The sequence below is a fragment of the Trachypithecus francoisi genome, unplaced genomic scaffold (genome assembly GCF_009764315.1).
Source record: "Trachypithecus francoisi isolate TF-2019V2 unplaced genomic scaffold, Tfra_2.0 Lachesis_group21, whole genome shotgun sequence".
NCBI lineage: Eukaryota > Metazoa > Chordata > Mammalia > Primates > Cercopithecidae > Trachypithecus > Trachypithecus francoisi.
The window spans coordinates 49,631,597-49,919,954 of NW_022681467.1; the positions used below are offsets into that span (position 1 = coordinate 49,631,597).

The window sequence follows — 288,358 nt, forward strand, 5'->3', positions numbered from 1 at the left end:
CTTCAGTAGTAGTTTCGTAAACCTGAAATGCAGTGTCTAGAGCAAGTTCAACTTCATTAGCGATTTGAAGAGAGATTTATTGAGCCAAAGGGAAGACCTCTCTGAACAGAGTTTGTCTGCCTTGATTTAAGTAACGAAAACAACCATGGCATTTAAGTGGTGGTTAGGTTCAGGTCTGAAACACTTTCTTTGTGAGTCAACTGTTATTAGTGGTGGAATAAAGGATGGGGATGAAGGGAAGGGCCGGGAGTAGAGACTGTGGCGGGGCATAGGGGCTGATCACCCAGGCTCTTGTGGGCACATTAACAGATTGAATTTCGGCCTGTGGTTTGGTAGTTGGAAGCTCCTTCAGGGCCAGGCAGTAACATCTGTGCATGAGGCTGGCCAGGTACAGAAATAGAGAAAGTAGAAAAACTGCAGGGCTGTAAAGCACGTGACTCCCCAAAGCAATGGTCACTACTTGGCTCTAGAAGACTGATTCCATGGGAGACTAAAGACGCCCTGCTAAAAGCCAGTTAGTTTTTTTTTTTTTTTTTTTTTTGATACAGAATCTCGATCTTGTCACTCAGGCTGGTGTGCAGTGGCAAGATCTCAGCTCACTGCAACCTCCGCCACCCAGGTTCAAGCTACTGTCCTGCCTCAGCCTCCTGAGTAGCTGGGATTACAGGTGTCTGCCACCATGCCCGGCTAATTTTTGTATTTTTAGTAGAGACGGGGTTTCATCATATTGGCCAGGCTGGTCTTGAACGCCTGACCTCAGGTGATCCGCCTGCCTCGGCCTCCCAAAGTGCTGGGATTATAGGTGTGAGCCATTGCGGCTAGGGCAAGTTAGATTTATCAGGAAAAGCCCAATAGCTAAATACTTACATGAAATCTGACTTCATAATGTTGGATCAAATTTTATAATGTTGGGTCAAGTGCTGAACAAAGGTGGCCACACTTAGCAACTGTTTGAAGGGCAACATGGCACTAGCAAGGCTCTCTGAGCAGGGAAGACATGGATGCTTTCCCTTTATCCTCCTCTCTCCGCCTCCACCTCTTCCTTCTCCCCTCCCTGCCTCTTCTGACATGAGGTTCTTTCCAGCAGCCATGGCAAGAATGCTTTTGAATGGAGCAGAGGGTAGCACAAGTCAGGTAGGGTAGGCATCACCCAATGGCAGGAAAGCCAGTTAGGATGTTCTGGTCACAGTCAGGATTTGATTTGTTGAGAGTTGGAATTAAGGAAGTGACAGGAAGGACAGAAGGGTGGGCTGAATTCTGGAATGATTTCTCAGGTGGAATCATGGGACTGGTGTCTGATTGGATAAGGCACAGGTGGGTGTTAGGAAAGGGAGGATTTGAGGAGGGGAGTGATTGTGTTTGAGATCGAAGTCACCATCTGGGATCTTGGCAGCTGAACCTGCTCCACAGGGGTGTTTTGTTGAATGCAAGGAATTAAAATTTATTTTGAATTGATTTTCAATTCTTAAGAAAATGTGAGCACTTATGTTTAAAGTCTGATTTCCACCTCCTTTTGGAGAAAAAGAAATCTGAGAGTATTCGGCATAGATTCCAATAAAGTAACAACAGCTGGAGCTGGGGGGTGGGGTGGGGGCTTGGGTATTGGGGGAGGTACCTGGATTCCTCAGTATTTCTTTGCCCCACCTGCCTTCCGTAAGTATTTGAGTCTGTGACCTGTGAGGGAACTGGTTGTGCCAGTCATAGGAATATACGAGATCATTCAGGCACAGCAAGGAGAATTCTAGGCAACAATCACATTTCAGGACAGACAGAAAAGGGGAAAATTGCAAAGGAGATTTAGAAGTTTGGGCTGCGAGAGAGGGACAGCAACAGGAAGGCAAAGTGGAATAAAAGTTAGAAGTGGGGAACCTGCTGTACGAGGCTACTGAAGAGCCGAGTAGCATGGGGTTGAAATGGGTTGTTCATGTGAATGTGCTGCGTTGTGGTGGTGGTGGGGAGGTTGTTGGAGCCTATTAATGTTAAAAGGAAAAGTGTGCACTGGATCAGCCTGCAGGTGCAATTCTCTGTATCTGCCCTAGAGAAATGAGATTTTCACGGGTGCACAGGGAGAAGGGTAAAGGGTGTCCTTTGTTGTATTACTGTTTGTTTCCGTGAAGAACTAGAAACAATCTAAATGTCCATCAAGAGTTCAAGACCACCCTGGCCAAGAGACCAGCCTGGCCAACATGGTAAAACCCCATCTCTACTAAAAATACAAAAATTAGCTGGGCATGGTGGCAGGCACCTGTAATCCCAGCTACTCGGGAGGCTGAGGCAGGAGAATTGCTTGAACCCCAGAGGCAGAGGTTGCAGTTAGCCAAGATCGTGCTATTGCACTCCAGTCTGGGCAACAGAGCATGACTCCCTCTCAAAAAAAAAAAAAAAAAAAAAAAAAAAAAAAAAAAAAAAAAAAGTAAAAAAGTAAAAAAAGTGAATTTAATATTTACTTTTATCTTTAAGTTGTTAATTATCATTTTAACTAAGAAAGTGCTGTCATGTATCACTTGTGCAATTAGAAATTAAAGCATAGCACAATGAATTTAGTGTTTTGCAAGGGCTGTTTCAGCAGTTATGGGAGTGGAAAATAGATTACAACATTCTGAGAAGTAAATGGGAGGTAAAGAGGCAGAAATTGAAATTAAGGGGAAGAGAAACAGGGTGGGGGAAGAGAGTCAAGGGAAACTTCTGTGTTGGTTTGCTTTTAACTGGAGTGACCCAAAAGCTTACTAAAAGGGCATGCTGGCTTCTCCTCAGAGGGCATTGCTGCTACGGTACAGCAATGGAAATTGTTTCTGAGCTGAGATCACTCCTGTAATTTACATCCCAACTCTTCTGATACAGAAAAACCTAGAAGGAAGTTGGTGTGAAATAAAAATAGTTTGAATGGTGGAATCAAACTATAATCTCTGTATAAAGGCTAAACATTTGTATGGGGGAAATGTTGCTTGAAATAGGATACAAAGGAATGTCCACCAACAGAGAAATTATTAAATGTTGTAATAATCTATAGAGTAGACTATTAGGTAGTTATTAAAAATCATGTTTTCCAAGTTTTAGAAACATTTTAAAACATGGGAAAATGCTGATAATACAATGTTTAATTTTAAAAGTGCATGCTACAAAACTTTTTGTGCAGTTGAGTGCTTACAAAATAGTATTTACACATAAAGGAAAAAAAGAAGGAAAAGTAGTTAAAATGTTAACAGTGGTTCTTTCTGGGTGATGGGGAAATTGGTGATTTTATTTTTCATGCATTTCTGTTGACACAACAATTTTCCATCAAAAACATGATTGCTTTTATAATTCCCCAAAGGAACTGTTTTTAAAACTGTCTTTTGAAAATCATTTAGGAGGGAAGACAGCCAAGGAAGGGTTCCTGTTTGGCAAGCAATCGGGCAGGCAGGCCCTAAGCAGCCTGGGCTTGGATTTTGGAGTCTTTTTTCTCCCACCTTTTCCCCAAATATCAAATGTCAGGCCTCCACACAGTTAAAAGGACCTAGAACCATCAACTTCCCCAAGACTGGGTAACGAAAGTCAACTCTTTCCTGCTCCTAACTCAAGCGGGTGTTGTGTGTTGTTAACTTTGTAAGAGAAACACAGAACTGTAGGGAGTTGTAGACACAAGCTAACAACAACAAAGATGTGGCCCCTGTCTCCTCATGCTGACCTAAGCATTCAGAGAGAAGGACTCTGCCTGCCTCCCTCATACTGACCCCCGCTGCTTTCCCCAACATGGCAGGAGGCGATGCAGCCTCGTGATTCAGTCTGCAAACTGGGAATCACACACTCCCATTTGGAATCTTTGCTTTTTTGCTTAACAGCTCTGTGGCTTCTGGCAAATTCTATAACCTCTTTACACCTCAGTGTTCTCATGTGTAGAAAGGAGATGAAGAACCCCACCTCACTGTGTTCCTCTGAAGATTAAATGGAATAGATCCATAGAGTAGAACATGGAACAGTTACTGAATCAATGATTTCATTCTCAGGTTCTCTAATTTTGTTTTCTTTTCATCCTGACTTATGGCCATAATTCAGGTGATAAAATAAGAAAGGACATGGCTGGCTGTGGTGGCTCTTGCCTGTGATCCCAGAACTTTAGGAGGGCAAGATGGGAAGACTCCTTGAGGCCAGGAGTTCAAGACCAGCCTGAGCAACATAGCTCAAAACAGTCTCTACAAAAAAATTAAAAGATGGCTGGGCATGGTGGCATGTGCCTGAGGTCTCAACTACTTTGGAGGCTGAGGCAGAAGGATCTCTTGAGCTCAGGAGTTTGAGGTTGCAGTGAGCTGTGACTGCGCCACTGCACACCAGTCTGGGTGGCAGACCAAGGCCTTGTCTCTTAAAATAAATAAATAAATACATATATAAATAATAAAAAAGGATAAAGAAAAGAGAGTTTAAGGAGAAAGATTCTCTCTCTCTCTCTCTTTTTTTTTGAGATGGAGTCTCTCTCTGTTGCCCAGGCTGGAGTGCAGTGGCATGATCTTGGCCCACCTCAACCGCTACCTCCTGGGTTCAAGCAATTCTGCCTCAGCCTCCTGAGCAACTGGGATTACAGGTGCCTGGCACCACGCCTGGCTAATTTTTGTATTTTTAGTAGAAACAGGGTTTCGCCATGTTGGCCAGGCTGGTCTTGAACTTCTGATCTCAGGTGATCCACTCGCCTTGGCCTCCCAAAGTGATGGGATTACAGTCGTGAGCCACCGTGCCCGACTCACTGTGGCTTTCTAAAGCCAGACTTAGAGTTAACCAGATCTGTTGCGATCTTTCCTTACTTACACCTACTAAAGTTGAATTTATTGTTCTTTTGTTAATGCATACATCAAAATACTCATATCTTTTATTAATCTCAGATAAAAGATCACTAGAGTATTGCAGGAACTGTTTCTAATACAACTTTTTTGGACAAGGGGAAAGCAGCTTTTCAAAATGAAAATGAGGTCACTATTTCATTCATGTGACTGTCATCTTGTGAAATTCATTTTATTACAACCTGATCTTATAAAAAGAATCTTATTTTGGTTTAACTTTTTTAGGCTCCCTTACAGATAACTTAAAAGTTTAGCTGAGAGTATTTATTTCCAAATTCCACAGTTGTCTTAAGAAATTTTGGAAAAAAGGCAAAACACTGTGTACAAAATGGTTCAATGTGGTGTTATCTAAAATAGTGTGGTTTGTAGTGATTCCATGTATAATAGTACAGCAAAAGAAAAATGACTTATTCAAGGCTTGTTACATTGACACCATGAGATATCTTGTAGCCATACAATTGTAATTGTGTTGTTTATGAGGAAAAAGAAACCAAAGCAAAATATATCTGATATAATTTTAGGTACACAAAGCATAAAACAAAATAGTTTGCACTGAACTGAGGAGTCAGCCAGCAAGCATTTTATTGAGTGCCTATTATATGCAAGCTACTTTCGTAAGTATGAAATGATCTATGTAAAAAATATTTGCAGGGACTGTGTAAAATCAAGATTGTGCCAGGGGAATGGGATTAGGATGGTTGCTTTTCCATTCTCTCCTCTAACATTTAAAAATACGTTGTGGTTTCATAATACAGAAAAAATACATGTCTGAAACAGCATCATAATAAAAATCACAGATGCTGATTTTGTGCTAGCTTGATGCCAGGCACTGCTCTGAGCAGTGTGTGTCTGTATCTGATTTCCTTCTATGATGATGGTATTATCACCATAGAACAACATCATTATTATCATAGTAGCACCACCCCTGTTTTATAGTGAAGAAACTGAGACAAGATGTTCTAGCTCAGTGTCTCAGCTTGAACAAGCTCTCGCACTTAGCTCAGTGGGAGAGTTGAGTTGTAGATTCCACGTTCTTAACCAAGACTTCAAGCATATCACACAAGGATCTGCAACTCAATTATGCACGTGGCAGCTCCCATAGTATTTTCTCGACATCTGGCCTTTGGAATGGCTCCCTTCCATTACACTGGGGTGTTCTGTGCTTTTCTTACTTATCACTCCCCTAAATATTTACTCACAGGCAATACTCGATCAGGCACTGAATCAATCAATCAATTCCCCTCTCATAAAAGAGGCCAGGAGGCTGGGCTGGTGGCTCATGCCTGTAATCCCAGCACTTTGGGAGGCCGAGGTGGGTGGATCATGAGGTCAGGAGATCGAGACCATCCTGGCTAACACTGTGAAACCCTGTCTCCACTAAAAATACAAAAAATTAACCGGGAGTCGTGGCAGGCACCTGTAGTCCCAGCTATCAGGAGGCTGAGGCAGGAGAACGGTGTGAACCCAGGAGGCAGAGCTTGCAGTGAGCCAAGATCGCACCACTGCACTCCAGCCTGGGTGACAGAGCGAGAGTCTGTCTCAAAAAAAAAAAAAAAAAAAAGGCCAGGGATAATGTTGTTCACTTTCTTTTCTTTCAGAAGTGTCTGTCAGTTTCCTGAAATTTTCACAGAATTTTTCCTGCATGCCCACCACTCCAAGTTTCAGCAGACAAGGCTAACTCAGTTCACTAGACAAGCAAACACTTAAACTGAGAAGGCAGTGATAAACACAGGAAGTTATTTCACCCTGGGAATATTCCGGAAACCAACTTTGAATAATTGCTTCATGTTCAGTTGGACACAAGTTCACTCCCAGGTTGACTCATGTATGTAAATGCTCCTGACTACCGTCTGACTGCATCGTACACACACCCCTACCTTTCCAAAATGCTAACTACGCAGCATAAATCAGCCACTCCTGATTCAGAGCCCTGAGTCCTTCGTCATCAACCTGGGCTCCTGCCTTTGTCTCCTACCCTCATCCAGTCCAACAGCAAACCCCACCCTCTCCATCTTCCAAATAGATCCAGAATCTGATCACTCTTCACCATTCTGCAGCAGCACCTCGGTCAAATTCCAGTCATCGCTGAGCTGGGTGACAGCAACAGCCTCCAAACTCCTCTCCCCGTTTCTTCCATTGGAAGGCTTGGAGCTGATCTGACTTAAATTTTAAAAGACTCATTCTGGCCGCTGTGTGGATGGCATACTGGAAGCTCACCTCTTTCTCTGGACCAATTTCTATCTGCTTTTTTCCTTCACATCTAAAATAGGTGCTCCCCAAGGATTTGGCTCCTGATCATATATATGTATATTTGAAATGGAGTCTCACTCTGTCACCTAGGCTGGAGTGCAGCGATCTTGGTTCACTGTAACCTGCACCTCCCGGGTTCAAGTGATTCTCCTGCCTCAGCCTCCTGAGTAGCTGGAACTACAGGCGTGCACCACCACGCCTGGCTAATTTTTGTATTTTTAGTACAGATGGGGTTTTCTATGTTAGCCAGGCTGGTTTTGAATGCCTGACCTCAGGTAATCCACCTGCCTCGGCCTCCCAAAGTGCTGGGATTACAGGCGTGAGCCACTGTGCCCGGAACCCTGATTCAATATTTTACAAAGTCTGTGAAGAGGATGACTAATTCGTGGAATCACAGGTTTTAATAAGTTCAGGGGTACTGGACTCAGCAACTTGCAACTGGTTATTTACTGCAGGGATTCTCAGAGCCTTTAATATCCGCACGTGTCCTGGGGTTCCTCAAGAGAAAGATAACAGCGGGTGTTTTCAAACCATGCTGTTGTCTCAGATTCCTCCAGGGCTTGCTCCCTTTGTCCTTCAGGTTCATGCTCCATGTCACCTCGTCAGAGAAGCTGTCGCTGGCTATCCATCACATCCCGTCCCCTTTCCCTGACTTAGTATTTCGGGATATGTAGCATTTATCAACATTAATAAAACTGTATCTCTTTTTTCCTATTCATTACTATTATTTTTGCTTATGTAACCTCTTGAATTACCTTTGCTCATTGGTTTCTGCTACTTAGAGTCAGTAACCCAGAATCTATTAATATAACCTTCAGGAGTGTGCACGACGAAGTTATATTCTGTCCTTCGTAGCCTTCAGTGGTCACACGTTTTTCGTTTTCTGTTAGACAAAACAAAACACCCAAAAACGTGTGACCACTGAAGGTCAAACATGTGACCCTGCTCTGTCGTCCAGGCTGGAGTGTAGTGGTGCCATCTCAGCTCCCTGCAACCTCTGCCTCCCAGTCTCAAGCAATCCTCTGCCTCCCAGTCTCAAGCAATCCTACCATCTCAGCCTCCTGAGTAGCTGGGACTAAAGGCACGCACTACCATGCCCAGCTAATTTTTTTGGATTTTTTTTTTTTTTTTTTTTTAGACAGAGTTTTTGGTCTTGTTGCATAGGCTGGAGTGCAATGGTGGGATCTCAGCTCACTGCAACCTCCGCCTCCTGGTTACAAGCAATTCTCCTGCCTCAGCCTCCCAAGTAACTGGGATTACCAACCAAGCCTGGCTAATTTTGTATTTTTAATAGAGATGGGGTTTCTCCATGTTGGCCAGGCTGGTCTTGAACTCCCAACCTCAGGTGATCTGCCCACGTCGGCCTCCCAAAGTACTGGGATTACAGGCGTAAGCCACCATGCAGGGCCTTTTTTTGTATCTTTAGTAGAGATGGGGTTTTGCCGTGTTGCCCAGGTTGGTTTCAAACTCCTGAGCTCAAGCAATCTGCCCACCTTGGTCTCCCAAAGTATGGGATTACAGGCATGAGCCACCGTGCCTGGCCTTTGTTTTTCCTGTTTATTATCTGACTTTCCTACTAGACTGTAAGCTCCAGGAGAGCAAGAACTTTGTCTGTCTTGCTCTCTGTGCATCTTCAGTTTCTAGAACAGCATCTAACATGTAGTAGGTTCACTCATTAAATGCTTGTTGAATGGACACAGGTGTGTTAATTTTCTATCATAATGTGGCAAATCACCGCAGAGTTAGCCACTTAAAACAATACCCATTTACTATCTAACAGTTTGAGACTCTGGGTATAAGTTAGCTGGGTCCTTCGCTTTGAGTCTCACTAGGCTGAAATCAACATATTGGTCAGAGTTGTAATCTCATTTGAGGCCTGAGTCCTCTTCTGAGCTCACCAGTTTTTGTCCCGACCTGCAGGACAGTCGAAGGGGCCCTGGAAGGGGGAGTGGGAATGGAGGAGACAAGAAAACATGAGAAATGCAGACAAGACAAATAGCCTGATCAAGTCTGGTTTATTGAATGTAGAGTCATGCCTTATATAGGCTGGCAGAGGAAGAGGTTGGGCCAGGGCCGTGACGGGGGGCCGGGTCTCCTCAAATTACAATTGCGCATGCGCCGTGGGTTTGTAATTTTCCCGGGTGCGGGATCGCGCCTGCGCCCTAGGCTGCATATCTTCCTGGGCGGGAAAATGTTTGCGCGCGCGCGGGAAAGGTTGGCGCGCGCGGGAACAGTTTAGGCGCGCGCGGGAAAAACTTAGGAGCGCGCGGGAAAAGCTTTGGGCGCGCGCGGGAAGGGTCCGCAATAAAGAACCTGGAAATGTGCCGTCTTGTCTCCGCTTTGCGGAGATCAAGCAACAGAGGTTGGCTAATTCCGGGCCTCATGGCTCCGGACAAGTTTTTGACAGAATTCAGTTCCTGGCAGTTGCAGGACTGAGGAACTCAGCTCCTAGAGCTCCTAGTTGGCTGCTATGTTGTTCTCTCCACAGCGTGGCGGTTTGCATTGTGTCCCATACAAGGCCATGGGACAACATCTGCTGCTGCTTCCCTAGTTCCTTTTATGGGATCACCTGATGAAACCAGGCCTACCCAGGATAATCTTCCTCTTGATTAAATCAAAGTCAACTGACTGGGGACCTTAGATACAACATTCTTTTGCCTTTGTCATCTAACTTAGTCTTAGTAGTGATAGCTCATCAATTCAAAGGTCCAGCCAATGTTCCAGGTTAGGGGATTATGGATGCCATGTACACCAGGTCAAGGAGGGGACAATCTTGGGGACCACTTTAGAATTCTGCCTACCAGATTGTGAAGCTTTAGATCCCTCAGAATACCTTATAGGATTGGTGGTCCTCTGGGAAATGCTTTGAGAAATGTGCTTTCTCTTCCTCAATTCATCAACCTCATTTCTTAAACTAGAGAGCATATCTGCAGAGAGCTCGGGGCTGAGCAGGTAAGAAGAGTTCTGTGGGGATTGTGTAAAAGTGAGACCAAGCTCCAGCAGAGGGGGAGGGTCATTTGGTGTCCTAGATTTTGTCCATGATCCTCCAACTTCCAATATTTCAAGAGAACATGGAAATCTGAATTTGCATATGCATTTTTCTGGTATTTAAATCTTGGAAACAAATTCAAGTTTTAGCAGAATGCGTTGCCTCTTCCCCGAAGAAACACGATTATAGGCTGTACTGGGGAGGCTGCATTTGAAAATTGTGCTGAAATGATCACTGTCTTTGGAAGGCTACTGCATCCATATCTTTGACTTGAAACACTTCTCTGAGGTGGCATTTACATTTCTACTTGCTTGCATGGTGGAAATGTTTCCTGAGCTCAGAACAGAAAGTTCACTAACAGTTTCATCATATTTTTACTCCCTCCTCATAGTCACATGTCCTTCCTGGTGGGGTGAAGGGTTTCCACATACACCTGTTCAACCAACCTCAGACAGACCTCAGTGATGTTGATGACTTGTTCTGTCTCTGTGACTTTCCTAACATCCAACTATCATGGGGTGAAAAAAATCTCTCTTAGAAAAGCTGCTTGAAGCCCTCTCTCTCCTGGCAGGAGGGCAGGAGGATTTATTTATGGAGAAAGTTTGCTTTTTCCTTGGAAAATCATGCTAATAGAACTTGAATTACAGAATTTAAAGGCTGTCAGGGAGGAAAGTGACGAATTAACTTCCTGGAGGAGAAATGGAAAAATATGTCTTATGAATGATCAGATTCTGTCCCTTCCCTGCCGAAAATGTTCTAGCATCTTCCTATCATGTTCAGGCTACAATCCAGGTCTTACCATCATGGTTACGAGGCCTTTCTGGTTTCTGACAGCCTGTCCAACATTATCCAAGAGCACACAAGCTCTTTTCAATGTGTCAAATGTGCATTCACCTTAGGGCTTGTGCAGTACCTCTTCAAGCCCTAAGGTTGTGCAGTACTTGTGCAGTACCCTTTGTCTGGAATGCTTTTCTTCCTCATATTTGCATGATTCACTTCCCATTCTATGGAACTCTCTGGTCAAATGTCATCTTTTTTTTTTTTTTTTTTTTTTTTTTGAGACGGAGTCTCCCTCTGCCGCCCAGGCTGGAGTGCTGTGGCCGGATCTCAGCTCACTGCAAGCTCCGCCTCCCGAGTTCACGCCATTCTCCTGCCTCAGCCTCCAGAGTAGCTGGGACTACAGGCGCCCGCTACCTCGCCCGGCTAGTTTTTTTTGTATTTTTTAGTAGAGACGGGGTTTCACCGTGTTAGCCAGGATGGTCTTGATCTCCTGACCTCGTGATCCGCCCGTCTCGGCCTCCCAAAGTGCTGGGATTACAGGCTTGAGCCACCGCGCCCGGCCAAATGTCATCTTAAAAGAGCCTTTCCCTGATCAACCCAACTAAATTCACATGGCCTTTACTCTGTATTACTCTGCTTTTTCATTTACTAATAGCATATTCCACTTTTTGACATCTTATCACTAGTGGTTTGTTTATTGCCTGTTTCCTATACCAAAATATAAGCTCTTTGAAGGGAAGAACTTTGTTTTGTTCACTTCTTTATTCTAAGAAATTAGAACAGTGCCTGATCCACAGTATAGATTCTCAGTAAATATTTATTGAATGAATGAATGAATGCAAAGATGGATGAACAAATGAATGGTAGTTAATCTAACAATAAGAGGTGTTGTATCTCTGCAAAGAGATGTTTTGTTGTACATTTGTTTTCTTTTCATAACTGTCTTCTCTTATCTTTACTATCTTCCTGTTTCTAATTTTTCTAGGTTTGATTTCTTTTATTTTTCTAAGTTTCTGAAGTGTGTGCTTAGGTCATTTATTTTCTTCCTCTCTTGTTATCTAATATGTGTGTTTAAAGATAAACATTTCGGCCGGGCGCGGTGGCTCAAGCCTGTAATCCCAGCACTTTGGGAGGCCGAGACGGGTGGATCACGAGGTCAGGAGATCGAGACCCTCCTGGCGAACACGGTGAAACCCCGTCTCTACTAAAAATACAAAAAACTAGCCGGGCGAGGTGGCGGGCGCCTGTGGTCCCAGCTACTCGGGAGGCTGAGGCAGGAGAATGGCGTGAACCCGGGAGGCGGAGCTTGCAGTGAGCTGAGATCCGGCCACTGCACTCCAGACCGGGCGACAGAGCAAGACTCCGTCTCAAAAAAAAAAATAAATAAATAAATAAATAAATAAATAAATAAATAAAGATAAACATTTCCCTATAAGCACAGCTTTAGCTGAATGCTACATTTTGATATGTCAAATAAATATTTTCTAATTTCTACTGTGATTTCTCTTAAATCATGAGCTATTTGAATTGTTTTGCTTAATTTCCAATTACTTAGACATTTTCTTATCCTTATTGATTTCTAGCTAATTCCACTGTAGTCAGAGAACATATTGTGTGCTTTCAGCATCTGAAGTTTGTTGAGACCTACTCCGTAGTCCAGCATGTGACAACTTTTGTTAAATGTTCCATGTGCACTTAGAAAAAGAAGATGCATTGGGCAGTTACTGGTTGATTTGTTCTACAAATGTCAGTTAGGCCAAGTGTGTAAATAGTGCTGGTCAAAATTTCTCCATTCTTACTGACTTATTATCTTTTTGTTTATCAGTTGCTGATAGAAATAGGTTAAAGCCTACCTCTATAATTGTGGATTTATATCTCCTTTTAGATCTGGCAGTTTCTGCTTTATGTATATTGAAGCTATTCTAGTAGCTACTATAGATTTAGAATTGCTTTTTCTGGTAGGATTGACTCTTTTCGTTATTGTAAGATAATCCTCTTTATCTTTTATGTTGCCTCTTTTCTTAAAGTGTATTCCATCTGATACTAGAATAGCTACACTAGCTTTCTTTTGATTAGTATGTTCATGAAATATCTGTTTCTATCTTTATTTTCATCTTTTCTGTGTGCTTATATTTAGGTCTTATCTCTTGTAAGAAGATTATATTTGGGTTTTTGTTTTTTATTTAGCATACAATCTATCTGTCTTTTAATTGGAATATTTAGTCTATTTACATGTAATTATTAGTATAGTACTATCAGAATATTAATATATTATTGTTTTAATTAGTCTCAACTTTTACAAGTTCCCCATTTTCTCCTTTCTGACCTTTTAAATTAATGAGGTCTTTTTTCAATCATTGTGCTTCTCCTATTAGCTTGTTTTTTTCTATATTTTTATTACCTTATAGATTACAATTATAATTCCTGACTTATCAGGATCTAATAAAATTAGTATATTTGCTAGCTCTCAGGCAATAAAAGAATTTGGAACATGTTTAGTACCTTTTTTTTTCTTGACTATCTTTTGTGTTATTGCTACCATGTATTTTAACTCTACATATATTGTATTTTATTTTATATTTTATTTCTTTTTGAGATGGAGTCTTGCTCTGTTGCTCAGGCTGGAGTGTAGTGGCACAGTCTTGGCTCGCTGCAACCTCTGCCTCCTGGGTTCAAGTGATTCTCCTGCCTCAGCCTCCCGAGTAGCTGGGACTACTACTGTGCCACCATGCTCGGCTAATTTTTGTATTTTTAGTAGAGATGGGGTTTCACTGTGTTGGCTAGGCTGGTCTTAAACTCCTGACCTGAAGTGATCCACCCACTTTGGCCTCCCAAAGTGCTGGAATTACAGGTGTGAACCACCACACCTGGCCTTCTTCTACATATATTTTAAATCCCAGAAGACATTATTATGATCTTTTAACATAGTTGGTATTCGTTTAGATTTACTGACACATTTATCCTTCTGTTGCTTTTAATTCTTTCCTATGTTTTTATTCTTCCATCTGAGATCATTTTACTTTTTTCTTAAAGGGTATCTTTTAGTATTTCTTTTAGTAAGGATCTGCTGGTAATTTAGTAACTTAGTTTTTGTTTATCTGAAAACATAGTTATCTTCAATTTTGATAGCTATTTCTTACTAGGTGTAGAACTATAGGTTGCCAGGGTTTTTTTCAACCCCTTATTTTTTTTTTTTCTTTCTTCTTTTCTTTTTCTTTTCCATCTTACCTTTTTTTAAGGAGTTTGTCCTAGGACTTTCATTAGTTCTGCTGAAAAGTCAACTGTCAGTCTTATTGTTGCTTTCAATTGAAGTGGAGTGCTGTGTCTCTCTTTTAGGATGCCTTTAAGGTTTTTGTCTAGCTTTTATATTTGTACTCAGTAGGTAAGACATTCTGCAACTATGTAGCCATTTTTCCCAAGAGAAATTTTACATATTAAATGGCTTTGGTTTTCCACAGATGATGTTAGAGACAGCAGGTGGAGGTAGAGGGAATGAAGGGAGATCAAATCGAGAGAGGTTAAGATAGAGGAAGTAGCTTCACCTAAGGTGAGTAGACCCTAGACAATCGGCAGAATGCTGGGCCAAAGGACAGACACAGGGGGCAGGACGGCATTTTCTGAAGATAAATGACCCCAGAAATTCAGACACTGTGATATCCAATATTCATTTTATGTCTCTATTGTGTTGTATTTCCCTTAAGTAAGTGAGTCCAGAGAGGATAATCAGCCTGTCCATCAAACAGCCAGTCAGAGGGACAGGCTGACATTCAAACTCATGCTAGTAGACTCTAGATCCCACACTTTTAGCCGCCGAACTATATTAAAGATCAGAGGCTTTTACACTTTTCTTATGACAAATCATAATAAGAAATACATTTTGAGTCTATACACATACATTAGCGATCAAAACAAATCTTCCACTAATAAATGTTGCCCACATTGCCCGTGAGGCACCATGAGATTTCTACTGTATTCTTTTCTATTCCATTCTGTTCCATTCCATTTCATTTGCTGGATCAACATAAGTGGGTTGGGCCCTGGCTTCAAATAAAAACCACTGCTAAAGACAGGAACTTACCTTAAAGGTTAAAAAAAGGACATAACTCTGATTAGCCAAGGAAAACTCAGAAAGTGAGAAGGAAGGGTAAAAAGAAAAAACAAAAAACAAAAAAAAACCCCTTCTTTTTGTCTTTCAGGAATTTTAATAATAAAACAGCTTTGGATTACCTATTTTAGATTATTCTAGTAGACAACCCCAGTAGATTCTTTAACTTTTCAAATGGCATTGAAAAAGCAAGGAAGTTAATTTTACCTCTTTGGGAGGCCGTCTCAGTCCTATCTATCCATTGGAGGGCAGGGCAGCCACTCAATAAATGTCTGTTGCATGAGTCAAGCAAAGCGTCAGACCGGGGTATCTCAGAGCCCTCCCTGCTCTTCTATTCCCTATTAAGCCACTGAATAAAGAAGGCTACCACATTTTCCTCTGGGTCAATATCAACAGCAAAACAATATCCCAGAACGGTCATTTCTGGGACAATAAACAGTTTTCCAGAGCTGCTATCTTAGGCCTCTCTGGCACAGAGGGATTAAAGAGAAATGCACCCCCCGCCCCCCCAGAGTTTCCTGTCCTGTCTTGTGGTTGACTTAAAACATTTTCAACTCCCGCCTCCCCCTTTCTCACCATCTCTCTTCATGGTTAAGGAGGTTATAAATTTGCAAAGGAAATGATTAAGCAAATCCAGAGATCTTGGCCATGGGACCTGATTTTTCAAGGCCTTAGTTTTTGAAAGCTGAAGAAATCTGTCCACTGAAGGATTTGCACATGAGTTTTTCAGTCTTAGGGCTGGGGCATAGTTTCCTGTTTTTGTATTCTCAAAACTGTTAAGCTACTTGTGAACAACTGGCCAGCAAAGATAGGGAGGGGGCAGGCGATGCGGAGAGAGTGTTACGCGCTCAGAGGGGAGGAGAAAGGCTGTCTCCCCTCAGTTCTCACAGACCTCTATGAAAATAGAAAGATTTATTTATTTATTTTTTAAAAGACAGTGAAGTAGCGACAAGGGGTAGGTTCTAGACATTGAAGTTGGAGGTGTGAGTGATAAAGAGGAGAAGAAACATGTTTTAGCAGGAACTTGAAAAAGCTGATGGACACTCAAAGAACAGTATGTCTCCATAAGCATGAACATTTATTAGACACTAATGTCGTGCTTTGCATGGAATACATCATTAAATGCCCACAGCAACTCAGTGAGGTGGATTCTGCTAGTGTCTCCACTTTTTGGATGTGAAAGTGAAGCTCGAAAAAATTAAGGAACTTGCTCAAAGCCATGTGGCTAGCAAGTAACACCACTGGGATTCCAACCAAGGCCGTTTGGACCCAGAGCCTGTGTTCATAGCTACTGCTCTCTTCTGAAGATAAAGGAGGAGAGAAGGATGTCAGCATGACCGTAGCATACATGTTCATTTATTTAGAGCCAGGGAAGGGGGTGGGACCCTAATCAAGGTTGCCCCTCCCTTCCCCTCCCCTCCCCTCCCTTCCCCTCCCCTTTCCTTCCCTTTTTCCTCCTCTTAAAGCCACCAACTGTGCTAGGTATTTGTCTGTTTACTCTTAGATCATTTTTCCAAGTTTCTCTTCAAACTGCATTTCCCAGGTTCCTTTACCAACTGGCTTCTGGTTACGTTCAGCCAATGGGCAGCACTGACACATATTTTTCCTGCCTCCTCCCTCCAAACAACGAAAAGGTACTGCTTGCAGACGCTTCCATCTGGTTCCAGCTACCCTCAAGCAGCCTCACCCCTATCCACATGGGGTTCTACTTCCCACAGGGTGCCCAGGTTCCCTGGCTCCAGTAGCATCACCTCTTCCCTTTGGCTGTCTCTAGTGGCAGTTCTGTTTGTAGCCTATTTCTATTTCTAATCTCTGGGTGGGCCTCACGGCCACATGCTTGTCTTTTCAACTCTTCCAGCACCTTTAAAACTAGCGCCCATATTAATGTCCTTCTCTTCAGCTCCTTGTCATGGGATAGATGTTCCCGAGAAAACCCTAAGACACAGATTTTTTTTTGTTTTTGAAACGAAGTCTCGCTCTTGTCCCGGAGGCTGGAGTGTGATAGCGCAGTCTGGATTCACTGCAACCTCTGCCTCCCAGGTTCAAGCAATTCTACTGCCTCAGAGCCCCTGAGTAGCTGGGATTATAGGCGCCTGCCACCACGCCTGGCTAATTTTTTTTTTTTTTTGAGACGGAGTTTCGCTCTTGTTGCCCAGGCTGGAGTGCAATGGTGCGATCTCGGCTCACCGCAACCTCCCCTCCCCGGTTCAAGCGATTCTCCTGCCACAGCCTCCCTAGTAGCTGGGATTACAGGCGCCCGCTACCACGCCCAGCTAATTTTGTATTTTTAGTAGAGATGGGGTTTCTCCATGTTGGTCAGGCTGGTCTCAAACTCCTGACCTCAGGTGATCCGCCCACCTCGGCCTCCCGGAAGTGCTGGGATTACAGGCGTGAGCCACCGCGCCCGGCCACGCCCAGCTAACTTTTGTATTTTTAGTAGAGATAGGGTTTTACCATGTTGGCCAGGCTGGTCTAGAACTCCTGACTTCAGGTGATCCATTTTTTTTTTTTTTTTTTTTTTTTTTTGGAGACGAGTCTCGCTCTGTCGCCCAGGCTGGAGTGCAGTGGCCGGATCTCAGCTCACTGCAAGCTCCGCCACCCGTGTTTACGCCATTCTCTTGCCTCAGCTTCCCGAGTAGCTGGGACTACAGGCGCCCGCCACCTCGCCGGGCTAGTTTTTTGTATTTTTTAGTAAAGACGGGGTTTCACTGTGTTAGCCAGGATGGTCTCGATCTCCTGACCTCGTGATCCGCCCGTCTTGGCGTCCCAAAGTGCTGGGATTACATGCTTGAGCCACCGCGCCCGGCCAGAAGTTTTTAACCTAAGACACAGACCCTAAGACAAAAACTTGGGTGCAAGTAGTTTATTTGGGAAGTGATCCCAGGAAGCACAAACGAGGAGGGGGGGGAGGAGGGGCGTGTGCTCATGAGTATGTTACTGCTGTGGGTGACGGGGGTGGGGTGGGGGGGGGTGGCTTGGTCCTTGCTGAGGACCCCTGAGAGAACATGAAGACGACCCCTCAACATTGTCCCACTGAGAGATGGGGCAGCTGAGATATTTACCTGCCCTCTCCCATCTTTCATTGATTGAGAGTTGTCCTTCGGGGCATGAAATTTCAGGTATTTTCAAAATGCCATGCAGCTGGGCTAAACAAGCTTCTACAGCCCCTGAAGAAAGCCACCAAGAGGAAAAGCAAAGAACGAGGAGTTTTGGGGTGGGAAGCTGTCAGTGCTGCGGGTAAACTTGGGTGGCTGAAGACGATGGGGCAGGGCAGCCACAGCACCTACTGCCATGGTGACTTGGCCACCATTATAAGTAGATGCAACCATACAACCAAGGACAGCCAAGGGTGGACCCAAGCCCCTCTCCAGAAATTCTGCCTTACTTCAGAATGGGGCGAACAGCAGGGAAAATGAACATTTTCTTGGCTTTCTCTCCTCCCTCCTTTCCTTTATCTAGATAAGCCAGCCGGTCAACTGCTTATGAGGATGAGGAGAAACTGGGGCAAAGTTTAAGGAGGTCCCAAAGGCTGGGTGGCCTTCAGTCCGTGAAAGAGAACACATCTGTTCTATCTCAGGTCGAGGTCATCTGCATCCTCATCGATAAGCTAAGTGAGCACTCATGACCTTCTAGACACGGTGCCTACACGCTCTAAATGCATGGTCTCCTTTATTCTCAGCAACTTTCTGAGATAAGTGCTGTTAGCATTCCCATTCCGCAGAGGAACAAACCAAGGCTCTGAGAAGAAGTAATTTGCTCAAGACTTCACGGCCTGGGATCACGGGTGTGAATCATCTAGGTGAATGATGAGGTCAAATCCCAAGTCCATGTTTATGACACTTAGAAATAACCATTTACGTGTCCTTTTAAGGGTCAAAACCATTTAGAGGTTTTATCTCTTTCTTACAATCTTCGAAGAAGTTTAACACATTATAATAAATATCTCCCAGATAGCTCAGGTCACTCAGTGAATATTAGTTGAATTGCTTTTGTATTAGATCCTACCTGCAGCCAAAATATAAATCTGACTGTGTCACCCTCCAGTTCAAATATCTTCCATGGCTCCCCATTGCCCTCCAGGGACAATTTAAACTCGTTACTATGGACTCTTTACTCCAACTCCTTGAGATCCATCTGTGCCACCTCCCCAGCTTCCATCCTCTGATCCGTTCTCCCCAGTCTCACTTCAGCCGTGCTAAGCTACCTGCCATTCTCTCCGTAGACCCTGGGCTCTTGCACTTACTGCTCTTCTGGGAGCCCTTTGTCCAACGCTTATTCACTTTGTGTGAGTTAACTCAACTGTCACCTCCCCAAAGTGGCCAACCTCCACCCCCTGTGGTCTTGCGCCAGTGCCTTCCCCTGAGTCCCACGACATCCTGCATTTTCTTCTCTTACATCGTATTACTATTGTTTTTTTGCCTGCCTGTCTCTCCCCCAGACACGAAAGCAAGCCTTTATGTACTTAGGTTGGATTTCAACCTTGGCTGTGCCATGTGTGCTCTTGGGCAAAGTCATTTTTTCTCTCTAGCCTTAGTTTCCTCATCTGTGAAATAAGCAGTGAACAAGGTTAAGTCATGTGACACACAATATCTGGCATATAGTGAGGTTCAGTGCTAGCTTTTATTCTTTATGCATCTTCAGGGCCAGTCTTTGGACCAAACACGCTGCTGATGCTCAGTGAAGTGGTAGCTCTACCTGGACCAGTGGTTTTCAAATTTTCTCCTTCATTGGAACCACCTGAGGGGTTGCTAAAACACAGGTTACTGGGTCCCACCCCAGGAGTTTTTGATTCTGCAGGTATGGAGCAGGGCTTGAGAGTTTGCATTCCTAATATGTTTTCAGGTGGTGCTGAGGCTGCTTGGTCCTGGGACTGTACTTTGAGAACCATTGGGCTGGTTGCCTGGGAAGGGTAGATGTCTGGTTAGGGTGATCAGATATCCGGAGTTAAAACAAATTCACACTAGAGGATAAGGCGATCCACAATGGGTGTGGCCACAGGGTATTTGTTTATCAATTTATCCATTCAACCAATATTTGTTGAGTATCTGCCATGTCCAGGCATTGTGCTAGACACCGACAATAGAACAATGAATGAGCAAGACAAGACGGTCCAGATGTGATAAGTTCACAGTCTAGCGGCCCTGCTTTGGAAGGTGGGGACCGTCATTACACAAACCCCCTCAGGGCGAATTGAAGGGGCATAGTTAGTTTGGGGAATGGTGAGCCTTCAAACCACTGATATCAATAATGGCTTTACTGTCTACTGCATCATTGTATTGCCTTCTCAACAATGATTTCACCAAAATGATTCATTGAAACTGATTATGGTATTCCCAAATCCCCTTGCCTGGAACTGCAGCCATCATTCAGCACAGTTTTAGGATGAAGTCAACCCATGGAACATGGCAGAATGGAGTGTCAGAGAACCAGAGCCAGGCTGTGAGACTTAACACCAGTTATATGAAAAGATACATTTCCTCATTATCATTGTTAGCTGGAACAGAGTCTCAGAGAATCAAAGCCAAAGATGTTATACAACACCTATTATATGAAATGATAAATACCCTTATTGTTATCATTATCTGCCCATTCAAGTCGGGGTTTTCTGTTACTTGGTGCTAAAAGTTCCCCATGATAGAATAGCTTGCCTTTCCTAAGTGCTTACAATGTGCCAGCCACTGCAATAAATGTTTGGTATGCACCATCTCACTGCATGCTGACAGAGTAGGCTCTATTATTAGCCCATTGTTGAGGGAGGACACTCAAGAGTTTAAGTCACTTGCTCCCTATTTGGGAGTGGAGAAGATGAGAGGTAAGGCTGCTTTGTGGAGCAGGATGGGCCAGTAAGGATTATTTAAATGCACTGCAATGACACCAACTTAAACATTTTGCAATCACACAATCTTCCTTGAGCTTCTTCCAAGATGGAGCAGATAAGGATGGAAACACAAACCAACCAACCTTATCTTCGTTTGGAGGACTGAGAATCGTAGAAGGCACCTGACTTGCCCAGTTCAGCTTTCTCGTTCTAGTTCTCCTCATTAAACTTGACTGCTTTCTAGAAGTTAATCAACAAATACACTCTCAGGCTGCTTTGGCCCAGTTTCCTGATTAGGCAATCAGGGAAAAAGGGCTAGGCATCGTAGAACCCCAGGTCCTGCAGCTCCCCCATGTGGCTGTATTTTGACAAAAGCATGCTTCTGGAAGAGTAGCTCACGTAAGGAACCAGCCCTTCCATGGCTGTCATAGCAGAAGTGCAGCTGGGGGCCATTTTGTCAAGAAGTGCTCATTTGGAAAAACAAAACAAAACAAAAAACGAAAAAAAAAAAAAAAGAATCTATACAGGTGCATGCCAGTCCCCGGGAATGAAATGTAACAAAGGAAGCACTTAAGTTCAGTGAGGGAAATACAGCTTTAAATTACAGATTGTACCCAGAGCACTTTATAAACGGTAATGTGTGATAATGTATTATCCTTACTTCTGTGAAATTGTGGACTGCAACTTCTACCCGGGCCAGTTAAAGGGCCAGGAGATGGAGAGGGTTGCGTGAATACCGTTCAAGAAAAGGGCAACAGAGGCTAAGGGGTTAAACTCCCCAGAAAACCAATTTATGCAAAGGGCTGGATCCTGACCGGCATTCTGCGCTAAAGATCTGAATTACAAATTTAGAGAATTTGCTGCTCGGTAAGTAATTTCTTTTCTTCCTAATGGAGACTATAATTTCCAGTGGGCCAGTGCCACTTAATTTGCACTGATAGAGTGAACAAAATCTTGACCACGGAGAAGCCTAATTCTACTTATCGTGCAAAATTGCCTTTTAAAAAGGCTTAAAGAGGGACATTCAAAGGATGGTTAAAACCAACCCCTATAGTCTTACGTTGCTGCAAAGCACATTCCCTAGTTTCCCTGCGTTTGTATCTTGGGTTAGTTAATAATTGGAATCATTTCTTTTTCCTTCCCTGTAAGGTAGGTAGTGTAGCTGATTTTATTTTTTTTTAAGGTATAAGAATCTACTTGGGATTCTCTGACATAGGAACTAACATTGCCCGATTCAGGTGGGAGACATCTGCACGCTTCCAGGCACTTCGAGAAGGGAAGGACACAGATTCTTGGTTTCTTGAACTCTAATTCTTTAAGACACTTAGAATCTAATCTGATGAGACCCCAGTGCTTCTGGACTGTTTGCAAACAAACAAGAACAATCTAGTGTGTGTGAAGTGGGAGGGGGGAAGGGAGAGAGTGTGTGTTTAAACCCCTGATAATCTGTCTAAAAAGCAAGGGGATACATACAACAAAAACACAGGAATTTCACTTTCTTTCTCTTTTCCTTCCCATTTTGGCTTCTATTTTGGTATGTGCCTCCTTCTCCAAGACGACGAATGCAGGAAGGACCTCAGTGGCTGCTGGGAACAACTGCCCTTTTGAATGAATTCTTTTATGGTTACCAGTCAAAAAGTCACCGTCAGCTGGAACTGGAAGGGAGGTGTGTGTGTGTGTGTGTGTGTGTGTGTGTGTGTGCGTGCGCGCGTGCGTGCAGTGGCAGCCATTTCAGCTCAATAGCTCCATTCCTGGAAAGGCCACTTCTTCTTGACATGGGAGAAGACACACTTCCCTGTGTACCTAAAAATAAATAATAAGTAAATAAATGATAATGATAATAAAGGCATTTTTGCTCCCTCCCCCAGGTCTTAATTCTTTCTCTTTTAATAATGTTTTCCTGTGTGCCACTTTGCTTTGCTTATTTTCCCCACTGCTTGTTCTGAGTGGCATTTCTGGGAATCTGTGTCCTAAAGGCTTTCTTGGGTTTACTGGTGAGTTTCTACTCTTTGTCACTCTAGTTCAGCATAAGGGGTGGGCATTAGTATTTATTGTAAATGCATTGGGAATGGGATCTCAACTCAACACAACAACACACACACAAACACAAAAATGGAGTATTGTTTCTTAAGCTATAACTGAATTGAGAGTTCTCCCAATAAGTCATGTGCTTTACTTCTCTCTGGCCTTTTTTTTTTTTTTAAAAAAGCAATTTCATTAAAATATTATTCTCTTTTTTGGCCCAGGAGCATAGGAAACCAGTTATAAAAACTGTTGGCATGCTTTGCGGAGAGATTCTCAGCAAAGAGCATTTTTTTGTTTGTTTATTTTGTTTTGTTTTGTTTGAGTGGGGGGCTTGGGAGGGCTCCATCTGCCTTAGTAACTAGCGAAGTAACTGGCCTGGGCTACTCAGTCTGTTTCTCTCCCTCCTGCCTAGGGGCATTTCTTATCTGGGCAATAAGCCCCTGTACCCAGCGAGGTGAAACTTGCAAATGATACTATCGCCTTCCTCAATGGACTGCAGCTCAGGAGCTCACCAAAGGTTGCAGCAGGCAATTCCCGTGGTGTTTGGAGACAAAGGAATGGCAGCTGCCTGGTTTCCTTGAATCACCCGTGCTCTGATGATGGCAGTGATGGGCCTCCCATCAAGGGCTTCCCCAAGTGCTATTTTCCTGCTTCGTGTCAAGTTAAGCATTCTGATACTAAGCAGCAGGAGATAGTTCTCAACTGGGTGAGGCACAGGTGTGAGTAATCTCGAGGTATGGTCAGGAGGTTTGGAAAAGCTAATCCAGCTGCAAGGAAAAGACCTCTGGTCTTTATTTGAAACACGAATTCGGCCTGTCCAAGCTGGGAGCTAACAGGCCCCAGCAGCACAGGAGCCCCTCCTCACTTACACCTGGGTTTTGAGTGATACTGTATTTTGTTGAACACATTTTCCAAATGCCTATTTGCCAAAGCCGTGGTGTGATTTGCCTAAGCATCAAACTTGTCCTTATAGTTGAGGTCCACATCAGGAGAGTATATTCAGTGTTTATCTCCAATCAATGTGTGATGAATTGCATAGATTTGTGTGAGCCAATGTGTGTGTGTGGATCTGTGTTAGTTACATGTATTTATTTGCATGTATGTAAATATGACTGTGTGAGTGCATGGATCTATTCCTGCATGATATATATTTATACACATGAATGTGTACATATATATGCAAATATGGGTATAAATATGTATCTGAACATATATGTGTGTATCTGTAGTGGACACTGCCAATGCACTCATCCTCCAGTTACTTAGGCATCCCAGCTTCTCCATCCCTCCATCTCCCAGGACAGCCCACAGTTCACCTCCGGGGGTTCAAAGGCCGGCTCCCTTGCCTCAAGGTCAGACTATCTGGGTGGTGCAATTCATGCTCCAGCTGAAACCAACCCTTGCCCAACTCCTTTCTTGCCCTCTTTTTTTTCCTCTTACTCGCTTTCCCTGGGAGCCCACTCCCAGTATATCCTATGTGTCCAAATCCCCATCTCAGGTTCTGCTCCAGGCAACCTGGCCTAAGACAGCACTATTCTATACATGCATGTGTGTGTACATGCAGACATACAGGTGCACGCATTTGTGTGTGTGTGTGTGCCCATATACAAGGAAATCCGGGAGGATCTGGGAGAGAGTTATCTTCCAAAGAAGATAATGGAGGAAGAGTATGGATTTTATACTGTAGAAGTTAGAGCCATCTCAGATATAGAGTGGGACTGCTTTGAAAGTTGGAAATTAAAAGATACTTTAGAAGTAAATGTATTTTTTATTAAATCAGAAAAAGAAAGATACAGTTTACACGACTGTCAGTCAATCATATGCTACTTTGAATTACATTTTAATAGACTCAGGGTCCTATTTACTCCTTTGTACAGGTATTAAAAACAACTCAGGTATTTGAATAATCTTCTGTGAATTTTTATTAACTGAGGTTATGGGGAGGGTTTTATCAAAGCACATCCTGAGAACATTAGGAATGACAGACACACTTGAGATAAGTGTCAGACGGAACAGATGAAGCGAGCCCCTCAGCCATCTGAGAAACATTAATAATGTAAGATAGCAGAGACCAAATCTTTGTTAGGGATACAGAATACAGGATAAAAATGGGGACCTTACCGCCCCCTTGTGTTGCAAAATAACTGTGCAACTTCCTTTATTTGTTTTTTTTTTTAAGTTGTAATCTTTGCCCTTGTCACTGAGCCTCAAAAGCAATTGTTTTCCCAAATCATTTTAAGCCCTCCCCAGTCAATCTTTTCCCTCTCATCAATAACTTACAAGGACCCTATTTGAAAAACAACGCTTATTCATTCCTTTTTCTATACCCCACACATTCCATTCTAGGAAATTGGCAACCGTCCAACACAGCCCGGGTTCTCCCTCCTTGAGATGTGAATTTAAAACAAATGGATTTTCATCTCCCCTCTTCAAGCTTAGAGGATGAGCACACGTTTACTACAACGCTTAATTCCTTCTAGCATCATTTCTCTTCCACAACTTACTTGCCACTGCCTTTCTTTTGACAGAATCTTGCTCTGTCGCCCAGGGTGGAGTGCAATAGTGCAGCTTCCACTCACTCTAACCTCCACCTCCTGGGTACAAGCGATTCTCGTGCCTCAGGCTCCCGAGTAGCTGGGACTACAGGTGCGTGCCACGATGACTGGCTAATTTTTGTATTTTTAGTAGAGATGGGTTTCACAATGTTGGCCAGGCTAGTCTTGAACTCCTGACCTCAGGTGATCCACCCGCCTTGGCCTCCCAAAGTGCTGGGATTACAGGCGAGAGCCACCACACCCGGCCACCACTGCCATTTTCATCACTTAACCCGAACACATTCCTCTACTCCCTCCCTTTCCCGCTTGGTGATCATCAACTCTTCCGACCCAACTAGGTGACCTGCTAAACCATCTTTACAGTGATTTGCCAGAAAAGACTGGACCAGAGATGTAAATAATACACCTCAATGTACAACAGCTCGGGCTTAATTTCTAGGCAGAATTTCATTTGCTGGCCATCAGAAGAATATATACATGGAACATGTTTGAGGAGGAGATGGAGTAAGGAGAACACATCTTGGTGGCAGGAGAACCTGGTGGGAACTGTGCTGATTTGTTTACTTGGATTTGCCAACTGGTCCGATGGATACTGGGTCTGTTTGCACTTGAGCATCCAACATCCGCTTTGGTCCCTGGAGAAAAACAGAAAGACGTGGCAGCCTATTGAAGATCTGTAATGTCAACAGCAACAATGGCCATTTATGTAGCACTTACTCTGTGCTAGGTGCTGTGCTAAATTACTGTATCTCATTCCTCAGTGCTGGATAAGAGAATGGTCTCCAATCAGATGCCCGGGTTTGATACCCAGTTACATGACTTTCTAGCTTTGTGAAAACTTGGACAAATTACTTATCATCTTTGGGCTTTGGTTTTTTTATCTTTAAAATGGAAATGGCAAACTTACCTCAGAGGGTTGTTCCCAAGATAAAGTGAGTTCATACTTATAATGCACTTACTACCTGGGGTGTAGAAACCCCAACCAATTCTACCTCACTTTAGCTCCCCCTCCCCAGTTACCATCTAGGTTCATCACCCTGTTTTATTTTCTCTCGGAACATACCACTCTCTGAAATGATTTTATTATCTAATTTATTTGTCTAACATCTGTCTTCTACACCATATTGGAAGTTGCATACATTCTGTGTATCTCAGTGCCTTGCAGGTTCCTAGCACTTGGTACCTAAGCTTAACCTTAACAGAAACGGTAAAATAATAATAATAATAGTACCCAAGCTACTGACTGAATGTGGGTGAAGGAATGTTGTCAGACAGATACTATTATTTTATTTTACTTTTTTGAGACAAAGTCTCACTCTGTTGCCTAGGCTGAAGTACAGTGGTGGGATTGTGGTTCACTGTAGCCTTGACGTCTTAGGCTCAAATGATCCCCTCACGTCAGCCTCCCCAGTAGCTCGGACTACGGGTGCACACCACCACACCCAGCTAATATTTGAAATTTTTGTAGAGATGGGGTCTCCATTTGTTGTCCAGGCTGGTCTTGAACTCCTGGGCTCATGCGATCCTCCTACCTTGGTCTCCCAAAGTGTTGGAGTTACAGGTGTAAGCCACTATGCCTAGCTTGGGTACTATAATTATTATTATTTTACCGTTTCTGTCAAGTAAAACTTACAAAAATTAAAGTTAACCTTTTCTGTATTTGGTTCTATGAGGATAGACCAACACAAATAGCTACCTAAAACCAGCACCCAAATTGACATGTCACATGGTTCTGTCCCCTCCCAGATCCTTCTTGTGCCTTCTGTGGTCAACCCCTCCCCAACGCAGACCCTGGAAAGCACCGATCTGTTCTCATCCCTAGAGTCCTGCCTTTGCCAGGATGTCATGTCATGGGATCCTAGAGCATATACAGCCCTTCAGACTAGCTTCTTTCATGTAGCATAGTGGATTTGAGATTTGCCCACATTGCTGCATGGATCAATTGTGGATCTCCTTTTACGCTATAAGGCAGTATAGGGTAGTACAGTATAAGATTGTATATATTGTACATTACAGTATATATATAGTATAGAGTAGTATAATGTATTTGTAGCATAGTATATATAGACAGTATAGTGTAGTATAAGGTAATATAGGATAGTATAATATAGAGTAGTGTATATTTTATAGTATATATAGTATACGTATATAGTATAGTCAAGTATGGTAACTATAGCACAGTATAGTTTATTTTAGCACACTGTATAGTATAGTAAATATAGTATAGCATAGCATAATGTATAATATAGTATGATATATACAGAACAGTATAGTATATAGTATAGGAAAGGGAAGTATAATATACTATCATAAAGTATGTATGGTCTAATATATGTACATAGCATCATGTAGTATGATGCAGTAGAATATACATGGTATCGTATAGTATGAAATATAGTATATAGAGTGTATTATAGCATAATAAATAGAGTGTAGTTTAGTATATATGATGTACATAGGGCACATATACAGTATATATATATAGTACATAGATTGTGTAGTGCCCTGTATAATCTAGCATAGTATAGTACATTGTATATACTACATAGTGTAGTGTAATTTCATGTAATTTACCATGGAATCAGATTGCTGGGCTTTGAACACCAGACCTGTCACTTCCTAGCTGGGTGACTTTGATCAAATTGCTTAACCCTCTACTTAAGCCTTAATTTTACCATTGATAAAAGGGGAATTCACAGGGTAGTTTTGAAGATTAAATGTTAGTATATGCAATGTACTTTGAACAGTCTTTGTCACACAGTAAGTGTGATAAAAGAGTTGTGATTATTTTTAGTGGTCGTAGTTGAATTCACTAATTCATTCAACAACATATATGGAGCACGTACTGCACACAACACACTGTGTTATTAATAGTTTTGAGGCATTAAGAGATGACCAGGACACCACGACATACTCAAAGCATGGGCTCAGGAGTCAGCTGTGGATTTGGGGATGCTCCATCCCTTTCTGGTTTCATGACCTCTGGCTGGCCCCTTGCCGCTGAGAGCCTGCTGCCTCATGTGTGTGAGTCTTAGACTGCCCCTATTCCACCTGGTCCTCACTGCAGCCCACGAGGTTGACACCACTGCTGCTCTGAGGCCACAGAAGAGGCTGCTGAAGCTCAGAGAGCCTAAGCTACTTTAGCCAAGTCCCGGCCAGTAAGTGGGGTGCCGGGACTCCCCATGGCACAGCGGTGCCCGACTCATCATCTCTGCACCTTTACAACCCAGGGCAGGGGCTAACTAAGTAATACTCACAAAATAGCCTTTCCTGACTAATTAAACCTCACAAGCATTGCTCTTAGGGCATTGTATATGACTGCATTTCGTCTTCATGCTAACCATGTGATGTCAGCACCATTCACTTCATTAATCCGGTATCTGAAACTCAGCAAGGTGACAGGTGCAAGCTCATGCAGCCACTAGATGAGAGCTGGGTTTAAGTCCAGGAACAAGCTTCTTGCAAGTGTCTAGAGCCTGGTCTCAGGCTGGCCATGGGTGGCACCCATCCATCCTGCCTCTGTTTGCCCAGCATGCCTTGCCGTGGGTTCTGGCTCACACAGGCTCCACCCCGCCCAGTCAACTCACCTCTATGAAAGCTTACTTCCCTGAGGTTTCCATCCTTTAGGTTCCATGAGCTTGACCTTGGGGCTTGATGGGCTAAACAGCAAACTCAGATGGCCAAGTGGCTGCCACGGGCCTGAACTTTGCATATAGATGAACTTATACAAGCATTTTCTTCATTTATTTTAAAAAATTAGATGCTGGCATTTAAAAATTAGGTATTTTCTCATAAAAATTCCCCACTTTTGTTATTTTCTCTTGAAAAAATGGACAGGTCCTGCCACAATGGGTCTGCAGTTCCCCAAGGTAACATGTGGCTGGTGCTGAGGAACGGCACCCCCTTTAGGTGGGCACCAGCCCTTCAGGTTGCCACAGACCACACCTGACTCACTGGCCTCATACACGTGCCCTTCTAGCCTCACTGAGACTCCGCATTGGAGATCAGAGACATAAATGCAACCCTTTTCCTGCCTTGTATACCAGGACTACACTTCACAGTTCACAAGGCCAAACCAGACCCATTCTCTTACCTGTTTTATCTCCAACCCAGTGAGGTGGACAGTGATTATTATTCACCCTATTTTACAGATGCAGAAACTGAGGCTCCAAGATGACCTAGGACTAGGTCATGCAGTAATGGCCTGGCCACTTTGACTTGGAATCTGGCCCTCAGCTCACCTGCTGTCCCCGACTCTCTCCTGTTCACTGCCCACTCTTTCCAACCCTTGGTCTCAGGCTCCTTGGAGCGACTGCGCTGGTTGTCACAAGCCTCAGTTCAGCCCACACCAGTGTGGACAGATGTCTCCCCTTTCAAACCTCCATCTGTTCATCTGCTAAACCTGCCTGCAGATTGCACTGCACAGAATCTAGCAGTTCAGGGGCTCAAGAAAATGGGAAAGGGGAAGGCTGGGAATGGGGCCATCAAAGAAGTGGTGCTTAGGGGAAGGGAGAAACCCAGTCTTCCACCAATCAGAATAGTTTCACTTTTATCATATGTGTCTGTGTGTGCGTATATGCATATATCTGTACACACACACACACACACAGAGGTTTTGTGACATTTTCTTTTGTAAACAAAAAAAGTCCCTTTGCTCAGAAAGAAAGGAAAATGTTTGCAAACAGTTGGACTTTGTGAATTCCAAGGGCTTCCCTCCAGTTCTTTTCAGATTTTTGAAAACCAGGTGGGTTGCTCTCAGTTAGAAGCATGATGGAGAAGGAGGAAAAAAGGACCTGACTAACGAGGACGTCACTGTGACACAAAGATCATGCAGGGATCGGCCTGCAGCGTGTCTCATTTCCTGTGGGTGACAGGCACCACTATAGTTCTGTCGGTGGCGACAGACTTGGCTGCCAGCGTTCCCCTCCCAGGAAGGCAGTCGGGCAACCCTGGGGAATGTGTCCAGCTTGAAAGTCTTTGAGGCTTGGTCTTTGGAAAGTGGCAGGGAAGCCCCCCTCCATCCTCCATCATTGCTGAAGGCCTTGTGACACTGGGACAGTGCAGGACTTGGGGTCTAGGGGACCTGAGCTGAATGCTGACTCTGTCTCTGAGAACCTGTGGAATGTTCAGGAAAAGACACAGCTTCTTGGAGGCCTGGCTTATGTGTCTGGGAGGTGTGGCAGAAGCAGTCCCACCCTGAAGGGATGCTGCCGTCCTAAAGAGATGAGGTCTGTAAAGGAGTGTGGTCCCAGAGAGGGACTCGGTGTCTAGAACTGTAATTAGTGTCTCAAACCTGTCCACTTCTTGTCTCTTCCTCAGGAATCACCAGGCCAATCTCCATCAGCTCTCCCAGGAAACATGATCTGTATTAACCAGCTCCTAATGACCTTCAACAGCCATTCTCCAGCACAGCAGCAAAATAAAATCTTTGAATGTTATCAACAGGGGCCAAGACTTCTTACTTAATATCTGTGAGTAGCTTCCCTGCTCAGACAGGATTATGTCCCCATTCCGTGCACAGCCTGTACAGCCTGCGTGAGCAGGTCCCGGCCCACGGCTCCAATCTTACTTCCACCATTCTTCCCCCATCCTACCTCTCCACCCGCAGCAACCAGGGCCTTGTGTTGTACTAAGCTCACTAAGCTCATTCCCACCCCCGCGCCTCTGCCAGGGCTGTCCCCTCCTCCTGGAAGAATGAGCCTTGCTCTCTTCCTGTCTGGCACCTTTAACCCTTCCTGTTTAGCACCTTTAACCCTTCCTGTCTCATCTCAGACATATCTCCTCAGAGACAATTTTGGGATCCACCAATTAAAAGTAGCACACCCCGCCCCCGACACACACTCAGGCAAAAGTAGCACACACCTCCCATCCATACTTAGGTAAACTCTATCGCGGGACCTTGTTTATTTCCCTCAGTGATCTCCCAGACCTACGATTTTGTTGGCAAATTTTGCCTTTAATTTTGTAACTTTAACTTTGTAGTTTTAATAAGTTTAACTTTGTTTTTTTTAACTTATCTATTAACACTTTTTAGCTCCATGCTTCCCCTTAGAATATGAACCTGTGATGTCAGGGACTCCATCCCCTTTGTTTGCTGAATATACCTCCAGCGCCTAGTTCGAGGCTTGGCCCATGTTTTCTGCAAAGGGCCAGATGGCAAATATTTTAAGTCTTATGAGCCATGCAGTCTAGTTGACTAGTCAGTCCAACTAGTCAACCCTCATGTTTTTGTGTGAAAGCAGCTACAGACAACATGTAAATGAATGAACATAGCAATGTTCCAATAAAACTTTATTTACAAAAACAAGGGTTGCATTTCTAATACCCCTGGTCTAGCTCAGTGCCAGGATTCTAAATATTCTACAAATATTTGTTAAATGAATGACCAGATTATTAGAAATCATCTGAACTTTTCCATACCATCTTTCTTTTTCAGCCTTCGTACTTATTGTAGAGGCTGGCTTCTATTAAAATAATTAGAAGCCACAATGTAAATCATTCTGTGGGTGGTGTTCATTTTAAATGAATGAATAAATCATGGGTTAAAAAAGTGTAAACTAAGGCCAGGCGCTCTGGCTCATGCCTTTAATCTCAGCACTTTGGGAGGCCAAGGTGGGCAGATCACTCGAGGTCGGGAGTTCGAGACCAGCCTGACCAACATGGAGAAACCCCGTCTGAACTAAAAATACAAAAGTAGCCAGGCATAGTGGCACATGCTTGTAGTCCCAGCTACTCGGGAGACTGAAGGAAGAGAATCGCTTGAACCTGGGAGGTGGAGGTTCTGGTGAGCCGAGATTGCACCATTGCACTCCAGCCTGGGCAACAAGAGCGAAACTCCATCTCAAAAAAAAAAAAAAAGTAAACTTAAAGAAACCCAAATGCTTTCCCCGACACCTTCTTTTCTGGTCCTTTAGCAACTTGCTACTCAAAGTGTGGTCCCTGGATCAGCAGCTTTTGTAGCATCAATCAGGAGCTTTGTGGCATCCCATGTTGGATCCCAGAACTACTCAATCAGAATGTGTGTTAATAGATCCCTGGGTGATTCGTGTGCACAGTACATTTTGAGAAGACTTGTGTTGGCAAATCCAATAGAGCCTCACCCAGGTGGGTGAAGTCTCTCTCAGGGCTACGAACTGGCATTCTTGCTTTACATCAACATCTACATTCCTCACATCAATGAAACCACTGCAAGGACTACATGATTAGTTTGAAGACTGCACTACACCCAGAAAGCAGCAGCTAATAAAGAACCATTATATCTTGTGGAATAGGAGAGAGAAGCTATGCGTGTGAAAGTGCTTTAGATTCAATGCTTAATAAATATTTTTGGAAGAAAAATGAAAGAAGGAAGAAGGGAAAAAAGGAAGGAAGGAAGGGAAGAAATTTTAGTGGTTTCCATACGTAAATTAAATGATTAATGGATACCCAGTTTCAGTGTCTGCATTCACAAAGTGGGTATTTTTTAAACATGCAAGTAGAAATTGCAAGTGTGCTTAAAGTGGAGTACAATGTTTTATCGAAGCGTAACAATTTCAAGTAATGTATTCCAAGTTTATACATCATATTTTGGTATCTATTATTTTAATCTCATCCATTCACTCCTTTGTTTGTCAAGCACCTGCTGTTTATGCAGTCCTATTTCAAGTGCTTGAGATACAGCCTTGAACCTGAAAGGTGGCGCTCCTACCCTCACGGAGTCCAGTGGTGAAGACACGCTTCCATTTTGTAAAGGAGAGTAAAATAAGCAAATCTAAAGTACCTCCTCACCAGTCTGCCTACAATTGCAATCAGTAAAAAAATTTCCTCTGCATCTAGCAGCCATTGATTCTATAGTCCATGGAGTAACACAATTGTACATTTATACCCCTGTTAAATTAAATAAGCAGGCCTTTAGCCTGAGGCAGTCTCCTTACTCTGAGTGTCTATGTAACAAACTGCAACCACACTCAGTAAGTAAACAAACCAAAACCTACCTTATGAGGATACTTTTTTTTTTTTTGTAATAAATAGCCAGGTTGCAGCCAATCACAAATAGCTGAACTTCAGCCAATTACAGGCAACCAATTGATCAGACCATTTCCAAATAAGGCAGACACCTCATCACATTGTGACCAAATAAGGCAAATGCCTCATTGTACCCAATCAGATACATTTTCTACTTTGCTTCCATGTTTGGCCTATCAAAGCTTACTGCTCATGCCACTGGGCAGTGCTCTCTCAACCTCTTTGGGTTTTGAGTGCTGCCCAATTCATGAATTGTTCTTTGCTCACAACATAAAGTGTGTTTAAACTTGATTTGTCTAAGTTTTTTTTAACACTTCTAATTGGTATAATATAATGTAAATAAAATAAGCCAATAATGCATTAATTCTCCATTCATTCATTCAACAAATATTACCCAGAGCATCTACTATGCACAAGACACTGAATAAAACCAATGATGATGTTGATGGTGATGATGGTGATTACTTCTACATGATTGCTCCCTAGGTCTCAGGCACTATGCTAGGTGACTAGATGCATTATCTCACCTAACTGTTTCATGAACTCTATGAGTTAGGCACCATTATTTATGCACAGATAAAAAAATCTAGTTCAGAGAGGCAATAACTTGCTTAAGGTCTCAGTTTGTAAAGCGGAGAAGGATTGAACCTGCTGGAAGTCACATAGCAGTTCAAAAACTGTAAGTGATAGACCCGGGATCCCAGTGTGAAGAGCCACATGTGAAATTTGAAAAACTGACTGGGGCAGATGGTCTCGGGGAAGGAGAGAGCCCAGAAAGAAGAGGCAAAAAAAAAAAAAAAAAAAAATCCACCTACCAGGCCTTTAAAGAAGCCCCCAAGGGACTGCTGCCGCTTCTCAGGTCTCTTTTGGAACTTGTCCCCATTCTGCAGTGAGTTCGTGTCCACCGTGGCCTGCTCTGTGCACTGGGCTGGTTCTGTGGCTTCCTGCTTGTTGCTCTTCTGTTTGTTCATCTCGACTGCTGACTTCTTGTCCTTCGAGGAGCCCTCTTTACCCTTCTGGGGTGCTCCTGTTGGTTCTGGCTCTGGTGGTGTGATCGTCTTTTCTGTGGAGTCTGATGTCTACAGCAATTTCAAACAAAGTACATTTTTAGTGGCTGCAAGACAACTCTCAACAGCAAGGGAATAAATATGTTAAAACAGAGATGTTCAAATGGTGGGTAGTATCTACATTTTCATGAATCCTAGGTGAAATGAAAGTAAAAAAAAAGAAAAATTTACATTTATGAAGTCATGGTGGGGACATTTATTTAGTTATCTAATAATTCATTAATACATTTTATGTTATCCCAGAAAGCACTCTTTATCCCTTATTCTGGTACCAGAACTTGGCTTTTTCTTGGGGAAACACCCTTCTTCCTCATCTACTCCATGTGGTCCAGGCAAACTACCTCCACCTCCAGACAAGACCGTGTGACTTAGGCCTGACCAATCAGAGCACTGTATGTGATTGGCCTGCTGTGATTGGCTCAGCATAGCCAAATGCAGATAACACTGGAGCTAATCTCACAGCTTTGCTGAAATAAGAGAGACGCTGGTTCCCTTTCTCTTAGATTTGAAGCTGTGAAGTTGTAAGACTGGAGCTTCCAGAACCACCAATATTTCTAGGGAAAATCTTCCCGAAAAGGAAGCCAACACAGAGAAAAGCACAGCTGAGAGATGGAGAGAGACAGAGAGAGAAAGACCAGGCATTGATGGTATCATGTGTGCCTCCTAGATCTAGCTGTTCCTGAAGACTTTCTATGCTTAAGCCAGCTTTGAGGGGGCTCCTCCCACTTGCAACCACATGTGAGTGTTTTCTTGGGGATGCCCATTCTTTTCTTCATGATTACATCTACCCTAATTTTTGGTGTGAAATTGTCCTTTTGCTTCATGAAATGGTGGTAAAAGAGATGATTGTTTTATTAGTTTTGAATGTATATCCTTTTTTTTTTTTATCAAAATGAAAGGTTTACAATCCCACATGTTTCCAATAATTTGATGAGATGAGGCTGTAAAATCCAAAAATCTAGTAAATGCAGGCTGGGGTAAGAATAACCATGTGAATATCTTATTTCTCCGGCTGCAAAAGCAACAAACATCCAAAAAAAATATTTCTCCAGTGTAAGGAAAGCATCAGTTCAAGCAAGGCTGGCTTTGATGTTGGGGAGAAAATTTAGAGCAGGGGAGACTGAGTGTTATATGCCCTGTCCAAAGGGCAACAGTTGCTCCGATCCAGCCAAGAGATACCACATAGGCTTGCAGCTCCAGTATAGTCAGAGCTTCTGTTTTTCAAGAGAACCTTGAAATTAAATTTTTAAAAATGCAAAATATGTCAACTTTTAAATATTGACTTCAAAAGTTTTAAAGCCCTGATGGTGGCAACTGTCAAACACACTTGACCCACCGGATACGTGTGTATAAGCATGATTCATGAAGTTATGTACTGTCCCCAGGTAAAAAGTTCTATAACAAGGTAGCAGCTTTGATGGAGAAGACATCAACTGAAGGACAGCTTTCCTTTCACTCCAGTGAACCATGCACCCCCCTCAGAAATAAGCGGGAAGACAAACGGCAGAGACTCCCCAGTCCAGAAGGCCTCCACCAGTCCTCTTCAGAGGGCAGCAGTCCTTGGAGAAAGAAGCAACAGGCATCCAGTGTACCTTGAAAAGCTCTTCTGCAATATATGTCTTGAATACTTCTGGCAGAGCCCAACTGTCTGAGTTGCAGCAAATGCTAAGAGATGGATGTCCAAGTACAATAGACAGCCCAGAGCAGATACTCTCCTTAGAATGAAACAGAAACTCTCACCACCACGCTCTTCAGAAAGGCCAGAAACCAGAGATCCCAGTTCAAATGCCTTGTTAACTGTTTTTGTTGTGTAGAAGATTTTAAGATGCAGTGAGTGGCTAAGAGCTCAGTGCCTGGAGTCAGAAGGACCTGGTTTGTTTCTAATTCCACCATATCCTTGCTGTGTGACCAAGGATAATCTGACCTCTTAGTTTCCTCATCTCTATGGGAGCAATAAAAGAAATGACACCTTATGGTGCTGTGAGAATTACATTAGCTAAAAATGGAAAGGACACACCAGTGTTCTCAAGTCTGAATCCAAGGCTCTGGAAAATAAAATTCCCAAATGGATTCTGAAAAACACTCCTAGGTAGGTATAAATAGAATGATGTTTCCAGCTTATTTGGATTTGTACGATGTCATTCCAATTTTAGAATCACCAAGGTTATTGGCATAATTCCTTCACTGTAAAATTCCAGACAAAATATACCATCATATTTAAGCTCTTCTTTTTGAATAAAATAATTTTATCCTGTTTTTAGGTAATAATCTTTGGGAATTTTGGTTCCAAAGTTGTCCAAGGACTTAGTTTGGGGGCCAGGTATAGTCATAACTTAAGAAACAAAATGAGTATAGTAAAAAGCAATATATTTCCTGTTTTAAAAATGTAGGATAAACCAATTATTATGGAAATAAAAATTCTATAACCTATTTACAGTCATTGCTGTCCATTCATGAGTGTGATATGGGCAACATTATAGATGGAAATTCCCTATCAGCTGCATAATAGTAATAGTAACAAATAGACACTGTTAACAGTAGAATTGTGCCCCCCACCCCAATGCATATGTTGAATCCCTAACTCCCAATGTGATTATATTTGGAATAGGAAGTAATTAAGGTTAAACAAAGGCATAGGGTGGAGCCCTGCCCCAATAGGATTAGTGTCCTTATAAGAAGAGACATTGGTGAGCTTATTCTCTTTCTCTCTCTGCCATGTAAGGACACACAAGCGAGAAGGTGGCTGTTTACAAGCCAGGAACACAGTCCTCACCAGGAACCAAACCCTGCTGATTTGCTTACTCCTTAATCCTATCTTTTCCATCCACAAGAACTGCAACAAAATAAATTTCTGCTTTTAAAGCAACCACCTATGGCATTTTGTTATGGCAGCCCATGCTGACTAATACAGCAGCTAACATGTACTGAGTCCTCTGTACCAGAAATGTTATATTTTACATGTATTGATTCATCTAAGTATGACAACCCTATGAGGAAGTACTTTTCATAGCTCCTTTGTATAGATGAGGAAGCTGAGGCACTGACAGATTTGGCAATTTGCCTAAGTCACACAGGAAAAAAAAAAAAAAAAAAAAGGCTGAGCCAGGATTTGAACCAGATAGTTTGAGTCTACCACTCATTCTTGTAGCCACTTCTCTATATTGTCAAAACTACTAGAAGAATATTTGATGCCATTTTTTTGTGGAGGTGGATTTTTAAATTAAAAAAAGAGTACAGTTGCATGATCCCATTAAGAAAAGGAACATATGTAGTTATAAACATGTCATAGCTGTATTTCTTTAGAATAAAGGAAGTAATGAAAGCAAACTGTGTGACCGCCCCCCCCCACTCCATGTCTTTATTCTCTTCAAGACATAGATTCTAGTACTTGCCAAACACCATGCAAGGTGATAGAGAAATAAAAGAAGGAGACTTCTTGCTCCACAGACATTCCAGGCAGACGTGAGAAGGGGCAGGGGAGATAAATGAATTATCACAATTTGTGATGATGCTATGAAATAAAAGAACAAGGTGTAGTTATGAGAGGCAGATATGGAAGGTCTTTTTGAGGAGCTGACATTTATGGCAAAAAGTGAAGGGTGAGAAGAGATTTTTAATGCAGAAAAGAGGGAAACGCATGTGTGAAAACTTTTTGATAGGATAAAGCTGAGGAACTGTAGTTTGTTCACGCTTGTGTCTGCAGATCCCATTCTCGTTCTTGGTATATAGTAGGTGCTTAATCCTGAGATGTTAAATGAGTCGGCCGTGGCTGAGAATATTATTGAAAAGTACACTGTGAAGAAGTGAGAATACACCAGCTAATCCCACCACCAAACTGAGTTCAAGGTCACTTACTTGGCAGCTGGAGTCTTTCCCATTTATTTCTTCTGAGTGGGTGATCCCTCCATCCCCTTTCACTGACTAAAATAACAAACAGACAATGGCCTTCAGCCACCACAAGTACAGTGACATGGAGAATGCAAGAAGGTTCTGAAATGGATGATCTCAGTCATTTATCATTGAAGTTTGGGATTAAGACAACTGGAAGAGCAACTGGAAACATGTTACTTATCAGATACAGATTTCCATGCAATTTGTAACCATATCTAATTAAATTCAAGTGCTGGCCTCCAAAAATAACAACAAAACTACTAAATCCTGGAATTAGGCAATTCTGAGATAAATGATGATGGTTCCAATTAATGTTGGAAGCAGGAGATAGTTGAACATATTAAATGAAGACTGAATGAACAATTGACTCATGAATAGCCTTCCATTGGGAATATTTAGGCTGTGGGTGTTTTATTGTTTTTTTTTTTTTCTTTTCTCTTCTTGATAGAGTTTTGCTGAGTATTTCATTGTCTACCCTTTAGCACCCCCTATAGCCAGCAACATCAGTGACAGGGATAAATGGGGCTGGCCTTGACTCCTTAAACTCCACACTCTAAGCTAATGGTTCTAGAAGTGTGATTCCAGGACCAGCAGCTTCAGCATCACTTGGGAACTTGCTAGAAAGGCAGATTCTGGAGACCCACTCTGGATCTTAATGAATCAGAAGCTTTCAGGGGTGGAGGCTCAACGATCTGCATTTTAATAAGCTCTTCAGGTGGCGCTAAGGATTGTCTGAGCTTGAGCACCACTGCGCTCAGCAAGTTGGCCATATACAACTTCAGACTCATGCTGGGGTCTGTGGTTTTAACCGTGCATTTAGTAATATCCTATGCTTAGTGCTTGATACCTTAAAAATCTGGTAATAAAATGCTCAATTCTTATCAACAACATTGACTCAGGTCTAATTCCCACATATTTGATCACTGCTTAATGTCTCCTCTTCCCAGCTATGGGAGGAATGTAGAGAGCAGGGTTGCAGCAATGTGGGGCAAAGAGGAAGACTCCAGATTCCACTGTTATTTATGGCCTTGACTGTCCACTGAAGGCACTCGAATACTTTTTGACTGATTAATATTATGTATCTTTGTCATCTGAGCTATGGTGTTCACATTAGAGATAATACAAACTATTATTTATGAAGGACAATTTTTAGTGGAGTGCTTAGTAAGTGCTGGGCATTGTGCTAAATGAGATAATAACTTGCATTATTTCATTTATTCATTATGTCAGAACCTTAAGATGAGGAATTACTTTATTTTTCAGACAAGGAAATGGAAGCTCAAAGATGCTAGCACCACCATGGAACTAGCAGGTTTGAGTGCCAGTATTGGACAGCAGGCAATGACTATATTCCAGACTCTAAACCACCTCCTGATACTGCCCCTAGAAGGCAGGAGGCACCACTCAATCAATAAACATTTACTGAGCATTCACTGTATGAAACTGCTGAATGTTAAACAAAATGACAAAAGCTTGGATAAGATGGAGGATGGCCAAACTCAAATGTGGATGTTTATGGGATGTCCCCTCATCAGGAGTCAACTGTGCTTTTCTTTATTTTTGCTATTATTGTTATTTTTAAGAGACAAGGTCCCACTCTGTCACTCAGGCTGAAGTACAGTGGCATAATCACCATTAACAGCAGCCTCAACCTCCATGGTCAAGCAGTCCTCCTGCCTCAGCCTCAGCCTCCCAGATAGATAGGACTACAGGTGTACACCACCATGTCCAGCTACTTTTTTTTTTTTTTTTTTGAGACAGTCTCACTCTGTTGCTCAAGCTGGAGTGCAGTGGCATGATCTTGGCTCACTGCAGCCTCTGTCTCCCGGGTTCAAGTAATTCTCCTGCTTCAGCCACCTGAGTAATTGGGACTGCAGGCACCTGCCATCATGCCTGGGTAATTTTTGTACTTTTAGTAGAGACAGGGTTTCACCATGTTGGCCAGGATCATCTCAAACTCCTGACCTCAAGTGATCCACCTGCCTCGGCCTCCCAAAGTGTTAGGATTACAGGCATGAGCCACTGTGCCTGGCCCAGCTATTTTTTAAAACAATTTTTGCAGAGATGGAGTGTCACTATGTTGCCCAGGCTGGCCTCAAGCTCCTGGGCTTAAGTGATCCTCCAGCCTTGGCCTCCCAAAGCACTGGGCTTTCAGAAGGGCTGTACTCTTTTTAATATACTGCTTAGTGTGAAAGAGGCGGTGTCTGGAAGTTCCGTGTACTGAGGAACATCATTGTCGGGTGTTTCACTGAGATTTTTTTTTTTTTTCTTTTTTTTTTTTTTTTTTTTGAGACGGAGTCTCGCTCTGTCGCCCAGGCTGGAGTGCAGTGGCCGGATCTCAGCTCACTGCAAGCTCCGCTTCCCGGGTTTACGCCATTCTCCTGCCTCAGCCTCCCGAGTAGCTGGGACCATAGGCGCCCGCCACCTCGCCCGGCTAGTTTTTTTTGTATTTTTTAGTAGAGACGGGGTTTCACCGTGTTAGCCAGGATGGTCTCGATCTCCTGACCTCGTGATCCGCCTGTCTCAGCCTCCCAAAGTGCTGGGATTACAGGCTTGAGCCACCGCGCCCGGCCGAGATTTTCAACCCAATGGCAAACAAACATCAGACTGTCCTCTCCACAAAGTTTAGATCTATTTACATGGAAAGTGGGCTTTTCCTTCCTCCGTGTCTTGTGCATTGTTCTACAAAGGCCAGTCTTGCTTGAGAAGGCTTAGAAAAAGAAATGAACTCTTGGTTATTTCTTCCCTCATCACAACCAGCTCTGTCAGCCTTCCCATCACACCCAAAGCTTTGGACACATAGGGATTTAACTCAGCCTCCAAATTCAGGCTGTGTCGTAACAGCCCTTCCTACTCAAGCGCATTCCCAAGTGGCCTTTACACTATGGCTTTGGATCACATCTGTCAACCTCTGGGGAATGTTGAGCAGCAAAAAAACAAATGCACAAAATGGTTTTTTAGGCAAAAACCAAATGGACGTGAAGAGTCATGCATGACCACTCCACCACTTTCTAGAGAATACAGTTCTCTCACTCGCCCCCTAGGAGACAGGAATTCTAAACTTCCCATTCGTTGTTTCAATTTGGCCTTCATTAGGGACTCTGCCAATTTAAGTTTTCAATTTGCTTTCCTTCCCCCGCATTTCTTTGAGAGCCCTTGGAGAAGAATTGGGATTGAATCAGAAGGCTGTGTTGACAGCAGCTGATCTCAGCTGACATCATGAAAACAGACCTCCAGGCTATCAGGGAGATTACTGCAATGAAGTTCAACTTCTTAAAAAGAAAAAATAAGAAGAGAGAGAATCTCAAATTTTTCAGTGATTTTTCTTTATTGCTTATTTTGAGGCATATAAAGCTGCATGTATGCAAAGGTGACCGAAGTTTGGGTTTAGACTTAGAATCTTATTAAGTCCATCTGAAGTCACTTCTGTAGCAGCAGTTATTATTAATAACAACTGTTTCCTTCCTTCCTTCCTTCCTTCCTTCCTTCCTTCCTTCCTTCCTTCCTTCTTCCTTCCTTCCTTCCTTCCTCCTTCCTTCCTTCCTTCCTTCCTTCCTTCCTTCCTTCCTTCCTTCCTTCTTCCTTCCTTCCTTCCTTCCTTCCTTCTTCCTTCCTTCCTTCCTTCCTTCCTTCCTTCCTTCCTTCCTTCCTCCTTCCTTCCTTCCTTCCTTCCTTCCTTCCTTCCTTCCTTCCTTCCTTCCTTCCTTCCTCCTGTCCTCTCTCCCTCACTTCCCTCCTTTTCTTCTATCCTTCTTTCTTTTTCCTTTGCAGAGACAAATCAGAATAATTCATGTTGAACTCTGTATTCAAAGGAACCATAAACATAGAAGCTTATTTTTTCCAGCTGTCAAAAATAGCAAAGTTACTGTTTAAAGAGACTAAAATTCTTCCAGAGACTATTTAATACCTTGAAGAACAGTTTAAAGACTATGAAGTAATTTCAGAGATTTTCCAGTGTGATATTGAGCAACTTTCTTCATGGAGTTAATTTTTATTCATGAGAGTCAAAGGTGAAGCATCTCAGGGCTTTCAGCCTGCAGTGTTGAGATGGAAGCTACTTGTGGCATCCACGCCTTGTATATTAATGAAATCATTTTTTATTTCTTTCATCGTGTCATGCATTCCTATAGCTTGATACTCTGAGGAATGTTTGAACCATCTCCAACGTATATCACTTAGCTATTCAAAAATCTAGCAAAAATGTTTGGGGGTCAGTTCACTTTTCTTTGAAAGGAATGTTAATGTATTTTGATGGCAATATAATTCAAACACAATTGACATTTTAAAGAAAAAGAATTCGGTTGAAAATTTAATATATGGTGAGTATATCTGCAATACTGTTTACCAGAAAACAAATCCAAGGAACGGCATCTACTGGAAATTTCTAGGATCGACAAAGGTAATGGATCTGAGCCTAGTATTTTACCAAGATGCTCACTTGAAATGGAATTGGACTAGTCAGGAAAACTCCCCAGCCATGGTAAATTTTGTTTTAGCGACCAATATATTTAGAAAATCTATGTGCAAGCTTTAAGTAAGCCATATATTAATCCTCTTCTCCTTTGTCTTATTGTCGTTTTAGGTAAGTGCAACATTTCAATGCATCAAAATGGTATTTCCGTAGAACACACTACTAAAGAAATCACAAAAATGGAGCATGTGGTTGTTCTACCTTCATATCCTTTCTGAGAATACCAGCTGCAGAAGCACAGGAAGCAGCAATTACACATGAGTCAAAGGGTGAGCTTTGGAATAACAAAATGACAACAAAACAAAAAAACTGAGTTGGAATTCTGGCTCTCCCGCTTACCAGCTCTGGGACCGTGGAAAAATCCCACAAATACTCACGAGTCTCTGTATCCTCATGTCCATCACGGGGCAGAGAGAGCGCTTGTTTCCTAGAGTTCTCTATTAATAAATGAGATACTGCGTGCAAAGTGCCTAGCACACAGTAAATACACGGTAGCGCTCATTGTTATTACTACCAATAACTGAAAAGTACTGAATGACTACAGAGACCCTTTTAGGGTAGAAAGGAATGCAAGTCATTGGTAGGAACAGGAATTGACCAAATTAATGCTTCCTTCAGAAATCTTTCCTTAAAAGAGCAAACCTGTATTAATGTTTTAATGCTCAGGGAAGAATTTCAGATCGAAGGCTTGGTTTTCTGTTTTGTAACTATCATCACAGACCACCCTATTGCCGCCTCCAATAGTACATTTCAACAGGTTTTGTTAGACTTATTGGATTGAATGTAATTAATTAAAAAAAAAAACCTCTGATTTTATGACTGCCTCCTCATTTGGACTTTTAATTTACCCATTATTAAAGCTCATAGTATTTCTCTAAGCCTGAGAACATTATTCCAACAAAGATTTTCTTACAAATCTAATGGTCCAAACAAAGATATGAGGAGGAGTAAATGAAATAATGTAGGTGAAAATAGTTTGGAGGAGGAAAGCGTGCTCATGTGTAAGGTGTTATTAATATTGACGAAGTATAAATCTGTATCTAGATATTTCTATCTACCACCTTTCTGGTTTCATCTGCCTACCTGCTTTGTGGACACATGAATGCAATAGTCTACCCCCTCACTTTATAAAAATACACCAGCACTTCAAATATTCAATTTCTTGACATACAGCTGAATTAATATGTATAAGAATCTTTTCCTATTTAGGGCATGACAGATGTCTTAGATATTCCTCACAATTATTTAAAATCCTGCAGGAGCCCGCAGAATTTTTGTGAAGTGCTACATCTCTATGTGTTGAATACCCTGTTAGGACTTAGATGATTCTGTTTTCCTTTCCCTAAAATATAGTTATTTTAAAACTGATTTTTTTGTTTTTATTTTTATGAGCAGTACATTTCTAGAAAGAAAAATATCTCCAGCTGGGCGCCGTGGTTCATGCCTGTAATCCTAGCACTTTGGAAGCCCAAGGTGGGTGGATCACCTGAGGTCAGGAGTTTGAGACCAGCTTGGCCAATATGGTGAAACCCTGTCTCTATTAAAAACACAAAATTAGCCAGGTGTGTTGGCATACACTTGTAATCCCAGCTACTCGGGAGGCTGAGACATGAGACTCGCTTGAACTCGGGAGGCAGAGGTTGCAGTGAGCAGAGATGGTGCCACCGCACTCCAGCCTGGGTGACAAAGCGAGACTGTTTCAAAAAGAAAAAAAAAAGTGGGGGAGAAATGCGAAGGATAGAAAGTAGAAAATCAATGATTTGGTGAATGGTGAAACTGAATACAAAGCATAGGTTTTTCTATTGAGTTTTATCTTCCATTAAGACAATTATTTAAACAAACCGATATTTTGCTAACAATATCCAAAATTTGTTTGAAACGTTTATTCGGCTCAACCCCCCCACCCCCGCAACCTCAAAAAACCCTTAGTGATGGGCCAGATGTTGTCTCTATTTTCAAGCCATGGGCAGGTTTTTTCTTTCCTGCATAAATCCAAAGACTTTGAATCAGTTTGGAAGCCATGGACATGTTACCAAAAAGTATTTCCTAAAAATAATTGCTAGAGTCAACTTCCAGAAATCTCCCCAATGGGGACGTTAACACATGTGCATAAAAGTAGGTGTATAAGGATCTTCATACAGGCTTGCGAAGCAATTGAGAAAACGTGGGTAAGATACTTGGTGTGTGTGTGCTCACTGAATATGAGGATAGAGTTAAAAATAAATGTCTATTTTCTTCTCCACGGGGAAACAGACCACACCTGTTTACGCTCACTGTTGTATTTCTTGTGCCTGAATATAATGAACACTCAATAATTATTTGTTGAATAAGTGAATGAATGAAATGCAAAAAGTTGAAAACAGACCAAATGTCCATCCATTGAGCAATGGTTAATCTGAGTATGATAAATCCAGACAGTATGATTCAAATAAGTTGTTCTAAAGAATGAGATGGTTCTCTATCAGGGGTTGCAAACCCAAATACCCACAGGGAAAGAGCCGGTAACATAAATGAGTGAGCTAGACTGGGTGTGACACTAGGGAGTGGTAGGGATTTAGTAAGCTGGAAAACTCATCATCTGTTTATTTGAATTAATCACAATATAATATATAGTGTTGTAATGAAAGCAAAACAGAAAAAAAAAATAATACTTAGAATACCTGGAATTTTAAAGGAAATTCCAACAATCAGTATTTAAACTTTGCAAAGATAATGTTCATGTTCCCAGGCCTTTTCGTGGGCAACTGGTAATAAGAACAATGGACATCATGAGACCCAATTCTAAGAATCCATTGGGGATTGCTGGGGAAAAGAGTGTCCGCACCTACTTTCATCCCTATCCTATGGCGAATTGATTCCAAAGGACGCTTTTCTTCTCAATTTGTTTCCCTCAGAATTTAGACTTACATATTTTCTACTCCCAAAAAATTTTCCCAAACAGCATCTAAAAGATAGCTCTGGGGGATACATTTAAGCAATATAAGACCTCATTAGAATTTAACAATTTGTTTTAGATGGTTGCTGTGAGTGGTTTAAAGGTCTTTTTTGTTTTTTGTTTTTTCTTTTTTCTTCTTTTTGTTTTTTTGAGACGGAGTCTCGCTCTGTCGCCCAGGCTGGAGTGCGGTGGCCGGATCTCAGCTCACTGCAAGCTCTGCCCCCGGGTTTACACCATTCTCCTGCCTCAGCCTCCCAAGTAGCTGGGACTACAGGCGCCCGCCACCTTGCCCGGCTAGTTTTTTGTAATTTTTAGTAGAGACGGGGTTTCACCGTATTAGCCAGGATGGTCTCGATCTCCTGACCTCGTGCTCCGCCCGTCTCGGCCTCCCAAAGTGCTGGGATTACAGGCTTGAGCCACCGCGCCCGGCCATGTTTTTTCTTTTTTTTTTTTCTCACGCTTTCTTTGGAGTTTGTTGTCCTTTTCCCTGTTTTAAATGAAGGAGCTTCGTGTTGGTTACTTGGAAGAGACCTTCATTCTATTTGCTATATATATATATATTTTTCAGTATCTCTCAATTCCATCCAGAAATGGAAAAGCTGATCGCTGTCAATATTATGATGAGTTATTTGGGGATCCCATTTGTAAGTTAGATGAGTTGCCAGAAACAGACCAAATGTTCTTTTCTTTCCTGGCATCACGTAAAAATTGGTTTAAAAAAATCTCAGGTCTTAATCTCCATTTTCACTGCCAAACTGCAGATCAAATGGCCAACGAGATAGATGGGGTTTTGGCCATATGGGCCGCCCACAACTGATTCTACACTTTTTACTCCATGAGAATATAACAAGAAAAGAAAATGATTCCTGTCAACAATTTCTAACACAATTATTTCTAATATGCCTCAGTTCGCATTGGCAAGGGTTTTGTTTTGTTTTGTTTTGTGGGCTAGAAAGAATTCCTTAACAGGTTGAGCCTGTGAAATTAGAGAGTTGCTTTCTCAAGGGATTAAACTCCAAATACTCCTGAAAATAAAGGCACACTATAATGAAATTCTTGTTTTTCATTAAAAGAGAATTAAACTAATGACCTTTTATATGCATTTTTGTTTTTTGTTCTCCAACTGATTTAGGTTTTGTTGCATTATATTATTTAAGCTCCTGGCTGTTTAGACATTTAATGTGCATGGCTTGTTATAAACAGTAAAATGTATCTATCACATTCTTTCTATTCTACACAAATTAAAAGCATGGCTAATTCATCAACTAAGTTACATATTTCACTATTGGAATATTATGTTGTCATTTCCGTATTTAATTTATCTGTAAGCTAGTTTTGTCCAAATTTGTGTCACTCACATGTCACCTTCAGAATTTCTGCCACATCTTTATATAACTTGGACTATTTAATATATAATCCTTAAACAACCTGATATTCTTTATGTAAACAAATGTATTTCAAAGAAAACCTCATATCATTACCATAATGAGAAAAGCAGTATCATTGGCCACCAACAGAAGGAAACTTTAAAAATAAGTAAGAGTAAGCAATAATAGTAACTTCTAGTTAGATGCTATTGTATGCCAAAATTTGGACCCAACCACAGTTAAAAAGCTGAAAAAAAAAAATAGATGTTGGTGTAGATGTGGTGAAAAGGAACACTTTTACAGTGCTGGTGGGAATGTGAACTAGCACAACCACTATGGAAAACAGTGTGGAGATTCCTTAAAAAACTAAAAGTATATCCACTAATCGATCCAGCAATCCCACTACTGGGTATCTACCCAAAGGAAAATAAGTCATTATCTGAAAAAGACACCTGTGTACACATGTTTATAGCAGCACAATTCACAATTGCAAAGATATGGAACCAACCTAAGTGCCTATCAACCAATGAGTGGATAAAGAAAATGTGGCGTATGTACACCATGGAATACTACTGAGCCAGAAAAAGGAATGAAATAATGTCTTTTGCAGCAACTTGGATGGAGCTGGAGGCCATTATTCTAAGTGAAGTAACTCAGGAATGGAAAACCAAATACTGTATGTTGTCACTCATAAGTGGGGCCTAAGCTATGAGGATACAAAGGCATAAATATGATATAATGGACTTTGGGGAGTCAGGGGAGAAGGTTGGGAGAGGGGTGAGGGATAAAAGACTGCATACTGGCTATAGTGCACACCGCTCGGGTGACAGGTGCACTGAAGTCTCAGAAATCACCACTAAAGAGCTAATCTACGTAACCCCAAACCACTTGTATGTCCGCAACTATTGAAATTAAAAAAAAAAAAACTCGAACCCAAGGGTAGCTCTTTTTTTGTTAAAAAGAGTTAGCAGGCATTAAAGGGTTAAAGAATATTAGCAATAAACAGAGACTTTCTGTATGATTGAATCAGAAGGAAAAAAGGGAATTTTCTCACTACACAATTCATAGTCCAATCATATTCCATACATACTATCTACCATTGTGTCTCCTACTACCTGTGACATGAGCCCATGGTTCTCAGAAGCCACTCTAGGTACTTTAGGTTTCCTATACTGGAAGTAAGGGGCTTACCATTTGTCTGAGAAACGTCATCAGAGAGGTTCTTCGTTTGCTTTCTTCTCTTTTGAGTTTCACTTCTGTGGGTTCAGGTGTAGCATCTCCTTCGTTGAGGTCCACTGTTTGTAAGGCTGATTCTACTTCCTTGGACTTTATAATCTCTACTGGTGATTCACACACCACCTGGATTATTTTGCCAGGTAATAAGAAAATGAAAAACAAAACATTCCCCCAAAAACACGTTTTATAAAGTGGGGTTCTTGTTGCCCCCCCGTCCACATAATAGCTACAGTTTTGAATCTATGACCATTTCTACACAGGCACCTCTTGGAGAAGTAATGCTTATGTTGTACAATGCACCAATTTCCAAGCAGCTGCCACACTGACATGGTAGTGGCAGAATCCCTTCCCCAAGGGGAAGAAGAGATAGGAGGTTCTTTTTGGGGACTGTCCTTTGGAGCATGCCCAATACCCATTCTATTCTAGTAAACCCACCTCTTTAATCTGCCACTGAGGTGAATTACACTTGGCCTGTGTAGAAACCAGGAATAATCATTTTCTTAAGAGTCCAACCTTAGAGACGGTCACCATGACAGCTTCCAGTTCTCTTTCCAGTTCCCCTGCAACTGTGAAGAAACTGTCCTCTTTGTAGAAAGGAGAGTGTAAAAACCACTCAGTTTAATCCGCTTCCTCATTAAGTGACATCTAATTTTTCTCCAGAACAGTCACTTGCAATTTCACTTAATTGAAGTTTATGCTTTCAGAAGAAAAATGAACTTGGCAAGAAAATGATGGCTAAGTTGTTCACGGCCCTGGCCATGGTACCTAGTGAGCTCTCTGCCTCTGAGTGTCTGTGGCGGCTTGGATGGAAGGGCCCGTCTACCATACTCTGCTCTCAACTTGTGTTCTTTTGCAGTGCCTCACTCCATTTGTACAGGGCCCCAGTCACATCTGGGACAGTTTCCGTATTTGTGTTGCTCCCTGCAACAGGACTGAGCGAATTGGCCAGGAGAGGCTTTTATAATTTCCTTTGTTTCCTGAGGCAGGGGCTGGCAAAATACTACCAAATCTAGCTCAGTGACTGCTTCTGTATGGCTCCTGGGCTAAGGATGGTCTTTACCTTTTAATTTTATTTATTTAAGAAATGAAGACACGCTACGTTGCCCAGGCTGGCTTTCAACTCCTCGGCTCAAGTGATCCTCCCACCTTGGCCTCCTACGTAGCTGAGACTATCAGCACACGCGACCATGCCTGATGGATTTTACGCATTTAAAGCGTTGGAAGAAATATTTTAAAAGATAAAATGTGTGGGATGGAGACCACAAACGGCCTATGAAGCCTGAAATATTCACTATCTGGCCCTTTAAACTGCATGGTTTTTATCTGCTGCTCCCTGGAAAGTGCCATAGAGTCAAAGGTGTCTTCCCACTTGTCTTTGCTGAGCCAGGTTCCCGCCTTTCTCGGAGTCTTTTCTTGGTGTCGGGGGTAGAGGAAGGGGACTCAGTTATTTCCAAAAATATGGTCTGCTGAGAAACTATTTTCTTTCCCATCATATAGAACAAACTATTGGTTTGCAAATGACCCGAATTTTCCAAATTGAGAAGAACCCTTAGTCTCTGTATTGTCATTTGATTCAGGGAGTTGCCCATCAACAAATCAGCATGCAGAACACCCCAACATTTGGCAACTAAATCACATTTCTTAAGCTAAATTAATTTTCTTAAGCTATTGACACAGTTTCTAGTATTTTCTTTTCTGTAAACAAAAATGGAAGTTGGGGGGTTATAAACTCAAAAGTGCTCAGGAGGCACACAGAGAATATCAGCACTGATTGACCAGACATAAGACAAAAAGGAGTGATAGGGATGATGACAAAGTAAAGTCAGACTGTCCCATCTAAAGACATGAAATGATTAAAAACGCTGGATTGGCCAAACAAAACCTATTTGTGAGGAATGGTCTGCTGCAGGGCTGCTGGTTTTGGACCCCAATCTATCTTTAGGAAACGAGGTGGAGACTGGAGCCATATCAGAGACTGAGAATGGCAATAGAGCGTGGACATGGATTTCCACATTTTGCACTGATGTAATTCAACTGCATTTCCGAAAAATAAGTGTGAGCCACAAGCTTCTTCAGGTGAGGCTGAAATGTAGGCAGTCTAACTCGTGGTCATAGAGGACAGGCTCCAGAACAACTTGTTGGGTTCTAAATCACATCTGTACCCCTTATGGGTGTGCTAATCTAAGCTCAGTGCTCAACAGCTCTGTGCTTTCGTCTTCTCTGTTATCGGTGGGGATTGTACACACGTCAGAAAGTTGTCTGCATATTAAATCAGGCAATACATGTCAAGTTCTTAGCATCATGTGCTCAGTTAATGCTAGTGGTTGTTATTTGTGCTAATGTTAGAGCCATTTACTCCATGAGCATGAATTATCTGGATCATGCACCATGCACATATCCATTATTTAGAGATGATTATATTTATAGCTACTTCTTACTATGCCTGGTGTTGTACAGGGTGTTTAATATTTTGTTTTAAATGGCATCAAGAAGTAGTTCGACAGCTTAGGAAATATAACATTATTCCTATTCTATAGACAAAGAGCAAATAATTGAATGACTTGGCCAAAGTCTCATCACCGATAAATAGGCATTACAATGAGGATGGCATTTTCTGTGGCAACTGAACGTATCCTAATAGTGGCTTAACCAATGAAAACATGGAACAAGAAGTTCTGGGGTTGCTTCGGTGGCTCCACAATATCTCTAAGAACTTTGACCCTTTCTGTTCTTGGCTCCACTCTTCTTGGCATGCTAGATTTTCATCATTTTATTTGTTACTTCATGGTTATAAAATAGCTGCCACAATTCCAGATATCACATCCTCAATCCAATGTTCTGAGAAGGAAGGAAGGTCACAGCCAAAGACTTGCAAAAAATAAACATCTGTATTTTGATCTCCTACCTCAGGGTACCTAAATTTCACAGGTCAGAGCGAAGCCACTTACCCCCAGGCCACTTATTAGTGAAGAAAATGAGATTACTAACTTAGACTAATCATGATCAAATACTTTGTGGATATAAAGTTGGCAACTTTGCCTAAAACTAAGGGTAGAAGAATAGAGAAATAGAAAATAGCTCTTGAGTAGATAAGGAATGGAGTTTGGGTTCAGAAGTATTCTGTCTTTGAGGCAATGAGTTCTTTCTTTGTGTGCAAAGACCTGGAGGAAAAATTACTCAAGAATAAAACGATCAGATTGTATGGCAATAACTTTGTAAATCAATTCTATTTAGATGCCAGTGGTTCCCTTGCTGAGTCTTTGCAAATGTTGAGAGGTATCAACCCATAAATCCTAGGCCACAAGTCCATTCTCCAGAACACAACTATTTCAGCAGGTAAAAAAATATAGTACTTCTGGAGACTTCCTCTACCTTTGAAGTCAGGCCAAGAAGTTGGCTTTTAGTAGCCAAGGAAAATCCACTGACATCCAGTGTGGAAATCCAGAACAATCTCGGCTAAGTAAAGATCTGATTTGCATATACAGACATAAGAATTCAATTTTTATTTGGATAATTTTCCAAATTTCTCCCAGGCCAGGGCTTTGGAAAAAGTTGTTTCCTATTTAGAATATATGACTGCATCTGCACATTTTAATTTTGGAAATCATGAATGGACATAATTAAAGTCAGATGTGTGCTACATTTTAGAATTAAATCCCCCCTGCTTGATTTCTGTAGAGGATACGGTAGACATAGCATGAAGATGGCTGGCACATCTAATATTGACAATACACATTTCAGTGAAGAGTCTCCCTTTCTGCCTCAAATTTTATACTAAACTTACTCTTGAAATTTGGTTATACAGTTTTTACTAGAGCTGTGGCTTTTGGAAACTGATTCATGGCAAAATAGATTTCCTCCATCTAAACTTCATGCACAACATCATATTAACATTAAAGGTTTTTATTTTAGAATATTTTAAAGATTATTTTGATTGGATTTTTAATGTGATTGATTACAAAGACCTCCTACAGATTTTTTTTTTCCTACTCAGTAACTATTCTCTCTCATCTGCTTACACATTGTAATTTTGCCTTGGGAGAGCAATCTTTCCTAACTTCAAGACTATGTAGTTTGAATGAAGCCAATTGAAAAGATCTAAACCAATCAACATGATCAAGCTCCTTGACTGTGTTGGTTTAGAAATGACAGCATGCGGCAAATTGCATTATTTCTCTAATTATTTACCCTACCTTCCTGTAAATGAATTACACATCTGTACTCATTGATGTGTGACTTGCTTTAGTGAATGGAACATGGGTAGATATGACATATACCATGCCTGAGCAGAAGCTTTAGGATCCATTGCATGATTCACCCATGCCACTATTTTCTCTCTGCAACAAGAACTGCATGTCCTTATTGAAGGGACTGTTGCTTCCCTACTGACGTCAGCCTTAAGAGGCCAAATGAGTTAGCCAAAGCCAACTGCTAGCTGGCTTGTAGCATGAGTGAGGAAAGGAAAAAAAAAACTTCTTTGCTATTGAGAAGCACTGAAATTTGGGACTTGGTTGTTACTGCAACATAACCTGGCAAAAGCTGACAAATACAGCATGTGAATGCATTTCAGTCAGTGAAACAGAACAAATTTCCAGGACATGTAGGGTTGCTACTTGACAAATAGCTCATTTACTTTGGACTGAGTGATGTGATGTTGGAAAGCTGAAAACATAGCCAGGCCAAGAAGGCTGAACCCAGGGAGAGCCCTGAATTAAACTTTATTTGAAAGCAATTTAACTTTCTAGTGATGAGAGCCAGTAAATGCCACTTTCTTTTAATCCAGGTTGAACTGGGTTTTCTTTCACTTGCAACTGAGAGGTTACGTATTAAGAGGGATAAGCAACAGAAGTACCTGTTTCTATGGTCTTGCAGGTTATTGGAAGGAAAGAATTTTTTTTTTTCATTAGAACATTAACTCAATTAACCAATGAGCAAAACATTTTTTTTTTTTTTTACTACAACTGATAGATTCTATCATTTCAAGAGTTAAAAAAGATTTATTTCTGATAGGACCAGAAGCACATTCTAGGAAAAGCACTAAACTTCCATAGGCTTCAAAAATCCTTATTTTTCTTTCTGTGAAAAACTTTGAGAAATGTTGACATCACTCTTTTTTTTTTTTTTTTTTTTTTTAATACAAGTGGGCCTTGCATCAGTTGATAGATTAGTTCCAGAAAGTTGTAGGTGGGAGAAATTTTAAAGAATAAATTCAACCAGAAGTTGCTATTTAAAGCACTCTTATAATATGGTTATATTTTAGCCAGAAGTCACTATTTAAAGCACTCTTATAATATGGTTAATCACATCCAATTGTCCTGTTGTGAAGGTGTAGAGTACAATATGTTGTTTTGACTAATGCCTTCTCTCTTATTAGGGAGGTGGAAATTAAATCTAACTATGTTTTAGATATTCCTTCAATCCACATGGACATGGAGTCAGCTGTGAGCTGTATATTTTCACTAGGAAATAAAATCACTGATTACTGGGACATGCTCACTTACCATGTTGTCTCCTGTTTGCTAATTTGCTAACAATTACTGCAGAAGGTGGCAAACTTTTCCTGCAAAGGCCCTGCCAATCAGTGTCTCTGTTGAAGCTACTCAACTCTGCTACCTAGCAGTAAAGCAGCCATAGATGATATGTAAAGGAATGAGCATGACTGTGTTCTAATAAAACTTTATTTCTGGACACTGAATTTGAATTTTGAATTTACATCATAAAATATTCTTCTTTTAATTTTTATCAACCATTCTAGAATGTAAACATCATTTTTAGCTTGTGGGCTGTATTTGGCCCATGAGCTATAGTTTGCTGATCCCTAAAATTATTGAGTTCCTCCTACATTTCAGGCACTGAAGTAAGTACGTTATAGATATTATCTCATTTAATTTTCACAAGAACCCTAAAGTGTAGGTGATATTACTATCACCATTTAACAGAGGAGTAAACTGAGGCTCACGAGGTGGTATGGCCTGAAGATGATGGGATCAACATCACAACCATCATCCTCATTCCCTCCAAGTGATAGGCTGTCAAAAGATGAAATACTGATGCTGGGAGCAGTGGCTGACGTCTGTAATCCCAGCACTTTGGGAGGCCAAGGTGAGCGGATCACTTGAGATCAGGAGTTTGAGACCAGCCTGGCCAAGATGGTGAAACCCTGTGTCTACTAAAAATACAAAAATTAGCCAGGTGTGGTGGCGCCTGCCTGTAATCCCCGCTACTTGGGAGGCTGAGGCAGGAGAATCACCCAAACCTGGGGGGCCAGAGGTTGCAGTGAGCTGAGACTGCACCACTGCACTCCAGCCTGGGTGAAAACAGCAAAATTCTGTCTCAAGAAAACAAATAAACAAACACACAAACAAAAAAAAAGAGGATGAAATATTGAGCCTTAAAAATCAAAATGTCACTTGTAGTGTTAAGTCATTTAAGGCAATTTTTATAATGCTTCTTTATTTTATTTAACAAATATTTTGCCTTATTTTATGTCCTTATCATCAGTTTTTGTGTTATTGTTTGGTGTCAATAATTTAACTTTTAATTCCTGTTTATATTTCTATTTAAAATTTCACACTAGAAAACGGAATATCTTCTGTTTGCCTGTTAGAGATCAACTCTGCATTTTAGCATCTGAGCTGCGGGAAACACAGGGTTCCCTAAACAAGCAACTGCACACAAATATCCAAAAAGTTTTTCTTTAGAAAAGTCAGAACCTCAAAGCCAACAGATGCTACAGATTTTACGGGCAGCTTTTAAACTTAAAGTTTGTGGGAAGAAGTCTTGTGGAGTTCCTTCTTGTAGGTTGCTGGAATAGAAACTTTGACTTTCTATAAAATAGTAATTCATGAGAACTTTCTGGAATGATGAGAGACCTTAGCTTTGCTGAGCTACTAAGATTGGCTCAAGAAAGAAAAGAAGGAAGAAAGGAAGGAAGGAAGGAAGGAAGGAAGGAAGGAAGGAAGGAAAGGCAGCAAAACCAACAAACAGATTTTGAGAGGTGAAGGCAGCTGGACTTCCCAGGTCAAGTGGGGACTTGGAGAACTTTTCTGTCTTGCTAGAGGATTGTAAATGCACCAATCAGCTCTCTGTAAAAATGCACCAATCAGCGCTCTGTGTCTAGTTAAAGGATTGTAAATGCACCAATCAGCACTCTGTCTAGCAAAAGGATTGTAAATGCACTAATCAGCACTCTGTAAAGATGCACCAATCAGTGCTCTGTGTCTAGCTAAAGGATTGTAAATGCACTAACCAGCACTCTGTAAAAATGCACCAATCAGTGTTCTGTGTCTAGCTAAAGGTTTGTAAATGCACCAATCAGCACTCTGTAAAATGGACCAATCAGTGGTCTGTAAAATGGACCAGTCAGCAGGATGTGGGTGGGGTCAAATAAGGGAGTAAAAGCTGGCCACCCCAGCCAGTAGCAGCAACCCACTTGGGTCCCCTTCCATGCTGTGGAAGCTTTGTTCTTTCGCTCTTCACAATAAATCTTGCTGCTGCTCACTCTTTGGGTCTGTGCCACCTTTAAGAGCTGTAACACTCGCTGTGAAGGTCTGCAGCTTCTTTCTTGAAGTCAGCGAGACCAAGAACCCACTGGAAGGAACCAACTCTGGACACAATTTCAAGATTTTTCTTCCAACAAAAATCATAACATAGCCATTCTAATTTTTATTCCACATCACAGACAATATTTCAGGAATGTGTGTGGATGTTCAACATCTGTTCAGTTCCCAAAACTAAATAAAAATAAAAACACACTCCCTATTTATGGCAAGTAAATAAGGGACACCCAGAACAGTTTTGCTTTGGCAAAACAATAATGTCCGGTTTCTATCTTAAGGAGCTGTGAATTCACTTATCCCTACTTATAAAAATTTCCCAAAGACTGTACTTCTTTCAGGGCAGACAGCTGTTGTTTTGGGTCTGAAACTCACGAGGTCAATTTATTAATCTCTCTGGGAGCTACGTTTTTGTGGTGCTTTATATAGCACCATCCCTTTCATGGATGAAGGTACTGTCTTGAAAATTTTGACGATTCCTCTAGAAGATTAAAAGCCAGGAAAACAGTGAGGCTCAACGTCTCTATCTCAGAGGTAGACCTGTGGAGTCAGCTGTCTTAACCTGAGACTGACATTCTCAGCGTCTATTGCTGCAAGATATTCTCATGCCTGATGCAACTCCCTGTCCTGGGTACTGCCCCAAATTAGTAAGAAACTGGATTACTATGGAAATAAGAGTGAACGAGCAGTCAAGGTGGAATGAAGCAGCAGGCGGAGCATCATTATCCCTCAAGGAAGCACAAAGCTATTCTTATGTGTAGTAGACTCTTTCAGCCCCTATTGATAACAATTATAAAAATTCGTGCCCTGATTTTGCATTTATTTTGCACTGATTCAATGAGAGCTACAAAAATTTATCCAATGTTATCCTCCATGCGTCCCTAATCACATATGGGGTGAAAGAGTCTACAACAAACAAATCACACTGGCAGCATGCAAGAACACAGGATCCCAGAGCTGAAAATGCCCAATTGTCCAACATGGCGGAAGATGAGAATGGAATGATTCTGCCGTGCAATGTGTAACTTACATTCTCCTCTGCACCTGTGGGGACTGAGTCCTCTTTAACTGACTAAAGGAAGATAAAAACAAAAGTGAGAGTTAAAAGGTTACAAAAACAAAATTGTTACATAAAAGCAAAGGGTTAGTTGGGCTCACAGTCTTGTGGTGCATTTGGGGACAGTGAATTGCCTATGTACACCTCATTCTAAAAAGGACTTGAAGGAGACTTACAAAAATGAAAACAGTATATATGTATATATATAGTTATGTATTTTAAAATTCAACCAAGAGAAAATTAAAACATGGATGCAGCCATGATACAAATGGAGCAAGCAGAAGTGTTGTCACAGAGAATACTAACTGCTATAGGTAAGCAACATACTTGTCTTTATATTTTCTAGTAGCTGATGAAAAGAGAGAAATGCAATTAATCATTCAATACAGAGTCACTGTTAGATAAAAACAAAGAAGCTGCTCAGGAAAATTCTGGTAATAAGTCCAGAGAAACTCATTCAGTGGACCTTTTGAGCAAGCAGGCTTTATAATACAGCAAGCAAGGTCCAAGCCCTATCCTCACCATAGCGCAGGGGCCAGCAGCAGGGGCCGCTGCTTTCACCAGGCCTCAGTCTAGGCCAAGTTCATCAAGTCAAAGTTCAATTTGACTAAAACATATCTGTGGAAGGCTAGATTGCTGCAGTCCTACATATCTACATTCAAACACCATTTTACTCCCTGGAGTAATTCTGGCATATGCAGTCCTGCCCCAAGTGGGATAGGAGTCATCCCCATTCTGTCAAAGTTCAAAGTCACAATTATTCTATCAGCCAACTTTGGAGTTCATTTTTGCATCTTTCTTTTGGTGGTTCTTAAACTTCTGGACGGACGCGTGTGGATGTTACAGATCACTTTGAGACTCATTTCACAGATCTGGACTCTCCTCCCAGAGAAATGCACGTAAGCAATATACTTTGCAAATAATTTCAGGATTCATAGACCTTCTGTGTCTCTCCTCTTGGATTACAAGTTAAGAACTCTGTCTATATCCATTTTGTTACTAAGTCCTATTTTTTTTCTTTAAGACATCCAGGGGAGGGGAAGACAGGAAGTGATATTTACAAATATATCTTCTGCACTAGGCATCTTGCGTTATATATTATCTCACTTAAAGCACCCCAAAATGGTAAGTATTGTGATCACTTACAGAGTAAGAAATAGAGGTTCACAGAGGTGAAGCCACTTGTTCCAGTTAAACTAGAACTAGAAAGTGGTAGAAATGGTTCTAATGCATTTATTTTACATCTAAAAACCAAATTTTCCCCTGCTATGATGACTTCAAGGGTCAGAAACACATTTTTTCAGCAATTGTGTGAACTTCTTTCTTCACATACAGACTTATTGTCTCTCTAGATGAGATCTTCAGATTGCATAATTTATTTCTAGTTATCTTCTTCCCATAGTGAAGTTTCTCTGGGCACAAAAATGTTCCTAAAAGAGATTGTTGAATTTCTGGAAGCTTCTGATTATCAGGAAATTGTAGTGTGTTCAGAAGAAATTAGCAGTAGTGTTACTGTATTAATCTGTTTTTACACTGCTATAAAGATACTACCTGAGACTGGGTAATTTATAAAGGAAAGAGGTTTAATGGATTCACAGTTCCACATGGCTGGGGAGGCCTCAGGAAACTTACAATCATGGTGGAAGGGGAAACAGGCACATCTTACATGGCGGCAGGCAAGAGAGAGTGAAGGGAGAAGAGCCCCTTATTAAGCCATCAGATCTTGTGAAAATTCACTCGCTATCAAGAGAACAGCATGGGGGAAGCTTCCCCCATGATCCAATCACCTCCTATCAGGTCCCTCCTTTGACACCTGGGGATTATGGGGATTACAATTTGAGATGAGATTTGGGTGGGGACACAGCCAAACCAAATCAGATACTTCCTTGAAACTGCACCCCTTTTCTCTGAGGTTAGTCAGACACTAGTTAATACTATGAACAGGTAATGAACCAAATGGTATCTTTAAAGCCAGACCTAAGGTCAGCCCACCAAAGTTTCAGGAATTATTATACTGTTTATATTAGACCAAGAAAACTCTTCCATTATTTAAGAACAGTACTTCTAGGTTTTCATACCCTTTTTCCTGTCCCAGTTTATTGCAACAAGACTAGTTTTTATCTTTGATTGCCCATGTCTAGAAAGTTTCTGGCTGTTCATTGCTCACTATATTTCAGAAGCAACTGGGAACTTGGTATAGATTCCATTACCAATGTAGGTGATAGTGAGGAATAGAAGTGGCTGCTTCTGAACAGATTTTTAAAATCTTCATTATGGTTTCAGACCTCCACATCTTTCTGATGTTTTAAATCTGGCATTATAAATATTGTCTGTTTCAAAAGGAATTGCTATTTTATATTTTTAAAGTCAGGCTATTTGGGAAAGCACTAATTTTGGGAACTAATTCAGTTGAGCATCTCTCAGACTTCAATGATTTTCATACCATGTTCTAATTCTTGACCTGTCCATGTACCACCTCTATTTAATTGATGTTTTTCTTTAAACTGACCCTCTTTTTACTTAAATATATTTTTACTTAATATTTTTTACTTAAATGTATTTTACTTTTTAAAGTTAAATATATTTTAAAAGAAATGCCTTATCATTACAGTAAATGTCATATCAACATCCTTGCTGTAAGTAGTAGTATGTATTAAAAAGTACAATAAATAAAAAACACACATTAAGTTCTAATTGTTTTTAAGTCTTTCTTTAAAAAAGAGATCAGCAGGTGTTTGTACAGTAATAAATGCCTATGAATATCAAGAAGAGACTTCTTCTTTTTTTTTTTTTCTGAGGCAGAGTCTTGCTCTGTCACCCAGGCTGGAGTACACTGGCACAATCTTGGCTCACTGCAAGCTCTGCCTCCCAGGTTCACGCCATTCTCCTGCCTCAGCCTCCCGAGTAGCTGGGACTACAGGCGCCCGCCACCATGCTCGGCTAACTTTTTGTATTAAATTTGTAGAAACGGGGTTTCACCGTGTTAGCCAGGATGGTCTTGATCTGCTTACCTTGTGATCTGCCCACCTCGGCCTCTCAAAATGCTGGGATTACAGGCATGAGCCACCACGCCCGGCCAAGAAGAGATTCTTAATGTCACCAGGAGAATTGGAGCAGAATGAAAATAGGAGATATATGCACTATGTAAATGATTAAATGCTTCTCAGATTGTTTCCGAGAGCCGTTCTAAATAATTTTGAACTATTCTTGTACATTTGCACACTGGTCTACAAGTGTAGCCTTCTGTTAGCAGTTGTCGAAATATCCAGTGAATATAAGAATTCAAAAAATGGATAATGAGAGGACAGGTTCTGATGCCCCTTTGAGTGTTTGATACATGTAAAAGAAAATCTGCTCAGAACCCAAGTCTAGAGCACCATACACTAAGGAATCAGGTACAAATTCAGTGTTTCAGCCATGCAATCTTGGGCAAATTAATCACACTTCTCTGCACCTCAGTTCACTTACTCAAAGGCTGACTGTTAGACTATCTACTGATCATGGTGTTGTTTTAAGGAAAAATAAAATAAAGCCCGTGTAGGGAAAATCATGGCTGAAGCACAGCTGCGACTCACTGAAGCCTGGTGGCTGGAGTCAAACCCACATGGTTCCTCTTGGTACTTACATGAAGACTCTCATTTACATGGGAGGTGGAGATCCTGGAAGATATGCATATGGGGGAGGGGCAGGAACAACTTGAACCATGTCTGGAATTAGGGTACAGTTGTTTATAGGCTTTTCTATAAGCCAGAATGCATTGAAGTGGAGCAAAAATAAAGGTTTCAAGAAATGGACCCTAGAAAGAGAATTTACCAGGAGCAATAAGAACTCCAGAATCAGCAACCTCCAGGGCTTGTGGGAAATAGTGGTTCTGGGTAGGGTGCTGGTGACTGGTAGCACAACTCAGTCCAGCTCAGCTACTCTTGAATTGGGTGTGGACTGGGGAGAAAAAGGGCTGTATGGATGCCGATGGTGGGTCTTGCCAAATGCGGTCACTCTGGGGCCCAAGCAGCTGCAGCGGGATTCTCCTTTCAGTGCTGAGCATAACATGGAAGGAAAAAGTTTTCTGCCTGTTGCCTTGCAAGAGACAGGTGAACTCCGGTGGGCTTGGGAGTCCCAGCAGCAGTGACGAGTGGGATAAATTGGCACGGATCATCTCCTTGGTGGCTGTGGTGGTGGCAGTGGTGTGGCTTGGGGGTGACCACCCAGAAGGGACATAGGGCAGCCCAGGCTGATTCATGATCACCTATCTTGGATCCCTGGAACTATCTGGATGGGATTTGTGTGGGCATGGATTCATTTATGCTCAACATTCTATGAAAATTGCTGATATTTATTTTGTTTATGTAAAGCACTTAGCACGGTACCTGCACATGGTATATTTTCAATTAACAGTAGCGATTTTTATAAATGCTGGGAAGAAGTGACATTGGCTAGATCTACTAGACCTATTTAGGACTTTTCTTGAGTAATTCTGTGTTGCTTTTGAAATGTTCTTAAGTCGGCTTTTGGACTAGATGTATGTTTGCTACTGAACCCCTTATAAACAGACATTTTACTGCTAACTAAGAGGTTATATTAGGTTCCAAAGTTGGAATGGAGTAGGGGACAATGTGGGTCTCAGTTAAAATCTTGATGGCCCAAGTACCATAACATAGTGGCATGTTGATGTTTGAAAACCAAATATTCTAGGTCATACTAACTTCAGCCCATTGTGCCATTATTTTGAGATTCATATTGTTTATATTTTGGACTGCATTAGTGAACCCACCCAGCTTGTAAACTTGATAAATGTTCTTTTAACTTGGTCATTGTCCAAGTTAACTGATAAAAATTTTGAATAAACAGGGCCGAGGCCAGACTCCAGAGGCCTTTCCAAAGACAGCTCCTTGCAATATGTTTTGTTTCTTAATAAATACTCTTTGTTGGCTTGCATTCCTCCAGCTTAGTAGCATGCATTAGATGCAATTGCACAGAGCTGAGAAAAACAGTAATGCTAATAAAGATAATAATGATGACAACCCACATTATAGGGCCACTCTTAGGCTATTATTGTCAGGCAGTGGGTTCAGTGCTTTATGGTGTATTCCAAGCTAGTATTCAAAATGGAAACCAATGTCCTTTATTTTCTAGGTCTCTACTGGAACATCTATTAAACCTTTGCTCTTACTCGAACATCACACCTGCCTTTGGGGCTTGAGGTGTGTCTCTACTCTCCTTGAAGGCTGACTGATGTATTATAGCATCCTCTTTGAGTCAGCTCTTTGAGCCAAGCCTGGATCTCACATTTAACCTGTATTTGTATTGGGCGTCGTTTCCATGCTCATACGTAAAGACAAATGAAGGCAACTTCTCCCTTCTTTCTGTATGTTCTCTATATAACAGGAAGCCTGTGAGCTAGGGAACCAGGAGTATCATTTTTCAATTCATTATTTTCTACTGCCAATGAGTACGTTGTGGTGGATGACCCACAGTTGAGGTCCAGCCTCATTAACAGTGACAATAAAAAAATCTAGTCTAAAATCTACAGGATCCTGTATGGACATTTATATTGCTAAGAATAGGGGAGCTAAACAGCAGATAACTTATCCGTAGAAACCAGAATAACAGAGTTTCCTCTCCTTTAAAGAGCGAATTCAATTCTTAAGGTTTCTTTAAAAGACTTTCATATGGTAACACTTAAGCCAGCATTTGCCCTGTTCCTAGTGAGTCTTCTAAAAGCATCATTTTGATCATGTGACAGCTCTTCTGAGTTCATTAAGCTCACAGTAGCCCTAAGACATTTTCTATTAAGCCCAGATTGGTCAGCCCATCTTTCAAGTGCTTCCATAATTGTCCAGACATATGCCCAGACTTTCTCAACCAGAATCCCCATGGGAAGGTGTTAAAATCTGTGTTTGAGGCCGGGCGCGGTGGCTCAAGCCTGTAATCCCAGCACTTTGGGAGGCCGAGACGGGCGGATCACGAGGTCAGGAGATCGAGACCATCCTGGCTAACACTGTGAAACCCCGTCTCTACTAAAAAATACAAAAAAAACTAGCCGGGCGAGGTGGCGGGCGCCTGTAGTCCCAGCTACTCGGGAGGCTGAGGCAGGAGAATGGCGTGAACCCGGGAGGCGGAGCTTGCAGTGAGCTGAGATCCGGCCACTGCACTCCAGCCCCGGTGACAGAGTGAGACTCCGTCTCAAAAAAAAAAAAAAATCTGTGTTTGAAACAAATCACCCAAATGATTCAGATACATTTTTTAAGTTCTTAAGTCTATTTTGACGTACACTGATTGATTGCTCCCTTTTCTAAACAACCATAGCATTTGTTACCTGTACTCCAGAGAGTAACACTAAATTGCAAATTTCATTGTTTCAGAATGGGGTTATAATTCACTGAATATCAGTCATTTGGTGTTCTTCCCTCCCTCCCTCCATCCCTCTCTCCCTCCCTCCCTCCCTCCCTTCCTTCCTTCCTTTCTTTTTTACTCAATCCTCCCAATAAACATGAAAGATAGATATCATTGGCCAATTTTATAACTGAAGAAACTGAGGCTCAAGAGTTTAAGTGCTCTGCTAAAATTCAAACAGTCAGTCACTGTCAGAACCGAGATTTGATAACGTCTCTGTGGCTTCAGAGTGCACATTCTTTTCCCACTCCACTTTTTGTCTCCCCCAAAGGAAAGCAGAAAAGGGCTATTTTGAAGATATTCCAAATATATCAATTATTAATTACAAATACATGTGCGCATGTGTGTGTGTGTGTATCATGGTCCTCCAAATGGATTTCAAATCTTTTGATGATAGCAAATGAATTTTATACTTGTTTTGTACTTAGGGTGGTGTTAACACCAGAAGCCACACGTGCGCATTTAGTCATGACCGCTGATTGTTCATACTTGAAGAAATGAGGACATCGTTCACTGAGCACATACTATATATTAGGTGCTTTATATGTACAATTATTGGTTTCTTATAACAATACTGTGAGAAAAACATAGTCCTTATTTTACAGATTAGAAAGGACGGTCTTTGAGTGGTCAAGCAATTTGTCCAGGGATACACAATTCAACCTTTCTGATTCTGTTATGTAAGCCTTGCATTACACAAGAATTATCAACATTATGTATCCCAATCCTCTTATTCAACAAATGAGGAAAAGAAACTCAAATACTGTAAATAACTTATGACTGATGTATTATAGCATCCTCTTTGAGTCAGTTCTTTGAGCCATGCCTGGATCTCACATTTAACCTGTATTCGTATCACAGAGCAAGTGAGAACCCAGTTTACTCAGAACAGTAAAGGGCATATTTACTCCAGTTAACTGCATTTTAAACGTGTTTTTGGAAAATACAACATAATTTGAAATTGGTTTCCTTAAAGTATTTTTTTAATTTTATAATAATAACTACTCTAGCAATAAAGACTATAAATCAAAACAACTTATACATTTATATCCATAGCCTGTTTTGGGAAAAATTCGTTTCTGCTGTCCATAACTACAGGCTTATAAACTTGAAAATCAATATGTTTGAAAGCTTTTCAACTAAAAATGAGAGAAGAAAGAGAGGTTAGGTTAGTTATCAGTGAAAATATAAGAAAATGTAAGAATTTCCTAGAATTTCCCTTTGCATTTTTCAAAACTCTTCAAAAATTTACAAGGGTGATTTTATAATCATAGTCTTTGGAATTTAAAGAAAACAAAGGTACTCATTTTGTTTTCTACTAGACTATACGCTTTCTTACAAGAATATAAGCTAGGAAAGGGCAGACATTTGTTTACTGCTGCTTTTTCAATGCCTAGTATTTAGCACAAACTATTTAGCACAAAACAACTTAGCACAAATGAAGTAATTAAAATATTGTTTAATAAGTAAAACCTGCTTGTAGAGCCTCTTCTTCTGATTGGGCGCAAGAAGGAGAGACACAGGGGATTTGGTTTTTGATTTCTTTTAACTTCATATTTTTAATGATATACTAAATAAATAAAGCTAAATAGTGGCGCAAAAGACAGTGAGACTGAAATAAATGAAGTTCTATCATTAGGGAGATGAATGTCAAGTTGTCCTGACATTGTTTTTCAAAGGAATAGCTTGAACTTCAAAGAAGAACCATTGTATCTCTTGTAGATTCCAAACATTAAATAAGCACTTGAGGGAATAGTTTAGCAGCTTTCTCAAACTCGACAGTACAGAAAGATAAACAGGTCGGCACGGTTAGTTCTTCAACCCTCCTGAGCACAGAGGAAATAGATGATAGGTAACACTGTTCAGTGGGCACTTTTGAACTAGGTCCAGTGTTGGAGGTTTTACCATCATTATTTCACTTAATCCTGACTTCATTTGTATGACATAGGTACTGTTATCATTTGCATCTTACAAGTTCGGAAACGAAAGCTCATAGAGACGAACTGAGTCTCAAAATCAGATCTGTCTGATTTCAAACTTTTAGCTCTTACATCAGTGTTCCTCAAACTTCAGCCACTGGCACGCCACCTGTGTGGTTTTTGCCATATCGTATCATCTGTAGCAGCCATGGATATGTGCTGTTCAGATTCCTGCAAGAAGGACAGCCCCACCTGTCATGGCTTTAGTATCCGCTCCTCTCCCTGGGGGCTCTTACCAATGACTGGGCACGACAGGAGTACTGACTGAGCCATTCATTCCGGTCCAGTGTGGGCCTCCCAGAACAGGCAATCTGTACTCTGCGATTCTCCATTGGCTTGGTCAGGACTTTCTTAGAACCACCCTCAGTTTGAGGCTTTCTCCACCCACTCCTCCTTCCTTCTCTCTCTTTCTTCCTAGATGGTCAGAACGCTCTGTAGTCTGAAGGCTCTCTGTACCTAGCCCTGCCACTCCTACTTCTTCACAGACATCTTCCTCCAATAAATCTCTTGCATGTCAATTCTGTCTTGATGTCTGCATCTTGGAGGACCCAAATTTACCACTATTTATCTACTATCAGAACGATTATTGATATAGCACTATCCTTTTTATTAGATTCCTTTTTAAACAACATATGCTTATTTAACCTTGAGCAAAACATACATTAATCTCAGATTTAATGTGCTAACTCTATTTTTCCTAAGACACCTTGCATATGCATATGAATATGTGATAATTATTTAACTAAAATTATTCAAATATGGGCCGCTTAAGTCTTCTCTCTTGTCTCCAATATACACATATAACTCACTTGGAAATTGTTTCTTCTTCTATTATATTGCTGGTAAAAGATATTTTCAGATAAGTAATGGTGGGTGATGAAGAAAAAGGATTACAACAGAATGTGTCAGCTGACATCATCCAAAGTTTTTATGAAATATTGAAGATTGTGTTCTGGGAAGAACCTAGAAGGAAGGTTTTTGTATGACAGGAAGCAAACAGGGAACAGGCCCTGCATCCAGCTGGATTCTGGACGAGAGACTAAAGCTGACACCACAGTGACATCTGCATTCATCATCTGCTTTGCGTGGTGTGCCAAGTGCAACAGATGTTTTGATGAAATTCTGAAGTTAGATTTTTCCAGCTCTACGAATTCCACCCACACCCTCATCTCCAACTTCTTGCTCATCTTTTGGCCCAATTTAAAACAGACAAAAGCTCTGCACATGTGTAGCAGCTGGGGCTTGCTCAGCAATAATTAAGGAATAGATCTAGAATAACTCAGCCCTAATCCCCCTGTCCTTGCACCACTCAGACCTCAGACGGGAAAAAAATCGGACAGTGGTTTGACTTTTCCTGTCATAGAGCACAGTGTGTGCCTACCCTAGTGGTGAACTGAGGGATACCCCCTAAGTTTCTAAAAGGAGAGTGGAGACCTAGTGGCTGATAATGAATGATTCTGCCTGACTGGGGAGGAGTGAAGACAGAGAGCTCCAGGCGGTTCATCTTGCCAGAGTAAGAGTGCTCAAAGAGACCAGGAAGAAGCCAGGGTTTTTTTGTTTTTTTTTTTGAGACGGAGTCTGGCTCTGTCGCCCAGGCTGGAGTGCAGCGGCATGATCTCGGTTCACTGCAACCTCCGCCTCCCGGGTTCACCCCATTCTCCTGCCTCAGCCTCCCGAGTAGCTGGGACTACAGGCGCCCGCCACCACGCCCGGCTAATTTTTTGTATTTTTAGTAGAGACGGGGTTTCACCGGGTTAACCAGGATGGTCTCGATCTCCCGACCTCGTGATCCGCCCGCCTTGGCCTCCCAAAGTGCTGGAATTACAGGGGTGAGCCACTGTGCCCGGCTGAAGCCAGAGTTTTAAACCATTTCAGAATGAAAATGAAATCATGAAATACCATAACCCTCTGTCATGAAATGAAGTCACTCAAAGAATGAAAAATTCTACTTGCTCATTTCCTCTTCTTTCCCATGAAACACATGTTTATAACATGACAGGCATTTCATTCTTCCTGGGAACACATTAGAAGGCTTTAACTCAATGGCAAGTCGAGACATTTTGAAGAAGAAGAAAAAACACCTTCCATACATTGTTGTGTACAACAGTTAGCCCAAAAGAAAGAATTTCTTGAGTCATCCCCACCCTGATGACTCTCTAAAGCTTGAAAATTAGACTTACCTTTTTCCAAAACAGTTTGCCCAGAGGCAGAGAGGTGGGGCCTGATTTCTCCTTGATGCTTTCCTTCGCAGTTTCAGGGGTTGTCGTGGACTGTGTGTGCCCTGATGGGTTACATCCTTTGGGATTCTTGACTGCCCCTTGGGTCTCCTGGGATGTAAAGTTGGCTTTGTCTGACTTAAGGTCAGCTGAAGTGGTGGGTGACTTTTCAGCCCCCTAAAGAGTTAAAAAAATGAAAGGAAAACATTCAAAATGGTCTCAAAATTTTAAAAATGGAAAATCTCTTTTTAATAAACATGGGCTGAGGTTATACATAATGTTAATTTTCTCCTTTATATTTTTCTGTATTTAAAAATTTTTACTGTGAATGTGGACTTGTGTTAAAATCTTGGAAAAAGTTAAGATTTTTTCTTTCAAAAAATAAACATAGAAGCATTATTAATTATGTTTATGTAAGTAACTCATTAGGAATCAAGGTGGTGGTAAGAGGCCCTTTGCTGTTAGAATATGGAGTTCTGATTTAGGCCACTGGTCTCCAAATGGTTTCAATCAAGTTCCCATCAGTAAAAACATTTTGAATTTCCACCTTCAATACATGCATACTTATTTATGTATATATTATAAACATTTATCATTTTACTAATCAAAATTAGAAATTAAAGAAGAGTTAAGATAAATATAGAACTTCTGAAATTTTTCTCCACATTCTACTTAGGGGATGACTGAGTTAGGCTATAAAGTTAGTAAAAGACAACTAGACTGGAACTTGGTGAAAGGGTTTTGAATTGGAAGAGTGTCCACAAACCCTGTTTCTTCACTTTTAGGTGCAGCCCCTACACTCCACAATTAAAACTTCTTGGCCGGGCACGGTGGCTCAAGCCTGTAATCCCAGCACTTTGGGAGGCCGAGACGGGCGGATCACGAGGTCAGGAGATCGAGACCATCCTGGCTAACACGGTGAAACCCCGTCTCTACTAAAAAATACAAAAAACTAGCCGGGCGAGGTGGCGGGCGCCTGTAGTCCCAGCTACTCGGGAGGCTGAGGCAGGAGAATGGCGTAAACCCGGGAGGCGGAGCTTGCCGTGAGCTGAGATCCGGCCACTGCACTCCAGCCTGGGCGACAGAGCGAGACTCCGTCTCCAAAAAAAAAAAAAAAAAAAAAAAAAAAACTTCTTCAAATGTTATCCATTCGGTCTTTATTTCCTCTCTTCCTCTCTCTTCCTTCCCTTCTTCCCTTCCTCCCCCTCCATCCCTCTGTCTTTCTCTCCCTCTGTCCTTGTCTCCCTTCTCTCCTTCTGTCTCTCTGAGCAGCTGCCCTGAAGTCCAGTTCCAGGACACCTGATTTCTTCAGCAAGGGGGTGTTAACTTCTATGCTCTGCCACCCACTGAGTCATGAGATAAAGCAAGAGTTGGGAGAATTATAGTCAGAATCTATCTTGACATGAGTGAATATTGGTACTCATAATTTTAACATCAGGTTCACCTGACCTAATCTCTTAATCCTAAACATCTTCATTTTATGATTTTTTTTGCTCCGGATACTTGTGACTCAATCCCTTTAAATTCCCAGGGATGTAATATCCTTGACTAAATTTTCTGACTAAAAGAAAAAATATATTGCAATAAAAATGGGGTATGGGCCAGGTGTGGTGGCCCAACACTTGTAATCCCAGCACTTTGGGAGGCCGATGTGGGAGGATTTCTTGAGGTCAGGAGTTCAAGACCAGCCTGGGCAACATGGTGAAACCCTATCTCTACAAATAATAAAAAATGAGCTGGGCATGGTGGCTTGCACCTGTGGTCCCAGCTACTTGGAGGCTGAGGCAGGAGGATTGCTTGATCCTAGGAGGCTGCAGTGAGCCATGATCGTGCCACTGTACCCCAGCCTAGGCAACAGAATAAGACACCATCTCAAAAAAAAAGAAAAATAGAATATGGACAAATTCAGAAAGTTTGATAGTATTTTTTGATCCTGGAAAGAGTCTTAAAGCCCATCTGGTCCAATGCATGAATTTTCATGGATGGGGAAACTGAGGCCAATGATCTGCCCAATGCTGAACAAGGGCACAACCTGGCCTCAAGTCTGAACTTCTGGCTCCTGTCTAGAGCTCTTCTAAGGCAGCACATTGCTTCTCCAAAGGATGTTTGCAAATAACATGAACTTTACTATTTGATGCAAGACACAACATCTTCTTTGCTGAATTTTTTAATACTAAGAAGGAGTCATCCATTGAGCAGATTCTAAGTTCAAGTTAAGATAAAGAACTAACGTCTGGAAATGAATTTTGTGATAGTTGATACTGGAATAGCTCCAGTTCCATTTAAAAGTATACAAAATGGCAAAATGTTGGAATTTAACATTTCAGTCAAAATGGCTGAGCTCATAAAATTCTGCATTACAAATGTCCCAAATGGTCTTGAGCACCTGGTGCTGTTTTAGCTCTACACAGTAATTAAATTAAAGGGGACTGGTTAAAGGGTAAGTACCCCTCCTCCTAACACACACATGCTAAGTAGCTTGTTTTCTATTTTAGAAAATAAGAGAAAGTATTATTCATTAATTCATTTAAAAGCCACTTTGAGTGTCTTCTCTGAGCCATGATATGTTTTTTTTTTTTGAGACGGAGTCTCGCTCTGTCACCCAGACTGCAGTGCTGTGGCCGGATCTCAGCTCACTGCAAGCTCCGCCTCCCGGGTTTACGCCATTCTCCTGCCTCAGCCTCCCGGGTAGCTGGGACTACAGGCACCACCACCTCGCCCGGCTAGTTTTTTGTAGTTTTTAGCAGAGACGGGGTTTCACCGCGTTAGCCAGCATGGTCTCGATCTCCTGACCTCGTGATCCGCCCGTCTCGGCCTCCCAAAGTGCTGGGATGAGCCATGATATATTCTAAGTGCTGGGGTTACACGTCTTCAGGGAGAAGATGACAGTAAATAATTCCACAAACAAATGTAAAATTTCAACTGTAATACGTGCTACTGAGTGGGGAGGGGATTTGAGGTTATTCTTCTCAATCCCATAAAAAGCTAAATCAAAGAGTTTGATCCACTCATGAAAGTCAGGGAAGGCTTTACTGAGAACAGGATGGTTGTGCTTTGATCTGAAAGGTGACTGAAAATTAACCAGAGAAGGGAAGAAGAGAGTTTTCCATGTACAGGGAACAACTGCCCTACGGTCCTTCAGCAAGTATCGGAGCAAAGAGTGGCCAAGCGTGGCCACTTCTCCAACAACAACCTCTCCTTCTGTTTTCCTGGGAGAATCTCCATATGCCCAGTGGTCCATTTTAGAGCAAGAATCCGGGGGTTGGGGCTGACCTCATCCCCATCTCTAAGAAAGGGCTCTGGTTGCTTTAAGCCAATCATCAATCCTGCCAAAGTCATTAGAAGGGAGGCTTCACGGCCCTATGCTATTTTGGTGTAACTTCTGTGGCTTGGCTTTGTACCTTTTCTAAATGCTGTGTTATTTTTCTGGCTCAAGGGTTCCCTTTGATGTGCATTTAGCCCACTTACCCAGAGTCACATAGAGGTTACAAAAAACAAGGCCTCCAGGTCCTGGAGTACCAGAATTTCCCTGTTCCCTGCGACAGCTCCAGTTTACTTAATGCATGGCATACTTGGCCGTTTTCACCACTCAGCCACCACCCTTTCTCTCTCTGCCTAGTCTCCCTGGACCATCGTTGCATCTTGAAGACATAATTTCCAACTTGAAACTTTTATTTGATGACAAGAATAAAAGGTAACAGTGACAGACACTGTTTTAAGCACCTGAATGTCCTGACAAAAGTCCTATGAGGAAGGAACTGTTACTTTTTCTATTTTAAAATTGATGAATCGGGTCTGTGCCGGCGAGTGTGCTGAGAGGAGGGCCTCTGGACATCAAAGGTTCCTTTTGTCCCCTTCCGAGTGGCAGGGCAGCCCGGTCGGGCTGCTGGCGATGACTCAGGCCTGGCCCTGACGTCACCCACGCCCGGCCACTGGCCTCCCTCTGAAGCCAGGAAACAAGCTGGGGAGTGGCACTCGCAGCTGCAGCAAATCTCAGAATAAAGAGGCAACAGCCTTTCTCCTCCTCTCCATCTCCCTACAGCACACCTTTTATTTATTTTCTTCTTTTTTTAAGCCTCACGAAAGATTTTACTTGTAGATCAACTTACAAAATGTAGGAAGTCAGAATGGGTGACGTCATCAGAAAAATATGTGGAGCTGATCACCACAAGAAGTGAAGAACCCAGGGCACGAAAGCGGTTGTGACTCCTGGGCCCAGGGAGCTGGCAGCGTCTGGGCTTCAGAGGAGCCAGCGCCTCCGAGTGGTCTTGAAGTGAGGCTCTGCTGTACTCCTGTTCTTGTGGCTCTGAGATCTGAATGTTGTGACCACTAATTTGGGACATTTAACCTGGGATTCACTGAAACCTTTGAGAAAAGATGGATGAGTCATCTCTCTGCCAAAAGAAGATGATTCCTGGCATTCTATGGGGCTCCTAGTGCATTGGGACAAGGAGGCTTGCAGATTACTCCACGGAGGCATTGACCTTGGGTAGTGCCTCTCAAGCCAGAGTGGAGAGAGTAGAGCCCTCATCTTTGTCCAAAAGAGCATTAGTATAACCCCTCACCCCAACCCCACCCATTCTCTCCTTTTTAAAAGGAGAGAAGAATATAGACAAGAAAAAATTGGAAAAAATACATCAAAATGTTAAAAATTGTTGAGATAGTATTTTATGTGGTGTTTTGCCCCCATTTGACATTATGTTGTAAACATTTTACCAAATCACTAAATGGTCTTTGAAAACATGAAAAAAAAAAAAATTGATGAATCATAGTTGTACATATTTTCGGGGGTGACATGTGATATTTTGGTACCTGTATACAAAGTGCAATGATTAAACCAGGGTAACTGGAATTTCCATCACCTCAAACTTTTTATCCTTTCTTTGTGTTGGAAACTTACAATTCTTCTCCTCCAGCTATTTTGAAATATCCAATAAATTACTGTTAACTATAACTTTCTAATGATGCTATCAAATGCTACAATTTATAGGAAGACACTAATTTTTATGTCAGTTTCACAGACAGGGAAATTTAGTTGCTTGGTGGCTAAGTAACTTGCCCACGGTTATACTAACGAGGGGGCAGAGCTGACAGTTGAATCCAGGGAGTCTAATCCCCAAACCCAAGCATTAATAGTGACTCCATACTACACTGTTTCCAGTGAATCAAGGTTTCCTGCTCCCTGGGCTATTCCACCCATCAGGGAAGGAAATCTATACCACCAGTCTCAACAAGGGCAATATACAACAAAAAATAATAATTGCCTTTTTTCTTGGGAGAAGGGTTATGCCAAATTAGATATTAACATGGTCTGTGGCTCCCCTAAAGAATTATAGTGCATCAACAGGTATAGAGAATATTCGTTACATTAAAAATTTCGTGGAGAGAAGGGTGATTAGGGTAAAAAATAGTCTAAAAAAGCATCATGGTGGGGGATGACACTGAGATAAAGATTGGGAAACACATCTAATCTGGTCAGTTTCATAGGGAAATGACCAATTTGTTTTATCTTTGCATTGGGAGGATATCCAGGAACCCCTGAAAAAACATTACAGGAGCACGACCGTACTATAGTTATAGTAATAATATAATTCTAATTTATTTGTGTAGTTGTTTGTTGAATATGTATCTCTTCTGCTAGAGTCTTGGTCATCATCATATCCCGAGACCAAGAAAGTCTTGGCCATGATTATATCCCTAATTTCCATCAGGCCTACCTTCTGGCACGAAACAGACAATCAATCATTCAATTAATAATTACAGTCTATGACTGGGACCAGAGAGAGACACCCACACAAGATCCTGCCATGCCATATTTCCAGCCACCCACCCCTTCCTCACTGGGTTGTAGACTACCAGTCAGAACACCATTAGTCTTTTCATTCCTGCCCACCACTCTCCTCCCTTCCCAAAGAAGTCTCCCAGATGGAGTTCTGCCAGCATCAGCCAAATGGATATCTTTTGTTTGCATTACAGAGGAGACTACAAAAATTTTAGTTGTGTTTTCGGAGGCAATCTCATGAGTAGGGTTGCCAGATTTAGCACATGAGAACAAGAATATAAAACACTCCATTAAATATTAATTTCAGATCAGCAAGAATAATTTTCTAGCGTAAGTATGTCCCAAACATTGCATGGGACATACTTATATTTAAATTAAAAAGTTATTCCTTGTTTATCAACAATTTGAATTTAACTGAGTCCTCTGTGTTTTACCTGGTGGCCCTACTTATGAAATTCTAGTGGATTCAGTTTGGAGATTGTACGTCAAATGACCTTACCTTCTTAACAAATTTTCATCTTGTTTTCACATTGGGTGTGGGAGAGAGGAGATGTTAGTAAACACTACACCAAGAACTAAAAACAATGAATGAATGGCAGAGCTTATGAATCATGCATGCTGCTTACTAATACTTCAGCTGCCTTACAGAAAGGGTAGGCATGGGGAAAACCTGAGGAGGGAGGGGAGTATTTGGGGCATGGCAAAAGCATTCTAAAGCAATATTCTGTTTTGTGTCTGAAGTTGTCACCAAACAGTGGCGGCTGCATGAAAAAGTTTGATTCTGAGACGTCACATGCCATGAGGCCAAGAAAAATGGTTCCAATTCAGCAAAAGCTGACACTAAATGTATTTCATTTACTGATTTCAGACTTCCCCACTTTTTGAACTGAGAAAATTCTTTTTATAAGAAGGATCATAGAGATGTAGAGAAATAAACCCCCAGGATTAACCAGAATTGGTAACTTTTTTTTTTTTTTTAATAGCAAAATGGTTTTATCCTTTAATTTGCTTGAATTTCCCGTTTTCTGTTCCAGGTGACAAACCCATGGGGAAATGGAGAGTATCACACCGCCTAAAATCATGATAACGTCACTGAGAGAATCTGGCTATTTAAAGGCTCTATTTTCCTATCTTTAGAGACAACAGAAATAATCAAAAGAGAAAAAGAAAGAAACTGTCTCAGGTGCAGAGGTAAAAGGCAATGAGCTCTAACAAACTGCTGCGAAAATAAGAATTGAGAACATTTGGGAGGTGTCCCTTACTTGGACTTACACTTACATAAAAAAATACACTGAATGCCACTCAAGGCAAAACCCTGAGGTCCTTGTGTCTGTGACAGAATCCCAGAAGGCTGTTCCCCCTACATCTTCCCACTATTCCAGAATCCTGTCTTTTCCCTGTCTATCTCAGTGACAAGACGGGAGGCCAACGGTTTTTGGAAGCCCTAGGAATGATAACATTGAATTTGGGTGGTCCCTTTACGGGTGGCAAGAGAGACTGCAGATGTAAAATTTTGTAGTGCGTGAAGTGAATGTCATCATGAAATGCAGAGCTGGAGAAATGTCATATACTTCTTAAACTTTCAAGGCCCGTTACTTACAAAAGCTCCAAGTGGGAGTCAAACTATTCTTTCATATGAGATCTATGACACGTTTCACCAGCAGTTACTAAGTTATTTCCCATGTGATGTTGGAGCACATTTTAATCTCCCTTCCTCCCTTGCAAGATTTATCACTCCCCATTCTTTTCTCTTTACAGAACAAAATTCTCCTGTATGGAAATTGAAACGTGGCTTCATAACATAGTCTGCTTATGCAAATACAGATTCAGCTGTGAGAACTTTCTATGGAGTGCTTATTTGCATATACAATCCTGGGACTGTGTGACATCCAGGTAGGGATTTTTTTTAATGCATGCATTCGACTTGGTGGAAAATAGCTGATATTTTAAACAATTTTTCACACATGCTAACCCAATTCAGGGATCCTTTAAACTGATGGTTTCAGACAAACACTGGCATCTTCTTAGACACTGGAAGCGTAATACTTCCCAAACTGACTTCAGTGTTGTCCAGTTTCCCAAGGACATGGAGTTAAAATGTGCTCTGCCTTCATTCATTGCTTTTTTCCGCCTGGGCTTTTATTTGGGTTCAGTGTAAGCTTAGTTAATACTGGAAATAGATGAAACAGACCACAGAAAGATAACATTGTTACTTGAGATTAGAAGAGTATTTCCCAAAATGTAGGAAGCATACCATTGGTGGATCAGAGAATATTATAGATTGTGCAGAAATATGATATTAAATAGTATTCAAATAGTGAAAATACTTCTCTTTTTTCAACTCTCATTTAATCCTTGTAGTAACATTCTGGAGAAAGTCTCAGTCTGGTGATGGTACGTCTTTAACATTTTTCTAACATTGGCCAATTAATCACCTTTTAATAAAGCTAGAAAGAGCATCAGATTCAGAGCTTAACACAAATGAGGTAGCTAGAATGTAATGTCTTTTTAATTAGCCATATTAATGCTTACTTTCCTTTTACGAAAAATTATTCTGATTTTCTATATATGACATAAGGTTTCTTTTAAAGATAGATTTAAATAGAAAATAGGTCAATTTCAATGTAAAAATATCAAATAATAGTACATCTAACAAAAATGGTGAAGGTGGTATACAAGTGATTGACATTTGGGAAATACTGGGTTAGAAGAATAGTTCCAGAACCCTGGTCCACACTAGGAAGACATCTGTTTGAAATGTTTGACTACGGGGACTTAAAAATCACTGAAGTTTAATTCATATCATCTTTAATTCTCTTTTAATGATCCTCACCACCCAAGGCTCTGTTTTTACTGGAGAGGAGCTGGGTGGGCTTAGGATGGCACATGTCTTGTGAAGACCAGAGTTCTTGTTTTTCCTCCTACTTTAACAAGATACAGACCTTATGCCTAAAGAATTTTCTAAAGGCAAGTCCTAGCCTGGGGCTATCCAGGTGCTTTTTCTTGGCGCCTCTAGCCTGGATCTCAGATGTCTTCTGACCAGCTTGTCCATCACAGACACTTTCTGCTTTCGATGCCTTTGGGGCAACAGCAGTCACAACCTCAGAGCTTTGTTTTTGAACAAAATTATTTTCTTTTCTGTTGTTTTAAAGTGCATTAATACACTGTGACAATTAGCTGTTGGTACATCATCCCCTTTCCTAACCACAAAACACCGTGTAAATGTTTATCTTTTTTAAACTTCCATATTCACAGTCAATTTTAGATACACATTGATTTTCAACACTGACCTATTTAAATGACCCAAATGAACATACCTCAAAGCAAGACAGAACAAAACAAAAGTCTGTATCTCCATGTGCTGAAGACACATAACAGGAGAAGATAGTGCAGCCTCTACTTGATAGTTGTAGATATCTAAATGCTATTGCTACATGGTAAAGTAAAAAATACCTGCAGACAAAATATTTATTTTTCATCCTGGCGTCAAAGCAAATACTGCTACGGAACGTCTTTTAGTCTCAAATCGATCCCCTTTGATTCACTTTTAGAAACTTTATGGAAGCAATATCACCTGCAAAAATTTCAATTCTAGTTGGGTAGATCCCCCAGGCAAAGAAAATGTGTACTGTGAACCAATCCACTGAGGCAAAGTAGAGGGAGATTGAAACCAAAATAGCCTAGCTACAACCACTCAAGATTGTTGACTCAAGTTACAAATGTCAGGGCCTTTTGTATAGGGAAGGTAGTGAGCTGAAAATGACACAGACTTCAAAAGCATGAATCTAAGAACTTCAGTAGAAAAGATATCAAAATTGCAAGGTATGAGAACCAGGTTTGTAGAAAGCACATCTGTTTGTGGGTGTCATGGACAACCTACATTCACAAAACCCTCTTTTGAGACCCAGCTCCACAAACGTGACCTCACGGCTTCCTGGGCAGCATGGTGAGATTTTATCAGCTAGGTACGTTCAGCTTTGACCACATTCTGGGTCAGGGAGGAGTCTTGGTGCGTGACCAGCTAAAGAGAATGAGTGCATCAGGTCACTTAGGAAGCCACACACACACTCCCCCCATACCCCACTGTTTAGATCCTTTTACGCTATGTGGCTTCAAACAATGCAAGACATAGAATCAAAAGAGATACATTTTGCCCCAACCATTCATTGACCTTGACCCTATGACCTCATAGCAAATGAATAATTTTATAGGAAAATGCATGTAGATGCTTCAGATACATATTTTTTTTTCAATAGAAGAAGAAAATTCTCGAGGAACCAATAAATATAATACAAATGTAGTCATGTCATCCAACCGGTCTTGGCTGGGCTCATGGAAATAGATCGCTACATTTAATCAGAGCTCTATAGTTTACAAGGCACTGCCATACCTTCTTTCAATGCTGGGGTCCAGGAGAAAGAATTTTTTTGTCCCAGTTTTATAGACATGGAAACTTGGATTCAGACAGATTAAGACTGTACCACTATCAAGTAGCAGAACTGGAGCTGAAACGCAGGTCTTTTGAGACAAAATCTAGGATCCTCTTTTCACAGCCAACTCCTTCACATATGGGTAGCAGATGTAGGGGGCAAACCAGGCCATGTATCTGATCCCACAGTTTTTCAAAGCACTTTCCAATATCAGAAGAAGGACCCAAGACACTTATCTGTCACCAAGTTAAACTTCCCTCATGGTTCCCATGAAACTTAAACCGTGTATTCCACTAGAGGTAACGGGCCTTGTCAAGTGTAAAGGGAGAACATCTCTAGGAAGATGTTATTTCAATCCAAATTTATTTTGAGGGGACTTGGCTGAATTTCTTGTATGACAGTGAAGAATCTAGGCTCTGTAGTGCGTCCTAATGCCTCTGCATGGCCATTCGTTTGGCAAGTGTCCCATGGAAACTATTTTATTTCACCAAACTGCTGCCTTTGCAGTAAAGATTTATTTATTTTTCAAATTACATTGAAAAATAACATATTTAAAAAAAACAAAAATATAGCAACTTTCTTCTACTTTATTTTTTTAGAGTCCATGTCCTACTGAAAAGCTTTCTTCTACTTTAGATGGACTGTTTTTTACTATATTTCCTGGGTCCCTTTACACACAACTAAAAAGACTAAGATGATGATATAATTACTAGTACTCTGTTCTTATGCTATATAAGAAATTGGTATTGTAATATTATTTAGCCAGAGTTGGCACATCTTTCACACTTTCCAGTAAAATTTTAATCAAACTACCATTAACATAAATAAAATATTTTAAAGACAATCTAACAGCACTATTAAATTGCTAGTTATATATTTGGATATAATATGATACACACACACACACACATATTCAAAAAACAAGCAAGCAGACACAAATTCAAATCCAGTTCTATGTGCAAACTCAAACATATACATACACACTTCAAACCACCTACCGTGTCTTCTGGGTCCTTTTTTGTTTCAGCTTTGTTAGGTGAGACCTTAAAAGTTTGAGAAAGCCAAATATTAGAAGTCATTGCTCTTTAGAGTGATTTTCATTTCATAGATAAATAATTCTTTAGGGTGGTCCAGTTCACCATACAGGTCAAGAACAAAATAAGAAGTACTTTTAGTTCAATAGAAATCTCAGGACTGCCGGGTAATACAAAAGTTAACAAAATTAATATCTTATAATGAGATACATCTGATCTTATACATTTACCAAGAGTTTGACCACACTCAAAACTGTCTCCTGGAAGACCACAGACTTTCCATGAATTCTACCATTACTCCAAACACATGTGCAACCCTCTGGTGTTTGTGGCACATTCTGTTGACATTCATTGTCTTTTCTTTTGAGGTTAGTCTTGATATTTGGAAATGCCCAAACACATTTGGGATGGTCTACTTCACTATGCATTCACTCATTCAGATTTTTTTTTTTTTGAGTGATTTCTACAGTATTTTATTTGCCATTTGAGTGGCAAAACTGCTTTGAGAGGTCTATAACACAGGGAGATATTTTTCAATTATTTTTATGATCAAGGACCATAAGACATTCAATTGCAATAGAATTCCATTGCAACACAGCCCATGTTACAAGATTTAGGCATCCACTGCTTATACCATGGTTCCCAATTTCAGGGGCTCTCTCGCTAAAAGCCTGATGTAACACAGCTTCCTTATGACGCACATCTTGTCCCTGTTCCCTCCCGTGCTCCAACTGCACCATGATAATCCATTCAGTACAGGAACATTCAAATGTGCATTCTTAGAATTAACAAAACTTCTGAGCAATAGAGTTGAGGGGAAAAGAGGAGAAAACTGCTTACCAGAGTTTTAAAGAAACTCATGATGGAATTATTATTCTCTGCTATAGCTGCTGTCTGGGAGCCACCCTTTGCAGTCTCCAGTCCTTCTGGGTCCCCAGGGACAGAACAATTCACAGTTCCAACTTCTTGTGCTTCTTTTTCCTTGCCGTCAACTATGTCCTAGGAGCAAAACAGTTTTCACAGTTGCCACTTGCTGAATGTGAACTCTCAAAGTCATACTTTTGCCTCACACCCCTTTCTCTCTTACCCACTAATTCCAGTCATACTTCTTCTGCCCACGGCTGTACAGAACAATCATGAGATTATAAGAGTCACTCTTCCTTCCCTCCCCCTCTTTCTAACATATTCAGCATTTGCTGTTGGTCGGAGGGACATTGTTTGGAGCCAAAGGGTAACAAACACAGCAGTGCACGTTGCATTTCAAACAAAAGCCCTTTTCTTCCAATTCTGCAAAGAAGTTGTGTAAGGTATTGATATTTTCCATCTCTGTAGTCTCTTTATCTAATGATGTGTACATTATCCCCAGAGATGGTGTTATTTGGTTTCCCACAATTTCCACAGAGGCGAGTGATAGCAACTTAAAAAAGAAAAAAGAGAAAAGAACAAGTACTGGTGTTTTGAAATAACTCCTTTGCTTTTGAGATCTGAGGTTCATTGGTGCGAGGGGTGTGACAGGGGAAACGATTTTCTCCCCGACCTCTCTCAGGAGGGCAGGATGTGTTCTGAATCTGTCTTCCTTTCAGCATCTCCACTCTCAGGGCCCCAGGACAGGAAGCTACCACCGCTCCACCTTATGACTGCAACAGCCCCGGCCCTGTCTCTGCTTGGGTTCCTCACCCTCCCAATACGTTCTTTACTCAACGGATCCCATCTTCCCACTCCTTACCATGCTCCAGTAGCTTCTGACAGCTCTTGGAGTCAAACCAAACTCTGATGCAGGATCTCCCATGTCTAACATGGCCTGCCCCTGCCTTGGTCTCTGTTCTCTCTGTGCCATGTGCTCCTTCACTCCATTTTCTGGCTCGCTTTCTTTGAGTTTTTCAAACATACCACAGGCTATTTCCAAACTTCTGGCTCTCTGTCTGAAACATTCTGCTCCTCTGTCTGCCCATAGGTAATTTCCATCCATCCTTAAGGTCATAAGTGTCATCTCTTTGGAGAGATCATCCCTAAACCTTCATCTAAGGCTGTCCTCCCACCACCATCATCTCCACCAGAGTCCCTCGCCCTTTTAAAAATCTTTGCTGTATCAGCAGTTCTGTTTACTTCTCAGTATTTGTGCTTTTTCTTATATTCCCATTAGACTATAAACTCGACAAAGACAGGGATAATATCTACTTCACTCAGCGCTTTTCTCAAGTACCAAGGACAGCGAGGCTCACAGAAGGCATTCAATAAATATGCATCATTTATGAAAATTTTACAAACATAGAATAGCGCTCTCGGTACCAGCATAAGTTCTCACGTGAAAAAGCAGTACAGAAACTTCCCATTGCAGCACAGCTAAACCTGCATCCTTCTTTACGGCTCAGGTGACATTTATTCCACAGCTTGGTTATAACATTGCTTATTGTCTAATATCCTTATTGATGGACATTCACAGTGTGTATAGTTGTACATCTAGAGTATTATAAGCAGTAGTAAAGTAGACATCTCACACTTTTATTTTTAAATACCCATGTGTGTCTATATTTTCTTTGGGTAAATTATCAAAAGTGAAATTTTTGGGTCAAGAGGTATGCAAATTATATAAACTTGATTAATATTCTTGCAAAAAATAAGAAGATTTCAGTAGAGAGGTCCTGCAGTTAGTAACTCGGTGGGTTACTGACTTCTCGGTGGGTCTGAGAAGCTATTTGGTGCACCGGTGGTGGTGACAGGTGAGACCTAAAACGTGTCCAGGCCAGGCAGGTCGGTGCATGTGGTCGTGGCCTGGCAGTGGGGAGTTTGGTCTGGAGATGGGTGGAGTGAAGGAGGCGGACTTGACTCTCACCTGCTGGTTGAGCGTCCTCTTTACTCTTCGCTCTCCCTTTCATCCCCATGTAATCCTTCCTTTCATCCCAGGGCGGTGGGTTCCGCCTTCTCCACACCATCTCCCTGCTCCCATGCCGCCAGTTCCTTTACTTACAGGAGAATGGAAGGAGACACTTCTGTTTCCTGAAAAGCAATGTCTAACCGTTCCCAGTGTGTGAGCTGGCAGAAGCCCACAGAAGACTTGATATTTCTGTTTTGACCACTTCTCCCAGTAGTGTAGAGTGGGATGTGGTAGCACTGCATTTAGACTCCTGGATTTTATACTTTCTCCTCTGGGGTTGGCAGGGTCTGGACCAGCAGTATAAACTGGTATGGGTTGACCATCTCAACCACTGAGATACAATTCGACTCATTTTAATGGATGATTGTACTAGGCCGTTTTTGCATTGCCATAAAGATTCTGGGTAACTTATAAAGAAAAGAGGTATAATTGGCTCACAGTTCTTCAGCCTTTACAGAAAGCATGGGGCTGGCATCTGCTTGGCTTCTGGGAGGCCTCAGGAAGCTTACAATCATGGCAGAAGGAGAAGTGGGAGCAGGCACAGCACATGGTCAGAGCAGGAGCAAGAGAGAAAGAGTGGAGGGGGCGGTGCCATAAACTTTCAAATGACTGGATCGCATGTGAACTCAGAGCAAGAGCTCACTTACCACCAAGGAGATGGCCCAAGCCATTCATGATGGATCCACCCCTGTGGTATTTTACCAGGCCAAACCTCCAGCATAGGGGATTGCAACTGAACATGAGATTTAGGTGGGGACAAATGTGCAAATTACATCAACTATTTATTAAGCACTACATGTACACCAGTGCTTTCTCTTTCCTAAGTTAGTATAATTTGAACAAGGTCACTTGATCTTAATATATCATTATTTATTATAGAATAATATATAATGTCAATATGTCAAATATTTTACATTTACAGCATGCAAACCACTGTACAAATAAATGTATTAAACATATGTCACTTAATCTTTACAACAATCTTCTGAGACAAATATTACAATTAACAGTTTCAAACCATGAAATGAGGCTCGAGAGTTTAGGTTACTTGTCTAAGGTCACACAGCTTGAGAGAGGCCAATCTGGGGATTATAACTCAGACCTGTCAGAATGGAACATCTTAAAATGCTATAGATTATTTGGCTATGAGTGTTAACTTTGCTAAACTTATATAGTATGTGCAGTAAAATGTGACATCATATAAATTAAATCCATGTGGTGGAGAACGAAGATCCTCATAGGGAGTGTATATAAATATAGACTAAATCCATAAATTCCACCCGTAAAAATCCTTCATAACTTAACTCTCCCAAAAAGTACCGCACTTGCAACTTGTTTAAACCATGTCATCCTTATGTCTTAAACAATGCTTGTTTATGCTTGTATAGCTTTACAGTTATGAGGCGCCTTCACAAATCTGTCTTATCTAATCTTTGCCAAGATTGTGCAAGGCATCTTACAGATGAGAAAACTGAGGCCCAAAGAGGTTTAAACTTCATGTCCAAGGCCACACGGTTGGCAAGTGTAAGCATTAACTTGTTTTTGCCTAAGCAGCATTCCTTACTCCTTGTGATAACAGGACCCTCCTGCTCGTTCCTGGAGAAGTACCCCTCTTCCATTCCATTCTCGTTGCTTTTCTGCCCCCTTTTTTTGTTTTATTTTCCCCGGGTCACTCTTTTATAACCCCAGTGACCTGCTTACTCTTCTTTGAACACGTCAGGTAGGCTCTTGCCTCAGGGCCTTTGCATCTGGGTTGAGTTTCTGCCTGCCAGGAGCATGCGACCTTACTTCCTTCAAGTTTTTTTCAATTGTCACTTTTTTTTTTTTTTAGACAGTCTCACTCTGTCACCCAGGCTGGAGTGCAGTGGTGCGATCTTGGCCCACTGCAACCTCCGTCTCCCCGGCTCAAGCAATTCTCCTGCCTCAGCCTCTCGAGTAGCTGGGATTACAGTGTGTGCCATCATGCCTGTCTAATTTTTGTATTTTTAGTAGAGATGGGGTTTCACCATGTTGGCCAGGCTGGTCTCGAACTCCTGACCTCAGGTAATCCACCCACCTCGCCCTCCCAAAGTGCTATGATTACAGGCATGTCATTACAGGCCATTGGGCTGGGCGCCCAGGCCAATGGCCATGTTTTATCGAGGTCTTTCTTTACCACTCTACTTTAAGTTGCTATAATATATCCCAGCATATCTGATGCTGCTGTTTTATTTTTTTTCCTAGTCTATTTCACTTCTAATATATTACTGGCTCCTCTTCTCCCCAGGGACATTTGGTAATGTCTGGAGACATTTTTTTTTATTGTCACGAGTAGTGGGTGGGTGAGCGACTACTGGTATCTAGAGGATAGATGCCGGGCATGCTGCTAAAATTCCTGCAATGCACAGGGTGAAGAATTATCTGGCTTTCAGTGGCAAGACTGAGAATTATATTAAAACTCTCACTCATTTTGTGTTTTGTTCCTCTCCCCTCACTGGAATATAAACCAAAGAAGGTTCTTTTTCTCCCTTATGTTTCCTCAGCACCTACACTTGTGCACATGGTACAGTCTCAATAATTACTAATGAATGAATGAACAAATGATTCAATCCAAGTAAGACTATCTATCATCAATTTTTAGCCATATGTCTTCAAATATCTTTTCTTCTTTTCTCTCCTTTCAGGGACTCCAATTACTTGCCTGCTAGCCTACTTGGGGTTATCCTGTAGCTCACTGATGTTCCTTTCTTTCTTCTTTTTAAAAAAGCCCCTCTTCCTTTTCACCCACGGCCCATGATTCATTTTGGATAGTTTCTATTGCTGTGTATTTAAACTCACAAATTTTATTTACTGCATTGTCTAATCCATTGTTAATGTCATCCAGTGTATTTTTTACCTCACACACTGTAGTTTTCATCTCTAGAAATTTGATTTGGATTTTAAACATATATCTTCTATGTCTCTACTTAACTTTCCAAACATATGAGACACATTTATGCTAATTCTTTTTATTTCTTTTTATTTTTCGCCAATTCTAACACCTGTATCAGTTCTGGGTAGGTTTTGATTGATTTCTCTTCGCATCATGAGTTACATTTTCCTGCTTCTTTGCTTCCCTGGTTATTCTTGTTTGCATGTCAGACATTGTGAATCTTACCTGTTTGGGTGGCTGGGTATTTATTTGTTCCTATAAATATTTTTGAACTGTGTTTTTGGAGGTAGTTAAAATACTTAAAATCAGTTTGATCCTCTTAGTTCTGGCTTTTAAGATTTGTTCGTGAAACTGACTTTGCAAAAATTATGAGTGAAAAAATTGTGACTGTGAAAGAGATCTGACCTAACCAACACCATCTTGCCTTTAACTTCCAAGCTGCCCTTGTTCATTCCTGGGGGTAGGCCATACTAACTTTGGGAGGAATTTACTTATAGTTTAATTTTGAAACAAAGATGATAACAGTCCCTTCCCCAAACAAACCCCCTTTTTTCTTGAGGACCAGTCCACCTTCGTAAAACTAGCAAATTAGACACAACATTAGAAATTATGGCTCAGGAGTCATACAGCCAGAGGTCACAAGATTCTTAACCTCCCCAATTGTCATACGGAAAACATTACTGCTTTAACCTAAGATTGGTATTTGAGATATTCTTCAGACCCTGCATTTTGGTCTAGCTCATCTGTACTTGCGGCCCCCACCCAGGAACTGACTCGGTACAGGAGGACATGTCTGATGTCCTGTGATTCTGCCCCCAATCAACTAATCAGCATTCTCCATGCCTTAGCTCTCTGCCCGCCAAACTGACTTTAAAAAACTCTAGCCCCTGAATTCTGGGGGGAGGCTGATTTGAGTAAAAATAAAACTCTAATCTCACATTTAGTTGGCTCTAAGTGTATTAAACTCTCTCTATTGCCATTTCCCTTTCTTGATAAATTGACGCTGTCTGGGCAGCGGGCAAAAATAACCCATTGGCAGTTACATTAGGCAGGACCAGAATCGTTTCTACTCTAGGAAGCTCATCTTTTCTCACCAATGAGGAAAGACCCTGTGACTACTCTACCCAGTGCCTTATTAATAATGAGGTTTTCCAGTCTGGCTGGTGAGAGAAGGCACTCTCTCTGGCCCTGTGTAAATGCCTTTCTGGTGTGTTTTTTTTTCCCCCTCCAGTCTTTGCTAGTTTCCTCATATGAACATGTTGGTCAGCTCTCTGCCTCATACTCTGTGAGGACCTTTGACAGACCCTTGGAGTTTGCTCTACATTCTGTCTGCCTCCTCTGATCCTTTGTCTAGGAACTCTGGCCACCGTGTGCTCAAGGAGCCTGCTGGACTCTGCCTCAGTTCCTGCCCCCTAGGCTGTGGGCTGGAAACTCTCTCAAGGCAGCAGGCAGGAGCAGACATAGAGATCATCTCTTATGTCCTGTCTCTCAGAGAACACCTATCCTTGTTGCCTGATATCTTAAAACAGTCTTAAAAATTATTGTTTGGTGTTTTTTGTCCAGGTTTTCATGTCTAGGCAAGAGGGCAAGGCCAGTTCCTATAACTCTCCCTTAGTGGAAGGCTTCTACTCTCTTAATAGTAGACAGTGTTGACTTTCCTGTAGCTGGCTACAGGTGAGGTCATTTTCGGTGATTCATGAATCTTGACCTACATTAGCATGTGAACAGCGATGAGGATCAAATCAGGTCCGAAAAGAAGTGAGCTCCCTAAGTTTGAAATTAATAAGTGTATTTGAAATATGAACTTTGTCACCTAAAATTAATAATAAATCTTGTTCTAGGGGTATAGCAGATCTTTTTATATTAATTTGCGATAACGATTATGAACATTATTTATAAATGAATAAATGAAGGGAAGAATGAATGTCAGTAATTTCTCTTTCTTTCCCACAGACTGGTATTCAACTGAGTAATTTTGCAAACAAGAATTTCAGCTCTTTATCTCTTAATGCTATTTGTTTTCATAATTCCCCTCTTATCAGTACCCATCATACTGAATCATAATTGATTAATTGCCAGTATCACCTGCTAACTGGGCATCTGAGGACAGGCACTGTGTGTGTCTCATTCACAACAGGATCAAGTGGTTGATAAAAGTCCCAGTGCCTGACAAAGACTCCATATTCACCTCCCAGCTCCACTCACAGGTTGAGGAACCCCAGCTGGGGTCTTAGCCTCTCTGAGACACGGTCTTCCCATGGAACACAGGATTAATAGTAAACCTTGCCTGGTATAATTTGTTGTGAGTTTCCATAAGAAATAATGCATCTAAATTCCTTAGCATAATGCCTTGTATAGAAGTGTCCAATAAATGTTAGCCAAACAGACCAAAAAAAAAAAAAAAAAGCAAAAAAAAAAAAAAAAAAGCAATAAGAACGCCATACAATTTGCAAAGTTCCTGACACAGAGTATATACATGAGAAACATTTGTTAAAGGATGAAAGGATATGGAGCAAATTCTTTTCCCTATGCCTTTGTACACTGTGGTCTCTACTCCAGCTTCTGTCTTCCCTCTTTAAATCCATCCTTCATGATTGGAATCAAGTCTACCTTCTCCCACTGACGTTTTTCTGGGTCATGCCACCCATGGAATCTGTCCCCTTCTCTGAATTTCTATACCACTGTTCTCACCACTCAGTTGGCACTTAGATTACGCACTTAGACCAGCCTAACACCAAAGGCCAGGTTGGAATAATTTGCGTTAAAAATGGGGCTTCTGTGAAATGGCTACAAAAATACAAGAAACACATTTTGGTGAGTATTTTAAAAGTAACAATACTACACGTATTCTACAAGGGCTTCATTCAGCCCCAGGACTCTTTCTAAATGGAAGCATACTTCTTGTGAAATGCCTCATAAACACCTGAAGCTTCATAAAACTAAAAGCAAATAAAAGCCACGGCCTTAACAGTCTTGTTAGGTTTTCTTTGTTAATTCCAGGCGAAAAGCGTTTTGCTTTGGAAGAGATGTGCTTTTAAAAAACAGATTCTAATATGAGTTGAACTTTTAAAAACTAACTCCGAGGTATAATTGGGATCCAAGTGGTTAAGCTGGTTGATTTAGAAGGATGGCTGCAAATTCTGTTTATAGCAGATGAGGGTTGATACATGTCTGGGGGAGGCGATTTTTTTAGGTGGTATGTGCACACACACATAGTTATTCTTTTAATGTGTATTGTGGACTGAAAGTTTGTGTCTCCCCAAAATTCATGTGTTGAAATCCTAACTTCTGATGTGATGGTATTAGGAGGTAGGGGCCTTGGGGAGGTGACTAGATCATGGGGGTGGAGCCCTCATGAATAGGATTAGTGCTCTTATAAAAGAGACCCCAGTGAGTGTTCTAGTCCTCTTTCCATCACTCCAGGATGCATGAGAAGTTGGCCGTCGGCAACCCAGAAGAGGGTCCTCACCAGAACCCAACCATGCTGGCACCTTGGTTTCAGACTCATAGCCTCCAAAACTGTGAGAAATCAATTTCTGTTGTTTATAAGCCATCCAGTCTACAGTACTTTGATAGCGGCCTGAACTAAGAATTGTACACTAGAAAAATAAGTCTAGCATCAACCTTTTGATATTATGGATGTTTTTGCTTAGGTGAAGTTCAGTATAAAGTAAAACTTTAAATAAAGCTATTACATGAATAACTGAACAGGTGTCTGGAAGATGAGTCATTATGAAAGTGGCACAAGACGTAAATCTAGACTGAGAAATTCCCCACAGGCCTAAGTAAGGTGTTGCCCAGGAGCGCCATTCATGAATTCATCCTCACTCAGTAACTACGTGGGGGTAGTTACATTACATACAAGCTGTGCAGAGGCCACACAGCATTAGCATGGGCTCTGAAGTTATTCTTTCACTGTGCATTGTGGACTGAAAATTTGTGTCTCCCCAAATCCTAACCCTCAGTGTGACTACATACAAGCTGTGCAGAGGCCAGCTGCCCAGGCCCAGTCCCTGCTCTGTCATCTCCAGCTCTGCAGTACTGCACTTTCCCTAACTCTAGGTTACAATTTGCTCATTTGTAAAACTGGGGTGATGAGTAGCACCTGCCTTTTAGGGTTGTTGAGGCAGTAAATGGGATAATCCATATAAAGGACTTAGGAGAATATGCAGCACACAGGAAGCATCCAGTAATGGTTAGCTATTATTATTGTGTTTAATTTAATTACTGAGCACTGTGGTGAGCTGTGAGATTTACAAAAATGAATCTGACACTGTCCTTTCTCCTAGATGCTTGGAGCCTTTTGGTGGATAAAGGTCAGTAGATAGGGACAAGTACTCTGATAGAAAGACAAGTGAGGCTAAGCATAGTGGCTCACATCTGTAATCCTAGCAATTTGGGAGGTCAATGCAGGAGGACTGCTTGAACACAGGAGTTCAAGACCAGCCTGGGCAACATAGTGAGATCTTGTCTCTACGAAACAAAACAAAACAAAACAAAAGAGAAATTAGCCAGGCGTGGTGGTATGCACCTGTGGTCCTAGCTACTTGGGAGGCTGAGGCAGGATAATTGCTTGAGCCAGGGAGGTCAAGGCTGCAGTGAGCTATGATTGTGCCATTGAACTCCAGCCTGGGTGACAGAGCAAGTCCCTGCCTCAAGAAAAAAAAAGACAAGTTAATTTCATCAGCCCACTGGGTCTCAGCATGGCTGGATTTTAGAATCACCTGAGCAGCTTTTTAAACAAATGCCAATACCCAGATTCCACCCCAACCAATTACATTCGTCTTTTTGGAGGTGAGGCTCAGATGTCAATATTTTTAGACCTCCCCAGGTGATTCTAGTGTGCACCAAGGTCAAGAGTGACTGAACTAGAAGGGAGAGGGAGACTCGAAGATGAAGCAGCATTTGCCCAAGGCCACGGAGCATAGGTTGCAAGTAGACTCACAGAAACAGGGAGGAATGCGGGGTGGTGATGGAGAAATTTCTGTCAAGTGGATATGGAGGAAGGCATGTGAGAAATGCGGAAAAAGATGAGGTGGGGATGGGTTTGAGGAGGGTTTGGGGGCAGGTTATCCAGTTCAGCAGAGGTATGGGGGTTATGAAAAGCAAGATGGTTATAACAATAATTTGAAGTCAGACTGAGGAAGTGTTGAGTGACATTTAAGGAATAGGTGCCATGGAAGGTGTTTGGGCTCGGGCAGCCTCACTTCATCTCACCAGGAGGGTGGGTGCAGGGCAAAGGGGCTCAACAGCAGCAGAAGCAGCCGAGGGTTCTATCACCAAGTTTGGAAGTGGAGAAGTCCCCACCTATTCCCTTAAGAGAGACATCATGTGGATGCCCACAACAGAGAAAATACAGAGAGTCAGAGTCGGAGAGAACAATGGCACCTGCAATGCAAAAAACCTAGAGCCCTTTTCCCTTAACTCCTCCTCCCTAAACTCACACACATGAGTTGGGGGAGAGGAGAGGAAAAAAAGCAAGTACCCCTTCTTCCACAATGCAAGGACCTCAGGCCATGGGTCAAGGCAGAGCTTGATTCTAGCAGGAATGGGATGAATGTTATAACGAATGTGAGATTAAAGTTTTAAAGTTGGATTGGGCTGGGCATGGTGGCTCATGCCTGTAAATCCTAGCACTTTGGGAGACCAAGGCAGGCGGATCACGTGGGGTCAGGGCTTTGAGACCAGCTTGGCCAACATGGCGAAACTCCGCCTCTATTAAAAATACAAAAATTAGCTAGGCGTGGTGGTGCTTGCCTATAATCCCAGCTACTGGGAGGCTGAGATAGGAGAATCATTTGAACCCAAGAGCTGGAGGTTGCAGAGAGCCAAGATCGCACCACTGCACTACAGCCTGGGCGACAGAGTGAGACTCCATCTCAAAAAAAAAAAAAAAAAAAAAAAAAAGTTGGATCAAACAGGACTTTTGAATCACAGCAAGTTTGGGGATCTGCCTATGGTGTCATGAAGGATTAGGAGAGTTTTTGATCAAATATCTACTATGTGCTTCCCACTGATGGAGGCAGTGAGGATACAGCTGTGAATGAGACTGACACAGCCTCTGTCCTTGGGGAGCTGAAATTCTCACAAGGGAAAAAACCAAGTGGACAAAAATACAGATAAACTAATATATCTCACAGATGACTCAGGTGGTGAGGGCTGCTAAGGAGAAAAGAAAAAGGCAAGGCCATGGAGGGTGAGGTGATGGGCTGCTGGCTACTTAGACAGTAGGCAAGGTTCTCTGCAGTTGGCGTGGAGGCGAGGAGGCAGCTCTTCTGACCCCCAGCCTGGGTCCACTGGTCTGAGCTACTCCGGTCTCACAGCCCACATGCTCCCCAGTGCTCATCACAGAAAATAAAAGGGGCTATGTCTAGGTTGCCCCCAGCTCCTGCCTGAATTGGGTTTCCTAAAGGGCTGCAAGGCAATGATTCCTTTTTGTGGTTCCAGGGCTGGACACACAGGGAATATCTATTGAACTTTCTCAAAACAAAATGGAATATAGTGATGTCAGCTGAAGGGAATAGGAATTACTAAAATATCAAGTGGACCCCATGGATCTAGGTGGCCATCAGGATCTTCCCATGGATCTAGGTGGCCATCAGCATCTGCCACAATAGACGCCCTCTGAATGAGGAAGAAAGCTGTGAGTACTTCTGTAACATGGAGAAAGAACCCTACTGGAGTGGACACGGTTCAAAAGAACTCCAGCAACACAGGAGTCCCCGGCCTTTCTGCATTGACATCTTCTCTAGCCTCTCTGCTTCCCTGATTTCCCAACTGCAGTAATGCCTCCTGCCTTGGACAGACAGCAGCTGTGGAAGAGCAAGATCTGCTGTCCCCGGGCAAGGAGAAGGTTTGCCTGTGCCTCTTCCTGAGTAAGAGTTTTATGTCCTTTCCAGGTGAAATTCTCAGCTTGAACTTAAGCCCTTACTTTGAAATTTGTTTTCTTCTTAGGTTGACATTAAAAAAGAACATAAGACTTCTGCTTCTGGGAAGATGGGGCACACACACTTTCTCCTGTTCCTCTCACCAAGGACAATGAAGAACCCTGGACATTATATAGAAAACATACATAAAAGGACTCTGAAAGGTGGAGAAGAGAAGGCAGACCAGCTGAGGACCCGAGGAACAACATGATGGTAAATTCCTTGGGTTTTCTTTTTGCCTCATGTACCCCAGACTTGAAGTTGAAGATGTTAGCAACCTGGAAGCACCTGTAGGCTCTGACACATACACAAATCCTTCCCGAAAGTCTACTCTCTCTGACTAAAGGACCAGGAAAGGGCAATCTAGCAAGATAGAAAACTTTTAGACAATGACCATACTACTCCAGCCAAATACCACAAGACATTCTGTGGTCTCACCATCTCCCATGCCAGAGAAAACCAAGTGGGGAGCCTAGACTTTCACCTTCACAAGACTGTAATAGGCTATCCCAATACCCCTGCAAAGATGGCATCTATGAGGCTAAGTAGGGAGCTAGGATTCTCATCCTCACCAGTTGGTAATAAGCCCTCTCTACCATGGTGTCTGTGGGGACCACATGGGGAACTTGGACTTCCAAACCCACTCAGCAGTAATGAGGTGTTCCTCCCTCTCCACACTGGGGTCGTGTGAGAAGAGACCCAGTGGAGTTAGCGTCAGCCAGTGGTAATGAGACCTCCACTGTGGTATCAGTGGAGGTCATGTGAACAGAACGAACTCCCGCCTCCACCCAGTGCACCTCCTCCCCCACAATGGAGGCTGGTGAGGAACCTGGATGTTTGCCTCCACCTGACAGTAATGAGGTAGCAGCCCCAGTACTGCTGGAATGGTGTCAGGGACAGCCAGCTAAAATAGAAAGTTTAAGCAAGATGCAGTCTCATAATACGAAAATGGCCAGATTTCAACTGAAGATAACTTGTCATACCAAGAAGTAAGAAGGCCTCAAACATAATAAAAACAAGGCAATCAATAGATGTCAACATGGAGATGAGATGACAGAGATGCTAAAATTATCTGACAAATACTTTTTTTTTTTTTTTTGAGGCAGTGTCTTGCTCTGTCACCCAGGCTGGAGTGTAGTGCCACAATCTTGGCTCACGGCAGCCTCCACCTCCCAGATTCAAGTGATTCTCCTGCCTCAGCCTCCTGAACAACTGGTATAACAGGTGTGCACCACCACGCCCAGCTAATTTTTGCGTTTTTAGTAGAGATGAGGGTTTCACTATGTTGGCCAGGCTGGTCTTGAATTCCTAAACTCAAGTGATCTGCCCGCCTTGGCCTCCCAAAGTGCTGGGATTACAGGTGTGAGCCACTGTGCCCGGCCTCTGACAAAGATTTTAAAGTAGCCACAACAAAATGCTTCAATTAACAATTGTAACAATGCTTGAAACAAATGAAAAACTAGAAAGCCCTAGCAAAGAAATAGAAGATATAAAAATAACTAAAATGGAAATTTTAGAATTGAAAGGTATAATAATGAAAACAAAAAGCCCAGGGAGTGAAATCAACAGCATAATGGGAGAGACAGAGAGAAGCAGCAGCAAAAACCTCTATTAGTAGAGACAACAGACAACAAGAGAGAGCAAGAGAGTCAGGATACAAATGACCAGCATCAGGTATGAAACTGGATAGGAGAATGCTATAACCAATGCTACCCATATAAATGTGATAACAGGCAAAATGGAACATTTGCTCAAAAAACACAAACTGTTATAACTGACCCAACATAATATAAATGATTTAAATTTCCATATAACTATTAAGAAAATTGAATTCATAATTAAAAACTTCCAGGGAAGAAGTCTTCAGGCCCAGAAGATTTCTTTTTTTTTTTTTTTTTTTTTTTTTGAGGCGGAGTCTCGCTCTGTCGCCCGGACTGGAGTGCAGTGGCCAGATCTCAGCTCACTGCAAGCTCCGCCTCCGGGTTTACGCCATTCTCCTGCCTCAGCCTCCCGAGGAGCTGGGACTACAGGCGCCCGCCACCTCGCCCGGCTAGTTTTTGTATTTTTAGTAGAGACGGGGTTTCACCGTGTTAGCCAGGATGGTCTCGATCTCCTGACCTCGTGATCCGCCCGTCTCGGCCTCCCAAAGTGCTGGGATTACAGGCTTGAGCCACCGCGCCCGGCCAGGCCCAGAAGATTTCACTGGAGAATTCTACAACATGTTTAAAGAAGAATTACACCAATTCTACATGAACTCTTCTAGAAAACAGAAGAGGTAATGCTTACTAATTTATTTTATAAAGCTAGTTACCAAAAACTTGATACCAGAAATGATAAAGACGGCACCAAAAAAAAGGAAAAATACCCTGCAGATCAATATACCTCATGAGTATAAATGCAAACATTCTTAACAAAATATTAGCAGGTAGATTTCAGCAATATGTGAAAAGAAGTATACATCATAACCAAATGGGATTTACTATAGGTTTGCAAGCTTGATTAATATTTGAAAATTAATTGATGTTCTCCACAATAGTGACAGACTAAAGAAGAAAGGTCATATGATCACAACAGTGAACGGAGAAAAAGTATTCAACAAAATTCAATCCTCCATTCATGATAAAAACTCTAAAGAAGACAGTAACAGACGGCGCTTCCTCAGCTTGATAAAGACTACAAAATAAAATAAAAATAAATACAAAACAAAGTAAAATTTGAGAACTAACATTATCCTTAATCTGAAAGACTGAATGCATTTCTCCTAAGACTAGGAGCAAGGCAAGGAGTCAGCTCTCATTATTTGTATTCTACATAGTAGTGGAAGTTCTAGGAAATATATTAAGGCAAGAAAATAATTATAGGGAATACACACTGAAAAGGAAAAAATAAAACTGTCCCCATTAGAAGATGGCAAAATTAGACAATTTCATTATTTTCAAAATTAGAAAATCCTAAGGAATCAGCAGAATAACACCTAGAATTAATAACTGAGTTCAGCAAGGCTGAAGAATGCAAGATAAACATGCAAAAATGATCTAGATTTCTATATACTAGGAATGAACCCATGGGCACTGAAATTAAAGATACAATACCATAATAAAAATGAAATACTAAGGTTTACATCTAACAATACATGTGCAAAACTTGTATGCTGAAAGCTATATAATGCTAATGAAAGAAATCATAGGAGACCTAAATAAATGGAGAGACATACAATGTTCATGGATTGGAAGACTCACATAGTAAAGATGTCAATCTGCCCCAAATTGATATACAGGTTTAACGCAATTCCTGTCAAAATTCTAGCACTTGTAGCAAGACATTTTGTAGAGACAGACGAGGTTATTCTAACATTTATATGGAAAGACAAAGGAATTAGAATAACTAAATTTTAAAAAAAGAAATTGATGAATCAGTCTATCTGATCACAAGCCTTGTTATATAGCTACAGTAAGCAAGGTGGTATGGTATTGGTGGAGACATAGACATATAGAACAAACAGAATACAGAAGCCAGAAAAGACCCACACAAGTATGCCCAAATGACTTTTTTTTTTTTTTTTTTTTTTGAGGCGGAGTCTCGCTCTGTCGCCCGGACTGGAGTGCAGTGGCCAGATCTCAGCTCACTGCAAGCTCCGCCTCCCGGGTTTACGCCATTCTCCTGCCTCAGCCTCCCGAGTAGCTGGGACTACAGGCGCCCGCCACCTCGCCCGGCTAGTTTTTGTATTTTTAGTAGAGACGGGGTTTCACCGTGTTAGCCAGGATGGTCTCGATCTCCTGACCTCGTGATCCGCCCGTCTCGGCCTCCCAAAGTGCTGGGATTACAGGCTTGAGCCACCGCGCCCGGCCCCAAATGACTTTTGACAAAGGTGTAAAAGCAATTCTATAGAATAAAGATAGTCTTTTCAACAAATTGTGCTAGAGCAATTTGACATCTATAGAGGAAAAGAAAGAACCTCAATTTAAATCTCAGATCTTTTTTTTTTTTTTTTTGTTTGAGATGAGAGTCTGGCTCTGTTGCCCAGGCTTGGAGTGCAGTGGCCGGATCTCAGCTCACTGCAAGCTCCGTCTCCCCGGTTTACCCCATTCTCCTGCCTCAGCCTCCCAAGTAGCTGGGACTACAAGCGCCTGCCACCTCGCCCGGCTAGTTTTTTGTATTTTTTAGTAGAGATGGGGTTTCACTGTGTTAGCCAGGATGGTCTCGATCTCCTGACCTCGTGATCCGCCCGTCTCAGCCTCCCAAAGTGCTGGGATTACAGGCTTGAGCCACCGCGCCCGGCCTGAGTCTCAGATCTTATATAAAAGTTATCTCAAAATAGATCATGGACTTAAACATAAAATGTCAAATATAAAACTTTTAGGAAAAAAAAAAAGACAAAATTTCTGAGACCTGTGGTTAAAAAATCCATAAAAGACCAAAGACCAAAAGCAAAATCCATAAAAAGCAAATATAATAAATTGGAATTCATCAAAATTAAAATATTTTGCCTCATAAAAGATCACGTTAAAAAGATGAAAAAGGAAACCAGAGAGTGGAAGAAAATATTTGCAAACCACATATCTGATGAGAGACTAGTATTTAGAATACATTTAAGAGTAAAAAACTCAAACTCAACATTAAAAACAAATAAAACAATCCAATTAGAAAATGGGCAAAAGACGTGAGGGGGCATTTCATTGCAGAGGATATACAGATGGCAAATAAGCACATGAAAGATGTTCAATCTCATTAACTATTAGAAAAATGCAAATTAAAACCATAATGAGATATCACTATGCACCCATCAAGGTGATAAAAGCAAAAAAAATAGTGACTATTAAATGCCGGGAAGTATGCAAGAAACTTGATTACTCACTTTACAATGTAATCACTTTACATTGCTGGTAGAAATGTAAAGCGATACAGGCAGAATAGAAAACAGTTTGACAGTTTCTTAAATAATTAAACATGCAGGCAGGGCATGGTGGCAAGTGTCTGTAATCCCAGCTACTCTGGGGGCTGAGACGAGAGGATCACTTGAGCCTGGGTTGTTGAGCCAAGATGGCACCACTGTACTTGCCTGGGCAACAGAGCAAGATCCAATCTCAATAAATAAATAAATAAAACATGCAACTATAGTGATTGCACTTCTGGTCATTTTCTCCTAGAGAAATGAATAATTATATTCACACAAAAACCTATACATTAATTTGTTGTTGTTGTTGTTGTTTTGAGACGGAGTTTCGCTCTGTCACCCAGGCTGGAGTGCAGTGGCCGGATTGCAGCTCACTGCAAGCTCCGCCTCCCGGATTCACGCCATTCTCCTGCCTCGGCCTCCCGAGTAGCTGGGACTACAGGTGCCCGCCACCTCGTCCAGTTAGTTTTTTTGTATTTTTTAGTAGAGACGGGGTTTCACTGTGTTAGCCAGGATGGTCTCGATCTCCTGACCTCGTGATCCGCCCGTCTCGGCCTCCCAAAGTGCTGGGATTACAAGCTTGAGCCACTGAGCCCGGCCTTAGATTAATGTTTAAAGCAAAGTTATTCACAATAGCCTCAAAGTTGGAACAACCAAACATCAAACTGGTACATCCACAGCAGGGGATACTACTTGGCAGTCAAAAAGGAAGAAAAGGACCAATATCTACCAAGACAATCAATGATTTGGATTAATTTCCAGGGATTTACGCTGAAGCTAAAAAAATTCTATCTAAAAAACGGTACCCACTGTGTGATAAGGACCAATATCTACCAAGACAATCAATGATTTGGATTAATTTCCAGGGATTTACGCTGAAGGGGAAAAAATTCTATCTAAAAAACGGTACCCACTGTGTGATACTATTTAGATAGGAGTCTTGAAATAATAAAGCTACAGGAATAGAGAACAGACTAGTGGTTGCCAGGAGTTAAGAAAGGGATGGGGGTGAGAGAGAAGTGGATGCGCCTGTAACAGTCAGTATGCAGTATCCTTGTGGGGATGAAAATGTTCTCTATTTGATTGCATCGTCAATATCCTGGTTGTGATAGTGCACTATAGGTCTGAAGATGTTACCGCTCAGTGATACTGGATAAAGAGATAACTGTTCTATTTCTTACAACTGCATGTGAATGCACAATAATTTCCAAGTTAAAAAAAAAAAAAAGCTTTATAGGATAGTTCTGGAAGAGTAACAATGAAGAACCACTTAAAAAGTCGAACTTTTGGGATCTGCAGTTAAATAAATTAGCAGGTGGTTTTAACATGTGAAATTCACCTGTAACAATGTGATGGAATATTTTGCAGCCATGAATTATTTAAGGAGTGTGTAATGAGAAAAAAAGTGTCCATGATAACAATAAAAATGATCAGCCTTTATGTGTTAGGCCAAGTGCTAAGTTTGTTAAAAAGATCCCGTTTAATTCTTACAATGATTCCATGAAGTATGCACTATTTGTAATTCCAATTATACAGATGAATAAATTAATGCACAGAAAGAATAAATAACTTGCCTAAGTTCATAAAGTAGAGTTGGGATTTGACCCCAGGCCCAGCTGATTTCAGAGGCCAAAGGCTTTTCAGCACCATGCTGCACTGATTCTAATTCTATCTCCTTTCCTTCAGATGTTTACTCAAATATTATCTTCTCACCAAGGCCTTTCCTATTTTAAGTTCCTGCCACTTTATTCCTTTTCTCTGCTGTTTATTTTTCTACTTTGTAACCATCAGCCATACAACGTATGTTAGCATCAGGCTTACATACATATTGTATGGCTGATGATAACAAGGTGGTAAAATTCCAAATACATAGAGGAATTTCGTGTATGCTAAAGATGATACCTAAAGTCTATTGAAGTGAAGAACTTTTAAATAAAAGATGTAGGAAAAACAGAGCAGCCATCTGGAAAAAAATTAACTTGGTGTCACAACTCAACCCTCTGCCAGGATAAAATCCAAATAGATTAAAAATACTACAAGGAAACATGGAAAACATCTTTTCATTTTGGATTGAGAAGGCTTTTGTGTGTATGACTAGAAATCCAGAAGTCATGAAAAGTAAAAAATCCAAATGTTTACAAAAACATCTATTGGCCAAGCTTGTGTGAAGAAGGCAGTCATGTGTTGCTATTACAAGTATAAACTAATTCAGTCCTGATGGAGGGCAATGTGGTATTATGTACCAAAACTGTAAAAAAGAATATATGCTTTTACCCAGTGTTTCCATCTCTAAGAGTTGATGTAGAGGATAAACCTAAACTCACATATGTGAAACAGCAACTGTACGAGGTTATTCATTGCAGTGACGTTAATAGCGAAAGTCTGGAAGCCAGCCAAAGGGCATTAATGGGGTCCTGGTTAAAGAACTCATGGTACAACCATTCGACAGAATACTCTGCAGGCGTTACAAGTGAGGAAGCTCCCTACAGATACAGAAAGTATTGTTAACTGAAAACAAGAGTAGAATAGAACGGAGTGCATATTATGTTACTGTTTGTGTAAAAAAGACAGAATAAGAATTTATGTTTTATTTCTTATATATGCTCAAAGAAACCCTAGAAAGATACACTTTTTATTGCTTATACATGCTCAAAGAAACCCTAGAAAGATACGTTAAAAAATACAAACAGTAATTATCTACTGGGTGGCATTTTATAATTTTTTTGTTTTGAACAGAGTGAACGTGTTACATTTTAAAATGAAGACTAAAGCAAAATACGCATGAATAACTAAAAAAATTTAGAAACTTCAAAAGGGCCAAACTAAGCCCAGTTGGGATGAGAGTCCAGCCTTCGGGCCACCAGTGTGTGGCCTGTGCTTTAAACGTGTCATTTGTAGGTGCTGCTCCATTCTCATCAGGCCTCCAAATCATTCTCAGCAAACAACATTATATGGAAACAGAAACATTCTCCAGGAAATACCTGGAAACTGTCTTTAAGCAAACAGGTGTCTGTGGTGTTAGCTTGTTTTTCATCCCTGTGTGAGAAGTTTATATATATTTTCTTTTTTGTTGGCTTCAAAGAGCAAATAGACAGGAACACTACTAAAGTGATTACAATTTGTCATGTTGAAGAATAATGCCGCCTTATCATAATTTGATTGTCTATAATAAGGCCCATATGGAACTTCTGACACTTTCTTTCAACTGTGTATTGTCAGCTGGACTTCTGACTCCTTTAAGCAAGATCCACATTGTGAAAGTGAAAATATAAGGTAAGGCTTAAAAAGCCTTGTCTGGAATGATTTGTGATGCCTCTGCCCCATCTAGATTTCCTCACTGGGCAGCACTGATTTTACTCCGACTCTTAATACTGCAAATCAGTACCGAAAGTACAGGTGAACACAAAAAAATTTGTCTGAAAAATATTTAACAGTACAGAAACTCATGACTCCACTCCTTTCCATCTGTTAGCAATTTGAGCCCCATGCTGCCTGGGATAAAAGGGAAGGCTCTGCTTCCTCTCCCCAGAGAACATCACACGAGCACAGAGTTCGATTTGCTGGGCAACAATGGTCTCTGGACAGTCATGGAGTCATTTTTCTTCTTCTGAAAACACTCTCACCTGCATGTAGCCATTGTCAGATTCAGGAAGAAAAATAGGGTTCGGTTAATTTTTGAAGATAGAATTTGTCCCCCAGTTTGCCTAGAAAGGAAAGCAAATTAATATGCAAGCAGGAAGGAATGTGAAGACCAATACTAAAAATATTTTGCAGAATCTCAGAATTTCCTAAGCAGACTGATTTTTTTTTTTTTTTTTTTTTTTTTGAGATGTTGCCCAGGCTGGAGTGCAATGGTGCAATCTCATCTCACCGCAACCTCAGCCTCCCAGGTTCAAGTGATTCTCCTGCTTCAGCCTCCTGAGTAGCTGGGATTACAGCATGTGCCACCACGCCCGGCTAATTTTTGTATTTTTAGCAGAGACAGGGTTTCACCATGTCGGCCAGGCTGGTCTCAAACTCCTGACCTCAGGTGATCCACCCACCTTGGCCTCCCAAAGTATTGGGATTACAGGCATGAGCCAAGATGCCCAAACTTTTTTTTTTTAAGTTTGTTTTACTACAGTGCTCAAAGTCACTGTGTGTGTGTGTGTGTGTGTGTGTATATATATATATAAATGTAGGTATATACATTATACCTACACTGTATATAAATATATATTAATGTAGGTAATTCTGTACTTTTATTTTTTCCACTACTCCTACCCAATTTACATTAACTAATAAAAATTCATTGAGCAGTTTTTTAATAATGCATTCACATCTTTCAAGCCCATGGCAGAAACAGGGAAAGAACACAGATGGCACGGCCATAGGAAATCCAGTTATGGAAGGGCTTCGAATCTGCCCACTTAGGACACAATTTCTCTTTCTGATTTCCTACTGGAGATTATTACACATTAGCTATAAGTATATGTAAAAAGTTGTTATTCTTTCTGAACAACGAATTGTCACATAAGCTCTGGGTGGCATAGTTTGGAAATTATTGTTAGACGAAAATAACCTCTTGCTGAACTGTTGCTAGCAGCCTGTGGCAATTTCTAACTAACACAGCTCAGGAATCCTCAGCCTCTTAATGCAGCCTAGGGGAGAAATCAAGAAATCACTTAGATAGTGATATTTTCTTACTTTTACTTAGATTGGTGGTTCACTACAGTGCTCCTTTTACAAAAAAGAGAAAATACAGATGAACAAAGAGTAAAACAAAATGCATCAATTATTCTATTACTGAAAGTCAACTGCTGTCAACAATTTGCAATTATTTATTCCACGCTCCTCTTTGGAGGGGGATGACAGATCTATGGCACAAGCAGGCAGAGATCATTTTTACCCAAAGGAGATTCTTCTGTATGCTATTTTGAAATCTGCTTTTCTCATTTAACATTATATTATGGCTTTCTTCACCTGACCAATTCTATTTTTTTTTTTTTTTTGAGACGGAGTCTCGCCCTGTCGCCCAGGCTGGAGTGCAGTGGCCCGATCTCAGCTCACTGCAAGCTCCGCCTCCTGGGTTTATGCCATTCTCCTGCCTCAGCCTCCCGAGTAGCTGGGACTACAGGCGCCTGCCACCTCGCCCGGCTAATTTTTTTAAAATTTTTTTAGTAGAGACGGGGTTTCACCGTGTTAGCCAGGATGGTCTCGATCTCCTGACCTCGTGATCTACCCGTCTCGGCCTCCCAAAGTGCTGGGATTACAGGCTTGAGCCACCGCGCCCGGCCGACCAATTCTATTTTTATGTCACCCTTGTTTATGGTGTCTAGTGTAAGGGTGTACCACAATCAATATAAAAGACCTATTGGTTCATTTCAGCTTTTTTTCTTATAGACAATACTGGAAAAATTTTAAAGCCCCATGAATAAAATATTGATCATGTTCTCAATACATTCTTTTTTAAACATTTTTTATTGATGCATAATAGATGTACATAATTTTGGGGTACATGTGGTAATTTAATACATTCATATAATTTGTAAAGATCAAATTACTGTACTTGGGATATTCATCACTTCAAATATTTGTCTTCTCTTTATGCTAAAAGCATTCGACTTACTCTATTTTAGCTAGTTTGAAATGTACAATAAACTATAGTCACCCTACTGATCTATCAATCAATAAATTATTAAATGCAGATTTGCTCATTCAGAAAGCATGTGTGTTTGATGTGTGTTTGAAGACTTTAAAATTGCATATGCCGAAGTGCTACGGTGGAAAGAAGCTTCTTAGTGGTCCAGGTAGTTGATCAAGAAATTGTCTAAAACCTCAGAGGGAAATAAAATAACATGAAAATATAAAACCAAGAAATCTAGATTTCCATTGTCCTCTGGCATCTTTTCTGAGATGGGAATTTAGTCGTGATAACACAGATATAAAAATGTTCCACTTAGCCATTTTTCTTCCTCTTTTGGGGAAGAGAGAGGCAATGTTAATTTTAGCTGCTTATACTAATTGAACCAAGCTAGGTTGGACCAATTATCCAGTGTGATACTCTTTACTGTAAATCAGAACATCCCTACCTGTTTTACTACCCTGTGGACATAACCTCAGGATATTTAAGGCTCATCTCACATGGCGGCAGCAGAAGTCTACCCCAGGGCCTTAGCATGGTACATCATCATTAATCCATAGTTATTAACTGACGTGGAGATGTTACATTTGTAAGATTAAATAAACCATTGTCTGTTGCTGATATAGGTGGAGGGTGGAAAGAAATCTATCTAAGAAAGCAACACCCACTTGCTTCCCATATAAAGCTAGTGTGCATTTTCTGTTTTCTCCCTCAGCAACTCCTCTGCTTGAGGGGTAAGTGAATTTGTCAACTTGATTTCCAATGGCAAGTAAAATGTGGGTAGAGAATTAAGCAATAAAATGTTCTTCTCTTGTTTCCCTTTGGGCAGTAGGTTTTGCTTTGGGGATATTCCTAAGGACACACGAGTTGGCACACTCTTAAGTAAAGTCCACTCATGTGTGATTTCTTTTTATTTTTTTGAGATGGAGTCTTGCTCTGTTGCCCAGGCTGGAGCACAGTGGTGCGATCTCGGCTCACTGCAACCTCCATCTCCCAGGTTCTAGTGATTCTCATGTCTCAGCTTGCTGAGTAGCTGAGATTATAGGCGTGTACCACCATGCCTGGCTAATTTTTGTATTTTTAGTAGAGATGGAGTTTCACTATGTTGGCCAGGCTGGTCTTGAATTCCTGGTCTCAAGCGATCCTCCTGCCTCAGCCTCCCAAAGTGCTGGGATTATAGGTGTGAGCCACCACGCCTGGACAATATGTATGATTTAAAATGGAAAAATATTGCTGCAGGCAGAGTGAGTGAAGAGTGATTTCCAGGGTAAGCCACATTGGGCAAAAGGGATTTCTGGAAGATTCTTCTGTTCCATGATTAGTTCCTAACACGCACAACCTTCCAGACTGGTAACAGCATTTCACATTTACTAAAGGAAAAGTACCCAATGTTATGGAAACAAACAAACAAACAAACAAAAAACCACACCAGAAAACCTGCCTTGAAATACAAAAAGCTCATAATCCACAGCCTAGAGCACATTCGTCATCTGTTTAACAAACACTTCCCCAAAGCGAGAAAACAGTTTTGAATGCGCCAGAATTAGGCTGCAGACTTTCTAAGAATTGTTTGGCCTGTGCAAAGAAAGAAAGAAAAAGGCACATCCTATTCACTGACTATTTAAACACTTCTCTGTTTCTGTTCCTCACCCAGTCGTAATTTTCACTCTTCTCTCCACTTTCTATCTCCAAACTCTGTTTATTTCACTCAGAGTTCTTTCTAAACTCTGGAAGTGTCTGCTTGTTAATTTTCTTTCTTTTTAAAATTGCTGGTCTCTCCACTAGAAGGAAAGCTCCCATGAAGTACACTGTTCTACCTGCTGTGGAACCTAAAATCATTCCTGGCACAAAGAAAACACTCATATTTGTTGCATGAATAAATGAAAGTATCCACCCCTTTTATATATTGCCTAACACTGGCTGCCTGATTGACTCTCAGGCTGGAATGACAGATGGTCATCTAAGTAGCTTCAAATTATAAGTGCTATGAAGGATGAAGGAAATAAAGTGGTCCATGATGGGTGTATTTACTTGATTCTCAACTGTACCCAAGAAAAATACCAATGCAAGTGTTATGACGAAGGACAACCTACATGGCTGCGCTGTTGGGAATCATTTGGTAAACTGGAGAGTGGGTGTCCCATCTTAAGGGACAGTCACAACTCACATTCTGTCTGCAAATATAGGGCAAAACTACCCATTGTGGAGAAGTCGGAAATATAGAATTGTATTGACATATCATTGCTTTAAAATATCGTCAACTTTGTCGATTCAAAAATATAATTAATGAATTAAAATATTATTTAAAACACTATGTAGGCCAAGGAAGACGTATCTGTGGCTAGAGGCATTCTACAGGTGGCTAGTTTTCAACTTCTGATTTATGTTTTCTATTTTATTTTACTTCTTCAAACCCACAGCCAACATCATACAACTTCTGGTCTAAATGCCTAGCTCAACATTCTCTAGAAGAACCGTTCCTTGGAAAATTGAGCCACCTTGTTAGAGGCCCAACAGTTACATGGATGATTAAGTTTGAGAAACACTTGGTTAAACAAAGTGAAACAGGCATGCTGGCTGCAGGACTTCTCAGAGCCTTTAGAAGGCTGAGGTCCATTGTGAATCTTCAGTAGAGACTATAAAGCAAATGGAGTTTCTGAAATTATTCCATAGCGGAGCCCTATTTATAGGCCCATCTTATTGGACTAATGTTCCACAGACCAACTTGGGAAGTACTAGCGTGCTGGTTACCATTAGGTGTTAACTTGATCGGATTGAAGGACGCCTAGAGGGCTAGTCAAGTATTGTTTCTGGGTGTGTCTAGCAGACTGGGAGAATAAGACCCACCCTTGATGTGGGTGGGCACCTTCCAATCGGCTGGCAGCATGGCTAGAACAAAGCAGATGGAAGAAGGTGGGCTAAGCTGGTCTGCTGAGTCTTCCAGCCTTCATCTTTCTCCTGTGCTGGATGCTTCCTGCTCTTGGACGTTAGACTCCAGGTTCTTCGGCCTTTGGGCTCTTAGACTTACACTAGTGGTTTGCCAGGGACTCTTGGGCCTTTGGCCACAGACTGACGGCTGCACTGTCGGCCTACCTACTTCCGAGGCTTTTGGACTTCAGCCACTACTGGCTCCCTACCTCCTCAGCTTGCAGACAGCCTACAGTGTGATTTCACCTTGTGAAAATGTGAGACAATTCTCCTTAATAAACTCCCTTTAATATATACCTCTATCCTGTTAGTTCTGTCCCTTTGGAGAACCCTGACTAATACAACTAGTTTTAGAAATTTTGAAAGATACAAGGTGTTTCAAAAATTTTAAAGTGTTCTATTTCTTTGGACCTATAGGCACAGTAGTTACGTGTGTGGACAATGGTGACCAGTTTCCACCCTGCCACTTTCTAGCACTGTGATTTTGCACAAGTTACTTTACCTCTCCGTGACTTAGTAAACTTGATAAGTTACAGCCGTTATAACTTTTGAGGGAGCGAATCGGATGGGACGATACCAGAGGGAATGATAACTCAAAATTTATTTTACATATTAATTGCAAAAAACAATTTACTAGATATTTCCACTGATGAACGCCATGATATGTTAAAGACCAAATTTAAAATATCAAGTAAATAGTACAAATCTATTGTACTATGATTGTAGAGTTTAAGTGAAATCATGTACACCGTATATATTTTGAAACGACTATTTCAAGTTGTTTAGGCAGACCAGATAATGACAATGCAATAATACATCCTAACACTCTTTGAAAAGTTGACACATGACGTGTACCACCCTTATTCTTGTCAGGTTCATTTAACACACATTATTGGATGCCAACATGTGCCAGTCATTATGCCAGGCATTGGGAATACTCAGTTGCATAAAAAACGGCCATGTACCTTAAGATAACTATCTCAATGTGTCAAAGCGGTCAGACAGCAGAACAGCGTTCTCCAAATTTCAGACTGTGATCATTAGTAGATTTGAAAATAAATTAGTGGGTCAAAACCAGCAGTAAACAAATCAAACAGAATAGAAAAGAATACCAAATCCCTGCAGGGGTTACTGGCTGCAGGAATAGTATTACTTCATGCATTCTTTGTTTCACGTATGCGCATGTATATCAGCTCAAGTTGTAAAGTCTAGTTCTTACTATGGGGACACAGTTAAATTACAAAACTAATGTAATGAATACACTCAGATGAATTACCATAGGTGGATACTGTAGCAGCTTCTACTTGCTCCATTCACTTAATGATTTCCAGACAATGTTAGGTAGAGAAGATAAATCTGGTTTCTATCTGTGGCATGTTATCTTTGCTGGAAGAACCTTCTTTCTACAGAAAAATCTGAAAATGCTAGCTAATAGCTATTTGCACTTCAACACAGACACGTGACTCAATTTCACCAAAGGGATCTAAGGATAAATTTTAGGAAGCTCCTTTCTTATTTATAGGACACTATGACACACACATCGAAAATATTACAGGTCCAATTCCAGGTCACTGCAATAGAGTGACTACCACAACAGAGTTACACACATTTTTCAGTTTCCCGGTGCACATAAAAGTTCTCCACTATCTGGGAGTCTATTAAGTGTGCAATAGCATTATGTCTAAAAAAGACAATGTACATACTTTAATTTAAAAATGCCTTATTTCATGGTGTATATGTACCACATTTTCTTTATCCAGTCTATTGTTGATGGGCATTTGGCTTGATTCCATGTCTTTGCTATTGTGAATAATGCTGCAATGGAATACTATGCATCCATAAAAAGGAACAAAATCATGTCCTTTGCAGGGATGTGGATGGAGCTGAAAGTCATTATCCTTGGCAAACTAACGCAGGAACAGAAAACCAAACACCACATGTTCTCACTTATAAGTAGGAGCTGAACAATGAGAACAGATGGACACAGGAAGGGGAACAACGCACACTGGGGCCTGTCGGGGGGTTACGGGAGGGACAGCATCAGGATAAATAGCTAACGCATGCTGGGCTTAATTCCTAGGTGGTGAGTTGATAGGTGCAGCAAACCACCACAGCACACATTTATTTTAAATTCTGGGGTATACATGCAGGTCACCTAGGGGCTCCTGTACGTCCTGCATGTGTACCCCAGAACTGAAAAATAAAAATTAAAATAAAAACTTTATATTTAAAAAATGCTGACACAAAGTGAACACAGGCCGTTGGAAAAATGGTGCTGATAGACTTGCTTGATGCAGGATTGTCACAAACCTTTAATTTGCAAAAATGCAGCATCTATGAAGCACAATAAAGAGAGGTATTTCTGCATACTTGGAATCATGTTAAAACCACAAGGGACTAAGCCTAGGGACTAAGCAATAATGGAGGATACCAGCAGAGCAAGACTGAGGTGGTTTAGTGGGGGCTGCGAAGATGTTGAAGCAACCTGAACTCCCCTGCCTCTAGGGTTCTTACTACATGCAAGAAATAGTACATTCTCCTTGTTAAGTAAACCACTATTAATTGAGTGTTGTGTGTGTGTGTGTTTCCTGAAGCCAAAGTAAAAATGATATATTACCAACCCCTAAATGATACACTATTCAAACTCCATCACTCTGAAAAGCCATTTGATCTATTTCATAATTATTCATTTCTAAGTTTCTAACAATTTAGAAAATACACCGTTTTATTTACCATTACCGCTACTGATGGCCTATATTATCTTCTAACTTTACCAAAATCCCTAGGGCAGGTAGTAACTTCCTTTTGTGGATGAAAACACAGGTTTTGAAATGATTGAGGATAACAGGCTTAGGTGACAGATGGATCTTTGTTCCACTTCTGCCACTAATTAGTTTTGTGACCTTACACAGGGACTTTAAGTTCTCCCCAAGTTCTCTCCTCTGTTCAATGGCAATAGAAATACCTACTTTGGGCCGGGCGCGGTGGCTCAAGCCTGTAATCCCAGCACTTTGGGAGGCCGAGACGGGCGGATCACGAGGTCAGGAGATCCAGACCATCCTGGCTAACACGGTGAAACCCCGTCTCCACTAAAAAATACAAAAAACTAGCCGGGCGAGGTGGCGGCGCCTGTAGTCCCAGCTACTCGGGAGGCTGAGGCAGGAGAATGGCGTGAACCCGGGAGGCGGAGCTTGCAGTGAGCTGAGATCCGGCCACTGCACTCCAGCCTGGGCGACAGAGCGAGACTCCGTCTCAAAAAAAAAAAAAAAAAAAAAAAAAATACCTACTTTGCTGGGTTGTTTTAAGAAAAAAGCAGCCGGCGCGGTGGCTCACGCCTGTAATCCCAGCACTTTGGGAGGCTGAGGTAGGCAGATCACGAGGTCAGGAGATCAAGACCATCCTGGCTAACACGGTGAAACCCCGTCTCTACTAAAAGTATAAAAAATTAGCCGGGTGCGGTGGCGGGCGCCTGTAGTCCCAGCTACATGGGTAGCTTAGGCAGGAGAATGGCGTGAACCCAGGAGGCGGAGCTTGCAGTGAGCCGAGACTGTGCCACTGCACTCCAGCCTGGGCGACAGAGCGAGACTCCATCTCAAAAAAAAAAAAAAAGAATAAAAGCAGAAAATGTATGCAAAATGCCTACTACACAGCCTAGAAATAAAGAATTACTTAAAAACGGGGCAATTATTGTCATTTAGCGCAACCACACAGCTATTAGGTGGTAGAGTCTGGACTCATACCCAGGTCGCCCAGGCTCCTAACACTTCCACATCATCTCTGCCACTGTAAACATCTCATATTAAGCATTTCTTACTGCTAAATGCATCAAAATCCCAGTGGTATAGCTGAGGACCTTGTTTACTCCAAAACTTGCATAATGTCAGATGGATTTTCCCTTGGCACTGACAAAGTCTTTTGGGTGGCTAGTTCTGTTTACCAGTTGAAAAGACATGGCCTTGTGGACATAAGGCAGAAACAACACAAAATAAAAAACAATTAATAATTCACTTGGCCTTCTAATGTTGAAATTGGGTAATTCTTTTTGTTTTTATTTTTCACTTGGGATTTTAGGTATTTACAACTTTGCATGTGCTAATATCTTTGAATTTCATTGCTTCAAGTTGCAACTTCATTGAACAAGTTTCAAATAATTGACAAAAATAGAAACGTTGACTATCTAAGACTATGGGCTTTGGAGACGGACAATTTTGGCTGTGCCAATTTTTAGCTGTGCGTCAGGAGTGATTTGGTTTCTCTGAACTGTTGACTTCTTTGTCTGTAAAACGGTGAAAATACAGGAATTCCCTAGTCAGGTTTGATGGCTTAATGAGCTGATTTCTTCAAAATGATTTAATCACAGAATTTGACGTAAAATGCGAGAGGGATTCATGCTGTCCGAAATCATCCAAGAGTGGAGATATCTGGTTAGCTTCATGGAGAACCTGGCGCTGAATATCAAGTCAATGTTTGATAAACAGAGAGAGAAAGAGACAAAGGCGGAGAAAATGGCTTTTGCACAGGTCAGGTGTTGGCCATATTGACTAGAGAAATTTAAGGGAAGGGTGGAAAATGCAGTTGGAAAATAGGCGGAGGAAAGATTGTGGAGAGCCTTAAATGTCAGACAAAGAAACTGAGGCTTATGGGCATGGACACTAACATTTCTATTGTTTCAAAAATAATTTTACAACTTTTATACCCTTCTCACCCAAGTTACGACTTGTGCCTTTGGTTATACAACTCTTAAATTAGAGTCAACTGTGCTATCTCTGTGAGTTTGGGTTGAGGACTACGGAAGGGAAAGGCAAAATATAAAAATAAAATACGAGGTAGTAGACAGGGAGAAAACCCATAATACTAGTAATAGCTAATTACTCTTTTTTTTTTTTTCAAAATGCAATTTGTGCTAAGTACTTTATATGGCCTATCTCATTTAATCTCTAAAAGCATGAACAATGTGAAAATGTGCTAGATACTATTATTATCCCCATTTTACAGATGAGGAAACTGAGGCTCAGGAGGTGAAGTAGCTCGCCCAAGTAGCTGGCCCAAACAGCCAGTAGGTGACAGAGGTAGAGAGGAAACCTAGGCTACCTGACTATGATGCTTATGTTTAATTCACACTAAATACCATGTAGAAAAGGACTCTGGAGACCTTGGTTCTTTAATTCCAATTCTACCACTAAACAGTAGAGGCAGGATGAAGTTGTCATGCCCTGAGAGGGACAACCCTGTGAATTAAACCGGTGGGCATTTTGTTTTTATCGTTGTTAGGTGATGAATGAAGAGTTCCATTTTGGACACATTAGAGTTTAGATACTCAGTGAGCAGCCAAGCGGGGGTGTAGAAATTCAAGCAGACATGTGGAAGGAGAGGAAGCTGAGACTCATGTCTGGACTTCAGGGATGGATCCAGGCTAGAGATGTAAATTTGGAACTTGTCAACCCATAGCAGTATTTAAACCCTTGGGGCTGAGGGAAACCTTCAAGGAAATAAGCGTAGTTAGAGATATCCAAGAAGTGAACCCTGGAGAAGTTCAACATTTAGCGGGTGAGATCCAGCAAAGGAGATGAAGGAAAAGAAGGTAGGGAGGTGGAAGGATGTTGTTTCAAGCAGTAAGGTGTGGCCCACCCACTCACTGTGTCAGATTCAACTTGCAGGTTGCAGGTCAGATCTACTAGGACAAAGACAGAGATCTATAGGATTTGGCAACCAGGGTGATGGTGGGGAATTTGCAACATCATGGTGGCTGTGACAAGAGCCTGAATGGAGTGTGTTCAAGAGAGAAAAGAAGAGAAGTGAAAGCACAGAATACTGTTCTTATTATTAGTAGCCTGAGCCAATCTGAGGACTGATGCACTTATCACAATATCTCTTAAAATATTATGTCTCTTACTAGATTATACACTCCTTGAAAGTCTAGAAACATGATTTATTTTTCAAATGCCTTGCACAAGGCTGGTGCTAAAGTAACGACTACAGGATTTAATTACATTTTTAAAAGAAAAAAGATATTCTTCAATCTTATGAAACTCTGCATAGCAACACTTTATGCACCCCACACCCCCACTCAACACAAATACAACTCTGGAAGTACTGTGTTGATAACAGAAATTTGGTGGGTTTTATTTTTAACCAATAAAAGTCAAGTTTGCATTATGTGATTATTTTTTGTGTGTGATGAATCTTTTAAATGCATATCTTACAGCCCTGGTTCAGTTGTTGTGGGGAGAGGAAAAAAACCCTCATCCTTGCCAACACATTGGTTTGTGTGAATCACAGCTCAGTGAAACCTTTCAGGCATATAATTTATCTTTTCTTTGGCCTATGTAGTAAATGCTTCATTTGTTCATGAATTCTTGCCTTGTTTTAATTATGCTATGCCCTGAATGTAGTTTTATAAGGCACAAAAATAAGATTGTCATTCTGAAAACACAGAAGATTTGTGTGTTTTCCCCAGGATGAAATGGTGGCATCTTTCTCCTAATTCACAGCTCTGTGGGTTTGTGGTTGGAATTCCAATCCAGCAGAAAGCAAGCCATAAAAGTGGGGGGAAGGGCTGGCTCCTGGAGGGGGGCAGTGGACGCGGCTGAGCCCAAGGCATAATTCACCCTAAGAATTCTGAATCAATACACTGATGTCCATCCATGCACAATGTGGTACTCCCACCAAGAAAGCCACTGATTGAGAAGTTTTATTCATGTTACTTTCTGAGGGTTGGATTGTCTCATTACATTTATAGAACAATTGCTTTTTTCCCCCCTGAATACAGAGCTATGCAGCCGGGAGTCAGATAAGAAACCTTGACAATCGGAAGGCTGTTTTGTGGTTGCTGTTAAAAATCTTTGCAGGCGTATGCATCTGGATATCCACAAGTTCACAGGCTGAGGGGGAAATGGCTATTTCATAACTTCTCTGTTTCATATGTACATAGTACAAAGTGGGCACTTAGTATTTCAAATTTCAATATCACTGAAAAAAATGGAAATTTGTAATGTGACAAAATCAGATTCAGACTTCATTGGTGAATCTGAGGGAGTGAATTCACTTATTCAGAAAGGAAGACAGTTACAATTCTTGGGTCTTCTGAGAGATCATTATAACTTGAAAATATTACACAAGGGCTTTGCTATATTAGATACCTGCCATATTCCCAACACAAGCTCCCATTTTCTGACTCAAATCTCATTTTGGAACACATTCCACTCAAATTGAGATTCTGTCCCTAAGAGTTCTTTTTCAATAAAGAAAGCTGAGTTAATACATCACAACTCCAAAACTTTTCCTCCCTTTTCTTAGACTAGAAATAGACTGAGTGTGTTGAGGTTTTATGGCGGAGTACATTGGAGGGCTGGCTATCCTATGCTGAACTGGTTTACTTAATTAAGATGGGGATTTGGATGAGTCACTGGACACCTGTCCAAAGATGAGTAAAACACATTCCTTCATTGTCTTTCCATAAATAGCTCAATCTTCTCCTAACTCAGCCAGTGGATAGGCTTTGGATGCCCAAGCAAAAGAAACACATGACTGTTAAAAAATCACAACCTCAAATGGCTTTAGAAGTCTATGACCAATAATGAGAATGGTTTCCCCACTCAGGCACAAGTAATAAGCAGTTTTTCCCTTATGCAGGAATACTGACGACCGGTTTACCGCCTCCGTACATGTAACTTTCAGGTCCCGGTTCATGCATTTGATGGAATGTTCCCTGGGCCACGGAGCCCAATTCTCCTGGCATCTGGCATTTCCCCCACTCTCTGCTCCCCCAGCACAGCACTTGGCATCTTGCATTGCAATTGCAGGTTTATTTATTCACTTCTCTCACTCAACAGTGAACTCCACCAGGGCGGAGACTCTGTGTCTCGCTCTCCACTGTGGTCCCTGTGCCTCACCTGTGCCTGGCACAGTGTCACACTCAGTAAGGAGCAGATGCCTGGATGCATTTGGAGACTCACTTCAAATTATATGGCAAGCTATTCAACTGGCTTTTCGAACTGGAAAGTGCATGTTCGAAGGGAAAATTTTTAAACTCTGAAAGAAATGTTGGAAATAAGCTCTGAGTCAAAATGTATAGAAACCACAAGAATGCTGACAGTAAGAGCCTAAAACACATGATCCCGACTATCTTTTCCCAATTTTAACTCTCCAGAGTGTTCAGCGGTGCCCAGTCTTCATAATGTAATTCTTCATAGCACCCTGGATACATTAAAACCACAGATTAACATGATACTCATTTTCATTAAGGAAAATAATTTACATACAGTGCTTAGAGTAGAGCCTGGCACATTGAACATTTTCAATAAATGACAGCAAGCATAATTATTAGCACTTCGGAAGTGCAAAGTTACATTGTTATTAAGACAAATATATTTGGAGCTCATCCAATTTTTTCCTGGCTCTAAAGTCTGCTAGTGGCACTTAACTTTATTCCCAAGTTTTGAAAAATAGTGTTATTTTAAAAGTCTGTTAACCAAGGAAATGCACGCCCTAAACCTATAATGTATCAAATTTTACTTCCTTCTTGTTTTAAGGAGTTCTTTTCCTGCCTTGAATACAAACAAGCTCTCTCAAGGTTAAAAGCAAATGCTCTTTTTAGTGTCAAAAAGAGCTTGCCTTTGTTTGCTCAGGAAAAAAAGTGACTGATTCAGGATACCTTCTTTGAAAACCAAAACAAACAAACAAACAAAAACCCCAAAACAAACAAACAAAAAATCCCCCTAATTTTTACAAAGGTATTATACTCCTCTTTGTTGGAAAAGAATTAGTACATTAAAGAGTCTGCCCAGAGCTGTAAAATCTCTTTATTCAAACACATACCATAGTGCAAAAGATAGTTAATATCAATTCAGGCCATTAAGAGTAAGAAAGGAAATGTGTTCCAACAAATTTTGCATGTCAACGAACTACGGAGACTAGGTAGTATCTTTTAGGAACCATTTTTATTCCACTAATGCCTTTCCGTCCAGAATCTATTGATCGTAAATGCAACCTGTCTACTTCCGCCTTTGAAAAATGGATGGATAAATTCATCTGCATGTAACTCACCTCCTCTTTTCTTTTACATAAAACAGATGCCACAGCTGTTATTGTTCTTCATACAGATGTTTCTACCCAGAGAAACATCAGGGTGACACTCTGCTACAATGTTCTATTTGTTCTAGAGGGGTCAACAGCTTGCTACCTTGCCTAGGCCCAGGGTGACTGACTGCATATGTGCAGTGGTCTTATCCCATCAGTGCCCCTGAGCATGTGTTCAGAACCAAGTGGATACACCTTGGCACACTTACCTTCCCTGCAGGGACATCATCGGACTGCCTTGATAATCCAGGAACCTCGTCCACCTTGTCGTGATGCTCTGCCCTCTTGGCTTCCTGCTGGCTGTCACCTGGCACGTTTTCCTGTCCCTTGTCCAGCTTGAAGAATTTGTCAAAAAAGCTGGAGTCCTTGGGCTTGGAGGGAGCTTCTCCTCTTGCTCCCCCTGCCTCAGGTGGGAGAAGTGTGGGTTCCCCGGCGGCAGAGAGGACCTTGTCTTGGGCCGGGGCGTGCCCTGGGATTTTATCTGTGTCCTGCCCCGGTCCAGCTGCCACCGGAAGTGTCCAGCTCTCACTTGGGTCTTTGTTTGCTGGAGCTTTATTGGAGCTGACATCAAGCTTCACTGATCCAAGGGATGAATCTGTGGCTTGGTCTCCGGTACGTCCTGGTACAGGCCGAGAGAGCATCAAGAAAAAACGAGATTTAGCAGCTGGTGCCTCGGGTTTGGCCTCTTTCCCAAGATTCTTTCCGTTGGCATCCGCAACAGCACTTATCTCCATTGTCTCGGGGGAAGAAGTGGCCACATTATCCGTCTTGACACTTATTCCCAAGTCGACTGTAAACATAAACATAAACAGCGGTTATTCAGCCAAGCTGGGAAATTCAGGCACTAATAATGGACTCCAGACATTTTTTATACAAAAGCCATACTGCAAACTGGAACTGTGTTGTTCTCTGGTCATTCTGAAAGGTAGAAGTTAGCTCTCCAGATCTCCTTGGACCCTGCTTTTCTTGGGAGAGGAGAAGGCTAGGTTGGTGAGGAGGGAAAGCTACTTAATGGAAAGTCACTAGCTGCCAGGTGTGGAATGAGTGACATTCAATGTTAATTAATCTTCTTTTATCTTTGTAAGAACTCCGTGAGCAGCATATTGTCACGATGTCAACCGGGAGGCAGTACAGCAGTTAGGAGCTTGGGTTCCGGAGCTAGAACAAGGTTTCTCAACCTCACCGCTACTCACATTTGAAACCAGATTATTCTTTGTTATGGAGGTTCGTCCTGTGCATCACAGGCTGATTAGCAGCGTCCCTGGCCTCTGCCCACTAGATGCCAGTCACATGTCCCAATCATGACAACCAAAAATATCTCTAGGCATTGCTAAACGTCCCCTGGAGGACAAAATCACATTTGAGAAGCACTGAGCCGAAATGTCTATTCGAATCCGGGTTATCTAACTTTCTGTGCCTCAACTTTCTGGTAAATGGAGACAGATAATGAATCTACCTCGTAATTTTGTACAAAGATTACATGAGTTAATAGTCTTAAAGCAAGTACAACAGCATCTGGAATATATTAAGTGCTTAATAAATATCACAAACATTAGTTATTATCATTATTCATGAGTGAGAAAACTGACAGTCAGAGAGGTTAGTACACCCTCCCCTGGCTGCCCAGTAAGCTAGTAAGCAGCAGAGTCTGGCTTCAGGCAGAAATCTGACTTCTAAGTTCATGCTCTCTCTGTCTTACCAAGGACTTGTATTAGCATAGACTGTTAAGAATATGGGAAGATTTTAAAAATACAGTACTCAGAAGGTTTCTCTTTGAAAGGCTGGAAGAGCAGATGTCTACACAAGAAGGCAAATTAGACATCAGGCTAGTGTGGAATTAAAGGTGTAGGGTTATCTGGCCAAGACTGTGTCTGTGGGTATAGGCTCCAACCCTTCCAGGGAAGGGCACTGTTTCCAACATCCACCCTTTCTCCTTTGACCTCTGCCTTGACCTAAATTAACTCTAAAAGGGTCCTTCTTTTCTAGGACCCTATTATAAATGAGTGTAATATTCAGGAAAAAAAGAACACCAAGAATGTTGGGATCCCAGTTAAAGATGAAAATTCTCCACTGATAGGCTGTGTGATAATGGGTAAATCACCAAAAATCTTTGAATCTCTTCATTTGTAAAATGGGAATATTGATAGTCTCCTGCAAGGCTGTTGTAATGCTTAAAGAAGAAAAGTCATGCAAAGGATCTGGCACAATGCCTTTTCCATAACAGGTGCTTTGTAATTGACAGATACTGTGATATCTTTTCAGGTTTCTCACATGCCTTTGACAACGTTGCATTTTGCTTGATACATCTGTAGTCAGACACTTTTCAATATCTGTTTGCGGGAAGACAGAAAAAGAAAGGGAAGAATTGAGATTTCTTTGATCTATTCATATTGCTCATTAATATGTAGTGAGAAATACACACACACACACACACACACCACACACACACACACGTGCCTCCATTAGCAATTATTTTTGCCAAACTCTAGTGTCTCGCAGTGTCTAGACTAAAGAACAAACAAAAAAGGGGGAAGAGTGAGCTGGATTAAGCATTGAGGGACAGGGAAGGAATTGTCTGGGCAAGCCCAGGGATGAATGTTAGGGGTTTCTCATAAACCTGAACCTGAAGGAAATCACCCTGCCAGCACATTGATCTTCTAGCTCTTATTAACCTTTTTTTTCTGTGATTCAGGAATTCATAATGACGGCAAACACTATAATAAAGAAGAAAAAAAGAGGGAGAAGAAGTAAGTGATAGGTGGATGCATCAGGGTATAAAGTTAGCAAGTAAGGTTGAAGTGTCAGAGTGAATATAAATGAATTGTGGGAATGGTCCATGCCAGGGGAAGAGAGAATGGTTGACAAAAAGGGAAATGCTAAGATTCAAAACAGGGAAGGGCTTTTCAAAATGCCAAGAGCACCAACTTATTTCCTTCCTTTTAATTCCTCTTTTCCTTACCCACTGGCTGGAAAACAAAGGAGTTAGTGGTAAGTAAGAGTGTTATAGTCAGAGAAAAAGTCTTTGAAAAACACAAAATACTTTCCATGGACAGCCTTTTTTATTTTAAAGTGCCAATATGTTGCTTTGAAAAAGAATAAATTCCTTACATCCAGGTGTCTGGAATAGACTACCAACCATAAAAAAATCCAGTACCAGATGGAGTCACAGGTAAATTCTACCAGTTGTACAAAGAAGAGCTGGTACAATTCCTACTGAAATTATTCCAAAAAATTGAGTAGGAGGGAGACCTTCCTAACTCATTTGATGAGGCCAGCATCACCCTGATATCAAAACCTGGCAGAGACACAACAACAAGAGCTTCAGGCCAATATCCTTGATGAACTTCAATGCAAAAATCCTCAAAAAAATACTGGCAAACTGCATCCAGCAGCGCACCAAAAAGCTTATCCATCATAATCAAGTAGGCTTCATCCTTGGGATGCAAGGTTGGTTTAACATATGCAAATCAATAAATGTGATTCATCACATAAACAGAACTAAAGACAAAAACTACATGATTATCTCTATGCACATAAACTAGAAAATCTAGAAGAAATTGATACATTTCTGGACATATACACCCTTCCAAGACTGTACCAGGAAGAAATTGAATCCCTGAACAGACCAATAATGAGCCCTAAAATTGAGGAAGAGAACCCAGAAATAAGACCACACACCTACAACTATCTAATCTTCAACAAACCTGACAAAAACATGCAATGGGGAAAAGATTTCCTATTCAATAAAAAGCGCTGGGATAACTGGCTAGCCATACACAGAATATTAAAACTGGACCCCTTTCTTACAACATATACAAAAATCAACTCAAGATGAATTAAAGACTTGACTGTAAAACCCAGAACTATAAAAACCCTGGAAGACAACCTGGACAATACCATTGAGGACATAGGCATGGACAAAGATTTCATGACAAAGACATCAAAAACGATTGCAACAAAAGCAATTATTGGCAAATGGGACCTAATTAAATGAAAGAGCTTCTGCACAGCAAAAGAAACTATCAACCGACTATACAGGCAACCTACAGAATGGAAGAAAATGTTTGCAAACTAGGCATCTGATAAAGGTCTAATATCCAGCATCTATAAGTAACTTAAACAAATTTACAAGGGAAAACTAAACAACCCTATAAAAAAGTGGGCAAAGGACATGAACAGACATTTTTTAAAAGAAGGCATACAGGTAATCAACAAGCATGTGAAAAAAAGCTCAGTATTACTAATCATCCGAGAAATGCAAATCAAAAACCACAATGAGATACCATCTAATACCAGTCAGAATGATACTATTAAAAAGTCAAAAAATAAGATGCTTGTGAGGTAGTGGAAAGAAAAGAATGCTTATACACTGTTGGTGGGAATGTAAATTAGTTCAACCATTGTGGAAGACAGTGTGGCAATTCCTCAAAGACCTAAAGATAGAAATAGCATTCCACCCAGCAATTCCATTACTGGGTACAAACCCCCAAAATAGAAATCATTCTTTTATAAAGATACATGCGTGCATATGTTCCTTGCAGCACTATTCACTATTCACAATAGCAAAGACATGGAATCAACCTAAATATCCACCAATGGTAGCCTGGATAAAGAAACTGTGGTACATGTACACCACGGAATACTATGCAACCATAAAAAAGAACAAGATCATGTCCTTTGCAGGAACATGAATGGAGCTGGAGGCCATTATCCTTAGCAAAGTAATGCAGAAAAAGAAAATCAAATACTGCATGTTCTCACTTATAAATGGGAGCTAAATGATGAGAACACATGGCCACACAGGGGGAAAACACACACTGGGGCCCATCAGAGGGTGGCAGGTGGGAGGAGGGAGAGGATCAGGAAAAATAACTAATAGATATCATTTCATCACCCAGGTATTAATAATACCTATTTCATCACCCAGGCTTGATACCTGGGTGATGAAATAATCTGTGTAACAAACCCCCATGACACAAATTTACCTATAGAACGAAACTGCCCGTGTACCCCTGAACTTAAAAGTTAAAAAAATGCAAAAAGGTGACATACCAAAGAGATGTTACTTTTCATTTTTAAAAACATCAAAGAATTTAAGGAAAATTAAAAAGAAATCAAGTAAGAATGACAATAGCAGCTCCAAAATATTTAGAAGGTAGAGTTGAAATTTTTGATTTTCTTAAGTGTAGAAAAATATTTTGTGCTGCATGTTTTTTTAAAGACAGTCATTTTATCTGTGTATGTGATTAAAAACGTACTTCCAGTGCCATCTTCATGTAATTGTTAAGAACTTGGATTGGGGATCAGAGGAACCTGGCTTTGGCTCTTAACTGCTCACTCTTTAAATGGATAACCTGGGAAAGTTGTTTCCTGTCTCTGTGCCTCAGTTTTCTTACAAATGGGCATGAAAATAACAGTGCCTTCTTCAGAGGGTAATTCTGAGGATTAAATGAAATATTGCCCAGACGGTGCTTACTGCGGACTGGTAGATGATAGGTTTTTGGTAAACAGTAGTCATTTTTGTTATACTAATATATTACTACTATAATTACTATTTTGTATTTTTAAATGTAAGCCATAAGGAAAGGAATTATTCCAATAGTTTAATTTACAAACTTGATTTTTCTAGGAAGACTTTTAAAAACAGTAGTGATATAAATCAATTGATCATAAGAAGCATAAGTAGCCGGGCCAAGCAAGTTTCAGAAATGTTTATCATTTCCAAAGTACCAAATATTCTAGTCAAAACAAGCTGCTTCATCAGAGTTCTAGTTATATATTTAAACATACATGCATACACACGTTTGTATTACAATATTCAAAACTTCTGAGGAAGAATTATCTTTTTTTTTTCATGTGCCAAAGCTAAAACTTTCACTTGCTACAGCTGTGTATTAGTCTATTTCCATCCTGCTATAAAGAACTGCCCAAGACTGGGTAATGTATAAAGGAAAGAGGTTTAATTGACTCACAGTTCAGCATGGCTGGGGAGGCCTCAGGAAACTTACAATCATGGTGGAAGTCAAAGGGGGAGCAAGGAACGTTCTTCACAAGGCAGCAAGAAGAAGTGCCAAATGAAGGGGAAGAGTTCCTTATGAAACCATCGGATCTTGTGAGAACTCACTTACTTTCATGAGAACAGCATGGAGGAAACTGCCTCCATGATCCTATCACCTCCACCTGGTCTCTCCCTTGACACGTGGGGATTATGGGGATTAAATTCAAGATGAGATCTGGGTGGGACACCAAGCCTAATGATATCAAGCTGTAAAAACAATAGCTAACACTCATGGATTGTTTCCCAGCATTAGGATAAATGTATGTAACAAGAGGCATTGTATTTATGTATAACATTTTATTTATTTATTTGGATAAATGTCTATAACAAGAAACATTTTATTTAAGTATAACAGCAAATCTACAAGTTAGGTACTATCATCACTCCCATTTTACAGGTTGGGAAACTGAGGCTCTGAAAACTCAAGTCAGTTTTCTAACCTTGTCCAGCTAATGACTGGTAGATTTAGTATTTGAACCCACGTTTGCCTGATTCCAAAGTTCAAACTCCCAACAACATGTGGTATCCAAAGCAAGAACAGAAGAGAAAGAAGAAACAGAAGGAAGGGAAGATGAACAAAGTAGACAAAGTTTAGTTAATAGAACTAGTGGATACCCAAGAAAAAATTATGCACAAGAGGGGGGAAAAAACCCCCTGTTTTCTCACATCTGGGAAACATTGATATCTATATATTTTGGGTTTTAAATAAAAATTAGGTTATGTCATTCATCTGCATAAAATCATCCAAAGAAGGGCCTCACAAAATTAAAACAAAATCCAAACTCTCTACCATAGGCCACACCCTCCAGAACTCCAGCTTGTGCTATGTTTCTCCTCACACCTCTCAACATACCAGCATGTCCACCTGCAGCTCTCACCACTAGTTATTCTTTCAAGCTGGAAATATTTTCACTAAGATCTTCCTATGGTTACCTTCTTATCATTCAAGCTTAGGTCATGTCAGGTCTTCCCTGACTCCTCCATCTGAAGTAACCCCTCCTGCTCACACCGTTTATTCTCTAGACTCCACAGAGGATTCATCACTCTCTGAAATAATCCCATTAATTTCTTCTTCACTTGTTTCCTCTCCACTACCTGAAGCCCCAGGTGGACCTGGACTTAGTCTTCTCTGCTTACAGCTGCATTCCAGTGTCTCCCATAGTGCTAGACAATAGGATTAAGTCAGGTAACATGGGCGAAGCAGCAAGCACAGAGCTTGAGGCACAGCCTAGAAAACACTCCGCAAAGGACCATGATTGTAACTGTAGTAGGGCATGCCAGTGAACAGCTCAGGAAACTGAGTCTCCGAGAAGAGACTGATGTTGTGCTGGATGGAATTCCTTTTTTCTGACAATACATTATCCAAATCCTCCAAGCCTTCAGCTTACAGAGGAAAGCAGAAACTGACATTACAATTTTATTTACAAAGTGTCCATGTATGAACATTATTCACCACCCAATCATCTCTTCCTATGCAAGCCACACCATCCTATGCATCAATATCCCAATCTGTCAGGATTCAGGATAAAGTGGACATACACACACTGATTGCAAACGGAAATTGCAAATCTTGCAAAAGATGCAGGGGTTTTATAGAGTCTTGTAACACTGGTGAGCTGCTCAGATCACACACATGACTGTGGTTGGACAAGCATCTGGCAAAGTTAAAACAGATCACCGAACACGGAAAAGTGGACGACACAACACAGTAAGTTCTTCAAAAGACAGTTGCATTAGAATATCAAAGGACTATGTTAGGCCTTTGGGAAAACTCAAAACTTCATGAAAACCTCAAAAACTGATGCAAAAATGACCCTTTAATGGTCATGCTGCAAGGGTCAAATCACACTTCAAACAGCTGTGGCATTCTATGTTGTGCAAATGCATTTGTTGTTTTAAAGGTCTTAGAGTCAGGGTACATGTGGCAGATACCATGTACCCTGGTATCTTATGGCTTGGAGGAAGATGTTAGATTTGAAACTTTCACTGAATGATCGCATTTCGTGCTTTTCATCTGTACATTAAAAAGCCAGAATGTCTTTGCCAAGAAATTCTAGCATAAATAAAAGGATGGGATTTTGGAACATCGTGGTAGAATTCTTAACTATCAGCTTTATACAACATGCCTGGATATTTAGTTATAGAAATGCTGGATTCCAGTGGAATGCAGGCAAAGGTACTGCTACCCCCGTGCTCTTCAGAAAGCATCCTCTCAAAGCGGCAGTGATGATCGGATACTGTGGGCAAGACTGACGGTGACACTCACCATTTCCACTCTTCTCTTTGGTCATGTGTTTCCTGTCATTCCTGTGCTACAAACTCTGGAATACGCAAAGTTCATTCAAATGCAAAACCAGCCTTTGCTCCAACACGAGCCAATATTTTCACTTAAAGACACATCAGATGTTTCATTTGGTGTTTTGCTTTTTTTTTTTTGTAAATCTGATAATAATGTACATTGAATCTGTGTTTACAACCAAAATAATTAATCTCTCTGAATCCTTTGTTTTTCCTGTCTCTATCCTCCACCCTCATTGCCAGATAAATAACATCTGCAATGTGATGTAGCATATTGAACTTTGTTTATACTCACGCAAGCACATGTAAGCATCCCAGATACACATATACAGGGACTGTATCTGTCATTGTTGTTTTTATAGAAATTGATCACATTAGACATATTTTCTGATTACTTTTGTACATTATACTTGGTCCTCATAGTCAATAGCTCCAAATTCATCTTATCTTCTAAAACAGGTGCATAATATTCCTTAGTATGGATATACCAAAAGATATTCAAACCATTGCCTAATCAATGAATATCCTGGTAGTTTCCACATCGTTTTTTCCATTTCCACTATGGCTGGAATAAACTTTCATGTTCAAAAATCCTAAACTGGTGCTATACTTCTATAGAATAGAGGCACAGATGTAGAAGTGTTACACACAAATCAATATGCATTAATTTTTAGAAACAGACACTGCCATATTCTTTTCTTAAAGAGGCTCTAAAGGTTCACATTTCCAGCGGCAATGAGTGTCTCAAGCACCTTTTAAGTGGTAAGCAGCTTACCAGGGAATGTGGTCTACTATTCCATCAGTGGCTTCCGTTGTTAGGACACCACGCGTCAGCTGTGGAGATGGGGTTGAGGGGCAGGTTGAGTTCAGGACACAGAAAATTGCCAAAGGGTGACTATTATTACTTTGAGACTCTGGAAAAATTACACAGGAAATAGAGACAAGAGGCTCAGGGTGCAGCAAAGTAGCCAAATCAGGACAATACTGCTTTCTTGGGAGCAGATATACAAATGGCCAAGGAACTCGTAAAAAGATGCCTAGCGTCATCTCATTAGGGAAGTGCAGTCGAAGCCACAGCCTGGTCCGTCTCACACCCACGAGGATGGCCATAATCAGACAGACAATAACCAGCGTTAGGGAAGATGTGGAAACATCGGAACGCTCACGCATTGCTGGCGGGAACGTGACATGGTACAGCTGCTTTGGAAAGCAGTTTAACAGTTCCTGGAAAAGTTAAACATGGAGTTACCCTAAGACCCAGCAATTTCATTCCTAGGTAAGCAAGAAAATGAAAACATATGTCCACACAAAAACTTGTACACAAATGTCCATAGCAGCATTTTCATAATAGCTGAAACGTGGAAACAACCCAAATATCCATCAATTGGAAAAAGGAAATCTAGCATTTGCATCCAACAGAGTATCAATCAGCCATAAGAAGAAACAAAGCACCGATCCATGTTATATCATGCTTTATACTTGGAAGCATGATGCTAAGAGAAACACGCCAGGCACAAAAAGCAAAACATTGTATGATTCCACTTATATAAAGTGTCTAGAATAGGCAAATCCATCGAGGTAGAAAACAGATTAGTGGTTGCCAGTGGTTGGGAATAGGGAAAAAACTAAGCTCTAAAGGATAGGGAGTTTTCTTTTGGAGTGATGACGATGTTCTGGAATGAGACGTGGAATGGTTACACACATGGTGCAAATATCCTTAAAATCACTGAATTGTCACCCTAAAAGGTGAATTTTATGGTAGGTGAATTGTACCTCCATTTGTAAAAAGAAGAATTAGATAAATAAACAGCAACACAGCACCAAGGGGTGGTGGTAGGAAATAGACAACAAATAGGAGTGAAGAGTTCACAGGAAAAGACATGCAGCCAGCTTTTCAGCAGAAGAAAAGATGTTTGGCCTCATAAGTAGTAACATAAAAGCACAATAAAATTATGACACTTGGCTTTCCCCCTGCCAAATTGGTTAAAAAGGAGACATTTGATGACCCCAATGGAAAGAGCACAAAAAAAGAGCAGAGCAGCTGCGGCCGGGTGCGGTGGCTTATGCTTATAATCCCAGCATTTTGGGAGGCCGAGGGGGGCAAATCACAACGTCAGGAGTTCAAGACCAGCCTGGCCAACATGGTGAAACCCCGTCTCTATTAAAAAGCAAAACAACAAAAAATCAAAAAATTAGCTGGGCGTAGTGGTGGGTGCCTGTAATCCCAGCTACTTGGGAGGCTATGGCAGGAGAATCACTTGAACCTGGGAGGCGGAGGTTGCAGTGAGCCGAGATTACGTCACTGCACTCTAACCCGGGCAACAGAGTGAGACTCTGTCTCAAAAAAAAAAAAAAAAAAGAGCCGCCATATAGATCGTCAGTGGGACTGTAGTTTGGCCACCTCTTTGGGGAATAGCTCAGTAATATCTATTAATACTTAAAATGTCACAAACACTGTGAGTCTAACTTCCACTTCTAGAATGTTATCCTAGAAATATAATTGCATAGGGGTAAAAAGGCTTACGTATGGAACTATTTGCTGGACTACTGTAGTGGTAGCAAAAAACTGGAAATGACCTAAACACTTATTGGTAGAAACCCAGTTCAATAAATTATCATGTGTCCTTGAGGACACACGGACACAAAGAGGGGAACGACCGACACAGAGCCTACTTGAGGGTGGAGGAGGAAGTCGATCAGAAAAAATAACTATTGGGTACTAGGCTTAGTACCTGGGTGACATAATAATCTGTACAACAAACCCCCATGACGCAAGTTTACCTATATAACAAACCTGCACATGTACTCTGAACCTAAATAAAAGTTTTAAAAAAATAAATAATCACATGTCCCTACAATAAAATACTCCTCAGGCATTAAAATTCCCCAAGGAATTTTAGTAAGAAAAAAACAAAACTGTATCCAAAAGCATATACAGTATGTTTCCATTTTTAAAAAATGGAGTCAAGAGGTTGAGGAGAGAATTTATAAATAGACACGCTTGGGATACCTCTGGATACAAGAAACTGTAGAGTATTTACCTCTAAGGAAGGAAATTTGGGATGGGGTTTGGGGAGCCATCAGAGTTAGGGTGGGGATTTTTTCTCTGCCTTATCTTATTATGTATGTCACTCAGAATGTTTACTATGTATATGCATCTACCCCATCCGTGCCATTAAGAAATGAAGAAATAATGAAAAGAAAAAACGAAAGCAGGGAACTACGAGAAGTGGGATTCAAAGCGGACTGAACGTTTGACCTATTTCCCGATTTGCCTGGGGCTGGCCCAGCAGCGAGGCAGCTTCTCACTAATGAGCATCAGCTTTGACTGGAGGGGTTGATAGGCAGGGTGGGCCCTGCTTGCTGAGCGAGTGTCATGGCCTTAGGGACATCTCCATATTGCAGAGTCTGAGCCTCTGCTTGGCAAATTCAGAAAATCCAGCTTTTCCTTTTACATCACCTGGAGTGATGAATTAACCACGTAGCCAACTTACTGGCTTAAGACTACGTGACAGAAAGCTGCAAAGAGGACCAGCCACTGGCAACATCCTACCACTGTCCCTCTCTGTGGAAAATACACATGGGAAGCACATTGTGATGGGCGGGGTGACTGGTGAGCCCAGAAATCTGCAAGCACAGCTGAAATCGGTTACAGGATTTCAGTGTTTCATTGCTTGAAGCTATGATAGCTTGATGATGATGATGGTGATGATGATGATGATGATGATGATTTTTTTATAGCCATCTTTTTTGAAGGATTTGGAGTAGGGAAAAAACTAAACTTCACACTATCGGAGGTTGCCAACTATGAGGTCTGCTGATTGTTTGGCCAACAGAGTGTTTATATTTTTTTGAATTGGGAAATTTCATTTGAAAGTCCTCAAATCAGGCTGTCAGAGAAATATCTTAGTATTGGCTAAGGGTTTCCCAGGGCAGCCATCCTCGAAGCTGCATGGAGCCCCATAAACAAGGAGACTTTCCAGTTCCCTGCAAACTCCATTTCACTCAGAGCCTTGAGCCAGTTCTTACATGGTCCTCAGACTTGAGCCAGCGCAAGAACACCCGGGAGGGGTTGTGGGAACAGATAGCTGGGCCCCACCCCCAGGGGACGGGGTGGTTCTGACCTAGGAGGTCTGGGCTCCAGCTGCAGAAACTGCACATCTAGCAGGTTCCCAGGTGATGTGATGCTGCTGGCCCAGGGACAACTCCGAGAATCACTGCTATTGGGTGCTGCCATTTTACCCACACATGGAGGCAGGCTCTGCTTACATTTTTCAGTTCTTGTTCCCAGAAACATTTGCTCTTTGAGGTACGCTTTGCATGCAACAGATCCTACCCACTGATACAGTATGTGCTTTCATTGATAAGCTTCCAGAAACTTGGAGGGCACCTTACCATTTCTTTGGTCTCGCTGATTATTTTTATTTTTGTTAAGTGAAAATTGTTGGTAAGTTCTTTTTGGTGTGGTAAAAAGATACGAAAAGCAGATTTTTAAAAAAATGTCCACTCTAGGATTAGAATTGTAGATGTGTTTATTCGATTTCAAGATCTGGTTAAAATGCACCTTGAGGAAGAGAACTGAGTGCAGCTGTTATTTGCCAATGCTGTCTCTCTCTTCATGTTTTTTTTTCCATGTTGTCTCTTGGTCTCTCCTATCTCTCTTGGTCTATTCTCCAAGACAGAGACAAGTGATCCTGAAACGTTGCCAATGTTTTCACCTTTCGAGCCCAAGTGTGCTGCCTTGTTTTCTTCTCGGTCCAAAGAGGCAAAGAGAAAGTTGCGTGTTACTCAAGCAGCAGTTGCATGGCAGTTAATAAAATCAGACTGTATGAGCCATGAAACAGTAAATTGTGTCCAGAGTATCAGTCATGGTAAGTACAAAAAAATCCTCAAAAATTTAAAACAGAAATGTCAATGTTTTATTTCTGAAAAATGTGAATAAGAAATTTTCCGGCTGGGTGCGGTGGCTTATGCAGTGGCTCATGCCTATAATCCCAGCACTTTGGGAGGCCAATGTCGGCAGATGACCTGAGGTCATGAGTTTGAGACCAGCCTGGCCAACATAGTGAAACCCTATCTCTACTAAAAATACAAAAATTAGCCAGACGCGGTGGTGCGCGCCTGTAATCTCAGCTACTAGGGAGGCTGAGGCATGAGAATCGCTTGAACCCGGGAGGTGGAGGTTGCAGTGAGCTGAGATTGCGCCACTGCACTCCAGCTTGGGAGGCAGAAGGAGACTCTGTCTCAAAAAAAAAAAAAAAAAAAAGGAAAAAGAAAAAAAGACATTTTCTAAGCATATTCCAAATAACTTTCAATATTGGATAAACATTAGGAGTTTAAAAATACTTATGCCAGCGGAGTGCTGTGACTCACGCCTCTAATCCCAGCAATGTGGGAGACCAAAGAGGGAGGGTCACTTGAGCCCAGGAGTTTGAGACCAACCTGGATAACAAAAAAATAATTTACAGAAAATAATTTACAAAAAAATTAAAAAATTAGCTAGGTGTGGTGGTGTGTGCCTGTGATCCCAGTTACACAGGAAGCTGAGGCAAGAGGATTCCTTGAGCCCTGGAGGTCCAGGCTACAGTGAGCCATGATCGTGCCACTGCACTCCAGCTGGGTGACAGAGCAAGACCTCATTTAAAACAAAAAACAAACAAACAAACAAAACAAAAAAAATTTACGCCCAGGTAAAAATTGTCAGAGAAAAATAAGAAAAAAACTGAATGCCCAACATTAGCATAATGGCTGAATGAATTATAGTATGTCTATACCTTGAAGTACATTGTAGCTTTAAAAAAAATGAATTAAAGTTACACCAGTTGAATCTGGAGGGATTTCCACATATTGTTAAGTGAGATGGGGAAGATTATTACAATGAAAAAATAACACTATTAATGGACGTGCTGGGAAATGTCTGTATGGGGATTGTTAAAATAAATTAAAATAAAGACCAGACCTGAAGAATCCCTGAGCGGACAAAGCCTATTAGACCACATAAGTGACCTAAACCTTGCTTGATTTGCAAACCTAAGCAAACCAACTCGAACTGTTTCTTGTAAATGCCTATGCTAAAGAAAAACAGAACTTGAGCTCAACCAATCAGAAACAGTCAACAAATTTAAAATTATATAACTGGGCACTTTCCAATGAGATGATCAAACAAGGCAACTGTGTAATTGTAACAAATCAAAAAAATGTTATATTATACTTCTGCATTTTCCCTGCATTCTTGCATGTGACGCTTTGTCATCCAAACACTAAATCCTTTTGGTTTTGTTTTCTCAAATTAATGAGTTTGCCTCTATTCAGATAAACTCTTTGAAATTTTATTGTGTCTCAGATTTGTCTTTTACAAAGTATAGAACAAAGAGAAAAATATGAAAGAAGAAATATTAGGTTGTTAGCTTGGGTGTCCTTGGAGGGGGTAGGGAAGATGGGAGATGAGGAAGGAGCCAATAAGAAAAAGAAAGGTTTCACCAAAACAACAATAACAGAAAATATTATTGCATTTATTCATATATGTTAATTAGTATTTATGTAAGTATATACACATGTAAAAATAAAATACAAAGAATTAAAATGCATACTAATAGTTATTTCAGTTATCTATGGCTGTGTAACAAGCATCCCCAAAATGAATGACTTAACCACCATTTTATTAGCTCATGATTCCATGCATTAAGAATTCAGGGCCGGGCATGGTGGCTCATGCCTGTAATCCTAACACTTTGGGAGACTGGGGCGGGCGGATCACGAGGTCAGGAGTTTGAGACCAGCCTGGCCAACAGAGTGGAACCCTGTCTCTACTAAAAATACAAAAAATTAGCTGGGTGTGGTGGCGGGTGCCTGTAATCCCAGCTACTTGGGAGGCTGAGGCAGGAGAATTGCTTGAAGCCAGTAGGTGGAAGTTGCAGTGAGCCAAGATCATGCCACTGTACTCCAGCCCAGTGGACAGTGTGAGACTCCATCTCAAAAAAACAAAAAACAAAACCAACCAAACAAAAAGAATTCAGGCAGACACCAGGTGCAGTGTCTCACGCCTATAATTCCAGCACTTTGGGAGGCTGAGGTGGGCAGATCACCTGAAGTTAAGTAGTTCCAGAGCAGCCTGGCCAACATGGTGAAAACCTGTCTCTACTAAAAATACAAAAATTAGCCAGGCATGGTGGCACGTGCTTGTAATTCCAGCTACTCGAGAGACTGAGGCAGGAGAATCACTTGAATCTGGGAGATGGAGGTTGCAGCAAGCCAAGATCGTGCCACTGTACTCCAGCCAGGGTGACAGAGTGAGATTCTGTCTCAAAAAAAAAAAAAAAAAAAAAAAAGAATTCAGGCAGAGACGATAGAATCAGCTTATCTTTGCTCTATGATGTCTGGAGCCACAGCTGGCGTGCCTTGAAAGGATGAAGATGGCTAGGACGGCTCACACAGGGACATATGTCTGGAACTTTAGTTCCGGCTATGGGCTGGTTTCTATGGTCCTTCCTCATATGGCATCTATTAGCTGAAATGCCCGTGATGTTTTCTTTACCCACAGGTCTGGTTCCTGGACTGGGATGGCTGGAATATTTGGGGACTGGCTGGGCACCTCTCTCTTGCCTCATGGCTTCTTCATGTGACTAGCTTGGGCTGTCTCACAGCGTGGCAATCTCAGGGTAGAACTTCTGACATTGTGTCTAGCCTTTCCCAGAGCTAGTGTTGCAAGAGACAAGGCAGAAGCTCCAATTCTTCTTAAAAGGCTTCTTGAAAGTCCTGTGTCATCCCTTCTACTACATACTGATGGTTATATAGGACCAGCCCAGAGGGAACTACACAGAGGTGTGAATACCAGGAAGCATGGGTTATTGGGTGGTGGGTTGTGTGTGTGTGCATCTTTGGAGACTATCAACCACACTAATGCAATAGGGAAGATAATTTTATCTAACAGGAATTCTCCACCAGGCTTTTTGGTGAGAAAAAGCACTGAGTTTGGGAAGGATGAGATTTCCCCAGGGCTCTTGCTCACTCCCAAGGAAGACACCATCTGGGAGAGCCGGTGTTCAGAACTCTCTGTTATTACTTTAGACTGAGTGATGATACAGTGCAATGGAGGGAAAGAAGAAAGGAGAGCACCTGTGAGTGTTATCAGCGGAGAGCCGTCCAGGTTCTTGGTGTTTTGAACAAAAAAAATTGGACAAAATGCACAAACAAAGCAATGAAAGCACAGATTTATAGAAATGAAAGTACACGCCACAGAGTGGGAGCAGGTTCGAGCAAGTGGCTTAAGAGTGCTGGTGACAGAATTTTCTGGAGTTTAAATACCCTCTAGCAGTTTCCCATTGGTTACTTGGTGTATGCTCTACGTAATTGAAGAGGATGAAATAAAGTTACAAAGTTATTTACTTGATGTACACACTACGCAAATGAAGAGGATATTTCCTGCCACAGCTGAAGTGGAGTTACGCCCATAGTTGGGCATAGAAAGTTGAGGGTTTTCTGCTTGATTTAGTTCTAGGAAGTCCTTAGCTTCCCTGCCTCCAACCCTATTCCCCTGCCTCATGAGGATGGGGTGTCTTACAGAGATTCACGGTGGAGAGTTGAGGATAGGGAGCCTCTTGAGTGAGAGACACCTAACAATGTGGTAGGAGGAGAGAGAAAAGTGGTGTTTAGGACGTGAGTTAGATCTCCTTAACGTCTTTTGAAAGACCAGAGTAAGGATATGAACTACATTCCTTTGCTCAATTCTAATAATTCTTTGGAATCACCTCTGGCAGACACTGCTTGTGGCCTGCCCAATAGCCAATCCTCTCCAGCCCCAATCATGTATTTTTATTATTATTCGCTTGCATCTCAGAGAGATGCTTGATTCCCTGCATCCCATGCAGCTGGCATGGGCCATGTGATCTAGTTCTGGCCAATAAGAGGATGTCTACATGGGGGCAGAGGCTTCGCGGAAAGATCCTCCTTCCTCTCATAATACAAGGAGAAAAAAAAAATGGTGGCAAAGTTTGGCCTTTCCCCTCCTGCTTTCGGATCCCATGATGTAGAGATGTGATGTTTGGTTCTGTGACAGCCATCTTGTGAGCAGGAGTGACACAATTGGCTCATGTACTTGGTGTTTTGATGAGGCTGTCAGACTGCTGCACCAAATTTAGAACTGCCACCTCCAGACTTCATGCTCAAATTAAAAGTGATATTTACTTAGCCAGGGTTGCATTCCTTGAAGCTGAGTGCAGCAGAGTTTGGGAACTTGCCTTTCGGCCTTATTATTTTGTTCATCTGCTTCCACTGCCTTAATATGCCACTGTTCATTCATCAACCATTTCTAAGTCTTTAGTGTATCTCAGGCCTGGTGCTGAGCTCTGGGACCCTCATAACAAAAAAGGATGGCAAGCGCCCTGCTCTCAGGGACTTTTACTTGAGTTTAGAAACAGATAAAATTAAGACCAATTGGAGGGAAATAGTGGACACTAGGAGAACACATGTATTTGCTCCCTTCCAGACAAGTGCTGTTGCCTGTGTTTTTCACTACATCAGGGAGCTATGCTTTTTGGCACTGGGTCTCCCATTGCACTTTGCCCAGGCATTGATATTGGCAAATGCTTCTCTTCTCACTCATTATGTTATTGGCAGGAGCACTTTGCTCAAGTTAGAATTTTCAATCCAATAAAATGATTCCACTTAACATCTTTTTTTTTTTTTTTTTTTAAAAGCAAAATTAGTCAATTCTTTTTAGGAACAATGACTAGGTGCAAAAAGGAAGATACTAATTTTAGAAACCTCTTATCCAGGTCAAACATTCCTTGTGTTTCTGGAAAATATGTGTCCTGGCAGAGAAGGCATGTCTTAGTCTCTGACATACATAAGCAGTGAGGTCTGAGAACTAATGTTACAAATTTGCTAGAAAGGAATCAAAGAAGGGCAAAAATCAGCATTTTTATTTCTTCAAAGATCTATGAAGTTTTAGGCAAAAATAACATGCAGGTGGGAAATCTGGTCAGATGATATATCAGGGAAAGCCAATGGTAAAGAATAAGTATGAGAATAGCCTCTACTTTTTTTTTTTTTTTTTTTTAAATAGAGATGGGGTCTCTCTGTTGCCCAGGCTGAATTCAAACTCTCGGACTCAAGCAATCCTCCCACCTCAGCCTCCCAAAGTGCTGGGATTTTAGGCTTGAACCACTGCACCCACCCCAATAGCCTCTACTTTTGGTTTTGCCCAGAATCCTTTATTTCAGCACATTTATCTTGTGCCAGCTGCTGTTTTTAGAGCTCCCCTACAAAGTTCGTACTATTATTCCAGTTTTACAGATGAGACTCAATACAACTTCCTTGCCAAGGTTGTACAGCTAGTGAGTGGCAGGGCCAAAACCTATGCCTGGGTCTGTTAGAGTCCTATGCTTGAGAGGATATGGTTCCATTTCTGATTGCTGTAACAAATTACCCCAAATGCCCCAGCACAAATACATTACTCTTCTACAGTGTCTACAGGCTGTAGGGGAGAATCTATTTCCTTCTCTTCTCTAGTATCCACAGGTCACCTATATTGGCTTGTGGCTGCATCCTCCAGCTTTCAGGCCAGCAGTGTAGCATCTTTAAGTCTGTCTCTGTCTGTGACATCTGCCCCCATCACCACACCTTTTCCTACTCCAACCCTTCTGCCTCCCTCTTATGAAGACCCTTATGATCACATTGAGTCCACCTGGATAATCCAGGATATCATCATCTCACATTCCTTAGTCACATCTGCAAAGTCCTTTTGCCATGTAAGGTCACATACTCATAAGTGCTGAAGATTAGACGTGAGCATTTGATGGGAGGAGGGGCACCGTGCCGTGTGCTGGACTCTTAGCTATGATACTCTGTGGTCTCATATATGAAGAAATCGCATAAGTTGCACTCCCTAGTGTATGCAGTCTCAGTGGGGATGGTATTAATCCGGAGGGGGCGAAAATTGGTTCTGTGGGGGAGGATGAACAAAACCGATTCCTTTTATGTACAGAGCACAGATACAGTACACACACAGATACATGTCAGTGATATTACAATTTCATGAATGGGATTCACTTAGCTCTTAATGCATTACCTCGTCTAGTCCTGGATGTCACCTGTGAGGCCAGCGTGTTATCCCCACTTGCCCACTTGCCTTCTTTGCCCTGGCCGTCCACACTCTGCCTGCCCTTGCATCCCTCCCCAACACCTCAGCTCTGCTTGAGTGAGAAGATGACTCTGGGATCCCCCTTGAAAACATATGTGCCTTTAAAAACGATGTTTTTGTTATTGAAGAACAAAATGTTAATTATATCACAGCAGCATTAGCTGTGCTCTCACAGAGCTTGGTTTTCTGCTAATACTAGCCATCTATCTCTTCAGGGGGGTCTTTTGCAAAGAAACGAATAGAAAACAACTATATTCTTAATGTAGTAAAAAGCCTTTTAAGGTATTTCCTTCCCAGAATCTCTAGGCTTAGCCTTTCTCTTCTCTTTTTAGCTTTTGAGTGAAAAAGGTAAGGGGCGGCCGTCATTCTCCTTTCTTACTGGTGGGAAAGTGATTGTTGCATATTAACAGGCGTTGTGGCACCTCCGTGGTAATGTTTCACTAAAAGGAACAGAGTATTCTCTTTCTAGGATGATTAATTTGGTCTGGCCTGACAGTGGTGTGTGGGACTAAATGTTCTGTCCTTTCTAACTGCCTGATCTCTGAGACATGGGAGATTGAGCTTCTCCTTCACAATCCACCGAAGTTTGCATGTGAACAAAACAGGGGATCTCTGCAGGCCACAGGAAGGTGATGTGCTCAACTGCGAGGTGTGGTCCTGCTTGAAGTTGTCTGATTCAATGACATGCAGTAAATGCACATACCACACATAATGGCGGGAGGCCAAGAGGTACCAGGTGACAGTCTCCTGAGGTCTCCCTCTCCTGGGCAGTATATGGGAGGAATGGGCTGACAAAATAGCTAAGAGATGTCATCTCTTCACAAAACATCTCCCCATCACATTATTTTCTTTTGTGCAGACTCCTCCTGCCCGCAGTGATGAATTCAGAGGAAGTAAAGGAACTGGTTAACATCAAATGATCTTTCCCCCCATTCTTTATTGAATTTATTTTTTTTTCTTTAGTTGATGTGAGCTGCTTTTTTATTTTTTATTTATTTATTTATTTTTGAGATGGAGTCTCGCTCTGTCGCCCAGGCTGAGTGCAGTGGCCGGATTTCAGCTCACTGCAAGCTCCGCCTCCCGGGTTCACGCCATTCTCCTGTCTCAGCCTCCTGGGTAGCTGGGACTACAGGCGCCGCCACGTCGCCCAGCTAGTTTTTTGTAGTTTTTAGTAGAGACGGGGTTTCACCGTGTTAGCCAGGATGGTCTCGATCTCGTGACCTCGTGATCCACCTGTCTTGGCCTCCCAAAGTGCTGGGATTACAGGCTTGAGCCACCGCGCCCGGCCGTGAGCTGCTTTTGACTATGCTGATTTTTTTTTTTGTTGTTGTTGTTGAAATGGATTCTCTCTCTTTTACTCTGGAGTGTAGTGGCACGATCTCAGCTCACTGCAACGTCCGCCTCCCCAGGTTCAAGAGAGATTCTCCTTCCTCAGCCCCCTGAGTATCTGGGATTACAGACGTGTATCACCACGCCCAGCTAATTTTTGCATTTTTAGTAGAGATGGGGTTTCACCATGTTGACCAGGCTGGTCTCGAACTCCCGACCTCAGGTGATCCACCCGTCTTGGCCTCCCAAAGTGCTGGGATTACAGGCGTGAGCCACTGTGCCTGGCCAACTATGCTGATTTTTTAAAAACTTCATTGTACCTTAACAGCATTTACAAAAATCAGACTTATCTGATTGAAGTATAATTTACATACAATAAAATCCACCAACTTTAATAGCACAATTTTGACAAAATATGCAGTCATATAACCTCCATCATGATGAAGATATAAAGCTTCTCCATCATTCCAAAGTTTCCTGATGTCCCTCTGCAGTGACTGCCTCAACCAGCCCCAGCCCCTGGAAACCACTGATCTACTTTCTATCACTACATTTGTGCCCTTTCTAGAATGTTATATACACGGAATCATATAGTATATTGCCTTTTGTGTCTGGCTTCTTTTTCTTAGTATAATAATTTTGAGATTCATCCATGCTGTTGCCTTGATCAGTAGTTCCTTCTTATTTATTGCTAAGGAGTACACCATCTGCTATAGCCTGAATGTGTCCCCCAAAATTCTTATGTTGAAACTTAATTATCATGTGATCATATTAAGAGGTGGGGCCTTAAGGAGGTGATTAAGTTTAAAGGGCAAAGACCACATACATGGTATTATAGACTTTATAAAAGGACTTGAGGGAACTAGCTAGTCCCTTTCATGCTCTTCTGTCACTTCTGCCATATGAGGACACAGTATTCCTCCACTCTGATGGGCACAGCAACAAGGTGCCATATTGGAAGTATAGAACAGGGCCCTCACCAGACACTGAACCTGCTGGTGCTTTGATCTTGGACTTCCCAGCCTCTAGAACTAAGAGAAATAAATTTCTACTCTTTATAAATTACCCGGTCTATGGTATTTTGTTATAGCAGCACAAACAGATCACAAGACCTGTATGGATAGAACCTAATTGGATTAACCGTTCTTCTAATGATAGGTATTTTGCTCTAATACAAATAATTCTCCAGATATTTTTGGATTCAAATAAAATAACTATTTGAAAAGGATAGAGACAAATTGAGCATACTAATTTAAACAACTGTATTTTGGCAGAACAAGCACATAAGCCTCTCACCCAAAGTTTGCAAGCAAATGTGCTGGTCTTAGTGGCATTGCAGGTAAATCACATGGTATGCTGCTTTAACATCATTAGCAACCTACTCCAAAATGGGACACTCCAATAACATCTAAAATTGGTGAGTTAAGCTAGAAATAGAACATAAGCAAAAATTGAGACATTTTGATTTTTCTTTTTTTTTTTTTGAGACGGAGTCTCACTCTGTTGCCCAGGCTGGAGTGCAGTGGCCAGATCTCGGCTCACTGCAAGCTCTGCCTCCCGGGTTTATGCCATTCTCCTGCCTCAGCCTCCCGAGTAGCTGGGACTACAGGTGCCCGCCACCTCACCCGGCTAGTTTTTTTGTATTTTTTAGTAGAGACGGGGTTTCACCGTGTTAGCCAGGATGGTCTCGATCTCCTGACCTCGTGATCCACCCGCCTGGGCCTCCCAAAGTGCTGGGATTACAGGCTTGAGCCACCGCGCCCGGCTTGATTTTTCAATATATCATTACTTAAGATGAATAATAATCCCAGGCTTTCAAGAAAGATCTCTAATCCACATGGATTGTATTACTTAATGTTTATTTGATATCAAATTCCCATGATGGCTTGCTCTTACTAAGAAAAAGCACTCTACATGATACATTTCTTTCTAGGAGGATACAGAATGTAATTTCATATTTTAGTTTAAAAGAGGTATTTTCCCTGACTGTTATCTCTCACATTGTATCTAAAGACAAATAAAAGACTTACAAAGCACAAGGGATATAGGAAAGACTAGTTTTAACTTTTGGTTTTAAAGTTCCAAAAGATATGTTAAGCAGAAATAATACAATTAACTTCAAACAGCAATGGCAGTCTTTAAGTCAATTGACATTAAATCTAAGACAGAATAACTTTCCTTATGTATTTACCACATGCTGGACACTGTTCTGAGAGTTTTAGGAGTATCAACTTATTTAAACCATACAACAACTTAGAAGCTTGCTCTTACCATTATTATAATTCCCATTTTACAGATGACAGAACAAAGAAGCTCAGAAACCTGCCCAAGCTCACTTATTGGAGCCATAATTCAAATGTAGCATCCCAGCCTCTTTGGCTGTTTGGTTAGCCACGGTACCATTGCTGCTTCTAAATAAGCCTTCATAGGAAATATTATTGGATGCCAATTGTATTAGTCTGTTCTCATGCTATTAATAAAGACATACCCAAGACTGGGTAATTTATAAAGGAAAGAGGTTTAATGGACTCACAGCTCCACATGGCTGGGGAGACCTCACAATCATGGCAGATGACAAAGGAAGAGCAAAGGGATGTCTTACATGGCAGCAGGCAAGGGAGCATATGCAGAGGAACTCCCGTTTATAAAACCATCAAATCTCGTGAGACTTATTCACTATCATGAGAACAGCATGGGAAAAACACGCCCCTATGATTCCATTACCTCCCACTGGGTCCCTCCCATGACACGTGGGGATTATGGGAGCTACAGTTGAAGATGAGATTTGGGTGGGGACATAGCCAAACTGTATCACCAATGAACTGTTTTCATTGTAATTTTTTTAAATAGGAAAAGTATAGATAAAAAGAAACCAACCAGTCATCTAGATTTCTATTTACATATTTTTCCAATGACTTTTCTGTATCTATATACATATATATATATACACCAACAGAGATCAATAGAAATGTGCATCAAAAGACATGGTCAAAGAATTCTCTCTGAAAGACAAAAAAAGGCCACTCTGAATTCCACTTTATACCCCTTAAAACTGCACTGAAAATTATAACTTAGCTAATAATCTTAGGAAAACAGCATGAGGACAACACTAAGCTTAAAAGCGGTAATCACTCTAAAGCAAGTTGCACAGGTTGAAGATGTAAATGAATAACAGGCAAAATTGCTACCTTGGGATTAACTGAGACTCTTTACAAATTCTCGAGTAGTAGCTGAGGATGTTGAAAGCAAGACTGCCAGGTATGAGGGCGAGGTACAAATAACCCATGACTTGTAAATGTGTGTTTCTTTTCCCTTGTCATGTGCAGGTGTTCACACAGCAACTGCTATTTCAGACTTGTCCTAGGTTTCTCTTGCCTGTTTCCCTCCTTTCGGGAACATCTTTGTGATATACATACGTGTATATGAAATATGCATACATATATATATCTCAAATATGTGCATATACATATGTGAGATATACACATATATGAGCTATACCTATGCATATGTATATCTCATATATGTTAATACACATGCATATATATATACATATATAAAACATAAATATATTACAGGTGAGAGAGGAAAGAAAAGAGAGAGTGAGACAGAGGATAGAGAGAAGGATAGAGAGACAGGCTTTCTCAGTCCCAACAATTTTTCCCTATTCATTCCCTGCCCTTGCACTCCATATTAAATATAAGAGGATAATTGAAAACAACCAGATTAAAAATTGGGCCAAAATGAGAATGTAAACTGGCATAGTCATTATGGGAAACAGTATGGAAGTTCCTAAGAAAGTTAAAAAATAAAACTACTATATTAGTTTGTTTTCACACTGCTGATAAAGACATATCCGAAACTGGGAAGAAAAACAGATTGAATTGGACTTACAGATCCACATGACTGGGGAGGCCTCAGAATCATGGCGGGAGGTGAAAGGCACTTTTTTTTTTTTTTTTTTGAGACGGCGACTCGCTCTGTCGCCCAGGCTGGAGTGCAGTGGCCAGATCTCAGCTCACTGCAAGCTCCGCCTCCCGGGTTTACGCCATTCTCCTGCCTCAGCCTCCCGAGTAGCTGGGACTACAGGCGCCCGCCACCTCGCCCGGCTAGTTTTTTTTTTTTTTTTTTTTTTGTATTTTTAGTAGAGACGGGGTTTCACCGTGTTAGCCAAGATGGTCTCGATCTCCTGACTTGTGATCCGCCCGTCTCGGCCTCCCAAAGTACTGGGATTACAGGCTTGAGCCACCGCGCCCGGCCAGGCACTTTTTTTTTTTTTTTTTTTTTTGAGACGGCGTCTCGCTCTGTCGCCCAGGCTGGAGTGAAGTGGCGCCATCTCGGCTCACTGCAAGCTCCGCCCCCCGGGTTTACGTCATTCTACTGCCTCAGCCTCCCGAGTAACTGGGACTACAGGCGCCCGCCACATCGCCCGGCTAGTTTTTTTGTATTTTTTTTTAGTAGAGAGGGAGTTTCACCCTGTTAGCCAGGATGGTCTCGATCTCCTGACCTCGTGATCCGCCCGTCTCGGCCTCCCAAAGTGCTGGGATTACAGGCTTGAGCCACTGCGCCCAGCCAAAAGGCACTTCTTACATGGCAGTGGCAAGAGAAAATAAGGAAGATGCAAAAGTGGAAGCCCCTGATAAAACCATCAGATCTCATGAGATTTATTCACTACCACGAGAACAGTATGGGGGAAACTCCCCCATGATTCAAATTATCTCCCACTGGGTCTCTCCCACAACACATAGGAATTATGGGAGTGCAATTAAAAATGAGATTTGGATGGGGACACAGAGCAAAACCATATCAACTACCATATGATTCAGCAATCCACCTCTGGGTATATATCTAAAATAAATGAAAGCAGGGTAGCTATAGTCCCAAGTTCATTGCAGCATTATTCACAATAGCCAAGATATGGGAACGACCTATGTGTTCATCAGTGGATGAATGGATAAATAAAAAATATATATGGACACACACATATACATGTGTATAAATACACACACACACAATGGAATATTCAATCATACAAAAGAAGGAAATATTGGCATTTGCAACGACATTGATGAACCTGGAGGACTTTATGATAAGTGAAAGGAGCTAGACACAGAAAGGCAAATACTATATGATCTCACTTACATGTGGAATCTAAAAAAGTTGAATTCTTAGAAGCAGAGAGTAAAATGGTGATTACCAGGGGGTGAGGTCCAGGGAAAATTTTGGTCAAAGGGTACATACTTTCACTTATAAGATGAATAAGTTGCACGGTAAATATAAGTTAATAATACTGTTTTGCTTACTTGAAATTTGCTAAGAGTATATTGTAAGGGTCCTCAGCACACCCTACAACAAAAACAAAAAAGTAGCTATGTATGGTGAGGGATGTGTTGATTTTATATATATATATATAAAATATATATATAATTATATAAAATTATATATTATATATAATTATATATAAAATATATATATTACATATATAATTATATATTATATAATACATACACACACACACCATGGAATACTACTCAGCCATAAAAATAACAAAATAATGTCTTTTGAAGCAACTTGGATGGAACTGGAGGCCATTATTCTAAGTGAAGCAACTTAAGCTAGGCCGGGCGCAGTGGCTCAAGCCTGTAATCCCAGCACTTTGGAAGGCCGAGACGGGCGGATCACGAGGTCAGGAGATCGAGACCATCCTGGCTAACATGGTGAAACTCTGTCTCTACTAAAAATACAAAAGACTAGCTGGGCGGCGTGGCGGGCGCCTGTAGTCCCAGCTACTCGGGAGGCTGAGGCAGGAGAATGGCGTGAACCCGGGAGGCGGAGCTTGCAGTGAGCTGAGATCCGGCCACTGCACTCCAGCCTGGGGGACAGAGCGAGACTCCGTCTCAAAAAAAAAAAAAAAAAAAAAAAAAAAGAACAGAAACCAAATGTATACAGGGTCATAGGGTAGTATAATGGACATTGGAGACTCCAAAGACGGGAGGGTGGGAGTGGAATGAGGGTTGAAAATTGCCTATTGGGTACAATGTATACTATTTGGGTAACAGGTACATTAAAAGCCCAGACTTTGCCACTATATAATCACATCCACGTAACCAAAAACCACTTTTACCCTAAAGCTATGAAATTTTTTTAAAAAGAACCTTCTACAGAGCCCCTAGTAGTTCAGATTCTCAGTCCCCAAGCTTAGGGTGTTCTGAATAGCAGCTATGGGATGAGACTAGGCCATGGAAATTTTAATACATTCCCCAGGAAATTCTAAAACCTTTGGAACCAATTCTGTAATATACCTCCTTCATTACTCAGGAAAGGAAACTGAAGCCCAGAATCTTATATGTGAATCAAAACACCCATAACCATAATATGATAATGATAGAAACACTTATTATCTGTCAGGCACTGTAGTATGTGCTTTTCTTATATCAGATGCTTATGCTATAGGTACTGTTATTATTTCTGCTGTATGGATGAGGAGCCAGAGGTTCAGAGAGGTTATGTAACTTGCTCAAGGTCACACAGCTAGTAGGTGGCAAAGCCAGCAGTCTGATTGCAGAGTTCTTACCCTCAACTACTGGGCTGTACTACCTCTTCTTATATAATTTATATGTATCTGTCACATAGTACAACCTGACCACCCTGAAAGCATTGAATATATAGTCTTATACTCCGGGATAAACTCAAATAGGTAAATGTATGCCTCAGTTTTAACACTGCCCTCATGTGGACAAAATTCTGTTGTCTTGTATAATTTACCAGTTTCGGAGGAATTCGTAAGTGCTGATAATGGCAGAGGCTGTGCACATTTTGGGGAAAGGAATATATGAAATATTGCTGGGGACCATGTTAAATGTTTAATAAACAACCTCCTTTAATCCTCATAGCAATTCTCTGAGGTAGGTACTTTTATCCTCATTTTACAGATGAGAAAACTGAGGCTGAGAAAAGCAGATGTCTTGTTCCAGGTCACACAGCCAGTAATCTGCAGGGCAGGGATTGCAACCTAGGTCTGCCAATCTTCATGTTTTCACTCTATTGCTTTTATCTTATCTGCTGTAACTCCTCAGTCTCCCCCAGCTGTCACACATACTCAGAAGAGATCCATTGTTATGGCTGAATCATATCGCCCCCAAAGTTGCTGAAGTCCTAACCCCCTGTGAATGTGACCTTAGTTGGAAACAGAATCTTTGCAGATGATCAAGTTAAGGTGAGGTTATTAGAGTGGGCCGGAATCCAGCATGACTGTTTTCATATGATGAAGGGGAAATGTAGACGTGCATCGAGGGAAGATGGCATGAAGATGCAGGGAGAAGATGGCCATCCACAAGCCGATGAGAGTGGCATGGAACACGTTCTCCCTGATGATCCTCAGAAGGAACCACTTCTGCTGAGAACTTTATTTTGAACTTTTGGCCTTCAGCACTGTGAGACAATACATTTCTGTTGTTTAAACCACCCATGCATGGTAGCCCAAGGAACAAATGCAAGTGTTTTCAAAGTGAACCTGCGGCTTCAACCCTCTCATTTTTTTTTTTTTTCACCATAAACAGCATCTGCAGACCCTCTTTCCCCATGAGAGGATAGCTGCCCTTCCCAGAGTGCCCTTCCCACTGACCTTCCTCGAAGTGCTGAACTGTGTGGGTCGACATCACCACCGGAACCCCGTTCTGAGCAGACGCGTTGTCCTGAAACAGACCACGTGACATTGTGACACAAATCTTGGGGGGCAAAATCACAAGAACTCAAGGAAGAACCTCGAAGATACAAGGATGTCTCACAAAAATTAAACTTAAAGGCTGTGTTTCTAGAAGCTCCCCAGCTATCACACCTTGGAGAACCAAAATAACTCACTCCAAGAGTGGACTCCAGTTATTATGAGAGCACACAATGGTGCCTCAGCTCAGGGGATCCCACCCTCACAGGAAGCTCTGACCCCTCGCACGGAGGGGACCCCAGGCTCAAATGGGCACTTGTCAAGTCAGGGGTGGAGCACGAATTTAATATGCTGATTCTGAAACCTTTTAGGTTATCCTCACTCCACTGTCTTGCACACACAGACACAATCAATCAGCAGCCAGGACTTTTTAGTCAACACACTTGTCAAATACAGGAAGTTCATTTTTTTTTTTTTTTTTCCTGCTGATGCCCCTTTAATGGTTACTACACTACCTTGTAAATCTCTGCTTCTGGTTCATTCTCTTGGTCTTCAACTCTTTGGGGAACGCTCATTTGGTTACCCATTGCTCCTATAATGGAGAGAAAGAGAGGAAGAGAGAAAGAAATCAAAACCAAACGAAGCTACATGCGATACTAAGGTGCAGAGGCCTGGCAAGTTGCCCATGGCTGTATTATCATCAGCTGAGATCAGAACGAATTGCTTGTATTAGTCCGTTCTCACACTGCTATGAAGAAATACCCGAGACTGGGTAATTTATAAAGAAAAGAGGTTGAATTGACTCATGGTTCCGCATGGCTGGGGAGGCCTCAGGAAACTTACAATCATGGCAGAGGGCACCTCTTCACAGGGTACCAGGAGAACGAGTGCGAGCTGGGGAAATGCCAGATGCTTATAAAACCATCAGATCTCGTGAGACTCACTCAGTATCACGAGAACAGCATGGAGGAAACTGCCCCAGTGATCCAATTATCTCCACCTGGTCCCACCCTTGACGTGGGGATTATGAGGATTACAATTCAAGATAAGATTTTGCGTAGAGACACAGCTCAACTATATCACTGCTTATATTTATTTTGGGGAATAGAAATGAGATTTTGTACTCATCTATTCAAAAGAATTAAAGTTAAATGCAGTCATAATTTTCAGTTGCATTTCACTGATAGGAGAAATATTTATCATTATGAAAAGTGTATTCAGTGTAGATAGCATTTTTTTCTCTCTTAGCTAGTCACAGCTATTAAGATTTTAGAATGAGGGTAATTGAAATAATAATTTTTAGCTTTTTCTGATTCTCAAACTAAATTAATTCCCCTATTAAAAGCTTTTACACTACTGCCTTTTTTTTTTTTTCATAGCATTTAGCAGGGTTTGTAATTATATACTTACTTGGGTTTATCTTCACGCTTTCATTGATTTAACACATATGGTCATGTGTCACTCAAGGGGGAGGAAATGTTCTGAGAAATGCGTCGTTAGACGATTTCATGGTTGTGTGAACATCATAGATGGTATAGCCTACTACACACCTAGGCTGTATGGTATAGCCTATTGTTCCTAGGCCACTAACCTGCACAGCATGTGACTACATTGAACACTTGAGGAAACTGTGACACACTGGGAAGTATTTGTGTACGTAAACATATCGAAACAGCAAAAGTACAGTAAATACTTAATATTATAATCTCATGCCACCACTAAGTGTATGTGGTCCATCATTGACTAAGCTATCATTATGCAGCGTATGACTGTGTCTATTGAGCACAGCTCTGCACCTATTGCTGTGCCAGGCACTAGGGTTACAGCTGTGAATTAAACAGGCAAGGCCCTCTGACTTCATGGAGCTGAAATATGGTACACGGGAAGAGAGTTAACATGTGAACAATAAATCCACAAATGAGGTCATTTCTGATAGTTCAAGGCAGCATGGCACAGTGGTTATGGGCACAGACCCTAGAGCAAGACTGCCTGGGCATGAATCCTCTCTCTGCTCCTTGTGGCTGTGTGTCCTTGGGAGAGTTAATTAGCCTCTCTGTGCCTCATAAGACTGCTATAAGGACCCAATGAGTTAATGCTTGTGACCTGGTTAGAACAATGTCTAGCTCATGTTAAGCAAAACATATGTGCCTATTAAACAAAAATGCATAGGGTTCTAAGTTGTGAATGAAAGTAATTTTTTTTTGAGATGGAGTCTCTCTCTGTCACCCAGGCTGGAGTGCAATGGTTCAATCTCAGCTCACTGCAAGCTCCGCCTCCTGGGTTTAAAAGATTCTCCTGCCTCAGCCTCCCGAGTAGCTGGGATAACAGGTGCGTGGCACCACACTTGGCTATTTTTTTTTTTGTATTTTTAGTAGAGATGGGGTTTCACCATGTTGGCCAGGCTGGTCTCGAATGCCTGGACTCATGTGATCCACCCGCCTTGGCCTCCCAAAGTGCTGGGATTACAGGCGTGAGCCACTGCGCCCCGTCGAATAAAAGTAATTAATAACATCATGTGAGATGGGATCACATGGGAGATGGCAGGTTGTGGCAATGCTGGGTAGGATGGTTCTGAAATGACCATTAATGTGGTTATTGTCCCATAGGTGAAGGGCAAAGTTGAGTATTTATGTCTCCCTTCCAAAAGAAATGGTAAGCACCCTGATGTCAAAGGCAGTGTCTACGTTCACCCAATTTTGTATCTCCTAATCTTAGCAGTGTGTTTGCATTTATTGGGAGCTCAATTATTATTAGTCAATGGAGGGAATAACCATTGATAACATCTCTCACATATGAGGCACAGACCTAGGTACATGACCACATCATCACCAAACCTCTGAAGAGCTTTGTTATAATGATGATGATAACAGGAAATCATTACTTAGCATGTTCTCAATTCCAAGCTCTAATTTCTGAGTGCTTCACCTGTATTGTCTCATGTAGTCCTATAGCGTTCCTGTGAGATAGAGGCATCATGATTTCATTCTTCATATGAGGAAGCCGAAACTCAAGGGGGTTAAATTATTTTCCAGAGGTCACCCAGTTAATGAGCAAGTTTCAAACACAGTCTGGCTGTGCTCCTGACCACCGGAGCATAGTTCTGCATATTACTAGCTTTCCTTAAAAAGGAGGAATGGAGCCTCCAAGACTCACCAAGGGCAAACATCCAGTGAGGAACTGACTCCTATATAGCCCATCCCTACACAAGAACTCTTGCAGCCACTCCAAAGGCCTGCTGTCTTGCCACCTAAAGTTCTTTTGCACACATAATTCCAATGTAGCCCATCTCCAAAGACCTAGCTTCTGGCTTATCTGCTCTAGTGGCTCTTGGAATAAAAATTAGGACTTTTGATTTCTGGCTGAAAGGAGCCAATGAGTCACCAGGATTCTTGTGGATCTCTCGCCTTTGGTGTGAGTTTATACTCCCTGGTGGTAGATGCATTGAGCAATTGGATATTGAGGAGGCCAGACAAAGGGTCGTGGATCTCACCATGTGTTCTCTTGCAGGAATTGAATACGTAACCAAATCTGGGGATTTTGTATGTCTTCTGATCATACTACATGATAAAGCTGAGCACTGCTAAAACATATAGGACACTTGTTGTTTTGTACTATTTTCTATTTATAAAAATCCATGACTCACACACTTGCCTCAGATCATCGCTTCTGTCTGTTAATGGGACAATAACATGGAATCCTCAAGACCAGGGTTGGCAAAGAACAGCAGAGGCCAGATTCAGCTCACTGCCTGTTTTAGTAGACCAGTGAGCTAAAAACGAGTTTTAAATTTATAAATGGTTGGGAAAAAAATCAGAAGAATCATAGAATGTGACACATGAAAATTATATGAAAGTCAAATCTCAGCATCCATAAATAAAGTTTTGTTGGAAGATAGCCATGCCCTTTTATTTAGATATTGTCTGTGATGGCTTTCATGCTATAATGACAGGGCCGAGTACTTGCAACAGAGACCTATGGCCTGCAAAACCTAAAATATTTACTATCTGGCTCTTTACAGAAAGTTTACCAGGATTTGAACCTACTATGTATAAAAACAATGACAACTCTAAAAAATCGTAGAAATGATAGAGTAATAACAACAACAACATTTGGTGAGTGCTTACCATCTGTTGAGAAACTGTTCTAGGAGCTTTATTTGCAGTAAAACTAATTTGCTCTTTGCGGCAATTCAACAAGGCAGAGGTATCGTTATTATTTCAATTTCGCTGGTGTGGAAACTGAGGCATGCAGGTTAAATGTCTTGGTCAAGGATACACACAAACACGTTCATAAATGCACATGAGAGAATATATGTACACAAAGTATCTATCTAAATTCAGCTTTTAACAAGTTTTAAAATTATTTTAACAGTAGGTTTACAAGCTTTATTTTAAAGCTCTTCCTATTTAATGTAAATTCAATCCTAACAGAGCTACTTTGAATCAACGCTTGAGGTTATGCAAAATCTTGGAGCTGGAAGATGCGTGGTGGATGGAAGTAGGAGAGAAGCTTTTTCTTCTCACAGAGTTGGGGTTACATTATTCTGATCATTGCACATCCTAAGTAGCCTCTCAGCCACTTCAAGGTGAAGGGGACTGAAAGAAGGAAAATCTAACAGCATGTCGTTTTCAGTGATAACCTGGATTCAGATATTGTCACTTTCCACCAGCAGTTATAATGCATGGGTTGCTAAATTGCTCCTGCCTGTCCGTCAACCTTTTAAGGAACAGGATTTATCTGGGTGGGACAAAAGCAAAAGGTTACTGCCATCTGTTGGCTGACGTCAATATTAGCAGAAATGAATTTATTCAGACTACAGGACTAGGTCCAAGCAACGGGGAAGACTGAAAGAAGCATTTTGATGTTTTGCAATGAAGTCTTCTGTTAACAGTTGGCAAGAAGATGGCAACTCCTTCAGTGCCCCAAAAGTCCTGGAACTCGCAATAATGATACCATATATGACTTGTGTGAAGAGCTTGCCGCGTGCCAGCCCAGCGCTGAAGCTCTGTGTAGACGCCAGTGTAGCACATGGGATAGGAATGTGGGCTCTGGAGTTTGGAATCTCTGAGCATGACTGAGCCTTCGCTGGGCCTCAGTTTCCTCATCTGTAAAAATCGGGATAATTATAGCCTGTATCTCAAGGGGCTGGTATGAGAATCAAACCAGTGAATAGAAGCAAAGTGCCCTGAACAGGGCCCGGCCCATAACGAGCATCGCGCAAGTGTTAGCATGAATAGGACTCTCCCCAATATGATCTTTGCTCTTTGAAGCCCGTTTCTCCCACAGGTGCCTGGTAGTGAGACTCTAATGAGGAATCCGGCAACATCTCTGATTCCCGTGATCCTCTCACCAAAAAGTCAAGTTGGGGCCCTGGAATTTGTATTTTTAGCAAATGCCTCAGTGATTCTCACAGAATGAAAAATACTGTGATGGTAAAACCATCTTCAAGGCTTTTCCAGGAATGAGGATGTTCTAGGACACAGGACTCTTTATGTTAAAACTGGAAAACCCTGGGCAAACCGGAAGGACTTACGTGGAGACTTTTTTTTTAAATCCCCGTTTAATAGATGGGAAAACTGAGGCTCAAGGCAGTTCAGAGAGTAATTTTTGTCTGTAATAGTTTTCTCCCATTTCTCAAACAGAGAAAAATAAATCAGATCGAGTTTTTCGTAATAAACATACAAGCGAAAGAGTTAGCTTTCATTTTTGAAAAAGAAAAAGTTTGAATGGGGTGTTAAAATGCCCTTTCTTTCATCAACTGATTATATGAGTGTTTTGTCTTTATGACCTTATTTGACACTAAACATACTAAGCTCTGGTGGGTGGAGGGGTGTTGCTTTTGAAATTAGACTTGTGTTTGAGGGTTTGGCACTTTGCCACTGGGGGTTGATTGTGGGGGACCAGATGAGAAAGCCCCTCCACTTCCCTGCCTCCTGCCTGTGTCCTGGGGGCCCATTCCCAGAGTCCCCAGATGGGGCTGCACGTGAGAACCTCCCGCAGAGTTCTGAGATCTCCATGCCCAGGCCCCAGCCAGACCGAGGACAGCAGATTCTCTGGGGTGGGGCCGGGCATCGAAGTACTTTCAAGATCTCTAGGTGGTTTCCATGGCTGAGAGCCCCTGTTTTGGATATTTCTGGGGTGAGAGAACAAGTGTCTCCTGGGGTCAGAACTCTCCTGGCTGCTGCCTACCCTGACCTAGACAACCAGGCCCAGGGATTCTCAGGCTTCGGGATCCACAGACCACCATCACCCAGGCATCTGAATACACTCAATACACTCACAACCTTTCTAGGGGCACTGCTTTGCTGGCGCACTGTTTTGTCAGCTTGCAAATCAAGAGAACTGTCCTGGGCCTCCAGCTTCCCTTTCTTCAGAACTGGCAGGCGGGGCAGGCTTTCCAGCTGGTTGTTCAGAAGCAAACCCGCATGCCCCGCAGAGGCTGCCCGAGTTGAGCGGTCACGCCCTCCTGCATCTCTGGGGCTCCCCTCTCTCCTCTTGAGAACAAGAGCTCTGCAGTGAGACAGGCCTCCGTAAAATCCCACCATCGTGGGGCTTTGGGCAAAGCACTTGACCCCTCTGAACGTATCTTTCTGGTGGAAAATGACAGTATTCATAATGGTGACAATAATAAACACATTTGGAGTGTTTTCTCTGTGCTGAGCAGTTCTGATTTGCATATATTTGATTCTCTTGGTCCTCCCAACAACCCTCCGGGTTAGGTACTTTTATTTTCCCAGTTGTCTGCTGAGAAACCGGAGTACAGAGGTTGAGGCATGTCCTGATACATCATGGTACCGTGGGGAGGGGTAAATGTGATGGGAAAGTGCCTGGCAGGGCACATACCTAGTAGGTGTTAGTGATATACATGTCCCAAACTCAACTCATGATGGTTCGACTGACAGTATTTCAACTTTATGGTAAGTATCTATCTATCTATCTATCTATCTATCAATCATCTAATTTATCTATCTCACACACACACTATAGATATAAATATAGATATAGATATCATATTTACAATGTCTAGGGTATTTTATTTTGGTCCCAATTTTCCAGGACTGTATATCTATATTTCATATTTTGGATCTTGTCCTATTCCTTGATGACTTACATTGCTTTGCTAAACGCTTTCTCTTTGGAAATATACTGTTCCTTGTTTCTCCCTGACAGTAAGTGGAGCACAGTGCTTCTGGAGCCAGGAGCGATTTCTGCCCCCAAGGGGCATTTGGAAATGCCCGCATGCAGTTTTGATTGTCACGGTTCAGCTTTGGGGGGCGTGCACTGGCATCGGGTGGGTAGAGGCTGGGGTTGGTGCTACATGCCCTGCAATGCCCAGGACCGCCCCCTTCCCCCAGTGAAGAATTGCCTGCTTTGCTGAGGGTCGCTTGTGCTGATATTGAGAGACCCTGGTCTAGCACCCGGACTTGGGGATTTTCTCCTCATGTTGATAGCCAGGTGTCACCTAGGGATCTGCGTTTCTGAAAAGCACGTGAGCAAATTCATCCGTGGTGGTGAAATAGCGCAAGCCCTCTGCGTGGGCTCCCCTCTGGCTCATACTGGCCGTGTGCGTAAGCCCGGGCTCCTTGTCTGAGGAGTGAGGGGTGGGAGGAAGGACCATAATAGATTCCTTGCATGGAGCTCCTGTGAAGATTGGAAGGGTGTGGCCCATGTGTTGTATAACTGGGTGGCTGGTGCACAGCAGTTGAGGAATAGAGATAAGCTGTTAGTATAAGCAGTAACTAAAATGCGCAATACATTAGCAGTAATAATACCTAACATTTCTGTAGCGCCTACCTTATGCCAGGCATTGCTCTGAACGCGTCTCCATGTTAACTCTCTACATCCTCATCAGAACCCTATGAGGCAGGTATTTTGATTGTCCCCATTTTACAGATGCAGAACCTGAGTGCAGGGTACTTAAGCTCCTCACTTAAGATCATGCAATGGATTCGTGTTGGATTCGTGTTGAAGCCCTAACGTGCAATATGACTGCACTTGGAAATATGGCCTCTAAGGAACCAAGGCTAAATGAAATCAGAAGGGTGGACCTTGATCTCATAGAGTTAGTGTCATTATAAAAAGAGACATCAAAGAGCACTTTCTCTCTCTCTCAATGGTGTGAGGACACAGCAAGAAGGCAGCTGTTGGCTAGCCAGGAAGAGTGGTCTCACCAAGAATGCATCAGCCAGAACCTTGATCTTGGACTTCCAGCCTCCAGAACTATGAGAAAACAAATGACTGTTGTTTAAGCCACCTAGTCTATGGTATTTTGGTTACCGCAGCCCAAGCTGACTAATACAGATCATCTTCTAGTAAGTGGGAGAATCAGGACTTAAACCTCGCAAACTCAAGTCGAGAGTTTAGACTGTTTAACTTTCTACTTTCTATACTTTATACTATCTCTTCTGCTGTATAAGTGATGTTATAATTTTATGAACTATTTATATGTAATACAATAGAACATGGAATATAAAATATTTCCTGTATATTCATTCTTGAAACGAGAAAATTATAACTAGGCAAGAAATATATATGGTACAATCTAAAGTGAGGATTAGGCTGGGCGCTGTGGCTCATGCCTGTAATCCCAGCACTTTGGGAGGCTGAGGTGGGTGGATCACTTGAGGTCAGGAGTTCGAGACCATCCTGGCCAACATGGCGCAACCCTGTCTCTGCTAAAAATACAAAAATTAGCCAGATGTGGAGGCATAATGCCTGTAATCCCAGCTATTCAGGAGACTGAGGCAGGAGAATCACTTGAAACCGGGAGGTGGAGGTTGCAGTGAGCTGAGATCGCACCACTGCATTCCAGCCTGAGCGACAGAGCAAGACTCTGTCTCAATAAATAAATAAATAAAACAAAGTGAGGATTGAATAATTGAAGAGTCTTTGATAATCACTGTCAGGATATAGCACCAGGGCTTGGCAGTACTCAGGTAAGTAAATGTTAGTTATTGCTAATGTTATTAATTTATCTTATTATTGTTATAATTGAGTTAGCTCTGTGTTCTGATCCATGAGTGAATTGGCCTCACGGAAGCTGCCCTCAAATCCCTCCTCTTCTACGCAGTGATAGATGTTCCATGTCGCCTCCTTGTAGTTACAGATTAACAATAGGCCCTCCTCCTGGAAACAGGCCAAATGCCAAACCCCATGAAAGCTGGCCTGGAGAAAGCACTTCTGAAATGTCATCGCCAGCAGGCAGCTAGATGACTATTAAATGGAAGGGGGAGTGGCTTTGAAGGGTGGAATGGTGACAGAATTAGTCACCAAGTAAACAAGCAACACCTTCGATCAATGCAATGGAATGTAGGTAACCCAGGGACCCTCCTCATCGCTCAGCTGAGGGTGATGCCGACATGGTGAGGCTGGGACACCCAGCAGAACCAGCCCTCTGCCCCCAAGGTCAGTAAAGACCTTGCAGGAAGAAAGAACAGAGTCGCTTTGCCTGCCCCACAGTCCTGTAGCTCCTTGTGTGTGCCCGCACGGTGCTAGGAACGTGGTAGCTATTATCAGGAGTGCCATGTACAGTGCTACAGGTTGCCTCCTGCACAAGGGGACGCAGGCAACTGAAATCCAGTCCTCACTGTACTGCTCAAGCCCTGATTCCTGGTGTGGGACTTTGTGGGTCCGGGGTCAGGGGTGCCTTTATCAAAATCACCTTGGGTGTTTTAGGGCTGCTTGGTGATTGAGGTTTTGCTCTTGGAGTACTTAATTATGTTTGCACAAATGGGTGGTAATCCTAAAAATCTTAGAGCTCACTCTCATAGTCTTATTATTGCACCAAACATTTTTAAATGCATGAGAATCGCAGGTAATGTTAATTGGAGGCTTACTATGTGCCAGGCAGTACCAGGGTGAGCATAGCAAGGCACAAAATGCAGGAAGGCAACCATCTCTGGTGCAGAATCGGCAGCAGAGAGTGAGCGCCTCCCTGCATTTTATCTCCCAGGTGCTCACTGGCTTCACCCTTGCCCTGACCCTGGTGCCGGGCACTTCACACACATTGTCTCCTTTTCCCTTGCAGAATCCCATTATTCCCTGATTGCACAGACAAAGAAACCACGGCTGAGCAATGCATCTCCTCATCTCACGAATGTCACCTCCACGAGGGTAGGCACCTTACTAGTCCTACCTGCCCAAGAGTAGCAGTCAGAAAGCTACAGAGAGGCACACCTGGGGTTTGAACCTGGATCCACGTGACTCAGGCACTTAAATCCTGAACTGCTTCATGGCAGGGCACTTGGCTTGAAGAGAAGCTGCAGACACTGAGACAATCAACTCACATCTAATACTCGAGCAGGACAGATGGGCCTGCATGGTGCAAAGGTCCCCCCGCCCCCAACACGAAGCCTTTTTCAGTTCCTCTCCCTCCACATCTCTTGTCATGGTAAAGCAGGCAGAACCCATGGGCTTTAACGGGCCCATTGCTTTTCCCAAAGTCCATGCCTTTTTCCTAAAATCAAAACCCTTCTGGGTTCCAGAACTCTTTGGAAAAAAAGAATCTTCTCTGATTTGGGACATTGGTTTGCTCCCCCACCCTCGCTTAAATGAAAAGCTACTTTAGCATGCCCCACCCCGTCTGTTGTCTTTATTTAGGAGCAAGCACCCTCTGCAGACCCTGAGTATATACACCCAGGACCTGAAGCCGCTGTCATCGGCTCAGGATCCCCACAAGGCTGAGGTGGATCAGACCCTGGATTTGCGGGGAGCAATGCAAGGGATGCCAAAAAGCTCAGTCATGGAGATGAATAGTATTTTAACATGAAATCTATGAAAATCAAAATTAACGCTGTTCCTGATCTTATCTTTCCCTAACATGTTCATAGTTTGTTCATCATGGGTGTCTTGCCACTAATTCTGACTTTTAAAAATGTTGTGTGGGCCGGGTGCGGTGGCTCACACCTGTAATCCCAGCACTTTGGGAGGCCGAGGGGGGTGGATCACGAGGTCAGGAGATCGAGACCATCCTGGCCAACACGGTGAAACCCCGTCTCTACTGAAAACACACAAAAAAATTAGCTGGGCATGGTGGCAGGCGCCTGTAGTCCCAGCTTCTAGGGAGGCTGAGGCAGGAGAATGACGTGAACCCAGGAGGCGGCAGAGCTTGCAGTGAGTGGAGATGGTGCCACTGCACTCCAGCCTAGGTGACAGAGCGAGACTCCGTTTCAAAAAAAAAAAAAAAAAAGTTGTGTTAACATACCATTTATCTCCATGACAGAGTTTTTGGGCATCCCTTAAATTTTGGGCCCAAGGTGAGAGTCTCACTGGCTGCACCTTCATCCCAGGCCCGAATGGATTTCAGTTCCACAGCGTCCTTTCCATGAGACCTTGGAACCAGGTCCAGGTCCCTCTTCACCCAGCCTCATGTTCCTAGTTGTAAAATGGAGACGATGGTAACAGCAAAAACAAGAACCACAGCTAAGAGTTACTAACTGCATAGGTATTTACGTGCAGTAGTCCTCTCAGCCCTTTGATCTCAGCACTGTTATTAGGTTCATTTCACAGATGAGGAAACTGAGGCCCAGAGGGCTGAGGGAATCTGCTCCAGGGCACCCAGCCAGCTCAGGGTGGAGCTGGGGCTGGCATCTGACAGTGTGGCTCCAGCGCACCCGCATTCTAATCGCAATGACTCTTCCGGGCAGGAAACTGGTTCCGAGTGAGATGTGAACAGCAGAGGTCCTGCAGCTGGGGTTGGAATCAGCAGCTGTCTCACAGGGTGGTCTTGAGCGTGAAGTAAGATTCACAAAAGGCAGTCCACAAGTCCTTTTTCCTATCTCCCTACTTATTTAGGCAATGCCTAAGGTGAAGGCTCAGATTCCACTCAGCGATGGGGGATTCTTGCCCTGATGGATCCCCAAATCACACAGCCTATCCCTCCATCCACTGACTTCTCCCCAAGTCCTGTGCTTGAAAAGACCCTCAATGGTTCCACCAAATAGGAGCTATTTATGTGGCTATGACACCGACCACATTGTCATTTGCTCCTTGTAAAGCTAAGAACTTTGAGATGAGTGCCATCTTTGGGTCCATTTCACAGATAGCAAAACTGAGACTTACACACATCCAAGGCCACACAGTGAACAGAAGGCAGAGCTGGGATCAAACCTGACCCTCTCTGACCCCTGGTCTCTATATGACACCGTCTACCACTAACAGCAAACTCTCCAGCCATGCCTAAAGGATTTGAAAGCAGTTACCTGCTGACCCCCTGTGGAAGTATCTTCAGTCCCCTGGTGTCACCTGGAGCTGCTCCTGCACAGGGTCCTGGGTCTCCAGTGCGTGCTGCCCAGTGCCTAGCTGTTGGTGGAGCCCGGCTCCCTGCACTTTGCTTCCTTGTGCAGAGCCTGCTGGCTGAATACACAGAGCAGGGCAAACACAAGCCTGGGTGGAGTCCTCCCTTCTCCACCGACCGTCCTGCAGGAACAGGTTCTCTTCCTGATGTGGAGCTGCCCTCCCAACTCCAATAAAAACTGAGCACCTGACTCCTCTGGCATTCATGCCTCCTTGGCACCCCAAGTATTCTACCCAGTGCCCCTCACCCACTGAGGCTGCCGGGTTGACCTGGGTAGGCAGTTTCCTTCCCCAGTAACTGTGGGTCGTGGTCAGAGCAGGGAAAACACGTTCTGTGAGATTTTGCAGTTCTGTCTGCCTTTTACCTTCCTTTACTTCAGAACGCCACCTCCACCACCACCTAACCACCTAACTGGAAGGAAATAGCTTCTCATCCACTCAACTACCCCAGTCATGTAAACCTTACTCCCAAAGGGGTTTGAATACCAGAAATTAGGTAACCTCAGGGTGGTTTACTGCTCTGGAGACATACCATGATGTTGGAAAGGGCATGCTTTTTCTTTGCAGGCCAGAAATTCGACAGACTATGCAATTTATTTAATTCAAGTTTAGAGTGTCTTACAAGGACATATACAATAGATTATGACAGCATGAAATAGCATGTAGCAAAAGAAAATAGAAGACCAAAATTTGGAACATCAAATGAGAACAGGATTGAAAATAAATGCGCATGTTGATTTATAGACTTGCTATGAAGGGTTTGCAGATATGACTTTGAGCTTCCTAACAGCCAATGCAAGAAAGGAAAAATGATAAGTCACACTACTTGGTGCTCTGAATGGAAAAGACATTCAAGAGAATTGCAAAGCAATAATTATTGTGGTTCTTTTCAACAATATACTCAGCTTAACCCCTATCAGGAGTACTTGTCGAGCACCAGGCTATATGTAAGCCTGAGGTTAGAGAGGTGAGTAAAAGATGCTGGGTCTCTACCCTTCTTGCGCTCAGTGTCATTGAACATACAATCCTGTAAATATAAACATAGAATTACAGGATGTGATCCTTATTATAAAAGAAAAGCCAAGGCAGCTAAGAGGGAGAAATAAAGCTGGGGAAGGCCTCTTTCAGAAATCAACATTTAAGAAAAAAAAAAACTATTTAAGTAAATGCTGAATACACAACCAGGCACACCATAATTAGGGCTGTAAACGCAATTCCAGCTCAGCACTGTACATGCCAATCTGGAATATAGTAAACCCAATTATTAAGCAGCTGCCATGCACACACTAAGTGCTGACTCAAGCCTGGAGGCTCAGGAGCTTGGGCTCTGGCCTTGGGTTGAGACAAACAAGGGCTCAGATCTTGATTCTTACTGATCTGCTGTGGGATTACGAGCAAGCTACTGTGCTTCCATAAGTCTCTGTCAGCCCCCTCGGCTGTGTGCTCCTTTGTGATTATTTTGCATCTATTCTTGTATCTCCAACTCCTAGCACCCTGCAAAACGAGGATGAGAATCCCTCCATGATAGAGTAGGTACTCTGCAACTCCTGGCTGGTTGGACTTGTTCTTTTTGTTTTTTGTTTTTTTTTTTTGATGGAGTCTTGCTCTGTCACGCAGACTGGAGTGCAGTGGTGCTATCTCAGCTTACTGCAACCTCTGCCTCCTGGGTTCAAGCAATTCTCTTGCCTCAGCCTCCCAAGTAGCTGGGACTACAGGTGTGCACCACCTTGCCTGGCTAATTTTTGCATTTTTGGTAGAGGTGGGGTTTCTCCATGTTGGCCAGGCTGGTCTGGAACTCCTGACCTCAAGTGATCTGCCCGCCTCAGTCTCCCAAAGTGCTGGGATTATAAGTGTGAGCTAACACTCCCTGTCGTCTTACTCCTTCTAAATTATACATGGCAGTAACTGCCATTTGGATGGCATGTTAGTCTTTGCAAAGCCTTTTCTGTTTATCCGTCCATTTCATTTATGTCCACAGTGAAATTAGGATCTTTTGTTCCTGTTTTACAGAAGAAAAACATAAGGTCTAGGGATATGAGCAATTAAGGAGATTAAGAAAAATCATTCAGGTGGGGCATTCAGCAGCGTGTCTGGCCAACTGTAGACCATCACCAAGCATCAGCTGGTGTAGTCAGAAGTGGTGATGAAGGCTGGACCAACTACATAATTTGCTGAACCCAGTGCAAAACAGAAACGATGAGCCTTTTGTTCTAAAAGCAGAGAAAGGTACCGTTAAAGGTATGAAACATAGAGCTGTTTTCTCTCCTTCCTGGTCTCTTTCTCTACTTGTCATGTATTTTACTTATTATTCAACGTCACTCTAAGGAAGGAACAAATAAAAATGTAAGTGATCAGCATGAGTTTTGCCACCCATCTTTAGATCACGCCATGCTGGTTTGAAATGCGATGAACGTGAGGACAGAATCAGCAAAATCACACAACTTGTATTTGGTGGTTTGTTATGGGGCCTATGCAGTCTGTTCTCACTAAGACAGTGTAAATGCTGCACAGACGTCATCATTCAACCTTTTTTACTTTGCCTCTGGATACTCACCCATTCTACCAATGCTGTCTATCTTCAGTTTATTGATGAATAAGGAAAAATCAAAAGAAAAAGAAACTCTAAGCTGTCCTATATTTCTGTCTTGCTATGTTATCATTTTCAGCACATATGGTTGGCCCTTACAGGGAGGTAACCTGGGTAAGAAAGGCTAGGATAGGATTCTTTTGTTGTTTGTGTTTCTTAGAACGTGCTGCCTTTTTGTCTGTATTGAAGAGAATTTCTGATTTGCGTGGAAAGCATGGACTTTCAGGGGTGTCAGTGCCCCCACACACTCAATTGCAGCTGTAACACACACATGCGTTTTACTTGCTTTGAGGCTTGTGAACAGTCATGAACCCACTGGCATTCTCTGCTTATGGGCATCATGGATGTTATGTGTGAACAGGCGGCAATGAACAGTTGACTTGTATATTGCTTGTATCTCATGACTATGCTTCATTGTCTCATCAGATTTTACTTAACTCTACCCAAGTTCAAAGATAACACTACAATTGACCCTTGAACCACAAGGGTTTGAACTGCATGAATCCACTTAGACATGGATCTTTTTTCCCTCTTCTGCCACCCCTGAGACAACAGGACCAACCCCTCTTCTTCCTCCTCTTCCTCAGCTTATGCAATGTGAAGATGACAAGGAAGAAGACCTTTATGATGATCCATATCTACTTAATGAGTAGTAAATATATTTTCTCTTCCTTATGATATTTCTTAGAATTTAACGTTCTTAATAACATTTTCTTTTCTCTAGCTTACTTTATTATAAGAATACAGTATGCAAATGTAACACATATGACATAGAAAACATGTTTATGTTATTTGTAAGGATTCTGGTCAACAGTAGTCTATGAGTAGTTAAGTTTCTGCAAAGTCAAAAGTTATACTTGTATTTTCAACTGCACAGGATTGACGCCCCTAATCCCCGTGATGTTCAAGGGTCAGCTGTGTTAAGATTTTCAAGATGGCAACCACAGAACAATAAACCAAGCTCAGGATCCTGGGTGGAGGTAGCAACAAGTCTTCAAAAGTGCAAACTTCTTGGTGGAAGAATTTACTTCCCGGTGTCGACAAAGTAGGGAGTTCACTAAGAGTAAAGTTTCTCCTTGCTACACAGACTTCAGGTGGTGCTCACCATCACACCCCTGACTTGGTTTGCCTCTTAATCTTCTCTCTTTATGATCTCCACCCCTCTTCAAATATTGACAAGCACACATGACTGTCATCTCCTGTTATCAAACTGCTTTTCTGAAAATCAGGATGGAGCTGGTTGTTGAATCGAAAAGAGTCACTGGAAAACTGAAAACGGAAATCTCCCCAGGACCCTTTCCAGACCTGCCCCTGCCTCCCTGCATATATCCCGTCCTCCACACAGGCTTCTCACTCATGCTAAGCCATGTTCGCTGGGTTTTTGATCACCGAACCAGAGGAAGGTATGACCCAGACATTACAGTGTGGTCATGCACCCATGACATGTCAGTGGCAACTGGTCTCCTGCCAGTCAGGACGCCCACCCTGCTCCAGCTGAGACAGGAAATCTGACATGCACCTTTGTCTTTTTGTATGCCACCCATCACTTGGCATTTTTCAGATCACTTTCTTGTGCTTTATCTGATATGCTCCTTACTATAATCCTATGACATAAGAAGTATCTATTTGCATGAGGAGGAAACAGGTTCAGTGAAGACCAATGTCTTATGCTAAATTAAGCCATGGGCTAACACCGGGGGCAGATCTCTCAAGGCTGAACTGAGGGTCAGTCTTGGTTAGGAACCCAGGGTCTGGTATCACTCAGCCTGAGAAGGAATTTTGGTTTCCCGGTTGATTCGCTGTGTGACCTGGGGAGGTGTTTGCCCCTTTCTGTGCTTTGGTTTTATGATCTAAAAATGGTTCTATTGGCAGCACCCAAGTTAAAGAGTTGGTGTGGGAATTAAATGAGATAATTCACAGAAAATATTTAGCACAGTGCCTGACATACAGTATGCTTAATAAAATGACACAGTCACTAAGGATAGGGTTGGGATTTAAACACATAGCATCTGACCTCAGGACCTGCACTCTTAACAACTAAATTAACACATGCATATGTAATATATATGCACACACATGCATAAACATATCAATATAAAGGAAAATAAAAAAATCGTAACAAAACTCACAAATAATCTAGAAACCTCATGCAAACTGTATTGAATGCAGATTACTTGACTATGTTTCTCTGTTTGAAATCTCTGATTCTTTAGGTCATATTTTAAAACTTACGCAACACTTTGAGAACTACATTGGAGGCTTTCTCATGGAGAATGCATCCTGTGTAGTGCATGGAGAGAGTCTAATCCTGCTAATCTTGTTGAAGTATGAGAATATCATACAATACACAGAACACAGTTTTGTATTCACCTCTATCCCTCCCCTGGATATAGAGTGGGGATTTACTGCTGTCATCAGCAAAGACCACACCTGCCATTTCTCCTAATTCAAACCATGTTCTCTATCATGATATGCTGTTTACTGACCTCTGGGAGTGGACCAGTGATGAGCAGAGTGGTTAAGAGCAGGGCCTTGGAATTACACCCCAGTTTGAACTCTGGCTCATACGTCTGTGTTCTGCAAAATCAAGCATGTGCAAAATCGAGTTGTGCAAAATCTCCTTACTCTAAAATAGACACAATTACGTCTCTCCTGAGGATTGTTTTGAAGATAAAATGGAATGAGGAATGAAAACACCAAGCCCAGATGCTGACGAACACTAAGGGTTCAACCAGAAATACCTGTTATTACTGTCATTGGCTATCGTTGAGTCTACAGAGATGTGTACAACCATGATGCAGCCATGTATTCAGAGCGATTAATGTTTGTCACCACGTAGGGCACTCCTCTTTTTTTTTGAGATGGAGTCTCGCTCTGTCACCAGGCTGGAGTGCAGTGGCGTGATCTTGGCTCACTGCGACCTCTACCTTCCGGGTTCAAGCAATTCTCCTGCCTCAGCCTCCCTAGCAGCTGGGATTACAGGCATGTACCACCATACCCAGCTAATTTTTGTATTTTTAGTAGAGACGGGGTTTCACCATATTGGCCAAGATGGTTCAAAAACTTGTGTCAGGATACAAGAAAAATAGCATGGTGTAGTAATTGCTCAATCAATGTGGTTTACTGCTCTGGAGACATACCATGATGTTGGAAAGGGCATGCTTTTTCTTTGCAGGCCAGAAATTCGACAGACTATGCAATTTACTACCTGCAAAGGGTAGTAGGATTGCTATAATTGACTTAGGTTAGGAGTCAACAAACTTTTTCTGGAAAGATCCAGATAGCAAATATTTTAGGCTTTGTGGGCCACATGGTCTCTGTTTCACACTACAATTCTGCCATTGTAGTGTGAAAGCAGTCAAAGGAAAAGTTTAAATGGATGCAGCTGTGTTTCAATAAAACTTTATTGAAAAAAACACAGGTGGTGACATAACAACTAAACTCTTAAGAGTCTGGACAGAAGCCAGGCAGAGAAAGCTGTGGAAAGAACATTGAACTTGGAGTCAGCCCCACTCACCTGAATTTGAACTCTTGGCTTTGCCTTGTGTCCTTAAGTAACCTACTTCTCCCCGAGCCTCAAATTCTTCAGCTGCAAAATGGGGATAATAATATTTACCTACTAAGGTTCTTGTCAGGGAAGTAGGCAATGGAAGTGAGTGTAAGGAGGGAAGAGTAGAAGGAGTGCAACCATAATCTGAGTTTTCTGAGCTCAAGAATAACAATACAGGCAGGTGGCTGTATTACACGGTGGCTCACACCTGTAATCCCAGCAAAGGCGGGCAGATTACCTGAGGTCAAGAGTTCGAGACCAGCCTGGCCAATATAGTGAAACCCTGTCTCTACTAAAAATATACAAATTAGCCAGGTATGGTGGCACACGCCTGTAATCCCAGCTACTTGGAAGGCTGAGGCAAGAGAATTGCTTGAGCCCGGGAGGCGGAGGTTGCAGTGAGCCGAGATCATGCCACTGCACTCTAGCCTGGCCAACAGAGTGAGCCTCTGTCTCAAAAAAAAAAAAGAAGAATGACAATACAATTTCCAGATCCCTAACTATTAAGAGCGCTTCCATCTGGGGAGAGACTGAGGGTGTATCAGGTGGGGAAGAGAGGGGAGGGGACTTGCTATTTCAATTTTATAAACTTTGGTGTTGTTTGAAGTTTTAAATATGTAAACATGATTTAATTTTTGTAATTAAAATACATTCTGTATATCACCTCCTACCCACTAAGGTTATCTACTAGCAAAAAACCAAAACACACAAGCAACCACAACCAGAAAAGTGTTGGTGAGGATGTGGAGATACTGGAACCCTTGTGGACTACTGGGACATATAAAATGGTGCAGCCTCTCTGGAAAATAGTATAGAGGTCCCCTGCAAAAATTAAAACTAGAATTACCATATGACCTAGCAATTTCATTTCGGGGCATGCGCTCAAAAGAATTGAAAGAAGGAATATTCACAATAGCCTAAAGGTAGAAACAACCCAAGTGCTCATCACAGATGGAGAGAGAAGCAAAATGTGGCTTCTCCATACAACAGAATATTATTTAGTCTTAAAAAGGAAGACCATTCTGATACACGCTACAACACGGATTAACCTTGGGAACATTATTCTAAGTGACATAAACCAATCAATCACAAAAAGACAAGTACCGTATAATTCCACTTATATGAGGTAACTCGAGTATTCAGATTCATAGAGACAGGAAGTAGAATGATGGTTGCCAGGAGCTGGGGGGAGGGGAGAATGGGGAGTTGTTTAAAGGGGAAAGAGCTTCAGTTTTGCAAGAAAGAAAGAATTCTAGAGATGGATGGTGGTGATGGTTGTACAACAATGTGAAGGTACTTAACACTACTGGGCTGTACACTTAAATGGTTAAGATGGTAAATTTAATGTTATGTGTTTCTCAACACACACAGTTTTAAAAAATGCTTGTGGATATCATGGTTGAATAAGAAGTTTTTAAAAGCTTATATTGTAGCGACTTAGACAGTCATCAAGGAGACTGCTTACAGGGAGGAGAACTGGATGAACTGGGTGGGGATGGGAGGGAGAATTTTCCTGTGTACTCTTTCACCTAGTTTGAACTTTTTGCATGCAAATTTTGTATTTTTATTTTTTTCTAATATGTAGTAATCTTTAAAATAGTTTAAACATTATTTTAAAAATAAAATAAACATGTTAAATTAAAAAAAAAAAACCACACAAACAAGCAAGCAGGTAGTGGTGCAGGTTTTGTCCAAAAGCTACAGTTGCCAGTCCCTGGAATAGAGAGAAACAGACCTACACATACACCGTCAATTTATTTTTTGACCACGTTACAAAGGTAACCCAATGGAGAAAGGATTGTCTTTCAGCACAAGGTAGTGGAGCAGCTGGTCATCCATTTGTAAAAAAGAAAAAGAAAATAAAAAGAACTTTGACTAATAGCTTGCACCATATATAAAACTTAAGTAGAAATAGATAATAAATATTTTAGGTTTTGTGGGACATACGATCTTCATTTCAACTATTTAACACTGCCATTGTAGAGCAATAACATCCATAGACCGTGCATAAACAAATGGGTGTAGCTATGTTTCAATAAAACTTCATTTACAAAAACAGGTGGCAATTGTATCTGGCCTATGGGTCATCATTTGCTACCTTAGGCTTAGACTCATGGTTTTCAGCACTGGCTGTATGTTAATATCAATCAGGGAGCTTTAAGAAATCTAAATCCTCATCTTTGAAGGTGGAGCCGGGGGATAGGAAGTTTTAATAATTTAGGCAATCCTAAAGTGTAAGTCGGGGTTAAAGGTCACTAATTTAAACAAATATGATTTCTCTCCGGGGGTGAACATATTGCCAAAGAAGGAAAACAGGGTTTTATCTTTTAGCAGACAACTGGGAATGGGAAATAGCTGATGGCCACCGACAGTGTCTACTCCACGGGCAACTGAGTTACAGTGAATTCATTCCGTAGTTGTTCCTGGAGCACCTACTATTAGTCGGGCTCAGTAGGTAACTGGGCACAGTCCATGACCTCAAAGAGAGGGATTCAGTCAAGTCAACAGGCAACTACAATGACGTGTGACCCTGGTAGGAGGGGAGAAGAAAGTAAGAGAAAGAGGAATTGGGGAACAGAGGAAACGATAAAGACATAATTTGGAAGCAGAACTGATAAGGTGTGCTCAGGGGAGAGAAGAACAGAGTATGAGATTTCCACCATGGACAGCCAGGTAAACATGTAGCCAGACTTAATCTTTCTGTAAAATGGGGAACACCATAGAATCTACCACGTGTCATTGTTGTGAGGGTTAAATTAGTTAATATATGCAAAACACTTAGAACAGTTTTAGCAGGTCTTTTTTTTTTTTTTTTCAATTTTTTTGAGACGTAGTCTTGCTCTGTCGTCCAGGCTAGAGTGCAGTGGCGCAATCTTGGCTCACCGCAACCTCTACCTCCCGGGTTCAAGCAATTCTCCTGCCTCAGCCTCCCGAGTAGCTGAGATTACAGGCGCCCGCCAGTGCCCCAGGCTAATTTTTGTACTTTTAGTAGAGATGGGGTTTCACCATCTTGGCCAGGCTGGTCTCGAACTCCTGATCTTGTGATGCACCCACCTCAGCCTCCCAAAATGCTGTTACCAGACTTTTTATTTTTTTATTTTTTTATTAGAGGTGGCTCACTTTTATGCTTCTAACACTTTTTGAAGATAGAATCCCAGTCACCCTCGGTTCTGAGTTTGGAAAGAAAGGGACCCCAGGAGCTCCTAAATGACAGAGGAAGGAGATCTCGACCTCATGGGTCCTAGTCTAGATTTGGGGACACACTAAATGGTTGGAGCTCAGATAGGGTGAGAGTTACCTAATCTAACATCTGATTTTGTGAGACCTGGCTCCAGTACTGGCTTCATGGTGAAGTTCACCCAACCCCACGCTGAGTCAGAATCCACAGAGAGATAACACCAATGCCAGGGGTGGGGGAGTTACAGGAGTCCCTGGTAAACTCTCTATTCATGGAGGGGGATGAGGAAGGGAATATATTTTCTGCCATTTTTCTGCCTTGTTTCAAGATATCATTATGAAAAATGTAGGGTAAAATGAAATTGTATAGATATCACAATGTTGTCCATGGATTCTACGGCAGGAACTCTTTCGTCAGAAACTTGTTTTAAATCAGAAGCACCTGTAAATATTTCTTCAAATAGAATTGAAAATACAGTATTATGAAGAGCTAATAATTTTTCCGTATCATGTGACTTCTTGTGGGTTTTTTTCTTCTTGTGGTAAATAGAATAGGAGGCAGGAAATATGAACTCCATAGGCCAATCTCCATCTCAGAGTCTGCTTCCCACACAGCCAATCTATGACAATGGCCACAGGAAAGTTTATTTTTTTTAATTGAAATGTGCAGTGGAGAAATGAAGTCAACACTTTGAAAGGTCATCCAAACATATGCAAAGTGAAGCCATCACTCCAGTTGTCCTAGGGCTGCCTCTGAGAGCAACACATACTTTGAGACAGTGATTCTCAAAGGGTGACCCAGGAATCCCTGAACGTCCCTGAACCTTCCAGGGGATTTATGAGGTCAAACTGTCTTCATCATAATACTAAGCTTTTTCACTCTCATCCTCTCACAGGCACAGATAATAAGTTCAGGCCAGGAGCGGTGGCTCACGCCATGCCAGCACTTTGGGAGGCCAAGGTGGGCAGATTACCTGAGGTCAGGAGTTCGAGACCAGCCTGGCCAACATGGTGAAACCCCGTTTCTACTAAAAATACAAAAATTAGCTAGATGTGGTGGCTTATGCCTGTAATCTCACCTACTCAGGAGGCTGAGGCAGGAGAATTACTTGAACCTGGGAGGCGGAAGTTGCAGTGAGCTGAGATCGCACCACTGCACTGAGCCTGTGTGACTGAGCAGGACTCCATTTAAAATAAAACCAAAAAACAAAACAACAAAAAACAAGTTCAATGGTAGGTTTCAGATTCCACACTGCAACCAACTTTGAGCAACTACCACTTGCCAGGTTTTGGTGGTGGTGTAGAAACTGCCTGCAATTACCCAAAAAGGCTGTTCAAATACGTCTCCCTTTTCCGGCTACAGAGGTGCAAGAGGCTGGAGTTGCTTTGTATGCTTTAACCAAAGCAACATATGGCAACAGATTGAATGCAGAAGCAGATACAAGAATCCAGCTGTCTTCTATTCAGGCAGATAGTAAAGAGAGTTGCAAAAATGTAAAACTATCATTATTTTTGCCTTGTTGTGTTTTGGAATGAAACAAATAGTTCTGTTGAAAAATTTTTAGAAAAAAATCATTTTTCATAAAAATGTTGTTTATGTTAAAACGGAAGGGATTTATTTCTTTGAGATGAAATTATACTAATTTTTAAAATTCTTAGTTTTAATTTTTAATGTAGTAAATAGTCACCCACATAAAAATTCTTTGAGATCTTATATAATTTTAATAGTGCAAAGTGTTCTGAGAACAAACATTTGAAAACTGCTTTTTGTTTTTTCATAGCAAATTTATTATAAAACACACAGAGGATAAAGTTTAAAATAATAATCTATAATCCCGTCACTAAGAAATATCCTCTTTTGGTATTTCTTTCCTTCCATATCAATATCATACTTATATTGCTCATTCTGAAACACTGTCTTGAAAGCAGGAATTTTTTTTTCCATTATAGATGTCACAAATAAATTTAAAATAGGGGTTGGGGGCTTTAAGTACCTTAGATGAATTAACTCCCTGGCCACATTGGGCATTTAAGTGTTTGACACCTTCTGCTATTATAAACATGACAGATTTCCTAGACTGTTCCCTTAGAAGCATTTTCCAGATGTTAAAGTATTGGATCAAAGGGTAGTCATGTTTCAGAGGCATTTGATACATATGGCCAAATTCCTGTTCAACTGGATGGTCTTCTGTGAGGCCAAGCTGGGTCTCTATAACTCAGAATTATACTTGGCACTTCCATGGATGGGTGAATGGATGGATGAATGGATGAACAAATGTGCGAAAGGGATGGTTTCTTTGTACCCACGTTAAAATTGGGTGTTAACAGTTAAATTATTTTGTATTTGCTTAATTTTAGAAAGGTGTCTCATTAAGATTGCTGTTGTAATTTTCATTTCCTTCATGTCTGTGACATTAAAAGTGTGGTCTCATGTTGATTGAACATCTGTCTTTATCTCTTGTCAACTGCCAAAGCCATTGATTCTTGACACCCAGTTCCTTTCATCTTCTAGCACTCAGCCTCCTTGCGGATCAGTTTTCCCCACTCCACCGAGTCAGAGATAAAAGGAAGGAGCCGGGGGCAAGAGCTTTGTGATGAGTCTTCTATGATGTTGCTAGAGGGAAGTGTGTTTTTTCCAAATGAGGATTAATTGCCAACTTTTTTTTTTTTTTTTTTTTTTTTTAAGATAGGGTCTCACTCTGTCACCCACACCATCATGGCTCACTGCAGTCTGGACCTCCTGGGCTCAAGTCATCCTCCCACTTCAGCCTTCCAGATAGCTGGGACTGCATGTGCGCACCACTACACCTGGATTTTTTTTTTTCTCATTTTTTTGTAGAGATGGGGTCCCCCTATGTTGCCCAGGCTGATCTTGAACTCCTGGGCTCCAGTGAGTCTCCCACTTATGCCTTCCGAAGTGCTGGGATTACAGGCATGAGCCACCATAACCGGCCAATTGCCAACACTTAAAAATCAGGAAACTTTATATAAAAATTTAAAGTTCTGGCCAGGCGCAGTGGCTCACACCTGTAATCCCAGCACTTCGGGAGGCTGAGGTGGGCAGATCATGAGGTCAGGAGATCGAGATCATCCTGGCTAACACGGTGAAACCCCGTCTCTACTAAAAATATAAAAAACTAGCCGGGCGAGGGGCGGGCGCCTGTAGTCCCAGCTACTTGGGAGGCTGAGGCAGGAGAATGGCGGGAATCCGGGAGGCGGAGCTTGCAGTGAGCTGAGATTGCACCACTGCACTCCAGCCTGGGCGACAGAGTGAGACTCCAGCTCAAATAAATAAATAAATAAATACATTTAAAGTTCTAATCTCTCCTTTAACGATTAAAAGGTTTGGCAATATTGTCACATCACAATTGCTGGGTCTAGGCATCGGTAGCCTTTTCAAAGGGACGCTTGTTTCTTAGTTTATCTTGGTTTCCGTCACTCCCTCCCTGCTGGCCCCACATCCATCGCCTATTTATCCTCACCCTCGTGCTGCCATTTTTCTTGAAGCAAATTTATAAGAACCATGAACTATTTCTACAAAAAGTACGAAAAAAGAACACTATAGGAGATCCCATGTCTTCATAAGAATGCAAAAGCATCCTTGTAAATGAAAAGTCACATATACTTCATAGATATTTGATGCATTTAATGTAACATAATTTTAAAATTTAATATAAACACAGTTGCATATGCTTAAAATACAAAGTATGTCTGTGTTGAAAACAAGTATAATTTTTTCATCCAATACATACTGTGCTCTTAGCTGGAGGGTTTATACCCTGGTATATATCGCACAACATAGGAAGACCCCCATTTCTACAGATATTGAAAAAAAAAATTTAGCCAGGCATGGTGGTGTGTGCCTGTGGTTCCAGCTACTCGGGAGGCTGAGGCTGGACGATTGCATGAACCCAGGAGGTCGAGGCTGCAGCAAGCCATGATTGCACCATTGCACTCCAGCCTAGGCAACAAAGCGAGACTCTATTTAAATAAATAAATAAATATATATATATATGATTAATTCCCACTTTGAACAAACATACTTCCTGAGTCTTCCTGACCCCTGCAGACACTTGAGTTTGTGAGCGAGCCCTGACCAAGCTGCCAAGTGGCGTCCATTGGTTTTCCTGTTGCGCCTGAGGTAGAAGTTTAAAGCCGAACTTAAGCATTTGTCTTTCCCCTGGGAGAAGGAGATTCTCCAGCTCACTTCACATAGTGTTTAGACAACTGGGTTATCCTCGCTTCTCTGGAGAACTATAGCTGAGAAAATGAGAAGCCATATTTGACGCAATAACATACACTGCTCTGAGGGACTGAAACAGAAACTCAGAAAAAAAAAAAAACCCACAAGTTTTTCACAGGTGGATGTAAACGTGATCGATTTTGCCATGTCTGTGTTTTCTTCTCTCCTACTGCAGGGCTTCCCAATCTTTAGTTATACACCGAAGCTTTTTTTTCTCATTCCTCCTGCCATATAAACGAAAACATATTTTCTTCAAATCGACTCACGATTTCATTTAAAGTATCTAAAATAGAGACTGAATATGACTACCGTAAGTGGAAAATTAGTATTATGTCCCCCAAATAAAATGTAACATTAAAAAATAAACCTGTAAAAAGTATAAAGAAAGATCTTACATTCTAGCTAGACTCTGTTGCCTGCCTGAGATCCACACCCAAGGCCGGCTCACTCTGTTAAATATATTAAAGGAATTCTAGCATCGCCGGGCGCGGTGACTCACGCCTGTAATCCCAGCACTTTGGGAGGCCAAGGCGGGCAGATCACGAGGTCAGGAGTTCGAGACCAGACTGGCTAACATGGTGAAACCTCATTTTTACTAAAGATACAAAAAAATTAGCCGGGCTTGGTGGTGCACGCCTGTAACTGGGAGACTGAGGCGGGAGAATCACTTGAATCTGGGAGGTGGAGGTTGCGGTGAGCTGAGATCGCGCCACTGCACTGCAGCCTGGGCGACAGGGGCGAGACTCCATCTCAAAACAAAAAACAAAAGGAAATTCTAGCATCAAACTAAGGCTTTCTCTTGGATACAACCAGAAGCATTAGTTGATAATTGAAAGAAAATGGCAAAGGGAATAACTTCCTCACCTTCTCAGTTGGTGACTGAATAGTATTTAAAGTTCATTTCATGCCCGGTGCAAACTTTTCTATCACCACTGGTAAGCATTTCATAACTTGTGAAACACTATCTGCGTGTACTGTTATTCATTTATTAATTGCATTGAAAATATTTTTATTACTACTTGCGTTACTCCACCAACCAGCTACTATACCAGCCTCACATTGATTGAGCAATTACTACACCATGCTATTTTTCTTGTATCCTGACACAAGTTTTTGAACCATTCTTTTATACTACATTTCAATAAATCCTAGTTCCCCTTTTACAGATGATGAAAATAAGACTTAGTGAAGTTAAGAAACTTAGCCAAACTTCACAACTAGTAAATGATACAGTTGAAATTCAAATGAAGTTCGGACATTACTTCTAATAGCTGGAGGTTATTTATCCTTCAGATCAACCACCAAAGTTGATTTGATTTCACCCCTCAAGGCTCAAGCTCCCATAACTTAAGAAACAAATGATTCTCCTGTCAGAGAACATGGATAAAAAACTCCAGAGAAGTGCTATTTTTTCCTTAGCAACAAGGGGAGATATGGTTCCAGACTCTTAGAATCAATCACAAATGTGATTTACATGGAACTGAATTTTTATCCAGAGGAAATATATTTACTTAGTAACTGCACCATCTTGAAGGAGGGCAAGAGTCCAGAAATAAAACAACTTTCATTCTGAGTAAGGGAAAATGTGGTGTGGGCCTCCTTCTCCAGTGATAGATGTATAGAATTTTATGGACCAATTATAGCTGAAGAAGATTAGGTTTCTTTGAATTACAGAAGATGAAAGGTCCTGTCACTCCTTTATCAGCTGCCTTCTAGAAGCATCCAGCCATTCACCTATCTGTCCCTTACACCATCCACTCAGCCATTCATTCACTTACCTACTAACCCATCCATTCAGGTATGAAACTAACCATTCACCCAACAAGTCACTGGTCCATCTTTCCACCCTCCTTCCATCCCTTTCTCCAAGTATCCATTCCTCTCTCCATTCATCCATCCATCCATCCACCCATTCATCCATTTACCCATCCATCCATCCAGTCATCCATCCATCCACCCTACCATCTTTTCATCCATTCATCCATCTACCCATCCATCTATCCATTCATCCAATCATCCATCCATCCATCCACCCATTCATCCATTTACCCATCCATTCATCCAATCATCCATCCATCCATCCACCCATTCATCCATTTACCCATCCATCCATCCAGTCATCCATCCATCCACCCTACCATCTTTTCATCCATTCATCCATCTACCCATCCATCTATCCATTCATCCAATCATCCATCCATCCATCCACCCATTCATCCATTTACCCATCCATTCATCCAATCATCCATCCATCCATCCATCCATCCATCCATTCTTTTTGTTCTCCAAACATTTATTAAGCACACACCACATGACAGGCCCTGCATTAAGTGCTAAGATTATAAAAGGATACAAAGATAAAAAGAGTATATTTTCTATCTGGACTACAGACTAACAGGGAGAGAGGTGTGTATAAAATGAAAAGAATGTGCAAATAGCAGGAAATAAAGGGAGAATATGAGGCCAAGAATGAGACATGCTATCTCAGTCTAAGGTGGGGAGTAAGACTTTCTGAAAGAAACATCTTATAAATTGAGAGTTGAATAAAAAGGTGGCATTGGTCAGATGAAAGCCAGAGGTCTGGCAGGGAGGAGAAAGTTGATTTCAACACAGAGAGCCACATGTGCAAAGGCCGCGCATCCATAGTGTTTGTAATGATACAGTGCTGGAATATATAAGCTCTACATTTTGGGTTCTGAAGGGATTGTCTCATTCCTGATTGGGCTTCCTGAATTCAGAACCTTGCCCGGGCTCTCCCTACCTAACGACTTGGATTTTCACTTGTGTTTGCATTCAGATGTTGGCTGAATCTAGGTCAATATTGTCCCAGATTGTTTGGTAGCAGGCCTAAGTGCCACAGTATTACTCAGAGCAATTAACCTTTAGTCGTCAACACAGCATATTCACCATACCCCTATTGAACAAGAGACTGGGCTTTTCTCCAGTTCATTTCTCCTGGCCCAGGCTGCCTACTGGCAGACTTGTAATGCAGAATTATTTTGCCTGCAGCAAATATTATGGAAGCTTTCTTGGAGGTCTGAGGTTAAACCAGTGCAGTTTGCTTTTCGCATCTTCTCAGCGTCCTCAATGGGGTCATCGTACATCCCAGCCTTTTTCTGGTGAGGCTAAAAATTGGAAACCAATATCTGTTTCCTTCGCATTTTTACATAGGATAAAACTTTATAGCGTGTTGGCACTCATCATTTGGAATAGTAATTCAGTGGGCAATTCAAACCTGTCACTCTTAAAATGCTGTAGTGCCTGACATTGGGTTAGTTTGTAAACTTAAGAAAAGGTGTGCTTGGAATTGGAAAGGCTGTGTGACTTTGGGCAAGTTACTTAGAGTCTCTGGGCCTCAGTTTTCTCCACCTGTAATAGTAGGCACAATAATATACCTACCTCATGGAGTTTTTACACAAGTTAATGTTTGAAGTGTTCAGAACAGCTTCTGGCATACAGTAAGCATAGAAGTGTTTGTTAAATAGAATTTAAAAATAGGAAAGAGGTCTAAAGTAGTGAAATCCATTTATGCCTAGTGTTCCATTATTGGAACACTAAGCATGTGGGAGTTATTTATATCCTACTGCTCAAGGTCATTGCCAAGGTCTGATTTTTCACTTCAAAAAATTGCAACCTCGGGCATAAATGGGTTCAGAGCAAAGGTGCAGGAGCCAGGTAGATTTAGGTTCTGATGTGAACTCTGCCACCTCCTCACTGTGTAGCCTTGGGAAAGCTAATTAACCTCTCTGACAGTCCAGTCACTGTGAAAATGAGGCTATGACAGTTCCTTCCTCTTAGGATGGCGTGGGCTTTAAATGAGATAATGCACAGCACGCTCTTCGCACGGTGCTGTCACAAAATATGTGGTGGTTTTTTGCTTCTATGTCATTATTATTCAACTTAAGGTCTGAGTTGGCCAGAATGAAGAATTATGAAATCACATTTGCAAGAGGAAAGCGAAGCCCTGTCCCCCGGGAAACACAGCTGCCTGCACTTCTCCTGCATGTCCTCCAGCATCCACTCAGGGATAGGAATCCCTGTGGTCGGGAGAAGGGGCCTCGGTTACTCCTGACAATCCTGGGCCACAGGTCCCATTGGCCTTATTTTATAAACGTGGGCCCTGAATGTTTGCTGACCTGCCCAAGGTGACCCAAGCACTACGTGACAAAGACAACATTTGAGCCCCTGTCCCCTGCCCCACTCTTGGTATGCACCTGGCAGCCCTGGAATCAGACGGACCTGGGTTTGAATCCTGGCTTTGATATTTTCTGCCTGTGAAACTGACAGTGAGTAACTTCATTCCCTTCAGTCCCAAATTCTTCCTCTGTCGAGACGACCAGCAATGGCTGCTCTCAGGGCTTTGGTGAAGATGATGTAAGGCAGAACATGAGAAGTATTCAGCATCATGCCTGGCCCACAGTGAGTGCTTCATCGATGCCTGGCGCATGAATTTGCTGTTATGTGTACTGCTCTTATTAATCAGCGCGTTCTCAACACGACTCTAGGTTTCCAAAAGAAGAGAGAAGATTTTTGAAAGCTAGGACCTCACCCTAGGATGATACATTTATGACTGTCGATTTCCTGGGAATCATATATTTTTTTCTTGTCTGGGTTACAGTGTGTAAACGTTCATAAAAGGACACTGCCCTATTTGAAAGCCAAGAACAGAACAGCTGTTCGGAGAGCATGTGTTGCAGGGAGCTTCTCAAACAATCCCACACCCTGGCCACCAAGTTTGTTTTCTGAAGGGTGGCTTTGGATCCTCGACAATATCTATTACTAAAAAGAAAGTGCTTCAGGCACTGGGTCCTTCCCCATGAGTTTCTACTTCTATGACTGTGGAATTATAAGTCAGTAGATGAAATCTGTGAGAGCCATCCAGTGTATCAGCAAGCGGCAAAATGACACGGATGACACACTTGAATATGAGGATAATTCTAGTGAGATTCATTGCCTGACAGATTAATTACCAAGCTCCGAGTGGGGCGTAGCAGGACAGGATAACCTGGAACCCAGGGGTAGCAACAGTGGACCCCAAAGAAAGAGCATGGGATAGAGCTATCCACCTTTTTTTTTTTTTGAGATGAAGTCTCTCTCTGTCACCAGGCTGGAGTACAGTGGCATGATCTCGGCTCATTGCAACCTCTGCTTCCTGGGTTCAAACCATTTTCCTGCCTCAGCCTTCCGAGTAGCACAGGTGCGTGCCACCACACCCAGCTAATTTTTGTATTTTTAGTAGAGATGGGGTTTCACCATGTTGACCAGCATGGTCTCGATCTCTTGACCTCGTGATCCATCCACCTTGGCCTCCCAAAGTGCTGGGATTACAGTTGTGAGCCACCGTGCCTGGCCCGCTATTTGCTTTAAGAACAGAACAGGAATTTTCTGTCTAAGGATGCTGCCAATCTGAGGTCACCTCACTCTCCTCCCTTCCTATAATTTCCTACCTGGGATCCCCAGTAGCCAAACCCAACCAGAAGCCCAAGGACACAGCACTACATCAGTTGTGTGTTGCCATCATCCATACATCTTGGCCTTGGGAAGCAGAGAGCAGAGATGGGTGGGAAGTGGACCAGGAGGGGCACACAGAAGCAGCGCAGCAGGGGAGGTGAGGGCAATGAGCTATGTGGATTCAGAGGCACTGGAGAAGCTAGTCCCGTTAAGATCAATCGGATTGATCAACTGTTGAGCTAGCAATTCAAAGTACCAGTTAAAGTTGGGCAAATTTTCAGAAATAGCAGCATGTCATGCTGTATTGCAATCTAAAAAACACTGTCTTCTGTGAGGAAATACATTGTGAAGCCCAGAGAGCAGAATGATTGACCGAAGGAAAATAGATCGTATTATTCACCTCTACTTTACAGGTTTACTGGATCGACTTTTCCTCCACTCCATCCCGAGGATGCTCACAGCCCTGACAGTGAATGGGAGTTGCCTATTCCATGGTCTTGGGTCCTCTTTGTCCGCCTGTTGACTTTAAGGCCTAGTAACTCAGTTGTGTTTGATCCCATGCTTGCTTATGCCTGTAGTACTTGCTAATGGCAATTGAAATAAGTCACACCTCATTCAGTAAACTGTAAGGATAAAAATAAAGAGAGTTGTTGCTTCTGTGAAAATTCAGTTACATTCTGTGGGAAAATAAAATCAGCAAAGGCCAACCATTATAAAAGAATTGCAAATTATTTGTGAGCAAGGCAATTGTTCAGTGGGGGGAATCATAAGAATCTAGAACGATTCTATTTATAATCTATGGTTGATAGTCCTATGTCATTCCCTTGCTCCCAATTCAAGCCTGTAGACAGGCTTTTAACAGTATTCCCTTTGGGGAATTTTTCAAGGGTGACAGAAGCTTCTTCTCTGTGGTCAGTTGCTAAAATGGACAAGAGGAACCCAAGCCTTGCTTATCTTCTGGAATTTTCCACATCTCTTTCCTTTCACCCAAAGACTTTGCTTGTTCTTCTTTCCCTCTTGTGCTCCAGGGACACCCTGGAAACTTTCTTCATTGATCTTTTAATATTACCAAGAATGGGACATGCCCTTTACATCTGACCATTTGTGCTTTATACCTGAGGTATACTGAAGATTCCCCGAGGAGACTGAGAAGGCTTTGAGTATGAATGTCCCTCCTCTCTGCTCATGTGCAATTTTTCTCACTTGCTGTGTTACCTTTGAAACAATTTTTTTCCATGCATGCCTCTCCTCTAGACAGTAAGGCCCTGAGGACGGGGAACATCTCTCATGCATCTTGGTCCCTTCAATGTCCTGGAATTGCTCTGGAATATTCTAAGCAGACAGCGAATGCTTGTAAAATAATCTGAAAAGTTTTTTGAAAAGTATTGCCGGAGGCATAAAAGGATCCAAAGATTTTGCATTTATAGGTAATAACGTGTTATCCAAGCTCTTTAGACCCAAAGGATGTCTGGATGGGGATATGGTGAACACACCTGATAGCAATAACTTAAGCATACCTTTAGAATGACCCTGTATGGCAGATGAACCTCAATGTGTGTTCCGAGATAGGGGATATGGAAGTGGCCAGCCTAGAGATTTGTTCCTTGTCTATGAAGAACATCTGAGCCCTGGGCCATCCCATGGAACATGGACCACAGAAGGGATTGAGGCCCTGAGTGTTGGGTTGAATGACTGCCAGGTGAAGGTTGTTAGGGGGAAGGTGCTACATGAAAATGCTATATAAACTGCTTGTCTTTTGCAAGCTATTGCAGTTCTTCTGCTCAGCCCACCACCACTGGGTCACGTGGTTCTCATGTCCGGTCTGCTGCCACTGAACTCTCCCTGGTACGTAAGCCCTCAGTAAAACCCCATGTCTCAGTTGCTGGTTCTGGGTCTCTTCTTCAGCCTCTTGAATCTGGAGCCAACCCTATTGGAGTCAATAGGGGTTTGGTGTAACACAGGACTAAGCTTGTTGAAGATCAGATTTGATAAAGCAAATAATTGAAAGCAGAAAAGAGCAGGACACTGCTAGGTCACGCACGATGGCCTCATTGTTTGTTCCATTTTTTTTCTTTTAATACTTATTTCTTTTCTTTGCCTGAAAGATTTGTGTATCTGTAGGGAATACCTTTGGCTGCAAGTAGCAGAATGCCCAACAAACAGTGGTTTAGACCGTAAGTTCACTTAGTTATTTCTTAAGAAGTCCACAGTTCAGCAGCCCAAAGGTGATACAGTGGCTTAATAATGTCATCAGGAAAGAACATCTTCCTGTCTTTCCATTGAATTATCTTCAGAGCACTGGCTTTTGTCCCTGAGCTCATAATCTCGCAGTTGTCACTAATTTAAATGTCCCATCCCGGCATGGCAGGGTCCAGAACGGGAAGGGAAAGGGTCCTCTTCCTTGCATGGCTCTCTCTGATGCAGGAAAACGTTTCTAAGAAACTCTCATAGAGTTGTCCTTTCCTCATTGGCCACACCTGAGCCAATTGGGTTAATTGCCCACCTGCAGACAAATCACTGACACATTTTAACACGTTGCCGCAAGCTACAAATTGGCTTGAAGCAAGTGTGGCTTATCCCCCTAGGGATGGATCCATCACTGTCTGGAAAAATAAACAGGGTCTATTTGCAAAGAAATGGGGGAACCAGCAGTGTCTGCTGCAATGTATTTGTTACCATGGCAAACACATGTATTGAGATACACGCCTTTAATGCAGGAGTTTTGAAGCCATGAGAGATACCTCAAGAAATTCATCAAGCTATCTGTGCTCACCATTTGCCCTTCCCTGAAACGTAGCTTTTTTGTCTCAAGATCAAAGACAGCGTTTTCTGAACATTTAGAAGACAACATTCAGGCTTTTCTTGGGAGACAGAGGTGCATAGAGGGTCAGGGAGGGAAATGGGCTGGTGATTGAGAAAGGGGAAGTGACTCCAACGTGGTAGACAAATAGCAATGCCTCGTACCAAGAAAAGGACAACACTCCTTTTGGGGAATTGCTGTTTTCTGTGGGTACTAGGTACCAGCACCACCTTTGCCCTCAGTCTTCCTGGTGGGGGCAGCTATGGGATGGTAGTGACATCTGGCTTCTGAGTGCAGAGGTTCTGGGGGCAGCAATGTGAGTCTCTGACTCTCATTCTACGGTCAGGGGAGAGGTCATCCGTGAAGAGCATCTCTGAGCCAACTTGCAGCATCAGAGTTCAGCAGACGGTGCAAGAGCCAGTCAGGAGCGGAGATAATGGGCAGAAACAGTGACTGTAACCATATAGTGACTCTCTGGGGACTCTGAATCCTCAGTTTTCTTATTTGTAAAAATAGGGACTGTGGTTGGGCATGGTGGCTCACACCTGTGATCCTAGCACTTTGGGAGGCTGAGAGGGGTGGATCCCTTGAGCCCAGAAGCTCAAGACCAACCTGGGCAACACGGCGAAACTCTGTCTCTACCAAAAAATACAAAACTTAGCTGGGCGTGATGGTGCGCACCTGTTGTCTCAGCTACTCAGGAGGCTGAGGTGGGAGGATCCTTTGAGCCCAGGAGGCAGGGGTTGCAGTGAGCTGCTGCACTCCAGGCTGGGCACAGAGCAAGACCCTGTCTCAAGAAAACAAAACAGAAACAAACCAACAAAAATGGGGTCAAAACTGTATCTATCTCATAGATACGATTAACAATAGAATATGTTTAAAGTGCTTAGCTCAGTGCCTAGCAATACTAAACCTACTCAATAATAGCTATTATAATATTAGTATTTTCTGATATTGTACGATTATAGAAAAAGCAGAGACTCCACAACCAAGATGAAGATGGAAATTCTGAGAAATTGAGTTGGTAACGTCTTGGAGCTACATTCATTTGATAGAGAAAAAAGAAGAGATGTGGCGCCATTTGAGTCTCAATATTGGGGAGCAGATTCCTGTCCACCAAATTAAGGTACTAATTGAAGGCCCAAGTCCCTTTGAAAATCACATTCTCTTTGGAGTGCAGCCTTTTCAATTCTGCTGCTAATGGTACCATAGCTGAGGCAGTCACAGTGTCATCCAGATGTTTCTCTCCCCTGTATGCTGAATTAGACATATTATGCTACAGATTATCTGTCTACCATCTATTTCTATCATCTATGTCTGTATGTATCTATGTCTATCTATGTCTATATCTATCTGTCTATCTATCTATGTCTCTGTATCTATCAATCTATCAATCTATCTATCTATCTATCTATCTATCCTATTTAGTTCTTCATCTGTGACATGCACCATAGCATTGTCTCATTGAATCCTCACAATAACTCTTCAGGCTAGAACAGAGGCTTTCAAACTTTTTGGAAAAGTTACAATTAGGACAATCACTTTTGCTGAGAACTCTGTTTATAGAAACACACACACACATCTGAAAAAGTTGCTTATATTTACTCCATGTGACACATTCTATTCAATTCTATGCTACTGTATTCTATTCTGGTCCATTTAAAACATAATTTATTGTGAGCCACAATATGGCTTTTATGAATCACTATTCAATTGAGCTGTTGTTATTCCCCATTTATAGAAGAGGAAAGAGTTGGAGGAGGTTACAGACAGATGTGAAGAAGCTCAGCCCGTCAGAGTAAGAGCTGGTATCGAACCAATAGCTTCTCTGATGTCCAAGCACTGACCATGATGCCCTGCTCCCTCTCACGGTGCTCCTCTGAGGATGGGTGCTTCACACCCAGCTAGTTCCCCAATTACTTTACAACGACCATCAAGCCCACCCACCTGCCTCTAGCTCAGTGGTTCTCAATGCTGGCTGCATGTTGGAGTCATTGGAGCCACTGTCCTGAGGATGAAAATTGCATAGACCTGGACTGGGGCCTGCTCAGGAGTACTTTGTATTTTCTTATTCCAACTTATTTATATTCTTAGATCTAAAGTGAGTCTCGGCCAGGCGCAGTGGTTCACGCCTGTAATCCCAGCACTTTGGGAGGCTGAGGCAGGCAGATCACTGGAGGTCAGGAGTTCAAGAACATTCTAACCAACACAGCGAAACCCAGTATCTACTGAAAAAAAAAAATTACAAAAGTTAGCCAGTCGTGGTGACAGGCACCTGTAATTCTAGCTACTCGGGAGGCTGAGGCGGGAGAATTGCTTAAACCCAGGAGGTGGAGGATGCAGTGAGCCGAGATCGCGCCATTGAACTCCAGTCCGGGTGACAGAGCGAGACTCTGTCTTGATAAATAAATAAATAAATAAAAGTAAAGTGAGTCTCAACATATTGAACTATTTTAAAAAATCCATTCTGCTAATCTATGCTTTTAATTTATTTACATTGAAAGTAATTACTGACAAGGAAGAACTTACTTCAGCCACTTAGCTCTTTGTTTTCTGTATATCTCGTATGCTTTTTGTTCCTCATTTTTGTATTTAGTTGATTTTTTTTGTAGTATATCATTTTCATTTTCTTTTTGGTATATGTTTTCCTTATTGTCTCAGGGGTTATCTTGGGGATTGCAATTAACTTCTTGTCCTTATCAAACCCTAGTGAATAATACCAACTTCCTTTCAATAGTATAAAAACAGTCAGCTCCTACACATCTCTATTCACTCCCCCTCCCTGTTGTTATTGTCACAGATTAGATCTTTGTACATGTGTGCCCATTAACACTGATGTATAATTATCGTTTCATGAATCTAACTTTTAAATCATATAGAAACAGAAAAGGAGTTACAAAAGAACGGTAGGTACTTTGCATTTTTTAAAGTCTACCCATCCGATTTCAGAGTGCACCTAGGGTTAAGAATCCCCATAGGGCAGAGCCTAATCAGGCACGTACTTCTTTCTGTTTTAGTGGGGGCTGAGCCTGCAAAGCAAACTAGCTGATTTGCTGGGACATTTATAACCAGGGAAGATTAAATAATATGTACAAGCAGAAACACAAGGCATATTATTAAAGCAAGCATGTGTGCAAAACAGTGTCCTTTCAATAGCAGCACTGTTTTCCTCTTCCCCCAGCTGGCTCCCAAGTATGTAATGCCGCCGCAGAACCGGCTGTGGGGAGGAAAAAAATGAAGTGCACTTTTCTGATTTTGTCTGGTACCATCCACTTTCACTCAACCTTCCCTCGAGGAGAGAAGAACAATCCTCCCATTGAGTCGACTTTGTAGCTTGAATCTGAATCTGCTTTAATAATTCCTGTTTTTCTGTTTGTGTATAATTATTTCAACTCTCTGGGTCACTGAGTCCTCTGTGAAATCAGGGGGCTGCCTTATATTCATATCTATGGTATAGAAAAGCCAAAGAATACAGTCAAATTCAATTTCCTCCTCCTGCATAAATGGAAGAATTTCTGAATTCTAAGTGTTTTCTCCACATGGACAATCTATTCTTGGGAAAAGAGGACTGCCCTTCATGAATGATGAAGGAGGCCATCGTTGATTGGGTAGAGTCCATTTCCTTCTTAGGAAGCAGCATTAAGAATTCATGGCTTGTTTGTTTCCTGATATAGGAAAAAAAATTCACATGCATAACAGCATAAATCTCACCCACATATTTAGGTAATAAATTAGGATGAAAATCTCCTACAATAATTAGATTTGAAAATGCCACATTCCTGTAGAGCTACTCAAACACCTTAGGGAGTGGACTATGTTGATGTTCCAGTAAGCCTCAGTGTGTCTAGCTGTGAAATGGGTAGCAAAATCCCATCTTCTGAAGAAAGGCTGACATTGTCAAAGGAAATCATGAAGTGCCACATTTGTGACCAGCCTTGAGATTCATGGTCTTTTATTTTAAAAAGATACAATGTAATGCTTCATAGGAGTTATCCTAATAGCTCACTATAATAGCAGGCTCTCATGGGGTTCTTGCCTGGCGTACTGCATCTTAGCAAAGATTGATGCGGGATTATTTTGTTCAATCCCAATAATAAGTGTATCAGATAGGAAGTGATATTAACCCCACTTTTCAGATAGCAAAGCAGGGGTTCAATGAGGTTAACCCATTTATGCCTGAGGTTGCAATTTTTTAACTTTGAAAAATCAGACCTCGATGATGACCTTGAGAAGCAGGATATAAATAATTTCTACACGCTTAGTGTTCCAATAATGGAACACTAGGCATACATTTAGTAAGCTCAGTTGTGCCATCTGAAAAGTGGGATTACTATCACTTCCTCACTTCATATAACCTGCAGACATCATTGCCAGGATAGGAAGACAGGTTGTAGGGCAACTGAAGGCCTGGTCACTTTTCCCCGAAGTTGGGGGGACGTCACTTTTGGAGAACCAGACCCTTTTAGGCATTATACAAATGCATTCCATGTATTTAAATGAATGAATCAAACAACAAATGTATCAAGTAATGTCATACGCTTCAATGGACAAATATTATTACTTTAGGGCAAGAACTAATAAAAACAAAATGAATGGCTTACAGAAAAAATATTGAGTAAATAATAATCCAGGTAGTACATGTCAAAAATCTTAATAGCTTATTCGAATGACTAGAAAATATTTTTAAAATGGTGGAATAGATAGTGTGAAGGCTGGGCACGGTGGCTCATGCCTGTAACCCCAGCACTTTGGGAGGCTGAGGTGGGTGGATCATCTGAGGTCAGGAGTTTGAGACCAGCCTAGCCAACATGGTGAAACCCTGTCTCTATAAAAATACAAAAAATTAGCCAGGCATGGTGATGAGCACCTGTAATCTCAGTTACTCAGGAGGCTGAGGCAGGAGAATTGCTTGAATCCAGGAGGTAGAGGTTGCAGTGAGCTGAGATTACGCCACTGCACTCCAGCCTGGGCAACAAGAGTGAAACCTCGTCTTAAAAAAAAAAAAAAAAAGCCGGGCGCGGTGGCTCAAGCCTGTAATCCCAGCACTCTGGGAGGCCGAGATGGGCGGATCACAAGGTCAGGAGATCGAGACCATCCTGGCTAACCTGGTGAAACCCCGTCTCTACTAAAAAATACAAAAACTAGCCGGGCGAGGTGGCGGGCGCCTGTAGTCCCAGCTACTCGGGAGGCTGAGGCAGGAGAATGGCATAAACCCGGGAGGCAGAGCTTGCAGTGAACTGAGATCTGGCTACTGCAGTCCAGCTTGGGTGACAGAGCAAGACTCCGTCTCAAAAAAAAAAAAAAAAAAAGAAAGAAAATGTGAAGGACCCTTTATATTTTTTCAATGAGTGAACTCATTGTTTCCAGAGTCATAGTCTCCCAAATATTATCAGAACCTCTAATTCTCCAGGGGCAGGGGCACATTCCCAGTTCTCCTTTTGCCACAGGGCACAGCCCAGTACTGGAGCCCTGCAAACCCTTAGGAAATTTTGCTGAAAGTGTGGTGTGTTCAAAGGAGCCTGGGTGACTTTGCTGTTCTGTCGTAACCTTGCTGTGTGGCCTTGGACAAGTCACTTCACCTCTCTGTACCCCGGATTTTTTCTTTATAAAATAAATCTGTGGACACGTCTGCATCTAAAGTATATTCCAATGCTATGTTTCTGGGAGGAATGAGCTAATTAATTCAAAAATTATTAAGTGGATATTCCCCCTAGCTATTTTGGGAGGAAGTAGCCTAGCCTGGGGATTTAGAGTAGGACTCTGGGTGAAGAATAACTGGTTTAAATCTTGTCTCCACCACTTCTTTCCCTCCCTCCCTTCCCCCCTCCCTCCCTCCTTCCCTCCCTCCCTCCCTTCCTTCCTTCCTTCCCTTTCCTTTCTTTCCTTCCTTCTTTTCCTTTTTTCTTTTTTCTTTCTTTTTGAGATAGAGTCCTGCTCTGTCACCCAAACTGGAGTGCAGATCTCATCTCACTGCAACCTCCGACTCCCGGGCTCAAGCAATTCTCTTGCTTCAGCCTCCCAAGTAGCTAGGATTACAGCGCCCACCACCATGCCCAGGTAATTTTTTTTTTTTTTTTTGTATTTTTAGTAGAGATGGGGTTTCACCATGTTGGCCAGGCTGGCCTCGAACTCCTGACCTCGTGATCTGCCTGCTTCGGCCTCCCAAAGTGCTAGGATTACAGGCGCAAGCCACCACACCCAGCCACCACCACTTCTTTCTGTGTGGCTTTAAGCAAGTTACTTAAATTCTCTGCACTTCAGTTTCCCATAGAGTTCATGTACATCAATTATTGAAGGCTGACGTCTGGCACATTGGAAATATTATCAAATGTTAGTTATCCGTGAATCAGGGGACTGATTTTGTAACTACCCAAATCATATTTATTTTCTAGAGGAATGAAGATGAAAATAGTGGTGGTTTGTGTCTAGCATCGCACTATGTTTGCCAAGATTAATTTGCAATGAGGTGTTTTCAAACAGGATGTTCAGCCACTATATGTACTTCTTGAAGTAACCAGCAGGTGGTGAAGTTGGATTATATTTTAGATGGTCAGGGCCTGGTGTTCCTCTTGCCTGGGGTTTTGTGGGAGGAAAAAAAAATAGCTTTCCTTTTTATCAACATCCAAAACCATTAACATCTGGAAACAATAGAGGCTGTACCTGTCACTTAATGCTATAGAAATAGCAAGAAAAAGGTCCTGCCGTTTAGTATACCAGTTCTCAAAATGTCAGCGTCATTTGCGTCACCTGGGGGGACTTGTCAGCAATGCAGTCTATCTGGTCCCACCCCACAGGATGAAATTGGAAACTCTAAGGATGAACCCAGTCATCTGTGTCTTCAAGAACTCTCCAGTGGTTCTGGTGCGCTTGCGTTACAGAGCCACTGTGCCAGAGGTCTTAGTATTGTCTGCAAATGTGAGCAGGTAAAGAGAGGGTGTTTGGCGAGTGTCACTACCTCAGTGCAGGCCAGGGACCAGTGGTTCCACATCATTGTGGGGGAATGCTAGAATGCAGGGTCTCTGGCTGCACCCCAAACAGGCTGGATCGAAATTTGCATTGTCACCAAATCCTGGAGATTCTCCTGCATGATCTCTTTCTCTTTTTCTTTCCTTCTCTTCCTTTCTCATTCTCCTCTCTCTTCCCCTTTGCCATCTCCACTGCTCCCTTTCTCAGTGACAATTGTACATACCCCTCACAGTGCCGGCTGCTCAAGTAGAAAAGTAGAGAAGACTCTTCTATTTCCCAGCCTGATAAAATTTGCTTACCTGTAATCCCAGCACTTTGGGAGGCAGAGGCGGGCAGATCATTTGAGCCCAGAAGTTTAAGATCAGGTTGGGCAACATGGCGTAACTTTGTCTCTACAAAAAATACAGAGATTGACCCAGCATAGAGTCATGTGCCTGTAGTCCCAGCCACTGAGGAGGATGAGGTGGGAGGATCATTTGAGCCTGAAAGGCAGAGGTTGCAGTGAGTGGAGATCGTGCCACTGCACTCCAGCCTGGGACAGAGTGAGACCCTGTCTAAAAAAAAAAAAAGAAAAAGAAAAAGAAAGAAAGCTTACTTGAAGCCTACTAGAGACAGCCAGGTAACATACGGTGTGAGACACCTGTGCCGCCACCTGAGTGCCAAGAGCAGGGAAGGACACTTTGAGTTGGGAACTTCGCACAGAGGGTGGCCTTGAGCAGCACCGAGAAATCCAGTTGAGATCTTTGCTGTCTCCACATCCTCCTCTCCCCGTGTCGTCTGTTGTTCTTTTTCTACTTACCTGTCTTCTGGCTCTTTTCATCTGTGGATAATTTATTCCCATAACTCAGTCTCACCAGGATGACTTAGAGTCTAAAGTATGTGTCAGCGGTTCTCAAAGTGCCGTCCGTCGCCAGCAGCAGCATCACTTTGGAACTTGTTAGAAATACAGATTCTCAGACTCGCTCCAGACCTTCTGCATTAGAAACTTTAACAAGGCTTCCAGAAGATTCTGACACATATGACAGCTAGAGAACCATGGCTGTAGATGGTGGCGGAAATTGTTTATTGCCTACTCAAGCCACGGGTTCAAATTCTTCTTGGTAACAGACTCAGATGGGGGTCCAAGTTTCAGGTGAGTAACAAGCACTGTTCCGGGAAACAGTGGGCCCTTTCCCTTGCCCCAGGAGAATGAAATTGCGATTCTACTTCGTGATTCGTCTAACTTGCGATTCTGCTTTGCAATGATAGGTAGTGGCAAATCAGGAACCCAAGAAACAACGGACGGCACAGTCAAAATAAGGTGATTTAAGGAACGTTTCCTGAAAATAGGCTATTTATAGGGATGTGAATGTGTGGTAATGCAAGGAAGAGTGAAACAACCACAGACAAGAGCTGAGCAGCTGCCTTCCCCGTGAGAAGGATCCCTTCAACTCTAGACCTAAGGGAGCAAGAGAGGATCATTTAGGAGAGAGTCAAGTCGGGGGAGTCCTTGACAGGAGCAGTGACCTTACATCAAAGTCCTCAGCCAGCCTGAGGTCAAGCCAGGGGGAAGTCAAGGGACTCCTTCCCCTCTCCCCATCACTGTCTTCTCTCCCTGAGACCTTGAGCTGGCACCCCCCATTGGCTGAGACCATCCAGGTATACAGCAACCCTAAAATCTTTACAGGTAGGCTTTACCAGTCTACATAGGGTATTAAAGAGCAGAATATGAATTTGGGGGGCAAAAGGAAGACATCCTGTTCATTGGTCTAGGGGTGAGCTGGTGGCCCAATCTGGCCAATGAGACATATGGGAAAGTCTGCTGGATGCTTCTGGAAACATTTTCTTCCCTGACTGTCATAGGAAGAAGGTTCTTCTCCTTCCTACCTGCTTGGGATGCTTTTGAGAAGATGCACTTCTTGGACTTTGCAGCCACATTTGGTCACAAGGGGAATGCAAAGAGAACTACTGTCAATAACACTTAAAACACAAACACATTGCCTAGCTGTATGAAATATTTTTTCTTTACATATTTATCATACAAGCTTTTTTCTATTAAATTTTTGTTGTTTTACTTTTTAAGACTTTTCATTAAAAATGAAGACACACACACACATTAGCCTAGTCCTACACAGGGTCAGGACCATCAATATCGCACTGTCTTCTACTTTCACATCTGCTCCCACTGGAAGTCTTCAGGGGCCACACCACGCATGGAGCTGTCATCTCCCATGATAACTATGCCTTCCTCTGGATACCTCCTGAAGGACCTGCCTGAGGCTGTTTGCCAGTTAAAAAAAATTTTTTTTTTTATAGATAGAAGGAGTACACTTTAAAATAATGATAAAAATTATGGTATGGTAAACACAAGGCAATAAGAATATTTTGATTCCAGTATAATCTTATGGGACCACAGTCGTAGATGTGGTCTGTCCTTGGAAATGGTATGTGGCACATGACTCCGCTTCATCTGCCTCTGTCCTCTCAATCCCAAGCGCCTATTTCTCTAATAGTCAGAGGCACTGACAGAAAGTCAACGCGTGCATTCTGATTGAGCTGCACAGCACTAACCCTGTTAGTGGCTCTGAAAGTCAAAAAAGCTCTCATTCCTCTTTTGTTTGTTTGTTTGTTTGTTCATTTATTTCCTGAGATGGAGTCTTGCTTTGTCCCCCAGGCTGGAGTACAGTGGCACAATCTCGGCTCACTGAAAACTCTGTCTCCTGGATTCAAGCAATTTTCGTGTCTCAGCCTCCCCAATAGCTGGGACTACAGGCACGCGCCACCATGCCCGGCTAATTTTTGTATTTTTAGTAGAAATGGGGTTTTACCATGTTGAACAGGCTGGTCTCGAACTCCTGACCTTAAGTGATCCTCTCGCCTCGGCTTCCCAAAGTGCTGGGATTACAGGCATGAGCCACTGTGCCTGGCCTCATTCCTCTTTTAAAGCTTGTTCAAACCAGTTACTTTCATTGAACTTGCCAAGGATGATATGGAGAGGAAGAGGGTTTGGTGTTAATCAGGACTCTTCTTTCCCAGCTTATCGAGTCATTTTGCTTAAGAAAGAATATGATCAAAGTGCAGAGTGAAGGAAAGGCATATGTAGAGGAAAGGGGGCTTTTGTATGTCAAGCCCTATTCCCATACCTCATATCATTTAATCCCAAAACCATACCAATCACCCCATTGTACAGGGGAAATACTGAAGCTTACAGGGTAAGAAGGCCCTGCAGGAAAGAAGGTGTGGATCTGGAACTGAATGGGGTGGTCTGGGAAGACCTCCTTGATGAGGTGACATTTGTGTGGAGGTCACGATGAACTGAGAAAACAAATGATATGAATATTTAGAGGAAGAATCTTCCAGGAGAAGGCAGTGAAGAGTGCAAAGATCTGAGAGTGAGCAGGCTTGGTAAGTTCCAGAAAGAGCAAGATGACCAGTGAGTGGGGTGAGAAAAAAAAAATGCAGTGGGTGAGGTCAGCAGGGTGGAAGGGGGTGGGGCAGATAAGGTAAGGTCTTGCTTGATTGTCCCCTGCAGTCACACATATGGGACTTGCCCCACCCCACATGGTAGCATTTCCCATGCTGAGTCAAAGCGGCCTCTTCATGTCTGTCTTTCTCCCTTGACTGAGTTCCCTGCATCCAGCTTTGTATTCTAGCTCCTAATGGAGTCTTACCTACAGGCAGGTTCCTTTACTTGAGTCAGTGGGGCAAATCAAGTTTCTTGCACAAAATCAGGTTGTGCTGGAATGCAGACACACTTGCAAAACTGTGCTTCATAAAACTGTGTCATCTTTTTCAAGAATGGTCAGTACCTTCCTGGCTGCTCTCTGCTTGTGAAAAACTGTGTATTTTCTATTCCTCTTTGAAATTCACATGGAACATAGCAGCATATAAAAGGCCCTGGGAATCCTGGAATCAACAGACTTAATTTTGTTGAACCTACCTTTGATTTAAAAAAAATGTTTGTTGAGCATTAGAATTTTCAAAAGACATGTGGCTTTCTGGCAGAACTAGTTTTCCAGGGGAAGCAATTTGGAAAACACTCGGTTGAGTGGAGCAGCCGCAATGAGAATCATGAAATAGATTTTGTTCATTCTTTACAAGGCCTAGGCCTTTTAATATTGCCAGTGAAGGGTAGGAATGGATGAACTTTTTCAGAATGAATTGATTAAGTGTGTATTCTTAAAACCAGGGGAATTTGGTTAGGGAATTAACCTAACAGCTCTTGCATTAGATGTAAATTGCTGTGTAACAAATTACAACAAACGTGGCGGCTTTAAAACAACACACATTTATAATCCCACAGTTTTTGTGGGTCAGGAGTCTGAGTATGGGTTAACTGAGTTTTCTGCTCAAGGTGTCCAGACTGAAATCCACTCTGGCTGGACTGCACTCTGATTTGAGTTTCAGTGTCCCTTCCAGTCCACTGGTTGTTGGCAGAATTCATTTCCTTGCAGCAACAGAACAGAGAATTCCCCTTATCGGCTCACTGTCTGCCAGGGACCACTTTCCACCGCTAGGGGGCGCCCACAGTTCCTTGCCATGTGGCTTTCATTAGACCATTCACAATGTGACGTTTACTTTCTCTTTTTTATTATTTTTTTAAATGACGCAATAATCGTACATATTTATAGGCTAGAGTTTTATATTTTGATGAATGTATACAATCTATAATGATCAAATCAGGATAATTAGCATATCCATCATCTCAAGGAGTTATTTCTCTGCGCTGGGAACATTCAGAGTCCACTCTTCCAGTGATTTGAAAAGATACAGTAAATTGTTAATGACAGTCACCCTATACTGCTATAGAACACTAGACCTTGTGCCTCCTATCTAGCTGTTTACCCACCTTGGTTTTCCCTCCTGCCGCTACTCTACCCACTGTTCCCTGCCTCTGGTAAAGATTATTGTCCTCTGCTTTTATGAAGTCATTTTTTTGTTTTGTTTTGTTTTTTAGCTTTCACATATGAATGAGAACATGGAGCATTCATGATCATGAAAAATGAGATTTATCTTTCTGTGCCAGACTCCCAAAGAAACAGGATCAGCACCTGACAACCGCTGAGCTTTCTTTTGACCTTTGGATAGTAGTTGACAGTCTGTTTTCCTCCTGCAGGTTCATTACTAGGATTTCCCCATAATGCATGTGTTCCAGTGGGGAATGTGACACATTCCCAAGCAAGGTCACTGAGGATATTCGAGCAATCATTTTCTCCAGGTCACTGTGGTCACCAGGGCATAGAAGGCGAATTGCTCCAGCCTGTAACTGGTCTAGATTGATAATGATGGAAAAGCATTCTCATTGTGACTGCCCAGCTGCTTGGGGGGGAATGCTGGCAGGGGCACTGAGAACAAAACCAAATGGATAATACGATGAAGCAAGGATCACCAGGTGCATCAAAGGAGAAACAACTACCATTTAATGAAGGCCAGTTATGTGCCAAGCGTTGTGCCAAGTGCTCTTTTTGCACATGAGAAAACTGAGTCTTGGAGGTGTTATAGCTCATCCAACATCCCACAGCTAGGACACGGTGGTACCAGGGTACGAATATAGACTAACACCAAACTCAAGTTGGAACATAATGGTTGCACATCAAATCATTATGTAATGCTAAGAACTGGCCCAGAAGGTGGTAATAAAATGGCTTACATAGTCCCTGTCATGCTGGAAAAGTGGTATTTCTTAGCAAGAGCTAAGCTTGCCTTTAACTTTTGTCAAGCTTGGAATTGAGTTACTGTTTCTGGACATGTGTCACACCTATACATTGAGATGATAATCGTTTTGCTTGGCGAAATAACTAACAAGCAATTGTAAAGTTTTTTGATTTTTGTAGAGCGCTATCATAAGCCGTCCTGATCCTCCCTAATCAGCAGGCTAAGTCAGTTTGCTGCCATACACAGAAGGAGCCGGTTTTGGAAGAGACAGTTGCCAGCTCTGCTGGTTTTTATTTTTTATTTTTTTATTTTTTTTTTGAGATGGAGTCTCGCTCTGTCGCCCGGGCTGGAGTGCAGTGGCTGGATCTCAGCTCACTGCAAGCTCCGCCTCCCGGGTTCACGCCATTCTCCTGCCTCAGCCTCCCGAGTAGCTGGGACTACAGGCGCCCGCCACCTCACCCGGCTAGTTTTTTGTATTTTTTAGTAGAGACGGGGTTTCACTGTGTTAGCCAGGATGGTCTCGATCTCCTGACCTCGTGATCCGCCCGTCTCGACCTCCCAAAGTGCTGGGATTACAGGCTTGAGCCACCGCACCCGGCCTCTGCTGCTTTTTATGTTAGTGTTCAGTTAGCTCATGTATAAAATGGGGATACTATCCACCAGATTGTAAGAATCAAATGAATGATTTAAGTACAGTGCTTAGCAGGTATTCATGGCTATAATATCTTCACTGGTGTAACAGAGAAGAGGAAAAAGCAATTGACTCTAACCGTGGATGCTGAGCTGTGTAACAAATATGACTTGATTTTTTTGGGCAGGGGAGCAGTGGGGGTGGGTAGCTGCTGTCTTCCAGAAAGGGAGATGTGTGGGATGATGAAGAAAGTACTAAACTCCGTACCCAAGAACTCTGCTCACCATCTTCCCACTGGCCTCTGGGCCTCAGTCTGCTAATGTGTTAAAATGAGGCTTTTTTAGATAAGGTGAGGTCTGCGGGGTATTGGTTCCAAACGATGGGTGTAGGGGATTAATAATTAAAGCATGCTGTGATCCAATTAGGGAAACAATTGCAAAGCAAATTAAACAGAATATTGTTTTTATCCTCAGACTTCTCAGAGCCTTTAATGTGCCAATGTATGTGCTAGCTCTCCTGGAATGGACACGGTAGACAGTTTCCCAATCTAATTTGAAAGATGCATTAGAAACATTTTATTTCCATCATCCTGAAAGCTCCCCTTGACCTGAAATTCTATGATTCTAGTATCTAGGTAATGTAGAATGGCTGGTTCTTTAGAGGAGATAACAACATTTTACTAGTTTTGAATTAGGATTTTTGATAAGGCAAATTCTACTTACCTGTTACCTCTGGAGACATACGCAGTCGTTCCGTTATTTCTCTTGCCTTTGAACTGGGTATACATATTCAGTTGGATCATTTGTCTCTGGATTTGAAAGGATTGCATTTAATTTTGAATCAAGGATAAAGTGATCATGGTGTTCTGAGTCACTAGTGAAGCCAATTACAAGCCAACCGCAAAGCAAGCACGGTCTTGCACTGATTAGGAAACGTTGAGACAAGATGGCAGCCAGAAATATTTGAAGCCTTTAGCATGAAACAGTTGTGACAGCAAAGGTCTCCAATTTTTGCTTTTCATCTTAATATTATCTTTATTTAAATTATTTTTAAATGATGGAATTACTAAACTGAAAAATTATTAAAGTGCTTACCATGTGCTGTTGCTATTCTAACTGCTCTTCTTACATTATAGCCTCAGTTTCATCCCTATGAGACAGGTCCTATTTCCTCCATTAGCCAGGCGAGGAAACAGGCAGACAAAGCAGATTTTCTGAAGTTACACAGCTTAGAGGAGGATGGTCCAAATCCTGCCTTCATCCATTCCTGGCCATGTGGCTCTGGCCAACTGTCTTATTTGCTTTAAGCTTTATTAGCTCTTCTACAAAGTTGGAATAATAATGAATAATAATAATAATAGTTTCTAAATAACAAGGTTGTTGTGAGGATTAAACAAGCTATTATATTTGTGGAATGCAGTGTTGCCTGCAGAGAGTCAATACTCAAAATCTGCTAGCTATTATTTTAAAATTATTGTTATTATTACTATATTGACATGTGTGTTAGGAAGCTGTTACTCTATCTCAGAGGTAAGTGCTTTTCATATAAAATATAAATGCAATTGTGTATATATGGGCTAGGTATAAATGTTAAGCTATTAATTCACTGTGTTATGCCTTTTTAAAGTATGTAGATTATGTAGTCATAAGTTAATACGTATAGCTTTTATGTTTTTCTTTCCCCAGTGAAATAAAGCTGTTCATTAAGAACTTCGTGTGAACCAAAGATTTGGAATGAAATCATACTGAATTGTACCACAGTGGGAACTCTTATAGAGTACTGGTGGGCATTTAAAGTTGCAAAAACCACGGAGAGAGAATAATTTGGCAAGATCTAATAAGGAGGAGGCTGTGCATGCCTGTGACCTAGTAATTAATATTCTGGAGGAACTCACACATGTATGCAAGGAGACTTGGGCAGGAATGTTTGTGGCAGAAGGATTGAGATAATGAAAAATGGAAACAAACCAAAGGTCCAGCAATGAGATAAAATAAATGAATTACAGCTCTAAGTACTGGCAAGGTAATATCATGAAAGTAAAATATTGAATTAAAAGGAAATTATAGGAAAATATATGCAGAGTAAAATCTACAAACGATATCACAAACTGATCACGAATATATTCATCTATTGCAAGAATATCATACAAGCTTGAAATAATGAATACCAGATTCTTGAATTCAGGGTGGCTGTTGTTTCTGGATAAGGAGGAATGAAGATGGGTTTGCTGGAAAGAAGGCTGTGCAATTCAACTGCATTTGAGATGTGATTTGTTCTGAAAGTGTCGAGGCATGAATGACCAATGTCAAGATTTGACAAAGCTGGATGGTGGCTGCTTTTGTATGCTTGAAATGTTTCATAATTATAAAGAAATCCCATGTCATGACTTGTGTTGCCTTCTCTCCTCTTTTTGTCTTCACCTGTTTCATAGTTTCAGCACACTTAGCACCTTACGTCTCACTGTACCTTTCATAGTTTCAGCACACTTAGCACCTTACGTCTAAGTGTACCTTTTGGGGTGACAACAATTTTTTTCTGCTACAAACTTTCTGTAAGAGGTTTTGGACTTAGGGATTCCAGTTCCAAGTGTTAGACCTTGTTTTCTGCTGGGTTCAGATGAGAGGTCAAACGGTGCAAGCTGGGGCCCGAGTTGAGTTAATTATTTAGTAAGACTTCCACTTGGTCTGTGTAAACTCCACGAGCCCTCATGACGGCCAACTCATTCACACTCCCTGGCCCGCAGAGGGTTGAGAAGGGCCAGGAGGTGAGATGGTTGGCGAGAACAAAACAGCGTCCCTCCCTGCTGTTTATCAGTGTTTCTGCTGCTTGCTCAAGTAATCAACAGCATAGATAGGACTTAAAGAGGAAATTTAAGTCCGGTGCCGGCAGAGCTATGACTGACCTGTTGAGGGAAGGTTCAGAGAGGCTGGGGAGTTTGTGACCTTCCGGTTAAAGTGTGACTTCAACCAGGGCAGACCAGGAGGGCGGGTGAGGCATCCAGTTCATAGATGAGATCAGTGTCAACGGGTGCAAATCCAGCAGGGTGACTCCGGGCAGGTGCGTGTATATGTGAATAACACAAAGCGTGTCATGAAATAGATGCATTAAATCTGAAGTATGTAACTTTGTATATAATGTCTTATAAGTTCCCAACTCAGCACACCATGAAATGTCTAACCATGACAATTAAAGAATGAAATGACCTGACAGGAAGGGCTTTTGCATTCCTTAAAGAACTTACATTTCCAAAAAGCCAGGTGGAGACATAAAAAATCCTTCCTCACAGATGGATTCGTGTTGGGTTGGTTGATTTTATTTTATTCTATTTTATTTTGATAAGAACATGTAATATGAGATCTACCCTCTTTTTTTGTTTTTTTTTTTTTGAGATGGAGTCTTGCTCTGTTGCCCAGGCTGGAGTGCAGTGGCACGATCTCGGTTTACTGCAAGCTCTGCCTGCCAGGTTCACGCCATTGTCCTGCCTCAGTCTCCCGAGTAGCTGGGACTACAGGAGCCCGCCACCACGCCCGGCTAATTTTTTTGTATTTTTAGTAGAGACGGGGTTTCACTGTGTTAGCCAGGATGGTCTCCATCTCCTGACCGCGTGATCCTCCCGCCTTGGCCCCCCAAAGTGCTGGGATTACAGGCGTGAGCCACCGTGCCCCGCCGAGATCTACCCTCTTAACAGACTTGTAAGTGTACAGTATAGTGTTGTTTTCTATGGCACAATGTTGTACATGGGTCTCTAGGACTTACTTAACTTGCATAACTGAAATTTTATATTTGTTGGTTAACAGTTCCCATTTCCTCCTCCTTCCAAACCCTGTTAACCTCCATTTCATTCTTCATTTCTATGAGTTTGACTGTTCAGCTACATCATATAAGTGGAAACATGCAGTGTTTGTCCTTCTGTAACTAGCTTGTTTCACTTGACATAATGTTCTCAAGGTTTATTCATGTTATGACATATTTCAGGATTTCCTTCTTTTTAAAGGTTGAATTATATTCCATTGTATGTGTGTATGTATATGGAATATAATTATACCTGTAAGCACATACAATGGAATATATATATATATATATATATATATATATATATCACATTTACTTTATCCATTTATCCTTTGATGGATATTCAGGTTGTTTCCACATCTTGGCAATTGTGAATAATGTTGCTGTGAACACAGTAGCGCACATACCTCTTCAAGATCCTGAATTTAATTCTTTTGGATAAATACTCATAAGTGGGATTGCTGCATTTTATTACGAAGCAAAATTAGACAAGTGGGACTCCAAACTAAAAATCTTCTGCACAGTAAAGGAAAGAATAATAGAGTGAAAGGCAACTTACAGAATGGGAGAAAATATTTGCAAATTACGTATCCAGTAAGAGTTAATTTCCAAATATATAACTTCTACAACTTTATACCAAAAAAGAATTACCTGATTAAGAGACGAGCTAATACTTTAATAAGTATTTCTCCAAAGAAGACATGCAAATGGCCAACAGGTATGTGGAAAGGTATTCATCACTAATCATCAGGGAAATTCAAATCAAACCCAGGAGGTATCCACCTCACACCTGTTGGGATAGAAATCATCAAAAAAAAAAAAAAAAAAATTTGTATGCCCTTGATGGAATGCAAAACACTGTTCTCTAGGCTCCAGGGACACAGAAGCAAAGATGATATGGCCCCTGGCCCTGTGGAGTTTATGGTGCAGCAGGGGAGCTATAAAGTCATGTAGTAACTACAAAAAAAAAAAAAAAAAAAAAGGCTGGCAGATGTCATAGTGGGTAAATAGAGGAGGCCTTAAGCATACGGGGCAGGGGTTATCAAACCTCAGTATGTCTTAGTATTCCTTGGAAAGCTTATTAAAATTCAGATGACTGGGCTGCACTCCCCAGAGATTTAGATAAAGTGTGTTTATGCTGGGGCCCAGAAGCTACATTTTACTAAGCACCACAAGGGATTCTGGTGCAGGCTATTCTGTAGACCTCACTCTGAGAAGTACTGGACTAAAGGTAAGTAAAGAAAGGTGGGCCGGCTGCGGTGGCTCACACCTGTAATCCCAGCACTTTGGGATGCTGAGGTGGGCAGATCACCTGAGGTCAGAAGTTCAAGACCAGCCTGGCCAGCATGGTCAAACCTCGTCTCTACAGGGTCTGCAGAGGACAGCCTTCCTCTCTAAGGCTGTGCTTTGCTGTGCTTGTGAGGGTTTGTGTCTCCTCTGGCCCCAAGTCTCATTCACACCCACCCGTCTATTCCTGTTGGTAGGTGAGCCCTGGCTGTAGCTTGGGACTGAGGCCTCACGCATCTCATTTTAAAACAAACACTCTTAGTGTTTCAGAAACAGAATTTCAGTGTTTAAACTGCATGTGGCAATTTGACATTGTAATGACACCCTAGCATGTGATGAGTGGATTCATCAGTGGACGCATCTATACTGTCGAACTTGGTGTAGACCTGGTTGGGTGATGTTAAATTCATGAGGGCCTCACATGTGACACAAACCACACCCTTGTCCTGTATCAAGATCACATTTATGTACAGAATGTATTGGAAGTTAAGTACAGCAAAAAGTCCCAATGCTGGTTCTTCCCCACGGACAGTTTGGGGGATATTGTTCTAGACAGAGGTACAAGAGGACAGCTGCTTTGGAGGGACTGGAAGAGGTTTAGTGTGATGTGGGGGCCTACACTATGAGATGGAAGTAGTAGGCTGTAACCTGGAACAGAAAGTAAAGGGGACAGGTTGCCACCTGACTGAGAAATTTAGATCTTGTGCAAGTGGCTATGGAAATCCACTGAGTGAACTGAATCGATGTTTTTAGGCACCAGGCCCTTGTGTTTAGAAATTCATTATAACCCTCCTGTGTAGCTGGGTTTCCCTGTTACCTGCAGTCTATTTTCAAAGCCGCATAAGAGTTGGGGAAGTAGCAAGATTATGAATTCACCTAAAGGATTTACTGTTTATCCAGTGGTTTGCTTTATTTCTCCATGGGCTTCTCCCATGACGGCCCCTCCTCTCTGAGGCGGTGCTTGTGAGGGTTTGTGCCTCCTCTGGCCCCCAGTCTCATTCACACCCACCCGTCTATTCCTGTTGGTAGGTGAGCCCTGGTTCTAGCTTGGGACTCAGGCCTCATGCATCTCATTTTAAAACAAACGCTCTTAGTGTTTTCTAGATAGCATAATGCTTTGAAAAAAAAATTCAACTTTTTATTTAAAAATTTCAAACGATAGAAAGTTAGCAGAAAAACAATATAAATACCTTTTTACTTTTCACCTAGACCCTTCGAATTGTTATCATCTTGCCACATTGACTTTCTCTCTTTATAGCAGGTACTGTGTATTATGTAATATACGTAATATATAATGATATAATATATACATAATTTTTTCTGCTAAATCATTTGAGAATAAATGGCAGGTATTATACCCATTTACTCCTAAAAACTTCAGCATGTATCTTCTAAGGGCAAAGGTATTCTCTTACATAAGCACATGCACTGATCACATTAAAAACATTTAACATTGCTACAATGCTATCATCAGTAGAGTCCATATTCTAATTTGCTCAGTTGCTCCCAAAATGCTATTTTAAGGAGTTAATTATCTGATCTAGGATCCAGGGTCACCTATGGTGTTAGTTCTCTTCAGTCTTCTTTATTCTAGAATGGTGTCTTAGCCCTCTTTTGTTTTTTCTGATACTGACACTTTTGAAGAGCGCAGGCCAGCCATTCCGTAGGATGATGCCCGTTTGTGTTTGTTTTTCTGGTTCCTTCCTCCTGATTCGATTCAGGTTAAATATTTGGACAGAAAAACTACGGGAATAGTGTTGTGTTCTTGGGGCATCATATTCTGGCATGCACGGTGTCAGTGAGTCCCTTTATTGGCAATATGTATTTTGGTTGCTTGGTTAGGTGGGGCTTGGCAACTTTCAAGATGCAAGTCCCAGGAATAAGTTTATTGCCGTGATTGTTTCCTTGGGTACAAGGGTTGTCTTCGAGTATGTCTTTCTCTGGGAACGCCCTTCATTACTCCTTTCTAAGAGGGCGGGTCTCTGCCAGCTCTGCCTTAGGACACACGATGAATCGGTCAGGTGACTTCTCCCATCTCCAAGAGCCTATGTTCTAGTGAGGAGAGACAGGCAGTAAACATGTCAATGTAAATGATCAGAATACATGCGTCAATTCCAGATTATGATAAGTGCTGTGAAGGAAATAATACAAAGGCATTTGACAGGGTTAGGTAGGGAAAAGTTGCCATCCATAAAACCAAGTTTTTGCCCTCCTGGGGTACCCATTGCAATAGGGGGCACCAAGGATAACAAACAAATACATAGCAAGTCAAGTAGTGCTGAGTGCTTTGAGTAGGAATGTCCTAAAGGATTCTACAGAGGGGACAGAGAAAACCTCGTTCAGGAAATTACTGTTGAGTGGAGAAAGAAAGCAAGGAGAAGCCTGTGAGGCTCTTGTGGGAGAGAGCTGCGGGCGGAGGCACCTGGTGGGCGCAGAGCGGGGCAGCAGCTCTTAGTGCAGTGAAGGAAAAGCAAGAGGCTGCACTGGTGTGGAGAGTGGGCTGGAGTGAGAGTGGGCAGGAGTGAGGAGTGGAGAGTGGGCAGGAGTGAGGAGTGGAGAGTGGGCTGGAGTGAGGAGTGGAGAGTGGGCTGGAGTGAGGAGTGGGCTGGAGTGGGGAGTGGGCAGGAGTGGGGAGTGGAGAGTGGGCAGGAGTAGGAGTGGGTAGTGGGCTGGAGTGAAGAGTGGGTGGAGTGGGGAGTGGAGAGTGGCTGGAGTGAGGAGTGGGCAGAGTGGGGAGTGGAGAGTGGGCTGGAGTGAGGAGTGGGCTGAAGTGGGGAGTGGGCAGGAGTGGGGAGTGGGCAGGAGTGGGGAGTGGAGAGTGGGCTGGAGTGGGGAGTGGGCAGGAGTGGGGAGTGAAGAGTGGGCTGGAGTGAGGAGTGGGCTGGAGTGGGGAGTGGAGAGTGGGCTGGAGTGAGGAGTGGGCAGGAGTGGGGAGTGAAGAGTGGGCTGGAGTGAGGAGTGGGCAGGAGTGGGGAGTGAAGAGTGGGCTGGAGTGAGGAGTGGGCAGGAGTGGGGAGTGAAGAGTGGGCTGGAGTGGGGAGTGGGCAGGAGTGGGGAGTGAAGAGTGGGCTGGAGTGAGGAGTGGGCTGGAGTGGGGAGTGGGCAGGAGTGGGGAGTGGAGAGTGGGCAGGAGTAGGGAGTGGGTAGTGGGCTGGAGTGAAGAGTGGGTGGAGTGGGGAGTGGAGAGTGGGCTGGAGTGAGGAGTGGGCAGGAGTGGGGAGTGGAGAGTGGGCTGGAGTGAGGAGTGGGCAGGAGTGGGGAGTGAAGAGTGGGCTGGAGAGAGGAGTGGGCTGGAGTGGGGAGTGGGCTGGAGTGAGGAGTGGGTGGAGTGAGGAGTGGAGAGTGGGTTGGAGTGGGGGAACCAAGGTGGGGCCAGGGCCAGACCCTGGAGGCTTTTCAGACCTTTTTCAATGGTAATGACATTGGCTTTTATATTTATATGGAGTTTGGGAAACCACTGCGCATTGAGAGCAGGGAGAGGCATCATGCGTGTTTTAAAAGTGTCAGCTTGGTCACTTTGTAGAGAAATTGATGAGGTGGGAAAGATTGGGTCCAAGGTCAAAGTCAGGCATCTAATTCCATTTCAAATCCTAAGTGTGGGGATGGATGGGAAAAAGAGACATGGGAGAGGGAGAGAAGTGGCCTCTTGAGGTCCAGAACACCGGACCAGGGAGAGGCCAGCAGGCTCTGTCTCAGAGAAGGGTGCAATTGCTGTGGTCAGCCAAAGCCTCATTTGAATCTCAAAGCAGAAAACCCAGTATCTGGAAGAAAAACGAAGGGGGCTCCATGGGAACTGTGACCTTGTTCTGTTCACCTGTGCCTCTCCAAGGCCCAATAAGGGATGCTCAACAAATAAATGGATGGATGGTTGAACGAATGATGCAATCCATTAGCTTCTATTATTATTCATGTTCAAGTACGGAAACCCACCTCCTGAGGGAGAATTGGCACCATGCCAATTTAGCTAAAGTGGGACTACATTTCCTGGAATTTGTGTTCTTCTATATCCCCTGCTGGGAGTTGCCAGCAAGAGAAATGTGCACGTGACTTAGAAGAGGGAAGTGAGGAGCAGGCAGTTGGAAGCATCTGGAGGTCAGCAGGGAACCAACATGTTCGCAGCTGCCGCAGGCTGTGGGGGTCAGCAGGTTCATCTCCTTGGTGCTGGGCAGTGGCTCCGTTCCTGGCTCCTGAAGCCCCTGCTGACCAACTCCTTCCGGTCTTCAAATCTTGGTCCAGGCAGATGTGTAACTGCGTGGTGAGGAGGCTCCACGGCTCATGCAGGTCACGTGCATGGTTGAGCTCAGAGACCACGAGAAAAGCCCCAGCTGCAGGGTATCACAGAGGTTTCATGCTGTTCTTTAGCCTTCCTACTTTAAGCCCATCTTCTCGACAGTCGGTTCTGCTGACTTCAGGAACGGCTCCCACAGTCATACACAATCTAATCTCAAAAAAACCCCTTCAAACTCACTCATCCTCATTCTGCTTCCCTGAACAAATTCTGAGGATTAGACTGGATTTAAGTATTTCTCAACCTTGGAGCTTCTTGGGCTTTGCTATTGCAAGTGGTAAGTAAGAATATTAATTTTAAAGGCACGTTTATCAAAATAACTGAGCAACTCAGCTATTCTAATACCAGTGGTTCTCACCTAAACATACGGAATTGTTTTCAAATGGGTGAGTATTTTTTTCTTCGAGTTTTATAGATGTTTGGTAAGAAAGCAAGTTTTTTTTTTTTAAATTGTTTAAATTGTTTGCCTAAGAGGGATATAAGAAATGTCTGGGTTCGATTTTGCAATAAGTGTACGAAATGACTTTGCAGTGAGTCGTGGAGGTGATGAAGTTCACCTGGCAATCATTGGCAGACCCCGCCCCCGCCCACCACACACACGCAGTTCCCCTGCTTGAGAGCTGTGACCTTTAACTGAGTTCCTGAGATTAAAGTTTACTAGTTTGAGGCTAGACCTAAAAGACCTTAAGTTTTTGGATATATGGGGGAAGGAGACATGAAAGAAGGAGAGGCCGGGCGTGGTGGCTCATGCCTGTAATCCCAGCACTTTGGGAGATGAAAGTTTGGGAAGAATTGCTTGAGTCTAGAAGTTGGAAACCGGCCCAGCCAACATGGTGAAACCCTGTCTCTGCTAAAAATACAAAAATTAGCCATTTGTGGTGGCACATGCCTGTAATCCCAGCTACTCGGGAGGCTGAGGCAGGAGAATCACTTGAACTGGGGAGGGAGAGGTTGCAGGAAGCCAAGATGGCACCACTACACTCCAGCCTGGGTGACAGAGCAAGACTCTGTCTCAAAAATACAGTACAATACAATACAATACAACACAACACAATACAATAATACAATACAATACAATGAGAGAAGTGGCTGCTTGAGATCCTGACCGCTGGAACAGGGTCGGGAGGCCCCTGGGTTTTGTAACAGCTAAGGCACAAGCTCTGTGACCAGCCAAAGCTGGATTTGAATCTCAATTATGCTGTGTAACCAGGAGCAATTGATGGTGCATCTTCAAGTCTTGATGTCCTGATTTAGAATGTGGGTGATAATCACTGTCTCCATGTTTGCAAAGGTCAAATAGGACTGTACACCAAGGACTCGGCACAGCATCTGGGGCCCAGTGCAGCAGACAACGGATGCCTGACTTTGACCTGGGTGACCTGTTAAATAACTTTTCTGTGCCTCAGTTTCCTCATCCGTAAAATGGGGCCCACTAATAGTATCCACTTGATAAAGTTTTCATGAACATTAAGTAAATAAATAGAGTGGTTAGGATGGCAAACACTAGATTCAAATCCTGGCTCCAACACTTAATTGCTGTGTGACCTGGAGAAAATGACTTAACATTTCTGAATCTCAGTTTCTGACCCACATCAAATGAGTCTGGTAATAACAGTTACCATGGGGCTGTTGTAAGAGTTAAATGCCAGCATGTAGGCAAAGCAGTTAGCAGAGTCTAGTGCATAGAAAGTGCTCAGTAAATATCATTTATTAATATTGCTGTTCTTATCATGATAATGAACCAAATTCAAAGATCTGAGCAAAGGGCATTGCACGCCTAATTGTCTTTAACTCATACAACCATTCCTCTGGGTAAGGATGACACCATTCCCATTTTACGGAGAAGCCACTGGAAGACTGGTAGTAGGTGTCATGTTCATCTCTCTGACTGGGGAGCTGAGCTCCTAACCACTCTACCTGCTGCCTCTAGGTTATTTATTTATTTATTTTTTAAGACAGAGTCTTGCTCTGTTGCCCAGGCTGGAGTGCAGTCGCGTGATCTCGGCTCACTGCAACCTCTGCCTTCTGGGTTCAAGCCATTCTCCTGCCTCAGCCTCCTGAGTAGCTGGGATTACAGGTGCGCACCACCACGGCTGGCTAATTTTTATAGAGGTTATTTTTTCTAAGAGTGTCTCCTGAGGGTTGAATGAATGGATCAGCCCACTTCCTCTGGGACTACCGCTTCTCTCACTCAAGGGTTTGATACACACAGGGCAGCCTGGGGTTTGAGTGCCTGCATTGCTATTGGGTATCATCTTTTAGGACACATTTGAAAGCACCCCCCCACCCCCGACACGTGGGTAACTATGTGAGGTGATGAGTGTGTGAATTAGATTGATTGTGGTAATCATTCTCGACACAGACATATGTTAAAACAGCATGGGGCACACCTTCAATATTCCTATTTGTCAATCACACCACAATATAGCTGGAAAAGGAAGGAAAGAAGGACTAGGGCGATCTCTTTGTGTTGCAAGTGACGGTGGGAGGAATGGTGGGTGGGGGGGGACTCTGACTCATCTTCCCGATCCTCTCAGTTCTGTTACGCTGTTGACAGTGGGAATTCGGAGGGGCTTCTCAAGGGGAAAACATAAAACCTGACCCTTGTGTAATTCTAAAGCAAGACCTTAATGAAAACTTGCTTTTAATAATGAAGAATGACAGTATAAAAAGTCAGGAAGCTTCTCCACAGACGTCGCAACAAATATATATCAGTGAAGATGCTTGTTGCCAATAGGTGGGAACCCAAAACAAAATCTAATGTACAGAGTGAATTTCCTCTTTGGACTCCTGGCGAGTGAAAGGTAAGTAGATGCTAGAGGCACTGAGCTCTGTTGATTGCTGAGGCCGCATGGTTCAGGACTGACATGCATTAGCTCAGTGCTTCTCCGCAAGGACAGTTCCACCCCCAGCCCCAGCAAAAGATGTATGTCAGGGTTTGGAGACCTTTTTGGTGTCACATTGAGAAATGCTACTGTCATCTAGTGGATAGGGTTCAGGGAGGCTGATAAACACTCCACAATGCATAGGACAGCCTCCCACAACAATAGCAAAAATCTGATCCATAATATTATAGTGCCAAGGTTGAAAAGCCCTGAGTTAGAAAGGTGTTAGGCAGTTGTCATCAAATGTTAACAGCTGAAGAAAACTTATTTTGTGTTTGGACATGTGTCTTAGCTAGGGTTGCCATAACAAGATACTGCCCGTTGGGCGGCTGAAACAATTGGCATTTATTTTTATCACCATTCTGGAAACTGGAAATGTGAGACCAGGATACCAGCATGGTTGGAGTCTGGTGAGGGGTAACTTCCTGGCTGGCAGATGACTGTCTTCTTGCTATGGGGCAGGGAGAGAGAGAGCAAGCCAGCAAAAGGGAACATAGTGTCTTTTCTTACCAGGGCACTAATGTCATCATGAGGACCTCACCCTAACAATTTCATCTAACCCTAATTACCTCCTAACAGCCACGTCTTCAAATACCACCACGTTGAGGGGTTGGGGCTTCAACATGTACATTGTAGGGGAGGTGGTAACACAATCATTCATTCCATAAAAATGTAGCTAACAAGATTAAACATGTATGTCACATTTACTCTTCTAAGTGCTTTACATGTATATGAACTCATCTAATCCTTGAACAAGTTTAAAAGGAGACGATGACTTTATCCTCATTTTATAGATGAGGAGATTAAGTGACTTATCCAAGGTCACATTGGTTGGGGATGCAGAGCCTGATTTCCAACTCAGGCAGTCTGGCTCTAGGGTCTGTGTTCTTAACCTCGATGTGAAAAGTAATTGATATACTCCATCAGTTGAAACTTCCTCCAATTAAAACAAATAAGAAATTATATGTAATGACCGCATTGGCATAAAGAAAAATACAGGTTGGATTCATTATGACATATTCATTACCATTATTATATTTCTTTTTCCTTCTGATTTTAAGATAAATTGAAATAAAAACATTTTTGTGGACCCCTAAAAGTGTCCTGGGGCCCGACACTATTCCTAATGGAGAAGTCAACCTTGGCGGCAGTGGGTGCTGTCAGGAGCATGAGGGATTGAAGAGAGTCAGGTGTGAAAATGATGGGAGTTTCAGCAGCCTGGGAAGCTGTGCCCGTGCTCTGGGGACAGCAGTTATTCAGCTCCAGCCCACTACTAAGAAGTGGAGGGAGGTCAGAGAATGAGGGCTTCACAGTGACAAACCAGCAAATGTTCCAGTTTTAGAGAAGAAGCCAAGAGTTCAAATCTAAACATTCTTTTCAGTCAATTCGGTTTCTACAAGCACTATACGAAAGAAAGAGAAAGAAAGAGAGAGAGAGAGAGAAAGAAAGAAAGAAAAAGAAAGAGAGAGAGAGAGGGAGGGAGGGAAGGAAGGAAGGAAAGGAAGGAAAGAAAGAAAGAAAAGAAAGAAAGAAGAGGGGAGGGAAGGGGAGGGGAGGGGAGGGGAAGAGAAGGGAAGGGAAGGGAGAAAAGAAGAGAAGAGAAGAGGGGGGAGGGAAGGAAGGAAAGAGGCAGGCAGGCAGGCAGGAAGGAAGGAAGTAAAAAAGTAACAAAAAAGGGAGGAAGAGATGGAGAAGAAGGACAAAGCACCACATTTGGTAAAGGAAATGGGCTTTGGGGTCAGGTATGCCTTGGCTGGTCTAGTTGCTAGGCCTGTACCTTGGGCAACAGATTTCATTTCTCTAAATCTCATTTTATCACCTGTAAAATGGGAATAGTACTAGAATGCACTTTTTCCACCAGGATGTGGGTATTGAATGTGAATTAGATTTGCATCTCATTGTTTAAGTACAGTGGCATTTCAAATCCAAACAGGAACTTGCAGATCAGATTCCAACGCTTTCTGGAGCTAGAAAAATGGTATATATGGGCAAACGAGCCAGGTGGGGCCTGTGACAGACTGGAGAGCTCAGACCCATCTCAAGGGGAAGCTGCTTGGCTAATTCTTGCCATCTGGGGATGTGGCCCATGTCAGACACATCTCCCATTTTAAATAGTGGTTAGGAATCTGGATTGTTTGTGAAATGTCTCGTTTATGTTTTTAATCTTAGTAATAGATTCCTATTTTGAAAATACAAAATGGGCCGAATGATACATGCCTGTAAACTGGACAAGGCCCAGGTGGTCACCACTTCACAGCCTGCTCTGAACAGAAGGCGAGTGTCTAGACAGTGTCTTCCTGTCTTTTAGGTGCCCTGGTGGCATCTGTAGACATATCTGCAGTCCAACAGCGGCTATGTTCTTACAGATCAGGTTGGAATATTCATTTAGTGATATAGCTCGTATAAGAATATAAGAATTTTTTAATCAGTTGGGTCCTGGACATTGTGACTGGCAATGTCAGTCTGGAAACTGAAGATGTCACCAGGAAGAAAGGACAAAGATGTGTGAGGGATGGAGCAAGGAACAGACTGATTTTTTTTTTAATGGAAAAGAATAAAAGAGGATAAAATAACAAAAAATTCAGACATGCAAATCATAGTACTCTAGAGAAATTTCTAGGCCCAGAAATCATGAGGAAAATAATGTTAGCTTCTTTTTCCACCTTTTCCAATGAGATTTTTCATAAGGGTAGGAAAGTGCTTCTCTTAGAGAATTTTACAGCTGAACAGAACTAAAGAGATCATTAGTTTTCAACTTAAAAAAAATTTTTTTGAAGTAAATGAAATAAGGGCTGCAGTGAAGAAATGAGTGGTCCATGGCCACAGCACTTGTGAAAATTCTAAATGCGTATGAAGTAAAGCCAAGGCTTTGCTTGAGTGAGATAGACCAGCTGGGAGGTTCTGCAGAATGGCGGAAACAGGCAAACCAGCCAGGGTCTGGCCTGCTTAAAGCGGGGCTTTGTTACCCAGCTGTAGCCAGCTGTTCTTAGCAGAAAGTGGACCCACCATAGACAGATCTAACCTTTTTTTTTTTTTGAGATAGAGTCTCACTGACGCCCAGGCTGTAGTACGCTGATGTTATCTTGGCTACTTCTATCTTCCTCTAGTAGGTTCAAACGGTTTTCCTGCCTCAGCCTCCTAAGTAGCTGAGAATACAAGTGTGCACCACCATGCCCAGCTAATTTTTGTATTTTTAGTAGAGACGGGGTTTCACCATGTTGGCCAGGCTGGTCTTGAATTCTGGACCTCAGGTGATCCACCCACCTCGGCCTCCCAAAGTGCTGGGATTACAGGTATGAGCCACTGCACCCGGCTGGCAACATATCTAACTTTTGGAGGCAAGAGAAAGATATCAACTTAGAGAATGCAATCCCTCACTTTTTAAAAGTTGTCAACAAATTAAAAAGTTTAAAGCACATCATGCAAGCCAAAAAAGCCCATGTGAGGTCCGCATTTGGCTGGGAACCTGCCAGTCTGTGACTTGCATTAAAGAATCTTCCAGTGTCCCACACATTTTCTGACAAAGTAGTTCTCACCTCACTTCCTGTCAAGTGTTTACTTAAGTAAGGAACCCTCAGTGCGATCATTTTCTTAACTCTTCACCCTCAAGAAGGACCTTCAGTAAAGTCAATATTTTAATATTTTACTTCGGTTTCCTGTATTTTACTTTGGTTGCCTTCATTATTCACCAATTTGTGCTTGTTCAGCCAGAAATTCAGGAACCACAGGAAAGCTATTAACTAAAAGACCTTAAACTTTCATCCCAGCACTGTTCACTGTTTTTCATTAAAGAATTTTCTCTTTATAGTAAACTAAAGAGAGGATGTTCAGAGTCCAGGTTCATGAGCTGCAGGACTTTTTTTTTTTTTTTTTTCTTTTTTCTTTTTGCTCAGCAGAGCCCCCAAAATAGAATTGCAAAAATACAATATGGTGAGTCTTTAATGCCCAAGTACTACTCCTTTCCCAGAAATGGTTCCAGTGGCTGACTTAGGGAACCATTTCTGCCTCTGCTCATGACACCGACCAGGAGGCTAAGCCCGTGTTTTATGCACGGCTGATTTTATTTCTCAATTCATTTTGAGCATCTTTAATGCAAAACAACAAGAAAAACAGCAGCAAAACACCCAGCTTGATTATAAGCCTTTTCTCCCGAATTTTAATGCAAACCTGAAGAACGAGTCAGAGATGACTCGTAAACTGAAGAACTTGTTTCTGGTGAAGACCATCATTTAAGACAAAGCCAGTTCTCCGGACAGTGGGTTTCCCTATTTAGTGAACAAACATGTTTACTTTAAAATGCTAATCAAAAAAGTCCTTGAACAGACATTGTCTTCCCCAAAATTACTAAAACAGTTATCATGTTTAAAATTATTTGGAATAGGAAACTAAATTATAATAAAATAATCGAGGATCAGAATCTAACTGATTTTTCACCTATTAAAATTTGGGTCACAAATTATACACACACACACACATCCCTACACACACATATACATACACATCTCCAAGACACGAGATAGTAAGCACGGGAAAATGTGCCAAATGTCCTAGTGGATTGATCAACAAACAGCCCAGGTAATTCTGCATTTCTTCTTGGTCGAAGCTACTTTTTCTTCCTAACTTCTCACTCAGACTAGGTACAACTAAAATGTAGATAAGTAAGTCACTTTATCTGTGTTTTATTTAAGCAGTACAGTGGTTGGGTGCATGAATGCTAGAGCCAGCATGCCTGGGTCAGATTCCTGGCTATGCCACAGTTATTGGTAGCTTACTGTGGAGTTGGTAAGACGGGGATGTGGAAATAGTAGTGTCAATTTGTAACTTGGTTAGGAGGATTAAATGAATGTATAGAACATTGCCTGGCCCTGCACACAAATTCAAGACTTTGAGCTCAGTTAGTCTGGAGAGCTAGCAGATCTTTGAATCCCCAGCTAAAAACCCTGCCCTGATGAACGTTCGTGCACGCTTTGACGGCCTTTCAGGGATGCATAGACCTTCTCTGCCTCCCTTACTCCCCAGGCTCAGGTCCTCTACTCTAGAAAACGCCTAAAGGAACCTGGGGAGGTGAGTTACGTGTGAAAACCACTTTAATCCTCCTCAGGACACCATGCATGTTTTCTGAGCCATGGCAAAATAAATAGGTAAACAGGTGTTGTTAGAGGGCACTAGGCCTGGTTACTTTTTCAATGAAGCTTGAAAGTTGTATTTTGTTTATTAGGAAGGAAAGAACTGGATCTTTCCAGCAGGTGATTCATCATCTGGTTCCTTCAGGGGAAGAGAGGGAGTAGCTAGAGAGGACTGATGTCCAGCCTGGGGCCTGCTTTGCTCAGCAGGGACCTCGTGAAGGCAGGCTTCTTCCTCCTGACAGTTCCAGCACTCCTCACGGGCACTCCGGAGAGGGAGCTCTGAATCATCGCTCTGTCTGGACACATCAAAGGGAAGCTGCCTGTTTCTCAGGCTCACCAAACCCAGTCAGGAGCACTAACGTGGCAGGTCTCCCTCTGAATCACTCAGACCAGAGGGAGGGCACTGAGAGGTGAGCAGGTTCACCCGGCTGGATTCGTTCTTGGGCGCAGGCAACATTCCTCCCTGGGGAAGGCAAAGTCATGTTGCCTCTTGCCAAAGACAGTCAAGTAAGGAGACACTGTTGATTTTGTCTCTGCCTCCTGGTGCCAGAGCAGACCCAGCAGGGCTTTGAAGATGTTGATGAGGCGTAAGCCTTGACGAGGAATATGACCGTCATTCACCAGTGTAGGCACTCAGTAAATACCTGGGGCATGAATTCAAGGGAACACTACCCTGCAAAATGGGCCCCTCACTTCAGACAATTAATTAAAAGAAACATTTAAAAATTCCAAGAGCAGGAAAGTTAAAATAATTGCTTTGGGTTGCTCTTCGGAAGACTAATCCAATGTACAGTTAAATTTTAGACTTCCTCACTATTCTTCACACATTTCTTTTCTTCAAACTCATGTTGCTCTTATATCTGAATGTTCTGCTACATACTGTAATAGATTTGATTTCAACCACATCCCACATAAAATCATATTTACACACACACGCATACATATACACATATGTATATGTATACAGTTGATTATGGACATAGTTTTCTGCTTTGTAGATACTTTATTAAACATCTATTATGTGTGATATTGATATTTCCTTTTCACACATTAGAAATATTTTGTTTTCAGGTCTGAACCATTTTTTTTTTTTGAAACGGAGTCTCGCTCTGTTGCCCAGGCTGGAGTGCAGTGGTGAGATCTCGGTTCACAGCAACCTCTGCCTCCTGGGGTCAGGCAATTCTCCTGCCTCAGTCTCCCAAGTAGCTAGTATTACAGGTGCCCTCTCAGCTAATTTTTTTGTATTTTTATTAGAGATGGAGTTTCACCATGTTGGCCAGGCTGGTTTCGAACTCCTGATCTCAAGTGATCCGCCCACCTTGGCCTCCCAAAGTGCTAGGATTACAGATGTGAGCCACCCCACCCAGCCAGGTCTTAACTGTTTTTGTAGGCCCTGTGAAATTCTGATCCTGAATTAAATAGTCCTAGCATTGTAGAAATGAATAACCTTTAATGGAGTATATGATTTTTATGGCCTCATCAATAAATGAATTTATTCTTGACATTCTTCTAAGGCTAATCACTCCCAAGGTTTTCAGAGTTTATCTACTTGAGGTTATCGACTTGATACACTGAGGTGGTTCCATCCTGTAACTGGTTAAGTGGATACTGTACCGTTTGGGGCTGTTGAAAGGAGGAATGTAGCTTTCGTTTTCTAAGCACCGCAGGAGAAAGGGAGAGGAGGTCCTGTGTGTGCACTGAGATCCCGAAAGAGCAATTTTGAACAGAGAGGAGCGTGTACTTCAAATAGTGTGCAAATTAGGGCCAATGAGATACTCCTTAAAATGTCATCCTCAAAGGAGGGCATTCCATTCATGGGTCTCTGTATGAGCAGCCCTAAAAAGCAAATAGCCAGTGTGGTAGCTCCTGCCTGTAATCCCTGCACTTGAGGCTGAGGTGGGAGGATTGCTTGAGCCCAGGAGTTCAAGGCCAGCATGGGCAACATAGTGAGACCCCATCTCTACACAAAATTTAAAAATTAGCAGGGTATGGTGGAGTGCACCTGTCGTCCCAGCTACCTTAGGAGGCTGTAGCAGGAGGATCTCTTGAGCCCAGGAGGTTGAGGCTACAGTGAGCTGTAATTGTGCTGTTGCACTCCAGCCTGGGCAACAGAGCAAGATCTTGTTTCAAAGAAAAAGAGCAAAGACTTTCATTCCTAATTGGAACAAAAACCCCACTGACAGCTCTTTGTAGGACTCCTGGTTGGGTAATGTTGGAAGACTAGGATTCTCCTGAGGCAGGAACTGTGTCTACTTTTCTGTCCCATATTACATTCCCCACAACAAGCACAGTGCACAGCACATAGTAGGTGCTCAATAAATCCTTTTATTTACCACTTGTCTGGAGTAAAGCATTATAATGTAGTCATTACACGTGTGGCTTCGGAGCCCAACTGCTGGGGTCTGAGCCCTAGCTCTGCCACTTACCTACTGTTTATCTTTGGGTAGGTTACTTCTGCCTCTGCTTTGGTTTCCTCATCTGTAAAAGGTGGATAATGAAAGTACCTACTTCAGTGGATGGTTACACTTCCTTTACATGCATTTACCAGTTTTCTGAACATATGATACTGTTTAGATCCATGTGGACTTGATGATTCTAATTATTCGTAATGCAAATAATTCATATTTTTGGAGTTAAAATGTATATATGTATTTATAATAATTTTGGTTATTTTCTTCTTCTTCTTTTTTTTTTTTTTTTGAGATGGAGTCTTGCTGTGTCGCCCAGGCTGGAGTGCAGTGGTGCGATCTCCACTCACTGCAAGCTCCGCCTCCTGGGCCGTTATTTTCTTCTTAATAAATAGCACAGACATTTGGATCAAGGAAAAGGAGTGTGTGTGTGTGTGTGTGTGTGTGTGTGTGTGTGTATAATTTTTTAAAATTGCTGGTAAGGTGTCAAGCTAGGCTTTAACTATCTGTGACCTGCACATCTTTAGTTTGAGGAAGCAAGTCACATTTTAATTTAATTTAATTTAATTTAATTTACTTTGAGATGGAGTTTTGCTCTTGTTGCCCAGGCTGGAGTGCAATGGCACGATCTTGGCTCACTGCAAGCAATTCTCCTGCCTCAGCCTCCCAAGTAGCTGGGATTACAGGCATGCGCCACCATGCCTGGCTAATTTTGTATTTTTAGTAGAGATGGGGTTTCTCCATGTTGGTCAGGCTGGTCTCGAACTACTGACCTCAGGTGATTTGCCCTCTTTGGCCTCCCAAAGTGTTGGGATTACAGGTGTGAGCCACCATGCCTGGCCCGCATTTTATTTTTTTAAATGCGAAACCGTATCTTGGTCATGTCTTTAGCAGCATGGAACTTTGGAAAGATGATAATATTTGAGGAAAGGACGTGAAGGAAGAGACTTGAGTTTAAACTGGCACCTTCTGATTTCTCTGCCCCCAAAAAGTATTGATGAGTGTGTTTTAATGGTTGCCAATATGTGTCTGAAGGTTGAAGAAGAACACTCAGGGAAAAAAATAAAAGAAAAACATGTGTTTAAAGTGGTCCATAACAGAAAGCAGCCTGGGAAAGGTCGTGGAGGTCGTGCTCTGGGGTGCATTTCACCAAGGGCTACATCATCCCTTGGGGTTTGCAAAGCTGGTAGATAAGGAGGATGAGGTAATGCAGGGATGTCCGTCTGGCACATTTCATCTCAAGAGCTGATCATCTTTAGGTCAGGAATGAACTCCTCACCCCATACAGAATATTACAGAGTTGGCCCAGGTGGACAGAGAGGAGACGGCAAAGAAATTTTGATGTTCTCGAGCCCAGGAATGTTGTCCTTATATGGGTTTCCTTGGAGGAGTTGGCTGTGCATGCAGCTTGTTCCTTACTTGAGGTGTATCAAGACGTTCCCCACAATATTCAGTAGTTAATTATCCCAATCCACATTTAAGAAATAGCACCAGACACTATGACATTATCTAACAATCTCTCAGGTCACTGCAGACGATACTAGCTTTGGGACATAGGCCTCAAAGATTCCTGTGTGTAGCAGTAGCTTATTAGCCCTTTTCAAGAGAAATATTATTATTGTCAAGTCAGAACCTTTTGAAGCCTTTTGATGCTACTCTGTCTGACACATAAAAGTCTTCTACCCAGTGAGGCATAGTATTTGGTTTGTATGGAATTGTTTCTCCAAGTAGTTACTTTATTTCCCATCAAATTTCTCCTCTGTTTTCTCCACCACTTACTGTCGGCCAATTGGATTTTTTTAAGTTTTTTTTTTTTAATTGTCTTCCTCAAAATTACCAGCATGGAAAAATAAACTATTCCCAAATGCGTGATGCTGTGAATCCCAGAGTTCAAATGCAGTGTCAGTGGAGGGTGTGGTTGATGGGAAAGTAGGGAATACGTCTTGTGATAAAATGCTAAGAAGGAATTTTGGCCTCATTCACAGGAGGACATTGTTTTCCTCATTTTGACTTACTTTCTTTTGTTCCCCACCTGGACACAAAGTCCCTAGTAATTTTATCACAACCTTTATTGGGAATGGTGATTCCTGGGCCATAATTGATTTCAGGAGGTTTGCAACTGAGCTACAAATCAAACACGTGGGAGAAAATAGCTCACTAGTATTGTTGAAGCCCTTTGGTTTATTGTGCTTTGGTAATAAAGTCCTCAGCAGGGGAGTTCAATGCCATCTTTTGGTTTCTGTTTCTAGGTTTCTTCTTTCTTGGCTTGAGGAATGGGTTAGTATGTGGGTTTGTGTAAGAGATTCAGAGAAAGGGTCTAAGATTTCGCTTAGGCTTTGTGGGGTTCACACCTTTAGATTTGGGGCCTATTTGACTGCTTTGCTTTATTTTTAAGTGTTTTTTGTTTTATAAAAATTTTTCTTTCTTCTTAGAGGTCATTTGTAGAGATTGCATTAAGGCTTACAGTTCTGTTGTCTGGTCGAATGCTTTGTCTTTTTTGAAAAGAGGAACCAGCTTGCTAGCTTGGAATTAGTGTGTAATGATGACATCATTTATTTGTCTCTGTGGGTAATAGGCATTCATTCCCCCCTTTTTTTTTTTTTTTCCCAGAGGGTAATGAGTTCATGTTGAAGTATATGACAGGCTGTATTCTCCCTGGTTGTCATAAGCAGATGCATTTTTTCATTTACTTGGAAGATCTTTCTGAAACATGACCCATGCAAAGGACTAGGGTTATGGGAGAAATTATAACAGACAAGGCTGCTGTTCCACAGAAGCCCTTCGTCTAGTGGTGGTGAGGGCACGCATGAGCATGCAGGAAAATGCAGAAAGATAAAGGCTAAAGAAGGAGGCCTTACCCAGCCTTAAGGGAGCTGCAGGGAGGCCTAGGGGAGGGAGTGACAGCTAAGGGGAGATCGGAGGGGCAAGTAGGAGAGGGACAGGTAAAGAGGGGGTGGGAGAGACAGGCATTTCTGATAGGAGAGAACACCCCAGAGAGAAGGAATTGCAAGTTCAAAGTCCAGGAAAGAGAACTTTAATTACATTTTTCAAAGTATTTATACATATATTATGTTTATTTATTTTGTAACCTTGAGTTATACAACTCAGAGTCTCAGTTTTCTTATCTGAAAGATGGGATAACAATCCCCACCTCCAGGGGAGACCATCAGGAAAATCCAAGATAACCGATAGAGCGTTCCTTGGTAGCACACAGCTGTTTAAGAGTGTATGGCACATAGTCTATGCTTCATAAAAGAAACTGCCTTTACTGTTGTTCTTATAGTTCTTCTTCTCTATCTTAACGTTTCCCTTTGCCTAATTTTTTCTACCTATTTTTAAATTATTTAATTTTGCTTGAGGTATTTCTCTCTCTAATTTATCTTGATTTTATTGTAGTAAGCACATTTAACATCAGATCTATCATTTCAACAATTTTTTTAACTTTTATTTTAGGTTCGGGGTACATATGCAGGTTTGCTATACAGGTAAACTCACATCATGGGGGATTAATTTCACAGACTATTTAGTCACCCAGGTATTAAGCTTAGTACCCATTAGTTATTTTTCCTGATCCTCTCTCTCCTCCCACCCTCCACCCTCAGGTAGGCCCCAGTGTCTGCTGTTCCGCTCTTCGTATCCGTGAGTTCTCATAATTTAGCTCCCACTTATAAGTGAAAACATGCAGTATTTGGTTTTCTGCTCCTGTGTTAGTTTGCTAAGGATAATAGCCTCCAGCTCCACCCATGTGTCTGCAAAAGACAGGATCTTGCTCTTTTTCATGGCTGCATAGTATTCCATGGTGTATACGTACCACATTTTCTTTACCCAGTCTAGATTTTAACAGACTTTTAAGTGTACAATACATTGTTGTCTATGGATACTATGTTGAAGAGTGGCAGCTCTCTGGAACTCGTCTTGCGTAACTGAAACTTTATTCCTACTCAATAATAGCTCCCTGTTTTCCTCTCCCTGTAGTCCCTGGCAAACCCCCTTTTACTCTCTGCTCCTTAGAAGTCCTCCTCACACATCATATTGGGGTAGGATACAGTTTCCTACTCCTTCCTAAAACAATCACAGGCAAGAGCACTGCCACTTACATGACAGGTTAAGAGTAAGTAGTGTATGCCCTGTTTACATTGTGCCAACAGAAGGCACTGCCACTTACACGACAGGTTAAGAGTAAGTAGTGCATGCCCTGTATACATTGTGCCAACAGAAGGCAGGGAGAGTGAAAGAATTTAGTAACCCAGAGGGTCTGCCAGCATGGGTCTGCCAGCATAGAACAGTGTCCACTATGATCTTTTTTAACCCAAATGCAGCATTATGCACAGTTTATATCTTTATTTTAATGTGAAAACTGTGATGTGACTAGTAACACCTGGCTTCAGTGCACCATCTAATGAGACCCTCTGTGTCAGAATGAATTGAGCTATAATAACTACTAAATTGACTCATAATGACTTACACCAAAAGGAGATTTATCATCCTATAGAATTAGAAATGCAGAGGAAGGATGGCCCTGAGGATGGTTAATTTAGCAGCAAAACAACATCACTAAAGATTCAGGAAAGTTCCATCCTCTTTTCCCATTTTGATATCATTGAGGCCAGAAGGTCACTTGGTGTCTTCTTTTTAAAAACCAGGAGAACCCCGGAGCCCCAAGAACACTTTCCCTCATAATTCATTGGCAAGAATCAACTCATATGCCTCCAACTGAATGAAGAGGAATAAAATTAGGCCGGGCACGGTGGCTCAAGCCTGTAATCCCAGCACTTTGGGAGGCCGAGACGGGTGGATCACGAGGTCAGGAGATCGAGACCATCCTGGCTAACACGGTGAAACCCTGTCTCTACTAAAAAATAAAAAAATCTAGCCGGGCGAGGTGGCGGGCGCCTGTAGTCCCAGCTACTCGGGAGGCTGAGGCAGGAGAATGGCGTAAACCCGGGAGGCGGAGCTTGCAGGCCACTGCACTCCAGCCTGGGAGACAGAGCGAGACTCCGTCTAAAAAAAAAAAAAAAAAAAAATTATCAGGGACGGCCAAGGCTTTAAGCAAGACACGAACTCTAAGGATGCGGATGGTCTGTGCTTACTATGAGAACCTGATACCTGAAGTTAGGATTCCACTGGTAAGAAGAAAAAAGGGAGTGGGCAGTGGCTATTGGGAGACACTTACCATGTCTACCAGATACACATTTTCTTGTATATTTATTTGTGCTAAAAGAAAAACAAATTCTCTCCCTTTTCTTCTTAGACCAGAGAGGTCCAAGATATTTGGAAAGAGGAGAGGCTGTGCCAAGCAAAAATAAACAAGCCCACAAGCCTCCCTAGAAGAGACACACACATACCTTCCGCATCTGGATCAGGGTGGTGATGATGATGGTGATGGTGAGTGGAAAGTCTCAAGTTCCCCACATCTGCCAAAGTTGGAGCAGCTGCTACCAGGAGGGCACCAGATGGTAGGTCCTTGCTTCCTGTACTGCTCAGAGTCCCAGCAGAAAACAGAATTCCATTCAGATGTTTGACCAGAGATTTTTTTTCTTTCTGGTTTTTTTTTTTTTTTTTTTTTTATTATACTTTAAGTTGTGGGATACATGTGCAGAACATGCAGGTTTGTTACATAGTGCATGGTGGTTACACGTGCATGGTGGTTTGCTGCACTCATCAACCTGCCATCTACATGAGGTATTTCTCCTAATGCTCTCCCTCCCCTAGCCCCCCACCCCCCGACAGGCCCTGGTGTGTGATGTTCCCCTCCCTGTGTCCATGTATTCTCATTGTTCAACCCCCACTTATGAGTCAGAACATGCGGTGTTTGGTTTTCTGTTCCTGTTTTCATGTGCTGAGAATGATGGTTTCTAGTTTCATCCATGTCCCTGCAAAGGACATGAACTCATCCTTTTTTATGGCTGCATAGTATTCCATGATGTATATGTGACACATTTCCTTTATCCAGTCTATCATTGATGGGCATTTGGGTTGTTTCCAGGTTTTTGCTATTGTGAATAGTGCTGCAATGAACATACGTGTGCATGTGTCTTTGTACTAGAATGATTTATAATCCTTTGGGTATATACCCAGTAATGGGATTGCTGGGCCAAATGGTATTTCTGGTTCTAGATCCTTGAGGATAACCAGAGATTTTTTTTATAGTTACTATTTCTAAAGGCATGGGTAGGTTAAGAAAACTAGCAAGGGAGGATGAGACACCCAAGACTAACCACCGTGGGAAGTCATAAGGAAAGCTTAGCCTGAAGGGCCAAGAAGATGAAATGATCTTTGCAGATGCTAAATGAAACTGAGGCAGTGGAGGGGGGCCTTTGGGAAGAGCTGTAGCCTAGAGGAAGGAAGCCAGTGTGAGACATGTGGCCAGAGAGGCAATAGAAGCAGTGCTCTGATCTCTCTCACTTCCCAGCCTGTGATATACAGCTGGTGGCTGCTTCCATTGGCTGAGCCTGAATGTAGGCACTGGCGAAGGAGCTGGAGCCCAGTGATGCCCATGTGGAAGGCAGCCTCTCGGGGCTAGAGGAGGGCAGAGACAGATCTAGTTGGGACGACAAACAGATGGACGGGCTGATGTGACCCCGGGCAGGCCCCTCCACCTAGGGCATTCTTTCTCAAGAGCCTCGATCCCAGGCAGAGCCACATGGTCTCTCAGAGTCAGTGAATCCACCCGCAGCCAGCAAAGGAACTCCTTTGGCTTTGGTTTGCTTCTGCTTGGCCTGTCTTTTATTCTCCTGCTCAGCACTTCTCCTTCTCCTCATTTTCCTGTCTCCTGCTTTTCTCTTCTTTGTCTTCTCTCTTCTTCGTTCTCTTCTGCTCAGTATCTCTCTGATTCTTGAAGCCTTTCACAGCCTAATAAGGGCCCTAAACTTCCACTGGAATCATGGAGAGCTCTTTTCTGTCCTTTTTTATTTTTCAGTGAATAACAGTCAGATTCAGGTAGGACAGGTTTAATTTTGAAACTTGAAAAATTGCTCAGGACTTCCTCTTCAGGATATGAGCACTGGTCTTTTATCAAAAGAAAACAAGATTTTTGGTAGGGTTCTTTTAGGTAAATGTTTACTACTTACAACATACAGTAAGAAAAAAATGATAAACATTATAAATAGTGTATTTCTTCACTTCTTTTAACCATCATTTGCACATTTATGCCTAGTGTCCAATGCTAGGTGTTGCTTTCACCACTCAAGTGACTCTTGGGACCCATCCTGACAGCTGTGTTTCAGGTTGGATGAAATGAAGGCTTTCTAATTGTTATACAATTGACTGTGAGCTACTTAAATCTGCCACTGATTAAGAATGACTGGTTATGAATCATCCCGGTTCCCAAATATGATGATGATTTTGTGATTGCTCTGCAACAGTTTTCAAAACAAGATCTCATACCTTCCATCAGGAAGAGGGAAAATGGTTTCATTTTCAACATGGGAATTTGTTTCCCTGGTTGAGACATAAAACATGTGTCTTAGTGGTTCTGCAGTGTGCTGGGATCTACTCTGAAAGGATAGTGATTCACGAAGAGATGGAGTGGGGTTTCACATCCTTTGAAGTCTAGAGTTGCCCAATTGCAGTCATGGAGCAACATGCAGCTGAGCATAATAGCCAACTGTTCCTGGGTTTTTCTTTAATGGTTAAACATGCCTCATGCGGTGTGTCAAAAGCTTATACATTCCTAATTGGGGCAAGGCTGCTGTGGGTTTAGTTGCCAATAATGTGTTAATGTTGGATTCAGAGTGCCCAATTAGGATGGAACATAAAGCAATGCATGGCAGCGAATGAATATGAGATCACTCATGTTTCAGTGGAATTTTCTTTGAAGCTTCACAAAACTGGAGGAATAGCTGCGCAGATAACACTGACTTCACCTTATGGCCATATGCAGAGAGCTGAAGAAGTCCTAATAAACTAAAGTGAGTGCTTCCGAAGCTCCCTAAATAGGATTGGATAAAGTGTGGGGATAGAGAGTTGGTCACATCCAGGATTTCTTCCCACCTCCTTCCTGTCATATCGGAATACTTGTTACTGTGGCTAAAGTGACATTTCTATCCAGAAGCCAGGATCTGGTTTAGCTGTGTTTGTCTTCCTTCCCAGAGCTGAGTCATGAATGGCAGTTTGGAATCCTCCAAGGTTAAAGGTGTCTTTTGTTCAGCCACTCGAGGCTGCTCTCTCACTGTGCTCAGTTACAGTCTAACTGGCATTTCCTTGTCAGTACTGTGTGCTGTTGTGTAAAGCAGATTCAAGTTATTGTATTTGCTTCTTATTTGTCCACTCACACATGTCACTGTTTATGATGATCCTTCTATGATGAAGGCACTATTTGAGATGCCTGAAAACACAAAAGTAAGCAAAATAAATGAGGTCCCTGTTCTATTCTATTCTTGTTGAGCTAGATAAGTAGACAAATGAACAAACTAATAAAATAATTTTAGACAGTGCTATGAGATATGAAGGGGCTAAAAATGGGTGATGGTGTAACATAATTTGGGGGAGTTGAGTGATGGCCACATTAGATGAGGTGGTTCTCTCTGAGTATGTGATTTTATCCTGAGATCTAAAGAATAAGAAGGAGTCAGCAATGGAATGATCTAGAGGAACAGTGTTCTGGGTAAAGGACTCACAATTGGAAGAAGTCCTCAGGCAGGGAAGGGCTTGGTGTATTAAAGAAACAACAATAACATCAACAGAATCTGTGTGGCTCTGCTCCATGAGAAAGAGGGTGGAGGGTAGAGGACTATGTCAGAGAGCAATGGGAGCTGGTTATGTGGGCCATGGCGAGAAGTTGGGATCTTGTTCAATCGTAATCCACCCAACTGTTTTTTCACTCCCTATGCTTCCTCTCTTCCCTCCTTATCCACGGTTTACCATTAAAATCATTCCCTTGAAAATATCCTGTCCTTTGGTATTAGTTATCTATTGCTATGTAACAAATTAAACAAAATTTTAGCAGTTTAAAATAAGAAGAATTTGTTATCTCACACAGCATTTGTAGATCAAGAAACCAGGCTGGCTTAGTTGGGTGGTTCTGCCTGTAGGTATCTTATGAGGTTGCAGTGAAGCATTAGCCAGGAGTATAGTTATCTAAAGATCATACTGGGGCTGGGGGGTTCACTTCCAGGTTTACTCACTCACATGCCTGGAGAGTTAGTCCTGGTTGTTGGCAGGGATCCTTAGTTCCTTGTCATGTGGGTCTTCCTATAGGACTTCTTAAGTGTCCTCATGGTATGGTGGATGACTTTGCCCAGAGACAGTGAGCCAAGAAAATGGAAGGTGAAAGTCACTATGTCTTTTAGGGATCTAGTTTTGGAAGTCATATATCATTGTCTTCATAATATCTAATCAGTCATAAAGGCCATCCATACTCAGTGTGGGAGAGGAGAAGATCACACAAGGGCATGAATACCAGAAGATAAGGACCATGGCAGGGTGTCTCAGAGGCTTGCTAACACACCCTATCACCTCCTTTGTTCAAATCTTGCAAAACCTCAGCCCTGAGAAATCTAAAGCATTGCGCTAACATCTCACCCATTGAAAAGCATACCAACATGCTGAGTGAACTCATTTTAAGTTCATGATCACAAACATCAAATGAAATCTTCGTGCTGTCTGACTGTCCTTCTACATGCCCCTAGCCAATTTATTCTTTTCCATATCTTCATCTCTTTTATATCTGGTTTCATTCTTCATTTTGGCCAAGGTCCTTGCTTCTGATAAAATAGAAGCTATCAGAAGAACAATTCTACATACTTCCACCAATGAATTGCCCACCCAGCTATACCCATATACTCTACCTTCTCACCTGTCACTACAGATGGTCAGCTTTTGTTTCTATATGTGTTTTAGTGTATTAGTCCATTTTCACACTGCTGATTAAGACATACCTGAGACTGGGAAGAAAAAGAGGTTTAATGGAGTTACAGTTCCACATGGTTGGGGAGGTCTCACAATCATGGCGGAAGGCAATGAGGAGCAAGTCACATCTTACGTGGATGGCAGCATGCAAAGAGAGAGAGCTTCTGCAGGGAAACTCCTGTTTTTAAAACCATCAGATCTCATGAGACTTATTCACTATTGCAAGAACAGCACGAGAAAGACCTGCCCCCATAATTCAATTACTTCCCACTGGTTTCCTCCCACAACGTGGAGGAATTGTGGGAGTTACAATTTAAGATGAGATTTGGGTGGGGACACAGCCAAATCATATCAATTACTTTCATGGGGCTGCCACAACTAAGTACCACAAACTGGATGGCTTAGATCACATAAATGTACTGTATCCCAGTTCTGGAGGCTACGAGTCTAAAATCAAGGTGTCAGCAGGGCTATATTCCCTCTACACACGCTAGGGCAGGATGTGTTCAGGTCTTTTTTCTGGTTTTCGGTGGCTTAGGGCATTAACTGTCTTGCAGATGGCCACCTTCTCCCTGTGCTCATCCCATAGTCTTCCCTCTATGTGTGTCTGTCCCGGTGTCCAGATTTCTCCTTTTATAAGGACACTGATTGTATTGGATTAGGACGTACCACAATGACCTCCTTTTAACTTGATTACATCTGTAAAGACTCTATTTCTAGATCAGGTCACATTCTGTGGGAATGGAGGTTAAGACCTCAACATTTTTTGTAATGGGGAAGGTAGGTGGGGGACAAAATTTAACCCAAAATCTTAGACTAATTTGTCCATTTGTATGCTGAATCCCATTCCCTTCCACCAGCCAAATGGATCTTTCAGCAACTGTACTCTCGTTCCCCCTGTGTTATCTATTTTCCTTTTCTATTGATCATTCCCATCATATAGAAGCAGACTGTAATAACCCCCGTCATAAAAGCTAACCAACCAATCAAACAAACAAAAAACTTGCTGATCCCACTTATTTTATTTACAGGACTCAAAAGAATTGTCTTTACTCTATGGCTCTACTCCTTCCCCTTTGCTTTTTCGGAAGCTCACTTCAGTAAGTCTTTAACCTACCATGCCATCAACATCTCTTTGGTTATGGCCAAAAGCACTCTATGTATTACCAAATTCAATGGGCAGCTCTCAAGTCTTGTCTTACTTGACCTGTCAACTGTGTTATTTGACACAGTAGATCACTCCTTCCTTTTTGAACGCTTTTCTTCACTTAATTTGAGGACAGCACTCTCTTTTGCTTCATCTCCCATCTCACTGGCCATTGCTTCTCAGGGTTTAGTCTTTGAAACTCATCTCTAGATGCTTCATGCCCTGAGTGATGTCACTCAGCCTTGGGGCTGTATACCATCCATATCTACATACACTAACAATTCCTGACCTCTTTCTTTAATGCCAGGCTTGTATATTATGTTAATTATTCCTCTCTACTCAAAAGCCTGTTAGACTTCTCAATATTTTATGCCCTGAACTGACCTCGTGATGATCCTTCATGCACATTCTAGTTCTTTTCTTGTCTTTCCCATCTCAGAAAATGGCAAATTCATGATCCCGGTTGCTTAAGCTAAACCCTTGGCATCATCCTTGATTATCTGTCTCTTTTTCTCATGTCTCACATACAAGTATCAATGAATCCTCTTTGCTCTACTTCCCCAATACATCCCAAATTCAAGCATCTATCACCATCTTCATCATTGTCAATCTGGAGCAAGCCTTGATTCACCTTTGCCTGGACTATTATAATCACCCCCCAGTTAGTTTCCCTATCTCTATTCTTGCCCACCTCTAGTGCATTCTGGACCCAGCAACCAGAACATGTAACTCAAAACCCACCAATAGCTTCCCTTCTTGATAAGCGTAAAATGCCAGCTCATTTTGTTGGCCTTCAAAGCTCCCCATGAGTGCATTCTTGGCCACCTCTGACAGAATCCTCTACCACTTATTCCTTTATTCCCTCCACTCCGGCCACACGAGCACCCTGGCTCCTTTGTTTTTTTATCATGCTAACTGTGCTTTCTGCCTCATGGCCTTTGCATTCACTGTTCCTTTAATCAGGAATGCCCTGCTAGGTATCCACATGGTTTGCTCCCTCATTTCATCCAGGATTCTGCCCAAATGTCTCCTTGTCAGAGAGGACTTTTCTGCCCACTCTAGCCAAAATAGCAATCCCTGTCCACCAATATTCTCTATTTCCTTACCCACTTTCTATTTCTTCATAACGCTTATCATGGCTAGGAACATTTTATATATATATTTTTTATTTTACCCCTTTAAAGTATAAACTTCATGAGAGCCACGACTTTGTTTACTGATAAACCCTTCCTTAGCTCCTAGTGTAGTATACAGCACATAGTAAGTGTTGAGCAAATATTTCTTAGTTAATGTGTTAATGTGTTAACTCTGTGTTTTTCCTTCTTTCCCTTCCATTTTCATTCTCTTCCTTCCTATCCATTTTCACTTTTTTTCTTTCTTTTTCTTCACATTCCACTTCCATCTTCATTTTTGCTTCATTTTCAGATTAATATTAGAAAAACAGATTGATTCAAAGACCTTCAAAAAGGAGAGGACTCAATGTAATCCTTAAAATTGTTATGAATATCATTATAAAGATCAGAACCACCCAAAATTTGGGTGGTTAATTTTCAAAATAAAATGCAGCTGAAATTTTAGGGCTAATTGCAAAAAGGAATAACTAGATTAATCCATCCCTGCATTGTTTTAACCTGAGTTTCTAAGATACTGTGATTTTTCAAATAAGCTAACATAAAAGAGGGGCTCCAAAAATTTACCCATGCCTATGACAGAAAGTAGCTTGCCTTTCTGTATATTATTTATGCCACAGGGCTAAAACGTTTCATAAATGTTTTAGTAAAGAAAGAAAGAATATCTTACTTTTCCTCTGCACTTTTGCGGAGTAAAGAAAGAAAATATCTTACTTTTCCTCTGCACTTTTGACTTCTTCTTCTTCTTCTTTTTAAAATTCTCTTCCTCTTTAATGTTTTTCTTTGGTTAATATTTTGGGATTTGTTCAACAAACTTACTTCTTAATGATGCTTGATTAAGCCTTGTTTGCAAAATCAAATCTCTACAGATGTGGGCAAGAAAGACAATCAAGTAGGCTCAGAGTAACAAAAAAACGTCTGCAGTTTAGGGGCCTGCGATAAACTGGAGACATGTGCTTTATGTAAAGGGAATACTATGAAAGTCAAAACAAATACGGGTGCAGTACAAATTGAGCTGGTAGTTTTTTGACCTCTGACTTAGGTAATGTGACTACTATTATAATAAACTGGTAGCTGCTAGTCCTTATATTCCTAGTAGATAACTGTGGGAGGAAGTGCATGGAATCAAAGTTACAAAACAAATATTAGAGTAGGGAAAATCATACTTCTATGAAAAATAAGTCGGCAAGTGAATATACAAAGTTGAGTGTGTATGTATGTGTATGTGTGTGTGTGTCTTCAAAATAATAGTCAATTATTATGCAGTGATGTACTGTGGCTCTCTGGAAACATAACAACCATGTACAAAATATAATGGGATGAATCACTGAGTTGGTTGTAGGTAGACATATCCTTGGGTACAATTATTTTTAGGGCATTTTCTGCAAATAATAGAAGTTAAAAGGAGAAATCTAATCAAAACCAGAATCAGCTTCCAGAGGGCCAAACCATCTCAGATGTGAGCACTTTTTGTTAGCTGGTTATACCACCCCTTCCACTCGGTGGTGAGATAATGAAGATACCCCTGGGTGGACTGCACCCGGGTTTTTCCCTGTTTTGTATACATGGTTCTTGCGTTGTGCATACCTGAGAGCCATGCAGACGGGAACGCACTGTGAACAGCTGTGTGGTGACTGACATCTGACCCCTTCACCATGCGTCTTAGTTCATTTGTGCGGCTGTAACAAAATATCTTAGATTAGGTCATTTGTAAATAAGCAAGATTTATTGTGTATAGCTTAGGAGTCTGGGAAGTCCAAGATCAAGGCACCAACAAATCCAGGGTCTGGTGAGAGCTTGTTCCCTGCTTCAAAGATGCCCTCACACGGTGACGGGGGCAAGGGAGCCTCCTTGAGCTTCCTTCCATAAGGGCACGAATCCCATTCATGAGGGGTTAGGACTCATGGCTGAATCACTTCCCAAAAGTCCCATCTATTAACACTATCAATAGGTTGGATATTAGGTTCCAACATATGAATTTGGTTCCAACATATTGGGTATTAGGTGGGTATTAGGTTCCAACATATGAATTTTGGGGGAACACCAACATTGAGACCACAGCGCCATGGAGCTGTGCTAAGTGAGAGAGTGGCTCCTGTATGCAGGGGTTTTAGTTAATGCAGTACTATTTAAAGTGAGGATTGCTTGTATTAGTAAATCAAGACAGCTTGTTTTTCCATACCTTTGAACTTTGAACTCAAACTTACCTGATGTCTGCTATTTTGATGTTTGTTTATTTGTTTGTTTTCAGATACTGATTTAGGGACATAAATCATTATAGTTGTAAGCCCGTGCTCCAGAGTCAAAAAGAATAATGGGTTCAAAGACCAGATCTGCCTCTTATTACCTCTGTGACCTGTGACACATTTCTTTTTTTTTTTTTTTCCCGAGACGGAGTCTAGCTCTGTCACCCAAGCTGGAGTGCAGTGGCGTGATCTCGGTTCACCACAACCTCTGCCTCCCGGGTTCACACCATTCTCCTGCCTCAGTCTCCTGAGTAGCTGGGACTACAGGCACCCGCCACCACGCCCGGATAATTGTTTGTATTTTTGGTAGAGACGGGGTTTCACCGTGTTAGCCAGGATGGTCTCAATCTCCTGACCTCATGATCTGCCCGCCTTGGCCTCCCAAAGTGCTGGGATTACAGGCGTGAGCCACTGCGTCCGGCCACGTTTCTTAACCTCTCTAAGCCTCTGTCTCCTCATCTGAAAAATGGAGATAATCATACCTCACAGCTTTGATTAATGTGAAGATGAAAGTGAGATGCTGCTTATAAAAAACTTAGCCATAATGGGTAGCAAAAAAATTCTCAGTGTATATTATCAATGACTCCCTTTGCTATTACTTCTTTTATTATTAATACAGAGCACAGCTACTCCTTGAAGTGTTTCATAAAGTTTGGTGACACTCTTAACACTCCTGAGAGGTCAAGCATACAACTGGCTTAGGTTGGAGGAACAGTGAACTTGGTGGTCTTGCTGAGTCCTGGTCATGCATAACTAGGATGCCAGATGCGTAGACCTGTAATAAAAAATTCCCCTTGAGCTTGGTAAAATTTGGCAGGCTCACCATTCATCCTTCATGAGCTGCGTGAGTCAAGCGCTGGGCCAGCTCAGCAGAGGCATCGAAGTTCAATCACAGCACAAAAATCTAATCCTCACAGTCAAAGAATGAGCTGATGATTCAGGTATTTATAGCAAAAGGTGTGAAGAGATTATTTGGAACATGGTGGAGGGTAAGAAACAGGATATAAAATCTATTCCAGAATTTCATTTCTTGTGCGTCTTCTAGGAAATGAGATGAATGGACTTTTAAAGAACATTCATTATTCAGCTAAGATTTTTGGGCATCTACCATGTGCCGGGCGTTAGGCTAACTTCTAGCCAAGTAGCTGAGAACAAGACTATGTGAGCACCAGCTCTCACAGTGTTCAAAATATATGCCAACATCTATAATGAGTGTGTAGCCCTTATTATGCAGCTTGACACTTTAACTTTCTCTAAGTTGTCAGAAACTGCTAGAAATTTGAACAATTTCCATCAATGTATTCAAATGAATTGCTCTAGTGGTGGGCAGAGGAAAGATCCTATTTTTTCTCCCCTAACACACACACCCCATTAATCAAAAGATTCCTTGTTGTTTAATAAAAAATAAAACACATTAACTTATTGAGGCAAACGTGTTTCCCAAAGCCATTATTAAAACTAAATTACCAACGACACGGTCTGAGCAGTAATATCATGACCACAAGTCATTTTTCTCAGTTGACATTCTGACTGGTGATACAAGATCCATGGGAACTGTCTGAATTGCAAGGCAAATATTTTAGTAATGAGTCGATCCCCAAAGTAATTTCAACACTGGCATGGAAATTTATACATTCCTTAAGCTTTGCTTCAAAGACAGGTAAAATTCCTTCTGAATTGGGTAAATGGAATGCATTCTATAAACTGCATTCTTTTGTAACAATGAACCCAATTGCTCCCATCGTTGATAATCTGGCCCAGCAAGCCAATTCTTTGTTCCATTGCTAACCCATAGTGCAGATTTTAATCTCCAACAATTAGTAACCCATTCCCACATATCTTGGAAAGTTCATGACTGCCAGGGTAGGCATTTTTTATGTTGTGTATATAGGTCTCCAAAGAGACAATAAATATTTGTGGAATGAATATATGCTTTTAAAATTCCCATTTCAGTAAGTAGAGTTTGCAGTATACTTTAACATGGCCCAGCAGAGAAAAAATTTAGTGAGAGAAGAATCTAGAATAGTAGTTTCTAACTGAGGGTGACATCATCCCCCAGGGGACATCTGACAATGGTTGGTGACATCTTCGGTAGTCGCATCTGAAAGAGGACGCTATTGGAATCTGGTAGGTAGAGTCCAGGGATTCTGTGAAATATTCTACAGTGCACAGGACAGCTCCCCTGTGATGAAATATTATCTGGCCCTAAATGACACTAGTGCTGAGGTTGAGACACCCTGATCTGGAGGAATGCTTCTCTTTCTTTCATCTCTCTCACTGGGGAAGTCAGCTGTGTTGTGAGTAAGCTCCAGCAGCCCCATGGAGAGGTCCATGTGGTGAGGAACTAAGCCTTCCCAAAGAGCAGTCAGCAACTTGTCTGTCACCTAAGTGAGCCGTCTTGCAAGGGCATTTTCCAGCCTCGGTTGAGCTTTCAGATGAAAGCAGCTCAAGCAGACACCTAGATGGCAACCACATGAGAGATTCCCAGCCAGAACTAGCCAGCTAAGCCACACCCAAATTCCTGGCCCTCAGAAGTTGTAGACCAGTGGTCCCCAACCTTTTTGGCACCAGGGACTCGTTTCATGGAAGACAATTTTTCCACAAATGGTGGGGTGGTGGGGGATGGTTTTAGAATACAACTGCTCACCTCGGATCATCAGTCATTAGTTAGATTCTCATAAGGAGTGACAACCTAGATCCCTCACATGTGGAGTTCACAATAGGGTTCACGCTTCTATGAGAATCTAATGCAGCCCCTGATCTGACAGGAGGTGGAGCTCAGGTGGTGATGCTCACTTGTCTGCAGCTCATCTCCTGCCGTGTGGCTAGTTCCTTACAGGCCACAGACTGGTACCGGTCTGCGCCCTGGGAGTGACCCTTATTGTATATGATACATTCTTTAAGTCATTAAGTCATTAGTAATTCCTTATGTAGCAGCAGAAAACTAATATAAGTACCTTATGTTGTATCTACACCAAATGGCTTCATTTTCTCTTCCTGTATTCCAGTGAGTACAAGAAGAATGGTGAAGGATATGCTTTTAGATTTTGCAGAGAAATGAAGACTTGCAGAATAAAGTATCTTGCTTAGTTAATAGAGTCACAAGCCATTTGATGGAGTACCTGTTGAGAGTATAGCCTAAGGAAGACTTGACTTTGAAGCCCAGATCTGCCACTTTCTAGTCAACTAACATCTCCAAGTATTGACTTTTAAAACATGGGAATAACAGGAGTACCTGTCTGATAAGGTTGCTGTGGAAATTACAAGAGATAACAATGTAATGTGCTTAGCACAATGAGTGGCTGGTGGTAAACGCTCTACAAATGTTCATTGAAGAAATAGATGTTGTGATTACATGAGTGAGTTTTTTTTTTTTTTTTTTTTTCTCAAATCACTCTGCTTTTCTGTTTCACATCTTTGCCATTTAAAGGTTTGGGAATGAGTCTCAAAGCCCGTGATTTATGATCTTGTGGTATTTTGCTGAGGTTGGGATTAGAATCATTTAAGTCGCAAGGTGGTGTTTGGTGGAACTCAGCGAACTCCCAGCTGCCTGGGGAGCTCACGTGTCTCAGCACAGCCAGCGAGGCACTCGTTCTGGGTGAAAAATTTAGCAGACTGCCAAAAAACTCAGTACTGTTAGGGTAAATATTTTTATATAATATTTAAAAAATCAAATTAGCAAACGATTGCTAGCCACCTGTTTTCGTAACTGAAATTTTATGGGACATTCACCACTCACAGCTGTGAATTCAATAATTCACATCAAGCTTTTTAAGATTATTATTTTCTTAAATTTATTTTTCATTTATATTTACAGGGAAATTTTTTCCCCTAAGCAATATTCATGTGTGCAAGCCATTGTGAGGTTAATGGCGCTTATTCCCTGGAATGGGTCTGTATGAATTTGGAAGCTGTGGCAACATGTTGCAGACAGCTTATTATGAACAGCTGTGGTTGGAACTGTTACTGTCTTTTCTCATTGCCAGGCTCTTGATTCTTCCTAATTCATATGATTTGCATCCATAATTTTGGAACTAAAAATATGTCTTTTAAACTAGTAATATTTAAAGAGAAAGATTCCAAGCCCTATTTGTATTTTAATTTATTATTTATTGATTATTTTTTATTTCCATATGTTTCTGGGGAGCAGGTGGTATTTTGTTACATGAGTAAGTCCACTAATGGTGACTTGCGAGATTTTGGTGCACTCATCATCCAAGCCCTACTTTTAATTCTAAGGTGATAGAAATCCAGAATTAAAAAGAAGAATAAACAAAAAGAGAAGTTAAAAAAAAAAAAGATGATATTAGGTCTAACATTTAAGTCTCTGATCCATCTTGAATTAATTTTCGTATAAGGGGTAAGGAAAGGATCCAGTTTCAGCTTTCTACTTATGGCTAGCCAATTTTCCCAGCACCATTTATTAAATAGGGAATCCTTTCCCCATTTCTTGTTTTTGTCAGGTTTGTCAAAGATCAGATGGCTGTAGATGTGTGGTATTATTTCTGAGGACTCTGTTCTGTTCCATTGGTCTATATCTCTGTTGTGGTACCAGTACCATGCTGTTTTGGTTACTGTAGCCTTGTAGTATAGTTTGAAGTCAGGTAGCGTGACGCCTCCAGCTTTGTCCTTTTGACTTAGGATTGTCTTGGCAATGCGGGCTCTTTTTTGGTTCCATATGAACTTTAAAGCCGTTTTTTCCAATTCTGTGAAGAAACTCATTGGTAGCTTGATGGGGATGGCATTGAATCTATAAATAACCTTGGGCAGTATGGCCATTTTCACGATATTGATTCTTCCTATCCATGAGCATGGTATGTTCTTCCATTTGTTTGTGTCCTCTTTGATTTCACTGAGCAGTGGTTTGTAGTTCTCCTGAAGAGGTCCTTTACATCCCTTGTAAGCTGGATTCCTAGGTATTTTATTCTCTTTGAAGCAATTGTGAATGGAAGTTCATTCCTGATTGGCTCTCTGCTTGTCTGTTACTGGTGTATAAGAATGCTTGTGATTTTTGCACATTAATTTTGTATCCTGAGACTTTGCTGAAGTTGCTTATCAGCTTAAGGAGATTTTGGGCTGAGACAATGGGGTTTTCTAAATATACAATCATGTCATCTGCAAACAGGGACAATTTGACTTCTTCTTTTCCTAACTGGATACCCTTGATTTCTTTCTCTTGCCTGATTGCCCTAGCCAGAACTTCCAACACGATGTTGAATAGGAGTGGTGAGAGAGGGCATCCCTGTCTTGTGCCAGTTTTCAAAGGGAATTTTTCCAGTTTTTGCCCATTCAGTATGATATTAGCTGTGGGTTTGTCATAAATAGCTCTTATTATTTTGAGGTACGTTCCATCAATACCGAATTTATTGAGCGTTTTTAGCATAAAGGGCTGTTGAATTTTGTCAAAAGCCTTTTCTGCATCTATTGAGATAATCATGTGGTTCTTGTCTTTGGTTCTGTTTATATGCTGGATTACGTTTATTGATTTGCGAATGTTGAACCAGCCTTGCATCCCAGGGATGAAGCCCACTTGATCATGGTGGATAAGCTTTTTGATGTGCTGCTGAATCCGGTTTGCCAGTATTTTATTGAGAATTTTTGCATCGATGTTCATCAGGGATATTGGTCTAAAATTCTCTTTTTTGTTGTGTCTCTGCCAGGCTTTGGTATCAGGATGATGTTGGCCTCATAAAAAGAGTTGGGGAGGATTCGCAAAAGCCAAATTGACACATGGGATCTAATTAAACTAAAGAGCTTTTGCACAGCAAAAGAAACTACCATCAGAGTGAACAGGCAACCTACAGAATGGGAGAAAATTTTTGCAACCTACTCATCTGACAAAGGGCTAATATCCAGAATCTACAAAGAACTCAAACAAATATACAAGAAAAAAACAAACAACCCCATCAAAAAGTGGGCAAAGGATATGAACAGACATTTCTCAAAAGAAGACATCCATACAGCCAACAGACACATGAAAAAATGCTCATCATCACTCGCCATCAGAGAAATGCAAATCAAAACCACAATGAGATACCATCTCACACCAGTTAGAATGGCAATCATTAAGAAGTCAGGAAACAACAGGTGTTGGAGAGGATGTGGAGAAATAGGAACACTTTTACACTGTTGGTGGGATTGTAAACTAGTTCAACCATTATGGAAAACAGTATGGCGATTCCTCAAGGATCTAGAACTAGATGTACCATATGACCCAGCCATCCCACTACTGGGTATATACCCAAAGGATTATAAATTACTCTACTACAAAGACACATGCACACGTATGTTTATTGCGGCACTATTCACAATAGCAAAGACTTGGAATCAACCCAAATGTCCATCTGTGACAGACTGGATTAAGAAAATGTGGCACATATACACCATGGAATACTATGCAGCCATAAAAAGGATGAGTTTGCGTCCTTTGTAGGGACATGGATGCAGCTGGAATCCATCATTCTTAGCAAACTATCACAAGAAGAGAAAACCAAACACCGCATGTTCTCACTCATAGGTGGGAACTGAACAATGAGATCACTTGGACTCGGAAGGGGAACATCACACACTGGGGCCTATCATGGGGAGGGGGGAGGAGGGAGGGATTGCATTGGGGAGTTATACATGATATAAACGTCATGCACATGTACCCTAGAACTTAAAGTATAATAAAAAAAAAAAAAAATTAAAAAAAAAAAAAAAAAAAAAAAGTTATAAACTTACACTAGTCATTTCACTTCTAGAAATCAATCAGGAGAAAGTGATCGGAAATTCAACCAAAGGTTATACATAAGGTTATGTATAACTATGTCACCAAAAAGCGACTTTAATATCTAAAAACTTAAGAATGGTTCAATAAATTAAGGCACATTGATAAATAATATGTTGTCAACAAATAATGGTGTCCATGAAAAATATTTTATGATATAGAAACATGCCATGATTAAAAAAAAACTAAGCAAAAAAGCATAATGCAAAATTATATATTTGTTTTGCCCAAAATATATATGCAGAAAATAGCATAAGTAAATATATTTAAAATGTTAGTTGCTATTTCTAAATGGTCGGAGTGAAAGACTTAGAGGTATGTTTAATAATCTTCACTTTTTTTTTGGTTTGTCAGTATTTCCAAAGGAGAAAGAAGCAAAATGATTATGACAAAAAAGAGCAAAACCAAAATACTGATGTAGAAAAACATCATTAAAGATCTTTATTAATTGCAAAAAAAAAAAAAAAAAAAAAAAAAAAAAAAAAAAAAAGATGAAAACATCAACTAATGAAATGGAAAAAGAAAACCAAACTTTTGTTCTTTGAAAAAAACTAAAACAGGCTTTTGTTGAGATACAGAGAGCATAAAAATAATCCTAAGAATAAAGCAAAAATTTCTACAATTACAGTAGATGTTTTAAAAATCATAAGTGAATACAGTTAGCAACTATGTGCCAATAAATTTATAAGTCTAAATGAGATTGACGATTTTCTAGAAAAAGGGTAAATTACTTAAACTGACACAGAAAGTAGAAGAAAATCTAAATAAACCAGTAACCATGGAGGAACTGAAGTGGTGGTCAAATGTCTACAGGCCTGTGCCAGAGCTGGCTCCATGGGTGGGGACCTGGGCTGGGCGGTCACAGGGTGGCCCCGTGCTTAGAAGTACCTTGCTCTGGGTTTAATTCTTTGCTGTTGCTATCTTAAAATTCTTCTTCTTCTTCTTTTCCTTTTCTCTTTTTTTCTCTCTCTCTCTCTCTCCTCCCTTTCTCTCTCTCTTTTTTCTTTCTTTCTTTTTTTTTTATTATTATACTTTAAGTTCTAGGGTACATGTGCATAACGTGCAGGTTTGTTACATATGTATACTTATGCCATGTTGGTGTGCTGCACCCATCAACTCGTCAGCACCCATCAATTCATCATTTATATCATGTATAACTCCCCAGTGCAATCCCTCCCTCCTCCCCCCTCCCCATGATAGGCCCCAGTATGTGATGTTCCCCTTCCCGAGTCCAAGTGATCTCATTGTTCAGTTCCCACCTATGAGTGAGAACATGAGGTGTTTGGTTTCTCTTCTTGTGATAGTTTGCTAAGAATGATGGTTTCCAGCTGCATCCATGTCCCTACAAAAGACGCAAACTCATCCTTTTTTATGGCTGCATAGTATTCCATGGTGTATATGTGCCACATTTTCTTAATCCAGTCTGTCACAGATGGACATTTGGGTTGATTCCAAGTCTTTGCTATTGTGAATAGTGCCGCAATAAACATACGTGTGCATGTGTCTTGTAGTAGAATAATTTATGATCCTTTGGGTATATACCCAGTAGTGGGATGGCTGGGTCTATGGTACATTAGTTCTAGATCCTTGAGGAATTGCCATACTGTTTTCCATAATGGTTGAACTAGTTTACAATCCCACCAACAGTGTAAAAGTGTTCCTATTTCTCCACATCCTCTCCAACACCTGTTGTTTCCTGACTTCTTAATGATTGCCATTCTAACTGGTGTGAGATGGTATCTCATTGTGGTTTTGATTTGCATTTCTCTGATGGCGAGTGATGATGAGCATTTTTTCATGTGTCTGTTGGCTGTATGAATGTCTTCTTTTGAGAAATGTCTGTTCATATCCTTCCCCACTTTTTGATGGGGTTGTTTGTTTTTTTCTTGTATATTTGTTTGAGTTCTTTGTAGATTCGGGATATTAGCCCTTTGTCAGATGAGTAGGTTGCAAAAATTTTCTCCCATTCTGTAGGTTGCCTGTTCACTCTGATGGTAGTTTCTTTTGCTGTGCAAAAGCTCTTTAGTTTAATGAGATCCCATTTGTCATTTTGGCTTTTGCTGCCGTTGCTTTTGGTGTTTTAGACATGAAGTCCTTGCCCATGCCTATGTCCTGAATGGTACTACCTAGATTTTCTTCTAGGGTTTTTATGGTATTAGGTCTAACATTTAAGTCTCTAATCCATCTTGAATTAATCTTTGTATAAGGGGTAAGGAAAGGATCCAGTTTCAGCTTTCTACTTATGGCTAGCCAATTTTCTCAGCACCATTTATTGAATAGGGAATCCTTTCCCCATTTCTTGTTTCTCTCAGGTTTGTCAAAGATCAGATGGCTGTAGATGTGTGGTATTATTTCTGAGGACTCTGTTCTGTTCCATTGGTCTATATCTCTGTTTTGGTACCAGTACCATGCTGTTTTGGTTACTGTAACCTTGTAGTATAGTTTGAAGTCAGGTAGCGTGACGCCTCCAGCTTTGTCCTTTTGACTTAGGATTGTCTTGGCAATGCGGGCTCTTTTTTGGTTCCATATGAACTTTAAAGCCGTTTTTTCCAGTTCTGTGAAGAAAGTCATTGGTAGCTTGATGGGGATGGCATTGAATCTATAAATAACCTTGGGCAGTATGGCCATTTTCAGGATACTGATTCTTCCTATCCATGAGCATGGTATGTTCTTCCATTTGTTTGTGTCCTCTTTGATTTCACTGAGCAGTGGTTTGTAGTTCTCCTTGAAGAGGTCCTTTACATCCCTTGTAAGCTGGATTCCCAGGTATTTTATTCTCTTTGAAGCAATTGTGAATAGAAGTTCATTCCTGCTTTGGCTCTCTGCTTGTCTGTTACTGGTGTATAAGAATGCTTGTGATTTTTGCACATTAATTTTGTATCCTGAGACTTTGCTGAAGTTGCTTATCAGCTTAAGGAGATTTTGGGCTGAGATGATGGGGTTTTCTAAATATACAATCATGTCATCTGCAAACAGGGACAATTTGACTTCTTCTTTTCCTAACTGGATACCCTTGATTTCTTTCTCTTGCCTGATTGCCCTAGTCAGAACTTCCAACACTATGTTGAATCGGAGTGGTGAGAGAGGGCATCCCTGTCTTGTGCCAGTTCTCAAAGGGAATTTTTCCAGTTTTTGCCCATTCAGTATGATATTAGCTGTGGGTTTGTCATAAATAGCTCTTATTATTTTGCGGTACGTTCCATCAATACCGAATTTATTGAGCGTTTTTAGCATAAAGGGCTGTTGAATTTTGTCAAAAGCCTTTTCTGCATCTATTGAGATAATCATGTGGTTCTTGTCTTTGGTTGTGTTTATATGCTGGATTACGTTTATTGATTTGCGAATGTTGAACCAGCCTTGCATCCCAGGGATGAAGCCCACTTGATCATGGTGGATAAGCTTTTTGATGTGCTGCTGAATCCGGTTTGCCAGTATTTTATTGAGAATTTTTGCATCGATGTTCATCAGGGATATTGGTCTAAAACTCTCTTTTTTTGTTGTGTCTCTGCCAGGCTTTGGTATCAGGATGATGTTGGCCTCATAAAAAGAGTTAGGGAGGATTCCTCTTTTTCTATTGATTGGAATAGTTTCAGAAGGAATGGTACCAGCTCCTCCTTGTACCTCTGGTAGAATTCAGCTGTGAATCCATCTGGTCCTGGACTTTTTTTGGTGGGTAGGCTATTAATTGTTGCCTCAATTTCAGAGCCTGCTATTGGTCTATTCAGGGATTCAACTTCTTCCTGGTTTAGTCTTGGAAGAGTGTAAGTGTCCAGGAAATTATCCATTTCTTCTAGATTTTCTAGTTGATTTGTGTAGAGGCGTTTATAGTATTCTCTGATGGTTGTTTGTATTTCTGTGGGGTCGGTGGTGGTATCCCCTTTATCATTTTTTATTGCGTCTATTTGATTCCTCTCTCTTTTCTTCTTATTAGTCTTGCTAGTGGTCTGTCAATTTTGTTGATCTTTTTAAAAACCAACTCCTGGATTCATTGATTTTTTGGAGGGTTTTTTTGTGTCTCTATCTCCTTCAGTTCTGCTCTGATCTTAGTTATTTCTTGCCTTCTGCTAGCTTTTGAATGTGTTTGCTCTTGCCTCTCTAGTTCTTTTAATTGTGATGTTAGAGTGTCAATTTTAGATCTCTCCTGCTTTCCTTGTGGGCATTTAGTGCTATAAATTTCCTTCTACACACTGCTTTAAATGTGTCCCAGAGATTCTGGTATGTTGTATCTTTGTTCTCATTGGTTTCAAAGAACATCTTTATTTCTGCTTTCATTTCGTTATGTACCCAGTAGTCATTCAGGAGCAGGTTGTTCTGTTTCCATGTAGTTGAGCGGTTTTGATTGAGTTTCTTAGTCCTGAGTTCTAGTTTGATTGCACTGTGGTCTGAGAGACAGTTTGTTATAATTTCTGTTGTTTTACATTTGCTGAGGAGTGCTTTACTTCCAATTATGTGGTCAATTTTGGAATAAGTGCGATGTGGTGCTGAGAAGAATGTATATTCTGTTGATTTGGGGTGGAGAGTTCTATAGATGTCTATTAGGTCCGCTTGGTGCAGAGATGAGTTCAATTCCTGGATATCCTTGTTAACTTTCTGTCTCATTGATCTGTCTAATGTTGACAGTGGAGTGTTGAAGTCTCCCATTATTATTGTATGGGAGTCTAAGTCTCTTTGTAAGTCTCTAAGGACTTGCTTGATGAATCTGGGTGCTCCTGTATTGGGTGCATATATATTTAGGATAGTTAGCTCTTCCTGTTGAATTGATCCCTTTACCATTATGTAATGGCCTTCTTTGTCTCTTTTGATCTTTGATGGTTTAAAGTCTGTTTTATCAGAGACTAGGGTTGCAACCCCTGCTTTTTTTTGTTCTCCATTTGCTTGGTCGATCTTCCTCCATCCCTTTATTTTGAGCCTATGTTTGTCTCTGCATGTGAGATGGGTCTCCTGAATACAGCAGACTGATGGGTCTTGACTCTTTATCCAGTTTGCCAGTCTGTGTCTTTTAATTGGAGCATTTAGTCCATTTACATTTAAGGTTAATATTGTTATATGTGAACTTGATCCTGTCATTATGATATGAACTGGTTATTTTGCTCGTTAGTTGATGCAGTTTCTTCCTAGCCTCGATGGTCTTTACATTTTGGCATGTTTTTGCAATGGCTGGTACCGGTTGTTCCTTTCCATGTTTAGGGCTTCCTTCAGGGTCTCTTGTAAGGCAGGCCTGGTGGTGACAAAATCTCTAAGCATTTGCTTATCTGTAAAGGATTTTATTTCTCCTTCACTGATGAAACTTAGTTTGGCTGGATATGAAATTCTGGGTTGAAAATTCTTTTCTTTAAGAATGTTGAATATTGGCCCCCACTCTCTTCTGGCTTGTAGAGTTTCTGCCAAGAGATCTGCTGTTAGTCTGATGGGCTTCCCTTTGTGGGTAACCCGACCTTTCTCTCTGGCTGCCCTTAAGATTTTTTCCTTCATTTCAACTTTGGTGAAACTGGCAATTATGTGTCCTGGAGTTGCTCTTCTGGAGGAGTATCTTTGTGGCGTTCTCTGTATTTCCTGAATTTGAATGTTGGCCTGCCCTACTAGGTTGGGGAAGTTCTCCTGGATGATATCCTGAAGAGTGTTTTCCAACTTGGTTCCATTTTCCCCCTCACTTTCAGGCACCCCAATCAGACGTAGATTTGGTCTTTTTACATAATCCCATACTTCTTGCAGGCTTTGTTCATTTCTTTTTCTTCTTTTTTCTTTTGGTTTCTCTTCTCGCTTCATTTCATTCATTTGATCCTCAATTGCTGATACTCTTTCTTCCAGTTGATCGAGTCGGTTACTGAAGATTGTGCATTTGTCACGTATTTCTCGTGTCATGGTTTTCATCTCTGTCATTTCGTTTATGACCTTCTCTGCATTAATTAGTCTAGCTGTCAATTCTTCCACTCTTTTTTCAAGATTTTTAGTTTCTTTGCGCTGGGTACGTAATTCCTCCTTTAGCTCTGAGAAGTTTGATGGACTGAAGCCTTCTTCTCTCATCTCGTCAAAGTCATTCTCTGACAGCTTTGATCCGTTGCTGGTGATGGGCTGCGCTCCTTTGCAGGGGGAGATGCGCTCTTATTTTTTGAATTTCCAGCTTTCCTGCCCTGCTTTTTCCCCATCTTTGTGATTTTATCTGTCTCTGGTCTTTGATGATGGTGATGTACTGATGGGGTTTTGGTATAGGTGTCTTTCCTGTTTGATAGTTTTCCTTCTGACAGTCAGGACCCTCAGCTATAGGTCTGTTGGAGATTGCTTGAGGTCCACTCCCGACCTTGTTTGCCTGGGTATCAGCAGCAGAGGTTGCAGAAGATAGAATATTGCTGAACAGCGAGTGTACCTGTCTGATTCTTCCTTTGGAAGCTTCCTCTCAGGGGTGTACTCTACCCTGTGAGGTGTGGGGTGTCAGACTGCCCCTAGTGGGGGATGTCTCCCAGCTAGGCTACTCAGGGGTCAGGGACCCACCTGAGCAGGCAGTCTGTCCGTTCTCAGATCTCAACCTCCACGTTGGGAGATCCACGGCTCTCCCCAAAGCTGTCAGACAGAGGCGTTCGCGTCTGCACAGGCCCCCGCTGCTTCCCCTGTTGGTCTTCAGCTGTGCGCTGTCCCCAGAGGTGGAGTCTACAGAGACAGGCAGGCTTCCTTGAGCTGCTGTGAGCTCCACCCAGTTCGAGCTTCCCAGCATCTTTGTTTACCTACTTAAGCCTCAGCAATGGAGGGCGCCCCTCCCCCAGCCTCGCTGCTGCCTTGCGGATAGATGGCCGCAGACTGCTGTGTTAGCAGTGAGGGAGGCTCTGTGGGCGTGGGATCCTCCCAGCCAGGTGTGGGATATATTCTCCTGGTGTGCCTGTTTGCTTAAAGCGCAGTATTGGGGTGGGAGTTACCCGATTTTCCAGGTGTTGTGTGTCTCAGTTCCCCTGGCTAGGAAAAGGGATTCCCTTCCCCCTTGCGCTTCCAGGTGAGGCGATGCCTCGCCCTGCTTCAGCTCTCGCTGGTCAGGCTGCAGCAGCTGACCAGCACCGATTGTCCGGCACTCCCTAGTGAGATGACCCCAGTACCTCAGTTGAAAATGCAGAAATCACTGGTCTTCTGTGTCGCTTGCGCTGGGAGTTGGAGACTGGAGCTGTTCCTATTCGGCCATCTTGCTCCCTATCTTTTTCTTTTTTTTTTTAAGACAAGTTCTCACTCTGTGCCCGAGGTAAGAGATCACAGCTCACTATAGCCTCAAACTCCTGGGCTCAAGTGATCCTCCCACCTCAGTCGCTCTAGTAGCTGGGACCACAGGTGTGCACCATCACACTTGGCTAATTTTTTAAAAACGTTTTTGTAGAGATAAGTTCTTGCCATGTTGCCCAGGGTGGTCTGGAATTCTGGGCTCAGATGATCCTCCAGGCTTGGCCTCTCAAAGCGCTGAGATTAGAAGTGTGAGCCACCGCACTTGGCCTTAAAATTGTTAACATGTCATATTATCATATATAAATTATAATATATGTTATATTATCAACTATGTTAATTATATTAAAATAGAGTAATATATTATTAACTATAATATATTAATATATACTATAATTGATAAGTATATATTGTATATAGGTATATAAGTATATAATTGATAAGGTTGCTGTGGAAATTACAAGAGATAACAATTAATATTAATTATAAGAGACAACAATTAATATTAATTACAAGAGATAACAATTAATATTAATATAGTATATATTAATTAATATAAGTATAGTATATATTAATTAATATAGTATATATAATTAATTATAGTATATATTAATAAGAAACTCTCCTTTTAATTTTGTACTTGGCCCCACAAATGATGTGGCCGGTCTTGTTCATACCAGTATACTTTTATAGGTGAGTTTTACAACTAATTTTACAGTACTGATAATCTAAAACTTTTGAAAATAGGAAAAGAAGGCAAGTCACCCAGTTCAATTTAGATCATTGTAACAATTCCAAGATCTCTTGATGAAAGTCATTTAGAAATTTGGAGATAAAATGTTATTTCATTGGATCTGCCAAATCACTTGAATAACTGCCATAGTCATTTATTACTTAAGAAGTTTGATATTGACCTTTACAGTTGGCTTGTTCTCTCTTCAAATGAAGTTGTTTTCTAATTTTTTTGTTTTTTCTGTTTCCAACAAGAAGTATGCTAGCATAGCTTATCCTAAACTCATTCTAGGTTAGTTTATGAGTTAAGTATTTTAAGCTCTTCCGGCATTTCTACTCTCTTAAAGTCTTAATATGAACTTTTTTCCAGGTCACTCGCCAGTGAACCTTGGAAAGATTTGGCAAATTGACTTAATGTTTGTCCAAAGTCAGACTCAGCTACTTTTTCCGGAAGCTCTCAGTTTTTTTTTTAAAAGATGGAATTAGTGTTGGAAATCTTATTAAGAATATAGTAGAAGCATACTTGTTTTGTTCTGTTTCTATATTTCTGATCTAGCTACATTGTTTCTCTATAAGGCGGGCAGATCATTTGAAGTCAGGAGTTGGAGACCAGTCTGGGTAACATAATGAAACCCCATCTCTATTAAAAATACAAAAATTAGCTGAGTGTGGTGGCAAGCACCTGTAATCCCAGCTACTTGGGAGGCTGAGGCAGGAGAATCTCTTGAACCTGGGAGGCAGAGGTTGCAGTGAGCCAAGATCATGCCACTGCACTCCAGCCTGGGTAATAGAGCCAGACTCTGTCTCAAAAAAAAAAAAAAAAAAAAGAGGCTGCCCTCTGTTTCTTGCCACGAGGGCCTCCCCAGCACAGTCGCCTGCTTCATCAAAACAGATGACTATTCTCACGTAATCACCAAGTGACATCTCATCACCTTCGACATACTCTGTTGGTTAGAATCAAGCCACAGGCTCCACCACCCTTAAAGGGAGGGATTTACACAAAGCTTTGTTTGCCTCATAAAATATCTTTCTGTTGTTATTTTACTTAGGCATCATCTTCAAAACTTGAATCAATTGATTTATAAGTAAATTTTATAGTAGCACCAGAACTTTAAAAAGAATTAGTATTACCAGAAGATAATTGTAAACATACATATTACCAGTAATAAAAATTACTTGTGTATGTACCTTGAAAATTCATCCTGTATACAAGTTGTGATTATACATAAGCATCCTTAATAAAATGCTGAAAAAAATCAATGTAATACACTTAATATAGTGCCAAGCACACAGTCAGCCCTTAATCAATTTAAGCTATTCTTATTACAGATCTATTAGGTTGGTGCAAAAGTGATTACGGTTTTTGCCATTACTTTTGCACCATCCTACTACAAGTTTGGTCTCCAGAATATATTGTATATCGGATGAAACACAGGCTGAACATCTCTTTTCCGGCACCCTTGGCCTGTTGATCATGATCTTCTTTCCTGCCATGCTTGGACTCACCTGCTGTGCTTGGACTCACCTGCTGTGCTTGGACTCAACTTCAGAATGTTTCTCGATACTGTGTTTCAGGCAGTTGTCACCAATCAATTGGTGTTGGCACAATCCAGAGGACAGCTACTGGCCTCCGATAGATTTCACCGGGTGTAGAGAGATCTGGGCCAATCATAACTGAAGAAAAGCATTAACAATACATGAAATGAAGGGGGAAGATCGGTTTATTAAAAAGAAAACAAATGCAAATGAAAAAGCAAAGCGTTTCTTTTTCAAGTATGTCATCAACTCTCAGCTTCATATTTATTTTGTCTTCCTGATCTCTTTTCTCCCGTAATGTGGGACATCCTCATCACCTTACCTTTCTGTTCAATGTGTGCAAAATATCTTGCACACTCATTTTTACGAAAGTACAACAGATTCGGGAGGAAGGAGTTTCCTCTGTGCAAATCTTCTAATTCTAAAGCACTGGTACTAGGGAGTTGATGCCGCTTGAAAAGCCCAGGTGCAAGGCATCGTGATGACTAAGGGTTCTACAAATATTTTATTGCTGATAAACGAGATCCTACAGGACAAAACAGTCATGGAGAAGCATAAGTGGTATTAATCACTTATTAGGTCAATGTCCAACCCAGGAGATTAGGAAAAGCACAACAAACTAATCTGAATCATAAAATAGCACCTTGGCTTTCAACCAACAGCTTTCTCCTAAATACGTGCTGATAGATTCATTGACTGACCCATTTAGGTTCTTTGAACACCAAGAAGTGCAGGGAAATGAGCGAGAACTATGAAGTCAGACAGACTAGGGGTTCAGTCCAAGCCTGCTTGCTGCATTTCCCTGCGTAAGATACTTAACTTCTCTAAGCCTAATTGAAAAATGAGAAGATTCCCAGCGATTTGGCAAGGCCATGGGAGAAACTGTTGAGACGATTATAGAAAAGGAGCTAAAACACACTAAAAATATATTAGTGGCCCTAATCAGATATTTGTGCATTTCAGTTTTTTAGAGAAATGCAGTGAGGTGCCCTAAAAACCAAAGGAAAAAAATGCATAGATTTCTAGAATGTGCAAAGTAGACGGTGAAAATGAGATGTGGCAGGTGCTATCAAGAGTAGAGGCTGAGTCAGGACTCAGTGTTGGGGACTGAAGCTCAGGCCCTGCCCCAGAAAGGACTGGCTCCAGCTGATGCCTTTGTGGGCTCAGGGGCCACACAGACCAGGACCTCTGTTTTTTCACGGAAGGCAGAAATATGAGATGGTGCATCTCATCCCACAACTGTTAAATGTTAGTACGTCTTTAAATACCTGCTATTTACTGAGAATTTGTCATGTACCAGACAGCTTCTAAGAGTTTTAGTGCAGTTTCCATTTATTCTCTCAACAACTCTATGAAATATGTTTTGATCATTATTTCTGTTTCATAAATGAGAAAACTCAAGCACAGAGAAGTCAGAATCACTTCCCCAAAGCCACACAGTGGAGGAGCTGGGATTTAAACCCAATCTATCTGCTTCCAGCACTCAGTTCTTTTTTTTTTTTTTTTTTGAGACAGAGTTTTCACTATTGTTGCCAGGCTGGAGTGCAATGGAAGGATCTTGGCTCACTGCAACCTCTGCCTCCTGGGTTCAAGCAATTCTCCTGCCTCAGCCTCCCGAGTAGCTGGGATTACAGGCACACGCCACCATGCCCAGCTAATTTTTTTTGTAATTTTAGTAGAGACAGGGTTTCACTATGTTGGCCAGGCTGGTCCTGAACTCCTGACCTCAGGTGATCCATCCGCTTTGACCTCCCAAGTTGCTGGAATTTCAGGTATGAGCCACTGTGTCAAATTATTTTGACGTAATTTCAGAAACGTTATATGAGCAGTACAAAGAATTCCCATATACCATTTACCCAGATTCTTCAAGTGATTGCATTTTACTACTTTGGTTTTGTCTTTCTCACTCTCTCTCTACACACACACACACAGACACACACACACAGAGACACACACACACAGACACACACACAGACACACACACACAGACACACACACACAGACACACAGACACACACACAGACACACACACACAGACAGACACACACACAGACACACAGACACACACAGACAGACAAACACACACACACACAGACACACACACACAGACACACACACACAGACACACACACAGACACACACACACACAGACACACACACACGTCCTAACTCTGAATGCTGAGCTTGCCTAGAAGCAGTAACATCTCAGTAGCAACGAGTACCAGGAGCCAAAATCTTGATTTCTAAATGCTCTTTTCTACTAAAACAAACTAGGACTTCTTGAAGAAATAGATGATTCCAGGGTGGGACAGGTAAAGTACAAGATCAGCCTGGAGTATCTTAGGGTGTTCCAGAAAGCAAGGAAGTGCTAAAATATAACCACATGTCAAAAACAAAAAAACAAAAAAAAATCAACAACAATGCACAGGAACCTGTTGAAAGAGGCTCCCATGAATTAAATCTGGGCCAATCTGAACATCCAAACAAATAATGACAGTGTAAAAATTATAACCCATTCAAAAATGTAAGAAATCTACAAGCTCGCACTACATAAATAGGCATAAATTATAAAGAATAAATTCTTCCTGACAGCACGCCTGTAATCTCAGCGCTTTGGGAGGCCGAGGTGGGCAGATCACAAAGTCAAGAGATCGAGACCATCCTGGCCAACATGGTGAAACTCCATCTCTACTAAAAATACAAAAAATTAGCTGGGTGTGGTGGCTGGTGCCTATAGTCCCAGCTACTTGGGAGGCTGAGGCAGGAGAATCGCTCTAACCCGGGAGGTGGAGGTTGCAGTGAGCTGAGATTGTGCCACTGCACTCCAGCCTGGTGACAGAACAAGACTCCGACTCAAAAAAAATAAATTAAATAAAAGTACACAAAATTGATGGGATTAGAAAAATCACATTTGGCAACTAGATTTGAACCAAACCAAATGTATCAAATTTTATCTGTGGATTTGTAGTTTCCAGTATTTAGTGTTAAATCTCCTATGATGAGACCACCTGGGTTGATGGAGTTAACTATATTTTTTAATTGTTCTGGTAATTCTCCATCAGTTCCAAGAAGACTCTAAACAGAAAAGAAAATTAATTTCCTGTATTCGCATGCTAAAAGACACTCCCACCAGTGCCATGACACTTTACAAATGCCATGGCAACATCAGGAAGTTACCCTATATGATCTAAAAGGGGGAGGAACTCTCAGTTCTGGGAATTACCCACCCCTTTCCTGGAAAACTCATGAATAGTTCACCCCTTGTTTAGCATATAATCAAGAAATAACTATAAGTATACTTAATCAAGCAGCCCATGCCACTCCACTGTTCTCCCTGTGGAGTAACTATTCTTTATTCCTTTACTTTCCTAATAAACTTGCTTTCACTTAAAAAAAAATATAATTTCCCATAAGTCTCTTAGGGTCTGCTCCACAAATAGGTAAAACTGATTGTGTTTGTATTTCCATGATGGTGTAATTGTCTCCCATCTTTCCCATTTGGGCCCAGAACATTTCTTTTGACAGGTTCCGCCCCGTAAAGGGAGCTGTTTGACTTTTGCCTCTTTGATCGAGAAATAAGGGTTCTGACACCATCCCTGCTCTGTGCTCAGCACTGAGTTAGGTACATTTCAAATTTTCTAATCTCCATGAGAACACTTGTGGATCGGGTGTGTTAGTGTCCATTGAATAGCTAAGGCTCAGAGAGGTTAAGTAAACGCCCCATGTCACACAGCTGGGAAATGGCTCCTCTAGAATTAAAACCTGGTGAGGTTAACAACTTTAAAACCTAGGTTTTTTGGGTTGGGCACAGTGGCTCACGCCTGTAATTCCAGCACTTTGGGAGGCCGAGGCGGGTGGATTACCTGAGGTCAAGAGTTCGAGACCAGCCTGGCCAACATGGCAAAACCCCATCTCTACTAAAAATACTAAAATTATCTGGGCATGGTGGCAGGTGCTTATAATCCCACTACTTGGGAGGCTGAGGCAGGAGAATTGCTTGAACCTGGGGGGTGGAGTTTGCAGTGAGCCGAGATCATGCCGCTTCACTTCAGCCTGGGTGAAAGAGTGAAATTCCATCTCAAAAAATAAAATAAAATAACATCTAGGATTTTCCTCCTATATCAGCATGAAGTTTTAAGGGTGTGAAACTCACAGGTGTTTCATTGGCAAGAAAATGCATTGGGGATTTCGATTTGAAAGTTAAGCAAGGAGAGTAAAAATTTCTTAGAGTTACAGTAAACTTTACATCCCTTCAATTATCTCTAAAGTACACCAGAAACACAGAGTTTCATCTCTTATTAACCCATTTATGCCAGAAGTTGCAATTTTTTGTGTGTGGAAAAAATCAGACCTTGGCGATGACCTTGAGCAGTAGGATATCAGTAACTCCCACAAGCTTAGAGTTCCACTAATGGAACACTAGGCATAAATGAGTTTTAATCCATATAGGATTCCTTCCAGTGTTGGAACAGTTTTCTGCTCTAGTGGGTGAAAACAACCGGAAGTAGTTGGCTTATGTCTAGGGGTCATGTCAAGTGAAAAAAGCACGTCCTCAGATACTGGAACCACACCAAGGGCATCAGGAGCTCACATTTTGAGATGTGCATGAGAAATAAGGCAAGAGGTGGATCTCATTTCCCATCTGGCTGTTCTCATTGAGCGAGGATGTTGGAATCACCTGGGCTACATCCTTCCATAGTCATCTTTCCACTCCAGGCATGGATGGTTGGATGTGCCTGGGTTGAGTGTGCATATAATGCAACCTCACTCCATCGCCTGCGTAAGTAGTTTCCCCACAAATAATTCCTACTCTCCAGGGCTGTACTTGGTCTGTAGAATCCCTGCTACAAACGTTGAGGAATTCCTTTGCTCTCTCCATTTCCTCCTTCATTTTTTTTCCTTTCTCTCTTTTTATTTTTCCCTTCCTCTCTCTCTCAAAAATTATTTGAACATCACAAAAGCCAGTTTGACTGAATTCCATATGTATCATTATATACTGGTTTGCCACAAATATCCCTGGAAATTTTATCAAAGCTAAAATATGGAGTCAGCCTTGAGGGAGACAGAATAGGGACTGGAAAGGTGTCATAATAAGCTATGAGCACTGAGCAGCTGTGTTACTGATGACAATCACAACAGCCCTGAGTCACTAAGCATTTACCCAGGGACAGGCACTGTATGACATGGTAATCTAGAAGACCTTGGAGAGGAGGTTTTACAACTTGGCATGCATGAGTCCTGGGAAATTTGCCTAGCTTTATTGGTTACCACAAATGGGGGTTGTAAACATTACAACTAGGACAACCAGGAAAAAGGAAATATTTAATGAGTGCCTATTAAGATCTGTAAGCCAAGCATCATGGATACAGGGGCAAACTGATTAAACATATCCCTGCTCTTACGCTGTCTATATCCTAGTACAGGGACTGGGGAAGAACAAGGGGAGGAAATGTCAATCAACTAATCACAGAAATGCAAAAAAAACTTGCTATTGCGGTGAGCTATGTAGGAGCGGTACATGACGTGCATCCCACAGGGCCGGGAACCAATCTATCTTTGTTGGAATCTTGACTTCCCTATGTACCAATTGTGATTCTAAACTGAGCACCTCTGTGCCTCAGTTTCCCCAGGTGTGAAATGGGAAGAATGATCACATCTACTTACAAGGCAGTGACAAGGATTTGTGAATTCATATGTAGCAAGTGCTTAGAAGAGAGACTGAGGCAGCAAGAGCAGTCAATAAATATTATTATCATCGTGGCCACATTGGCCATGTCAGTGTCCGTGTCAGTGTCAGTTCTAGGCAACCTGCTCGGGGAGGTGAGGGGTAGCAGACATGGTCCTTGCTCCACCCTGTTCTCCTCACACGCTTTTGCTAGTCTTTGTGCCCTTCGCCCAGGTTTTTCATGGTTTGCTCCTCATGGCTGACACCTGCAGCCTTCTTTAAAGACTACCTTCTGGCCACCATAGCCATTTTGCCTGGGTATGTAAAGTCTAGAAGTATCTGGCAGTTTATACCCCAAGGTGCAGCCTGATTTGAAGGAGTGTGGAAGCCCCGCTCCTTGGGCACAAGGAGAACCAACTGAGCTGCAATGTATACTCCAGAGCTCCCCAGGGATCAGGCTGGGGCTGGAACTTCATTCAAAATCACACGCTTGTTTGGCTTCTTTCCCTTCCCCATCCTGCTGTCCCCACAGTCGCACAGGTCTCCTCGGGAATCACAACCCTAATGAATCCCGGTGCCGGGGACAGCCCCTGTGGGATCTAAGTCATCAAGGAAGATTTCCTTCAGAAAGCGAAAGCTGGATGGACCTAGATGGTGCCTAGGAGAACAGGCAGAGAAAGAGCGTGTGGGAAGGGAGGTGGCAGGAGGAACCCTCTTGCCAGCATTTGAGGAACAGCAGGAACTGGCAGAAGCCACTGTGGCCTGGGTCCAGAGGCCTCTGGGGGTGGATGATGTGGGCTGAGGCCTGGGGGATCAGTGGGACCTCAGTTGACGGGGCCTGGAAGTGCAGATTGCAGAATCGGATCTTTAGGTAAGATGAATTGGGGAAGCCCCAGAGGCAGGATGAGACATGATCGGGTTTGGGTTTTGAAAAGACCAGTAAGGCAAATGTGCAAAGAACAGAGTCGAAGGAAGCAAGAGAGGATTGAGATCAACTGGGAGGTCCTGCAGAGGCTACAGATATTAGTGGTCCGGGCAAGAGATTGTCAGTATTATTCCCAGCCACGGAAAATTTACCTGTTGCAGGTCTTTCATTGTGAAATGTAAACTTATTCTTGGGAATTAAAGATTCAAACACTGAATGTGGTAGGCAGGGGCTGAAACGGTTCGTAACCTCTACCTGACTAACAAGTGCCAGCCTCCCTTTCATGTCATGAAAGATGCGAGAGAGAACAGGCTCCCAGGCCATTCTACCCCGCTTCTAATCACACAACCAGCGTGTGGTTGATTGTGTGATTGGAAAGGGGGTAGAAATAGAAGTAACTGGACTTGAGAAATATTTAAGCAGCAAAAAAATGGCAAGTTACTTTGCAATTCCAAGAATACACTTTCAGTAAAACTGCTATTAAAGTCTAGATTTATCTAAGGGTAAATTTTGTGATATAGGGCTTATAGGCCATATGAGAAAATTTTTTACCAGTAAAATAAAGTTTGAATTTATTTTTATTTTGCTGTAACAAAGGCAATAAAGAGGGGAAGTCTCTCAAATATTTAAAAACTTTTATTTTTACTTTCAGAGAATTTGAAGGTATACAGATGAAATCTGACAAGACATGTGAATTTATAATTCTAAAAATAATTTCACAGCAGAGAGAAAACATATACCTAGATAGGTACACATTTATTACAATATAAAGACAAATGTATATTTCTGAAACATTCTAAAAATATAATGTAGGAAGAAATATTTATCAAATATACAGAATTATATACAGTATGCATTTAGGAAAAGCAGTAGTAAAAATATGCACAAATAAACCATCTGTAAACATAATTTTTAAGTCTTACAAGTATTACATGCATTTCTATGCATTTTACATTTATGAAATCATATGTTTCCTAGGAGTTCAAATCACAAAACAAATGTTATATAGCAGATCTCTAACTTTTGCATGCTTTATAATTGTCCTATTTAATAGAAAAATTATGGCATGGGAAATCATTTTATAATATTAAAGCCACACTGAATATTTTACAGCTGTGACTAAACTTTGAAACATTGCCCTCCACCACAGATCCTAAATCAAGTACTGTAAATATTAAAAAAAATGACTGAGGCCAATTACCATTAGAACACACACAAATACACAGACACACACACACATGCATGTCTGTGCTTCATATGCACATACACAATGTAAAAATTGTTGCTTCATCCTTACCCTAATGCCATCAAGGAATCACATTTAAAAAATAAAGAATTTTAAGGTCCTCTAACAAAATGATGGCCCAGTGAATCACTAGTCTTATAAGATGTCTGACTTCATTAAAGTCCTTTTAAAAACAGAGGTGTTCTCTAGTTTCCCAATAATGTTTCTATTTCAATTCAGGAAGAACGCAATTTCATGGGAGGCCTGATCACTTGAACAATCATTTAGCTTGGCTTACATTATTAAGCAGGCATTTCCCTAAGTAGTACGTTAAAGCAGAGCTACGGTAAATGGATCGTCAGTATTACTCCTAGCCCCAGAAAATTTAGCTGTTGTAGGTCTTTCATTGTGAAATGTCAACTTATTCTTGGGAATTAAAGATTCAGACAGTGAATGTGGAAGGCAGGGGCTGAAATGGTATGTAACCTCTACCTGACTGACAAGTGCCAGCCTCCCTTTCATGTCATGGAAGATGCGAGAGAGAACAGGCTCCCAGGCCATTCTAAGCACCTGAAGGTGGCGCTGACGCAGGTGAAGTGTAAACCAGCAGTGAACGCTGTAGAATACCTTGAATCTCAGCACTCGGTCCGCTTCCCTGAGTTGGATATGACGTTAACAAATACCAGGGTCTAGAAAGACAGTATAGCTTCTGGAACAATTTTGCAGAAGAAAAAATATCAACACCTGGGCCTAAATATTCTTTATAAGCTATTGTATGGTGTGGGCTTTTGAAGTTTGCGTTCCGGTAATGCAGAAGCTGTAAGCACCATTTTTGCAGAAAAGTCGAAATGGCTGTTTTGGTCTTGATTTTAAAAAAATCTGAAAAAAAAAGGTACACCCTAATTATATATCAAAGAACTGTATTTAAACAAGACAAATTATTAGCCAAAAAAAAAAAAAAAAAAGAAAAAAAGCTAAAACTTAAATTGCCATGGGCTTTTGCCAAAGGTGCGGCTTACTGTGATAAACATGCATGCTGTCTTTGCTGAAGACTGGGGTCTCACAACTAAGCTAGAATACTTTCCTTACCCTACTTGATTCAATTCTGTTGGTTGGGATGCTCAGAATTGGACAAATTTCATAACAGCATCAGACACTTGGTAGAGGAATAATAATGTATTCATTTGGGCCTTGTTCAGAAATTTTATCTGTAATTGCGTGTTTCTCTAAATAATCTACCAATTAGCAAATGCTCCTGAACTTGCCATTGGCAAACAGCATTTGCTCTCTAGGCAAATCCCAGGAGGTGCTGCTAAAAGAACAAAATGATAGAATCTGGGTTTAAACGCTGACATGTCACTCTATAAAGCCGTATATTACAACTGTCTTAGTTCCACCACCGGGCGCGGTGGCTCACGCCTGTAATCCCAGCACTTTGGGAGGCCAAGGCGGGTGGATCACGAGGTCAGGATTCGAGACCAGTCTGGCCAACATAATGAAACCCCATCTCTACTAAAAATACAAAAAATTAGCTGGGCATGGTGGTGGGTACCTGTAAACCCAGCTACTCGGGAGGCTGAGGCAGAAGAATGGTGTGAACCTCGGAGGCGGAGGTTGCAGTGAGCCGAGGTTGCACCACTGCGCACCAGCCCAGGGGACAGTGTGAGACTCTGTCTCAAAAAAAGATAGAGCTTTCTTAGGCTAACTTTTGATCACTTCAATAGTTTTGAATTCATTTTAATGCCTATTAGGAGAACATAACTAGACTTACTAACTCTTAATTTCATTAAGGAAATTATTACTAAGCACAAGGCCAACGTATACTATTAGGCTTATGTTAATTTAAAGGAAATAACTCAGCAAGTATTGAAATAAATAGCAGTTGGTTGGTATATAGATATGGCAAAAGTTGTGGAGGGAACATGAGAACTCCTCTACTGTCAGAAAAAGTATTGAATGGCATACTGCAGAAAAAATATTCTATTGTGTTCAATACAGGCTGATAAATACATGCATTTATAGTACAAGTCATTTCATAACACAAACCTAGACCCTAGGGCTAAATAAAGTCTACTGCTTGTGTTTTATAAAAATTTATCAGAACACAGCCTTTGTAGGCAGAATAACGGTCCTCCTAAAATGTGACTGCCCTAATCCCTGGAACACATGAATATACTACCTTATGTGAATAAAAGGGCTTTCCAGATGAAATTAAATTTATAGACTTTGAGATGGGAGACATGATCCTGGATAATATCTTGTCAGACAGAAGCAATATAAGAAGAAAGAAGATTCAAAGCATGAGAGGGACTCAACCGACCGTTGCTACTGGCTTTCAGATGGGGAAGGTTTCATGAACCAAGGAATATGAGAAATCTCTCAAAGTTGAGTATAGCCTTCAGCTGACAGCAGCAAAAAAAATAAAGACTTCAGTCCTGTAACCATGAATAATTAAATTCTGCCAACAACCCAAACCAGCAAGAGAATAGATCCTCCTCTAGAGCCTCCAGAAAGAGCCCCGACAACACGATAATTTTAGCCTGGAAGAGCCTCATCAGACTTCTGATCTATAGAACTGTAAGATAATAGATCTGTGTCGTTTAACTCACTAAATTTTAGTAATTTGCGGTGGGAGCAATAGAAAGCTAGAACATCAGCCTACTCATTAGTTTACAAATTGTCTGTGGCTGCTTTCATGCTCCAAGGTAGTATTAAGAGGATGTGACAAAGACTGTTTGGTCCACAGAACCTAAAATATTTGCCAACTGGCCCTTCACAGAAAAAGTTTGCCAAGCCTTACTATTCACATGCAAAAACCATGAACAGCTGCTAGCATTTACTGAACACTGAATTGATGCCAGGCTCAGGAATAAGTATTTGGTATTCACATTAAATTTTTGTGATACACACTCTTTGGGTCATCATTTTACAAATTAAAAAAAAAATAAAAGGAAGGAGAGAGTTTAGGGAACTGCTCAAGGTCACCCAGCAAATTAGAGGTGAGCTGGGATTCAAACCCCAGTCTGGCTGACTTCCCAGCATAGCTCATCCCTCTTCATTCTCACTACCTTGCAGAGGATAATGAATTGCCTAGATGCTCACCTGAGGCATCTTACCGCTGGATAAACACGATGGGGAGCTCCCGGCTGGGCACCAGGGTGCCTGAGTGTAGCATCTCAACAGGCTCATTGTCTGTGGCCTGGATGTCATATTTGCGGACAATCTGCAATGCGCATGCACACAAAAACGGAATTACCCCTCTCTTCTTCTGCCTTGTGAAATAGCACAGAACATAATTGTAGAAACCGGTAAAGGTGTTACCCAACAAAGAGCCAAATGCAGTTGAAGCTCGGCTAATCGGCGACCAATGCACATTCTTTTTCCAATGCCAAATGGAAGATGCGCAAAAGGATTAATTTTTTCCTTCTCCTGAAGCCAACGTTCAGGTCTAAACTGACTTGAATCTTCAAAATTGTCTTCATCGGATCCCAGCACGTGGGTATTTAGCATCAGCACTGTCTAAAAACACACAGAAACACATAGTATTTAAAATAACCAGGAGATACCTTTGAATGACAACATTTACTAAAGTTGTCACCTTACAAATCAAAAGCCAAATCCACAAATGTATAATAATGATGGTTGCCAATATGCACGAGCGCTTAAAATGTGCCAGGTAATAAATAGGTAAAGGGCTTTAAAATTGTACACAATACTCACAACAACACCGTGTGGCAGATTCTGTTATTAAACCCCTTTTACAGATGAAGTTGAGGCTCACAGAGTTTATGTAACTCACTCAAGACAACACAGATAAAGGTGAGACTGAATCCAGGTCTCTGTCTCCATAGCCATTAATTCTAATTCTATACTATGTAGCATTCACTACCATCTCTGTATTTCCAAAATGAATATTTTCCAGTGCAAAGTCTAGGAAGATCTGACGAATATTTGCAAAGTGTATCTTCCCAGGTTTTGTAAGGTGTAGAATATACAAATTCTACTTACTCCTTTGGGTAAAGCATATTCACCCAGAACTGTTGCCTTGTCAAGAGTCCGAGTTGTAAATGGTATACTCGGCGTAAGCCTGAAAACATAAAATCAAAGATGTCAGGGTGAGCACGAGCACAGTCTAAGTTCTCTCTGAAGTGTCAGTGGGAATGCAGATTGGATTAAATAAGTGCAGCCCAAGTGCATACTCAGAAAGGCAGCATAATCACAGATCTTCCTAAAGAAGTTGTCTTTTTCGTCTCAATAATTGTATCTCTTGTTCCTCTCATCTTCTTGAGTTAGTTAAAACCCCAGTGCAAGGGTGTTTAGTAAGCTGTTAACATTGGTTTTCTCTGTACTTCATTCCAGACTTCAATTTGTATTTCTATGTTTCTATGCTAGCCCTTGAAGCGTGATATTTGTTCTATGTTTCTCCTATGTACTATTGACAAAGTTGACAGTATCCTTCTAATCCTAAAATGTTGTGAGTTTTGTTTTCCCAAAAGGATGTAAAAAGAATTTCCAAAAAATGTTTTATACTGGAGGCTCAAAAACAAAGCTTTCTCTACATCCTATTACATAACAATATAGCTCTTTTGTGAGCTTCCATCTCATAGCCTTCAATCATGCCCGTATCTTAATTAGTGCTTACAGCGTTCATTAGAGTAGCAAGATTATCGAATTAAAGGGGAGGGCACTGACTTTCCAAGATTTAATAGAATTTGCCCAAATGATTTAGGAAATGAGTACCAGAAAAGAAATGTGGCTCCAAAGAATTTTTTGCAATGTAATAATTGTTTCTAATTAGCTAGGGGAAGCTGTCCATGAGTAGGGGACCCCTTGCTTTGTAATTAAGAGAACAGTGTTCTAACACATTTGTATTGGCTCAGAGATATGCTCTTACCTCATAGATTCTTTCAGACAGGCTTTTAAATATGGCATATTCCTCAAATCTTCTGCCCGTGGCACCTGATTCTCAGGTAATACACTTTGAATTTCCTTAAAAAGCTTTTGTTGCACTTTTGGATTACGGGATAAATTGTAGAGAATCCACATTAGACTGTTTGCTGTCTGCAAGCCAAATGGACATAAACTTGAGTTTTTGTAACTGCATTAAACCACTATTAGCTGAAAAAAGGTGATGCCTACCACCTTATTCTGCAAATATATTAGTGAAGCTTCTTCATGTTTCCTTATAGCTATGCCTTTAGACAAATCCAATATATAAAAAAGCAGATTTATTTCATAAAACATATCAATTAAGGATATATTTTAAATTAATTACTGAGGAAACCAAAGTATAATCCTTTAATCAGCTGCTTTAGAACATTTAAATACAGTTTTGTTTCGTTTTTTTTTTTTTTTTTTTTGAGATGGAGTCTCACTCTTGCCCAGGCTGGAGCACAGTGGCACCAGGTCGGCTCACTGCAACCTCCGCCTCCCGGGTTCAAGCGATTCTCCTTGCCTCAGCCTCCTGAGTAGCTGGGATTACAGGCATCCACCACCATGCCTGGCTAATTTTTGTATTTTTAGTAGAGACAGGGTTTCACCATGTTGGCCAGGCTGGTCTTGGACTCCTGATCTCAGGTGATCCACCCGCCTTGGCCTCCCAAAGTGTTGGGATTACAGGCGTTAGCCACTGCGCCTGACCTAAAATATGGTTTGACACAGTAATTGTTCGAACGCAAATGAATACATGTAAAACTGGTGAAATGAGAATATTAGTGGGTTAAATCAATGCCAATTTTGGGATTGGGACAACGTTTTCTTGTTAGACAGGATGTTACTATTAAGGGAAACCTGGGTAACGGATGCAAGGGATCCCTCTCTATTTTTTCTTATAACTGAATGTGAATCTACGATGATCTCAAAATAAACATTTAATTAAAAGTTGCTTGATATAAAAAACATTGATATAAAAATGGAGTAAACAGAGAGGGATGGTGATCCTCAGGGTGTTGCTAATGAGAGGCTTTAAGAAAATATTATAGTGGAAATGGACAAGAAACGGCATTTCTGAAATTTAAAAGTTCCTTTGGCCACACCCTAAAAAGTTACCACAAAAATAAACAGGCACTATCTACACTCGGGGTTTCAACCACATGTAAAGAGCCCTCATACGAGGGTGCCAATACCAAAATAAGAAATTCAAGCATTGAGTTGAGTACTCCAGCTACAGTTTCTGACAAAGGCCTACGCCCTTTTAAGTGGCATCTTTTATTTTCTCTGCACAGGCAATGACTAGAGAAAAAATATTGGTGGAAACAGCCAGTGTAGCTTTAAGCTACATAATATTCACCACTAGTAGTCATATGTAGTTATTTTTAGGCCATATTTCGCTAATTTAAGCCAAATAGTCCCTGAAAATGATCATTGTGTCCACCTCCGCAGACATGAAGGCGCTGTTGCTAAGTGCCATGTGCCACTCACACAAATGAGCAAAGTGCATGACCATTCAGAGATGATGGTTATTTATTATTTTTGGAAGAAGTTGCCTCCGAGGCAGGCTTCTTCATGTCAGAGGACTGGCAGCCTCGGCTGCAAATAAACTATAGACGCCATTATTGTAAGAGTCTAATTTACAAAACAGGAAGAGGGTGTAGCCATCAAATTAGATACACTTTCAAATGACTCTGATTTTCCAAATGTGACTTTCAGAATAGCCAGGACCAAAAAAGAAATGGATTTAACCATATCAGTGAGTCCCTCACCGCAAGTACCAAAGAGAGTTTCTGAAAGGCAGATAACTGTAGCTTTTACCAAAGCCATGTAAGACAGTCTGAGCCTCTAGGGAAAACTGCAAGGGCTAAGCTGCAGCAGCTGATTTGAGGGGAAGTGGCCTGGAAAACCTCGGGGGCACAAACTATCCTGGACTGACCTCCGTGGAACAGACCGAGCTCACTGACTGGCCTGCTGCACCCACTCTCTTGGCTAAGTTCATCATTCTCCATCCACCAGCCAGAGCCCACTTTTAAAAACATAAATGATCAGGTGATTCCCTTGTTTAAAATGCTGCAAGAGCTTCCCATCACAGGTGCAATCAAATCTAATGCCTTACCCAGGCTGGGCTCACAAGGCTCTGACTAGCAAGGCTCATCCAATTCTCCAGTCTCAGCTCTGACCACATTTGCTAGTTCTCCAGCTCCATCCCTCTTTCTGCCCCAGGGCCTTTGCATGGGCCGTTTCCTCTATCTGCAGTGCTCTTCCACCAGGTCTTTCCGTGGCTGGCTCTTCTCATCATTCCAGAGTCAGTTCCAGTACTGCTTTCTCAGAGAGGGCTCCCCTTTAATCATCTCCACCTCTCTATATTACACCATCCTGATGGCATCCTCTGCAATCCATACCACAATCTAAAGTGACCACATCTGTTTGTTTACATGGCTACTGTCTGTCTTCCCCACTTGCATACAAGTTCCATGAGAGTGGGAACCCTTGTCTCTGGTTCATGGTGGTCTCTCAAGAACCTGGAACAGTCCCAGGCATACAGTAGGCACTCAATAGTTCCTGAATTCATTTATTCAACAAGTATGTATCAGCCACTACTAGATGCTAAGTACTGTTATATGTCCTGGAATCACAGCAGTGGCCAACCCTAAGCCATTGCTCTCAGGTCACATTCCAGTTGAAAATATGAAAGAATAATGGGTGACACTTTACTTTCACCACTGTAAGGAGCCTCCCAGGGTAAGTAGTTCAATAGGAAAGTGAGCGAGGATGGATTCCCACTTTCAACAGCCTTCTGGAGCATGAGGAGAAATGAGAACCTCGCTATCTCCTGATACAGAAAACCTACCTTTACGTCAAGCAAGAAACAGCACAGAAGGGGAAACACGTGGAAAATAAACAACTGCTTTACATTTTGCTTAGGAACTTTAAGATGCATGAAATAAATGTCGCACTTAGGAGGAGGTTAGTGTGCGTCACTCCCATCACAGCTCAAACCAGTATCCAGGTCAATTCAACCTACCTGAATGCCTATGGCAGGGTTGGTGTGCACTTAGTATCTACTATCCCCTACAGAGTATCGGCCACATCAGAGACAGAATTTTGGTCTTTACAATGAGCTGTTTCGTTTCGGTTAAAATTCACTTGTCCCAGACTCTTTGGGACTTTGTTTACAATTCTAAGCGATAAAAATATTATTGGCTTGAAAGACAGTATGCCATTTGTTTTTTTTTTTTTTTTACAGTAAGTAACAGCCACAGTTAGGCACTTTGGGGTAACATGTGCAACCGAACAAAATACACCCAATTTTGAAAAATCTGGATTGTGTATCTTGCCAGGGCAGGGATCTTTACTGCTCCTGAACTCCCGCAGCAGCGTGCATGGACATCACGGCACTCATCACATCCTACTCTGGGTTTTTGTCACTGGGGCACACGAAGTCTCCTCCTACCCAGTGTTTAAGCACAAAAGGCCACGCACGGATGCACAGTGGCATCTAGTATGACACTTTTCATTTTTGTGAAGTTGGTGCTCAGTGAATCCTGGTGAAATGAATGAGATGAATTACTATTTAAAATCTGTCATCTAAGAATTGTACGGACTGTTCATTTAGCAAACTCAAATCCAGCCCACCCTTACCGTTTCCACTGCAGCCAGCTGGAGCTCTGTGACAGCACCATACAATTCTTTCTTTGAAAGCCGATTCTGGTGATAAATGTCACAAAGGAAATCTGCACTAGGCTGCTGAGAATACTTCTCTAACCGGTTGTCAACACAAGATTTGACTATTAGAGCAGAGAAGAAAGAGAGGAAGTCAGTTGAAAATTAGGATGAGGAAAATCACAAAAGAAAATCTCAGTCCAAAATCCTTCTTGTAATATCTAAATAGTCTTTTCAGGAGCACTGACAATTTGTTACACACACTAATTATTGCCTTCTTGTTAAGTCGGCAAGGATTTTTCAATACCCACAGGAGTGAGGCTTCTTAAACTTCAATGTGGATAGGAATCACCTAGGCATCTTCTCAAAATGCAGAATCTGAATCAGGGCTTGGGTAGGCCTGGAACTCTGCATTTCTAATAAGCTTCTAGGTGATGCTGATGCCACTGGGCTGCAGGTCATGGTTTTGACTAGTAAGAGTTTAGATCTTGGGAGAAATAAGCGTAAAAGAAGGTAGGATTTGGGCTCACTTTCAGAATCCAACTTGGACCCAGATATTACTAAGCACACATACCCCACATACATACGCACAAGTACACTGCCCATCCATGTTGACAATAATGGTAAAAATTTCTAATATTTACAATGTAAAATCTAGGCATGTACCTTCCTCACTATTAAGCAAACAACCACCAGGCTTATTATAATAACGGAAATGGTAATAATAATGGTGATCACATACGGCACAGCAGTTAGAGTTCGAGTCCAGGAAGCCTTCTGTCTGGCTTCAAACCATGGCTTTGCCATCACCTGGCATGCAATCTTGGGAACATTTGCTAACTTCTTTTATTTTTTTGAGATGGAGTCTCACTCTGTCGCTCAGGCTGGAGTGCAGTGGCACGATCTCGGCTCACGGCAAGCTCCACCTCCCAGGTTCATGCCATTCTACTGCCTCAGCTTCCAGAGCAGCTGGGACTACAGGTGCCCGCCACTACTCCCATGTATTTTTTTTTTTTTTTTTGTATTTTTAGTAGAGACGGGGTTTCACTGTGATAGCCAAGATGGTCTCAATCTCCTGACTTTGTGATCCGCCCGCCTCGGCCTCCCAAAGTGCTGGGATTACAGGCATGAGCCACGGTGCCCAGCCACGTTTGCTAACTTTTATGTGTCTCAGGTACCCCTCTCAGGGCTAACAAAAGGACCTACCTTATAGGTGTGTTGGAGGGTTAAATAAATGTATAAGTGAACAATGCCTAGCATCAAATATTCCCCTTTGTCATGTAGCAGAAACAGCTCTAGTCCACTGAGATACTGTGATATGCCAGGTTTTTATGTTAACTATAATCTGTATTAGACCCAGAAACAGTTACATTGAGGTAGGTACTCTTCTTATTATGATTATGATTATGACTATGATTATTAGTCCATTTTAGAGACAAGGCAACTGAAGATGAAAAGGTGATTGCACATTTGGCCAAGCCACCACAACCAGTGACAGAGCTCAACTTGAACTCAGGGTTCCCTGACTGCATAAATTTTACTTTTTTTTTTTTTTTTGTCTGTCTCCCAAGCTGGAGTGCAGTGGCGCAGTCGTGGCTCCCTGCAACCTCCGCCTCCCGGGTTCAAGCAATTTTCCTGCCTCAGCCTCCTGAGTAGCTGGGATGACAGGTGCCCGCCACCACGCCCAGCTAATTTTTGTATTGGTAGTAGAGACTGGGTTTCACCATGTTGGCCGGGCTGCTCTCAAACTCCTGTCCTCAAGTGATCTGCTCGCCTGGGCCACCCAAAGTGCTGGGATTATGGGGGGTAGCCACTGTGCCCCGCCAGATTTTACTTTTAACCACTCTTAATTCCCAAAGAAGACTACAGAAAGCTTGTTACTTAGAATTTGTGTATGCCGGAGCAATCCCAAAACACCTGTGTTTGCAAAACCTAAACGTGGTGATGAGGCCCAGGAGATCACTCCAGACCTTCTCTCTGAAGATCCAGACACAGGGATGCCGGGCTGGTTCTGGCTGGATGTGAAGGGCGGCCCTTTACCTGATTTGAAAATGGTGTCCCAGGCCAGAGTGTGGTCCTGCCAGACCTTGGTGTTGAGGCTCTTGTGCAGCTCGACTGGAGTGACCATCATTCTCCCAAACGTGCTCATCATCTGAGAGAAATGCAAACACCTTTTTATTCTGAATTCTCCTTCTCTCAAAGACAACGTTCGCTCTGGAAGAGGAACATTCTAAACCACAGCACCCTGCACTTTTTAAAAGGCTGGAATTAGAAGGACGCCCCCGGCTCCCTCTGCACTGGTCCTGGGAGCAATGCCCATAGCCCACCTCCACCTCCTTTCAATATTGAAGGTAATGTGGGGGATGATTTTCCACTGAATGTGTTTGATAAAAAAATTGTAATCTTATGACTTAATTGTAAAAAAAAAAAAGAGGAAAAACTATAACTTTCATATTCACTTCAATTTCTAATAATTTCCAAGCTTCAGTGATTTCCAAACCAATTTCACAGCATTTATCCTATCTACACACCACCCAAACTATTCAAAACGGTACAATCTGAAAAATTTTGGGTTCCTTTTAAAAAGTATTTTAAATCAACTGATCTTTAATTAAAATAGCTATTTTAACCTTGCCTAATCAAAGAAATAATGGATTTAATGTGCTTCTTTATGTTACGTGCATATATGCAGGGGTCCCCAAACCCCAGGCCGTGAACCAATACTGGTCAGTGGCCTGTTAGGAACTGGGCCGCACAGCAGGAGGTGATCAGCGAGCCAGCAACATTACCACCTGGGCTCTGCCTCCTGTCAGACCAATGGCTGCATTAGATTCTTACGGGAGTGCGAAGCCTATTGTGCATTGCTTATGCGAGGGATCTGGGTTCCACACTCCTTAGGAGAATCTAGTGCCTGATGATCTGTCACTGTCTCCCATCACTCCCAGATGGGACCTTCTCGTTGCAGGAAAACAAGCTCAAGGCTCCCACTGATTCCATATTATGGTGAGTATGTAATAATAATAGAAATAAAGTGCACAGTAAAATGTAGTGCACTTAAATTATTCTCCCTCCCCCACCCCACAGCCCTGCCCTGTCCACGGAAAAACCGTCTTCCACAAAACTGGTCCCTGGTGCCAAAAAGGTTGGAGACAGCTGCATATATGCACATTAATACACTAAAATATATAAGGCACATTAAAATGAACACTTAACTATGGAAATAAAATATGTGTGTATGCCAGTTTTTGGGAAACACTGAAGTTCTGTAAAAATCGATCTGTAAAACATCAATCAAGAAAACTGCTCTCTTAAAGAGACGGCTTACTCTTTTGATGGCCATGATGAAGTTCACAGCTTCATCCCCTGCATTCTTCTGGAGAAGCCCAAATCTCTTCTCATACAACACGAGGCAGATACCTGTCATTTAAAATAATCATCACTTTACATAATCACAGCAATGCTGGAGTCTATGTTTAGCTGGCTGTTAAAGACTCAATTCCATGCCTCTTAAAAATGTGGGATTTTCTGAGAAAAGGCAACAGTGCAAGAATATCGAGGAAAAGCAGAGTCTGAGAGAACAGGGACACAACCACTCTCTTTTTCTAGAAATCATCTCCAGGCCCAGTGACTCATCACCTTAGAATGTGCTGATCAGAGATCCACTGTCCTGAGTCATGTAAGTCCCACAGGAGATCCAGGGGCCCCAGCAAAGGTGCCGCAGGGTCAGGTCTACGCTATGCCTCTAACTCAGTTGTGTTTTTAGAGTCGCTTATTGGATTCTACTGCCTGACATAATGAATTGGAAGCCATTCACCAGAGGAAGAGAAGGGAAGGGAATAATTATGTTCTAAACACCCATTATATGCCAGGTACTGGGCTAGCACTTCATATAGGGTTTTATTTTTTCTTCCATTTCATCATCTTATTTAGAAGGAATCTTTTTCAAAATAAAATTCTCAACTCTTCATTTCAAAACATTTTACCTACAGAAAAGTTGAAGGAATGGTAAAATGAATACCTGTATCCTCTGAACTCATCAACATCTTGCTGCCATTTCTTTCTCTTTGTGTGAATGTATGCATACAAGTGTATATGTGGCTGTGTGTGCTGAACCATTTGAAAATAATTTTGAGCTCTCAGGACACTTCACCATTAAATACTTTAGCAGTAATGTCCTAAGAATAAAGTATTCTCCTACATAACCACAATGTCATTAACATCCCTGAGAACATTAGCGACCATTCCATAAAAAAATGACTGTGTCCCATTTTAAAATGTTTTTTTAAAAAAAGGACACAAGGCCAAGCATGGTGGTTCACATCTGTAATCCTAACACTTTAGGAGGCTGGGCAGGCAGATTGCTTGAGCCCAGGAGTTTGAGAATAGCCTGGGCAACATGGCAAAATCCTGTCTCTACAAAAAAATAAAAATAAAAAAATTAGCCAGGCATGGCTACATGTGCCTGTAGTTCCAGTTTCTCTGGAGGCTGAGGTGGGAGGATCTCTTGGGCCCGGGAGGCCGAGGTTGCAGTGAGCCAAGATCGTACCACTGGCCACTGCACCCTAGCCTCAGTTACACAGTCTGGAAAAAAAAAATACAGGATTACTGCAACCACCTTTTTAGTGGTGGATAATTGGCTCTTGACTTATACAGTAGGAAACTAGGATGAAAAAGGTAAACAACTGGCCTAAAATCATAAATCTGAGGAGTGAGAGTCAATTAGCTTAGTCAGCACCCACATACAGCTTTTCCAACTACATCTGTGTTTTCCAAACTCATTTCCTCCCAACCTTTCGAGGTTTCGCCACATTTGTGTTCCACAGTGGTTGGCAGGTACACCACTGGGAATATGTGAGATAGCTCTAGGTGGTACATGAACTTTAAAAATAATTAGTTACTCTGAGGGTCACGATGGCTCATGTCTGTAATCCCTGTACTCTCAGAGGTGGAGGCGGGAGCATCATCTGAGGTCAGGAGTTTGAGACCAACCAGTGGCAAAACCCCATCTCTACTAAAAAACACAAAAGTTAGCCAGGCATGGTGTCTCATGCCTGTAATCCCAGCACTTTGGAAGGCCGAGGTAGGCGGATCACAGGTCAGGTGTTCGAGACCAGCTGGGCAACATGGTGAAACCCCATCTCTACTAAAAAATACAAAAATCAGCCAAGCATGGTGGCATGCACCTGTAGTCCCAGCTACTCAGGAGTCTGAGGCAGGAGAATTGCTTGAACCCAGGAGGTGGAGGTTGCAGTGAGCCAAGATCACGCCACTGCACTCCAGCCTGGGGGCAGAGAGTCTGTCTCAAATAAGTAATAAAAACGTTACTTATTTTTATATTTATCTATTTATGGCCATATTTCTGACCTTGAATTTATGAAAGTGTTATAGGTTTTCCTTCTCTCTCTCGCAACAGCAGCCACGGTGATCTTCCCAGCAAATCTGCCCATATCACACTGCTGCTGAATACAATCAATCCCACAGCTCCCAGTTACTTACAGGCTCAAATTCAAACTCCTGCCCATACAGCTCTCCATGAGCTGGTTGCCGGCCCTCTCCCAGCCTCTGTTACAGGATACACTTGTCATTCTGCACTTCCTCTGCAAGGACACCCTCCTTCCTCCCTTTTCAGCTGGTGAACTCCTACTCAACCATCAGGTCTTAGCTGAGGGGCACCATCTCCGTGAAGCGACCCCTGGCCATGTCCGGCTTGGGTGGCCCTCTCAGATTCTCCCACAGCCCTGAAGGTCCTCAGCCAGGTGCTCTCCCACCTGATCACAGCTGCCTGCTCTCCTGCCTGCACCCCCATGGGCAGTGAGCTCTGCCCTTTATTTATAGAGTAATCCTTGAAGAAAGTGGTCATGTCCTCCCTCCCTTACTTGCCCCATCTGAGTCAGACGAGGAGTAACGTCTTGCCAGGACCTATGAGCTGTGCCCTATTGGACACTTGTCTTCTTTTTGACCTCATCTTTCACAGGTTCCCCTTCCTCCTGGCTTGTTCATCGTGAGCCACTCACACCAGCACATTGCAGTTCCTCAAACACGGTGCTCATGCTTCCCCCTCCTGGCATTTGCACTTCCTGTCTCTGCTGCCTGGAACAGTCCTCCATGGGATTTGCTCCTTCCCTTCCTTTAGGACTTACCTCAAATGTCTCCTTACTAAAAAGGACTTGCCCCTCTTTCATTCTTTCATGTTATCTCTTTCTGTCTTTCTTTTTTCTTTCTTTTCTTTTCTTTCTTTTTCTTTCTCTGTTTCCTTCCTTCCTTCCTTCCTTCCTTCCTCCTTCCTTCCTTCCTCCTCCCTCCCTCCTCCCTCCCTCCCTCTCTCCTCCCTTCCTCCCTCCTTTCTCTCTCTCTCTCTCTCTCTCTCTCTCTCTCTCTCTCTCTCTCTCTCTCTCTCTCTCTCTCTCTCTGGAGATGGGGTCTCACACCATCACCCAGACCGTAATGCAGTGGTGCAATCATGGCTCACTTCAGCTTCAACCTCCCGGGGTCAAGCAATCCTCCCACCTCAGCCTCCTCAGTAGCTGGGACTGCAGGCACGTGCCACCAACCCCGACTAATTTTTGTATTTTTTGTAGAGACAAGCTTTTGCTGTGTTGCCCAAGCTAGTCTCAGAATCCTGGGCTGGCCTCAAGCGATCTGCCCACCTCAGCCTCCCAGAGTCCTGGGATTACAGGCATGAGCCACCTGCCTGCCTTTCATGCTCTTTCTTAACTGCCTTTCTGTTTTCTTGAACTCCCTGGAAGAGTGTATTTGAAAATATGTTTACTTGTTGACTATCACCTTGTCTAGCATATAAGCTCCCCAAGGGCAGGAAGGTTATGTGTTTCGTTCATTGTCATATTCCTAGTACCTAGCACAGTGCCAGACACACAGCAAGTGTTCAACAAATGTTTGTTGTATGACTCCATAAACAATCCATAGTTCAAGGCATAACTTAAGCACCTAAAAGAAGCATTAAAAGGACTGCTCTGGCCTTTCCCTAGGCAGCAATAATTCATGTTTACAAGAGTTGTCAAAAGAGCCCTGTTTTATCCGCAAAATCACCTGCAAAATTAATGAGCAAGACTATGACGACAACTTACTTTCAAACGACCATTTGTTCAGTTCACTGTACAAGTCTTCAATGTGGCCTCTCTCATCACAGAGCTCATCTATTCTGCCCATAAAATCAGCCAAGACCTTCAAAGAAAACAACCACAAAAGACACATTTTAAAGCCGTTGAAGGAAAACAAAAGTTTAAAGCTCACTGAGCTAACTTCAGGTCTTGCTACATCAAATATTCACTGGCCATAATGTTATTCATCCTGAAGTCACACTAATTATATAGTCTCCCTGGGAACCTACCTTATCCTTTAACGACCTCGTCCTGGGTTATTTCTTGAAGCCACCCTGAAGTTTAAGTTTCAGCTTTTGATCTAAAAATAATTCTGGCAATTTATGAAAAGGAAAACATGTTTTTTGTTTTTCTAATCAGAATGGGGGAGTAAACCACAAAGGAATCAGCCAAGCGTCCCTGTTGGCCCAGCATCTCAAGGACTGTGATGCGGCAGCTATCCTGAGGTGTGCCTTTCCACATCTGGGCAAGGAAACGTCTCTTTATTGGTTGGTGGTTGTGTTAAGAATGTTGAACTTGGAACCAGAAGATCCACCAATTCTGGATGCAGCTCCTTCCCTAAGTAGTCTATGACCTTGGGACAGTCACATAAGGCCTTTGGATGCCAGTTTCATAAACCAGAGTTTTCAATAAGGAATGCCTCACATTTAATGAGGTCCACATGGTACCAAACACTGTACAAAGTGTATTGGCTGATCCTCCCACAACCCCATGAGGTAGTAGGTACTGTTATTACTCATTTCCCATGTAACAGATGAGAAAGCTGAGGCTTAAAGAGGCCAAGTCACTCACTTATGCACACAGAGCTGATAAGTTGCCATCCTGGAGCCTGCCATGAGCTGGTGTGACCATAGAGTCCACATGTGTGGACTTAGGTTGCATGTTTAATTTGCCCAAGTAGTGCATTTAAAAGTTCTTTGAATTTGTTACCATTAAAAAAATCAAGAGGTTTCGTATGAACATGTGGATCTACCACTACTAGTTTAACAATGTAAATAATAATTACGAGACTTGGAGACACGAGGTCTGCGTTCCGACATGGCAATCATTTGCTGGAACTGGGGCTGCTGTCCCTCCTAGGAGGGGCGCGTACTATCACGTCTCCTGACATTTTTACTGGGTCTGCCTTATTATTTTATATTAGTCCCGTGGCCCCTGGAAGGTTCTGAGTTTGCAATCCTTCACCTATGTGATCCCATCTGGGGACACATCCAGTTCAAAATAAACATCCAAAGTGAACAGAAGTAAAAAGAGATTACTATATGCTTAAAATCCCCTTTGACTCTGTGCTGGCAAAGGGACGATGTCCAGATACTTTAGTATGACACAAAAATATTGTTAAGACCTGTCCAGTATCATTTCAGAGAAAGCCTCACATCAGCTACACTAAATGACTGATTCTCTGAACACACCATGTCATTTCATGCCTCCCTGTTTTCAGAAGGCTATTGTCTCTGCCTTAATGCCTTTCCTCACCTTCTCTGCCTTCAGACTCCTGCAAAACCTAGCTCAAATACCACTACTTCAGAACTTTACAAGGGTATCTCATTTAACTCTCACAGCAAACCCGTGCAGCAGGAACTGTTACTCCCATTTTGTAGATGGGGAAACTGAGGCTTAGGGAAGGTAAGTGGTATAGCCAGATCTCATAGTCAGGGAGTGGAAGGCTGGGGCTCAAATCCAAGGCTGTAGAATACCAAAGTCCATGCTCCCCATTGCTCCCTCATTGTGATATGACTTTAAAAGAGGGTGAAGGAGGGAGAAATAAGGGTTTGGTGGGGAGGAGGTTGTAGGAAGGAATGGAGAGAAAGAGAAGACCTCCCTTTGAATCACCCGAATTGCATGCTTTTTTCCTTTGTATTTTGTAGCTGTGACTTGAAGCTCCACCAATATCCCTATGTCCCCAGGAGCCCCAGGAAAGCTGGCCCCAGCCTACAAACCTCATTGATTTTGTTGTCCAGCTTCATCACTTCCACTGGTTTCATTAGTTTCTTTTGAAAGGCACTCCGGACCCGCTGCCAGTCTTCCCCTTCCCTGTGAGAGAAGCAGGAATACATTTAGAGCACACTGAAAAGAAAAGAAGGGAGATGCAGACATACCCCCAGCTGCAACTTCAGGAACCATAAAATAAAATAAACACTGAGAATCATGCCGAGAAATATCCAGAGAATATTAGCATTAGAATATTTGGGATAAAATAGTGATCGTATTTTGACAGTAGTTTGACAATAGGATGCAAAAGCACCTAGTCAAAGATTGCACCAGAAAGTTGAAGTCCAGACAATTTGGGTTCAGAGGTTTTGAGGTGTCCTTGCAGGGAGTGGGGCTGGAAGGCCTGGGGCCAATTCCTAGCCGTAAAAGGGGGCATGTGAACACCGCATCACCGGCAACTCGGATCTGTTTGAGGAAAGAATCTTGTCTTCTTTCGACTCATTGGTGTGGGCTTCATATTTACAAAATATCTCACATTTAGAATTTCACTATCGCCTCCAAATGATAACATACAGCCAGAGATTCACTGGAGTAATCAAAAGCCTTTTGTGAACGTGCACTTGTATGCACCTGCCCCATAGCAGACCACACAGCCTGTGATGCACCGTGCATTAACAGGGTTTTCAATTCCAGTCATTATATCCTGGAAAATGTAACTATTAGGCATTACAATGTGGGGGTAAATAAAGGTGCTAACTTGTTAAATGCTAACAACTAAAAAGCAGAAGAATCACATCCCATTGTAGCATTTATCGACCTAAAACACAACTTTGATATCCCTCCTTATTCCACCTTTACAAGTAGCAATAAGGCATGCCCCCCAATCCTCTGCAGAAAAGGCCATTATCAAAAGCAAAAGAGGTTAACTCCTGGCTCTTGAGCTTACAAGGTATTTCAGGGAATTTTAAAGGACAATTTTGTTTGTATAAGATGTTTGCTTGGTACGCTGACCTCAGAACCTCATCCTGCCCAAGAGTCTGAACACCACAGTTTGTACAACCCTGTTTTGGCCTTTCTTTGATGGGAGGGTGTGGCCCTGCTCTGTTGCCAGAGAGAACGCAGGTGCCCGGTGCACAGCACAGCTTTTCCGTGGACCGACTCTAATCTATACAAGAGCTCAGGGTTGCAATGGCACCGGAGACGGGCTTTGGTATCCGCCCTACCTAAGAAGCATCCAACCCCAGGGAACTCTAACTCCGCCTCTTCACAATTTCCAGGCGCCGTCAGGCTCATCAGGCCTGGCCGCATGCCCAGGTCCCTCGAATTGGACTCACAGGATTAGCAGCCCGTAACCTTCTTTGCGGTAATCGCGATAGGCCTTCCACGGTTTGATCTCCAGCCGCTGCGGGTACGCGCTCTCGGTGCGGTACAGCGCTTCCAGCAGGCATGGCGAGCCCAGGTGCACCGACTCAAAGGAACCCAACTTCATGCGGAAAATCTTGCCGTACTTCTTGTGGTATTCCACCTGCAGCCGGCCCGGCACAGCGCGGTGTAAGGGCGCATCCTCCGCCGTGGCCGAAGCGCTGTCCCTCCTCCCGCCTCTTTCCTCCTCGGGAAACCGGGTCCCTCACTGCCCAGACGCCGAAGCGCACCGTGGGCCGCGCACGTCGGGGAGGGTTTGGAGCGCCACTGGGAGGGCGGAGCAGGGGGGAGAAAGGGACGCGAGAAGGTATTTACCAGGGGCGCGAAAAGGTATTTACCAGGGTGTCGGGCTGTTTCTTGAGCCCCCCTTTCCAGAGAATCTGCAGCAGGCTACCCAGCAGTGGCCAGCTGGTGGGGCCCGGCAGGGCGGCCGCGTTCTGAGTCTCGCCACCAGCTGTCAGCGGGCAGACTGGTACCTCTCGCGGCTGAGGGGACTTGTACGCCGTAGATGTCACCGGTCTCGGGGGCTGCCTCGGACTGCGCAGCTGCTGCAGGAAGGCGGCAAGCGAACGGCTCTTGCTGATGGGGGAGCTCATGGCAGCGGGGGACACCGGAGCGCGGGAAGGCACGGGGATGGGGTGGGGCGAGGTTGGTAGGAGGCGCTGGTGGGATTCGGAGCTTAAAGATTCTGGGAAAGGGAGGCAAAGAGGGCCAGCTGGTGTGATGGAGCGAGGTGAGTTGGGACAGGCACCAGAAAGGACCTCGGCGAGGATGCTCAACGCTGCACCACGCGACAGCCTCGGAGCACTGGTGCCTCCTTGCGCTGGCCACAGGCGCTGGAAGGGGGCAGCCGGGGTCTGGGGACCTCTTGAAAAGGGAACGCCTGGAGTCCTCCTGTTGGTCTGCAAGGCTGACCTCTAGGGTCTGGCTGGAGCCACGGGGAGGAGGTGTCAAGGAGAGTAGATGAGATGCTGCTGGTGCCGCGTTTCCTCCTGTCCCTCTCCATGTTCTTATGCCCGGGCACCATGCATTTATGGAGACCGGGCATGCCCTGGGTGGCCAATGAGCACTCAGAGGAGGGCGGAGTGGCCCCCGGCTGGCCAGGCTCCGAGGGACGCAGGACCCAGACGATGAGGGTGGAAGGAGGATGGAGTCAGCGAGGTGAGCGAGGGCGTCCGGGCCTCAGGTGACCCGGGCTCTGTTCGCGGGGCGCGGGAGGTGGGGTGGGGGCGGCAGACTCCACCCCGGAGATAACCCCCGGGAAGGCACGCGAAGCCTGGAGTTCACCGGGTGTGCGCCGAACGCGCCTCCCTGCCCTCCCCCGGCTGGCAGGAGCCGGCAGCGGCGGCAGTGGTTGCCGCCCCGCGCTTGCACAATCGCGATGCCGGGCGGGTGAGGTCCCCGAGTGCGGGCCCAGAAAAGCTGCTGGCGTCTGCCAGGAGCCCGGAGAGCCCGCGCGCCTCCCGGGGAGCTAGATCCCCTCAGCCTGGACTGAAGTGGTTTTTTTTTCTTCTTTTTTTTGGAGGAAGTTTGGCTTTCTGCGCCTCCCAGGGTGGCGAGGATTTGAGTCTTACTGAAATGCACCAAAAGAAACTTGAGCAAGAAGGGGAGTTTGTAGAATTTCCTACCTGCCGCTTCATGTTTGGTTGTTTTGCAGATTAAATGAATTCATGCACGTAAAGCGGCAACAACGAAGCCCTGTCCATAGTCAACAGTCAATAAAAATTAGTTGCTGTTGTTACTTCTTTAGGAAGTTAGGAAATGAGCCTTGAGAGCTTGGCTTGCACCAATGTTGCTTGAATTCAGGCTGGGCCACCTCCCGTATGTCCACCGCCCGTCTCTGTTCTTGTACACCGACTACCTTGTGCAAAGGAGGGGCACACAGAGCTCGAAGCCACCGTCCCCAATACTGCCCCCCTCCCCCAAGGTGCGTCCTAGGCGGCTCCAGTGACAAACATAGACAATTTCTAGAGTCATCGCGGCCAGCAAGAGTAGAACTCGCTTTGCTAATTCAGGAAGAGAAGCTGGAGACTTTTGTTGATTGGTTTAAAGTGGCTCGAATCCTTTCAACCTGATCCAATACAAAACTACTACCAGTCAGGGAGGAGCGGAGGGACATTCTGTTTCTTGCCCTGCTTTTCAGTCACGTGTCTCGGTCATTTTTGCCCCCAGTGTTGGCAAATCCTTCCCTGGTAAATTCTTTTGTAAGCCTCTAGTTTGTTTCTTAAAAATCTTTTGCAGATGGGCGTGGTGGCTCACACCTGTAATGCCAGCACTTTGGGAGGCCAAGGCGGGCGGATCACGAGGTCAGGAGATCGAGACCATCCTGGCTAACACGGTGAAACCTCGTGTTAAATTTTTGTAAAAATACAAAAAATAAGCCGGGCGAGGTGGCGGGCGCCTGTGGTCCCAGCTACTCGGGAGGCTGAGGCTGGAGAATGGCGTGAACCCGGGAGGCGGAGCTTGCAGTGAGCCGAGATCGCACCACTGCATTCCAGCCTGGGAGACAGAGGGAGACTTTGTCTCAAAAAAAAAAAAAAAAAAAAAAAAAAAATCTTTTGCAGTCCAACTTGAGCTTGAACACCATGATTTCTGATTTGTCTGGAGGGATTAATGACTGTTTATGTTAATAAAAATAATAGCTATTGATATAAACTTTATGAATCTTATACATATTTACATATACATTATATGGTATATATGATACAGCATACACTATAGATTGTTATATGCAATATACACTAAATATATGTAATATAGTATAGATTGCATGTAGTATGTAGAGTCCATGCATTATATAATATTCTCATGAAAGCTTTCTAGGGCTTATGATAAGTCAGGCACTGAGCTAGACATTTTACATCAATTTTTCCGTTTAGTTCTCATCTCAGCCCAATGTCAATAACATGAAATAAAATAAAAAACAAAAAAATCAAAGACAAGCAGACAAAAATACCCTTGACTCTTACAGAGCTAAATAATTTGCCCAATGTCACAAACCTTACTATTGGCTCGGGTGGGATTCCGACGCAATATTTTCTGATTCTAGGCTGGGCCCTAAATAATACACCCATATACATCATGCTGTGTTATGCCACTTTTTCTTAAACCAGAGTGTCTCAGAATATTGGAAGTGTTTCTTAAATGAGAATTATCACCAAGAGGAAAGTGGGTGGGATCAGAATGCCTACCATATCAGTATGTGTGGGCAGTGTGAGGCAAACGTTTTATGTACTGATGGTGGTGAAAAAGAATAGCTCTGGCCAAGTGTGGTGGCTCATGCCTGTAATCCCAGTGCTTTGGGAGGCCAAGGCAAGCGGATCACCTGAGGTCAGGAGTTCGAGACCAGCCTGGCCAACATGGTGAAAGCCCATCTGTACCAAAAATACAAAAATTAGCCAGGTGTGGTGGTGCATGCCTGTAATCCCAGCTACTCAGGAGGCTGAGGCAGGAGAATCGCTTGAACCTGGGAGGCAGAGGTTACAGTGAGCCAAGATCACGCCACTGCACTCCAGCCTGGGCAACAGAGAGAGACTCTGTCAAAAAAAAATAAAGTAGCTCTAAACAGAAGGTCTATGTTATTCACCACTGAGCACCTTGATTCTGGTGAGGTGCTTGAATGCAGTGAATGGTCATATTGTTATTTCAACTACTGAGTAATTTTCTCAATTATTCTTTCTTTTCCTTCTCTTTTGGCAGGTATGCACAAGGAGAAGAGGAAATGATTTCAGATTTGCTAGGTTTTTCTAAGAGTTTCATGCTATATTGTTTTATATACTCTAAATAGATGTTTAAACATATGGGCATGATGGCCAAAAAGAAAATTCCTATTTCAGGGATATTGGTTTCTCATGTTCAGTGGAGAAAATCCCCAGTAATTTTTAGACTGGATTGCAGAGGAAGACAAGACTAGTTCTTTGAAACTTCATTGACCCCAATCCATACCTGTCCTTGAGAAGTACGGTTAAATTCAAAATGACTTTTTCTGATCCTGCTTCCAGGAATTCACTATTCCTCATTTGTCTGCATCCTTCACTCACTACTTAGCCTCTATGAGTCATCCGGCAGGGATCTTGTCAGGAATTACTAATGAGGGATCTTGAAATGCCTCATAAATGCCTGCCATCATTACTGAGACAGGCTCAGGCCCTCTGTTTTGTTCTGGGAAATCTTACCAAGTCCTGGAATGGATAATTATACTTCAGCCCTCATACCAAAGGACCACCCATGACAACATGTGTGTGTGTGTTCACACACCTGTGTCCACATGTATAATGAGGGTGGGGTGAAGGAGCCTGGAGGAGTTCAAGGGCTGGTTTCTTTGTACTGGAAAATAAAAAACACTTTCAAATATATGCAATAGTAATATAGTTTTGTGCTTAAAACTGCTTAGGCCTGGCATGATGGCTCACACCTGTAACTCCAGCACTTTGGAAGGAGGAGGCAGGCAGATCACTTGAGGTCGGGAGTTCAAGACCAGGCTGGCCAACATGGTGAAACCCTGTCTCTACTAAAAAACACAAAAATTAGCCAGATGTTGTGGCAGATGCCTGTAATCCCAGTGACACAGGAGGCTGAGGCAGGAGAATTGCTTGAACCTGGGAGGTGAAGGTTGCAGTGAGCTGAGATCATGCCACTGTACTCCATCCTGGGTGACAGAGCAAGACTCCATCTCAAAAAAACAAACAGAAAAAACTTTGCCTAAACTGGGGTGTGAGTACTAGATCCGCTTTCTGATTGTGGAAACCTGGAGGACTTACTTGCTGCATTTGTTGAACGGACAGTGTTGGAATCAGCCTCATGACAAAGTTCAAGCCTCATGGAAACAGGAGTAGTAACAATAGCCAATTTCATGGAGTTGCTGTGAGAATACTGCAAATAAAATTCCTAGCACAGTAAAGTGTCCAGCAAATATGACCTTGTAGCATTACTGTAGTGCATGCCTTGGTTTTTTCAAAATCCACAGAAGGGAGGCAATTTAGATATCTCTGACTCAAGAAACTGTGTGCTTGAATAAAGCCAAATGAAGATTAGCAATGAAATGCTGCTAAATTCAAATCCCAGCTCAGCCACTGAGCAGCCAGAAAAACCAGGGACAATTTACTTGTCTCTCTCTCTCAGCCTTAGTTTCCTCTTCTCAAAAGTGGTGATCAGGACAGGTGCAGTGGCTCACACCTGTAATCCTAGCACTTTGGGAGGCCAAGGCAGGCGGATCACCTGAGGTCAGAGTTCGAGACCAACCTGACCAACATGGTGAAACCCTGTCTCTACTAAAAATACAAAAATTAGCTGGGCATGGTGGCGGGTGCCTGTAATTCCAGCTGCTTGGTAGGCTGAAGCAGGAGAATCACTTGAAGCTGGGAGGCAGAGGTTGCAGTGAGCCGAGATAGTGCCACTGCACTATAGTCTGGGCAACAGAGTGAGACCCCATCTCAAAAAAAAAAAAAAAAGAAAATGATGATCATGGTAGTTCCCATAGGGTTTTTTTCTGAGGATGACAAAGCACTGAAAGTCCCTAGCACACATGCTCACTATTAATGTCATTAAGAACTACAGGAACTGGGCTCTCAAATAATTAAGGTCATAATCTTTATTACATGTGTCTTAGAGTTCTTTGCCCAATTAGACAAACCTTCTTGAAATTATAGGCATTTTTTTTTGGTCTTTGTTTCGTTTCTCGTAAAGCAGATGACACAGTGCAGTTTATGTCGGCCAGCACTCAATAAGCAAATAATGGGAAATTGATTATTGATTATTTCCTCATTCCCAAGTGAAAAGGAGAAAAGTTAGGATCAATGTATTCTTTGTTTTCTGAGGAAATTGTTGGGAATCCTGGAGGACTTTCTGTGTGGGTCATGTAGAAAATAGTTCGATATGACAAAAACAATAGTTTCGGTCTCAAAAGCTTGGGCTGAAATTGTGGCTCCACCACTCATTAGCTGTGTGATCTTGGGCAAGTTATTTAACTTCTCTGAGTCTAGTTTCCTTAATGGTAAAATTGGGGGTTGCTATACCTGTGTCTCAGGAAGGTCAAGATAAAGACTTAAAATATTAGGCAAAACACAACCATTATCTTCACTAAAATCTGTTTGGCCTCTGTGCTTACTTGATAATTTCTGAGTAGAATTCAGTCATGTTGGTAAATTAAAGTTATATTACAGGTATGGAAAAATGGATCTTAAATGCTTTAAAATGCAGTTACATGGGGGGAAATTTTCAACAGATTTATCATTAAAAGAGCTGCTTTATTGCAAAGGAGATGAGAAATACAGTATGCACACTCAAGTTCATGAATCGTTTCACCATTGCTACAAATTATAACTTATTAAGGAGCTACTATGTGTGTGGCAGACATTTTCCTGTCTCCACCCACACAATCACGCTGTAAGGTAAGACTTGTTATTTTCCATTTTATAATGACAAAACCTCACTTTCTTACAGAGTTTAAGCCAGACCTGTGTTGAATCTACCCTGTTACATGTTACCATTGTTACCAGGTTAAGCTTCCTTGTCCTCACCTATAAAATAGAAATCATAACAGTGTCTCTTACATATTGTTATAATATTATAGTTATAATAATATTATATAGTTATTGCCCTGTAACTTAAAGTCTAGCTTGCTTCAAGATGCCAGCTTTCTGAGGACAGGAAGGCTGTCTTATCCTCCGCTGTATTTCTAGCACCTATAGCTATGCCCAGATCAGTTTAGGTACTCAATAAATGTTTGTCAAATAATACTATTGCAAAAATAACAGTGATTAAGTACCTTACTTGTTATAACTGTACTTGTTCAATTGTGTCTATCTTTCTATTAAACTCAGCTCCTGGTAAAAAGTTGTGTCTAATTGCAAACCTGATACATAAAGAAACATTTTCGTTTGTTTTTCCTGTTTTCAAAATATCTAGTGAAATAGAGATCTGTGTGAGACAGATGTGCACTCTTTAACAGGTTATCTCCACATGAAAACAGAGAATTTATTAAATGAATTAACATGTGTAAAATGTTTGGGAAGATATAGATGTAGTATAACTACTGATTTAGAGTCGAGTGAAGCCAGCGAATGAAAAAATCCATTGGTTTTTTTAAATGTTCCAATGGTGCCATACGTGTTTCATAATTCAGTTTTAAAATTACATCATCACATAGATACCTATTTTATCCTTTCTTGCATGATATGGCTTGACTAATACCATCAGAGTGAAAATTGGGGAAATTCCGTGACAGGATTATTATTGTTGATTATTTTGGACCCAAAGTATAGTTTGCTCTGCTCCTGTATGTCAAAATCCTGCCTCCACATAGCATCTTATTGCTGTTGACTTGGACAGCACTCTTCTGCAGCATGATTGAGCTTGGAAGGCCTTTATTGCCAGAGCTTTAATACGAACCAACAAGCATACACCTTGATAGGAAACTGGCACCTGAAGGTACCTGGTGGAAAGTACCTCCGTGGTTAGGTGAATAAACTCTAGGAGTGAATAGGGATATCCGGTTTTTTGTTTAGGAACATAAAGTGTCAAACAAAACAATTCCAAGCCAAGAAAGTCTGGAGGGTCCTTTTATCTTTGGGAAAAAAAAAGTTAGTTAGCAGAGTACTTACGCAGTCTTTGTGCAGTAGCAATTGCCAAACACCCCTCACAATCCAGATTTTATTACTTGATTTTTCACCAACCGAGAACAGCGATGTAACCTCCTTCCGATTTTTGTGCCATATGACACGGTGGTGTTTACAGCATTGAGGAGGAAGTTTCTGAGTTCAGGCCTATTGCAGCTTGCGTGGAATAATTTGGGATCTTATCTGTTTATATGCATATTCACAGATTCCTTTAGAATAATAGGACTTTCCATTGAAAAATAATATAATGTAAATTTCCAGTGATTTATTGATTTGTTTTAGACTCTACCCAATTAGAATAGAATTCTTTGCAAGTGGAATGAGTCCAGAGACGGTTATTGAGTATCTACTATGCCAGGCACCATTCCTAGCACGAGGGATACAGTAATGAGCAAGGCAGACCAGGCCCCGGCTTTTTGGAGCTCAGATTCTACTGGGGAAGACAGATCACACACATGTAAACAAAGAAATAGCATAACTTCAGATCGGTGTAAAACTCACATTTGAGCTCAGACTTAAGTTGCAGGAAATGGTCAGCTTCACTATGGCCTGGAGGAAAAGAGGCAGGGGGCCTCTCTCAGCTCCTTGAACTCAAGGTGTAAAGAGACCCACAAAGAATAACACAAAGGATTATGATCAGACACACAAATATATTTAATATTTATTCTACAGACAAGGAGGTCACATTCCCTACTGTCGCCTCTAAACCTGATTATTAAATGCCTCCTGTTTGTCACGCTTCCGTATTGCAGGGGTGTTTTATTTTTTCAAGATCATTTTGTTTAGTGGCACAGGCGTGAAAGTTAAGAGTCTTTACATAGACATGAAGCTCTTAAAATAAGAATTCAACTGAATAGCGTCATTAGGATTACTTTATTTCCACCGGTTCACAGGTGCAACAAGGTTCTATGGGCTAAGCATAAGAAGAATGTAAATGTTGGTCAATTTCTCAAACACTGCAGATTACATTTAGAAGTTATCTGAAGGCCATTTGATCAGCCAAACACAGCACAGACACCCTTGAGCACCTGTAAGGTTAAAAGCACATGGCTAGCCTCTGTTCTGGTCCCTGAGAAATCTACTTGCTCTCAAATCATGTGTTTAAAATGAAACAGAGCTGGAGTCTGTGTGATGAACTTCCTTGGGTTTTACCTGCCCAGCAACCAGCATCTCGTCTTCTGATTGCTGTGTGGTTCACATAGGCTGATCTCACCCTACAAGGCAAAGCCCATGATTTAGGACCAATCCACACATTCCTTCCTCTTGGCTAAAGCTGAGTGCCTCCATCTGGGATGAGCTCATGTTCCAGGTTAGTCAGATCAGAGTGAATGTGGAGACTTTCGCTGGAGCAACTATGAAACAGAAGACTCCCCTGGGAAGGTTACTTGAGGCCCATGATTTGCTGGGGCCACCAAGTAGAGAAGGCTGGCCTCATGGCAAAGCCAGCACAAAGGAAAGCGCAACTAAGAGAGGAGCTGGAGGACAGGGAAGAGAAGGGAATGTCAGATCTTCATGTCATCGTTCGGGGCCATTCATCCATCTCTGGATTTCCTGTACATGAGCCAGCAAATTCCTCATGTTGCTTATTCCATTTTGATCTGGGTTTCTCCTCTTGCAGTTGGAAGAACACTGACTGATACAGTCATTCTAAACTATATATTACTATTTGGATTTTATTTATTTTTAATGATAAGAAAAATCATCCAGGACTAGGAAAGGGTATAATCTTTCTGGCCTCAAGCAACTTAATGAAGCACAATTATGCATGGACCTAGCTAGAGTTCCCAGTCCTGAAATCAACAGTATTTTATTTCTTTATTTCTATTCATTTTACATAGATGTTCCATCTAGTATGCTTTTCAAAAATATATTTAATTGTTGGTTTTGAGGCATAATGTGGTGGCTACACATGTGGGCTCCAGATTAGGCTGCCACCTTTATTTTTTCACTTGTCAGCTGTGTGAGCCTCTCTGAAGTTTTTTTTTTAAATTGGGGGAAGCAATATTTACCTCGTAGCGTTATTGTAAGGATTAAGTAGGATAATATAAGCCAATCACTTAGCACAGTGCTTGGCAGAGGGTAGGCTCTTACTTAAATTAGCTCTTATTATTATTCAATTGATAATATATGGCCCATCTGATGTCACGTGCTTCAATCTGGTATTATTTGTGTTTATTACATATGCTTCCCTCACAAATCAACCACAAGCTATCTGTTACTTTGTCTTTCCCTTTAGGTATCTCTATTGGAGATGAACGCACGTTCAATACACGTGGCCTGCCTGAGTCATTAGCAAAGTGTCCAACCACTCTGAGGTACTGAAAAGTGAAATGACTAGTTAACATAGATTGAAAGTCCACATGCCAGTCACATCTCGTCTCGCCTAAATCTCCCACCAAACTTCTAAGAAAGATGCAACCGAGATCATGAGACATAGGAGGACACCAAGTCACACAGCACTCAGTTGTGGTTTAAACCCCCGGGGGTCCCTGACTCCTAAGCCATCACCCTTGTTCACATTGAGACTGCCTGTGTCCCTGCCTTTCCCCAAAGAATATTCATAACTTGTAGGGCTTAAAATGCATGCCCATGACTTGAATATGAAAAAGAATAACTATTTTCTATAACTGGCTTCATCTGACTCTGTAACCCCTCTTCTTGTTGTGCCACTCTTGGGTAAACACCCAGGAGTAGAATAGCTGGATCCTCTTGTGGTTGGGTGTTTAGCTGTTTAAGAAACTGTTGAGCTGTTTCCCAATGTGATTGTACCTTTTCACATTCCTAACAGCAGGATGGGAAAGTTCTGATCCTTCCACATCCTCATCAACACTCCATGTGATCTTCTAAATTTTAGCTATTCTACTAGGTGTGGAGTTCTATTTATTGAGTCAGTTTTTATGTTGTGATTTTTTGGGAAATCTGTCCATTTTTTTCTAAGACATTGAATCATTGACATATAATTCTTTATCATATGTCTTTATTATCATTTTAATGTCTGTTAAAGCTGTAATTATATCTGCTCTCTTATTCCTGATATTGTTTTTGTTTGTGTGTGTTTCTTTTTTTTTTTTATTAGTCTTACCTTGGGTTTATGTATTATAGTCATCTTTTCAAAGATCCAACTTTATGAAATTTCTCTATTATTTGTTTACTGTTTCATAGATTTTTGCTATGATACTTATTTTACTTATTCGTTCTGTTTTGCTCTTAAGCTCCCAATATTTGGACACTTATTATGGATATCTTATCTTGTATTGTTATTGATTTCCAATTTAATTCCAGTATAACCAGAGAACATACTCTTGAAGATTTCAATCTTTGAATATATACTGAGACTTATTTTTTCAATGTAGTACTTAGTTTATCAGGGTGAATATGCCATTGAGCACTGAAAATGAAAATGTATTTTGCAGTTGTTGAGTGGAGCGTTCTACAAATATCAACTGCGTTGTTTTCCATTTATTCCTTCTGTTGTTGTTGGTACTACTGATGTTAGAATATTGCTCTATTCTTGCCTTTTTCGAGAGGGTTAATCAAATCTTTAAGCATTCCATTTTATTTCTTTGATTTCTTCTTTGCTACAACTCTTAATTGTTTATTTTTGTTTCTCTAGGGCAAGTAATTTGCGTTCAGAATGTACCATGTACCCAAGTCCATTTAGAGTCAAAAGATGTTTTATGGCCTTCAACAGTACAATTTTAGCTATGCATCCCATTTTTTTTGTGTTCTTATTATTATATCCTTTACTTCTACTTACATTATAGATCCAAGCTTACAATGCTGTGAATTTTGCTTTAGTCCTTTTAAGAAAATTACAGGAATTACAGGAAGTATAGCTTTTTATGTTTAGTCATTTATTTAACATTTCTGGGGCTACTCCCTACCACTGAAGATCCACTTTATCTTTCTTTCAGGCAGCAGAACAAATGTTAGCCTTTCTGGGACTCTCCTCTGCTTTTTCACTTAATCCAGCAGTTTGGGAACAGCATCAGGCCTCTTGTTTTATTTCCAGTTGCATCCTCTTAACGGCATGCCCTAAGGGTATCCAATATTGTAAGAGGAAACTAAAGCAAGATTTGTTTTGAGGATTGCTTGGTGCTCCTTTAAAAAAATTAGACAGCAATCCAGGAAAAGCGTTGGAAAAAAGTATCCCAACATTTCCCCATTTACCTAGGCTGTCTTCAAAACCAGTATCAGTCACCAGCCATTACCTTTTGTGCCCAGACAACAAGAAAACTGAATGGATGCATCACCGCTAAAAAGCTTGGACTAAATCAGACGCTTTCCTCAGAAGTGAAAAATACCTGACAACAAGTCCTAGTTAATTTAAGGCCACTTAGATGGCAGCTCCAGGAAAATTCCAGCTCAGTGCCCCAAGATTTCTCAGAGATTTGGATTTCTCTCTGACCTTCTGGAAAAGAATTTGTCATCAGCAAATCTCTTCCATAGAGAAACTTGAGATAAAATGGGTCTTTCAACAGGGCTGTGATTGTGTGAAAGGATACAAACTGGCATGAATTGTGCTCCTCATTCTTGATGGAAGCTTAACATGATTAGGATCTCCAAAAGTCTCATATAGCAAGATTAAATTCTGTCTTACATACAGAAACCTCAGATATTCAAATTTCCACTACCATGTTAGATTCTCAATGTGCTCCCTTTATGTGGGAAATCGCTAACAACCACAAAGCACACTCACTCCTTCCTCAGGCATAGGCACACCCAGACCCACCCACAGGTGCACACACCCATACATCCACACGTGCACCCAGGCACCCGTGGTGCATGCCCTCACATGCACAACCCCACATGCAAGCACACCTCCATGCAACTTTCCTCACCAACACGAACATGCACCCACATTACACACCCCATATCTATTCCCCCACATGCACCCCTTCCCACTAACACATCTTCCATACATGCACGCCCCCGCACTCATGATTTAATGGCACGCATGATTCAGAATGTCTGTGATGCCATTTCCAACCTGTTTCTGTAATAACCTGTGCTTCTCAGTCCAAAAGATAGTGGAACTTATGTTTCCAGGAAAATATGAAACAGGAATTTCTCAATCTCCTAGCAGCATCCCCACCCTGCTGTACTAATATGAGTCCGTGTTGCCCATAACAGCAGCCCATGGCAGACTGGCTACCTCTCCTCCCCACCCAATCCCCACTTTGCTTGTTTGTAATTGAAGAACAACCGACCATATCTCATGCTCGGGTTGACCAACGAGTAAGCGAAAGTGTCATGCGGGGAGGCAGCCTTCTAATTCTGCAGAAATTATTAAAATAATCCAACACAGGTACCTGTGCATTTTTCAGCTTCTGGGACAAGAGGTATGTCATCTTGCCTTCAAAAGGCCAACCCTGGCTTGCTTCGTTGGCTCCCTTCTCAAGGTCTGATACAGGACCCAAAAAGGTGTATGCATCCTGTGGCAAGAAGGTGGTATCCTCACAATCTGGGACCTGCCTCTGGTGAAAAGTGTTCTTTAGGGAACAGATGCTTAATCTTTTTACCTTTGCTGCTCACCACCCTTTAAGAGGAAAATCTCCCCCAAATCTCTCTTCAAATCAAATGTCGGATGCCAATAGTTCTGACCTAAAGCTGAGACCCTAGAATCACCTGGGCAGCGTGTTGTTTTGTTTTATTAGCGCTGATTTCTAGCCCCTACCTGAGACCTCCTCCATGAGACTCTTTGGAATCTCTACGAACCAGAATTTCACCTGGGAAATCGAGGGGAAGCCAGGTTTGGGAATCACTGGCCAATATGGCGATGCCTGTCCAGAGCCTGGACTTTAGAACCCAGTGATGTCAACCACACTCATTCCACCCATCATGCCTCGAGATGTGGGTTCCACATGCAGGGGAGGCCTCTGTGCGTAGAGAACTCGCTATCCCTCTTTGTGAGCTCTGGCCCAGCTCCCCAGGCAGTCAAGGGCTAAAGGGAGAGGTGGGTGGGAGCACCCTTGAGCAGAGGGGCCTTGGTAGTGTGAGGGAGGCTCAAGAGGGAATTTCCTGCCCTGTTCTGGAGCTTGGGCCCCCAGTCCTGCCCAAAGCCCCAGAGCCCACAGTGGCACAGAAGAGGCAGCTTCACTAGACCTTGGAGAAGAATCTCAGTAATAACCGGGGGCAGGGCAGGGTGCTAATTGCCAAAGGACACTCACTCCCTACAAAGTTCTCCTCCCTTACACAACTTGATGGAAAGTAAACACCCACACGGGACATTTAAATAATGCCCAAACCGGAATGCATTGATAACCAGTGGTGTGGACATTCGGCAGCTTTCCATTTCCAGCACATACTCGACTGTGGAGAAAAGACGATGGTAGCTACCTGAGGGCCTTGGCATTTGAGCCCTGGTAGGTGAGGGAATCTGTCACAGTGAATAATACACTCAGTACCCGCAAAGACCACAGCCTCCCTTAATGGTTTAGTCTATAAACCCTCCTGATTTTTTGCAAGAATTCCACTTGCTCTCTAGTTCTGCTGGTTACATTTTCCATAAATAGTGGTTAAGACCGGAGTGAGAGAAACTTGCTTTTAATGTATGAGACCAGGCAAGTGAGCCCATCTTTCTTAGACACAATTTTGGCTTCTGTGAAATGGCTGTACTTACTTCATAGAATTGCTTCAGGAATGAAATAAGATCATGAATATAAAGCATGAATAAATATTGGTACATAAATATTAGTATATTGCTAATTGTAAATTACTAATTATTAAATTAACTGAAGCCCGAGAAAAGAGAATTCCTTAGTTTCATAAGAAATGTTTATGGTAGATGTTTCAAGCAGGTTAATTTGTGGTAGAAATTTTGGCCAGGTGGCATTTTTATATGTATAATTTCATATCATAATTATATGTATATGTCTTTAGAAGCCTCCATCATGAGAGAGGAAGAGAAGAGTCTTTTTTTTTTTTTCTTTTTTTGAGACAGTTTCACTCTGTTGCCCAGGCTGGAGTGCAGTGGTGCAATCTCGGCTCACCACAGCCTCTGCCTCCCGGTTTCAAGTGATTCTCATGCCTCAGCCTCCGGAGTAGCTGGGATCACAGGCGTGCGCCACAAAGCCTGGCTAATTTTTGTATTTTTAGTAGAGACAGGGTTTCACCATGTTGGCCAGGCTGGTCTTGAACTCCTCGGCTCATGCAATCCTCTTGCCTCAGCTTCTCAAAGTGCTGGGATTACATGCATGAGCCACCGGGCCCAGCCTAAGAGAAGATTACTAAAAGGAATGTTTATATAATATCTTGAAAAGCATGCACCTAGAAGGAACTTCCAAGGGTCACATCCACCCGGTTAGCTTTAGGGAAAAAAGTGCCTACGGTGTTACGTTTTCAAGGATGTTTGAAGAATGTGTGAATGGAATTTTCTATGCAGTTTCACAGGGAGAGCAATTATTTGGGTGTCCTTCAGAATTCAACACTACATCTCTCTCCGTCCATCCTAATTTAAGGCACTTTCCCTGCTGCATAACTTCATTCATGTTAGTTCTGCTTCGAGTGGAAATGGGGAATTAATATATAATAGCATTTCTAATGTTTTGATTTAATTTTTTAAAGTTGTGAATTTCCAAGCTCTTAGCATCTCCTTGGATCTTCACAAGTCATGAGATAAATACCCTGTTAACCATTTTACAAATAAGAAAATTCTGAGCGTAGAGAATTTAAATCCTGTCTTTATTCAGCTCTTACCATAATCCCCCATTTTCCATCTTGAGTATAGTATCTTTCCATACCTTTGTTGATTATGGAGTTTTCCTTACATTTAGATGACAAATACAACTCCAAAATACACATCTATCTTGAGTCCTTCGCAGACCAACATTTGAACCTAGAATATTTAGAGAAATCCTAAAACAGCGACATTGGCACCAATTCCGGAAGCTGAAGGGGCTCAAAACTCCGGGCTCTCAGCTCGCCAATGGCTAGAGATCATGTGACTAATCTCAGCCAATCCCATGCTCTGTCTGGAGGTGTTCAGTGTGCAAAGAAACATTGCAGACTTCAGATGTATTTGGTGGCGGCAGCCACAGCTTTCAGCGTCCGGTGCCAGCAGTCTGCTATTGCTTGTAATAGTGTCCATGAATATGAATCAAACCAGACTTTCCCTTTGGTATAATTTTGGCCGCAGTTTGGCTGCCTAATTTCCCTTATTTATTCAGGCCTGGTTGTCCAGCCTTCTTATCAATTCTATGGACTCCCCAATATTCATCAACAATTCCATTGCTGCATAACCACCAAAGACATCTGTTCTTCATAAACAAGAAATGTGGTCATTGCAACCACATGATAAATAAGAGGCGGTATTCTTCCCGGATGTTTCTGGGCATCTTCTCTTAAACCTTCAAAGCGTCCTGAGCTGCTCATTTCCGGGACTCGCTGAGCCCTGACAGTAAACAGACTTTTAACAAAGACTCTCTAAATGTTCAGATTTTTTTGAAAATTAGTAAGAGAATGGTCCATTTTCTTTTCAGACCTTAACACAGAGCTGGCAGGATATCCTCCCTAGAGTTCAGAGTCTGAAGTTGTTTTTTATGCGCCGACATTCCCTTTGTGGTACTCTTGCCTCTATCCAGCAGTTCTCAGGCCTCACCTCCTTGGCCTGGTCTGTGCAATGGTTAAAAGGGGTTGATTTAATCCAGATCACCTGAGTTTAAATCTAACTTTCCAGCTTTCTGGCTATACAACCTTGGGCACATTGCTCAGTGTCTCTGTGTCTGTTTCTTCATCTATAAAATATATAAATTATGGTAATACCTACCTCCTAAGGTTATGACAATGGTTAAATGAGTTAATTCATATAAAGCACTTAGAACAGTGCCTGGCTGGTAGTAAATTCACTGTAAAAGTCAACTATGAACGTATTATCTTCACCTCTGATGCACACTTGCTCACTTACCTTTTCTTTTCTCCAAACCAGCTCTCATAAAATAATCTGAAATTCCTTACTGTTTTCATTCTAAATCTGTTTCTCTCACAGGCGTATCCTCAAATGAAGCCTTGTCTCTAACTGTGAAATTCCTGGTAAGAGAAGCTGAGGCATTAATAGTGGATCAGGAGGTATTTTTAGGGGAAGAGGACTCTCAGTATTCATGGAACTCAATAAGAACTCCACCTACACAAGGCCAAGGCTGCATATGGATGTAGAGAAATAAAATTCAGACGTTGAAAAAGTATCTGAAGAGATGACAGCAAAGGGAAATTATCTTTTATCTTTCAGATAAATAGTCATTTTATGGAATGCCACAGGAAGAAGTTTTCATTACAAGTTCTGAAGACTTGTGATGAATGAGTTCATAGTTTCACCTTTGAAAATGTTCCTGGGAATGTCAGTTCCATCACTTTTACTTATATTGCACTCACAATCAGTTCATCTTGCCAACGAAGATAATAATACTATCCTCATGCCCAAGCTTGTGACTTGATTTCAAAACCAGTAAATCACAAATAAAACTTCCTATGTGTGTGTTTTTTTTTTTAACATGAATCCAAGTGACTCAGATATTGTGTTATTCAATAACACTATTACCATGACTCAGGTAAAAGGGCCGTTTATATTTTCTCAAGTCTCAAGTCTAGGGTCCAAAATAAAACTGGCATCTTTTATAGAATAACTTTTCTCTAAAGTGAAAATGTGTATGTCACCTGGTTGTCAAAATCCTTGTTTAAATCTTTGAGGGGAAAAGCAATGGTCTGGAGAGTGGACTTAGGCAACTGATGTACATGGATTCAAATCATAGCTCCCAATTGTATCAGCCTCTATAACTATAGGCGGGTGGCATTACCTTTCCCAGTCTTGACTTTCTTATTGGTGAAAAAAAAAGAGAGAGAATATTACCAGTCTTGAAATGTTGTTGTGTGTATTCCTATTTAGCAGAGTGCCTGGCACATGCATGCAGGTGATATAAGGCTCTCTTTGCTTCTGGCCAAAACTTCCTGGCACAGGAGGACATGGTACTCAGATGTGAGAACATGCTCTGTCTTCTGCAGGAAACCAGAAGGGGTTCTCCCTTCTTTGATTGCAGGAGAAAAGAATTCTAATGGAATCAGTATCTTCTTTGGCCCCATTTAAAACTCCACACTCTGGAAAAGTAGATGGTGTCCTGGAGTAAATCCCAAAGTCAGGCCCACTGGAAAGGGTCACTGGCCTTTCTCCTGCTTCAGTGGCCTGGGATTTTAAAAGTTGGAAAAGTTTATCCATATGACTTTATTGGAAAAGATTTTTTTAAAATTTTATTCTTGCCCTTTTCTTTTATAGTACAAAGTCTTTGCTTTTATGTTGTTAATTTTAGATTTAGACTTTTTTGATTTCATTCCCATCCTTAGCAAAGTAAAAAGTTGGCAACTCTTTGAAGTTGCTGCAACTGTATTCCCAGCTACAGTATCCTTCTATGTGCCTCTGCTCTCTTAATGGGTAGAGCCCAAGGGACAGAAATAGACCAATTATTGGCCAGGCGCGGTGGCTCACACCTGTAATCCCAGCACTTTGGGAGGCCGAGGTGGGTGGATCACGAGGTCAGGCGTTCGAGACCAGCCTGACCAACATAGTGAAACCCCGTCTCTACTAAAAACACAAAAATTAACTGGGCGTGGTGGCACATGCCTGTAATCCCAGCTACCTGGGAGGCTGAGGCAGGAGAATTGCTTCAACCTGGGAGGCAGAGGTTGCAGTGAGCCGAGATTGTGCCACTGCACTCCAGCTCGGGCAAAAGTGTGAGACTCTGATCAGGTAAAATGAACCAGGATATTTTATTTTAATTTTTTAAAGACAAAGTCTTGCTCTGTTGCCCAGGCTGCAGTGCAGTGGCATGATCATAGCTCACGGCAGCCTCGAACACCTGGGCTCAAGCGATCCTCCTGCCTCAGCTGACTGAATAGCTGGGACTATAGGGGTGTGCCACCATGCCTGCTAATTTAAAAAATATATATATTTTTGGTAGAGATGGGATCTTGCTATGTTGCCGATGTTGGTCTTGAACTCTTGGCCTAAGCAATCCCTCCCACCTTGGCCTCCCAAAGTATTGGGATTCCAGACGTGAGCCACCATGCCTGGCCCCAGGAAATTTATAACTAGGACAATGAATGAAGGCACAGAAGACCAATCCCAGTTGGTCTATCCTCTACTATTTTATTTGTCAACAAACTTTTCATTTGTGGCATTTATAAGATGGTGGCCTCTGCTGCATGCCAATCTTGTGGCGCACACACAGAGGGGCATGCCAGGTACAAGACAGTAATTACAGACTCCAACACAGAACTTCCCCGGAATGGAATCACTGCTCAAAGAATCCCACAAGGAAAGACAGGTAAATGAGTGTGAAAAGCCAGATATGAAAGGCAGCAGACATGCTTCACAGGAAGTAAGTCACTTATGGAAGCTCTAGAAAAGTAGGAAGGGATTAAACATGCATTGATTAAGATATGCTACATGGGCCGGGCGCAGTGGCTCACACCTGTAATCCCCAGCACTTTAGGAGGCCGAGACGGGTAGATCACGAGGTCAGGAGATCAAGACCATCCTGGCTAACACAGTGAAACCCCGTCTCTACTAAAAATACAAAAAATCGGCCGGGTGCGGTGGCTCACACCTGTAATCCCAGCACTTTAGGAGGCCGAGACAGGTAGATCACGAGGTCAGGAGATCAAGACCATCCTGGCTAACACAGTGAAACCCCGTCTCTACTAAAAATACAAAAACTAGCCGGGCGAGGTGGCGGGCGCCTGTAGTCCCAGCTACTCGGGAGGCTGAGGCAGGAGAATGGCATGAACCCGGGAGGTGGAGCTGGCAGTGAGCCGAGATGGCACCTCTGCACTCTCCAGCCTGGGTGAAAGAGAGAGAGAGACTCCGTCTCAAAAAAAAAAAAAAAAAAAAAAAAGATACGCTAAATGATTAGGAGGAGTATGGGAAAAGGTGTAGGTAGAGGTGGAAAGGCAGATGAGTTATCTGGGATTACATTTTAGAGAGCAGGAAGATCACAGAGAAAAACTCCCTCTAGGGTAACAGTCTCATCTGGGATGAAATGGAAGTTTCTAGCATTGTTTCCCCAGTTCATGAGGAACTGCACCACTGCTCCCGTGTTCTGGAAATGACTTCTATTCTCACCCCACAGGCCTGGGCCCTTGGCAGCCATGCAGACACAGCACGACACTAGGTTTTGGCCATAGATGAACTTGATCCAATCTGGGCCACTCAGACTTTTACTCCTAAACACTGATTTGGGATTTGAGAAAAATCCAGCTCATCCGTGTGACCTGGTCTCTTGATCTCGGAAGCTAGGGGAGACCATTTTGCTCCACACATAACTGAAGCCAGTAGAGGAAGGTGGTTTGCAGAGGTAAAGAAGATTGAAGCAATTGAGCAGACAGCAGACAGGAGAAATGAGGCGAAGTTCTGATGTCCTAATGGTTTCCATTTGCAGTCTCTTCCAGAGGCACTTTCTGATCAAGTAGCAATTTGGACTTTTTTTAGTTGTAAGCAACAGAAACTGGTCCTGGCTATCCTCATCTATAGAGAATGTATTGCATTTGGCAAAGGCTTGCAAGAGTGTGGCTGGATGATCAAGCTTGGGATGTGGGGAGGATTCCAAAATGGAAACCTACCACTGATGCATGGCCAGAACCCCCCACCAGAGGATCCTGCTGTAAAGAATTAAGAGCCACAGATCCACTGACGCCAGGTCATGTACCCAACCTCTGGCTGTTGGCAGTGGGAAGAGCAAGTTAGTGCCCTTCCACTTCTGCAGTTGATACTGGGGTCCTGATTGCTACCTGGGTGTCTGGTTATATATCACACTCCAGACTTGGTGGTGTGAAACAGCAATAGTCTTTTATTATTATCATACCTCATCATGCTGGGAGTGACTCCCATCTCCTCACTGAGGTTTCCTGTGCAGTTGCAGAGAGTTGGTGGCTGGGGCTGGATTCACCTTAAGGCTTCCTCACTCACGTCTGGCAGTTGATACTGGCTGAGAGCTGGGGTCTCAGCAGGGACCACTGACTGGAACACTGACATGTGGTCCTGCTGGGTGCCTGGACTTCCTCGCAGCACAAAAGGTGGGCACCAAGGGTGAGTACCCCCAGAGAGAACAAGGTGAAACTAGATTGCCTCTTCTAACCCAGCCTTAGAAGTCATATGGCAACTTCTGCTTCTGCTGCACTCTTTTGGTTAGAGGGGACTCACCAGGTAAGTCCATATTCAAAGGAAGGGAAGTAGGCTTTTGATGGGAGGATGTCAAAGAATTTGCAGAAATGTTTTAAAAGTACAATTGCATTAGCACAAAGGAATCTACTTGATTTCCTAAAAATAGAATCCTGGTTGCTAAAGGTTCCATGAGACATGCCATGTATTGCTTAGCAAATCACCACTCATTGTTTAAAGTAGTTCAAATGTGTTTCAATTGCTTGCAGGCAAAGACACCCAGTGGAAGCACTGGATTCCAAGAAATTGAATTCCTTGAAAGGAGAGATTTGAAAGTAGAATTGTATTCTAGCTTCAAAAGTAGATTTAGAAGCTAGAATACAAGCTTCCAGATGACATTTATTAAAATTGGACAACTATACTTTGAGAAAATGATTGATAGGGATTACAGTGTGATTGACCTGTGGTCTCAGATCCAAACCGTAAATCCTACACATTCTGTTAATCGTTTTAGAAATAG

General features: G+C 42.0%; 2 protein-coding genes across 11 annotated transcripts; both read right to left on the minus strand.

Annotated features, from left to right (window-relative positions):
• Positions 1–24,674: 24,674 nt before the first annotated feature.
• Positions 24,675–155,004, minus strand: BCAS1 (brain enriched myelin associated protein 1). Of its 9 annotated transcripts, XM_033186776.1 has the most exons (13): positions 154,672–155,004; positions 142,987–143,063; positions 142,433–142,502; positions 114,196–114,776; positions 79,592–79,750; positions 78,716–78,760; positions 76,230–76,364; positions 67,470–67,682; positions 56,891–56,932; positions 48,260–48,427; positions 38,260–38,325; positions 34,153–34,416; positions 24,944–25,968 (listed from the first exon to the last, which is right to left on the minus strand). In XM_033186776.1, exons 2-13 carry the CDS (start codon positions 143,056–143,058, stop codon positions 25,894–25,896), a joined length of 1,890 nt encoding a protein of 629 aa, XP_033042667.1. In that variant the 5' UTR covers positions 143,059–143,063; positions 154,672–155,004; the 3' UTR covers positions 24,944–25,893. The 9 variants fall into 9 exon arrangements, with proteins under 9 accessions (XP_033042675.1, XP_033042669.1, XP_033042667.1 ...); XM_033186778.1 differs by lacking the exon at positions 76,230–76,364 and having other exon boundaries at positions 24,912–25,968; XM_033186777.1 differs by lacking the exon at positions 38,260–38,325.
• Positions 155,005–247,407: 92,403 nt separating this feature from the next.
• Positions 247,408–268,084, minus strand: LOC117068948 (1,25-dihydroxyvitamin D(3) 24-hydroxylase, mitochondrial). Of its 2 annotated transcripts, none has more exons than XM_033186787.1 (12): positions 267,417–268,084; positions 266,991–267,181; positions 265,665–265,758; positions 263,692–263,788; positions 259,932–260,023; positions 258,647–258,758; positions 256,586–256,731; positions 252,906–253,072; positions 252,020–252,098; positions 251,333–251,530; positions 251,114–251,234; positions 247,408–248,700 (listed from the first exon to the last, which is right to left on the minus strand). In XM_033186787.1, the coding sequence occupies exons 1-11, from the start codon at positions 267,672–267,674 to the stop codon at positions 251,124–251,126; spliced, it is 1,545 nt and encodes a 514-aa protein (XP_033042678.1). In that variant the 5' UTR covers positions 267,675–268,084; the 3' UTR covers positions 247,408–248,700; positions 251,114–251,123. The 2 variants fall into 2 exon arrangements, with proteins under 2 accessions (XP_033042678.1, XP_033042677.1); XM_033186786.1 differs by having other exon boundaries at positions 247,408–248,890; positions 267,417–268,077.
• Between the last annotated feature and the right edge of the window lie 20,274 nt (positions 268,085–288,358).

Coding starts and splice junctions, on each gene's coding strand:
- BCAS1 (XM_033186776.1), bottom strand. CDS start 143,058: ATGGGTAACCAAATGAGCGTTCCCCAAAGAGTTGAAGACCAAGAGAAT. Junction 142,503..142,986: donor CAGAAGCAGAGATTTACAAG/GTAGTGTAGTAA, acceptor GGTCTGTTTCAG/GACAACGCGTCTGCTCAGAA. Junction 38,326..48,259: donor TGACGTTTCTCAGACAAATG/GTAAGCCCCTTA, acceptor TTGTTATTTTAG/TCAGTGAAAGGGGATGGAGG.
- LOC117068948 (XM_033186787.1), bottom strand. CDS start 267,674: ATGAGCTCCCCCATCAGCAAGAGCCGTTCGCTTGCCGCCTTCCTGCAG. Junction 265,759..266,990: donor GGTTACGGGCTGCTAATCCT/GTGAGTCCAATT, acceptor CTTCTCTCACAG/GGAAGGGGAAGACTGGCAGC. Junction 256,732..258,646: donor GGACACCATTTTCAAATCAG/GTAAAGGGCCGC, acceptor CTGCTCTAATAG/TCAAATCTTGTGTTGACAAC.